This window comes from Delphinus delphis, chromosome 5 (genome assembly GCF_949987515.2).
Source record: "Delphinus delphis chromosome 5, mDelDel1.2, whole genome shotgun sequence".
NCBI classification, from domain to species: domain Eukaryota; kingdom Metazoa; phylum Chordata; class Mammalia; order Artiodactyla; family Delphinidae; genus Delphinus; species Delphinus delphis.
This window is the reverse complement of record NC_082687.1, coordinates 136,709,050-136,966,397: the sequence shown is the minus strand read 5'-3', so window position 1 is coordinate 136,966,397 and position 257,348 is coordinate 136,709,050. Positions and strand designations below refer to the sequence as shown.

At 56.7% G+C, this 257,348-nt stretch overlaps 4 protein-coding genes across 11 annotated transcripts; 3 read left to right on the top strand and 1 right to left on the bottom strand.

Annotated features, from left to right (window-relative positions):
- Positions 1 to 21,504: 21,504 nt before the first annotated feature.
- On the top strand, positions 21,505 to 139,010 carry RGS12 (regulator of G protein signaling 12). Of its 4 annotated transcripts, XM_060013043.1 has the most exons (19): positions 21,505 to 21,543; positions 46,662 to 46,806; positions 49,036 to 51,013; positions 65,417 to 65,533; positions 90,040 to 90,061; positions 117,338 to 117,507; positions 117,927 to 118,019; positions 118,732 to 118,875; positions 119,630 to 119,809; positions 120,092 to 120,245; positions 122,031 to 122,107; positions 123,949 to 124,143; positions 124,506 to 124,579; positions 124,996 to 125,122; positions 126,991 to 127,087; positions 128,510 to 128,589; positions 128,932 to 129,085; positions 130,425 to 130,865; positions 138,506 to 139,010. In XM_060013043.1, the coding sequence occupies exons 3-19, from the start codon at positions 49,136 to 49,138 to the stop codon at positions 138,730 to 138,732; spliced, it is 4,230 nt and encodes a 1,409-aa protein (XP_059869026.1). In that variant the 5' UTR covers positions 21,505 to 21,543; positions 46,662 to 46,806; positions 49,036 to 49,135; the 3' UTR covers positions 138,733 to 139,010. The 4 variants fall into 4 exon arrangements, with proteins under 4 accessions (XP_059869026.1, XP_059869027.1, XP_059869028.1 ...); XM_060013044.1 differs by lacking the exons at positions 128,510 to 128,589; positions 128,932 to 129,085; XM_060013045.1 differs by lacking the exons at positions 128,932 to 129,085; positions 138,506 to 139,010 and having other exon boundaries at positions 130,425 to 130,627.
- Positions 139,011 to 140,891: 1,881 nt separating this feature from the next.
- HGFAC (HGF activator) lies at positions 140,892 to 148,814 on the top strand. 2 transcript variants are annotated; one of them, XM_060013047.1, is made up of 14 exons: positions 140,892 to 141,030; positions 141,591 to 141,810; positions 141,954 to 142,053; positions 142,281 to 142,360; positions 142,993 to 143,115; positions 143,195 to 143,326; positions 143,465 to 143,575; positions 143,652 to 143,826; positions 144,071 to 144,156; positions 144,890 to 145,154; positions 146,730 to 146,869; positions 147,247 to 147,387; positions 147,489 to 147,637; positions 148,508 to 148,814. In XM_060013047.1, exons 1-14 carry the CDS (start codon positions 140,923 to 140,925, stop codon positions 148,688 to 148,690), a joined length of 2,013 nt encoding a protein of 670 aa, XP_059869030.1. In that variant the 5' UTR covers positions 140,892 to 140,922; the 3' UTR covers positions 148,691 to 148,814. The 2 variants fall into 2 exon arrangements, with proteins under 2 accessions (XP_059869030.1, XP_059869031.1); XM_060013048.1 differs by having other exon boundaries at positions 141,957 to 142,053; positions 148,508 to 148,813.
- A 7,618-nt stretch (positions 148,815 to 156,432) lies between these two features.
- Positions 156,433 to 191,053, top strand: DOK7 (docking protein 7). 4 transcript variants are annotated; one of them, XM_060011891.2, is made up of 12 exons: positions 156,433 to 156,615; positions 156,741 to 156,786; positions 167,880 to 168,110; positions 170,185 to 170,385; positions 179,843 to 179,962; positions 181,751 to 181,867; positions 182,690 to 183,387; positions 187,161 to 187,203; positions 190,205 to 190,231; positions 190,323 to 190,457; positions 190,608 to 190,834; positions 190,921 to 191,053. In XM_060011891.2, exons 1-11 carry the CDS (start codon positions 156,562 to 156,564, stop codon positions 190,742 to 190,744), a joined length of 1,809 nt encoding a protein of 602 aa, XP_059867874.1. In that variant the 5' UTR covers positions 156,433 to 156,561; the 3' UTR covers positions 190,745 to 190,834; positions 190,921 to 191,053. The 4 variants fall into 4 exon arrangements, with proteins under 4 accessions (XP_059867874.1, XP_059867870.1, XP_059867872.1 ...); XM_060011887.1 differs by lacking the exons at positions 187,161 to 187,203; positions 190,205 to 190,231; positions 190,323 to 190,457; positions 190,608 to 190,834; positions 190,921 to 191,053 and having other exon boundaries at positions 170,185 to 170,374; positions 182,690 to 183,793; XM_060011889.1 differs by lacking the exons at positions 187,161 to 187,203; positions 190,205 to 190,231; positions 190,323 to 190,457; positions 190,608 to 190,834; positions 190,921 to 191,053 and having other exon boundaries at positions 182,690 to 183,522.
- Positions 191,054 to 197,132: 6,079 nt separating this feature from the next.
- Positions 197,133 to 210,658, bottom strand: LRPAP1 (LDL receptor related protein associated protein 1). The gene is made up of 8 exons (XM_060013042.1): positions 210,400 to 210,658; positions 205,916 to 206,060; positions 204,174 to 204,298; positions 203,792 to 203,912; positions 203,265 to 203,423; positions 201,917 to 201,999; positions 200,609 to 200,785; positions 197,133 to 197,605 (listed from the first exon to the last, which is right to left on the bottom strand). The coding sequence occupies exons 1-8, from the start codon at positions 210,607 to 210,609 to the stop codon at positions 197,543 to 197,545; spliced, it is 1,083 nt and encodes a 360-aa protein (XP_059869025.1). The 5' UTR covers positions 210,610 to 210,658; the 3' UTR covers positions 197,133 to 197,542.
- Positions 210,659 to 257,348: the final 46,690 nt, after the last annotated feature.

Sequence of the window (257,348 nt, the reverse complement as noted above, 5' to 3'; positions counted from 1 at the left end):
ACGGTTACACGTTTGGGAAAGAAAGGAAGGTTTAATAACATCTTCAGGTCACGGACGTTCTTCCTCGTGACGACACCCAAGCTCAACAAGCGGTGGTCCCTCTCGGGCTGGTTGCAACGTGGAATCTGAAATCGGATCGATGAACTTTCACTTCTGTCTTACTGGAATCCATCTGTCCGTCCTGCGCCTGGACCAGTCCTTATGCACACTTGTTCCTGTGGCATCACACACTGGGCATTTGGAAGATAACGGATCACCAAGCAATGGAGGTGACAGTCATGTATCAAAGTGTCGCTTTTGTGAACGTCACCATCAGTCTCAGCAGAAAAGTCTTTAGTTTGGTAAATTGGCGAGCTTATGGTGGTGGAGGCAGGTTTTTCAAAATCCCAGTCTTTGCGTGAAAGCTTGAATTGTATTGTTGGTCACAAACACTCCGTTTTCCTTAAAGGGACAGGCTCACTTTGTCGCTTTCAAGAAAATGTCTGCCAGGTCTGAATAATCAGAGCTTCTATCAGTCCTTCCTTCAAGTAAAAAGTTGTTGCATTAACATGTGTGTGTATTTTTCAGCCAGCAGCTCAAACAGCTGCACACGTGCTTTTCCCCAACCTCCCCGCAGGCCTGGAACTGAAGTGCTTTGTGTGTATCTGCCATTTGGTCACACGGCAGATTAAGCCATGGACTCAAGGGCCAGGATTTGATAGAATTAACCCTTCTCCAGCAGGTGCTGCCTCTGAGGGCCCCAGGCAGCTTTCTGACACTGTCTTCTGGAGTGTTCCATTGGAACCGTGCTGGCCAGAACTCCTCACCCCATGTGGTCCCAGGGTCCCAGGGTCAAGGGTGAGGTTGTGTGAGGCTGGGAAGGCGGAAGTGAAGGGGAGGCCAGGATGCTCTGAAGGCTGCAGTGGCTTACGGTCGTGGGGGGTTAGAGGCATTGATGCAGCAGGGGAGAGACACAGCTGTCTCAGCTGTTCCAGTGTGTCTGGTGCAGCGTAACTGGCCACGTGAGCCATTTTGGGGAACTGATTCCACGGCATTTTGGGGGCACCTGCTCAGGTTCAGGTGCTGTGATACTGTGTCCCTGCCCTTGAGGAGCTGAGGACAGACCTCAGTTCCTTCATTCAGATCTCTGCTGTTTGGTGTCAAGGTTGATTCAGGTTTCCCCTGTAACAGACAACGCACGGAAGACCCTCCCTCCCCTCCCTCGTGGCAGAGCCGCTAAAGGCCCGTCAGTATCCATGCTTTCCTTCCTCAATGACAAAATGCTTATATTATTCTGGGCAACAATGTTCCAACTAAATCTGACCAAAGTCCCTTGCAATTTAGGGTGGCAAGTAAGGCATCTGAGGAAGTTAGGTGCAAATTCTAGGAAACGTCCTTAAGAAAGTAATAGGCAGGTATGTGGGTTTTTCTTGCCCTTTCCCCACTTTCTCCTGCTTCCTGCCCAGCAACAGGGGAGATGGAGGAGATGCCTGGCTCTCCAGCAGCCTTCCAGGACTATGAGGCCCTCTTGAGGATGAAAGCCACAAGCCCAACAGAGCAGAAAGACTGAGGGCCCTGGCATCTGCCTGCGCCGTGAAGCTGCTGTGTGGGCCTGGCTTCTCTTATGTGAGAGAGAAGTAAAATTCCATCCCATGTCAGTGTTATTTCCGGCCTCTGTTTTTTGCAGCCAAACTCAATTTTTAACAGAGAATTTAGTACCAGAAAGGGGAAAGGGTATTGGCAACAGCGGCTCCTGGAACAATGTACCAGCCAAGTGGAGGCAGCTGAATGGGGGGCAGAGGGGTCACGAGGGCCTACCCATTGCCGCTGGAAAGCCGGTGACACGCGCCATGTCACGGGGATCGTGTGGCCAGACTGCCACCCACCTGGCCCACCTTGGCAGGCAGACACACACAGGCAGGCTGGCAGCGCTGGGGGGATGGGGGGAATACGTGCAGAACCCTGGTGAGAGCTGGGCCCTCTTGGCACCTTGAGCAAGGCCCCAACAGCAGAAGGGGAGCCCGGGGGGCACGCAACATCCTAGGGCCAAGGCCCCTCACGCCATGCGTGTACGGGGTCCCCGAGTCGGGATAGGGGAGGCCGGGTGGGCCGCAGGTGTGGGCAGGGCCCCGGGGACCCGGGCTGCTCTCATCTCAGAGGCCACAGACAGCGTGGGGGCCTCGCTCCCCGGGGAGGGCCCGGCACACAGACCCCGCCCTCCCTCCTGCTCCAGCTGCCGTCTCATTTCACATCCACAAAGTGCCCTCAATGCAGGCCTCGCCCCCCAAGCTTTCCACCAGCTTCTGGAACTTTCCCATCTTATTACTCGGTGTGTTACTACTCCTGTCAAGCCCACAGCTCAGGCTGCCGGGGGTCTGGGGGCCCGCCTCTCCCCAGCTGCTTGCCCCTCAGGCCACGAGCTCAGCTCACAAAAGCCCATTACTGTTGAAATTTAGATTCCGGCTTCATGCCTGACCCCCACCTCCCTTATTTTCCAAAACGCCTTCGTCTTTTCCTGTTCAGAGAACTTTCAAGAGCCCTTCCAAGTTCTCCGGGAACAGTGCGGCTCCCCAGGGTGCCAGCTGGCATCTCCTGCAATTATCCTTAAATTATAGGGACAATTTTAATTTCACAATAATTAGAAATATCAACTGCAGCTCAAGCCTTCGAAACTAATGGAATTTTAATGGGCAGCTGCTCAGGTTACAGCCAAGGATAGTAACACTCCACCACTGTGCGGAGGGGGTGGCTGCAGGCGTCCGTGCTGGGGGGCGCAGGGCGGGCTGGCCGATGCTCTGGGGCCGCCCTGGAGGCTGGGAGGTGATGGGCGCACCCAGTCCTGTGGACTAGAGCCTGCATCCCGGACTTTGGGCCCCAAGCTCAGCGTATTTCCCTCCTGAAGATGCATCCCGGGCCCAGGTCCGCCCATCGGCAGCCCCCGACGCGCTTGGATCCGAGCTCCCTCCCCCCAAGGCCAGAGCCCACCCCACCCTGGCGCCCACAGGGTGGGCCACGAGGAGCTTCCTCTGAGGGATCTGGGAGTCGTGATGCTCACCCACTCGTGTCTCTCCTCTCAGGATTGCAGTCCAGTGTCCGAAAACCATCGTTTCACGTGTTTGGTCCAGTTTTCAGTTGTTTGAAGTGGGTGGGCGTGGGTGGGGGAGTGATTCCATCCAGACCTGTGACACCACCGGGGTGGAAAGTATAAGTTAATGGTGCCTTTAGGTAGGCAGAGGTTTTGCTTTTGATAAAATCAAAATTACCTAACATTTTTCTTTTATGGCTAGAGTTTTTGTGGTGTAAGAAATCTTCACCAAGGTCATGAATTTATTTTCCCACATCCTATTCTAGCAGCTGTGATGATGTTTGGATCTTTGATCCAACTCAGATTAATTATTGTGTATGATGTGAGTTAGATATCAAGGTTCATTTTTCTCCATGGTTATCCAGTTACTCCAACACATCCCCCCACGGAATTTTTCTGGTGCCTTTGTCAAAAATCAATTCACTGAACACGAGTGGGTCTAATTTCTAGACTCCGTTCAGTTCTGCTGGTCAAATGTCCACATCATCATGATTACTGACTGTAGTTTATAGAAAGTCTTGAGGTCAGATAGTGTGAATCTTCCAACTTTACTTCTTTTCTGAAATTGTTTTGTTTGCTACAGATCTTTTGCATTTCCTTATACATTTTAAATCAGCTTGTCAGTTTGTATCCAAAAAAAAAGCCTGCTGAATTTTGATTGACACAGCATAGATCTATAGATCAACTTGAAGAGAATTGACATGTTACCAATCAATATTGAATCTTGCAATTTTTGAACGTGATATATCGCTCCCTTTGGAGAAATCTAATGCATACTTCATTAAATCTATTCCTCAGTATGTAAATTCTCCAATTATTTGTTGGTAGTATATAGAAATACAATTGTCGTTTGTATCTGTAGCTTGCAACCCTGCCAAACTTGCTTATTAGTCTAATAGCTTTTTAAATAAGTTCCTTAGGACTTTCCAGGTTTATAACCAGGTTTTCTGTGAATAAAGGCAGTTTGCTTCTTGTCCTGTAACGGGTCTGCCTTTTATTTTTGTTTCTTGCTTTATTCCTCTGGCTGGGACCTCTAGGACAATGTTGAAAAGAAGTTATGAGAGTGGCATCATTGCCTCATTCCTGAGCTAAGGGGGAAAATTGTCTTTTACCAATGAGTGTGATGTTAGCTATAGGTTTTTCATAGATGCTCTAAATTTATTAAATTGAGGAAACTGCCTTCTATTTTTAGTTTGTTTAGAGTTTTTAATCACAAATGTGTACTGAATGTTGACAAGTGCTTTTCCAGCATTTATTGAGATAATTGCAAGATTTTTTTCCTTTATTTTGATAATGTGGTGAATTATAAGGGTTGCACTTCAAATGTTAAATCAACCTTGCATTGCTGGGATAAGCCATACTTGTTCATGGTTTTATTTATAGTAATATTTTGCTGAGGATTTTTATATCTATGTTCATGAGGACATGGGTCTGTACTTTCCCTCTTCTCATTATGTCCTAGTCAAGTTTTGGTGTCGGAGTTATGCAGACCTCACAAAATGAGTTCCAAAGTGTTCCAACTTTCTCTGTTTTCCAAAAAAGTTTGTGTAGGAATGGTGCTATTTCTTCCTTAAATATTTGATTCACTCCAACAACGTATGGTTCTGGGATTTTATTTGTTGGTAACTTTCTATATGGAAAATGCTGGCTTTTTTCCCTAAAAACTTATTATGAAAATGTCAACCACTCAGAAAAGTGGACAGAATTGTATAATGAACAGTCACATCCATTTCCTAGGTTAACATCTTGCTGTACTTTCCTTAGCAGATATCTATCCATCACACCATCTTATTTCTTGATGCATTCCTAAATCACAGACATCAGCACATTTTCCCTTAAAGCTTCTTAATTCTTTGTTCAATTTATTTAACTGATATAGGGGTAGTCAGACTTTCTACTTCCTCTTGTGTAATTTTTGTTGTGTTTTTAAATGAATTTTTCTATTTTTATATAAAAATGTATTGGCAAGTTTATTGTCATCAAGTTGTTCATACTATTCTCTTACTATCCATTAGATACCTGTGGGCCCTGTAACGATATTCCTGATATTAGTAGTTTGTGTTTCCCTCTGACCTTCATTTGTCTTACTAAGGTTTGATAAATTGTATTAATCTTTTTGAAACACCAACTTTTGGCTCTCTTGTTTGTTTGTTTTCCCTGCGGTTTGGCTCTTCTGTATTTCACTAATTTCTGCCCTTATTTTATTTTTTTATTTTTTTATTTTTTTTTGCGGTACGCGGGCCTCTCACTGCTGGGGCCTCTCCCGTTGCAGAGCACAGGCTCCGGACGTGCAGGCTCAGCGGCCATAACTCACGGGCCCAGCCGCTCTGCAGCATGTGAGATCTTCCCGGACCGGGGCACGAACCCGTGTCCCCTGCATCGGCAGGCGGACTCTCAACCACTGCACCACCAGGGAAGCCCATCTGCTCTTATTTTTATTATTTCCTTCCTTTACTTCATTTCCTTCATTTACTTTAGGTTTAATTTGCTCTTTATTTTCTTGCCTCTTAATGTAAGGCTTAGATCATTAATTTCAAACCACTTTTTGTCTGTTTAAACACTTGAAATTGAAACCACAATTTTTGATATACTGAGTTTTTTACAATTCAGTTTAATATATTTTTCTGATTTCCCTTGTGATTTCTTCTTTGACCTTTGGATTATTTAGAAGTGTGTTACCTAATTGTCAAAAGTTGAGTGATTTTCTAGGTATCATTATTGATTTCTGTTGTCAGAGAATATATGCTGTATGACTTCAGTCCTTTAAAATTAACAAGATTTATCTTATGGCCCAGCATATGTTGTCTCTCGGAAAATGTTTAATGTACACTTGAAAACAATCTGTATTCTGTAGCTGATGGGTGTAGTCTTCTATACACTTCCTGATTATTTTGATTTTTCATCAATTTATGATAGAAAAATGTTAAAATATTGCTATAAATCTATTAAATTATTTGTCTATTATTTTTGTCTCCTCTTAGTTCTCACGATTTTGCTTCGAATATTTGAAGATGTAGCCACTCCACCTTTCTTATGGCTGTTTTCCCATGGTATTTCTTTTTCTATCCTTTCACTTTCGATCTAAATGTGTTTTTCTATTTAAAGTGTGTCTCTGTTAAACTAGAATATAGCAGGTTTTTTAAAATCCAGTCTGACGTGTCCTGCCTTTTAATTGGAGTGTTTAGCCTATTTATATTTAATGTAATTAGTGATATTGTAGGTTTAAGTCTACTTGTAATCTTACTAATTGTTTTCTGTTTGTCCTATTGGTTCTTTGCTCTTTTATTTCTCCCTTTCCTATCTTCTTTTGGATTAACTGATTTAAAATTTAAAAAATTTTATCTCCTCCATTGGCTTTTTAGCTACAATGCTCTTTGAATTATTTTTTTTAGAGGTTGCTCTAGGGATTCCAATATGTATCCTTAATCTACTTTTTTTTTAATCTTTTTTTAAATTAATTTTTTTTAATTTATTTATTTTTGGCTGCATTGGGCCTTCATTGCTGCGCATGGGCTTCCTCTAGTTGTGTTGAGTGGGGGCTACTCTTCATTGCCATGTGCGGGCTTCTCATTGCGGTGGCTTGTCTTATCGTGGAGCACGGGCTCTAGGCACGCGGGCTTCAGTAGTTGTGGCACGCGGGCTCAGTAGTTGTGGCTTGCAGGCTCTAGAGCACAGGCTCAGTAGTTGTGGTGCACGGACTTAGTTGCTCCACAGCATGTGGGATCGTCCCAGACCAGGGATTGAACCTGTGTCCCCTGCATTGGCAGGCGGATTCTTAACCACTACACCACCAGGGAAGTCCCCCTTAATCTACTTTGAAATCATATTATACTACTTCATGTATCATGTAAAGACCTTTCAACATACAATTCCATTTCCTTCCCATCTTTTGTGCTACTGTTGCGTATAATTTACATGTACTTTTATTATAAACCTCATAAAACATTGTTATTATATTTGCTTTAAATGTTCAATTGTCCTTTAAAGAAAGGAAAAACAGGGCAATGGGTCTTTCCTATTTACACACATATTTACCATTTCTAGTGCTCTTCATTCCTTCATGTAGATCCAGGCTTCCATCTGGCATCATTTCCCTTCAGCCAAAGAACTTCATTTGGCATTTCTTGCAGCATGTGTTTACTAGCAACGGATCCACTTTTGTTTACCTGAAAATGCCTTTATTGTGCCTTTATTTCTCAAGGCTATTTTCACTGGATATAGACATCTCAGTTGACAATTTTTCCTCCCAGTCTTTTAAAAATGTTTCTCTTTTGTCTTGGGGCTTCCATTGTTTCTGATAAGAACTCACTCATTTTTATTATTTTGGTAATGTATGTAATATTTTTTTCTCTAGATGTTTCTAAGATTTTAGTTTTCGTTTTCAACAATTTGTGTCTAGGTATGTTTTCTTAGTATTTATCCTGTTTGGAGTTTGTTGAATTTGGAGATCTATGGATTGATTTTTTTTAAAAATCAAATTTGAGAAAACCTTGGCTGCTATCTCTTCTAATGTATTTCCCCCATTTTATCTTTCTGGGACTCCAGTTACACATATGTCACACCACTTTGTATCATCCCATAGGCCACAGAACTCTTTTCCTTTTACTCAGTCTTTTTTCTCTCTTTGTGGTTTAGTTTAGATTATTCATATTGATCTGTCTTCAAGTTCACTGAAATTTTCTTTTTCAGTGTCTAGAAGCCTAGCCAATCATTTTTTATTTCAGGTACTGTGATACTGTAGTTTTCAGTTATTAAACTTCTTTTGAGATTTTAGAGTTTCCATTTGTCTTCTGAAATGCCCCATCTCTTTATCTATTATTTCTTTCTCTGCAAATTCTCCTACATATTCATAATTTTTTTAAAATTATGTGTCTGTTAATTTCAATTCCTGGATTATCTGGGGTCTACATCTTTTGACTGTGTTTTCTTTTGATTATAGGTCAAGTTTTTCTGCTTTTTCACGTTTCTTATAAATTTTTATTCCATTGGAGACATTGTGTGTAAATGAACAGTGGTGACTGATATGTAATGTTTTGTTTTGATTTTGTTCTGTTTATTTCCCACAGAAGGCAAGCTGTTTCCTCAGTTTGGGTGGGGAGCCTATCATTCAGATTCCTACAAGAGTCAATGTGGCTCTGGAACTGGGACACACCTGCTGTCAAGCCTCTCCTTTCACTTGCTTTACAACATTTGAGTCTGGGTGGGACTTGGTGATTTGTCATCTAAGACGGCTGGTTTCTCTCCATCCCGGCTGCTCCGTCCGCTGCTATGTTGACCAGACTCCTGTGCCAGGTGTGGACGTTGCTGCCATAGTCTGTTCTTTTTTTTGTTTTCTTTTTTACATTTTTAACTTATTTTATTGAAGTACAGTTGATTTACAATGTTGTGTTAGTTTCTGGTGTACAGCAAAGTGATTCAGTTTTTTATATATGTGTATAAAATATGTATATATATATTCTTTTTCATATTCTTTTCCATTATGGTTTATCATAGGATATTGAATATAGTTCCCTGTGCAACTATACAGTAGGACCTTGTTGTTTATCCATTCTATAAAATATTTTTTACTGAGGTATTTTTACTTGTCATAATGTTCATCCATTTCAAGTTATACAGTTTAACAATTTTTTTTTCGGCTGTGCCACGAGGCTTGTGGGATCTTAGTTCCCCGACCAGGGATTGAACCTGGGACCACGGCAGTGAAAGCGCAGAGCCCTAACTACTCGACTGCCAGGGAATTCCCTAATGATTTTTTAAAGTAACTTTACTGAGTGATGCAACCATCACCATAAATTAGTTTTGTTTTTGTTTTTTAATTGAAGTATCGTCGAATTACAGTGTTTCAGTTCTACAGCAAAGTGATTCAGATTTTTTTTTAAGATTCTTCTCCATTATAAGTTATTACAAGATACTGAATATAGTTCTCTGTTCTATACAGTAGGCCTTTGTTATTTATCTATTTTATATACAGTCGTGTGTATCTGTTACTGCAGTCTGTTCTTGATGAAGAGCTGTCTTTCTCCGGAATTCAGTTCATAAAAGTTTCCTTGTACCTACTCGTCTACTAACCCCATAGAAAAGTATAATTTTTTTTTTCCCTGGATTTTTCTTGTTGTTACCATGGGCGTGGAAGCCTTTGCCACCTTCTACACCCGAGGTGGAGGAAGCACCATTTTCTTTCCTTATTATGCTCCACATTGAAAGTGCTTAAGTTAAGATAGAAGACAAATTCACACATTTGTCAAATCCTTCCTCGCAGGTGGAGTGAACGCCATACATTCTCACATAATAAATGCTGTTTCCCGACAGTGCTGATGTCCGTTTGCCTTGCTTTCCTTCCTATTTCTATTCACGCTTGTTTCCAGAGGTTCCCAGAAGTTAGCAGAGCATTTGCTGCAGTTTCCCTGAGAGCTGAGGCGCATTTGCAACACGGAGTGTCCATAGCCCCGTACATGTAAGTGCATGTGGCACGGGACCTGACTGCGACAAGGGACCCTCATTGCAGACCCCCAGCAGGGTGGACACTGGACACCAAAGCTGTGAATTGTTTATTTAAGAAGTTCCATTAGGGCTTCCCTGGTGGCACAGTGGTTGAGAATCTGCCTGCCAATGCAGGGGACACGGGTTCGAGCCCTGGTCTGGGTGGATCCCACATGCCGCGGAGCAACTGGGCCCGTGAGCCACAACTACTGAGCCTGTGCGTCTGGAGCCTGTGCTCCGCAACAAGAGAGGCCGCGATAGTGAGAGGCCCGCGCACCGCGATGAAGAGTGGCCCCCCTCGCTGCTGTGTTGGGTCTTCATTTCTGTGTGCGGGCTTTCTCTTGTTGCAGAGCACGGGCTCTAGGCAGGCGGGCTTCAGTAGTTGTGGTGAGCAGGCTTCAGTAGTTGTGGCTTGTGGACTCTATAGAGTGCAGGCTCAGTAGTTGTGGCACCCGGGCTTAGTTGCTCTGCGGCATGTGGGATCTTCCCAGACCAGGGCTCGAACCCATGTCTTCTGCATTGACAGGCAGATTCTTTTTTTTTTTTTTGTGGTACACGGGCCCCTCACTGTTGTGGCCTCTCCCGTTGCGGAGCACAGGCTCCGGACGCGCAGGCTCAGCGGCCATGGCTCACGGGCCCGGCCACTCCGCGGCATGTGGGATCTTCCCAGACCAGGGCACGAACCCGTGTCCCCTGTATCGGCAGGCGGACTCTCAACCACTGTGCCACCAGGGAAGCCCTAGCTTCTGTCATTTTAGATTAAGAAATGATCTCAGTTGAAGAGAGATTTGAATAAATTGAGTAATATTTTGGTATTTTAAAAATAATATCTCAACATGGAAAATTTGAAATAAGAACTTTTGAAATACTCTGTGAATCTAGATGTAGTTTTAAGAGATGGTGAAAATCTTCCTGTGTTATAGTGATTTCTATGATGAGATTAAAGTAGTTTGTAATAATTTCTGTGATAATAATGTATCGTACGCCACCCCATAACATTTGAACATGATACATAAAATCTGTGGTTCTTTTCCAACTATAAATATTTGCTCTAAGAATTTTAGTCACAGTTACGTTTGCTTCTCCCTCAGCAGAGAAAAGTTTCTTCAAATTGAAAATACAACACAAATTATGTGGAAATCTGAATTGTAGCAACATAATTACAGATTTTGCTGAAATGAAGGCAGGAAAAGTTACTTTTGTAATAACTATCATTTATGATATTTATCATAAATAACATTTAATTAATCATTCATGAATAGTGTATTTTTTCTGTCATTACTCATCCATTCACAGTTGACCCATCAAAGTCCCTAGACATAGGCAACAATACATAGTTTTGATAATTTGATATTGCGTGGTCATATAAAAACCAGAGCTTTAGAAGATATACAAATGGCCAACGTGCACTTGAAAAGATGCTCAACGTCAGTAACCATCAGAGAAATGCAAATCAAACCCACAATGAGGTACTACCTCACACCCATCAGAATGGCCATAAAAAAATAAAAAACAAAAAACAGAAAATAATATGTGTTGGTAAGGATGTGGAGAAATTGGAATCCTCGTGCAGTGTTTGTGGGTTGTGAAATACCGCTGTGGAAAACAGTGTGGCGGTTCTTCAAAAAATTAAAAACAGAATTATCATCTGACCCGGCAATTCTACTTCTGAGTATAAACCCAAAAGAATTGAAAGCAGGGACTGGAATAGATACTTGTACCCCCATGTCCACAGCAGCATCATTCACAACAGCCAAAAGGTGGGAGCAGCCCAAGTGTCCGTGAATGGGTGGATGGATGGATGGATAAACGAAATGTGGTCCATCATACAACAGGATATTATCCAGCCTTGAAGAGGAAGGAAATTCTGACACATGCCTAACATGGATGTACCTTGAGACATTATGCTCAGTGAAATAAACCAGTCACGAAAAGACAAATACTGTATGATTCCACTAATTCATATTAGTGGAGTCAAATTCACAGAGACAGAAAGTAAAATGGTGGGGCCGGGGCAGGGGGATGGGGAGTGAGTGCCTAATGGGGACAGGTTTCAGTTTGGGAAGATGAAAAAGTTCTGTGGACGGATGGTGGGGACGGCTGTACAACAGTGTGAAAATGCACTTAACAGCACTGAACTGTACACCTAAAAATGGTTACGATGGTGAATATTATATTTTCTTTTTTTGTTTTTTGTTTTTGGCTGTACTGCGCGGCTTGTGGCTTGCGGGGTCTTATTTCCCTGACCAGGGATTGAACCCGGGCCCTGGCAGTGGAAGCACGGAGTCCCAACCACTGGACCGCCAGGGAATTCCTTATGTTTGTCTATTTTACCAAAAAAAAAAAAAAAAAAAAAAAAGTGGAGAAAAACCCATAGCTTCAGCTCTTTTTTTTCAATTTTGTGGTTTTATAGGAATTTTGTCAAGGTGGAAGGACAGAAGGAAGGCATTTTATTGAACATTTTACTGGCTTCAGTTATATTTATTAGTATTCAGGCAGATGTGGTGTGTGGTTCCCATCTGCACTGTGACTCGGGGGCCCTGAGTATTAGGGATGCTGTGGAAGAGCTGAAGGCTGGCAGGCACCCTGCCCCTGGGTCCTGGTGTCCCAGGTGGCTTTAAAAAACTCCTATAGACTGGGGGCTTAGGCAACAATCATTTATTCCTCACATTTCTGGAGGCTGGACATCTAAGATCAAGGTGCTGGCAGATCTGGTGTCTGGTGACACTTCGTGGCTCATAGACTGTGGCTGTCTTCTTGCTGTGTACTCACGTGGCACCAGGGGTGAGGAAGCTCCCTGGGGGTCTCTTTTCAAAGGGCACTAATCCTATTCATGGGGGCCCCACCCTCAGGACCATCCACCTCCAGGACACAAACGTTCAGACCACAGCACCAGCCCTTAGGGTTCCTGCCTACGTATGAGCCACAGCTGCAGACACTCAAGTCACCCACCTGGAAGGTCCCACCTGTCTCAGGACCCTGACATGAATGTCCAAGGCAGCACTGACCAGTGGGGCTCCGAGAGGGCCCTGGAGGAACCGGGGTTCAAGAGGAGGAGGCCCGGGGACCCTTTGGCCTCAGGAGAGACACTCCCCTTAGTCTCACACAGAGGGGAGCACAGCCCCCTGAGACAGGCACGCAGGGCCGGGATCTGAACCTGGGTGGGCGGGTGGTCGTCTGATGGGCGGGTGGTTGGGTGGGTCCCTTTCCTTTTTAAAGCAAAGGAAACATAGCAGCCTCCCCAGGAGGCCATGTCTCTCCTGGGCGGACACAGCCTGTCCTGGGGCCCCAGCAGGCCCCCTGCTCCTCAGGGAGGGAAGGCCCGGAAATGCACCCTGTCACCTTGGATCTGAAAGGGGTGAGATTGAAAAGCGTGTGAAAACTCCGAGACTTCCTGCTCTTGGGGGTGCCCAGGGTGCAGACAGGACTTTGTGGAATCGTCTATTCCTTCTCAGTTCTTGCCCTATCGCTGTCATATTAGCAGAGGCAGCCCCGGGGCCAGGGACTGCCTCTCCGGCGAGCCAGGAAATCCCATCACAGGACCAACTGGGAAACGTGCAGCGTCCAGATTCCTTTAGGTGTGAGAGGCAGTGCCTTTGTCCAGCCTGGGTGTCTCCCTGGTTATTCGTGACGTCCGTCAGAGGTGGGGGGACTGAGGGCTGCGGGGGATCCAGGGACGCAGGACTTCCGATGCTAAAGCCTGGAAAGGCCCAGGTGAACTGGGACAGCTGGTCCTCATAAAAGGGAAAGGTCAGACCTTCACCCCGCAGTCTGAAACGTTTATTTCCTATGCAGTTGGCGGGTGGGAAAAGCATTTCTCACCATAGAACCAAAATGCAACTTTCTTTACTTTCTCCCTCTTTCTCGTCGCAGGGGGGCAAACTTCCTAGGTCCCTAAAACTTTCTGGTGGCATTAGGGTTTTCCGCTCACTCTTACATAAAAGGCAGCTAGCTTTCCATCACTTAAGTGGCGAATATAGTCTCAATTCAGAATCAGTCCAAATCAGTGATATCAAATCAAACCCTCCTGCCCTGGGCCAGCCGGGGGCTGGAATCCTGGGAAGGGGCGAGGTGAGCGTTTCCCCTTCCCCAGTCTCCTTCTCCCACTGTGCCCCAGCTAGTTGCCACATTTTGTTTTTCTTTTCTTTTTTTTTTAAAGAAAAATTTTTTTAAATATTTATTTATTTATTTAGGCTGTGCCAGGTCTTAGTTGTGGCACGCAGGCTCTTTAGTTGCAGCATGAAGACTTCTTAGTTGTGGCACGTGGACTCTTAGTTGCGGCATGCAAACTCTTAGTTGCAGCATGCATGTGGGATTTAGTTCCTCTACAAGGGATTGAACCTGGGCCCCATGCATTGGGAGTATGGAGTCTTACCCACTGGACCACCAGGGAAGTCCCTAGTCGCCCCCATTTCTGTCCCTGCAGGTGGAATGGAGAGGGTGGGGGAGAGGGAGAGGACGGAGGGAACTTCTGGGGTCTGGGCCTGCTGGTACAACATTCCTCTCTCTGCAGGTACTTTCATGGGTCCTTGGGTGAGTCCACGGGTGGACGGGTGGGGACCCCCCCGGACACCCCCTCCTTCCTCGGCCCTGAGGAATCAGGGTTCACTCCTGTCCTTGCTGTGGGCCCTCTGCCTCTTGGGGTGGCAGGCAGACAGGACAGTGATGCTGGTCCCACGCATGGTCCACGGGATTCCTGGACATCCTTGTTCACACACAGTCAGGGTGTGGGATGGGCTTGGTGGCCCGGGACACAGGACACAGAGTGACACCTGGATGTGGAGGAGGCATCAAGTCTCCCCCATGCTGGGTGGGACCCGCAGCAGGACACCCCAAAGAGTCTCTCCTCAAACCCTTCTCCACTCCCTCCAGTGGACAAGCGGTCCCGCTGTCTTGCCTTTGTAAGCTCCCCCTCGGCTCTTCCCCGCCCCCTTACTCATCCATCGCAGCTGTCACACTGTCACCCGGATGCAGATGGACCCTGGCTCTGGCCTGCCCGTGGTGGGGCTGGGGACTTTCCCTCCTGCTCGGTCTCATCACCTGACAGGTGGGATAATACTAATAATACCCACTCCACGAGGCCGGCTGACTAGGTGATGCCAAAAAATTCCCCACGCAGAACCCCTGTTGTCTCCATAGAAAACGCAGGAAGCACCCGTCTGAGGGGCGCCAGCACGGGGTGGGGAGCGGGGTGGGAGGCTCCGAGTCCTTACTGAGAGGTTACCCTGGGGCTTTGTCGTCCCTGGAGGTGGACGTGGGCGGCCTTACAGGCAGGCGTGGGGTCTTGTTCCTCGGCTGGTGCGAGCGTCCTGGCGCCCTGATCCCACGCAGGGCTCCCCGCAGCCTGAGAAGGAAGCTGTCCTGAGGAGCGCGCCTGTCCCCCACCTGCCCCGGACCTGAGCTCGGTGGCGTGGGTCCGAGGGTGTCCGGGTCCCAGATAGAGGAGGGCGCATGACGGACAGGGCGACCCTGCCGGCCTCGCGACATTCCTCCCGGGGAACAGCGGGAACAGCCTCGCGCGCCCCGTGGCCGCGCTCCAGCTCCTCTGGGGGCCCTGCAGGGCCACGGCGCGTACTGAGCACTCCCGAAGCTCAGAGCAGCTCAGGAGGCACGAAGGGCAGTGCGCCCCAAGGCTGGAGGCCCGGCCCGGCGCCGCACCCTGGAGAAGGCTTGGCACCATCTCCGGGAGCCCGGGTCCCCACCCATGGCTGTGAACGGGCAGAAGCGGGGCCGGCGGAGTAGAGAGGCCAGGCCGGGGAAGCACCCGGGGTGCCCGCGCCCAGAGGCGCCCTGACCTGGTGCTCAGCCTGCCCAGGGGAATTCTGCACAGGCCCGGAGGCTCCCCAGGATGCGGCCTCGCTGCGCCAGGAGCATGGGCTCGTGCACACCATAGAGAGCGATCAGAAAGGGGACGTCGCCGTTCCAAGTCCTGGTCTTAAAGGTGAGTTCCAGACGCTGCCTGCTCACCGAGGCCACCGCCGAGCCGTCTCGGAAACGCTGTGGGACTCAAAGTGCAACGTTCAGAAATGACTCCCCCGACGTTTTCCTGTCTTGAGGGGGTGTTTCTGATTTATTTCTTGTCGATTTCCTGTGGAGGAAAACACAATCTCCTGATGTACATTGTCCCCCCGTAGGTATTTTTCCAGCAGGAGGGGTTCTGTTCCAGTGTGTTTAGGCGGTTGGTGGAGAAGAGACATTTCAAAGTGGGGACTGCCCAGGAGGGGACATTCGCGCTGCGCAGGGGCCTCCCTTTCCTGCTCCATGAACTTGGCTGAGGCCCGGCCGCCAGTCCCCAGCCCACCAGCAGCCCCGCGATCCTTGGGGGGGGGGGCAGTGTGTTCTGGTTGATTATACGTCCTGTTTCTGTAACAATATGGTCTGTTTCATTAGTGCACACTCTATTTGGTAACAATGTCCCTAATTAATACAAGTTCTATTTAGCGACAATATGCTCTATTTAATTAATTTCATGTGTTCTGGTTAAAAACAACATAGTGCTTCACTTGAGTTATTTCGTCTGTTCACTGATCCTAATGAATTCCAAAACACAGGGCGGAGGGAGGGTGGGTTCTGCAGACCTTCGGGGCTGGTCAGCTTGCCTGCCTGCAAGGGAGGGGCTCACGAGGGGCCACTCGGGGATTTCAGGTGGGGACAACATGTGAGCAGGGCCCGAGCTGGGGCACTCAGCCCCATGTCTAACTCGCTGGGGTCCCCCAGCTGCCCTAACCCGCTGGGCTCCACACCAGCCTTGCCTCTTGGGTCTTGGCCCAGTGCCCCTGCCCCTCCCTTGCCTACACCACGGCCTCCAGTCTCTCACACCCACTGCTGCTCCTTTCCCAGGGCCCTGTCCCTCCCCAAGGTCGGGGCACTGTCCCCACTCCCCAGCATCACCACCGCTGCCCCTTTCCTTTGTCCCTCCACCCAGCCAAAGGCTCTTCTGGAAACACAGCTGCCTAGTATTCTGGACGTGGTTCCCAAACTCCTCCTGAAGTGGCCCTGCAGGCCGCTCTGCCCGACGGCCCCCATGGGCCATGGCACCTGCTGGGCTGGTCCACCTGGAGTTCCTGGAGCCTCTCCTGTCCCGGACGTTGTGTCCCCCAGCCTAGCACGTGCCTGGTATGCATGGGCACTCCCACCCTTCTGATGGTCCTTCCTGTCCAGGAGCTCCAGGGTGGAGGGGGGTAGTTTGGGGGTGTGGGGCAGACCTGAACTTGACCCCTTTACAGAATGTTGGGACGGTGGCAGGTGGGTGTATGGGTCTGGTGGGTGCATGGGAGGGGTGTGTGGCGTGGAGGCGGGTGTGACAGGTGATGGGTGTGGGAGCCGCTTCCCAGCAGGCCGGTCAAGGACAGGCAGGCGGGACGAGAACCGGCTCAGGAGGGTGGAGAGGACCTTGGACCCCGCTAGTTGCTTGACCACTGGAGCTCTGATCTGGCCTTGTGTCTGGCTACACCAAGGGTGCCTGGCTGTAAGGCCCAAAGTCCCGTCCCCTTGGCTTCTCGCAAGGCAGGAAGGGGCCTTGTGGAGGGGAGCCTGGAATGCCAGCCTTGGACTCAGACAGTGGATGTCTTCCTGCAGACGGTGGGGTCCCCGGGAGATTCTGAGCAGGGATGGTACAGCAGACGCAGGCTGGGGAGAGCAGCCTGGCAGTGTGTGCCCGCCGGCCTTCCGGCAATGGCTCAGGGCGCGGGGAGGGGCTGCGTGGCACCGCGTCAGCTCCCAGCACCCTCCCCCTGCTTAGTGGTGACCTGTGCGGGGCCTGCTGGAGGGCTAGACTCACAGTGGCCTTGCAGGTCCTTCTGCAGAAGGGCTCTGAGCCCCTGAACTGAGATCTAGAGGCGGAGGAGGGGCTGCGGCTCTCCATCGGGGCCGCTGCTGCAGCCTCCTGCTCACCAGCCCTCCTTTCCTTTAATGTGGAAAATGACCAGCACCCAGTGACCCGCCCATCTTTCTTGCCCCAAGAACACCATCACCACAGACCCCCAAGGGCCAGGCCCCGCCCACTCCAGTGGCTCCACCACCTTTCCGAGCTGTGACATGAGGGACCAGCCGTGGCAGCACCTCCACTGTCAGCGTCAGCCTGCAAGGCAGCTACTGCCGAGCCCCTGGATGTGCTGTGCTCTCCAGAGAACACTCCCTAGGCTAAGTGGCCATACGCTTTATCACCCCGCATAGGGCTCCTTGTGGAGACAAAGGGGTTAGTAATATAGACTGGGAATGCAGCCGGCAGGTGTCGACGGGGCAGAGCCACTTACCTCTGCCAACCTTGAAAATAAAATACCCAGTCAGTTATTTTACCGGCAAGACAAGTTCATTCATGAACAGCGGAGGAATTGCAGTTCGGGACGTGCAAGCTATGGCAAAACCATGAGCAAGTCTAGTAAACCAAGGAGAGGAACTTTATAGAGTAGAAGGGAGGAAGGTGGGAGGGGCAGCTTTGAAAGTCCATTACAGGAAAGCCGCGGTTAAGGGTGGTGATGGTTTCTCATTGGCTGAGCAGTGGAGGCTTCTCATTGGCTGGGCTAGTGCCGGGTGAAGAGAAAAGCTTCCTCTTGCTGGGGAAGTAGTGACCTTCCTGTTGGAGACGCAAAGTACTCTCTTCCTGTATGGGGCCTGCAGTCTCCCAACTGCATGAGAAGTCCCCTTCAAGGCTTCCCAACTCTGTTTTATTTTATTTTTTATTTTGTTTCTGTGTGTCTGGTTTTTTTGTTGTTGTTTTGTGTTTTTGTTTTTTTTGACCACACCATGGGGCGTATGGGATCTTAGTTCTCCGACCAGGGATTGAACCCGTGCCCTCGGCAGTGAACTGCTGGGGAATTCCCCCCAACTCTGTTTTTTGTTGTTGTTAATTTTTTTAAAATTTATTTTTGACTGCATCGGTCTTTGTTTGCTGTGTGCAGGCTTCCTCTAGTTGCGGCGAGCGGGGGCTACTCTTCACTGCGATGCGCGGGCTTCTCACTGCGGTGGCTTCTCTTGTTGTGGTGCACAGGCTTAGCTGCTCCCCACGGCATGTGGGATCTTCCCGGACCAGGGATTGAACCCGTGTCCCCTGCATTGGCAGGCAGATTCTTAACCACTGGGCCACCAGGGAAGTCCCAACGCTATTTTAAATGAGGTTTCCCTTTGTTAGTTTTCACATGTCCCAACACGCCTCGGCCTGCATCTCAGCCCAGTGACCATGAATGAGGGTGTGAGTGGTCACCGTGGAATCGCTTCCTGCTGTCATGCTACTCATCACCAGCAGCAGGGTCCACGCTGTCTTCGCACAGGTTGGGAATCCAGTTCCAAAATCCTTTCCTGATGGTCTGCCTTCTGGAAGGGTTATACTGGATCTGCCGGCCTCGGCCGGGGCTCCCCAGAGCACAGAGCCTGCAGGGACGGGTGGAGGCATGCGGGACTGCCCCTACAGCTGGTGCAGCTCCTGGCCTTCTGCTCAGTGATGCAGGTCGTCTCTGGGCTGCCCTGTGAACAGCTCCACTTTGAGCAAGCTGACCCCGGGTGAAACCCGGACCCTTCTTTCTCAGTTCTCTTATTGCCCAGCTGTTGGCCCTTGGGAGGCTGGAGGGGGCCCACTCCCCAGGGTGGGGGCTTCCTCTGAGTCTGGATGTGGGGTCCATGCAGCAGAGCTGTATGGTTCACCCGCCCCAGACCTTCTGCAAGGCCGGCTTGGCCAATGCAGGTAGAGGAGGCTGCAGCAGTGCCGCTCTGGGCTGTCCCCCACTGTTCATGTGTTAAAGCCCTTACCCTCCAGGTGATGGTGTTAGGAGGTAGGCCTTAGGGAAGTGATCAGGCCATGAGGGTGGAGTGCCTGTGATGGGATTAATGCCTTTATAGGAAGAGACATGAGTGAGCTTTTGTCCTCTCTGTCTGCTCTCTGCCATCTGAGAAGACAGCCATCTGCAAACTAGGAAGAGGGTGCTCACCAGACCAGGGATCTGTCCCCACCTTGATCTCGGAATGCCAGGCTCCAGAACTGTGAGAAATAAACATTTGCCGTCTACGTCCCCCAGTCCATGGTATCTGTCATAGCAACCTGAGCCAACAAGATAAGAGGCGTCCAGCGCTCTCTGCTGGCTCAGAGCACAGGTAGGGCCGAGCGAATCTAAACCCCACATGGAAGACCCTACGTCCGCCCTGTTAACTGCTACGCCAATAATACTACAGACTGGTGGCTCAGAAACAACAGAAATTTATTTCTTGCACGTTGGAGGCTAGCAGTCCAAGATTCAGGTGTGGGCAAATTCAGTGTCTGGTGAGGACTTGCTTCCTTGTTCACAGACGGGTGTCTTTGGTCTGTGTTCTCACATGGCCCATCAGGTGAGGGAGCTCTCTGGGGTCTCTCTTACAAGAGCACTAATCACGTTCATGGGTCTCCACTCTTATGACCTCATCACCTCCAAATACCATCACATTGGGGAATAGGCTTCAACATGTGAAGTTGTTGGGGGGACACAGTCCGTAGCTGTGCTGTTGTAGAGACCGTTGGCCCCAGTGCCCGAGAGCTCCCCACTACCTGCCCTCAGCAGAGCACGGCAGCCCTTCTGATGGCCAGCACACTTCTGCCAACACAGGTCCGCATCCCCAGATGCTATCGAGCTATTTCATTTGCAAACATAAGGGGAAGATGCATCCTGACAACATGTCAGGTAGTGAGAAATTTGTCCTCCGCTGCCCTTTTGGGAGCACTGAAGGGAATATGAAGCATAACTGAAGATTTTCTGATTTTTCACAGTCAGCCGAGGGGCTGGAAGTGTGATGGCTGGTGATTTAATATACAACAATATACAATTTAATATACAACCCAGCAGGCTCCAGCCAGGTGTGGGTGCCGGCTGCATAACTGAAAGTCAAGGCCTGACTAGTCAGGAGCCCTGGGCTTGATTTTCCCCACACTTAGCTTGTACAATAAATGCCCAGCAGACTGTTTCCTGAAAATACTCTGGCCGGTCACTATGACTAACGGGAATGGGACTTCCCGAGTAGGGACCGCTGAGGAAGAAGACAGCTGGAGGGGAGGAGAGCCAGCCCTCGACGGCCTCCCCGGGCACAAGGCCCAGGGTCTGGACAGGTGGGAGGGGAGCAGGCGCCCTGGGGACCACCAGGGCAGCCTGGGTCGTGCTGGGCACCTGCCTGGCCTGCCTGGCCTCTGCTCCCTGTTGGGGGACTAGGGGGCGGCTGTGATCCGCGGGGGACACCACACTCCCTTCCGCAAAAATAAAGCGATTTCCTGGTGGAATGCGGTCTGATGATCATCAAGGTCGCGGAAGGCAGTCGAGAGGAGGGGGCGGGGTCCTCGAGACGCGGGGCGCGGAGGAAGTCTCAACGCACCTCCCGGGACCGGGGGGGCGGGGTGGGCGCGGGAGAGAACCCGGTGCGGGAGGGGATACGGGCCGACGGCGCAGGACGTCCACGGCCAGAGCAGGACCCGCCACGTCTCCCGGGTAGCGGAAGTCCCGCCCCTGTCCGGGGGTCCCCGCCCTTCAAGATCCGCCCCCTCAAGATCCGTCTCTCGTCTCCTTCTTCCCTTGTCCCGTGGAAGCGCCGCCCCCCATCCCGTCCACTGGACTCCTCGTCCCAGCTCCATAGACCAAGCACTCCGGCCCCGTGCTGAGAGCCTCCCAAGACCTTGGAGGCCACGACCCCGCCCCACCTGCCTCCTGGAGGTCCCGCTCCTCCCACGGCCCCGCCCCCAGGAGGTCCCATTCCTCCCTCGACCCCGCCCCATCAGCCCCTCCCCTACCAGGCCCTGCCCCTTCACCGGTCCCGCCACAGATGGCCCCGCCCCCGAGAGATACCTACCCGTCCACGGCCCCGCCCGCATTGGCCCCGCCCCCGAACAGCCCCTTGGGCCCCGCCCACGCGCTGGTTTCGCCCCCATCGACCCCGCCCCTCTCTGCGGCCCCGCCCCCTCCCGGCCCCGCCCCTCGGCCCTGGGAGACAGCGGAGGCGACCGTTGGGCGCGCGGGCGGAGCGGATCGCGGCCGGAGAGCGAGCGGCCGGTAGGTTGCGGGCCGGGCGCTGGCCGCCCCGCCTCCGCTTTCTTTCTTCTCTGGGCGCGCGCTCGCGCCCTCCGCGGTCCGCCCCGCCCAGCGGAGCGGAGGGTGTTGGGGGCGGCCGGCTCCTCAGGGTCGGGGCCGCCCGGCCGCCGCCGCCCTCCTTTTGTTCCCGGGCCCGACTCCGGCCGGGTTGTGGGGCCGCCGCGGGGCCGGCCCTTGGCGGGACAGGAGGGCCGGGGGTCGGGGCCGGGCTGAGCCGCGGGCCTGCAGTGCCCACCGCGTTCGCTCGGACGGCGGCCGAGCCCGCGCGCCCCGGGCCGAGTCCGCACGGCTCCCGAGTTTCCTGTCCGATCTCACGGGCGGCCGCATTGTTTGGCCAGAGGCCGCCTCCAGAGACCCCCAACTCTGGAAATCCACTGCAGCAACGCAGTGCATTGCCGTGCCGGCTTCCCGGTGCAGGCTCCGTGCTGCAGCTCAGGGGTGGAGGGGTGAGACTGGGAGGCCCAGAGTTGTGGGTGTAGACAGAGCGGCCCAGAGTTGTGGGTGTAGACAGAGTGGTCGAGTTGTGGGTGTAGACAGAGAGCAGCCCAGAGTTTTGGATGTAGACAGTAGTCCAGAGTTGTGAGTGTAGACAGAGCGGCCCAGAGTTGTGGGTGTAGACAGAGTGGTCCAGAGTTGTGGGTGTAGACAGAGAGCAGCCCAGAGTTTTGGGTGTAGACAGCATCCCAGAGTTGTGAGTGTAGACAGAGAGCGGCCCAGAGTTGTGAGTGTAGACAGAGCGGCCCAGAGTTGTGGGTGTAGACAGAGTGGCCCAGAGTTGTGGGTGTAGACAGAGCGGCCCAGAGTTGTGAGTGTAGACAGAGAGCATCCCAGAGCTGTGGGTGTAGACAGAGTGGCCCAGAGTTGTGGGTGTAGACAGAGCGGCCCAGAGTTGTGGGTGTAGACAGAGCCCTTGGGCAGGCGACCCCCCTCTCTGTGCCTTAGTTTCCCCATTGCTGGGTTGGGTGTGTAACGGGACCTGCCTGTGAGGCTGCTCAGGGTTGTGAGTGGATCTGCGTGGTCAGTGTCCGGTACTTTCACGTGCTGTGATGGGAAGGGCCCTTGTGAGGCCGGGGGACCTGCAGCGGGACAGTGAGGCCTGCGGGCAAGGCGCCGCTTCCCCAGAGACCCCCCCAGCACCCAGGTCTGAGACAGGAGCCCAAGTAGGCAGTGGGGAGAGGGCGGTGAGTAGAGAGAATATGTTTAAAGTTTAACTTTAGAAACATAGTGGTCACAGCGTGAGGTTTCATCAGAACGCCTTCCGACCCAGTGGTCTTGAGGCCTAGAGATAACGGGCACGAGGTGGCCGGCACAGGACCTGGGCTTCAGGGATTCTCAGATGGGGACAGCCCATCGCTGAGGCGCCCACAGCCAAGGCGCTGGGTGACCGCCTGTGGGCTGGGATGGGCAGAGGAGGACCTGGGCTGGACGGATGTGTGGAGCTGACATGTGGGCGGGCGCTGGGTGGCAGTGTCCTGCGCAGGGTCAGGAGGTGAGAGGCGGGCACTGAGTGGGCCTGCGCAGCCGAGAGGAGGGGGCCTGGACACTGCTGCGCCCCAGGGTCAAGGGCAGCCCTTCTTCCCCCTCGTTCTAGAAGGAGGGCATCTGAGAGGAAGGGGCCAGTGGCCAGGCAGAGGACAGCTGCGGGCTGGGAGGCCGGGACCAGTGTGGCCCTGGTGGAGGGGCCAGCCGGCCGGGAGGCAGGGGAGGTGAGGGCGGTCAAGGCTGGCTGCCCAGTGGAAGGAGTGGCCCGTGCCGCCCGCCCGCATCTCCCACAGCAGAGGTGATAGCACGTTCGCGTTCTGATTATATTGTCTTTTGACACTTGTCTTTGTCTGAAACGGGCCAAGCAAAAGGGTCAGGATGAAGGAGAAAAGAGTGTGTTAGTGAAGACTTAACACATGCTGTGTAGCAAGTACACAAAACACAGCGAAGCCAGGGCGTCTTACATTTTTTTGGTGGAGTTCCCATAAACCTTTTACTTTCTAGTTAGCACGTGTATGCGTTTCCTGTGACCGCTGTAACAAATTACCACCAGCTTAGTGGCTTAAAGGGCAGAAATGTACCCCTCGCAGTTCTGGAGGCTGTCCCACATGCCTCGGCCCTGGGCCCCGTGTCACACTGCCCTGGCGCCCCTGCTTCCGTCCTTGTGTCCTGTCTTCACACCTCCCTCTGCCTCCCTCCCGTGAGGACACCTGTGGTCACACCTGCGTGTGGAACCCAGGGTCCTCTCCCAGCAAGGGCTCTTTAAAGTAATCCCACCTGCCAAGTCCCTGTTGCTTATGAGGTGACATTCACAGTTCCAGGGCCTCGGACCCGATGTCGTTGCGGACCACCCTGACTACTTTTGGAAGGACTGTGGTCTTTCCCGTCCTGGGCTGGGGAGCAGCCATCTCGTACACCTTCCCCGACTGGGCGCTGCCGCTCCTGCGTCCAGAAGGGCCTCGTGGTGTCCCCTGCTGTGCGCCGGAGGAGAGGCCGCAGCTGTCCCGGGAGAGAAGATGAGCTTTGCTTGGGGTTCAAGTCTGGCAGATCACTCGTTTTTACTTTTGGGGGTGGTGGTTACCAGCTCCTTTGGCCATCTGACAAGAGCTGTAGTCAGTCCTCAGAAGTACACTTAACCCACGTGTACGTGCAATTTTAATACAGACACAAGTTTACCTGCGGTTTTTGGGGGTTCACCAGATTCATCCCCGAGATCATGTACTCCAGGCAAGTAAAATGCCTAATTTGTCCTTTCTGCTTTCTTTGCTCTCTTTTCCTGTGGCCTTACTGTCCCCAACCCGTCCCCAACCCTGTCATCAGGTGATATCCCGATGTGTCTCCTTCCTTGGTTTTTTTTTTACACACACCATGCTGCACCATTTTTGTCCCTTGACAGTGGCCATCCTTTTAGGACACCAGATGAAGAGCTAAGCCTACTGATTAAAGAATCAGACAGCAGACACTCTCCTGTCCTGCTTGTCCCCATCTCCAAGGGGCAGTCATCTCAGGCATCCTATTTTCGCAGGCATTTACTGCCCTTGTAAGCTGCTAGTCTTAAAATGTGTGTATTTGATTTCTCTCGAAGGTGCGAGGGAGGGCTGGCTCTCCCCTCCGCTGCACCACTGCTTCCTCTCCCTCCATTTCCCAACTTCATCACATCACCTTCTTTTGGTTAGACTAGTGTCCGCTGCTCACATGTTTGTTGCTGAACCACACGGTACCTGAGCACAACTCCTTTCTCACTCAACCCTGTCGCTCTCCTGTCAACCTCTCTCTCCTCACCCCAGCACGTGCCCTGCCACACCCCTCTTGTGGTGGCCCTTGTTGAGGACTTCGCTCCTGGCATCCTGCTTCCTGCCCCACTCTGTCCTGGTCCCCATGGGACCTGCACGCCTGCGCCCCCATGTCCCCACGCTCGGGACCTCTATTCTCTGTCTGGGCTCACTCCTTGTTCTGTTGAGTGCATATTCATGATAACTAAGAAACATTAGCTAGATTTTTCTTTGCCCCTGATTCTGAAAGTATCTTTGTTTCACTCTTCAGTTAACTTTTAGTTTAGCTGGGTATAGAATTCTACTGAAAAGTGTTTTCTCAGAATTTTGAAGATGTTGCATCATTGTGTGTAGTTTCCGGCACTGGTGGAAGCTGACGCCATGGTGACTTCAGGTCTCTGTGTGTGATCTGGCCCCACAGGAGCTTCTCTTGTTCCCCATGTTCTGATCTATCAGTTGATGACGTACGTTCTCATCACTGTCCTGGGCCAGGTGGCCCCCTTCAGCCTAGGCCTTACGTTTTGTGTTATTCTTAGTTTCCTTTCCTTCATTCTTGTGTCTCTCTGGAACCCCTTTTATTTGGAGGCTAGAACTCCTGGGCTGACCTTCTAATCCCTGATCTTCCTTCTCCTCTTATTGATCTCTTTGATGTTTGGTCTGCCCTTGGGAGATTGCTTTGCATTGTCTTCTGACACTTCTGTTAATTGTTTTATTTCTGTTATCCCTTTTATTGTTCAATAGTTCTTTTTTATTTCGATTTTCCTTTTCTATTTATCTCTTAGAAGGTAATAATTAAGGATACTTTGAGTTTTTATTGTCTTTTTTTTTTTAATGGTACAGTTACTTTTTTTAAAAAATTTTTATTTATTTATTTATTTACTTTTGGCTGTGTTGGGTCTTCGTTTCTTTGCGAGGGCTTTCTCTAGTTGTGGCAAGTGGGGGCCACTCTTCATCACGGTGCACGGGCCTCTCACTATCGCGGTCTCTCTTGTTGCGGAGCACAGGCTCCAGATGCGCAGGCTCAGTAGTTGTGGCTCACGGGCCTAGTTGCTCCGCGGCATGTGGGATCCTCCCAGACCGGGGCTCAAACCCGTGTCGCCTGCATTAGCAGGCAGATTCTCAACCACTGCGCCACCAGGGAAGCCCTATTCTGTTTTCTTATCTTTCTTTTTCCCCCCTATTTTTTACTAGACTATATCCTTCATGAGAACAAGAATTTTTTTTTTAAATAAATTTATTTATTTTGGGCCATGTTGGGTCTTTGTTGCTACGTGCTGGCTTTCTTTAGTTGCAGTGAGCGGGGGCTACTCTTCGTTGTGGTGCACGGGGTTTTCATTGCGGTGGCTTCTCTTGTTGCGGAGCACGGGCTCTAGGCACGCGGGCTTCAGTAGCTGTGGTTCACGGGCTCTAGAGCGCAGGCTCGTTAGTCGTGGTGCACGGGCTTAGTTGCTCTGCGGCATGTGGGATCTTCCCAGACCAGGGCTCGAACCCCTGTCCCCTGCGTTGGCAGGTGGATTCTTAACCACTGCACCACCAGGGAAGTCCCTTGAGAGCAAGGATTTTTTTTTTTTTCCCTCAGTATTATTCATGGCCGAATTCAAACACCTAAAATTGTGCCTGGCACATGGAAGGAACACTGTATGGTGTTCAGATCTCCTATATTACTGATTTTGGGGGTGGGTGGGTAGGGATTCTGGTCATTGTAATAATTGTTGAGAAAAGTGTTAAAATCTCCAACGTTGACTGTGGATTGTGTATTCCTGCCTTGAGTTCTTTCAGGTTTTGCTTTCTGTATCTGAAGCCCTGTTATTAGGCTTGTACACTTTAGGGACGATTTGTTTTCCTGATGAGCAGAGCTTTTGTTTTGAAGCCCATTTACCTGACACTGATGCACACTCCTAGCTGTCTCACGTTTACTGTCTGCACCTTATGGCTTTTCCATCCGTTTACTCTCAGCCTGTTTGTATGCTGACATTCAAAGTTAGCTTCTCATAAAGCCCATTTCATACTTTCTGCTTTTGAATGTGAGTGTTGTTTTCCTTTTCCATTTCTAGTGTTTTAACTTCCCCCAAATTGAAAGTTTTTATTAGCTAATAAATAAACAAATAATAAACACAAACTTTTCCAAAGCAGTTTTGGGGGGGAAGGGGCATAAATAATATTTGGAACACTCTTAATACCAATTTTTAGAAAGTGTTCATTATAGAAATTATTTGAATAGATACAGAGTAAACAGAAGAATATAGTGAACGCCCAGGTACTGTCACTCACCTGTGACGACTGTGGACGTCCGGGCCTGCTAGTCTCCGCTTGACTCCACCCGCTCCTCACTCCTCTTTTGTCGTAGCTTTTCATTTCCGTTCCACGTGCCTATTAATAGGGCTGATTTGTGTCTCCACTTGTCTTCTGTTTGCCCTAGTTTTTGGTGGTGGTGCTGTTTTTCCTTTCCTGTCTTGTTTTGGGTTAACTGAATGTATGCATATATGTGTGTACATACACAAAGGTGTGTACATGTTTGTATCTATGTATTGCATGTACCAGATGTGTATTTATCTGTAGTAAATATACACACCTATTTTCCAGTATTCCATCTTAATTCCTGGCTTGGCTTTTTGGCTGTACCTCTTTGCATTATTTTTTAGTAGTCTAAAATATGTATACTAACTTACTGCAGCCTGTTTAGAGTTAATTGTGTAACACTTTAGAAAAAGTGTTAAGAATTTTATAATAGTAATAAAAGTTCCATTTATCCCCCCTTTGAGCTATTTGCTGTCATTCGTCTTGTATCTACATATGTTATAAACCATACAACACACTGTTATAATTTTTGCTTTAAAAAGTCATACGTATTTTAAAGAAATTAAGAGAAGGAAAATAATATGTCACGACATTTACCCGCATATTCACCATTTCTGTTTGCTTCGTTCCCTCTCGTAGATTTGAGTTTCCATCTGGTGTCCTTTCTCTTCAGCTTGAAACACCTCCTTTAGCATTTCTTGCCTGTTGGTGACAGATTCTCCCAATTTTGGTTTATCTGAACTGTCTTCATTTCCCTTCAGTTTTAAGGGACCTTTGTGCTGGCTGTAGAATTCCGGTTTCTCCTTCCCAGCCCTCTGGTTCGCTTTGTCTTCCGGCTGCCGTTGTGTAGATGTCAGCCTTGCCATCGCCGCCTTGTCCCCGTGTGTCACGTGGCGTCTTCGCCTTTGACTTCCAGCGCTTGGACTGTGATGTGCGTATGAGGGTTTTCTTTGTATTTATCCTGCTCAGGGTTTGTGGCGCTTCTTGGATAAATAAGTTGATAATTTTTTTACCAAATTTGGGGAACATGTGGTCATTGTTTGTGCAGATATTTTCCTGCCCCGTTTGTTCTGCACTCCCTCTGGTGCTCCTGTTACACGTGCGGTGGGTGTTTGTCATTGTCCCACAGGGCATTTAGGCCCTGTTCTAATTTAACAGTTTTTTCTCTTTCTCGTCTCCTTTTCTTCCATCTCCAGTCTAAATTAAGTCCATTTCATTCGATGAGTTTAAGAATTTCAGTTACTGTAGTTTTTATTTCTAGAGTTTCCACTGGCTTCTTTCCTATAGTTTCCATTTCTCTACTGAGACAGGCCACCTGTTTGCTTGACTGTATCTTCCATTAAATCCTTGAGCGCACTATATTAGCTGCCTTAAAGTTCTGATCTGCTAATTTCAACTCCTAGGTTACCTCAGGATCAGTTCCCACTGGCTTCTGTGTCTCTTGACTGTGGGCCGCACCTTCCTGTTTCTGTGAACATCTAGTAACATTTGACTGTGCTCCACTAGCGGTTGTTTTCTCTGGAGAGTGTTGACTCGTCGGGACTCACACTGACCTCTCTGCATCACGTCTGCTGCTGTGCCTGGACTCTGGCTTCCTCCTGGGAGGCTCTGTGTGCACAGGCTGCTCGGGGGCTGGCCGAGGGCCTGGGCAGAGTTTACCGGCAGATTTCAGGGCTTCCTCTCTCCCCAGCTACCTCCTGTCTGAGACACTGAGATGTTCCCCTCACTTTACAGCCACCTGCCATGCCCAGACTCCATCCTGTGACTAGAAGCTGGAGGATTGCAGCTTCCACCTGAGCTCCAGACGTGTACAAACACACACCTTACCCAGTGCAACCCTCTTCTTACAGAGGATAACTCCCCTCCGGTTTCTGCCTGCTTTCGTAGCTCTTCAAAGAGCTGGTTTTATATTTTGGACCTGGTCGGAACTTGGTTCAGCAGCACAGGCGGATGCATGAGGCTTTCACTTCACTGACGGACCTCCTGCACTTTGGTTAGTAGCCAGGCGTTGACCTTTGGGGTTTACTTGTTTCTCGTCTAGAGAATCAAGTAATTGGGGAGTGAGCCACTCCAGCCTAGGAGAAAGCTCTTCCTTACCAAGTCCTGGATGAGATGAAGTCCAGGGCGGCGCTTCTAGGATGCCTTCTTAGACACACAAAGCAGTGTGGGGAGCGTGTTGGCCGGTGTGCACCCCTCGCTGCGTCCGTCCGACGTGAGCCACCGAGGGGTGAGGATGAGGGTTTTGTCCGCTGACCTCTGGTCGGGGGGCGGTCCTGCTGGTGCGGGTTCCCTCGACGCAGGGCTCCGTTTGGTACCTGCTCTCCACCCCACCCCGGTGTCTAGCTCGACCTCGGCAGACTGCTTTTCTGTGCCAGTTTCTGTCTGTAACATAGGGTTAATGATAAGGCTGTTGTGAGGATGAGCTAGAATAACGAGTGTGAAGTGCTGGGGACTGTGTGGCCCGCAGAATGTTCCTGGTGCTGTTAGCGTGGCTGCTGTGAGTGGACGTGCGCCGGTGGGCACCTCCGCGTCCAGCCCCTACTGCGGGCCAGCCTGTGGCTCTGCGGCTCGTGAGTGCAGTCCCGAGGAGCCCGGCCTGGGACACACTTTACCTGGAGGCATTTGGGCAGCGTGAGGTGCCCAGACCGCCCGCTCCCCAGAGCCCCATCCCTAGTGGCCTGGAGCCCGGCCAGGAGCGTGCACCTAGCGTTTCACAGCCAGTCCACTCTGCACCGCGAGGGTGGGGCGGCCGGGCCCGGGCTGGGGGGCTCCTGGGCCCACCTTGTGTGAGTTTCCTGGGGCCGTGGAACAAAGCACTGCCAACTGGGGGGCTTACACCAGCGGGGATTTATTCTCGCTGTTCTGGAGGCGGATGTCCGCATCAAGGTGTGGGCAGGGCCCGGCTGGGCTCCCCCGGGGGGCCTCCGTTGTCGGGAGATCCTTCCCACCTCTTCCGGCTCCTGGTGGCTGCTCGAGGCCCCTACGCTCCTGTCTCTGCCTCCGTCTTCACGTGGCCTCCCCTGTGTCTCAGCTTCCCTCTGCCTCCCTCTTATAGGACACTTGTGATGGCATTTAGGGCCCCCTGGGTAACCCAGCACTGTCTCCTCATCTGAGAATTCTTCACACAAGCCCATCTGCAAAGACCCTTTTTCCAAATAAGGTCACATTTGCAGGTTCTGGGCATTAGGACCTGATGTCCTTGGGGCCACCATGCAGCCCACCACACCCTGCCTGGACCTGGAAGGTGAGGAGCCCTGTGGGATCATGGGCAGGGGATGCGCCTCCTGCCATGTGGCCTGCTCTGGCCACGCGTCCTGCGTTGATTTCTGAGGGCTCTGCCCGCCGCCCGCCCGTGTGCAGGCTGAGCCCGTGTGCAGGCTGAGGCGGGTACTGGGACTCTGTGCGCTTGCAGATTTCTGTCTCCCTGAGAGTGACTGAGAGAGACGCCGAGCACAGAAAGGTTCCCGTCTGCCCCCCTGAAAAAGACAATAAGGGCAGTGCACACCCTGTGGCTTCCTCCTCTTGACTCCTGTAGCGAATGACCAGATTTGTACGTGGCGGGATGTTCTGTAGGAGGCCTGAGAAAAGACCCACTTCTTGGAGAGGAGAGTGGTTCTCCGCCGGTGCCGGCCTTGGGGTGAGCGAGGAGGCGGGGACCAGGCAGCCAGGTGGGCGGAGGGTCTGGCTGTGCCTCCTGTCCTGGGCCGCCGGGAGGGTGGCGGGACAGCCAGGTTCCGGCGGGGGGCTGCTGCCTCAGGACTGGGGGGCTGTCCCTTCATAGATAGATTCACCGGATAAAAACTGCTGTGCGATATTTGGGACACAGTTATACTAAAAAGTCATTCGTCTTTTATCTGAAATTCAGGTTTAACCGAGTGGCCTTCCTTTTCATTTGCTACATCCAGCAACTTTATTTATAGTTCCCCCCTGCCCAGGTTTAAAAACCACAAACAGAAATAAATACCAAGCAGAGCTGAAAAGGGCAAGTCAAATAGCAACAGGAATGGAAAATTAAGACGGTTTAACCTTCAGTATTTCAATTTGTAGAATTTGTTTCTGGAATCAAAACTAGCCCCGCAGTTCCATCAGCTGTAGAGCCTGAAACACTGTAGCCCCAGCTTGTCCTGTCTACTTTCTGGAAGCGGTATGGCCGGGCTGGCGCCCAGAGCAAGCCAGGAGCTCGAGGGCTGGGTCTGCCCGCCGATGGCAGGGGTAGGGTGTCACCGCTCTCGGGCCCCTCCGCTCAGCCCTGGCTGCGGGGGGCTGGGTGGGGGCGTGGTAGGGCGCCCGGCCCACCTGAGCTGCTTGGTGTGGTGCTCTGGGCAATCGGGATTTCTGGGGCTTCCGGCCTCTGTGTGTTCTAACCTTGTGGCAGGTGGACCCTGCGCTGACGTTCCTGCCACTCCTTATGGCTGTCTTGTTCCGCTTCCCCTGCCCCCTCAAACCTGCCTCCTGGCCCCTTCTCCCCCACCCCCGACTGTGCACCCACAGTGGCGTGTCGACCATTGCCCAGGGCTGGGAGGGGAGGGGCTGCTGAGCGAATGGCAGGCGTGGCCCAGGTGTGGGTGTCCTCCGCTGGGCTGCCGGGTAGCTGGGGGGTGATGAGGCTTGGGGGAGTTCGGGGGTCTGGTGGGGGGGCTACCTGAGCCAAGGAGCGGCGGAGGGAGGGAGGGGGAGAGGGTAGGTTCAGGGAAGAGCAATTTTTCAAATGGAGTCAGGGCTACCGTTGCCCTCCTGTGGGTCCCTCCAACTTCCGTGTGTGATGGTACTGGCCCGTTGAGCTGTTTTGTCCCCCAGGGTGGTTGGCCCTGGGAGGGCGGGGCCGTCACTGGTCACCTGATCGTAGTTGTCTACCCGGTGCTGCTGTAGAGGCCACTGGGCAGTTATTGAATGAATGAATGAGTGAATGAATGAATGGGCGAGCAGGGAGGTCATGGGTGGTGAAGGTGGACCTGCCCGGGGTGAGCGTTGAGGTTTGGACTGGGACCCTGGGCGGCAGCCGGGGAAGATCCCGGGCTGGAGCAGGGTGGGCTGTGGATGTGCGGCCGGCAGGTGTGAGTGAGTAGGGTCTGCTGCAGGTGCTGGCAGCCCAGCCAGCCTCTCCCCTGCCTGTCTCCTGCCCCTGTCTCTGCCGCCATCACGCTGCCATCTCCCACCTGGATGTCCGGCTGCCTGCCTTCTGCCGAGCTCCTCCTTTCCTTAGTTGAGACCTTTCTTAAATTCCTCCCTGTGTAGAAAGGGTTCTTATTGTGATGGGAGTTTAAAAGTTACTTCCAGATGCACCTGCCTCAGTATCTTCGTTATGCCCATCACACTGGAGAGTGATGCAGAGTGGCAGCAGAGGGTCCCTGGTCAGCCAGCGATCAGGCCCCACGTGTGCTCGGGAGACGGTTTTTAGGGACGCAGGTGCCTGGTTACAACATAGGTGTCTTTTGTGTCCTCTCAGGCTGCAGGGTCTGTGCCCCTCAGTGCCTGTGTGAGCCTAGCCGGTGTGAAACGATGCTGCCTTCTGCTTGTCGGAGGTCTTACGCCTTTGAAAAAAATTTTTTTTTATTTTTAAAAATTAATTGTTCTATTGAAGTATAGTTGATTTACAACGTTGTGTTTTACACTTTTATTTATTTCTTTTAGATGAGAGAGATCTCACACATTTTTTCTCTTAACTGGTTATCATTTGGATTTTTTGTGATGTAAACTTTACAAAGGATTAGAATCACCCAGAAAGATGTAATATAGTAATATTTTTGCACCAGTAAAATGGACCTTTGTAATTTAAAATAGTATCTTTTCTGCTAAATCTAGACTTTCTTCTCCACACTTTGAGAAAAGGAGAAGTGCTGGTGAGGGGGCTGCTTGGTTGAGGCCTGGCGTAGGCAGGGGCACTGGGGACAGAGATAAAATATTCAAGCCGCCCTGCAGGTATCCTGTTCCCACAGGCCCTTCTGTTCTGAGCGCTTCGGGCGCTCGCAGGGGTCCGTGGGTCTCCCTTCCTTGGGGGCAGCCCTCTCCTTCCTCCGCAGCTGAGCTGTACTCGGCCCGTCCCCTAGAGAGAGCTCAGTGCTGTAAAAAGAACACCCCATGATGTGTTCTCTTGAAAGAAGATGGAGCTAGATGAGTTTTTTTTATTTATTAAAAAAATTTTTTTTCCTTTTTGCATATTTTTAAAAAATTCAGCTGTGCCAGGTCTTAGTTGCGGCATGTGGGATCCTTAGTTGTGGCATGTGAACTCTTAGTTGCAGCATGTGGGATCTAGTTCCCTGACCAGGGATTGAACCTGGGCCCCCTGCATTGGGAATGCGGAGTCTTAGCCACTGGACCACCAGGGAAGTCCCTGGAACTAGATGAGTTTAAAGCTAGTGTTTTAAGCCTTCTTTGCGTGGTAAGTACGACATCGGCAGAGCTGTGTGTCTTCAAGTTCACATTATGTTCGGAATTCCATTTCCTTTTAATGTTATTAGACTGTGAGTAATAATTCAGTATACATTTTCCTGATTTGTTTAAATGTTCTTAAGGTTGCCAGTCTTTCATTTCCCCTCTTTCTTATTTTTTCTCCTCTTTCCATATTACTTGTATTTGTCGTATTTCCTAATTCTAAGGATTGCTTTGCTGTTTAGTAAGTTCTTGTCTCCATCGCTAGTCGATGGGTGGCTGCCTCGTGATGACCTGACTCTTGCTGAGGCTGACTTGGGAACAGGAAGGGACGTGCCCCCGGAGGCCAGAACCCAGGCATCTGCTCTGTGTCCCTGCAGCCTGGCCTCTTGGTTTCTCTGGGCTTGAAGTGTTAAAACCCTAAGAACTGACATTTTGAAAAAAACCCACGCAAAAATCTCTGCATAATAACAAAATGCTGAGCTGGAACATTTTATATGTGGTACTCTTCTGTTCAGTCCATCATAAATTATTCAACAACCATGCATCCTGATAATTTTAGGGGCTGCTGACCTGCTTCCTAAACTTAGATTAACGTGCCAATTTGGGAGATGAAGCTACCAAGGAATTGAGGTAGACTGTTCGAGAACCAGGTGGATAATTTTTGTTCGCAGAAATGCTTCAGGGGAGGCCAGTCTCTGCACAGGCATGTGCTCGTGTGCTAGTAGTAAGAAGTGTGGCTAAGAGCCCGAACTGAGACTGGTCGGCCTGAGTTTGAATCCTTACTCTGCCTTCGGACATGGCTGTAGGCGAGATGCCTGAGCCTCGGTTGCTTCATTTGTCAAACGGGACTCTGTTATATTTAGCTTGCGAGACTGATTGATTAGGTGGTCATCCAAAAGTAGTCATTTTCATTAGCCAGTTTTTCCCATTCCTGGTCAGTTTACCTCTGATGTATGCAGCATGATTTCCTTAATCACCTCATCACAGATTGGATTTGAGGGAAAAATACTTAATCATGCGTTGCTGCTTGGAAGTAGGTAGAGCGCTGTATTGTGTATATTTTCAGCAGGAATGGTGACAGGTCAAGTGATAACATTCATATTTTGGATCCCGCGGTGCATGAGTTCTTGCTGCCATGTAACAGGTCAGCCCCTGGAGCGGCAGTGTTTTCTGCGTCCCCGTTCCCGTGGTCAGGACCCCGGGTGTGGCTCAGCCGGGTCCTCGGTTCCAGGTCTCACACAGGTTGTGATCAGGGTGCAGCGGGTGAGGAGCCACGCCTAAGCTCACTGTCGTAGCAGTTGGTGGCCTCAGAAGATCCCCTTCCAAGGTCACAGTGTGACTGGTGGCAGGCCGCACGACCTTGCTGGCTGGTGGCCGGAGACGTTGCTCTTCGCCATGTGGGCTGCCTCTCAGGGCAGCTCACAGCCTGGCCGCTGACCTCCCTCAGAGCGAGGCGGGCAGGGAGGCAGTCTTTGGGTAGCCTGTCCTGGCAGTGACATCTCATCCCGTTTGCCGTATTCAGTTTATGAAGCGAGGCACCAGGTGGAGCCTGCACTCAGGGGCTGCCAAGGGGGACGGCTTGGGGGCAGGACCCTTGGGGCCGCCTCAGAGGCTGCCTGTCTGTGTCCAGCCCGCGGCCCCAGTGGTTCACGTCCCTCGCACGTACAAAACACACTGCCCCCAAGACCCCTCCACGCTGGCATCAGCTCAGAGTCCAGAAGGCCGTCATCCGGACGGGCTCCAGGTGTGGGTGAGGGTCCCCGGCTGTAGTTGCTTGAGTACAGCTCCGGGGGTGCCCTTCGTCTCCGTCTGTAGACCGGAACTGAAGACCAGCTATCAGCCCCTCCCCAGAGCAGTGGTGCAGCGTTGGGACAGGCATAGGGTAACCCCTGTAGACGCTCCTCAAAAGGGAGGGGAAGGGAAGGCGTAAGGGGTCACAGGCACACAGCAGCTCTGTAATCCAGCCTGGAAAATGCTGGAAATCGCTTCATTGGGTCTGAAGATTTGGGGGTAGTGGCTCTCGCTCTGCCTTCTGCGCGCCTCGTTCTTCTCTTTCCCTTTTCGTGAAGACAGTGCGCGTCTGCAGTTGAGTCATTCTCTCGGCCTCCTTCCCGCCAGCAGGCTTTCTGGGATCCAGTGGCCAGTTTTCATTTTGTGCTGCCTGTGACTCTTTCAGTTCAAGCTGACAGTGTTTCCACGGAAACCGTTTTCTTGAAAACTTTGTGGGCCTCCTGTGAGTCTCATTGGTGTTCACGCCATCAGACAAGAGCCATCCCTCAGATCTCTCTGAGATAAGCCCTTCTCTGCCTTGGGCCCCTGCAGGGTGAGGGACGGTGCCCGTGGGCATCCTAGAGGCCCAGATGTTCAATGAGAAGGTCTCTTTACGGGGCGCTGTCCAGCGCCTTTCCTCACACGCAGCAGCCTTCACGCGGCATCACGTGCACTAGGACTCTGCCCTGAACAGAAGGGGAAGGTGAGGTGAGGCGCTGGCGTTCGGGGACATTCGGGTTCTTGTGGGTGGGTTGCTCGGAAGAGAGTCAGGTGGCAGGAGGTGACAGTGATGACGAGTTCAGAGCAGGTGGGGAGAGGAGAGGAGGTGGATGCAGGCGAGCTTGCCCAGGGGGACAGCTCAGCCGTGCAGGAGGAGTGCAAGTGGGGTGAAGACAGGGCCGCTCTGGAGGTCATCCTCATGGCAGGTCCGTGTCTCCCCTCTCCTGTGTCACATAGATTCAGTTAGGCTAATTGGATTTTAGTTTGGGGGCTTTCTGTATGCATTGCTTGTGAACATATGACACCATATACTCAACAAGTTCCTGGCCCTGTGGTCTGAAAACTCCTGACCGTTGTTTCCCTCCTTAAGTAGAAATGTGTCAGTCCACTCTGGCACGTGAACCTCAGGACCATCCCTCAGGGTATAGGTCGTGTACTTGGAAGAGGCAGGTGACCCGAGTGGAGAGCGACCCGTGCTGCTGGCCGCCTGACCCAGCCCACCGTGGCTCCCTGTTTCTCTTGGGTTGGATGTTTGCAGGGACTTGGGTGCCTGGGAACTCTGCGTGTCTCACCTGATGGGTGGTTCGGCTGCCAGCTGTCCTTGGAGGTGTGGGGCTGGGCTCAGGGGTTCAGGGCTGATGAGCTTTGGGAATAGGGAATGAGGGTGGGATTCTAGCTTCATTTTAGGGAAGCATCGTGCCAGAGTGGATTTTCGCGTTTTCTGATGTCTGGCTCCCTCGGATCCCTTTCCCTCTTCTGAGCTGGCGCTGATCCAGACCTCCGTTGATGGTTGTGGTGATGGGGCGAGCCTCACCTTCTGCCCTGGACTCGCAGTTGGATGTGCTTTCGTGCGACTAGGGCAGGGGGTCTTGCTGAGGTCTCACCCCCTTGCTGATCCCCATCCCAGCTCCAGCAGAGTCTCCTGAGACCCCACAGCAGTGGTGGGGGCCTGCCGCAGGGCACAGGTCTCCTCTGTTTTGTCCTCACGCTGGGGCAGGATTGATGTGGGTCTGGGGAGAGAAGGCAACCTTCATTTTTGTACAGCTGGGAATTAGGTGTTCCTAATGACAGTGGCCTGTGTAGAAAAACCCATTGCCCTCTTCAGTTAACTTTTTTTTTTCTCCTTACAAAAGTCATATCTATTCTTTTTAGAAAGTTTAGACATTGTGGACTAAAGTAAATTCTAACACTTAGAGACAGCGAGGCCATGTCCCGGACAGTTATCGGCTCAGCAGGTGCTCACTGAGCCTTCTTCCCGCTCCAGCGGGCACAGGATGTGAGCACGGAGACCTCCCGCTGCACCTGCACCCCCCTGCACACCTGCACACCTGCACCTGCACACCTGAACCCGCACCTGCACAGCTGCACATGCACACCACGTGTCATCTGGGCTAGTGGGTGGTCTGGGAGGGACGTTCCAAAGGGGAGGGTGCAGGCGAGGCTGATGTAGGGGTGAGGGGCTCGAGCCCTCGGGGAACTGCCTGGGGTCCTACGTTCTCTTCCGGGCCCTGCGACTCCTCAGACCATGGAAGAGTTAGGGTGAGCCTGGCTTCTGCCTGCCCCCCAGGAAAGGTGCTCTGTGGTCTCCATTGTACAGGAGCAAGGTCATCATCTGACCAGTGTCACACGAGTGATATGGCTGGGCCCCCAGCATTCAGCTCCGCAGTCCAAGGGCCCTGACTGGAATGGTCTGCTGTGCTCTGTCTCAGCTATTTTGCACAGGCAGAAGGTGGGCCCCAGTGTGGACTCCCCAGGACGGGCTGCCCCCAGGATGGGCTCCCCCAAGATGGGCTCCCCCAGGATGGGCCCCCTAGGTTGGGCTCCCTCAGGATGGGCTCCCCTAGGATGGGCCTCCCCAGGATGGGCTTCCCCAAGATGGGCTCCCCAGGTTGGCTCCCCCAGGATGGCCCCCCAGGATGGCCCCCCAGGATAGGTCCCCCTAGGATGGCCCCCCCAGGATAGGTCCCCTAGGATGGCCCCCCCAGAATGGCCCCCAAGGATGGGCTCCCCCAGGATGGCTCCCCCCAATATGGCTCCCCCAGGATGGGTCCCCCTAGGATGGCCCCCCAGGATGGCCCCCCAGGATAGGTCCCCCTAGGATGGCCCCCCAGAAAGGCCCCCCAGGATGGGCTCCTCCAGGATGGCCCCCAAGGATGGACCTCCCTAAGACGGGCTCCCCAGTATGGCCCCCCCACCCAGGATAGGCCCCTGGAGGATGGGCCCCCCCAGGACGGCCCCTCCAGGACAGGCTCCCCCCAGACGAGCCCCATTGTCTCTGTTCCTCTTCCCAGAACAGCACTGCCTGCACAGCAAAGGCTCCCTACGTGTTTGTGGGGCGGACATGGACAGATGGCTATCAGTAGAGCTATTTTAGTGCCTCTGGTGTTCAGGAGAGGGGTGTAAAATTCTGCACGCAGAAGACACTGCCCGACCAGAGGTCCTCTTATAAAGAGCCCTCCCTTCTTTTTTCAGAGGCCAAGAAGTCCTTTTGGGGGAGTGTGGCACGTGCTCCTGGCGTGGTGTATCTGGACTCCGGCCACCGACCAGCAGGCGGTGGAGGGTGGTTCCGGAGGACCGCCCGCAGCGCACCTGTCTGTGTGTCTGGTTGTCGAATTCAGTCTGTGCCTCTGCTGCCGTGTGCATGGAGGCCAGGGCCCAGCCCTCTTGGGGCCACCCTGCACTGGGTGGGAGGCTGTGTCATGGGTGAATAAAAAGAACCCCCCGAGTCAGGCAGATGGGGACTCTGCTTCTGGTTGAGGGGTGTCCGGTCCCTCCTGACGGCTGGCGCAGGGGTGGCTGTGGACTCGCAGTGCCTTGTCTCAGCGCCTCCCTTGTGTGTGCGTGACCATCACACTCAAATGGCCGGACTGGACGTGCTGCTGTTTCTGACTACCCTCACCTTCTAGAGCTGCCACAGGCTGAAGATCTGGCCGGGGGTACGTTACTAGTACAGCTCACTCACGTAAGTGCCTGGTGAGCATGGCCGGTGTTCCCGCACCTGAGCACCCAGCCTTGGCCTCCACCTGCCTGTTGCCTATTCAGCAAGTGTGTGGGAGCCGTAGCACCTTGAGGGCTGGGCTCTGCTGTCCTCAGACACCTGCTGGCAGGTTCTCTTCCTTCATGTGAGACCTTTCTCTCTGAAGGTTTGGTGGGACTTCTTCACTTCCTCTGCTTAGCACTTGGTGGGCCCTTTGAATCGAAGGGTTCTTGTCTTTCTGTAGCTCTGGGAAGCGTTCCATTAATTTTTGGACCAACAAGGCAGAGAGGTGTTATTGGGCAAACACTGACCACCACGAATGAATTCAGTCAGTCCATCCACCCACCGTTCATGCATCCCCCAGTCCCCATCTGTCCATCCCTCCATCCATCTATATATTCATTCATCCCCATCCCACACCCACTCGTCCATCCCCCATCCATCCATCCATCACCCCATCCACCCATCCACCCATTTATTCACCCATCCCCCGTCCATCCTTCCATCCATCCATCCCCCATCCATCCTCCCATCCCCCATCCATCCTCCCATCCCCCATCCATCTCCCCATTCTCCCCATCCATCCATCCCTACATTCTCCCATCCATCTCCCCATTCCCCATCTGTCCATCTGTCTATCCATCCACCCATCCACCCGTCACTGTGTCCACTGGCACTGTGGTAACCAGTTTCTTGCGCAGAAGCAGCCTGGTTGCAAACCATTCCTTGAGATTTGGCATAACTGTGGCTTGAGACTTGGCAATGAACCTGCAGTGCTTTTCTCTGTTTTGGGGACCTGAGCACAGTGGCCTGTGTCCCCTGAGTTGTAGGGGGTGGGACTGGGGGGAATCTTACCTTTGTTTAAGCTGCTATTGGATCCCTCTGCTATTTCTTCCAGTTTCTTTCTCTCCTTTCCCACTTCTTTTTTTTTTTAAAGTCAAATGAGGTCAAATATCCCACCAAATGCTAAAATCTGGCTTCAATTTCAGCTGCCTCCAAAGTTCTCCAAAGAGAATTTTGTGTTTTCCACATAAGCTACAATTTAAGTCATCCAACCCCAAATATACCCTACTCATTTGGGAAAACCCTTTCTGGCTGCCCTGTGGGTGATGCAGTGACAGATGAACAGAGAGGCTTTTCACTGAATTTATCCACTGCTTTCCTTCCCCCGATAGCCCCTGGATCCATCCTCTTGGTCTCTTAGCTTTCCTGTGGTACTCCATCTCCTGGTCCTTCTGTGGAAACTGCCCTGGACTGTCCTCCAGCCCTGGGTTATTGTGGATTTTTTCAGACTCTGTTGCCATGGCTGTTTCCTGTTTGTGATAACCTTTGCTTGAGGCTGCATCTTTTTGTTTTGCTTTATTTTGTTTTTTGCAGGGCAGATATTTTATTTATTTATTTCTTTAATTGAATTATAGTTGATGTACAATATTATATGTTACTGGTGTATAATATTATATGTTACAGGGGTACAGTATAGTGAGTCACAATTTTTAAACGTTACACTCCATTTATAGTTATTATAAAATATTGGCTGTGTTCCCTGTGTTGTACAGTATATCCTTGTAGTTTATTTTATACATAATAGTTTGTACCTCTTAATCCCCTACTCCTATATTGCCCATCCCCAGTTCCCTCTCCTCACTAGTAACCACTATTTTGTTCTCTGTATCTGTGAGTCTGTTTCTTTTTTGTTATATTCACTAGTTTGTTGTATTTTTTAGATTCCACATATAAGTGATATTTATTGTAATATAAATGATATTCTGCATGTAAGTGATAAGTATTTGTCTTTCTCTGTCTGACTTATTTCACTTAGCATAATATCCTCCAAGTCCATCCATGTTGTTGCAAATGGCAAAATTTCATTCTTTTTTATGGCTGAGTAGTATTCCAATGTGTGTATATACCACATCTTCCTTATTTATTCATCTATTGATGGACACTTAGGTTGCTTCCGTACCTTGGCAATTGTAAATGATGCTGCTATGAACATTGGGGTGCATGTATCTTTTTGAATTAGAGTTTTTGTTTTTTGGGGGGTATATACCCAGGAGTGGGATTGAGGGATCATATGGTAGTTCTATTTTTAGTTTTTTGAGCAACCTCCATACTGTTTTCCATGGTGACTGCACGAATTTACATTCCCATCAACAGTGTACAAGGGTTCCCTTTTCTCCACATCTTCACCAACATTTGCTTTTTTTTTAATTTTTAAATTTTTGGCGTGTTGGGTCTTCATTGCTGTGCATGGGCTTTTCTAGTTGCGGTGAGCGGGGGCTACTCTTCGTTACAGTGGCGGGCTTCTCATTGTCGTGGCTTCTCTTGTTGCAGAGCACGGGCTCTAGGCACGCGGGCTTCAGCAGTTGTGGCATGCAGGCTCAGTAGTTGTGGCTTGCAGGCTCTAGAGCACAGACTCAGTAGTTGTGCTGCACGTGCTTAGTTGCTCCATGGCATGTGGGATCTTCCTGAGCCAGGGATCGAACCCACGTCCCCTGCATTGGCAGGCGGATTCTTAACCACTGTGCCACCAGGGAAGCCCCCAACATTTGTTATTTGTGTTCTTTTTTATGATAGACATTCTTTTTCTAGAATTAAATTTTTTTTTATTGGAGTATAGTTGCTTTTATAATAGCCGTTCTGACAGGTGTGAGGTGATATCTCATTGTGATTTTGATTTGCATTTCCCTGATGATTAGCAATATTGAACATCTTTTCATGTGCCTGTTGGCCACCTGCACATCTTCTTTGGAAAAATGTCTATTCAGGTCTTCTGCTTATTTTTTTAATCAGATTTTTTTATGTTGAGTTGTATGAGCTGTAACCCCTGATTGGTCATATCATTTGCAGATATTTTCTCCCATTCAGTAGGTTATCTTTTCATTTTATTGATGGTTTGCTTTGCTGTGCAGAAGCCTTTAAGTTTAATTAGGTCCCATTTGTTTATTTTTGCTTTTATTTCCTTTGCTTTAGGAGACAGATCCAAAAAATATTGCTATGATTTATGTCAAAGAGTGTTCTGCTGTGTTTTCATATAGGAGTTTTATGGTTTCTGGTCTTACATTTAGGTCTTTAATCCTTTTTGAGTTTATTTTTTTATGTGGTGTTAGAGAATGTTCTAATTTCATTCTTTTACATGTAGCTGACCAGTTTTCCCAACACCACTTATTGAAGAGGTTGTGTTTTCTCCATCATATTGGGTTGGCCAAAAAGTTAGTTTGGATTTTTCCATAACATCTTACGGAAAAATTCAAATGAACTTTTTGGCCAACCCAATATATTCTTGCCTCCTTTGTCATAGATTAATTGACCATAAGTGTGTAGGTTTATTTCTGGGCTTTCTATTCTGTTCCATTGATCTATGTGTCTATTTTTGTGACAGTACCATACTGTTTTGATTAATGTAGTTTTGTAGTGTAGTCTGAAGTCAGGGAGTGGGATTCCTCCAGCTCTATTCTTCTTTCTCAAGATTATTTTGTCTATTTGGGGTCTTTGTGTTTCAATACAGAATTTAAAATTGTTTTATTTCTGTGAAAAATACCTTTGGCATTTTATTAAGGATTGCTTTGAATCTGTATATTGCTTTGTGTATTATGGACATTTTAACAATATTAATTCTTCCAATCTATGAATATGGTATATCTTTCTATCTGTTTGTATTGTCTTCAGTTTCTTTCATTGGTGTTTTATAGTTTTCTGAGTACAGGTCTTTTACCTCCTTAGGTAGGTTTATTCCTAGGTTTTTTATTCCTTTTGATGCAGTGGTAAATGGGAGTATGTTTCCTTAGTTTCTCTTTCTGATAGTTCATTGTTTGTGTATAGAAATGCAACAGGTTTCTATATATTAATTTTGTATCCTGCAACTTTACTGAATTCATTGATGAACTCTTGTAGTTTTCTGGTGGCGTCTTTAGGATTTTCTGTGTATAGTATCATATCACCTGCAAACAGTGACAGTTTTACTTCTTCCTTTCCGATTTGGATTCCTTTTATTTCCTTTTTTTTTTCTCTGACTGCTGTGTCTGGGACTTCTAAAACTATGTTGAATAAAAGTGGCGAGAGTGGACATCCTTGTCTTGTTCCTGATCTTAGAGGAAATGCTTTCAGTGCTTTCAGGAGTCAACTGAGGGGTTTTACTCCTTTTAGGGCTAGAGAGGCTTGGGTGTTTTCAGACCCAGGCGGGCGGTGTCAGCCCCCCGAGGTGGTGGGGATGGCGTCGAGGGCCTGGGGGAGGAGCTGGCCTGACGTAGGGGGAGGGTGTGCACTGCAGAAGGAGGGCCTGCGGGGTGTCTTCTCTGGAAAGGAGGGGACAGACCACGAGCCAAGGGCAGGGAGGCGAAGGCCGGGTGGGTTTGGGTGGTCGTGAGTGACCAGAGGAGAGTTGCGGGGTTGACGGGAGTGCTGAGAGCCCCGGGGCTGGGAACGTGGCTTTGGACAGGGGCCCGGGCGCCCTATGTCGTGGCGGCCCCGCAGCACGTGCTGTGAAGAAAGCCCAGGCCATTCCTGCGGGGGAGGGGGTCCCCGGATGGGGGCAGAGGACATGAGTCGGGGGACAGGAGAGTCCCTGGGCTGATGCCTGGCGGGCGGGGTGGAGGGGGCGGAGGTGGGCGGGAGAAGCAGGACGGCTGAGGGGGCTGGCGCGACGGGGGGCTCCGGGGCACGGGGGCAGCGTGTGGCCGGAGAGGAGCAGGCTGGACAGGGGTGACCGCGAGAGCGGCTGCTGAAGTGAGGAGGAGGGGGGACGGAGAAGGCTGGGGGTGGGCCGTCCAGGTGGGTGGAAGGTGTTGGGGACAGGGGGATGGTGCGGCGGGGTGGGAGGGACGGCCTGGAGGGGGAAGTGGGGATGACCGAGGCACTGCCTGGTGCCTGGAAGGGTGGGTGGGCTTAGGCGGATGTTGGGGCCGAGGAAGAGGAGAAGGGTGCTTCCAACAAAGGTGTGCTTGGGTGTCGACACGCAGAGAGAGGTGATGGGCGGCTGAGAGCTCAGGAAATGGGTTTGGCGCTCAGGAGAGAGTTCCGGGGTCAGGCCTTGGGGTCACCCATGTGGGGGCTTTGAGTTCAGAGAGAGAGAGGGGACAGGGACAACGGAGCTGACAGTGCTGCCCCATGCGCGGAGCGCAGCAGCTGGGCTGCCTCCCTGGAGGGTCCCTTGGGAACCGCTCACCAGGCCGCGTGGCCCGAGCAGCAGCTGTGCAGACGCCCTCGGGAAGCTGCTGCCGTCGGAGCCTCCGGGTCCTGGTCCCCTGCGGAGAGGTCTTCACAGGAAGAGACCGTTCCCTCCTGAGGCAGCCCCGTGTCTGGCCCAGTCTCACACACAGTGGGCGCCCGGTGACACCGATGAACAGGTGAAGGGTCTCCCCGACGCCGGTGGGGGGCGTCAGGTGGCAGGCAGTGGAAAAGGGGCCCTTTCAGGATGAAAGCTTGGCGAGGGCGTTGGTTGTTGGTGGCAGTAAGGGGCCCGGAAGTGGCCCTGATGAGCGGAGTCCACCCGCGCGTCCTCCCGGGTGGTTTGGGCACTGCTGCAGGCGGAGTGGCCGTGGGCTCGGGAGGGCTTCGCAGGGGTCGGGAACGGGCGCTGGAATGGACTGGGGGGATGAGGCGGCCGGAACACAGGGACCACCAGCGTGCATCCTGGCGTGTGTCTGCTGGGGGTGTGCTGGGTCCTCCGTGCGCGTGTGTGTCCCTGAGGGGTGTCGGGGGAGGTGGTGTGTGGCGGGTGCTGGCGCTGTGGGCACTGCTGGGGTGGTGGTTGTAGGTAGCTGCTGGGGCACAGTGGCTTTGGGGATGGGTTTGAGGAGCAGGGGTCTGCTGCTGGGCGCGTCCCACCACCGCTCCGCTTCCTCTCTGAGCCCCTCTGCGTGGGGAGAGAGGAAGCCCAGAACAGCCGGGTTCAAGTCCACCTCTGACACTGATTAGCTGTGCAGCTGAAGACAAGTTACTTCACTTCTCTGTGCCTCCGTTTCCTCCTCTGCAAAATGAGAATAATAATCGTACCTACATCATAGCGACGTTTCACCCACACGAGTTAGTAAGTGTAAAGCCCCCAGAGCGGCGCGGCGCACGCCGTGGACTGTGCGGCTTCCCCACGGCCGCCGTTCCGGGGCTGTCTTGCCCTTATTCCTGGACTTCCCGCGTCTCCTCCGTGCGCTGGGTGCTTTCTGCCTCCTGGTCCTCAGCTTCTCTCCCTCCCGCTCGTTTCCACGCCCTGTTGTGGTTGTTCTTTGTTGCTTTGGTCTTTTGACCCCGTGCTCAGCTCGGCCTGTTGCCCCGTGAACATCTGTCACCTTTGCGGCACAGCCATGAGACCCGCAGCGCCGTCCCCACAGATCGCCCATCTCACGGGCAGAGGTGGAGGCCGAACTGCGGCTGTGCCAGTCGCCCCCTCCTGGGATGGCTTTCCCGGCCCATCTGCCGCAGACTCCTGGGCACCCGAGCATAGGGCCGGGGCTGGCACTCGCCCTGCTCCGGAGTGATGGCTGTTCGCCTCCTCTTGCCCCTCCCTCTCTGGGGACGGCGGGCTGCTGGGCAGGGCTGGGACCCTCTCTGTAGCTTCTTGGTCTGGGGCGCTGCCTGGCCCAGGTAGGCATTCACTCGGTGCCTGTGAGTGGAGAAATTCATCAGGACAGGACTCATTTTTGCCAGATCTAAACCGTGGAAAGGGGTAGGCACCTGGTGCTATTTCTAGATCTCGTTGGTTTGAAGGATGAGTGGCTGACGGTGGTAGCGGGGTGTGCAGAGAGGGGAGGCCCTGGTGTCCTAGCTGACTGAGCCATCGGGAGGTGGCCCTTGGAAGAAGCACTCCTTTCCGACCTGGTTACCTTTTCTGCGAAACAAGGAGGCTGGCTAATTAGATGATGTCTTCGTCCGCTCCGCTGCTGTAGCAGAATTCCCTACACCGAGGGGCGTAAACCACAGGCGTTGATTTCTCCTAGTTCTGGGGCTGGAAGTCCGAAATCAAGGTGCTGGCAGATCCGGAGTCTGGTGAGACCCACTTCCTGGTTCCTCACATGGTGGAGAGCAGAGCGCAGGGGCTCCCGGGTCTCCTCTGGAGCCACAGGGACACTAGTCCCATCGTGGGGGCTCCACCCTCATGACCTCATCCAACCTGATCGCTGCCAAGGCCCCGCCTCCGGATCATCCCACTGGGTTAGCATCTCCACGTGTGAACTTGGGGACACAAACACTCAGCCCGTAGCAGACGGTCTCAAGTCGGGGTGTTGCAAGTGCTGTCACCCACGTGTGGATCACCTGGGCCGTGCGCAGTGGGTCGGGGCTGGCCTCTGCTCAGAGCTCGGAAGCCGGGGCCTCTGAGCGCAGGAGCGAGAGCGGGAGCCCGGGTGGCAGACGTGCCGGGTGAGGTTGGAAACTAGCGCCCAGGGGTTTCTTCTGAATTTCACTGTCTGTTCCACCAGTTTTACTATTAACTGGTACAGTTTAAGGAAAAATTAACCTGTAGGTTGGATTACAAAATGTGATTATTAGGTATCAAGATATTACTAGTATGAATTAGAAACTATTTTTAATCGATAGAAGAGCATGACAGTAAGAGTCTAATAGAAACGTTTGGGTAAACCACCTACAAGACTGTCATTGAATATTGTGTCACACAGTGTTGTGACTCCATGGTGGTCGGATGAATCATGGAGTAATTCTGCATATAAAACTGGGAAATTATTTTTTTCATACAGGCAACATCTGTTACTGTTCGGAAGAGAAAGCCAGGGGTTTTCTGTTCCTGGAGGAACCAGGAGGGCCTCGCTAACCCTGTCCCAGTGAGTTCACGGTGACAGCCTACACTGCTGGGAGCCAGACGCTGTTGTGAGCATTTTTCAGGTGGGATGTGTCATGCGTGCACTGCATCCTCTCTCCCCACCAATAGGGCGATTCCCCTTTTGCGAGTTCTCCAGTGGTTGCTGAAACAAGTGACCACAAACTCAGTGGCTTGAAACAACTCAGATTTACGCCCTTACAGTCTGGGACCAGGAGTCCAGAATCAGTGTCGCGGGCGGAGGCCGGGTGCGGGCAGGGCTGGTTCCTCCTGGAGGCCCCCGGCGAGGCCCCTTCCCCCCCTTCCAGGCCCGTTGCTCTGCTCTCTGACTCCCCCCTCCCACCGCCCTCCCATCTCCCTCTGCCAGGACCCTGTGATCACGGCCCCCACCTCCCCGCCCCCGGCGAATCCAGGGTGACCTCCCATCTCGGGACCCTTCACTCCATCACATCTGCAAGGTCCCCTCGGCCACGTGAGGTGACAGGTTCCAGGGATCTGGACGTGGCGTCTCTGGGGTGTTGTGTAGCCCACACCCCTTTAGAAGATCCAATGAGAAGACCCTAAAGCATGGTTCACGGCAGACTTTAATATACACATTTTTAATGATGAATATTAAATAGTTAAATTCCAGTCCTAATATTTAAATGATTAATTCAGCATCACTTAGGTATTGAATAACATGGTAGTTTATAAATAAATTGTCTTTTCACTCTTATTGTCATGAAGTAATTCTACTCAAGCACGCGTCCTGCATGTCAGTGTTTTGTCACTTGCAGCTGCTCCTGAGTCATCGAATAGTATACTTTCCATTTTGTCCAGTTCTTTCACTTTTTGGTGTGTATACATCAGTTACTCTGAGTTATGCTTCTGTTACTGGAAACTTTATCCCAAGACGTGAGAATTTCTCCTGACAACTTTAAAACAATTATTTAAAAAACATATACTCTTTAAAAAACATGTTCTCTTATGTTTTGGATCTTCACAATACGATCACTCACTGTATTGCCTTTCAAAGTGATCTCTGAAGGGATTTGTGGGGAGAGGAGTCCTCCCAGCGGGCCTGGCTGCCGCCCTCTGCGAGGCCCGCGTGCGGGGCTGGCCCTGGGCTGGCGTCCGGGAGCTGGGGTGTCGGGATGGGGGGCTCCCTGGGCCTCCCCTGCTGTGTCTGTGCTGACACCCTTCCCCCGTCCCCGGGGCTGGAGTTCGGTGTGTGCCCGGCAGAGGGGCCTGCGGAGCCTGCGGGCCCCCAATGAGAGCCCCAGTTCTGCGTCTCTGACGAGCTTCCCTGGGGACAGCGTGTCGCTGGGGGTGGAACGCGGCCCGCATGACTCCACGGGACGGGGTTCTGGAAGCTCGCCCCCAGGCCCTCTCCCTTCGGTGGTTCTGCTTCACAGCCCTTCGCTGTGATGGATCAGAGCCTTGAGTATACGTGAGCCCTGCGTGTCCTCCTGCTGGAAGCCCAGCGGTGGTCTTGGGGATCCCGACATGGGTTTTTTTTCAGTGACAACCAGTACTTTCTATTGTGAAGTCATCCCCCTGGAACAGTTAAGTTTAAATTCCTTTGCTCTTTTTGGTTGTTTCCTCTGTGCTGTCAGGCAGCCTCTATAGTATCAGGTTGGCCAAAAAGTTCCTTTGTGTTTTTCTGTAACATCTTATGGGAAAACCCAAACGAACTTTTTTGGCCAACCCAATATTTCAGACTAATGTGTTTTCTCCACATGGTGCTTTGTTCAAAATAAATTACTTGAGCGAGGGTGGTGGATATGAGGGAAAACAAGCTGACAACACTTCCTGGGGGAGAACTTTGCGTGGAGGGAGCTTGTGATCAAAGACGGGGCTGGACTAGGGACCACGCAGCTGCCTTTCCACCCTCGGCTCTGCCCCTGGCTCAGTGCATGGCAGGGAGCTCCGGGGAGCTGGGCACTGGTCCTTGGACCACACCCTTGAGTGATTAGGGTCCAAGGGCTCTCCTCTTTCCATCCAGACAGGGAGGAAGCAGATTCTGCAGGAGTCCTGTGTTCCTCAAACCCGGGGTGGGATTAGCCTTGGCGAGATCCGAGTTGGGCAGGATACCAGCCCTGGGAAAGGCCTTCTGCTTTGGAAGATTTCTTAGGCTGACTTTAAGATTTGCTGCACAGAGGTAGTGTGTCTCCTTCACGTTGACATTTGTGTGGCAACGAGAGACTCTTCCCGTGACGGTTTTGTTGTGAGGTATCTTTTTATGTTTGGGTAGTAGCAGTAAGCAGTATAAATATGAGATCTTTAACAACGAGCTCTTCATTCTTCTTCCTTAGGGCATTATTTCAAGGAGAACCATGGTAGCTTCCAGCATTCCCTGAACCACGGATCCGCCGGCCTAGTGAGCTATGCTCCTGGTCTCGGAAGCACTTTGAGATGTACAGAGCGGGGGACCTGGGGGAGCGGCCGCTGCTCGGGACGGCGCCCCCCCGGACGCGGAGCGTGGAGGTGGCCAGAGGAAGGGCGGGGTACGGATTTGCGCTTTCCGGGCAGGCGCCCTGTGTGCTCAGCTGTGTCATGAGAGGCAGCCCTGCGGATTTTGTGGGCCTCCGTGCTGGCGACCAGATACTTGCTGTCAACGAGATCAACGTGAAGACAGCATCTCATGAGGACGTGGTGAAGTTAATTGGGAAATGTTCTGGTGTCCTGCACATGGTGATTGGTGAGGGCATCGGCCACCTGGAGTCCTGCTCCAGTGATGAAGAGGTTGGATTTTATGAAGGAAAAGGCTGGCTGAAGCCCAAGCTCGACTCTAAGGCGTTAGGTATAAACAGAGCAGAGAGAGTCGTTGAGGAAATGCAGTCCGGAGGGATTCTCAACATGATCTTTGAAAACCCTGGTCTTCGAGCAAGCAGTTCAGAGCCCTTGAAGTTGAAACAAAGATCCCTTTCAGAATCAGCCACTGGGCGATTTGACCTTGGCCATGAAGGTGTAAATAATCCAAATACCAGCCTGCTAGCTAAGGAGGAGATACCGAGAGCTGTGAACGATGATTCTGTTTTCAGCGTTGGGCTGGAGACTCACGAAGACTTTGGGGTGGACGCGAGCATTTTGAACGTGGCCATGGTCGTGGGCTACTTGGGCTCCATCGAGCTGCCGTCCACCAGCTGCAGCCTGGAGTCGGACAGCGTGCAGGCCATCCGGGGCTGCCTGCGGCGCCTGCGGGCCGAGCAGAAGATCCACTCGCTGGTGACCATGCAGATCATGCATGACTGCGTGCAGCTCTGCACGGACAAGGCCGCTGTCCTGGCCCGATACCCGGCCGAGAGGCTGGCGTTCAGCGCCGTGTGCCCAGACGACAGGAGGTTTTTCGGGCTGGTGACCATGCAGGCGGCCGACGACGGGAGCCTGGCGCAGGAGGAGGAGGGCGCTTTGCGGACGTCCTGCCACGTGTTCATGGTGGACCCGGACCTGTTCAGTCACAAGATCCACCAGGGCATCGCCCGGCGCTTCGGGTTTGAGTGCACGGCCGACCCTGACACCAACGGCTGCCTGGAGTTCCCTGCGTCCTCGCTTCCAGTCCTGCAGTTCATCTCCGTGCTGTACCGGGACATGGGCGAACTGATTGAGGGCGTGCGGGCCCGGGCCTTTGCGGACGGGGACGCAGACGCTCACCAGAACACCAGCACCAGCAGCAACAGCGACAGCGGCATCGGCAACTTCACCCACGAGGACAGAAGCAGCCGGGTGCTCGTGCTGGACCTGGGCGCCAGCTCGAGCAGGCACGGCCCCAGCGGCAGCGCCTGGGAGGGTGTGGTCGGGCGGGGCTCCCAGCCCTGGGGCGGCCCCTGGAATGGGGCCTTCGGCCACGACCCCGAGGGGGCCCCGTTTGAGGCCGCTCTGCAGGCCGACAGGTGCCGGGACCTCGGTAAGCACCTGGGGCCCACTCCTCACGTGGAAGCCCCCCCGGCATCCTTGCGTTGCTCGGTTCCTCCTTCCAAGAGGGGCGCTGCGGGCCCCGGTGGTGGCTTTGGCCAGCGATGGCTCCCGGTCCACGTCCTGCAGGAGTGGCAGTGCGGGCACACCAGCGACCAGGAGTCTTACACGGACTCCACCGACGGCTGGTCCAGCATCAACTGTGGCACGCTGCCCCCTCCCATGAGCAAGATTCCCGCTGACCGCTACCGGCTGGAGGGCAGCCCCGCGCAGCCCGCGCCCAGCACCCAGAAAAGGGACTGGGCCAGGAAGGCTCTCGGGATGCAGAACATTTTCGGCCCCCATCGAAATGTTAGAAAGACTAAGGAAGACAAAAAGGTAAGCCTGTTAGGGGAGGGTCCGGAAAGGTGAGCGTGCTCTCGTAACTCGGTCAGTTACTGATGTGCGACGGCACCTTCATTGCCCAGTTCCCAGTCCTGCCTTCCTCTGGCTGCCCTGGCGGCCTATGTCGGCTTCAGGGCACGTCCGCCTGGATTTGCCCTGGCTCTGGGCGGGGCGGGGCGGGACGTCAGGTGGGACAGGTGGTGGTGGAAGAGATGGTGACCTCCTGGCCAGGGTGAGGCCCTCCTCCCCGCTGCCCACCCTTTCCTGCTGCCGTGGGTGCTGGAGGGGCCTGTTCTGGCAGCCCCTTTGAAGCCCACTTCGTCTCTGGCCCCAGTGGCTGAGGCCTCACGCCCTTTTGAAGCGAGAAAATTCTGGAAGCACAGAGACTGGTCGCTTCAGGACGCGGAGCTTCACCTTGGTGTTTCCTTCATTGAGAAAGTCCTTCATTGAGAAAGTCCTGCTACGAAAAAAACGCCAGCTGAAGTTGGCAGTGGCTCGGCTTGAGCATCAAACAGCTGGGGGCGGGGCCGGGAGCTTGGTTCCGAGCCGGGGGAGGGACTCAGCACGGCAGGAGGGCTGGCCCTGGCAGGCTGGGGCGGTGCTGGCGGGGCAGGCTGAGACGCAGCCGCGGATGAGAGGAGGGCTGGCCCTCAGCTCGCTGGCTTGGAAGGAACCGTTCTCAGGGGACCTTTGTGATTTAAAACACCTTTTCTGTGTTTGTTCACATTTTTGTTCCCAGCAGCTGAAAATCCCACAGGAAGACCCTCCAAAGACTGGAGGAGTGCTGTGGCCTGGGCCGTGGAGTTTGTTGAACGTTCTGTTCAGGATCCGTCCCCTTCCCAAGTCTTACTATTTTTCATCGTAGAACACATCAGAGAAAACTTAAAGACGAAGGAAAGGACAGGCCTCCCGTAGTTTTAGCTCCCCTAAATGACCATGTAACACTGTGATGTATCTAAGCATAGATTTGTGCTTTTGTATGAAACACAGTTGTAGTCACGCAGGTTTTGACTGAATTCCTACAGTGGCCGGGCTAGCGGGACTTCTGCCCTTGTGCGCACCTTCCCTGCCGTTCCCTCGGTGGGACTGCATGGGCTGGGCTCTCCTTTCACCTGCAGTGTGGGCGGCGTGGGCGGCAGCTTCGGCCTGGGCTTCCCTGGTTGGGGGAGGGCTTAGGGAGGGAAGGCCCTGGAAGGTGGCTAAAATGTTATCAGAAATTGGGGAATTCACCACCTCTTTTAACATAACCCACAAATGGGTTTTCTCCATTGCCGCTGTGCATGTGAACTGTTACACTGGCAGGAATAAGTGGTGTTTGTCTGGCAGACTGCGGTGCACCCTCGTGCCCGTTCACTTGGTGGCAATCCCCACAGGGCCTCTGACCTCAGGACACCCAGAGACAGGGTGCCGTGCTCCCCGCTCTCCAGGCGAGGTGACCGGTCCTTGAGGGCTAAGTGACTTGTCTAAGGCTCAGCAGTCAGGAGGGAGCAGATTCATGAGTCAAACCTTGGGCTTCGTCGTCTCTCGTGTTTTGAAGCCTTTATTTTTGAGAGGTTTATAATGAAATTGAGAGGGAGGCACAGAGAGTTCTCTCTACCCTCAAAGGCGTGCAGCCTCGCCACCATCAGCCCCTCACCAGAGGGTACCTTTGTCACAGTCAGTAACCCCGGAGTCCATAGTTTATATTAGGGTCGCTGTCGGTGGTGTGCATTCTGTGGGCTTGAACAGATTATAGTGACGTGTACTCACCATTGTAGAATCAGACAGGGTGGTTTCACTGCCCTAAAAGTCCTCCGTGCCCTGCCTGTTCAGCCCTCCCCTGCTCTCCCCCAGCAACCACTGATTTTTTTCCCTGTCTCCGTAGTTTTGCCTTTTCCAGCTGTCGTATAGTTGGAATCATACAGTCTGTAGCCTTTTCAGACTGGCTTCTTTCACTTCGTGATATGCATTGAAGGTTCCTCCACGTCTTTTCATGGCTTGATCGCTCATTTCTCTTTAGCACTGAGTACTATTCCGTTACGTGGAGGTACCATAGTTTATGTATCCATTCACCTTCTGAAGGACACCTTGGTGGCTTCCAAGTTCCGGCAACTATGAGTAAAACTGTTATAAACATCTGTGTGCCTGCAGGTTTTGGTGTGGACATAAGTTTTCAACTCCTCTGGGTAAGTACCAAGGAGTGGGATTGCTGGCTCGTGTGGTGAGAGAATGTTTAGCTTTGTAAGAAACTGTCTTCCAAAGTGGCTGCGCCGCTTTGCATTCCCACCAGCAGTGATGAAAGTTTCTGTTGCTTCACATTTGGGCCCCAGTTTGGTGGTGTCAGTGTTCAGCGTTTTTGCCGTCCTGACGCGTAGGTAGTGGCATCTCACTGTTGTTTTACTCTGCATCTCCCCTGATGGCATGTGAGGTTGAGCATCTTTTCATATGCTTACTTGTCATCTGTATATTTTCTTTGGTGAGGTGTCTGTTGAGATCTTTGACCTATTTTTAACAGATTGTTTGTTTTCTTACTGTTGAGTTTTTTTTTTTTAAGAAACAGGTCTTTAGTTCCTTTTTTTAAATATAAATTTATTTATTTATTTGTTTTTATTTTTGGCTGCGTTGGGTCTTCGTTGCGGTGTGTGGGCTTTCTCTAGTTGCGGCGAGCGGGGGCTACTCTTCGTTGTGGTGCGTGGGCTTCTTATTGTGGTGGCTTCTCTTATTGCGGAGCATGGGCTCTAGGTGTGTGGGCTTCAGTAGTTGTGGCACGCGGGCTTCAGTAGTTGTGGCACACGGGCTCAGTAGTTGTGGCTCGTGGGTTCTAGAGCGCAGGCTCAGCAGTTGTGGCACACGGGCTTAGTTGCTCCACGGCATGTGGGATCTTCCTGGGCCAGGGATTGAACCCGTGTCCCCTGCATTGGCAGGCGGATTCTTAACCACTGCGCCACCTAAGTTCTTTGTTTATTTTGAGTAGCAGTCCTTCATCAGATGTGTCTTTTGCAAATATTTTCTCCCATTCTGTGGCTTGTCTTTTCATTCTCTTGATACTGTTTTTCACAGAGTAGAAGTTTTAAATTTTAATGAAGTCCAGCTTGTCAGTTCTTTCTTTGGTGGTTCGTGCCTTTGGTGTTGTACCAAAAAGGCATCACTAAACCCACGGTCGTCTGGGTTTCCTCCTGTGCTATCTTCTAGGAGTTTTATGGTTTTTTATTTTACATCCAGGTCTGTGATCCGTTTTGAGTTAATTTCTGAAGGGTGTAAGGTCTGTATCTAGATTCACTTTTTTTTTTGCATGCGGATATCTCTTGTTCCAGCACCGTTTGTAGAAAAGACAATCATTGCTCCCTTGTATTGTCTTTGCCCCTTTGTCAGAGAGCAGTGGACTGTACTTAGGAGGGCCTTGGGCTTCTTTTTAATGTTCTTTAACCTTCAACAAAAATGTAGTGAAAACGAAGGTATTGGCTGTTATTGCTTATACTGTAACAAAAGAATGAAGTGCTTGACATGGGACTGATGCTTCCAGCGCTGGAAAGTAGCAGTGTAGCGTTCAGTGTTTGCAGCGCGCTTTATCTCCTTATTTGCCCTATGAGCTCATTATCTTACTGACAAGGAGAGTAGGGTTTATACACATCGAGCGACTTGCCCACAGTCAGGTGGCGTTCCTTTCGTGACGTGATGGGACACATGATTTATCTAAAAATAAGTAGTAATAAATTGTATTGTATTGCGTTCCAGCTCTAATCTCTGCAAGTGTATCCATAGGTCTTTGCTAACTGGGTTCCCCTGCATTATTAGTGCAGTCTAATCCCACAGCCCCTGCTGGAGCGGCAGAAGCTTCCAGGGTCCTAAGGTGGGCCTCCTGGTGTCCCTCCTGGCCTGGCTCTAGCTGGCTGGCGGCTTGTCAGGATGAGCGGAGGACAGGCCAGGAAGGGATGGAGGAAGGAAGTGCTGGAAATGCGAAGAGGAAGAGGCGTTAGGAGCAGGAGGGGGAGGGGCCAGAGGCCGTGGAAGGTCGAGCAGTAGGTGTCCAGAGTTACTGTCAGTTCCTCTCCGTGGTGACAGTGGCTTCAGTGTCTTACTCTGTGCAAAATCAGGCTGTGTCCGCCAGGATCTGGCCAGGAGACAGAAAACACACCAGCGATTTGGACAGGGAGACGTTAGCCTGAAGAAGTGGTAGCCAGACCAGAGGTGGCCCACTGCCAAGCGAGCGCTAACGGAACCCCAGGGAGGAAGCGGCAGAGGGGCGAGGGCGGCAACCAGGCGGAGCCTTAACACCAAGGGGAGGAGGCCGAGGGGCTGCAGCCAGGGCTGTCCGGGGAACAGGCTGCCGGAGAACGATGGTCCTGAGCAGGATGTGGGCACAGCCTGCTCCCGCCGCCCGGAAAACAGCCCGACGGGAACCAGCGCAGCCCCGCTGGCAGAGCCGGCCACAGAACATCGTCTGCAAGGCCCAGCTCCAGGGTCCGGCGCTGGCAAAGAGGTGTGCGCTGGGCGCTAAGAGGCGAGACTCGGCCGCCTGGCTCAGCCCAGCATCTGGCGCCCTCTGCACACAACATCTGATCTTCGCGCAACCCAGAAACTCAGCAGGGCGCCCCACGCAGCTTGCAGCTGTCCTGGGAGCGGAGATGCGCTCTCCGCACCTTGCTGTTTGTTGCTGTTTGTTTAGGGGCTTTTCTGAGCAAATTCTGTCCGGTGCATTCTCTGTTGTGTGTGGCCACGAGGTCTCGGCTTGGTTCGCTTAGAGGTCAGCTAGTGACGGGCAGAGATCTCCTTCGATGCCTGGAGCCGGTCAGTCTCGGTCTTTGCCGAGGGGCCTGTGTGTGTGGAGCCTTCAGTGCTCAGCCAGGCAGCTGATGGCCCCGCTTGGGCCTCCACTCCTGCCGGTGCAGCCGCAGCGCTGCGCATGGGCACAGCCCTCCATGGCCTCGGGGGTTCTGGGGAAACCTTGGAGCTTTTCACACCCCTAGGGGACTTCTCACCGCCGCCCCCCCCCAGCTTCTCCTTTTAAGCCAGCCTTGGCCGCCTGTGCCGCTGAGGCGTGTTGCTTGTGACCAGTGAGGGGCAAGCACAGCTGATCCCAGGCCTGGGGAGCGGCCACTGCCAGGACGCCCTCCCCATAGCGCCCTCTCTCTCTCTCTGTTTCTGTCTGTCTCTGTCTCTCTCGCAGCTAGGATGGTCTTTTGTGGTCTCTGTGTTTATGATTGCTTCCACGTTATACGTGACAGCCCTTTGTATTAAATGTTCCCTTTGAAAGTCTGGCACGCGGCCTTTCTGTTGTGTTGCACAAAGCAAGCCAGCTCTTAGAGGGGCTGCACCACTGCGTTCAGTCACCAGCTGGTCTCTGCGTCCTGCCAGTTCTCTGTCCAGTCAGCCGTCTTTGCAGGATGCTCCTTTACCAGGGCTCTGTCACTGTCTTCTTGGTCCTTTATACCCTAGCGCAGTCCAGATCCCGGCTTTCTGGGACCCCTCACTCCTGTGGAAGCCTGGAGGGAAACCGGCCAAGGAGAAGGCCCACTTCTCCCTCACTTGCTCGTTCAGGTGGACACGTCTCCGCCTCTCAGGCTTTTTTATTACACTGGTCAAGTGGGAGGTTTACAGAGGGAATGCTCGGCATTTTGACCTCCTCCCAGTCACATCCAATGCTCTGACTCCTAGTGCGCTGACCCGGGCAATGCTCCTGAACTGTTTCCTCCTTGGGGAGCCCTGAGATATTGGGCTGGGGGCTGGGAGGGCATCACCCGGAGACTTAGCTGAGTGCATGACATTGTTGACGAGAGTTAAATAATGTTTATAAATGGATGCTTTTCCATTTTATTAAGTTTGTTAAGAGTTTGGGTGGGGCTGCCCAGGGCTGGTGTGGGGGCTCCCCGTTCATCAGGGGCCAGGTTCCCCGGCTGTGCCTCCACTTGAAGGTCAGACGGAGACACAGCTTCCGCTACATTCCAATCTGCAGGAGGGGGGAGCCTGCAGGAGGAGGGGGGAGCCTCAAGAGGTGGGGGGAGCCTGCAGGAGGAGGGGGGAGCCTCAGGAGGTGGGGGGAGCCTCAGGATGTGGGGGAGCCTGCAGGAGGAGGGGGGAGCCTGCAGGAGGGGGGAGCCTGCAGGAGGGGGGAGGGAGCAGTGGAGCCCCAGCAGAAGCTGCACAAGCTCTTGCTGCTTCTCATTGTCCAGGCCTCGTCACGTGACTGCACCCTGCTGCAGGGGGGGCTGGGAAGTGTGGCTGCACAGACAGGTGTGCAGCCCAGATGTCCATCACTGAGAGGGGACTGTGGCTCTGGGCTCTGCCATGGGGGGTGGCGCGGGGTATTACCCACGTGGAAAGCCCCCCAAGACGCCCGAAGCGAAAAAGCAGGTCACATGTACGTATTTAATATGATCCCGCTTTTGTGTAACATATTTCAATACCCTCCAAATAAACCTATGACATTTTAAAGCATGCATATATTTATATGTAAGTATATAGAAAAAATTAAAAGGAAACACTCCAAACAGATAGTAGTAGTTACCTCAGGTTAGTAAGTGAAAACTGGGAAGCGTCCAGGACACTATAATTTTATTTTGTGTTGTTTTGATTTTTTTATTATGGGAATCTGAACATATTTTACTTACTAAAAATAATGCCTTCGGAGAAACAAATGAAAATTACTTTCTTAATTCTTTTAATGAGAGCAAAGTGAGGATTGGTACTGGAAGCTGTAGTGGTATTTCTATGGCATTGCTAATGACATCATCAGCTATCCAGCCAGGAGAGTATTGGATTCAACAGACAGATCTTGTGCAGTTTTTCTAGTACAATGAGAGGAAGTTTTAAAATAGATTCTAAGAAAATTCTGGAGAATACTAAAAAGGCCAGGTTAGGGCCCCATGATATAATTCCCTCTAAAAACAGCAGCTTTGATCTTCACTCCTTGTAAACCATGCCCTTGGGCAACATTGCATCACTCTCTGCCCAAGCAAGAGGAAAGGAAGCGAACAACGGAGAGACAGTCAGCCGGTCTGGGGAGATAACACCACCGGGCAGAGGGGCCCGGGCCGGGGGCGGGGGTCGGGCTGGGAAGGGCACTCTGGGCTCCTTAGCTCCCTATGGGCTCGCTCTGCGCAAGGCCTTCCTTCTGACCACGTGCACTGAGCGCTCTCTGGGGGGCTCGGTGCTGCGTGTGGACCTTGAGACCCAGGCCGGTGGAGGCGCTAGGGGGAGCAGGGGAGAAGCGCTTGGGCCCTCCTGGAATAGGCAGGGCAGGGCTTCCCAGAGCTGGACGCAGTCTGTAGGACGAGAGTGGGGGACACTGAGGTGAAGGAAATGGGAGCAAAGGAGCAGAGACACAAAGCAATGCCACCCCTTGCTGTTCTTTGGTTTTGTGTAGTTTCCAGGAAAAGGGAGAATATTCAGAGCTAAGTGGCCACTGCCAGAATCAGAAGTGTCTGAAGTGCTTGAATCCCTTATTGATTAGTTTTGCTGTTTCTTCAGCTTTGTAAAAACGGCTTTATAACACAGTCTCATGCAAGCTGTTTTGAAATCACTGAATATCATTTCAAAGATTTATCCATGATGCCATCTGCAGCTGCAGTTCATCATTCTAACTATGTAACCTTCCATTGTGTGAGTATACCACCATCACACACCCACACACACACACAGAGCCATTAACAAAGTGACTGATGATGCGTTGGTGAGCCTTCTCGCACACGTCTCCAGGCATGTATGTGAAGGCGTTTCTCAGGGTCTGTCCAAAGAACGGAATGGCTGGTTTGTCTCAGGGCCGGGTGTTAAGCTTTTGGTCTCTGTATCCGTTCATATTGACAGTAGACGGGTCTCTGGAGAGACACAGCTTGAATTACTGATGTACAATACGACAGTGGTTCCCCCGTGCCCAGTCCTTGCCCTGGACTGGAGCAATGAGAACCACATCGGGTATCACCCCTCAACTCCCCAAACAGGGATCCAGGAGATTATACACGTGCTGCCCCCTTCCCCTCCTTAAGGGGGAGAGAAACCGTTACTCTAAGCAAATCCTCTTTCTAGACAGGGGAAAAATCCTGGGTCTCTCCTCTCACCCTTTGCAGTGCAGGTGGGTGTCTTCAGGAGGGACATAAGATCAGCCTCTTTGGGAGGTGTTCCAGGCCTCATTCCTTTGAAATGTCAGTCTCACCTGGAGTTCTCACCATCTCTTTGGTCATAATTTAACTGCTGAGTCCCAGGACGTGGAAACTTTTAGTACAGGTCCCAAGTCTCAGTAAAATTTGCTCAGAATGCTGTAACCGTGCAGAAACATGCTGTTTTCCTGGCAGTCCCGTACCAGCTACTGTAAGAACTCAGATCGCTCCACATCCTTGCCGAAGCTTGCCTTCGCCAGACTCCTCCAATTTTTGCCAATCTATTAGTTGTAAAATGGTATCTTGTTGCGGCTTTAGTTTGCATTTCCTTGAGCACAAAGATTTGATTTCCTCTTTGTGAGGGACCTACTGAAAACTTTGCCCATTTTTCTGTTGGGTTGTCTTTCTCTCTAATTGGTAGGAGTTACAGGTTTTGGCTATTAACCTTTGCCGATTACAAGCGTTCCGTGAATGCCCTCTCCATGTTCCGTGTCCTGTGGCATTTTTTTTTTTTTTTTTTGCGGTACGCGGGCCTCTCACTGTTGTGGCTTCTCCCATTGCGGAGCACAGGCTCCGGACGCGCAGGCTCAGCGGCCATGGCTCACGGGCCCAGCCGCTCCGTGGGATGTGGGATCCTCCTGGACTGGGGCACGAACCCGTGTCCCCTGCATCGGCAGGCGGACTCTCAACCACTGCGCCACCAGGGAAGCCCTGCTGTGGCATTTTGATGAACAGAAGTTATTCACTTTAATGTCATCCAGCTTGTCAGCCTTTATCTTGCACTTTTGACATAACACATTCACTACTACCCTGAGGACAGAAAGATTTTCTCCTTTTTTTTCCCCTAAACTTTTTTGGAGTTGATTTTTGTGAATGGAATAAGGTGGGTGGCAAGTCCATTTTTTCCTCTATGTGGTCGACCGGTTGTTGGAGCACTAAATTCAGGCTCTCACGAGGCCCAGTGGTGCCCTCTGCCGTGTGCCGTGTGTTCACATACGTGGGTCTCAGTTCTCTGTCCTCCACTGCCAATACCCCAACTGCACTTTACCTTCAAAATTGTACCTTTGTAGTAAGTCTTCGTATCTGATAGGCCAAATCACCTTATCTCATCTTGGCTTTGCTTGAGCCTTGCTCTTTCATATAGATTTTACAATCAGCTAATAAATTCTCCAAAAAATAAAATGCTATTGACTTTTTTATTGGGAGAACTGACATATGTAGGATATTGAGTCTTCCTATCCATGAAAATGGTATCTCTCTTCATTTATTTAGGTTTTCTTTATTTTCTTTCAGTAAAGTTTTATAGCTACCTTCATAAATGTTGTTAATTAGATTTTTTTCTTAGATTATTTGGCCAGATTTATTCCTAGGTACCTTATATATTTTATTACTATTGTAAATGGGTGCCTACTTAAAAATTGTAAATGTTAACTTTTGTGATATATAAAAGTACAATTGATTCACTGCTTTCTTTGTGCAGCTGCCTTGCCAGGATTACTTCTGTTCGTATTTGTTAATACTTGTCATCATGAATGGGTGTTGAATTTTGGCCTTTCTTTTTTGGTTCTCTTTGTGTTCATTGAGACAATCAAATGGGCTTCCTCCTTTAAAATGCTAACGTGGTATATTACACTGATAGAGTTTTGAATATTGAACCATGTTTGCATTCCTGAGGTAAGCCTAACTTGTGCTTATCTTTTTATACACTAATGGGTTTGGTTTGCTAGTATTTTTGTAAAATTTTTGAATCTGTGTTTATGAGTAAAACTGTCTTATAGTGTTCCCTTCTCTCATTGTTTTTGTCTGGTTTTGATATCAAGTTTATTCTAACCTCGTAAAGTTACAAAATCAATGGTGGCATTTTTCTCCCCCTTTTCCTCCTCTTCTTCCTCACTTTCTTCCTTTTTGGTGTATTGAATCTCTTATTTAAAAACCCTATTAGAGATGAGATCTATTTTGTCTGTTATTAACATAGCTACACAAGCTTTCTCTGAGTCAGCATTTTCTGTCCTTTTCTTTAAACTTTTCCATTTCTCCATGTTCTAGGATTGTTACTATGAGTGGCAGGTAGTTGCATGTTTTTCCTGATCCAATTTGACATTCTGAGATTCAAGAGTAAGACTGTAATAAATTGGCAAATTTAGTCCATTTATATTTATTGGGATTACTGGCATGTGTAGTTTTGGTTCCATGATGTTACTGTGCACTTTCTGTAAGTCTGTTTTTTCCTAGGCTCTCTCCTCCTTTCCTGCCTTTGTGTTTTGTTTTCAAGGCTGTTGTTGGTTTTCCTGCTTTCTTCATCACCTCCTTTATTGGCTTGGACGTTTTGCCACACACCTTGTTTCTGTCTTTTTAAGGTTTTCACTCTTGATGACTGCCTGGCTCTTAGATATTTATTGAATAAACAAACATATTCCTTAATTTTCTGTCTCGAGTTGGATGTCCTTTCCTACATATTCACCCTTTTCTTCCTTGAGCAGGACACCCAGTCTTGGCTTCTTTCTCGAGAAGGTGATTCACTGTGACCAGGAGCCCTTCCTCAGCCCCCACACGTTATTCCAGAGTCACCGCTCTGTGTTTGTCCGGTGTTGTGTTGGAAATGGAATTTTGTTGATTTTAAAATTGATTTGATTTGGGGCTTAGAATTCTTCCTGATATGGAGAGTTTTGTAGCAACCAGATCTCACAAGTTGTGCTTGTTACTCAGCTGTTGTCCCTCAGCCCCAAGCCCGCCTTCTGTGATGGGCTCTGGGAAGGGGGTCTGTGCCCTCTTCCCCTTGCCAGCTGGGTCCCCACCTGGCTCTGCTCCCAGCGGCCAGGCGAGAGGAGGAGGGTCCTCCTGCCGCTGCCGCTGAGTCCAGTTTGTGGTTTCCCCGCCTTGTCCGGGGCCTTGTCATCCCCCAGACACCAGCCGTTGCCTGTGCCCCCTCTGAGGTCCGAGGTCCGGGTCCCACCTTCCCCTCATCTGGCTGCAGAGTTTAAATAAGTCCTCCTCTTCCCATACTGTCCCAGCCCCGGGGGTGCAGCCGCTTCCCGTCCTGGCATCTTGGAGTCTCTTTCTGCCCTTTCAGTTCTCTGATTCCTGGTTAGCAGTTCTTTGTGGGAAATTCTCTGTTGACCAGTTGCTGTGGTTTTGCTTTCTGACTGATATAACGGGAGAAGTAAGTATGTCAGCTGGAAATCCTACTCCTCGGCTTCTCTTGGGCAGGTCTTCAGATGGTCTGGTCTCTGTTTTAAGCTAAATGGCATCCTTGGTTAATTTGTTCAGTAAGTGTTTACTGAGCACCTGCTGCGTGCCAGGCACTGTTGAGGGGGGACACAGCCCTTGCCCCACTGGGGCTTCTGGTCTAGTGTTTATACCCTTAAGTTAGGAGTTTCTGGTTCTGACTGTGGTGCAACGAGATCTGGGTCTGGGCCCTGCTGGCCGTGTGGGCCCGAGCAGGCCCTTCACTGGCTGCTGGGCTCTCATCTGTAGGTTGAGGAGTCTGGACTGGCTGGTCCAGGTCACTGCTTGTGCTAAAATGAGACCTCTCCCTGGGTGGTGGGCAGGCGGGCAGGCGTCAGCGGCCCAGTTCTGCCCTCACTCTATCTGCTGGCTGTTTCTCATCTCGAAGGCTTCCCTCAGGGGCCCTCCGCCCTCCTGTTCTGAGTTGACCATCCAGAGCAGGGTACCGGAGCGCAAAGGGCTCACGCTGAGGTCCATGCCGGCGGCTGGCCCTCGTACGGGGCGCTTGCGGGCAGAGAGGCGGAGCTGGGGCAGCCCTCAGCCCCTCGCCTTCCCAAGCAGTTAAGGTGAGTTGTTTGCGATTTAAGAAGTGGAGTTGACTTTGAAGAAAGCGGATTTGTAGCCATTTTTGCCTAATCGCTACTGTTTAGTTCTGTCTGGGGAGAGTGAGTGATGTAGTGCCAGCAGGGGGCGCCAGATCAGCGGGGATTTTCCAGCAGTTTATTGATGCACAGCCGTCTTCATACACCGGGGTGGGGGGCAGGGACTCTCGCTGAGGAGCAGCCGGAGAAGAGCTGAAGCTTCTCCCTGTTGGTGAAATGTCACCACGGGGTCGATTCACACCTCTGTAGGCGTTATTCCTCCTCTGAGGCCCCAGTCCCGCAACGCGCCCGTGCACGGCCACGTGTAGGCGGCTGCTTTCCTTCCGGCCGCGTGGACCCCCTGTCCCCAGTGATGGGCTCCCTGTTACTGGGCACCCAGGCCGCCACGCAGTTTTGCTCTTGTGTGTTCTCTGAGCAGATGCCACCCGGCCAGGCAGGTGGTCCCAGAAGGGAGCACACACAGAGCAAAGGCCCCTGCTGCTCCCAGGGCTTCCAGGCAGCTGGGGAGATGGTGCAGGGGGGTGGTGCTGGGGGTCTGTGGTTCCAGTTCCTGCTGAGAGTGGAAGCCTCGGGATCCCCCCCCGCAGCAAGGGGCTGAAGGGGGCTCTTGAAGGGGCGCACCTTGCGGCGAGGAGGGGCCCTGGGGCAGGGGTGAGGGTCTCTAGAGAGATCGCTGGGCTCCAGGTACATTTTACACATAGACTCAGCTTTGGGCATATTTTTTGAAAAAGATATTTCTTAGACAAATCTTTCTCGAGAATATGTCAAATTTAGTAACTTGCTAACAAGGCCCTGCAGTGAGCAGAGGGTGCTGCTCGCGGGGGTGGGGTGGGGGCGGAGAAGGGGGACTTGGACACAGATGCGGGGAAGGGTGTGGGCCTTGACAAGGCCTGAGTGGGCTTGCCAGTGGTCACAGAGCAGCCCTGTGGGGCGGGGCCTGGGCGCCTGCCCCGGGAGCAGAGGCACAACTGGAACCACGGGCTCACCCAGCTCGGGGCAGGGGTGGGGTTCTCGGAGGCCAGCTTTTCCTCGGCTTTCGAGCGGCAGTGTGCCCGGTCCCCCGGGCCCATTTGGGGACAGGCAGGTCGTCTGTGCAACTTGATTTCTTAGAGGCATCCCGGCCGAGCCCTAGCCCAGGTGCAGCTTCACCTCTGCATGGCTCCGTGGCCATTGTCCCTTTCAGAGTGATGCTCTCGAGCCCGTGGGGGTCTGGCTGTGGCCGGGCACCCTCACTGCCTTCTTCCCTCCAGTGGCCCCCGCCTGCCCTTAGCCCCAGCTCCACGGCAGCCCCGTGGGGCGTCTGTGTTGCCCTCTGTGCTCCCAGCACCCTCTGTGTCACCCTTGTTTTCCGCCACCGGCCTGGGGACTGCGGGTGGGCAGGCTGGCGACACATCACCGCCTGGTGTGGACACGCAGAGACGGAGGATGCGTTTGCTGGGACAGTGTGCACACGGCTTCTCTCTTGGGCTCTTGCTGGAATGCTAGGGTTTGCTGAACACATGTGGTGACGCGATACTACGCCCGGGGAGCCCTTTGCTGGTGGTGACGACGCATCTGAGATGGAGCCTTGGCTTGTCTCTGCGTCTCCTCTCCCTGAGTCAGCTCCTTTCTCCCTGTGTCTACCGCTCTCTGTGTCTCTGTGTCTCCCTCCCTCCCTCTCTTTCCCTGTTAGTTCTTCTGGATCTTTCTCTCCCTCCGCTTGCTCTGCGGGGGGTGGTGTCTGCGAGGTTGGCTGTGCAGAAACTTAGCCCCGAGAGCTTTATAAGGGAGTGCTGCAAGGTTTTGTCTTTCTGCAAGATGCCCGGGTCCCTACGCAGGTGGGGAGCAGAGAGTGCCTGAGGCCTCGCAGTCCTTAGAAACCTGTAGCTTCCTTGATGCCTGAAGCCGGTCATTTAGGATTTTGAGTACCCAGGAAGTCAAAGATTTTCAGCTGTGATGCTTTTTATTTTTAAAATGTGATGACATTTGCTGGAACCACATTTGGGGAGATGTCTGGCATGATGACAGCGAATTAATTCTGGTCGTTTCCCAGAGAAAGAATAAGATGTTTTAATGGCTGGTTATTTCATGCATTTGGGTTGGTTTGGTCTTCAGACACCAGCTGAATGTCTAGAGATTCTTTAATTTCCTAAAATGCTTCTAAAATTATGTGAAAGCACGAGCTTGCTGAAAACCAGCCTTTATATCACTAATGATTTCCTCCGCCCACTTGTGCTTTCCCAGACATGCGCACATGTTTTCCCGTTGCCCTTGGGCGAGGAGTTTGAGGCTGGGGTTGTCCTCTGGACACATAGTTGGAAGTGGCGCAGCAAACGCTCGGGGGCCCTGGGATGACTCTTTTTTTCAACTTTGCGTTTTTGGTTGTGGTGACTCGTTCGTAATGTGAGGTTGACCTGGACGACCTTGAGGCCTCCTCTCCTCCGGTCTCTCCAGGCGGTGTGTCAGGCAGAACTAGTGTCTCCTCCCAAGAGGGTAACGACGTCTTTTTCTTGTTTTAGGGCTCAAAGTTCGGGCGGGGCATTGGACTCCTGCCACCGGCTCAGCGTACCTCTGCCCGGAGATCTTTCGGGAGGTCCAGGAGGCTGAGCATCACCCGCTCCCTCGATGATCTTGAGGTAACTTCATTTTAGGGTTTCTTCTTTCATTTTCCAGGTTTTAAAAAATGATACATCTGAATCTCCTTTGAATCCCACCCATTTTCTACCACCTCTCCCTCTCCTGTAAACTCAGTCTTCAAGTGGGGCTTCTATGCACACCCAGCCCCTCCCCTGCCCCACCCGCTCCTGCCCCATCCGGACCCTCTTCCTCTGCTCCTTGGTCTACAACGCATCACGGTGTGTCCCGTCCTCTCTTACGCGCCAGATGCCGTACTAGACACAAGAACCCTCGGGGGCCTATCATTGCCTGTTACCAAACCAAACTTGGGTCCATTTGCCCAACGCACAGAAAAGCTAATCTACTGACACTGGGTTGTGGGGAAGGAAAGTACAGGCACCAGACAAGGAGAACAGGTAGCTCATGCTCAAAAGACCCAAACTCCCCAGTGGATTTCAGGGAAGGGCTTTTACAGACAGTGTGAGGTAGGGGGTCCTGGGGATGTGATCAGCTTGTGCACAGTTCTCTGATTGGTTGGTGGTGAGGTAACTGGGTGATGTTTCAGGAATCTCAGCCATCAACCTTCCAGCCGGTTGGGGGTCTACATGCTGGTGGGCAGCCTGCATAACTTCTTCCACCTGGTGGGGATTTTAGTACCTGCAGAACAGCTCAAGGACACAGCTCAGATGTTATCTAGAGCCCTTGAGGAGGAACTAGAGGTCCTTGACACTGTTCAGTGGCTAAACTGTTATTGTTTTGTCTTGCTCGACTGTTTTCTTTTGATTCTGCATTTTCTCACTTCTCTGGTTAAATTTGCAGTTTGGAATTTGGGGAGGGCCTAGGAGGCTAAAACTTTGCTACAAACAAGAGGGAGGGGGAGGTACTGGGGGATACGTCCCCAGGAGGCCCCCCAGGGTCCTGCTCTGTTTCATACCCACTTTATTTTTTTTTTATTATTTAAAAAATATTTATTTATTTATTTATTTTTGGCTGCGTTGGGTCTTCGTTGCTGCGCGTGGGCTTTCTCTAGTTGCGGCAAGCGGGGGCTGCTCTTCGTTATGGTGCGCGGGCTTCTCTTTGCGGTGGCTTCTCTTGTTGCGGAGTGTGGGCTTCAGTAGTTGTGGCATGTGGGCTCAGTAGCTGTGGCTTATGGGCTCTAGAGCGCAGGCTCAGTAGTTGTGGTGCACGGGCTTAGTTGCTCCACAGCATGTGGGATCTTCCCAGACCAAGGCCCAGACCTGTGTCCCCTGCATTGGCAGGCGGATTCTTAACCACTGCGCGACCAGGGAAGCCCCATACCCCCTTTAAAGATATGATATTGATCCACACATATCGAGAGTATCCTCTTGTGTGGTTCTCTTCTTTGATTTGTAATCCTTAAAAAATTAATAGACTTTACTCTCAGAGCAGTTTGGGGTTTACAGAAAAGCTAAGCAGGAAGTACAGAGAGTTCCCATGTGCCACCATGCTGGGTACATGATTAGTTGAGGTTGCATAGCGTGCATGGAGGCCACTCCTTGTGCTGTACATTCTAAAGTTTTGGACAGATGGACTGAGGTCACACAGCCACCATCACAGTGTCACACAGAGCATCTCACTGCCCTAAAATCCTAGGTGCCCGCCTGGTCGTCCCTCCCTGCTCACCCTGGACCTTGGCAGCCGTGGTCCTTTCACTGGTTCATTTTGTGTGTTTTATACACAGAGGTAACCATACTGCATGTCTTATTCTGCCACTTCTGTAACACTGCATTATGCTTCCAAGTTTTACCTTGTAGCCTCAGTTTATTTTACTTGTTATGTAGCATTCCATTATGAATATGTCACAAATTTTTATCCATTCTGCTGCTGCTGGCCACGTGATAGAAGGTTGGGAACAGACCTCTCTGAGAGGAGCTGCAGCGGACAGTGTCATGCAGGTGCCCGTGTGCACAGCCGGGGCTGTGAGAGCGTGTTCTGGGGAGTCAGTTGCTGTGACAGTCTCATCCGAGCCTCACCCAGGCTCTGGCCGCCAGCAGGACCAGGGGCCTTGCTACCCTGCTCACCGGCACTTGGTACTGTCAAACTGAAATTTTCCCTGTTTCAATAAAATGCCAACTCATTTTAATTTGCATTTCACTGATTGTGAGTGAGACTGAGCATTCCATCACGGGCTCTTTGGCTGTTCAGGTTTTCTCTTTTATTTATTTATTTATTTATTTTTGCGGTACGCGGGCCTCGCACTGTTGTGGCCTCTCCCGTTGCGGAGCACAGGCTCCGGACGCGCAGGCTCAGCGGCCATGGCTCACGGGCCCAGCCGCTCCGCGGCACGCAGGATCCCCCCAGACTGGGGCACGAACCCGCGCCCCCCCGCATCGGCAGGTGGACTCCCAACCACTGCACCACCAGGGAAGCCCAGGTTTTCTCTTCTTTGAATTAGTAGCCTATTCATGTCCTTCCTGTAGTTTTTAAATTTTTATTTTATTTATTTTATTATTTTTAAAATAGATTTTGTAGTAGTTCTTTACATTTTGGGGATACAAATCCTTTGTCAGATAAAGGTTTTGAAAATATCTTCTTTGTGGCTGTTTTCTGCCTTTGTCTAGGGTGTCAGTAGATATATATTTTAATTGTAGTAAAATAGAGCATAAAATTTACCATTTTTAAGTGTCCAGTTTGGGGCAATAAGTACATTCACATCATTTTGCAAAAATCACCCGTCAACTCCGGAAGGCTCCTACCTCCTACAGCTGAAACTCGGTGCCCATCACTCACTCACTCACTCCCCCTCCCCTCCCTCAGCCCCTGGCACCCACTGTCCTGCTTTCTGCCTTCAGGAATTTGACTTTTGTGTCTGGCTTTTTTCACTTAGTAGAGTATCTTTGCAGTTCACCCATGCTGTAGCAGGTGTCAGAATTTTTTTCTTTGTTAAGGCTGGATAATATTCCACTCTATGGATGGCCCACATTGTGTTTATCCGTCTGTCTGATGATGGACCCTTGGGTAGCTCCCACCTCTTGGCTAATTGGCTAATGCTGCTGTGAGCATGAGTTTGCAAACATCTGAGTTCAGTAATGTTTTAAAAATTAACCATAGTTTCTTACAAACTCAATAACAATTATCTGGAATAAATTGACTTTGGGTTTTTTTTTTGCTTAGAACAGTAAGTTAGTTTGTGTTCTGATGCTAAGCTGGAATCTTTGGCTGTTAGAGCTAGAAAGGGCCTTGAAATCACCTCATTATCCAGATGAGAAGGGGGACTGATTCCAGAGGGTTTTCAGAGAGTCCTGGTTGGGTGTTTTTTTTTTCTTTTTTTCTTGCGGTACGCGGGCTTCTCACTGTTGTGGCCTCTCCCGTTGCGAGCACAGGCTCCGGACGCGCAGGCTTAGCGGCCATGGCTCACGGGCCCAGCCGCTCCGCGGCATGTGGGATCTTCCCGGACTGGGGCACGAACCCGTGTCCCCTGCATCGGCAGGCGGACTCTCAACCACTGCGCCACCAGGGAAGCCCCCTGGGTGGGTTTTGGGGCAGCGGGGCACATGGTACTGGGAGGTGGGAGCGGGAGTGGCCGTGGGGCAGCCCCCGGGGACCCTGAGGCCGGAACAGGCCCCCCTGCTCAGGGCCTCGGGGCTCCGGGGTCCCAAGAAGGGGGGTCCCCCCCAAGCCTGCATTCTCCCTCTGGGAGTTTGGCCAGGTGTCGTCTCTGCATCGTCCTGGGAGAAGGGTCTCTGCAGGGGCCTGAGCCCCCGGGGACCATGAGCCAGCGCGTGTGGCTCGGTGGTGGCTCGAGGTCTGCTTCCGGACAAGCGCTCCAGGCCCTGCGGTCACCGCTTACTTCTCGTCACGACAGACACCAGGGGTCTCCTGTTATCTGAGAGCAGGCCAGACCTCCCCTCCCCTTTCCCTCTGAGTGTCCCCATTTCACAGATGAGAAGCCACGCGCAGGCACAGTGTTCTTTAGACCACGGACTGCAGGGCACATGATCTTTCTATCACCTGTGAACCTCTTTTGTCAAAATAGTATGTTAGAGACATGGGACTCAATCTCCGCGACCTTTTTGCCTGAAGATTTCAAAATGCAGACGCACAAGTAACTTCAACACTCGCCTTTGGGAGGCCTGCTGAACTCCCTGTCTGTCTGTTCTTCCCTCTGTCCCACACTCTTCGGCAGGTGTGCTAGGCGGCCTCTGGGCCATCCCCGTTCCTGGGCCTCACACCCTTGTTTGGCCCCCTCCCCAGAGGCACCAGCTTTCACATCTTGCCTTTAATTGTCCCTGCCGGGGCCTCTGCCTGCGGCTGCCGCCAGCCCGGCTCCTCTGCAGGAGGCCGGTTCCGAGTCCATTTCCTGGGCCCTCGGGACACCGTGTCTCAGGCTGAGCCTCCTGGAGCAGACTCAGATGGAGGGCCCTCTAGACGCTGGGCGAGGAGGACCCAGGAAGGGCCGCACAGGACGGGGCGCAAAGGTGGTGACTGTGTCAGTCAATCCAAATGAGTGCGCCTGTGCGCAAGAGGGGCTGTGGTTTGTTTGGTTTGAAAGCGCATGAGATCGTCCCGCGCGGCGGGAGGGGCACCGGCGGGGGATGGAGGCCAGCTGCTTCTGGGAGCTTAGCTCCACTAGGAAGAGGACAAAGGTGTGATGAAGATTTGAGTTTTATAAGGTAAGGATGCATGTTGTAATCTCCAGGGTAACCGAAGATAATAAAATAATAAGTAAATTTTAAATTAATAGAAGGAAGAAATGGAATAATAAAAAATGTTGAATTTGAAAGAAGATGAGACAGGAGGAAAGGAGAGACAAAGGGCGGAAAGCAGGAAGGACCAGTAGGCAGCCTCCGTGAGGGGGTTCAGTCCAGCTGTGCTGGTAGTTACAATAACAGTAAAGGGGTCAAATATCCCAGTTAGAAAGGAGAGACTGTCAGGGCAGCATTAAAAGTCTGGTTATGCTGTTTGCTAGGGACACATCAAACGCAAATGGAAGAACGGAAGAGGAGACACTGTGCAGTACTAATCAGAAGGCTGGTCGCGGGGCTGCACTGATCGCAAAGTGGTCTCCCAGGCAGAGCGCCCCACAGATAGACAGGAGCCTTCGTCATAGTGAGGCAGCAGGGAGCTGCAGTTATAAATTTTGTTTGCATTCCGTTACACAGTCTCAACATGTCTACAGCAAAAACTGACAGAAGTAGGAACAGAACTGGACTAATCTGTACTCACAGTAGGAGATTTTTTAACTCCTTGCTCAGTAACTGGCAGACTGAGCAGGAAAAGTTCAGTAAGAGGTAAAGGATCTGACCAGCTTGACCTGCTGGACTCATGTGTGCGGCACCCAGTAAATTCATCCTTTCCTCCTTGTGGAACACGTGGGAAGCTGACCATGTGCTGGGCCATAAAGCAGGTGTCAACAGGTATGGACATCTCTTCACCCAGAGTCTGTCCTTGGCCACAGGCAGGTGTAGCAGAAACCAGTGGCAAAGAGGAGATACCGCACTCACGTCCAGCGTGAGAGGCTGAGTGATCTAGAGTTCCAAGAATCACTGTGGAAATTAGAATATATTCTGAATGATAAAGAAAATACATCTAAGCCTGTGGGATGTAGCTAAAACTGAGCTTAGAGGAATATTTGTAGCTTTATGAGCGAATGTTAGACATGAAGGAAAGTAGGAAGTCACCTCAAGAGGTTAGGAAAAGAGCTGTAAACAGACGCAGAGGAAGTAGAAGCTGGACAGCGATGAAGGTCAAAGCAGAAATTAATGAAACAGAAACCTATCAAAACAATCAGTAAAGAGGCTTTAGGTCCTCTCATTTTATGAGGCCTCCAAAACCTTGGCACCGAAACCTGAGAGACGCCTTAGAGGAAAGGAGGGTTATGGGGTAGCTCACTGCTGAGAGAGGTGGAAGGTCCTAAACTACATCATGTCTGCTGGATCCAGCTGTTCATGTTTGTTCCAAGGACAGTGTTTTTCTAACATTTGAAAATCAGTCAGTGGAATTCACCACATTAACAAAGTAGAAAAATCATATATCATCTTAACAGAAGTAGGAAAGGCATTTGGTAAAATTCAGTATCTGTTCATGGTTAAAAAAAAACCTTAACAAAATAGGGATTAAGGGGAACGTCCTTAACCTGATAAGGATATAAAAAAGCCTATTGTATGTGTCAGACTTAAGCTTTCCCTTTGAGATCGAGCGAGGAAAGATGTCTGCTGTTACCATTTCCATTTAAATGTTTACTGCAAGTCCTAGTCAGTGTACTAAGAAAGTAGAACAATGGAAGTTAAAAAACAGGGCTTCCCTGGTGTCGCAGTGGTTGAGAGTCCGCCTGCCGATGCAGGGAACACGGGTTCGTGCCCCGGTTCGGGAAGATCCCACATGCTGTGGAGCGGCTGGGCCCGTGAGCCATGAACGCTGAGCCTGCGTGTCCGGAGCCTGTGCTCCGCAACGGGAGAGGCCACAACAGTGAGAGGCCCGCATACCACAAACAAACAAACAAACAAAAAAAAACGTGCAAAGGAAAATGACAGTGTGATCATTCTCCCATGATGTGATCGTAACATGGAAAAATGCAAAAGAATCTATGGATTCTTAAAATTAATGAGTAAGTTTAGCAAGCTTGCTGGATATGTGATCACTATACAAAAATCAGTTGTGGACACAGTTTGAAAATGACATCTAGATTCAATGTAATTTTAACCAAAATCCCAACAGCTGTTTTGTGGAACTTAAGGTGATTCTAAAAATTTTGTGGAAATGCAAAGGGCCAAGTGTAGCCAAGATATTCTTGAAGAAGAATAAGGTAGGAAGACTTCCTCTATGAGCTGCTGAAACTTATTATAAAGTTAGAGAAACGTAAAACTGTGGAAGTGGCGGCACACAGATAGATGGATAGACAGACAGCGGAGTAGGAGAGAGAGCAAGAAACAGACCCAGCACCTGTGGACGTCAGGCCGTGTGTGCAGAGCAGGGGGGAGTGTGGTCTTTTCAGTGGTGCTGGGGTAAGTAGGGGTCTACATGGAAAAAGACAGTGAAAGAGAACCTGATCCTCCCTCACGCCGTGCAAACGCAGTGAATCCAGCTGTGTCGCAGGTCTCCCTGGGAAGGGCACAACGCGAGTCAGTAGGGGTTAAAGTAGACGCGCATGTCCGTGGTGTTGGGGAGGGAAAGGCTTTTTAAGCTGAACACAAAAAGCACTGACCATAAAGACCAAGGCTGAATCTGACTCAGCGAATACTCGGAACCTATGTTCACGCAAGCGCACCTTCCCTCGAGGGCAAGGACGGGGCGGGGGGACATGAGTGCGTCACCCACGGAGGCTCCTCACAACACCTACCAAAGCAAAGTGGGCAAGAGACTCGAACAGGCCTCTGATGAGAGATGATCCACAGCGGCAAATGTGGCCTTGGAAAGGCTTCCAGCCACATTAGTCACCAGGGGGGCAAGCTGCAGCCAGTGAGGTCCACACCCCAGGAGGTCTGGAGTGGAAAAGACTGGCGGACGGTGTGAGTGTTGGTGCAGACGTGAAGCAGCCAGACTCTTGCCAGGCACGGGGGAGTGTTTGCTGTCACTAGGGACACTGAAGACACAGGTGTCCTGAGACTCAGCATCCCTCATGTCTGAGACGGCACCGTGTAGACCAGGAGACGGGCAGCAATTCAAGGCGGCGTTGTCGTGAGCCTCCCAGACGAGGCCACCTCTCCTACCCACAGTGTGATTGGCTCGTGCTAGAACGCCCTGTGGCTGCCTCGTGGTGTGCAGGTGTCACGGGGGCAGATGGACACCAGAGAACGTGTCTGCACAGTTCCATCGGTGTGGCCGTGGCTCGTGGTGGCATGTCCAGTGCAGAACCGTGGAGAGAAGCAGCGATATGGCTACGCTTTCCCTGTGACTTGGTGGGGCAGCGTCGCGGGGGACGAAGGGGGAGGGAGGGGAGGGGAGCTGGTGATAGGTGGGGGGAGGCGGGGGCCGTAGGGGGCGTCCTCCCTGGAGGGCTCTCGAGACGGGAGGTGTGCAAGCGTCGGGTGGGTTTCTGTGAGTTTTGGTCCTGCTAACGTTGGAGGGTCGCCAAGGAGGGCGGGACCCGAGAGGCGGGGCAGGAAGAGTGGAGTCTGCACTGCAGGCCCGCCCCTGCCTGCAGTGTGTAGAGCCGGTCTCAGAAAGAGCGCCTTGCGCGTTTGTGGGGCGTCTTCAAGGCTCCCAGGGCCTCGAAGTGGGGCCCGGTGCAGGGGTCCCAAGCTGAGCAGTGCAGGCCTAAAAGGGAACAGTGCCCCAGCCCAGGTTCCGGGAGCTGCCCCTCCCCGTCACCCACTGGAGGCCGTTGACCCATGTTGTGCGTGGAGCTGGCTGAGCCACTGCTGGCCGTTGGCAGGAGTTTCTCCGTGCCTGCCTGCTCCGGCCGTCAAAGGCAGCCTGTGCTGGTTGCTCTCACCTGAGCGGGCCCAGGGGTTGTTAGCAGGACTGGCAGTGCCCGGACTGGACAGCAGGGGGCGCTGAGGCCACGCGGTTCCCTCCCTGGCCACTTGTCCAGACTTCTCTGCTCTGGAGGGACAGGGGGCTTTGGTGGGTAGGGGGCTTCGCCTGGTCCCTCTGATGCTGAGGCTGAGGTCGAGTGAGCTGCTTTGCACCAGCTCCCTGAGCTATGCTGGGCTGGCCCCTGAGACTGACCCCCTACAGCAAAGGCAGCAGGACCCCGAGCTGGGCCTCAGACCGGAGACTGAGAGCCCGGTTGCCGGCTGTGGCCACTTGTCTGGTTTGGTTCACTCCTTCCCACCTCTGGCTCACCTCTGGGACACTGGGCGATTTCCAGAAGTCCCATTATCCAGGGTGAAATCTACTCAGACATTTCAAAACAAGCTCTTTTTACCCATTTCTTACTTTTGCTGTTTTCCTATTTCTAGGGGAATTTAACTTTGAAGTTTTTGCTTATTTTTTAAAAAATTTTGTTTAGTTTTTTTTTTTTTTTTTTTTTTTTGGCTACACTGTGCAGCGTGTGGGATCTTAGTTCCCCAGCCAGGGATTGAACCTGCTCCCCCTGCATTGGACGCGCGGAGTCTTAACCACTGGACCGCCAGTTTTTGCTTTTTTTGGTTTTTGACATGCTAGTCTACTCTTTAAACTATGCACATAGGAAATGATCTTAATTCTCTTTAAGATCCTATTAACTCAGGGACGTATACTAGGTTTTCTCAGTACCTTGAGTGTCTCCTCATTCAGTGACTCGTTTTTGAACGCCTACCGTGTGCTGACGTTATTCTGGCTCTGTGGACAGCACTGGACAAAACTGACACCAACCCCTGCCCCGGAGGAGCTGGCCTCCCAGCAGGGATGCATGGACATGAGGGGCGGGAGGTGGGGCACAGGTGCTGTGGGTGGGTAGGAGGTGGGCAGGGCAGCTTCAGGGTTTGGAAAGGGTCCCTCCGGCTGCTAAGCCGAGAATGAGCAGTAGGGGTGTCGGGGCAGGAAGGGGGGACAGTTAGGGTCACCCTTTGGGCCGCATGGTGGTTCGGGTGAGGGGAGGGGTTGGGGAGTGGGGGGCTTGGGCCAGGTAGATGGCGCATGGTCAGACTTCTCACCTCGGCAGCGCTGTGGGGAGACTCGAGGGTCCCCGCCCACAGGGGTCACAGCCGAGGCCCTGAGGCGGCCGCGGGAGGCCTGGGGTGAGGAGCTGGGATGGCAGGTGAGGCCGCGTTTCCTGAGCATCTCCCCACGGCGGTCACCACGGTCGCTGTGCACCCTCCTCCGGTTGTGCCTTTTACCCACTTAGCCTCTTCCTTGGGAAGCCTGGGCATCCCCGAGTGAGGGTGGTCTGGCCCTCGCCGGCCTCCTTGCCCTCGTGAAGGGGCGAGGGGCCGGGCAGGCTGACGCAGGCCTGTCTCTGAGCTTGTCTGCGCTCATCTCCCTTGGTTACTTTGAACCTTGAGTAAAGCGCGTGTCTGTCCCCTCCAGGCCCAACTGTGCCCGGGGCTGGGCGGAAGCCTCGGGAAGCCCTGGTGGGTCCAGGGTATTAAGGAGAATGTGCCCTCCCTTTTCCAGCACTGGTGTGGGGCGGGGGATGGTGACTGGTGAGAGGCTCCTGGGGAGACAGGTGACTCTGCAAGGAACCCACAACGAAGAAGGAGCTCTTTGGCCCTGAGACCCCACCTGCAGCCCCTGGCCCGGGGATGCAGCTCGCCAGGGTCCCCAGTTCCCGCTGGATGCCCCCTCATCTGTCCCTTCTGGCCGGAACACCTCCCCAGCATACTCCCTGAGCTGCCCTGACCCGGGTCTGCGCACCCCACAGGGACTCTCATGCCATTTTTAGCTCAGGACGGACCCCCGGGCAGGTGCGGCCCCAGGGAATAGAGGCCTCTGTGTTCCTCCAGCTGCAGGACTCGCCCGCGGGTGCTGTCTTCGGGCTTCCAGGCTGGGGTGCCCCCCAGACCCCCCTGCTTTCCAGCCGTTTGCTCTCTTGTGGAGGCGCCAACAGGGTGGCTGGCCTCAGCTCACAGAGGGGGCTGTCCTGTCAAGGCTGAGCTGGGCAGCTCCACGCCGTCTGCTGCCACCAGCCTTTTCTTCTCCTGCCCGAACCAGCACTTGCTGGGTTTGTCGGGGGCTGTGCTGGGCTTTGTGGCCCCGGGTCAACACTCCCACCAGAATAAGGAGGATGCGATGGTGGGTGTGGTTGGTGCTCAGAATGTCCTGGTCACTTGTTCCAGGAGCTCCGGGCACCTCTCTTTCCCCAGGAAGTGAGCTGGGCTCTGGGCTGCCCAGGACACCATCTAGTACCGGGGAGTCTGTGGCCAGATTCTCGCCCCACCCCTTCCTCTCTTTGCCTTACGGACAGCAAAGGAGGAGACAGAGAAAGCCTGAGGGACAGAAGAACCCAGAGGGGACAGCTGCACCTGGACCCTGATGGTCCTGGGCTGCTTTTTGGGCTGAACGTGATAAACACGCAAAGTGAAATTGTTCTGCTTCTGCAGGGACACATATATTTCTGTCTGAAATGATTAAAATAAAGACAAGTTTGACACCGAAGTGGTAACCTGGGCGGCCCAGCACCTGGGTGCTAGGTTTTCCCAGGGTCCCAGGAGGTCCTTTGCTTGCCCTGTGGGCGTGGCCTGTCCTGCAGTCTGTTTCCCGTCTTGGTCCCTGGTGGTCATCTCCAGGGTCTGTCTGGTGGGCCTTTGGGGCTAGGATGCTGCTGGCCCCCGCTCTGGCTGGGAGGCCAGTACCTCCGCCAAAACCCTGTGAATTAGTACAGGCCCCTCGGAAATCAGCGAGGAGGATGATCAGGTCACAGAGTCACGGGCTCAACTGATCACTGAAAACCCCATGGTTGTCTTTCCAGAGCCCTCCAGCGGGTTTTCTCTGGACATGTGCTTGTGTGCACGTGTGCATGTGGATGGGTGCGTGTGCACGTGGATGGGTGCGTGTGTGCAGGTGTGCACGTGGATGGGTGTGTGTGTGAAGGTGTGCACGTGGATGGGTGCATGTGTGCGTATGTACGTGCTGGAAGGGGAGGCTGGGCAGTGGAAAGGATGTTGCTGTGTCTAGCGCCGTGTCTCAGCCCTGCAGGCCTGCAGCGTGTACCTCACAGCTCCTCCCGCCGTGGCGTCTGTGTGCCCAGAGGGCCTCGTTTGTAAGGGCGCCCCCCCTTTCTTTAAGATGAGGCCCTGCCAAGGAGAGGGTTCGAAGCCCCTCCAGGCCAGGCGGGCACCGGGGACCCTGGGAGCTGGAAGGAGTGGCTTCTTATGTCCTGGAGCCCCCCTCCCGGGGCAGGGGCAGCTGCACAGAGGGAGAGGTGGGGCTGCGGGTCCCCTCCCTGCCCCTCCACACAGCCCTCCCCCGCTGTCCGCCAGCCGGCGAGGTCTCCCCCACCCCCCCTTGCTGGCTCATCACAGCCCCCGGCATCCCCCATTGGCCTGTTCCTGTGCTCCGTGGTGGCGGAGAGGGTGACCGTGGCAGCCTCTGCTCCTTCCCCTCTCCTGCTTCCGTACATTTATTGTGTGAGAAAGCCTGTCTGAGGAAGCCCGAGCCAGTGCCCGCTGGTTATCTCTGAGAGTTCTGCCCGTGCACAGAACACTCACGCTGGCCGTGTGCGAGTTTCTCCCACGGAAACAGAGTACGGTGGGCTCGCGCGTTCCGGCTGGCAGCCTGACCCCCAGCCCCAGGCCATCATCCCCGCCCGCTGGCCCATGGGCACCACTGCGCCCACAGCCCTGGACAGGATGCGTGCCGAGGTCCTCCTGGTCTAACACGCCAGGAGCAAGGGCCGTTCCTGGAGCCCCTCAGACGAGACCCCGGGCACCTGCTGCGGAGAGGTTTTGACAGGGAAGCACCTTGGGGAGAGCAGTTTATCCCGAATGTCCAGAAAGCTAGCAGGTAGCTCTGCAGTGATACCTAGGTTCTGGAAACAGTTTTCTTTTTCTTTCCTTCTTGCCTTTTAAAACCAGGACCTGCCATGGCCCCCTCGCGTTCAGGTTGTGTCAGGTGTTGGGAGGCAGACGGCAGATCGTGGAGCGGGGGCCGAGGCCCCGAGACAGGTCTTAGGAACACGGCAGGTTCCCAGGGCTGGCCCTGCACACGCGTGCACGTGGAGCTCACAATAGACTCGTGAGCCTCTGTAATTAGCCGGCGCACTGCACCACGCTGCTAAAAACAAATTCTCTGCAGCTGCTGTGCCGACTGAGCGATTACCCCTATCAGCTGAAGGTTTATTCTTCTGATTTGGTAGAGGAAATACTTTTAAAATGATCTCACAGCGTGATTTATGTAAACGGATTTTTTTTTTCTTTGTACGAGACAATTGAGATAGAGTCTGAATCCCTGGCAAACCACAGCTTCCTGCAGTGTCCTGTTGCCATGGGTTACGGAGGGAGCAGGATGGAACTTCATCTGAAATGTCTTTAAACTTTCTGACGTGCACAGGCGTGCGGCGGGGCTGCATGGTGTGTTTTAGAGCTGCGTGCCTGGTGCGGGTCAGAAGTTCTCCTGTCTTAAGATGAATTTGGAAAAAGGGTTGCCAAAGGAGACTCACGTTTTAAACAGTCAGCAGGTAAGCAACTCCAGATGTTTCTCGTCACTTAAACGGAATTGTTTAAAGGAAACTTGGCATCTTGGTTACTGCTTTATTTTCAGCCTGTTTAGAGAATGGTAGCTTTTAAGTGTAAACTTTGAAAATGTCTTTCTTGTGTCTACATCGTGGAGCCTGAAGTGAGTCCCGTGGAGGAAAAAGCCTGGCTCTGGGACCACAGACCAACACCCAGAGCGAGGCTGGGTTGGGGGTCGGTCACACCGGTCCCCCCCAACCTTTCGGGGGGACGCTGCCCGCGTCCTAAGTCAGCCTTACAGAGAGCATCCGTGTTTCCTTGCCCTTACCATCGTGACTGTAATAGATTTTGAAGATGAGTGAATTAATTTTGTTGAGATATTCAGTTTCGACCAGATACCTGTATTACAATTTTTCTTACTCTTTAAATTACTGTTTCATAGCTAACATTTTCTCTTGTTTAAAATTGAAGTGTAGTTTTCTTTTTTAAAATGGATTTACAGCGTGTCAGTGTCGGTTGTACAGCAAAGTGGTCTGGTTGCATAGATCTCGCATTTCAAAATGTAATGAGCTGGTTCTGCTTCATAAACATACACGGGGAACTACTTACTGGCAATCGTGTGGAATGATTGATTAGTATCTAAGCTTATAGAGTTGAACTTACTATAAAATGTTTTTAAAAGATTTGAGATTAAATAAAAAAAATAATTTTTACTTTCCTCTCGTGGCTGTGCTGTGTTGATGTAAAGGCAAACATAAATTTAAATTATTTACAAAAGATTGTTCCCAGTTACTGGGTACCAGTTTAAATTCGTTCTTTTCTGAGAGTTGTTTCATCTTAAAATGTTCTCCTGATGTCTAGTTAGAGCCTTCTGTAGAGAACAGCAGGAGGAACTCCTTGCTCAGAAGTGACTGGTTTGGGTGTTGGGTTTAGGAAAATGACTGCATCATTCCCTTTAAATAGAAAATAGAAGTAGGTCTGCTGGACAGGCCAAGAGTCCTGCCTGTGAAGGAAGTGCAGATTTTAATGGATTTTAAAAATATTTACTATGTATTTTGAAAACTCCTTGTACTGATAAAACTCACGTGAGAGGGTGGGCTGGCGGCTTCGATGTTTACGGGAGGGCCTGCTGCCTGCCTGCCTCTGGCCCTCTCTGCAGGAGTACTGACGTTTCCTGTCCATTCCATTTCACGTCCTGGTGGAAGAGGGAACTTTGGATACACTGTGTCCGATATATGCACCAATTGACCAGTTACTAACTTGTACATATATGTAGGCTGCATTTTCGTTCCCATGGTATATAGAAGCAAGTTTTAGAAAATGTTTTTTGAGTGAAAAAAAAAATCACTAGAAATCTGCCTTTTACTTGCCTACATAAACGATTTGGATTCATTTTGAAATTTTGCAAATGATCAACCCAGCAAATAACAAAATCTGGCTGGTAAGGTCATATTTTAAGCAATAGGAAATGGGCTGGAAGGTGGTAGGGCAGTGTGCAGTCCTCCGGGTCCGGCCGGCTCTGCCCGCGGGCCGGTGGGAAAGGGGGCAGAAAGCGCCGTGGCCTCCAGGTCAGTCCTAGTGAGAGACGTCTTGGGGTGAAGGGCAGTAGGGCTGGGGGGCCCGTGTGGGAAGGCCGCCCTCCCCTTGCCAGCTCTGTGCCTCCCCTGAGCCTCAGATTGTCCATTTCTACCATGGGTGTGTCACAGGAACCCTAGGGCCCCGTCCACAGTGTGCATGTGCTCAAGGAAAGCCATGACTTGTGAAGGGCGCTGTGTCTCTCGTAGCGCCTTTCATCTTGGAGAGGAGAACCCGTGAGCCGTGAGAGGATACATCTCCCGTAGCCATCTAAGAAGCGCACAGGGAAGCTGATGGATGTGGACCCGGCAGGAACGCAAGGCCCTCACTGGCCAGATGAACCTGTTGGTTTCCCCATCTTTTTTTTTTTTTGCGGTATGCGGGCCTCTCACTGTTGTGGCCTCTCCTGCTGCGGAGCACAGACTCTGGACGCGCAGGCTCAGCGGCCATGGCTCACGGGCCCAGCCGCTCCGCGGCATGTGGGATCTTCCCGGACCGGGGCACAAACCTGTGTCCCCTGCATCGGCAGGCGGACTCTCAACCACTGCGCCACCAGGGAAGCCCTCCCCATCTTTTAGGAATGAGGTCCAATATAAGTAGACTTTGAAATGTATCTGCCCCTTTGCCAAAACAACGCGATCATCATATTTAAACCACACTGCGATGGGCTGTTACAGCCTCAGGGGCTAGTAAGATCGCATATTGAGGAGGCGCGAGAAATCGTTGCGGGAAGAAGGAAGGCTTAGTGGGCTCCCTCTCTGGACCCCCTTGCGGACCTTGGAGCGGTGCCCGAGCGCCCCTGCCGTGTCTGACTGGCTCACTGGGGTGGGGGGCCGCGGCGGTGCTCCGCGCTGTGGCCGGGCCGCGGCCCAGGAGGGCTGCGACAGAATTGGCCATGTGCCGTCCGGCGAGGCAGCCCTGCCAAGCAGAGGGCCGGGCCGGAGAGCTTGGTGACCCCGCGCCACCGCAGCCCGCGGCAGGCTCCACACCGCCTTCTGGGCTGTGGGAGCAGCCCCCTGTGAGGTCGGGGGCCCCGGGCACCGCCGTGGGCACCACCTCGGCCGACCTGACCCTGCGTCCCCGCTCTGCTCTCACTGCGCCAGACCCACAGTCCGTGTCCACAGCACCCAGTGCCGCCGGGTGGAGATGTCCGGCCCGTCTGGGCGTCCGCTCCGGTGGCCCGGCTGCTCCGGGAGGGCGCTCAGCCCTGTGGGTCCCGGGCGTGCATACAGGTTCTGCCGCGTCGCACTCGGGCAGTCTTTGGGAGTCGGGTGTGGCAGCTCCGTGCGGCCTTCCCTCTGCCCAGCAGGTGCCTCTGGGCTCTGGAGTCCCGCGGAGAGAGCTTGCCTGACACCAGGGGCTTCACCCCTGCGTGCGCTGGGCTTTGGGTGGGATTTGAAAATAAAGGCTGCCCTGTAAAAAACGGTACAGTAGTCTTTTCTGGGCGGCGCTGAGCAGGGAGGTGTCAGGACCGGCCGCAGCGGGCGGGCTGCATGGCGGCCAAGGCGGCGGGCGCCCGCTGAGCGGATGGCGCGGTCCAGGCGCAGCTGAGGGGATGCGATGCTGAGCACTGCGTCCCAGGGAGGAGCCCCGGAGGAAGGCAGCTCCGTGTGCTGGGGCAGTGAGGACCTAAAGCGGGAGGCGCAGGGTGGCCAGGCGTGGGCCGCTGCTCCCTTCCCTGCAGAGCGCACGCCAGGACCCCGGCTGGCCCTCCGCTGGCTGCGGGCGGCGTGGGCAGGGGCAGATCTGAGCTCGCGCCCTTCTGTGGGCTGGCGTGTCTGAGGCGCGGGGCCCGCTCTCTCTGAACCTCTCCGGGAGAAGCTTCATGGGCTGTCAGGGAGCCCTTCAGTTGACCGAGTTTCTTTTTAGCTCAGATGAGCTGACTTGTGCTCACGGGCCTCTCCCCCCACGTCGGCTTCTCCTGCTTCTGCCGCCCTGGGTGGTCCTGACCAGAGCCGGGGTGGCACCGGGCTGCGTGTCCAGCGGTCTTTGCCAGCGGGCATCCCATCATGCTGGGTGCACCCCAGTCACTCAGGCCTGCTCTGCCCCAGGCCTCTTCACCTGAAAACTGCATGGGGCAGTGGCTTCGGTCTGTCCAGGACCGTCCACTGTACCCCACTTGATCTGTGGGCTGCACAAATTCTTTTCTCCCTTTTTAACGCTCTGATTCTTGTTATCTGTAGAAGAAGAAGGCCTCCTAGTATACTTGAAGGAAACGATCATCTTCCCTTTTGTTCACATCTTCCCTTTCTTCTGTAAGGGGCTGGGTCACCTGGAACTGGGCTTCCCCTGCGTCCTGTCCCTCCTTTCTCTTGTTTGTTTGCGTGGCCGCAGGCGGCTCCTTTCTCCCGGGTCCCCTCAGTGAGTGCTTCTCCCCTCGACTCTGAGCACACGGTTCTCATCTGGCAGGTGTGGAAGCTGGGCCCACCTCCTCCTGAAACAGCAGGACCTGTCTGTGTCCCAGCATCCCGCTGCTACTTCAAGGCTGCCCTCCCCGCCCCACCTCTGCAGATCTGGAGATGCGTCCCTTAGGACGTGCGGGAGGCCTGGGGGAAGGGCCCAGCCCTGCTCCTGCCAGGGTCCCCGACCCCGGAGCCCTGCGGTCAGCAGGCCCCAGGGTTCGACCCTCCGAGACCCTCCAAGTCTGTCTGACCTTATACTTCCTCGCCCGCTGGCTCTCCTGCCTGGGGCCCTGGAGGCCCCGCTCGCTCTGCCCCACGTCGGCCCCCTTCTGTGCCGTGCGCTCCGGGACACCTGCCTGCCCGGGACGGCGGGGACTTGACTTTCCGGATTGATCTCCAGCCCCTCGCAGAAGCTCCTGGGTTGCAGGTTTGTGGAAGGCACCCTGCGTCTGGAGGAGCGCGCGTTCTGTTGAGTGAGTGGAAGCCGTCCCAGCGCGTTCCCCACTTCCCACGCTCCCTGACCCCCAGGGCCGGCGCCCCCTGCCACTGCCCCTGGCCCGCCTGGGGAGCAGCGGCTCCAGCTCCGCCGAGCAGAGGTTTTCAAGTGCTGGCTGCACCTCGGCCTCCATGAGAAAACGTTTCAAACGTTTCCTGGGTTTGGGCTCCAAGTTCAGAAGAGAGGGGGCTTCGAATTCTGTGGACTCTTCATCCAGAAGGAGCTCCCGGTGAGCGAGCCTGTCTGAGGCTATACTCAGTGCCACTTCCTGCCCAGGACATCCCAGGAGGCCAGCGTTTACGTTAACTTGACTTGCAGGAGTCTGGCTGTCCTGTGGGGATGCAGACGTGAAAGTTGTCCCAGACCCTCTGAGACTTCCCGCCCTGTCTACACAGTGGGGATGTGGGTCTTTCTTCCGCTGGGCTGGCCAGTGTGGAGGGGATCTTCGTCTTCATTTCAGCAGTGAGGCCAGAGGGTTCTCGTGTAAAGTTGGATGCTCACCCCAAACCCCTAGCGTTGGTGTGGCGCCCGTGTGCTACCTCGTCCGTGTTCCTTTGGGCTTTTGTTTTTGTAATGAATGATCTGAGGCTTCTCCAAGGGCACAGTGGAAATACTAGCTGTTAAATTCTTAGGAAAATGCTGTGATTGTGGGTTTTCGGTTTCTTCTGATTTTATTGGAGATTGAAGAGCTCTTTGGGACACACACACACACACACACACACACACACACACACACAGGAGACGCACAGATTGCATTCTGAGCTGGGGCCCCTGCGCCCTCCGACTGCAGGCCCCCACTGCCTGTCCCCACCCCTCCCAGGAAGCGCTGTGAGCTGCCTGGTGAGCCCCAGCCCGCCTTGTGTCCGGCCACCCCGCTGGTCGCTGGGCAGCACTGAGCACACCTGTGGTGCTGTCGTCCTGCTGTCGCCACAGCCTCTGGCTCGCAGAGACCCTCTGCTGTGAAGTCGTGGTTTGAACCTAGAACTCTTCTTGCTGCACGTGAGCCTTGCGTCCAGCTGTCTCTGGCTGAAACTGCTGGGAAGGAACAGTGCGGGGTGTGTGTGTGCACAGTGTGTGTGCAATGCTGTGGATCCGGGCTGGGCTGGGGCGCGGGCACTGCCCCTTTGGTTCGGGCCCCTCGAGGTCTATGGGAGGTCACCCCGTGTCCTGTATGTAACCGGAGTACAGGGCGTCATGGCTGTGGAAGGCTTCTCTGGAGAAGGCGTGGGTGAAGCTGCAGCCCAGGTAGTGGGCTCTCCAGGTGAGGCTGCAGGTGAGCGCTAGGGACCGGATGGGGTGCTCCAGGCCAAGGGGAGGGAGAGGTTGCCTCTCTGCTCTCAGAGCCGTTCACACACGGCTTCCCCACGTTTGCACAGGTGCTCTCCACGCACCACCCCAGGACTACAGCCCGCGCAGGGGATGCGTGTCACATCAGGACACACGGGGTGTGTGTGCTCGCGTGCACGCAGACGTGCAGCTCTGAGGCCGGGCTCTAAAACAGCGGAGAGCCCGGGGCATTCGTGGTGTTTTGCTTTCACGTTGTTCTATCCCATCTTGTCTCATCTCTTCACAAATGCTGCTAACGATGCACTGAATTGATTTGATGGCTCCGTGGAGGGTCGTGGCCTGCTGTGGAGGCCCCTGAGCTCTAGGCAGGGGGCGGGCTGGCGTGTGGGTGGGACCAGCAGGGTGGCCCTCCATCCCTTGTCCGATGGCCCTTCATCCCGCCCCTTGTGGTCTTCCTGCCCCATACCCCCTGCTCTCTTCTGTGCTCCGTCCAGCGAGCAGTCGCTTTAAAACTTAGCCGATCGGGACTTCCCTGGTGGTCCATTGGCTAAGACTCCGCGCCCCCAATGCAGGGGGTCTGGGTTCGATCCCTGGTCAGGGAACTAGATCCCACATGCCGCAACTAAGGGTTCTCATGCTGCAACTAAAGATCTCGCATGCCACAACTAAGACCCGGTGCAGCCAAATAAAAATCAAATAAATAAATATTAAAAAAAAAACAACTTAGAGGATCAAGCTTTTAAAAGGCCAAATGAATATAAATTAGATGCAAATTGAATTGTTAGGTTCTTAAGGCTTTTCATCATTGGGATTATCTCTTTTTTCAAAACGTTTAGGCAAGTTACAAGCCTTTGGTCTCTTATTTTAAGAACCAGAGATGGTTATTTAATATTTCTTATGTTCAAAGTAGGAAATTTTGTCAGTAGCTCAAAATTGAAAATATATATCTGTATATTACCATGTACCGCGTCATTAGGAAATGATATATGCTCATAACTGCTATTGTCAAATGTCACTGACAGACTCGGCCTTGATAAACCAGAATCATATAGCACTCTTCATAGAAATTATCTAGAACGTTCAAAACATTAATTAAAAATAAAATATCTGTGCACATGTGTGGCCCAGACACATTTCCTGCTGGGAATAGATCCAAATCAGCTCACACTGAGCTCTCAGGTGTAAGAGGCTGACCTGAGGCATGGAGATCGTTTGAACTTAAATTACGTGTCTAAATACTTTGTAAGTTTTTAAAAGCAAATGTATTTACGTTAGCGTAAACCCCAGTCTTGGAGACATATCATAGACCTTTTTAGCGCTGTTTAGTTATGGTATGTGTTTAAACTGTAAGCACAGAAAAATGCTCACTTTCCGGCACCTTTTAACCGGCAGCTTGTTTTCTGCAGCTGCACTTTTTATAAGAAGAGCGTGTGATATGGGAATGCGGGAAGAACCCAAGAAGTACAGGCTAATGAAAACACGTTGATACAAATTATACTGAGTATGAGAACAAACGTTAGGCGAGTTAAGTTTTAGTTTGTGAAAACGTTTATAGTGGTCTAAGCAGGCCAGGAAATTGGGGGATGCCTAACTTTAAAAGTCACGTTGAGCTGCAGTTGGTCCTTCTCACCCTTTGTGGGGGATCTTCTTTGGGAATTATCTGTGGGGGTTTCTGAATGTTTGCCATTTTCGATGCTTCCCCTGTCAACCAGGATGTGCTTGAAAAGTGCAAGCCAGGCTCAACAACGGTAATTGGGTCAGAATTGGACGTGCCGATCCCAAGGTCAATAGAAGCGATTTGGGGGTGGCCTGCCTTTCCCCCAAGGCTGTTGTCGGCAGGTTGCTTGCCTGCACCGTCTCATCTGCTCCTACGCCAGGCGCTGGCCCCCGCCCCCGCCCCCTCCCGTGACAGCACCTGTCGCCCGTGCTGCGCTGTGTCACCTCTTTCAGCCTCACCTCCTCTGATATTGAAGCCCCTGTGATGTGCTCCGTAGCCTGCTTCCGTATCCTTCTCAAAACGGCCAAGGAATCAGACGCTGTCTAGGGATCCAGCGGGCCCTTTTGGGGGATATCTCACGTCGGTTCACGTGATGGCCCAGCTCTGTCACTCCCAGGTGTGTGCTTATAAATGGAATAAATATTAGAGAGTAAATGGGAGAATTAGGTTAATGATAATTATACATTATTTGCAAGTTAAGTAATCTGGTCAGGAAGTCATCATCGACTTCTCCAAAAGTATGGAAACTTGGAGCGGGACAGTAGTTTTGTGTCCAGGTGATATTGAAGTGCGTCTCCATAGAGCTCTACTTTCGGATTAACGTCTGGTTGGGATGGAGACAGTTGCCAGGATAACAAGTCGCGAACAGAGAAGGTGGGAGACGCGAGGCAGGGCTGCGTACCTAGTTCCGGTGATCCTTCTGCATTGATTCGTGTCAGGAGCCATCCCAGAGCGAACTTGCCTCTCGTCAAGGATTTCTGTGCAGAGCTTAGGGCCTTGGTTGGGCGGGGATATCCGGCCGCTCGGGGAGAACCCTCAGCACACAGAGGCCACCAGCCTGTGGCTCCACAGACGCCTACTCTTGGGACAGCTACCCAAAGTGGGGAAAGGGAAGGAAGTACATCCCTGAGGCTGTGGCTTGTAGACTTTGAGTCCCTCCTGGAAAATGCGGCACAACTGAGACTTGGACCCAGGATGCCTCTTCCTGGTGGGCATCGTGGAGAAGTTCCCGGAGGGATGGCCTGTGGGCAGAGCAGCTCTCACTCCTGAGGGGGTTTCGCTGGCCCTGCTGCAGGCTGGCCAGGATTTCCTCTCTGTGCACCCTCCCAGTGCAGCCTAGTCTCTGCTGCTTGTTTCCTGTGCCTCCTCTCTGTGCTGCCACCCGTGTGATTTCTTTCAGGTCTGTCTTCCAATCCCCAAATTTTCTCTTCAACCTCTAATCTCTGTTAACCTCTCTACTGAGTGTTTAATTTCAGCAGTTGTAGTTTTCATTGTCAATCGTTCCGTTGGGTTATTTTTCATATCTACCACCTTACTTCCTCTTTTCTGTATTGCAACTTTTATTTCTTCACAATTTCATGGTTATTTGACATCTGTATTAGAACCTTCCAGTGTCTGAGATTCTGTTAATTGCTATTTCTGCTGGTTCTTTCTCGTGGTGGGGTTTCCTTGGGTTTGGGGGGGGATTTTTGAATTGTGAGCTCACGTCTGGGCAGGCTCACACTCTTGGAACTCCTGTGGGCCTTCCCGGAGGATTTGTGTTTGTGGTTGCCGGAGCTGGGGCTCTTTGCCCCATGAGCGTCCGAGTGAGTGGACACGCGCCGCTCAGCCCTGCGTCCCGCCTGGCGGCCTTGGCGTCTGCCGGCTGCTCTCCGTTCCCCCCCCCCCCCCCTCCTTCACGGTGCCCCTTGCTTCTGTGGAGCAGCAGTGTGTTAGAAAGCACGTTTGTTTCTGCGCTAGCTTCACAATGTGTCTATAAATCTAAAACTGCTCTAAAAGCACGTTTGGGGAACTTTACCTGGATCTGTTCACACTGCACCAGAGGGCCCCCCACGCTGGAGTCTGGCGGCCCCCCAGCTGGAGCCTCTTCAGATGCGCTGAGCCCGCCCTGCTCGCCGTGTCCACGCTCCCCAGCCCACCCCGCCTCCCCGTGGGCTGCCCGCACTCAGCGGCCACCTCCTTCTTGGCTTCAGGCACTCTCCTGTCTCCTGGATCTTGAGTTCAGTTCATTTTGGGGATGCGTGTGAGATTTTTTAGTGCATTTTGTTCAGTCTGCTGAAGCCTGAGACTTTAGTTTTAGTCATGATTGTAACATGAAGTGAGCCACGTCTTTCACATTTGTGGATTTTGCATTTTATGACTTATTTTTCAAAATTGTTATTGATAGTATTTCTGCTTCTGTGTATGGCCTTGCAGATTTTCTTCTCATAATCTCAAGGGAGTAATTTGCCTTTGATATTATTTAATTTACAACACGATCGTAGGTGATTTGTTGTGAGCACGGGCAGAAGGACAGCCTCCCACAGTGCACTCGTCCACCCTGGGAAGGAGACGCACCCCGCGCTTCTCTGGTGGAAACCAGGCCCTTGGCGTGTGAGGGCTGGTGGCTCGCCGGGGCCTGCGCACTGCCTGCCTGTCTGGCAAGATGAAGGTTTCAAAGCTGGACCCACAATAGCCTGTGTCTTTACTATTGAAAAATATACGGATAAGGTACCAGGTCATAGTTCCAGAGTATTTCTGACCGAGGGCTCACGATGGTGTGAAACGCTGACGAGCCCCATCCTAAAACCGTCAGGAAGCCTCTTCTTCTCGCTGTCAGAGGACAGACCCTTGGGGGCAGGAGGGTAGGTGTAAGTCCCACAAGGTGAGGGGCTGCGACCAAGAGCGTCCCTTGTCTTCCGTGAAGTCAAGGAGGCAAGGTCTGGGGGGCCCTGGCGCTGGCGACGGGAGGGCCAAACAGTGAGTAGGGGATGCAGTTGACATGGTGGCTCTTTTCAAAATTCAGCCACAAATACATGCTTTCTCTCCCCCGGGGGGATGGGGCTTCCACCGGAAGCAGCTAATCTGGGGCACCTCTGTCCTCACTTGTTTGGCTTTGGCCTTAGGGGTCTTAAAACATGACCTCTGCTTGTTGGGGGGGCCCAGAACTTGGGAAGGGGCTCCCCGTTCACCCTCCACGCCATGCACTCCGGTCTCCCTTCCCTCTGCAGAGAGGAAGGCGTGCAAGGCCTGGGGGTTCTGCAGTGGGTTTATTCTTAGGGCGTGGCTGGGAGGTTTCCTTGCGCCCAGCCCAGCGCTGGGCAAAGACGCAGAGGGCAGCACGCCCGCTCCGGTGCCCGGCACCGCACCAACGGCCCGCTGGCCCCCGTCCCTGCCTTGGGGCCCTCCTGCCCGCTGCTCTCGGAGCTGTGCCTGTGCCGTGACCAGGACATGTCAACAAGGCAGCAGGTTGCCCTGCACGGAACCCGCTCCCCTTCCCGCGGTGAAGGCTCCCTGGTGTCTGTGCCACCGACACCCTCTCCTGCCTCCGCCCAGCTTTTCCCTTTCCCGACTCCTTCTCCGGAGCCCTCTCCCTCCATGTCCCAGGTGACCTTCCCTAGGTTGCAACCTCAGAACTGTTGACCCACAGGCGGGTCCCCAGGGGGCCTTGCTCAGCTGTCCCCATCGGAGGATTGCTCAGAGCTCTTCGGGAGCCCAGCCCGCCTGTCGTTCCAGGACCTCCCTCGATGGCCTCCTCCCTCCAGTCCTGGCCTGTCCCCATCTGTCTGCTCAGGGTGGCTGGGCCTGGTGGTCGGGGTTGGCTGTGGGCGAGCCCCCAGTCTGCTACCACCGGGGCGGTTTCACCCCTGCGCGGGCCGGGCCTCGGCGTGAGAGCGCCGAGCGGGGCTGTGATGTGCCCAGGGCAGCGCCTGGCCCTGGACGGACAGTGGGCAGGGTGCCTGCCTCCTGGACGTGGGTGCGCCTCACGGACTCCAGCCCGGGCTGATCAGACCGAAGTTGTAACACGGTTCTCACCGAGGTTGTTACTAAGACGGCGATGTCAAACGTGCTGGGATTTGTCCCCAAGTGGAGATGGGCTGCTTCCGCCCGGCCTGCTCCCCGGCTCGCCCAGGAAGCGCAGGGACGCGCCCCAGTGAGGCGGCTGGTCTCCTGGACACCCGCTCCCAGAACGGGGACGGCCAGAGTCTGCTTTTGCTCCTCACGTGGACGTGCTATCATCTCCTGACCTGTCATGAGGCCCAATTAACTCATGTCTCTCTCTCTTTTCTTTCAGTCTGCAACTGTGTCTGATGGTGGTAAGTCACAATTTCTGATGTATATTTTTATTATTTTTAACGATGTTTTCAAATGTGGAGTGTATTTGCTGTTGGCTCTCTCGTAACGATGTTTTCTTGGCCTTTCTGCTTCCCTGGGTGGGGGGAGGGTTTAGTCGGGGCCAGTTTGGGGGCAGCTCTCCGTTCCTCCCAGTGGCTGCCACCTGGGGTTTGGAAGCAGTTTATCGCAGGGACGTGCTGGGTGTGACAGCACCCTCGCCCGTCCCCTCGCATTCCTGTGCCAGCAAGTAAAGACCTGCTGCCTGCCTTGCAGAACCAGCTTGTAAACCAGCAAGTGGAGGTTGTAGAGCTCTCGCTGAATTTGAGCAAATTCGGGTGAGACGCTCGGTTGCTAAATTTCCCTTTCTTAGGAAAAGTTTAGTAGATAATTGGAGAGGTGTGGGATGAAGAGGAAGCTTACTTTCTGCCTTTAAGTGGTTTTGTTCAGGGGGTTCTTTTAATGGGACTTCCCCGAAAAGCAGATGGCCGGAGATATCCTACTTCACTTAAGATATTTCTCGATGTAACCCTTATCATTTTAGTTCCGTGAGTTTTAAAAACCCTTCAAAATGATTTGGAGAGTTTCTTCCAAATGTTCCTTATTTCTGATAATACTCATAAAAGTCCTATGCTCACAGTTTTGGTTTTTTTAACTTGTTTTTAATTACTCTGTTCTGTCTATTGAGAGTTGAATTTTGTAATTTGTCAGAATGTATCAGCACTTTATTTTCATTTATTTGCTGGCTGTGGGTCCCAAGTACTGCCAGAGCTGGGGAGTCACGGGGTTCAACGTTACCCTCTTTATTGTAAGCTAAAGAGAAACCAAGGGTTTCTGTTGTCCAACAACTACAGACTTCAGTCATGAGCCTTAGACAGGGTGGCAGATACGCGGCGGGGCTCGGCCTGGAAGGTGACGCCAGTCACCCTCCGCCGGCTGGGGTCAGTCCAGCCGTGGGAAGTACGAGAAATGTGCAGATACCTGAAGCTGAGACCAGACAGATCCTCAAGTCTGTGTCTGGGGATTTATTTTTTTAATAAAAGGAATTATGTTACCTGTCTTATGTACAACAATAATCATGTCATTTAATCACCTTAAGCTAGGAGTGGGAAAAGCTTCCCTAATGAAAGGAAATAGGACCTGTAACCAACTCCAGGATGAAGTGAGTGGTTTTCACAGTGTTCTGTTCATGTTCACCTTTCTCCTGTGCGCTCATTTATCTTTTCTGCTAGAAGGCATTCATTTCTGCAGGACGTTTATACATTTGCGAAGTTTATTTAAAATGTTCAATTTAATCATAATTATTAAGCTTTATTCATCTCTAAAGTTTTCTTCTGTCAGGGGTAGATGCAGGAACCCCGGGGAGTTTTATTATGTACTTCATTTTACAATTTTTGGAAAGTTAAACTTCCCAAGTGTGGGAAGTCCCAGACTCACAGCCCTGTGTCCTTTCTAAGGAAGTGGTGTCCTGGCTGGTGGCAGTGGTCCCCCTGCCCTGCTGGGGCTCCCCACCCCCAAGTCCCTACTTCTCTTCCTGCCTCAGGCCCCGGGCCACTCAGGATGGGCCCCTCCCTCATGAGTCCCTCTGCGGCAGAGCAGGGAGGGGGCAAGGTCACTATTTCTTGAGCACGCCTTCAATTTCAGGGACTGCACCAGACAGTTGTGTGTGTCCTATTGAGTTTTTCCATGCTTTTATTATTTTCCATCTTCAATTTCTTTTCTGCTTACAAATAAGAAGAAAAAGCGATCTCATTTATTCTGCACGTTAGTTCCAGGAGGTGTGTGTTATACTCAGCCATCTTTACAGGTAGAAGCACGCAGGCAGAAGGAGGGTCACACAGACACCAAGTTAAGAGGCTGGGCCCAGGCTCTGAGGTCTGCCTCACTGCAGACCCAGGCTCACAGCGCCCTGCTCCGCGTCTCAGCCCTGGACCCTCCAGTTCCTGACACCTGCTTCCTGGGGTCACCTTACCCCATCCGCAGTCGGGGCTGGTGAGAGGATCCAGGCACAAACTCAGAACGTGTGTCCACAGAGATGTTTCATGTTCGTGCTGAGCAGGAGGTTCCGGCTCCTGGGGGCCTGGGAGCTCCAGGAACAAACTGCTTCTATGGGAAACGAGTCCTGCAGTGACTCAGGACCGGCTTTGGGGAGCAGCCTTTTCACAAGCCGCGCGGCCTCCACCTAGCCGTCGGCCTGGTTTGGGTGACTAATAAATCAGCACTCAGGAATGTTTTGTGTTCAGTTCACCTTGCCGGTGAGGTCACTTGGACTCGTTTAACTTTTGGACTCATTTCACACTTCATACCTTTATTATGTGTGTTCTCACCATATAGCTAGTTTTGTGGCTTTATTTTAAGGAAGCTGGACAATGCTGCTTTCGCAATCTTTGTCAACCAGAAGTGTGTCTTTTCGATTTCTCAGGAGAGTGGCCCAAAGCCAGAGACCACCCTGTGAAGGAAGGATTAGAGGTCAGTCTCTGTGGAGGGCAAACCAGGACCAGGAGGGAGTCCAGGGAGGCAGATTCTACCTCAAGAAAAGGAAGAACATCCTAGCACGTGAGAGGCGCTTAAAAATGCAATGACCTGCCTTGTGGCAACTTGTCCGAACGCTTATTCACCCCGGATCCCCCGTGTGGGAACGGAACCCTGGGGAGCTGGCGGCCACAGCTGGTGGCATTGTAAGGCCTTCCCGAGCAGAGGGGAGAGAGCCTTCCAGTCCCTGAACCGGGGGTTTGGCACAAGGCAGCTTTATTGTAATTAAAGTTTACTCTCTTATTTTCTTTCTTTTTTACCCTGTAGTACCAAGCAGCTTCGCCAGGACTTCCCCTCCCACCCAGCTCCCACACCCTGGAAGGGCCAGGCTGTCTCTGCCGATACTGGACCCGCCCTTTGAGGTTGGGAAGTTGGGGCATTAGGGAGCTTTCGAATAAACGCCTGCACCTGCAGGCACGTGTCGGGCTGTGACCATGGGGGACGCGGCTCTGGCTCCTGGGGTCTGGGGTCTGGGGTCTGGGGTCTGGGGCACGGGGCACGTTCTCTCTAGCTGCTTCATACACATACCAACCTAGCCTTTCCAACCTCGCTCTTTCTCCCCAAGCATGCTGTGGCCCCAGGGTCTCCCCGTGACCTTCCTCCGTCTCCGCCCCCTGAATCCCGGCCCCTCCCACTTCCTCCGCCTAAACTCCGCCCCTCGCGGTTCGCTCCACCCCCCGGGCTGGCAGACTTCCTCCCCTAGTCTCCCGCGGCCCCTCAGACGCGTGGGGTCTCGGTGGGCTCCCACAGCACTGTCCGCTGCCAGCGTGGTCTCCCCGGCCTGGGGCAGCGCCCCCCGGAGCCCTGCGCCGACCACCCCGGCCTTCACTTGAGCGTCAGCCTAGGCTTCATCTCCTTCCGACACTGCTGACGAGGTACCATCATTTTAATTATTTATCGGTGTCACTGGCTTGTCTGCTCCCTCCACCCACTGGACAGTGACCTTCGCGCGGTGGCTTCAGCACAGCGATGGCACGGGAGGTGTTTGTCAAGTGAATATTGAATTCGGGCATTTACAGTATGGCAGACAGCAGGGCCTCGGGGCTAAGGCCTGCGTTAGGCCGTTAGGGCGGTGGCTTTCAGTTTTTCCTTCTTCGTGAAACCGTCTCAAAAAAGAAGCAAGCGAGCTTAGTAGAATCCCATTCTGTAAAATACGGCAGCAGAACTGTCTGCTGGGCGTGGCCAGGGCCTTTGAGGATGCTTCTGCATCCGCGGCCCCAGTGTCCACGGGGACACGCGTGCAGTTTCTTCTGTCTGACAGATCGTTCTGGAGTGGATTTTAAACTCTGTTGCCATAAATTAATAAGCAGTACTTTGTAATATTTCTGATTATTGTTCTAACATAAAAACCGGGACCTTTTGAAATCAGAAATAATATCTGAGACGAAAGACATGCATTCTTTAATTGTTGTTTTCTGAATGGAGACGGCCTTTGATTTTATGTCTACTGTCTGCCCTGCTTTTCTCCGTCTGCCCCTTTCCAACGAAGTACAACTTCGGCCAAGCAATAGGACGCCAGGAAGGGGGCCGGCAGGTTAGGAAGTGACAGGGAAGGCGGAGCGCTGGGGCTCCGTGTCACCTGGCAGCTGCGGAGCCCTGGCCACTGAGCCCGGGTGTCACCAGCCTGGGGCACTGACGTTGGCTCCATGAACTCTGGGCCTTGCCTGAGCCGGCTCAGTCCCGGGGCTCAGTACTGGGAGGGGGGACGGGGGTCTGGTGGAGGCTCTGCGCTTGCTGGTTAGTTCCTTTGTAACTGGTAGCTGAGAGGTGTGCTGGCAGGTTAGGCTCATCGGTAGTTACAGTCAACGTGGAGAGCAGCTGAGTATGTGGTGTCGGGCCAATGGTCCCTTAGTGACCAGGACTACGTCATAAGCCTGGGCTGTGAGATGCAGCCAAAGAGAAACCGGTTATAGGCGAGGTCAGCGCCCTAGGTCATGCTCGGTACCCACCCGTGCGTGTTGTTCGGACTCACTTCTGATATCAGTAACCGCTTCCTACGCGAGGCTTTCTTTTTCCCTTTTAAAAATTATTTTATTTTACTTTTTTCCAGCTTTATTGAGGTATAATTGATAAAAAAAATTGTATGTGTTTAAGGTATATGGTGTGATATTTTGATGTACATACACGTTGTGGCATGATCACCACAATCAAGCTAATTAACACACCTGTCACTTCACACAGGCACCTTTTGTGTGTGTGGTGAGAACACTGGGATCGACTCTTCTCAAATGTCAAGTGTACAAAACACTACGATTATAGTCACCGCGCTGTACTTACTCATCTCACAGCTGACACTTTTCATGCCTTGACCCATGTCTCCCCATGTCCCCCTCCCCCCAGTCCCTGGCAGCCACCATTCTACTCCCTGCTTCTATGAATTGGACTATTTTAGATCCCACATAGAAGTGAGATCATACAGTTTTTGTCTTTCTGTGTCTGGTTTATTTCATTTAGCATGTCCTCCAGATTCATCTATGGTGTTGCAAAGGCAGGATTTCCTTCTTTTTTTTTAAGACAATAATATTCCATTATACGTAATATATATATATATATATATATATATATATATATATATATCCACACACCATAATTTCCTTATCTGTTCCTCCATGGGCACTTAACTTGTTTCCATATCTTGACTGTTGTGAATAATGCTGCAGTGAACATGGATGCATATATCTTTCGAGATCCTGCTTCATCTGGATGAATCACCAGGAATGGAGTTGCTGGATCCTATGGTAGTTCTAGTTCTAATTCTTTTGAGGACCCTCCAGACTGTTTTCCACAGCAGCTGCAGCAATGTACATTCCCACCCACAGTGTAGGAGGGTTTCCTTTTCTCCACACCCTCTCCAGCACTCACCTCTTGTCTCTGATAATAGACAAGACTGTCGACTAATGGGTGTGAGGTGACATCTCATTGTGGTTTTGGTTTGCATTTCCTTGAGATCAGTGATGTTGAGCATCTTTTCATGTACCTGTTGGCCATTTGTATGTCTTCTGTGTCTAAGAATATATTCACCTCAGGTCTTTTGCCCGTTTTTTAATCTGCTTATTTGGGTTTTTGTTATTGAGTTGTATGAGCTCCTTGTATATTATGTTTATTAATCCTTTATCAGATAGGTTTGCAAATCTTCGGAAGGAGTTCTGATCACGTGGTCACCGTTAAGCAGGTCAGACCCTCGGCCTCTTTGCTCTCACTCACCAGGGAGGTTTCTAAGAGCCCAAGAGTGTTCTCTTCTCCTTCTTTGAGAAAGTCAGTCAGTTATACTCAAAGGCAATTTAGTTGTAAAAGGTTTTTTTCTATGTTATTAATTTGATTTTTCAGACATATCTTGCCTCTTCTTTTACTTTTTATTCATTTTGTAATAGTATTGATTTTGTCCTCAATCTGTTTCATCAACTGTGCTTTCTCCCCTTTCTCTCATAGAACATGAAGAATTTCTAAAGCTTTTTAGGCTGTGTTTTCTTCCAGACCAGACTTTGTGTTTGCTTTTTGCATATTCTATACCTTCTTTCCTCCGTCCGCCCACTCATCTACACATCCATCTACCTACCCATCCATCCACCCACCCACCCACCCATCCATCCGTCCATCTGTCCACCCACCCACCCACCCATTTACCCATCTATCACGTCATCCTCCCATCTGTGGATGTCAGCAGTCCCCATGGCCCTTAACACTGTGCTTTCTGGCACTGACATTCTTGAGCCCAGAGAGACCACAGTGCCGAGCTCCCGTGTCCTTCCTGCCTGAGCTGACACCCTCAGCACTAGTTGGGCTCTACCCACAAGGGTGTACCCTTGACTTTCCCTGTTTTGTCGGTGCACCTTCCTTCCCCAGGACACCTGCTGGGGACTCAGGGATGGGTTAGACTCGGAACCTGTCAAAACGTTCTCATTTTTTCTCTTTTCTTTCTCTTTTTCTTGTTTGAAGCTTACGGCATCAGACGGTGCCGTCTTTTCTGGTTGCTTTTGCTAAGTTTGTGGCTGATTTTTACTGCCCCTCCTCCGCCCCCGCCTGTGCTGGACGTGGGGGGAGGAGAGTCGGTGGCTCGTCTTCACGTTGCCCACACTTACCTGGGCAGCTGCCGTGTGCCGGTTTGTTTTGTCTTGTTTTGAAATAACTTTCAGTAGGAAACAAAAGAGCAAAGTAGGTGGTCACAGACTAGAGCCTCCAGTCCTCTCCGCCCGTTCCTCCAGGTGCTGGGCGGTGAGTGGTCTCAGGCCCAGCAGATCGCTTTCCAGGGCCCACCGGGGCTCCTTCCCCAAAAGTTTGTACACACCTGGCCAGGGCTGAGCGTAGCTCAGTGGGCATGGCTGCGGGGCCACATCTCCCGGTTCTGCCCGCTTCGTGACCCTGCTGGACACCCGGGGAGCCATGGTGAGCACAATCTGGGCCATCTCCAGCCGAGGGTCCTCATTCCCCACCTCCAGCCTTGGGACCCCTCCCGCCTCTCGCCTAAGGCCAACCCTCAGCCCTCCATCCAGGTCTGCCTCCCAGCTCTGTTTCCCTCGCGCTTTACTAAAGTTCACAGTAAACTTTGGTTTCCAGAAGTGACTCTTACTGCTTCAGGGGTTTGGGGTTTAGAGGGCCTCTCCTTTAACACCATCGTGTGTGAGAGAATACATCAAGGCACAGAAAAACTCCTGTTGCTTTGGTCACTCTCTGGAAAGAGCTGACTCCCCCCGGGCAGCTCTTGGCTAGCCGCCCGCCCCCAATCCGCTCACACCGTGCGCTCCACGGCCACGGAGGGAAGCTCGCAGGCCGCCGTCGTCTCTCTCTGTGTCTTGTCTTTTCTCGAGGCCTGATGGCACCTTCTCTGCCTGCCTGGTGGGGTCGCGGTGCAGGAGTGGGCCCTGCGCGTCAGGCCGCTTCCGGGGCTCTTACAGCAGCTGCCTGGTGGTGAGGGTTACGTGCCTGTTAATTGAGGGAGTTAAACTGCACCCTTCTTTAAGATACTAGGTATTGGGTCTTCCCTGGTGGTCCAGTGGTTAAGACTTTGCCTTCCAGTGCAGGGGGTGTGGGTTCGATCCCTGGTCGCGGAGCTAAGATCCCACATGCCTCACGGCCAAAAATCCAAAACATAAAACAGAAGCAATATTGTAACAAATTCAGTAAAGACTTTAAAATTGGTCCACATCAAAAAAAAATCTTTAAAAATAAAATATGAGGTACTATGATCTCTAGTATTTTTGGCAATGAATTTGCATCCTGTAAAATTATGAAAGAGAAGGAGAAATGTAAAGGTTTCAGAGTGGTGTCATGGGTATTTGTACAGAATTCGGGTGAAGCCATATTTTCCTCATCAGAAGAACAGTGCAGCCTAATTGCACATTTTCAAAAATGTTTGCTAACTAGTAGAGATGGAATGTTAATTTGTTATTTGCTGTGTGGGAGGGGTTGTTTTAACCAGAAGTCTTTATTTCAGTTTAATATATTGTAACATACCTTATGGTCTGCTTTGAACCTAAAAATTATACCCAGAGTTGCATAGTGTATTTATAGGGTACGAAGTACTAAGTATTTTGTAAACACTAGTCAGACTTGGAGTTTAGTTTTTGGAAGGATAGAGACTCGATTTCTGCCAAGATTCTTTGCAGTGTGCTGATTTCTTTCCAGTTCTACAAGATATTTGGAGAGAGTTTTTATTAGTAATTATTTATACTGTGAAATTTTTTTCAACCAAACAGAAGTTCGAAAGTAATAAACCAGTGACCACATACCTTCCTCCTAGAAGCCACGCCAGCTAACGTTGGGGCGTATTTGCCTGAGGCCTTTCCTCCAAAGCACTGCAGTCACTGTGGAAGGGGGTCCCCTTTGTGACCCCTTCCTGTGTGCGTTCCTCATCCTCCCCCCAGAGGCCCCACCTGGAAGCAGGTGTGTCTCCTTCCACTCCAAGGGGATTGATTAGTTTGATTCTTGGGGGGAAAGCGTCTCTTAGGAAACCGTAGCATGCAGAGCAGTGTAAGGACTGGTCTAGTAAGCCGTGTGTCCCGTCAGGGGAGCAGTCACCCTGAGGCAGCTCCCGCCAGAGCCCGTGTTCTGCCTCTCACACGAGTGTTCACTCATGATTTGTGCCCTTTTTTGGTATGTATTACACTTCAGTGAAGCGTTTACTAAAATAATTAATATTGTTTTAAATGCTGGAAGCTTTTTACCTAAGGACTTGCCAAGTGGCTTGAAAATTTTATTAGATTCACTCTCAGGAGAATAGGTATAACGTTGCTCAGAGAAAGTATTACACAGATTGGGCTGAAAATCTGATTGGCCAAAATAATTTAGGGGAAAGGTCTAGAAGTCGACCTTGAGGTTGGGGAGGGCTCAGTGGCTTTTTGCAAGAGCTCTACCTAAGCAGCTTTTATGCAGATTAAGAAAACTAAGGAGAGAAAGTAGAGGCCTTTGGGCCTGCCTTCTCAGCTTGTAAGATTTTCTCTCTCGCTGGTTTTCAGCAACTTAATTGCGATGAGTCTTGGGTTGGTTTTGCTGTGTATCCGCCATCTGGGGCGTGTTGAGTGTCAGATACTGTTCGCCCCTCTCCCACTCTGGGGACTTGGGCTTTTCCTACAGGCCACTGAGACTTGTTCATTTTCAGCCTTTTTTTTTTTTTTTCTCCATATGCTTCATAGTTTCTTTTGTTCTGTGTTTAAGTTCACTGATCTATTCTACAGTGTTTAATATGCTGTTAATTCCATCCTGTGGACTATTCATTTCAGAGGTTTATTTTTCACCTCTAGAAGTTCCTTTCAGATCTTTTAGAACCCTTCACTTCTCTCCTGACATATTCACGCTTTCCTTTAAACTCTAGAGCGTGTTTACAACAGGTCTCTCACTGCTCACTTATCCTCGCTGTCACTCCTGGGTCTGTTCTACTGCCTCATTTTTCTCCTGGTCGTGGGTCACATTTCTGCATCTTCTCATGTCTAGTGGTTTTCGACTGGCTGCGGGATTTTGTTGTCTTCCCTTGAAGAGTATAGGGCTTTGTTCTAATTGGCAGTTCAGCTACTTGGGGCTTGGCTTGGCCCCTTTGAGGCTTGTTTTTACGCTTTTTTTTTCTAGGCCAAATCTAAAGTCGCTTTCACTGTAAGCTAGTTTAGCCCACTACTGAAGCCTGACACATGTGGGGTCTCCTTTGAAGGCCAGGCATTCAAGCAGAGCTAGTGGGGACTCAGAAATCTCACAACCCTGTGTGAGTTCTGGGAACGTTCATCCTGCAGCTCCCAGCTCTTCTTTGCCTGGCCTCATGGGTTTCGCCCTGTGTGCACACACCTTAGAATTCAGCAACAGACTCCAGGGGTCTCTTTTGAGATTTCTGGAGCTCTTTCTTCACTAGCTTTCCTCCTGGCACCTGCAAATTCCAGCCTGGCCTGGCCTGATTCTAATCTCTGTCTCTTCAACTCAGTGCTCATGCAAGACTTCTGCCCATTTTCCTGCTAGATCATCTACTTTTCCTTATTGGTATGTAGGAAATTTGAAAAAAATTCAAATTTGAAATTTGTAGGAAATTTGAAAAAATACATTGGATTTATGTATTCAGGTGAGCTCCCCCACAGCTTACCTGTTCATTCTCTTCGTGGTCTCTTTTTTTTTTTTTTTTTAATTTATTTATTTTGGCTGCATTGGGTCTTCGTTGCTGTGCGCGGGCTTTCTCTAGTTGCGGCGAGCAGGGGCTACTCTTCATTGAGGTGCTCAGGCTTCTCATTGTGGTGGCTTCTCTTGTTGCGGAGCACGGGCTCTAGGCGCGCGGGCTTCAGTAGTTGTGGCACGTGGGCTCAGTAGTTGTGGCACGTGGGCTCAGTAGTTATGGCTCGCGAGCTCTAGAGCACAGGCTCAGTAGTTGTGGCTCACGGGCTTAGTTGCTCCGCGGCATGTGGGATCTTCCTGGACCAGGGTTCGAACCCATGTCCCCTGCATTGGCAGGTGGCTTCTTAACCACCGCGCCACCAGGGAAGCCCTCTTTGTGGTCTCTTTTGGTGACCAAAAGTTTTTAATCTTTGTATCATCCAATTTATCATTTTCCCTTTCTGTGATGCTTTTTATATCCTTTTAGAGCAGGCGTTGCCCTTCCCAAGTTCATGAAGGTAAAGCCATCGTTGTTTTATCTTCTGCATTGAAAGCTCTGATGATCTGCAGCTGGTATTTGTGTATGCTGTGAGTTAGGGGACAAGATTCATTTTTCCCGTCTGGGACCCAGTTGATCCAGCTCCATTTATTGAAAAGGCGGTCCTGTCCCCACTGAAAGGAGGCAGCACCTTTATCAGGTAATCGTATATTTGTGGGTCTGTTTCTGGCTTCCAGCTTCTGTTCCATTGGTCTCTTTGTCATTGGATCAGCACCTTGTGTCGTCATTACTGTCGTTCTGTCGTGCGTTCAGAGATCTGGTTGTGTAGTCTCAGGATGGTTTGGCTTATTCCAGGCCCTTTGCATTTCCTTACACATTTTGGAGCTAACTTGTGAGTCACTGCCAGTTTTCCAGAGTCACCTCTGCTTCTTTCTGTCTGAGCTGGGGGGGTACAGCACTTTGGAATCTGTGAGTGATGCTTTCACTGGAAGTGCGGCGCCAGCCGCTAACAGCCATTGGTATTAGGGCAGCTGGGTTTTCTCATTGTTCTGTGACTGTGCATTCGTGATCTTCATTACGTAGCCACTTACTGTCTTGCTCTTTAAAAATCTTCAGGTCATTCCCCCAGGAATAAATACTAAATCTGGCTTTGTTTGCCTTTTAAAAAACTGTTTCTTTTAGATGAGTGACCTCTATCAGTATCTAAAACCAGCATTAATCGAGATTACTTCAGGCCAACGTGTCACCCTCAAACAGATGCTGTTGTTCAGAGAAGGGAGGGAAAGCCTTGTAACGTACAAGACTTTGCAGGGACTTGCGTGTAAGGTGACCCGAGCACCCGAGAGAGGCTGGTGGACAGGCCGTGCTCGCCTCTGGGAGACGGTGGATGGTCGCGGGATGTGCTGCTGCTGGTGGTGGGAGAGATGGAGGCGGGCGGCAGGGCCTGCTCCAGCCAGAGGCCCGCGAGTCCAGCGGAGCCGAGCCCCGAGATGAGAGCAGAGGCTGTCCCTCATGTGAGTTTGGGGAGATGGGAAGAGCCAGGAAAAAGCCGAGAAGGAGCATCCGGGGTAGTGGAGACCTGAGAGAGGATGACTCTGTGTCTGTGAGGAGAGCGCAGGGTGAGGAGACCTCCACTGGGGGGCGGTCACCACGTCGGCAGGGGTGGGAAGGAGCAGGGTCGGGAGAAACAGATAACAGGGCAATAACAAGAGCTCTGCTTTGGGCCTGTGACTTTTGAGGTGGTTCGCAATTTCCAGGTGGAGATGTGGTGTAGACAGTGGGGTAACTGAGTGTGGATGCCAGAAGCGGTTGCGCCTGGAAAGCGTGAGCTTAAGGGTCATCTATCCACCAGTGGACTTCAGTGCCTTGGCAAGCTTGAGTAATTAGAGATCATGCAGAAAAGAGAAGTCTCAAACCTATGAGACAAGTGGGAACTGGAAGACGGCTGGAGACGTGAGAGGAGATAAGACACACGAGTCAGAGCATGGACTGGGTTAAACCCTGACTCTGCCACCAGCTGGCCACCGCAGTTCTCTGTCTGTAAGATGGGTACCAGGACCCATCTTACAGTGCTACTGTGAGAATGACAGGAACTGATACCTGCGATGCGTCTAGAACAGTACGTGGCACATAATGAAAAGCTACGCAAATGATAGCTGCCGTTATTATTGTCAATATCACTGTTGCTGTTTTCATTGCATTTCCAATATAAACGGTACTAGGAGTGGATAAAATTGCCTAGAAGAACTACATAGAGAAAAGAGCCTAGGACAGGTCCTGAAGAAGATTATAAGAGCAGTGGAAGAGAAAGGACATCAAAGGAGAAAACTCTCCATTTAGATTGTTTAAAATTCAATTTTGAAACAAAAGGACACAGGAAGATTGAAAAAATTAAATGAAATTAATTATTTTCTTAGGTAGATACTAAGGAAAAAGGAAATTGGTACGGCAGTATTAATACCAGACAGAATAATTCAAGTGAAAAAACAATAAAAAAAGAGGAAAGTAGGCAGTGTGCACCAAAAATAGAGTCTCTCACTTGTAAACAAAGTTAGATGAACTACAGTAAAAGTGGACAAGTATTCTTAGGGGAAGACTATAATATACCTTTTTCAGAAACTAAGAAATCAAGTGATAAGAAATAGAGTAAGATCACAGAACGTTGAATTATAAAACAGACAACGTAAATTTTATATGTATAAAATTTTACATCCAATAGAGAGTACACTTTTTTCCCAAAGATACATGAAGTATTTACCAATGTTGACAATATACTACTCCAGAAATGCAGTTACTACAAATTGAAAATATATTTGTAGCACACAGAGCACATCTACTGTCTGCAGGGTAACAGAGCACATCTGCTGTCCGCAGGGTAACAGAGCACATCTACTGTCTGCAGGGTAATTAAACAGAAGTCAGTTACAAAAAGACAGTACAAAATAAACTGTACATTTGAAAGTTTAAAACTATATTTCTAAATAATTCATGGGTCAAGGAGAAAATTAAGCTGGAAATTATAATACAGTTTAGAACTGTTCAGTAATTATAGTGCTACATATTAACACCAGTGGGATATAGTCAAAGTGGTTTTCAGAGAAAATTTTGTAGTATTAAATGTATATATTATAGAAAAGAAAAGTTGGGAAATACAGCAAATAAGCTTTCAAGACAAGGTAGGGAAAAACATAAAGTAGAAATTAACAAAATGGAAAACAAAACAAACAGTATATAACTGATTAATACAACAAAAAAATAAGTCTTCAGTACGTGTGATCAAGAAAAAGAGGGAAAAAACATTAAGAATGAAGAAGAAAGAAGACAAAGATGACTTCAAAGATAACAGAGAACTAAAGTTATAAGAAAATTCTACGAATAACTTTATACTAATGCATCTGATTACCAGGTCAATTGGACAACGTTTAGGAAAATATGGTTGGCCTAAGAAGAAAAGGAAACTTTGGTTAGATAAATCAACATAAGCAAAAATGATTTGGAAGTCAAAGATCTACACCGCAAAAGGCAACATGCCCAAACCAATTTATAGGTGAGTATATCGATCAGCTTGGGATAAATGATGTTGCAAATAACAGATAACTCCAAAATCACAGTGGCTCTAAGAAAGCAAAATTTCTTTTTTACTTACATTATACGCCCACTGCAGTTTGGCCTTGTTTTACTTTGCGTGTTTTCGCTGTCGCAGCAGTTCCTCTATGGGACACTGTGAGTCTTGTGGCAGAGCCGGGCGGTGCTTCCTTCCCAAGCACTACGTGCTACGCTCTCTCGCATCACAGGGCCAAGCCTGACACTGCGGTGGGGGGCACGGTAACCCTCCCACAAGCAGGGGCAGCAAATATTTTGGACTTGACGTGGTCTACCACACAGGGTATAGAAGGTGGGAAGCTACCCTACCCTGCTCGTATCAAGCCAGCATAACCTTGATACCAAAACCGGACAAGTATGGCACAAAATTGAATTATTGGCCAATTTAACTTAGTGAACAAATATGGAAACTTCCTAAATAAAATTTTAGCAAATTGAATCCAGCAGTGTTTTCATTTTTTAAATGCATCCTTATGAAGTGAGGTTTATTCAAGGAGTGCAAGGATAGTTTAACATTAGAGGCTTTTCCACTCAAGTCACCATTTATTCATTCGAGAGTTATTTTTAGAACTCCTACTCTCTTCTAAAAACTGTTACAGGCACTGGGGATACATTGGTGAACAAAGCAAAGTCCCTGCCTTCATGGCGCTTACACTTCAATAAAGGAATATCACGGTCACATAAGCAGATTGTATTATATTAATAGATTAAAGGGGTAAAACTGTATGATTATCACAGTGGAGGCAAAGGAGTATCTAATAAAATTAAGTCCCCATTCCTTTTTTTTTTTTAAATTGAAGTATAGTTGATGTACAATATTATATAAGTTACAGGTGCAATATAGTAGTTCACAGTTTTTAAAGGTCATACGCCATTTGTAGTTGTTATAAAACATGTTGTACATTATATCCTGTGTTGTACGTTATATCCTGTAGCTTATTTTATACACAGTAGTTTGTACCTCTTAATCCCCTCCCCCTATACTGCACCCCCCTTCCCTCTCCTCACTGGTAGCCACTAGTTTGTTTTCTATACCTGTGAGTCTGCTTCTACCCATTTCATTTTTTTAAAGTTATACTTAATAGTTAAACATTAGACCCAGGAATAAGGCAAAGGTGTTTCATATCTTAGCAACTATTTAACATTATATTGGAGATTCTGGCCAACACTATAAGGCAAGAAAAAGAAATTTTAAAACTTGTAAAGGAAGGAACGAAATAATCATTATTTACAAGTGACATTCTCATCTAACTAGAAAACCCACAGCATATCAGTCACGTGGCCAGGCCTGACTTTTAGAGCTAATGGAGTTCAGGAAGACGAAAAGTAGTAGCTTTCCTAAACAATATACATTGTTTTGATAGGAACATATATATGTTTGTAAAAGCATAACAAGAAATTTGGATCAACACCAAATTAATAAGGTGGGTTTCCTCTAGGGAGGGGAGATAGGACTAGAATTTTAGGTAATGATCAGTAAGGGATTTTATTTTTTATGTTTAAAATTTTTAAGTAGAAAATATTTTATGAATTGTGCATTAAAACTGCAAGATGTTTATATTTGAAGTTACATGCCTTTCAGCCTGTGCCACCTCATTAGCTTGTATTTGGAACACGTGATCTATTTATCCAACCAGTATTATTGAATGCCTACTATGTGCCTGGTACCGCTTGTCACAGTACTCTTAGGATGCCAGTATAGTTACTACTGTGGCTCTATAGAAAGGTGAGGTGACTTGGTGAGGAGTGGAGTTCTCACAGCATCCCTGTGACATGAGTACACGGTTGTTACTGCAGCGTTACAGAACGGGGAGGACAGTGTGACTCCGGAACCCACACCGTGAACCACCACAGCTGTGCCAGGTAGAGCCGGGCTGGGGGCTCTGGCTCCCAGGACAGAGCTTGCCACAAAGTAGACCTTCAACAGATGTATGTTGAGAAATGAGGAGGAGGGCGTGGCCCCACTTTACCTCTTACTCATCTTAACGGCCCGTCCAGTTTGAGGAGGAGAACATGGAGGATGTTGGGTTCCCCCGTGTGGTGGAGCCCTGATCCATTGTTCCATGGCAGAGTCAGGCTCGCAGATCCTCGGGGCAGGCGGGGGAGAGAGGGCACACCCTTATTTTTATTTATTTTTTGCACCATGTAATTTGTTTTCAGTCTGAGACTATATCAGACTTTCAAAAATTGCAGCTGTAGGACAAAGAACTTTTCCTGTACCATTTGAAAGTAAGTTGCTGATACGATACCCTTACCATCTTGAATACTTTAGAGTGAATTTCTTACAAATGAATACATTTTCCTGCATAACCAAAATACAGCCATCAAAATTAGGAAATTAACACCGATACATTGCTACCATCTCATCCTCACACCCTGTTCATTTCGCCAATTCATAGTAAATGTCATCTTTATGGTAGAAGGATCCAGTTCAGAATTACATTTGGCTTTTCGTTGTCGTGGTTCTTTCGTCTCCTTCAATGGAACAGTTCCTCCTTCTTCGCTTGCTTTTCGCATTCACGCCGCTTTTGAAGATTGTGGACCCCTTAGTTTGTCGATGCTTCCTCAATTTGGGCCACCTCTGCCTTGAGCGCCACCCACTGGAGACATCCAGACCAGGGGTGGGGCTTTGGGAGCCCCCACCACTCAGCACCGCCTCCTGCAGGAGAAGGGGCAGGAGAGCTGCCTGCCTTCTTTGGGGGTGAGGTGGGGGCGAGGTAAGGACCCCTCAGGAGCCAGCCTGGTGACCAGAATTTTGGAGCCCAGTCTGGGACAAATGACTTTCTGAATTTGATTGCTTTATTTGGAAGTCACATAAAAGACACAGGTGTTACATTCGTTTAGTTTTGCACCTGACATATTATCTTCATTATTAAAATTATGTGAAATCATAACTGTTCCAGAATCCCAGGCTATGGGTGCCGTAGGCAGAAAGTACAGTTTATACCTGACCCAAAAGTAAGCCTTTCCTATGTCTCGGTATTACCTCTTTCCCACTGACAGGAGTGGCCTCCCAGTGCCATCCCTGATGAAGGCGGTGCCTGCCCCGTGCGTCCTTGATGATCTCATCCCCTTGATCCTTTTCCTTCTCTCATGGTCAGCCCACGAGCCCCCTGTCCTGTTGGGGAGGGTGCCCGTTGCCTGGCCCCCCACCTGCACGGTCTCAGTGCAGGCCTGGCACCTGCAGCTGTGCCTCGGCTGCAGGCGGGGGCGAGCGCCAGTTTTGAGTCTTCCTGTGGAGCCCCCATTCGGGGTCCTTGGGCTTCTGCGCTGAGCGTGGCCTCCAGACAGGGCCAGGCCGCAGCCGGAGGGTTCACGCTTCACGTGCGGCTCTTGGCCCCAGAATAAAACGAGGTCTTCACGGAGTGTATGTATTTTATTCACTGAGGTGAAATACACTGATTTCACTAAGGAATTAGTAAGTGAATAATGTGAATTTTTTTCATTCAAATCAACATACTAAATGAATTTGATTAGGGCTAATCTTTGAAAAGTGTCCCGCGTCCCTTTCTGGTGAGTCCTGGAGGCGCCCTGTGGTCAGATGCCGGCTGGTGGGCAGCCCACGTGTGGTCACGGTTGCTAGCACTGTGCCTTGAATCCCGAGCGCTCATGTGACAAGTGACACGTCCCCTTTGCGTGTCGCATTACTTCCCACGCTGACCCTTTTTGGCTACCGTTCTGCCCACTCACACGGCCTCGCGAGCTCTCCCAGCATCTCACCCCCATCTGCTTGGCATTTCAGTCTCCAGAAGGACTTGTGTCATTTCAGACACGGAAAGTTTGTTCTGCTCTGCTCTGCCAGAACAGTTATAAATCGACTCTCTGGTGGTGACTCCAGGAAAGACTCAGCATCTAGGTTTCTGGTGTTTGGGCCCACATTTCCTGTGGCCCTGGGAAGTATATGGAAGGATACTGTACACTGAGCGCTGCCCTATAGACCTGGGAGGCGTTTGCCTGCTCTCCAGGGCTGTGACATCTGGCCAGGAGTTCATGAACGGTGACACTGGGAGCGTCCCTTGGAGCACATGGACGCTGTCTCAGCACCTTCACCAGCTAATCTCAGGCTGGTCATAGGAGGGCTTCACACTTCAGCAACTTCCTTTGTAAAATGGGCTGATGGATCAATAGTTTGCAGACTCTGTGCCGAGGAGGTGCTGTCAGGCTCCATAGACATTTCATTCTCATCGTCAGAAGGGCTCTGTAAATAGTGGCAGATCTTTCATGAAGGAGGTGCTAGGCTGCCTGCCCGAGGCCGCACCAGGTCAAGCAGAGCGCGGCCGAGGTCTGTCCCACCTGTTCTTGTCTGTATCTTCTTCCTTCCCAGTGGCCCAGTCCACACACAGGGATTCCATATGCGATTGCTTTGAGGAAAAAAAAAGGCCTGCTGCTTTAAATTTGTAAAACGTGTCAGGGCTGCAGCTGGGGAATGAAGTGAATACTCTTAGGGAGCCTACTGTGCGGTGTGGGCAGGACGTGGCAGACTTGGACGTGCAGCTGAGCCGGGTAGGGCGGGGGTGGGGGGAGGGCCGGGCAGCCCTCCCTGTGCATCCACCTTTCAGTGCAGAACTCGGGCAAGTTCCAGAATTCTAAGTTCAAGCCTAGACTTCAGGGCGTTTGAAGAGAGGAGAATAGAATATATCTTACTTAACAGCACGTTAGCTTCTTTGATATTTTTTCAGTATTTAGATGCGTGGTGTAAAGATCTTAACTTGTACTGTTGCACAAAGCCCTGCAATTGTTAATTTCTCCCCTAATGAGAAAACCAAGACATAAAGATATCCAGGCCCATGCAGTCTATTGCATTATGCCACCCAGAGCCAGAATGACCATCATGGGCCTGAGTCTCCACCTGGATTTTCCCCCAGAACTGAATTTTACCGTTGAAATGGCCGAATGGCAGATATTCCCAAGGCCTGGTTTGAAGGGTGGACCAGTTCACTTGATGAGCAAGTACAGGCTTTAAAAAGTAAATGACATGGGCTTCCCTGGTGGCGCAGTGGTTGAGAGTCTGCCTGCCGATGCAGGGGACACGGGTTTGTGCCCCAGTCCAGGAGGATCCCACATGCCACGGAGAGGCTGCACCCGTGAGCCATGGCCGCTGAGCCTGCGCGTCCAGAGCCTGTGCTCCGCAACGGGAGAGGCCACAGCAGTGAGAGGCCCGCGTACCGCAAAAAAAAAAAAAAGTAAATGACGTGATGCTAAAACTCATGGAATCCTGCACCTAGGACTGTATATTTCACTGTGTGTGGATTTTATCTCAAAAAGAGCTGTAAACAAAGATTAAAGTCTAGTTAGTGGTTTTGTTTTTGGCAGTGTATGCGTTATCAGTTCTTTTTTTAAAATAACTTTATTTATCTATCTATTTATTTATGACTGCGTTGGGTCTTTGTTGCTGCGCGTGGCTTTCTCTAGTTGCAGTGAGTGGGGGCTACTCTTCATTGCAGTGCACGGGCTTCTCACCGCGGTGGCTTCTCTTGTTGCGGAGCACGGGCTCTAGGCGCGCAGGCTTCAGTAGTTGTGTCACGTGGGCTCCGTAGTTGTGACTTGCGGGCTCTAGAGCGTAGGCTCAGTAGTTGTGGCGCATGGGCTTAGTTACTCTGCAGCATGTGGGATCTTCCTGGACCAGGGCTGAAACCCGTGTCCCCTGCATTGGCAGGCGGATTCCTAACCACTGTGCCACCAGGTAAGTCCGTGTTATCAGTTCTTAAAGTACCTTCTGTGTATTCTAGGCTTCAGCAGATGAGCAAATACACCAAGAATAGTGGGAGCCCAGTTCTCCGCTGCTGGTGAGGGAGTTACAAATATGGGACAGGAGAATGTATTGGGGTTAGGGTTGGGGTTGGGGTTTAAGGTGTCAGTATGAATTCATGGTTTTAATAGATGGATGTGAGCATGTAGAAATAAGTAGATAAATAGTTGTGCACCTGTGTATTCATAGGCATGTGTGGGTATGCGTATCAGTATTTCTTAGCTCTGTCCACTGGAAGGGCCTGGAAGCAACAAAAACCCCCAGTAGCAATGAGTGCCCCTTGTGTCCAGATCTTGGTGTCCAAACACCACTCCTCAGTGAAAGGAACTGGGTTCCTTGGAGCAAAACTGATTCCTGGTCTGGAGCACGGAAAGTACAAAATGAGTCCCACACATGTTCTTACACCAGAAAATAAGGAGGTGCTCAGTGCATGATGGGGACTTACCAGAAGGCCCCAGGTGCCGGCTTGAAGGGAGGCAGAGCATAAAAACAGAAGTCCATTGAGTGCATACTGATGTAGATAAATGAGTTTATAGTAAGTGGGCGAGGAGGGAAAGCTCTTTCATACAGTAAAATGTGGAGGAATTATGGTGTCAGAAAGTCTTCTGTGGGGACTTCCCTGGTGGCAGGAGACATGGGTTCGAGCCCTGGTCTGGGAAGATCCCACATGCTGCAGAGCAACTAAGCCCGTGCACCATAACTACTGAGCCTGCGCTCTAGAGCCCGCGAGCCACAACTACTGAACCCGAGTGCCACAGCTGCTGAAGCCCGCACGCCTAGAGCCTGTGCTCCATAACAAGAGAAGCCACCGCAATGAGAAGCCTGCGCACAACCAAGAGTAGCCCCTGCTCGCCGCAACTAGGGAAAGCCTGTGCGCAACAACGAAGACCCAACGCAGACCCAAAAATAAAGAAAATAAATTTATATATATATAAAGAAAAGTCTTCTGCAGATGCTGAAATACTGGACACAAGCTTGACGAGGAACAAGAGCCATCCATCAACTCAGAGGGCAGGTTAGCGCCTCCACAGTGGAGAGCCCAGCACCCCAACCAAACAGCACCAGTGCTGCAACTGGAACTCGGACTGTGTCACTTTCTCCAGTTTTGATGGCTGTGCTGTGGTCGTGAAAGAAAATGTCCCCGTACTTCAGAAATTCACACTAAAGTATTCAGGGGTGAAGAGGTATGCTGTCTCCACCTTAATCTCAAATAGTTTGGGAAAAGTTACTGGCGTGTGTGTTTAGAGAAGGAGACTGGGAGGAAGGGAGTGAAGGGGAGAGGAGAGAGGATGACGCGGCCGGCAGAGCAAGATGTAGACGGCTGGTGAATCTGGGAAAGGGTGTATGGGAGTTCCTTTAACTGTTTTTGTAATTTTCTGCAAGGTTAATTTATGTCAAAATTAAAAGCTGCCCCCAAAGGATGGCACGTGTGGCTCTAAGAAAGGGGCAGCTTTAGGTCCAGTGGAGGTGTTTTCGGACCTCGCTCAAAGTCCTGTCTCCCCAGTTTATCAGCTGTGCTGGTAGCTCTGCCTTTCTGAGCACTGCCTGAGTCCCTGGGCAGGTGAGGGGCCCGACGCAGAGGGACTGGGACCCCGCGTCCCGGCCTGACTGCCTCTGCGACCCCTGAGCTCTGCTGCCTCATCAGCAGATGGCTGCACTTCAGAAACGTGAGGTCAGAAAGGACATTGATAGGAAAGTGGGACCCACTGGGGCTCTGCTGCATCGTTAAACACTTTTCCTGCATTGTTTTCTTGGAAAATGTTGAGATTGATTGAACACCTTTTTAACAGAACTGTCACCTAGTTGTAGGTGTTGATGCAGCAGTGTCCACCCAAGGATCTGTGGCCGCCGGCTCAGCCTGAGAGCCAGATCCAGCCCCCGCCCGTTTTTATAAACAAAGCTTTCATGGGACAGCCACGTGCATGCTTTGCTTTGACCTCAAAGTGCTCCTTGCGGTTTAAAAGTGGTTCAGTTTGGGGTAGTTGCTTATTACTTAGCGAATACTTATTCCTGATACTATGCAATTTTTTAATGAGAAGGTGATCACCTTCTCATTAAAAAGATAAGTTTTCTGTTTATGGGATTAAAATGTTTTAAATAGGGGAATTAAGAGTTTTATTATAAAAAGTATTTTTTTTTTCCTTTGCCGCTGCTAGTTTAACAGAAAACAAGCGCCCAGAGGCCCCCGGGGCTTCAGCCTCAGCTCCTGTGCCTCTGAGAACAGCTCTGGGGCTTCTCTGCCTGCTGAATAATTCACAGTCGTGGCGGCAGCAGCTGAAGGTCTGCTCTGAATTATGGATGTGCCTCCTGTGATGCTTTGTGCTAGGTATACTGGCGGCTCCTTCTCCGTGAGCTCCAAGGGAGAGACTCGCCTTTGTCAGCCTGTGGCCTGGGATCTCTGGAGAAAGTGCACTAATTTACCTCTTTGGGGAGCGTGAGCTAAGCAACAATGTCTCTGTGTGTGGCCCGAGCCCGGGGCCCCGGGGGCTGTGCTGGCTGACCCTGGTATGGATTCAGAGGGGTGGTTTGCGGTGAATGGTTGGAAGTATTTGGTTAAATGGCATCACAGTGGCTCTTATCGGCTCTGCCCAGGTAAAGTCCCTCTGGTCTGTGCCTTGTCGTGGTTGGCGGGGGCAGGCAGACTGCGCGGTCTCCAGGTATGTGTGCCGAGGGGGCCCGTCCGCTTGGAGGCCGGTGGCAGTTAGCCCTATTACCTGACCTTGAGTTGTGATTTAAATATTTAAAGTGCTGGAGGTTATGGTTTGGATGAGATATTCTGGTGAGATAATGATGGGTGAAAGCCTAGAGTTACAGAATTATCTATAAAATGTTAATAGTAAGGCATTCTTCAAGTTATTTGCAACACGGTAACCTGCATGTTTGTCCAGCCAATGTAAAGGTGGTGGCTTTCCTAGTTTTCAGCAGATCTGAAACAGACTTCAAAAACTTTCTCACCAGGAAAGCATTTCTCTGACTTAAACTGGTGAATTGAAAGGAAAAAAAGAAAACCAACTGCGACAACAGAAACCAGGAAACGTTCTCTAAAGTGAAGCTGTAAGGTGGGATGTGGGGTGTCTTCCATGGACGTGTTTTTCTTTGGCTGGAGGATGAGTGTGTTGTTTTCCAAGCACCTGACACCCCAGAGAGACTCAGGCAGTGGCTTAGACATAGTGGGGTTTCTTCCATCACCTGTTCTGGCCTTGGAGTTGGGGTAGGAATCCCGGCGTTCGAAGGAATTTTATTTGTGTTCAAGGGCAGTCCTCCCACACATGTGCACTGTTTTCTGTGTCGAGAGCAATTCCAGAGTGAGTTTAAGGTGGCGTGAATTATGAAATTCAGAACTTGACAATGGCGGTCAAGGCCCGGTGACTCTCCGGTGTCATGGACACACGGAAGTGCTAGGATCTTGCCATCCCCGAGGGGCTCTGCACCCACCACGTGGCTCTCCACATTCTTCTGCAAGAAGCTGCCACCTAGAGATTCACCAGGAGATCTCACGATGACAAGAGCTGTGTACTGACGTGCTTTACGCAGCCAGGCATTGTCTCTAGTTTTCCCACTCTGAAGAGTGTGCACATTCCCAGAGATCTGGCCGAGGTGGAGGGAAACGGCCGGGGCTGCGGCCTCAGGCAGCGTGGTCTGGCCCTGGAGCTGCTCCTGCAGGGTCACTGCTGTCCCCTCTCGAAGCTCCTGGTGCCTGAGTTGAGGCCCAGGGAGCAGGCATTCAGGTCCCAGAAGCAACAGTGTGGGTGTGTCGGCCAGAAGAAACAAAAGAGCCTGTGGGGAGGCCCGGGGAGCCAGCGCACGATACCTTTCTGACTTCGTGGGTCAGATGAGAGCTGGGGTCCCGGGCCTGCGTCCCCGCTGAAATGACTCTTCCCAGGAGAGGCTCTGTCTGCAGGCAGAGCCCAGCCCAGCCCCCCACCCCCCCCCCACCCCCCCGCCCCTTCTCAGGCCCAGCGCATCTTTCTGTGCAGGACACCAGTGCCCCTACGACTCCACGGCAGGGACCGCCCTGCTCCCACCAAGGCATCAGAAAAGGCAGGCCTCAGGGTGTGCCTGCCGCCGGCCGGCTGAGCCGAGCAGCCCACGATGAGCGGCCGGGGGGGCCTTTCTTTTTTTAATTGTAATGTTTAATGTTTCTTTATCGATTAGACTTTTAAAGTGTCAGTTATTGATCTGTGAGTCTTCAAAAATAATTCATATCGGCTAAATCTTATAAAAATGGATTGGTATACGGGTCATCTTTCCCTTAACACGTGTATTCGGTAGCGTTCATTTTTCCTTCACTCAATCCCTCCACAAACTTGCAGCACTGGGCAGGGCAGGGGTGGGCGCCTGGGAAGCCTGCCCACACACCCCCCGCCTCCCTCGTGTCCTGTGTGCACTGGTCTACATTGCTCTGCCTGTTGCGTGTTGGAATCCACACACCTTTTGTTTGACAAGTAAAAGCTGCAACACCTTGATGGGTTCAGCTGCTGTGTCTGCAGTTTGCCCCCGACCTGTCCTCACCATCCAGCCTCAGCCGACCTCCGCTGGCCGCTCTCCACGTGCAGCCAGAAGGACAAAAAGTCCCTTCTTTTTTATTATTATTAACGGAATGTTTTATTTTTAGCATAGATGTGATGGCTTTTTTTTCAATATTTTTTATTTAAGTATAGTTGATTTACAATGTCATGTTAATTTCTGCTGTACAGCAAAGCAATTCAGTTGTGTATATATATATATATATATATACACACACACACACACATATATACACACACATTCTTTTTTAAAAATATTCTTTCCCGTTATGGCTTATCCTAGAATATTGACTACAGTTCCCTGTGCTGTACAGTAGGACCTTGTTGTTTATCCATTCTCTATATAATAGCTTACATCTGCTCATCCCAAACTCCCACTCCATCCCTCCCCCAGCCCCCTCCCCCTTGGCAACCACAAGTCTGTTCTTTATGTCTGTGAGTCTGTTTCTGTTTTGTAGATAAGTTCATCTGTGTCATACTTTAGATTCCACATGTAAGTGATATCATATGATATTTGTCTCTCCGTCTGGCTTACTTCACTCAGTATGATCGTCTCTAGGTCCGTTGATGTTACCGCAAATGGCATGGTTTCGCTCTTCCTTATGGCTGAGCAGTATTCCAGCGTGTATATATGTACCACATCTTCTTTATCCAATTATCTGTCAGTGGACATTTAGGCTGTTTCCATGTCCTGGCTGTTGTGAATAGTGCTGCTGTGAACATAGGGGTGCGTGCATCTTTTCGAATTATAGTTTTGTCTGGATATATGCCCAGGAGTGGGATTGCTGGATCATATGGTAATTCTATTTTTAGTTTTTTGAGGAACCTCCATACTGTTTTCCACAGTGGCTGCACCAACTTACATTCCCACCAACCGTGTAGGAGGGTTTCCTTTTCTCCACACCCTCTCTAGCATTTATTGTTTGTAGACTTTCCAGTCTGACAGGTGTGAGATGGTACCTAATTGTAGCTTTGAAGTGCATCTTTCTAATAATTAGTGATGTTGAGCATCTTTTCATGTGCCTATTAGCCATCTGTATTTCTTCTTTGGAGAAATGTCTATTTAGGTCTTCTGCCCGTTTTTTGTTTGTTTGTTTGCGGTACGCGGGCCTCTCACTGTTGTGGCCTCTCCCGTTGCGGAGCACAGGCTCCTGACTCGCAGGCTCCGCGGCCATGGCTCACGGGCCCAGCCGCTCCGCGGCATGTGGGATCTTCCCGGACTGGGGCACGAACCCGTGTCCCCTGCATCGGCAGGCAGACTCTCAACCACTGCACCACCTGGGAAGCCCTGCCCGTTTTTTGATTGGGTTGTTTGTTTTTCTGTTGCTGAGTTGTATGAGCTGCTTATATATTTTGGAAATTAAGCCCTTGTCGGTTGCATTGTTTGCAAATATTTTCTCCCATCTTGACATTCCCTTGTTTATCGCTGTCCTCCAGGGTGAAATCCACACAGCTTGGGTGCCCACCTCCCGGCCCCACTGGCCTTGCCTGCCAGCTCTCACAGCCACACGGGCTGTGAGCCGTGTTTCTTCTGCCACAGGGCCTTTGCACGTGCTTGTCCCCTTGTGGAAGGCTTTTCCCGCTTTCCTGAGGTCGGTTAAGTTCTGTTCATCCCTCAACTCTCAGTTCAGCCATTATTGCCTTAAGGGGAAAAAGCTGGAGGAAAATGTTTTGGTGCTCATACTTTACCGAGTGTCTTTAAAATAGACTGTTTCATCTTTTGAGGATGACCCTGTTTATCAGCATGAAACGTAGCAGGGAAGCTTCTCTGCTCGGCCCCTGATGCTGCCCCGGACGCTGGTTCACGGTTCACATTCTCTTTGGCTCCGTGTGGGGGTCCCTGGGGCTGGGGGCATCGTAAGCCTCTACTTAGTGACAGATCATACTCTTCCTCCACTTTCCTTTGGTTTATTGATCTTTTTTTTTTTATTGATGCGTAGGTGCTCTTAAATATAAAGAAAATTAGTCCTTCAGCTGTGTAACGTGTTACATGTATTTCCCATAGTTTCTTATTTGTCTTTTGCCTTAGCTTACAGTATTTTTTACAGAGATTTGATTTGATATTTTGAGGTGTAGTTGACATACAACATTATGTTAGTTTCAGGTGTACAACATAGTGTTTCAAAATTTGTATATATTGTGAGATGATTGCCACAGTGAGTCTAGCTGGCTTCCCTCACTGGGCACAGATGCAGAATTCTTTCTTGTGATGAGAACTTCCAAGATCTCCTCTCTTAGCTCCTTTCACGCGCGCGATGCAGTGTCGTTGCTTACACTTGCCGTGCCGTGCCGTCCGTCCCCAGGACCTCTTTCTCTTACGTCTGGACGTTTGTACCTGCTGATCCCTCCACCCACATTGCCCCCCACCCCGCCCACTGCCTCTGGCACCAGCCGTCTGCTCTCACACACAGGGGCTTCAAGTCTGTCTCTGACGGCTCTGGGCGGGAGCCTGCCGGATGCCCTCACTCAGGTATCTCAGAGAACTGTCCCATGCTTTCTTCTAGTATTTCTCTGACTTCACTGTTTACGTTTAAATCTTTGGTCCGTGTGGCATTTTTTCTAGTGCGTATTGCAAGACCGCCAACTTGGTCACTCTCCAGCTGGTCACAGTTGACCCTGTAGCGTGTATTGAGTGATCCGGCTGTGTCCTGTCCCAGTGACGCGTCTGCTTCTGCAGCGGCATCGTTCAGGATGCGGCGTGCGACGAGTGTAACATTGGGTGGGGCTGGCCCTCCCTCCGTGCTTTTGTTTTGTGTAGTTTTCCAGCATTTCGTGTTTGGTTTTCCACGTGAACCTTTACACTCAGTTTGTCTGGTTCTAATAGAACGTGTACTGGGAAGTGTGTTGGGAGGAGAGGTTAATTTGGGGGGATGGGAGTCTGTGGTGTTTAGTCCTTTGTTGCCCCTGTTACTGGACACAAATCACACGTGAAGACATGGGGTCTTCCAGGACCCCAGCCCCAAGGAGAGAGAGGAGAGTGTGAGCGTGTGCCTGCCTGTGAGCGTGTGTGAGCGTGTGCCTGCCTGTGAGCGTGTGTGAGCGTGTGTGAGCGTGTGCCTGCCTGTGAGTGTGTCAGCGCACGTTGAGGAGCGGGTTTCCGATCACATACACACAAAAGTCGTTCCCACTCGGCCCAGTACCCAGGGTGCCCAGAACGATGCGGCCACGGTGTGGGCACTCGCCGCACTGTGTCGGCTGAATGCACCTCCTGTAGAAGACAGATGGTGAGGGCCCCGCGGGCAGGAGGGGGACAGGCCCGCAGGTGAGTGAGGTCTGTGCTGCCCCACAGAGCTGAACGGCGCCGACCTGAAGGACTGCGTGAGCAACCACAGCCTGAGCAGCAATGCCAGCCTCCCCAGCGTGCAGAGCTGCCGGCGCCTGCGTGAGCGGAGGGTTGCCAGCTGGGCCGTGTCCTTCGAACGGCTTCTGCAGGACCCGCTCGGAGTTCGCTACTTTTCCGTGAGTCTGATGGGCAGCGGGCACCTCCTGCAGCCGGCCCCAGGGCAGGGCTGGGCAGGGCAGACGTCTCGTCCTCCTGCTTCTACCCCGGACGCTCAGGCCCAGGGGCTGGAGGGCGCCTCTCTCTGCCGTGAGGGGCATCAGAGCTTCTTGTGAACCGTTGGAAGCAGCTGCCTGCTAGCCAGGCCGGCTACTAGGAAGGCATGCTCAGCTCCTAAGGAAACAGCTGGGAAGGCCCAGGTGGTCCCAGTGAGGCAGCTTTTAAGTTTGCTCCCAGGTAAATTCTGGAGAGGCGCTTGGCACCCCTGGTTTCTGTGGGAATAATGAAACAGAGCACAGAGGAGGGAGGTCCCACCGCCACTACTGACGTACCCTTTTCCGAGGACGGTGTGAAGGTTAATCTGTGGTGTTTTTCGTAGGATTTTCTAAGGAAGGAATTCAGTGAAGAGAACATTTTATTCTGGCAGGCCTGTGAATATTTTCATCATGTTCCCGCACACGACAAAAAAGAGGTACGTTTCTTCCGGCTGGGAAGTAGGAGTGGTTAAAGGGCAGGGTGATTTGAGCGTAGGTTCACACATGGTGCAGTTTGAAAAGTCCGTGTAAAAATATTTTCACACGATTAAAAAAAATTTTTTCAGAATGTTTCTTAATATATATGATATTTAATTTTGCCTAAACATAGCTTGCATAAATGGCCCTAAAACTTTCAACACATGTGCTGCCACTCCGTGTGTGGAAGGGGATTTAAGAGAAAATCCTGGGCCATCCTAAGGATGCCCATCCGTACGGCCCCCCTTGCAGGCTGCGCGGGGGCAGGTGAGCCCCGCTGGTGCGGGTGCTGACCCGCGGCGTGACCCGCTCTGAGGCAGCCTGTGCCCCTCCCTCAGAGGAGGCCTCTTCTCTGCTTCTCACGCTCTGTGCTGCCCGGACCTCCCTCCCACTTTGGCGAGACCACACCATGCGACAGCACCCGCGCCGCCCGCACCCGGATGCCCCCGTAGCAGCAGCACAGCCTCGGTCTTTGGAACATTCAGATTGCGCTTTGACAAAACTTGGAGAGGAGCTGATTTAGTGAAAAGTTTCATCCTGGCTGGCACTTCTAGTTATTATGCAAGCAAGAAGTATTTATTAGGCCCCAAGAAAATGTGTCTCCATTGCCTGGACCCGTGTCAGAAAACACGTGTGTGGTCTGCATGTCCCACTCACGCGCTGTCCCGTCAGCTCTCCTACAGGGCCCGCGAGATCTTCAGTAAGTTCCTGAGCAGCAAAGCCACCACGCCGGTCAACATCGACAGCCAGGCCCAGCTGGCGGACGACATCCTCAGCGCCCCGCACCCCGACATGTTCAAGGAGCAGCAGCTCCAGGTGACTGCCCGGGGCACGGGCAGAGGACTCGGGTCCCGGAGAGCAGCCCCCGCAGGCACCAGACTGCGAGGGGAGTGCCGGTGGGACCCCCACCCCTACCCCGCCCCACTCCAGCCGCTGGGCTCCATCTCAGAGCCAGGGTTCAGCAGGGCGCTGGAGCAGGACGTCCCCACCGCGGCGTACCTGACTGTTGACACTCTCCCTTATGCATCTGTGTGTCATCACAGGTTCATGGGCGGTGATATACATAGAGATCGATGGACGCTTGGATTTTTTTCAGTTTTAGGACATCACTGTGATGAAAAGTGTGCATTGGACTTGATGTGTTTTAGAGCACATGTCCACTGGCCTTAGCAGGGGTTACTTCTGTTGCTGAGTCATGTGAATGAGGTTTAAGAAAATGGAGGAAGGTAGTTTCAAGACAGGTCTCACTTCCTTTAGGTTTCCAGTTGCCTTTGGTTTCATTCTTATTTAACAAAGTAAAGAGTCTCCAAGATTGCACCTTGGCTGTCCTGAGGCCGCTCAGACGCTGGCTTTATGTGGGTTGTTGGAACTGGCTGGTCATAAGCACGGCCACCGAGGGCTGGCGTGTTATAAGTGTGATCAGACATAACGGAGCCTGGGCAACGACTCCAGGGGCGATGAGGGACTTTGGGAACAGGCCCTGCTGCGCATGCGGCCTGGCGCCGCCCCGCACCTTCAGGGCCAAGTGTCCGGTTCCGTGTGTCACTGGACAGCGCTGTTTCCTCGGCAGATCTTCAACCTGATGAAGTTCGACAGCTACACTCGTTTTCTGAAATCGCCGCTGTACCAAGAGTGCATCCTGGCGGAGGTGGAGGGCCGCCCGCTGCCCGACGCGCAGCAGGTCCCCAGCAGCCCCACCTCCAAGCACAGCGTCAGCTCCGACCACTCAAACACGTCCACGCCAAAGAAGGTGCCCGTCCCGGCCGCGCTGGCCCCCCCCCCAGATGAAAGCTGTTCTGCAGAGATGACAGCAGACGCCCCTGTTGGCTTATCCCCTCACCCGCAGGGAATGCAAGGCCCTCTTAGCACTCGCACCTCCCGTGCGTCTTGTCCGAGGCTCTGGCCTTGAGGGACCTGGGCCCTCCCGCGGAGCACGTGTCTTGGTGGCCTGCTCTAGCTCCCTTCCCATGCATTTCATGTGATGTTAAATTAACTTCATGCTGTTTTAACGACGTTTTCCATTTGACGGCAGTTGAATGGAAAATCGAAATCAGGACGGTCCCTGAATGAAGAGTTGGGAGATGAGGACAGCGAGAAGAAACGAAAAGGAGCGTTCTTCTCTTGGTCAAGGACCAGGAGCGCCGGGCGGTCCCAGAAGAAGAAGGACCAAGGCGACCGTCCAAGCGGTTCGTGGTTTGTCGTGTGAGGTGGGGGGGGCGGGGGCGAGGCCCTCTCGGGGACAAATGAGGACATGTGGGCTGTGCTTGTGACGTGGCCCTTTGGGGCGGCCTGGCTGGGGAAGCGGGGCCTCTAGGGCCCTCTGAGAGGGGGCATGGTGCATTCTAACCCCCCAGGCTAGGGTGCCCGACGGGTACCACCCTCTTCTTGCTTGAGCAGTAATGGGTGCTCTTGGTAGAAAATTTGGAAAATACAACCAAGTGAAAGCAGAAGATACAGGTGTCCTGCCCTCTGTGCACCCAGACTGCCTCTTGCCTTCCTGCCGCGTGCAGAGAGGCGCACGAGCTTCTGTAATGTTTTCAAGAAAATGTGACACCATAGTTGGGTACCAGGCATTTTCAGAATTGTAATTTTATTATTGTAAAGTTTAAAGGTTGCCATCCTAGATCTTCTCTCCCTTGGTTTCTTTCTTGGATGTGGCTGAGAAGACAGTGTGAGAGGGACAGGGACGAGGGCTGGGACGCGCCGGGAGGGCGGTGGGTGGGCGGGTAGCAGCCTGGGCGTGGTGGTGGTGGGGACAGGGCAGAGAAGGGCGGGGCGCACACTGGGCGTGGAAGCACACGCGGGAGGGTCTGGCGGCCTTTTTTTCTCCACAGGCTGTCAGGAAAGGGATTATTTTCTGGGAACTAACCTGCAGGCTCCAGACCCGGGCCCCGAGTTTAGGTGGGGCAGCCTACCGAGGGAGCTTGGAGCACCTGCGGGGCTGGTGCCTGTGCTGTGCCAGGCACTTCAGAGGGTTCATCTCCTGCTCAGAGCCGGCCGCAGGCAGGTCTTACGCCCACTTTGCAGAGGGCAGTGTAGGGAGGCTGTGGGCCTCCGCCAGTGCCCTGAGGCTCCAGGGCCCTGCCTGGGGCGGCCGGTACAGCTCTTCTTCCACAAGGAAGGGCAGCCGGAGCTGGGGGTGGGAGCGGTGTCGTCAGTGTGGCCAGGGACCCCCGAGGACCAGAGATGGGGGAGTGCCTGCCTCTCTAGGTCTGTGTCTCCGAGCGGGACCCCAGGAGACCGGGGTCCCCATACCCGGCACGTCTTTAGAGAGCCACCCGGAAAGGCCCTAAGTCCTGACTCCAGGACGCTCCCCAGGCGTCCTGACTCTCTCGCCTGGCAGTCCGTTGCTTTTGGCAGGTGGGTCAGTGGGGCCTGGGGGCCTCCGTGTAATCAGGCCCCTGCTCCACCCCCAGGCCCCGGCACAGCGGCATGGTCGGGGCCCTAGGCCCCGTGTTTTTAAAGGTCCTTTCTATGTCAGAGTTCTCGCGAGTTTTAGATTACAGTTAGCTTAGTCAGTGACATCGGATGGCGCGATTGTCAGCTCATTCAGGACTTTACAGGAAGATGGGACGTGAGCCGTCGGTAAAAGATGCCGTAACCGGCTGGCATGTGAAGCCACGTGTTGAGATGACAATTCCAGATTAAATGAAGGGCAGGGAGGCCCTGCACTTGCTTCCGTTTTGACCTGCGATGAGGCAGCAGGAGCCGGGGGGCTGCGCGGCCGCCAGCAGAGCAGAGCGCGGGCCTGGGCGGTGGCTCCTGGCTCCGGCTGTGTGCCAGGGGCGAGGCTGTGCCGCCGAAGGGCCTCCGAGCCTGGCTCCTGTCCTTCGAGCGTGTCTGTTCAGCCTAAAGGAGGTGTGGAGCTGTGGGGGACGTGACCACACTCGGGGGGTTTCTGCGCTTCTGCATTAAGCGAGCAAGCGTGAAGCTGGTGCCGTTGGGGGTTCTGAGTCCCTGTGTCCCTGCAGACCCCGCGCACGCCAACGGAGGCCTGGGCCGCCGGGAGTCGCAGGGCTCCATGACCTCGGCCGGGAGCCTGGACCTGGTGAGTCCCCGCAAAGCCGTGTCCCTCGTAAGGGAGCTGTTGCATGGATGGGGAGGGCGCCCCTTGAGCTCTAAGAATATCTCTGGGTTCATTTCTGAGACCTTTAGTTCCCGTTCAGGCACGTTTCTCTGGACGCCCACGGGAGCAGGCAGGTACTCCTCTTCGTCTCAGCACCTGCATGTCCCGTGAGCTCAGACACCCCTGTGTCTGCCTGTGCGCTGGGGGCCCGGGTCCTGCCTGGCCCTGAGCTCTCTCCTCACGCCCTGCTGAGTTGCTTGTCTGGCCCAGTTTCCAGTTAGATGGAGGAGGCATTGGGCTGACCTGCTAGCTGGTTAGCTGGCGTCTGGTGGCAATTTTGGAAAACCCTATTGTTGCCGGCCTCCTAGTCACTTGAGCTGGTCAGGCAGTAGTGAGTGTAGATGTCATTTCTTCTTCAGTTCTAACAATACCAGTTAGAGCCGTGAGGGTGGCCCACGCACCGGTCACCCGTTGCTGCCTGACAGAGCATCCCAAAACCCAGCGGCTTAAGACAAAGGACGTTCACTGTTGCCCGCGCCTCTGTGGGAAGGGCACATTTGGGGCCATTTTGCAGTCAGTCTACCACCTGCAGACTAGTTTTCTGAAGTAATATTTGGGAGAAAGAGATCTTCAGACCCTTGGAGGACAGAGTGGTAAGGAAGTGACAACCAGGGCAAGTCGGGCATTAGAAGGAGGCATGCGGGGAGCCGTCTGTAGCCAGGAAGCGGTGCTGTAACTCAGGGACCCAGAGGTCTGGCACGGGGCGCGCGGCCGCGGGCTGGCCCCGGTCCGGCTCCTGCCCCGAGCACGTGGGAGCCCTGCTCCGCGCAGTGGGGAGGGGCCGCCTCCCGCTCCTGCCCAGTCCACCCGCAGCACAGGCATCACGTCGCAGGTGCTGCCGCGCTGGAAGGCTCGCTTCCCCATCCTGCAGGCGTGCCCCCCGCCACAGGGCCTGGCAGTGGGACAGGTGGGCTGGGCCACATCCCCTGCGCCGGGCAGAGGTGGTGGGCGTTCTCTGGGCAGAGGGCACCCCAGGCTGCAGGCTGCCTGCAGGGCGCACCCCCTGGCAGCCCTGCGGAGGAAGGAGCTGAGACTCCCCCGTGCCCCTCACACCCGGCCTCCCCATGCCGCCAGCTCCTCGTGACCTGGGGGCCAGGGTCTGAGGGGCCTCACACCCTCAGGTGTGTGCCGCTGCCTCTGAGCCTTGGCCTGGCCGTCCCGGCCCCTCTCCCAGCCTCTTCCCTCCGGCCCACCTGCTGTCTGTCTGTCCATTCCTCTCGGAAAGGCCTTGGGCCTGTGAGGTCGGGCAGAAAGAGCCAGAAAGGTGACCAGAAGCAGCAGAGGCTGCCTGCCTTGTCCGTCCCCGGCTCCTAGGCTGAGAGATGGGCGAGGCAGCTCCTGGTCCCCAGATGGCCTCAGTGGGCTCTGCAGGGTGACTCCACGTGCTTCCGGGTCAGGGAGGCCAAGACCGGACCCCCGAAAACAAAAGTGGGAAGGCCCACCCTATTGTAGTAGGAAAGCTGGTTAGCATGGCCCTTGTAAAAGTTGAGACTCAGAGCTTGGAGGCTGGGACTGCAAGGACGGTGCCTGTAGCTGAGAGGGGGTGGCGCTGTCTGTCCACTAGCAGCCCCACAGCGTAGCGGCCGTGTGCGCACAGCGCACTGTGCCTTTATCGGAATGTGTCTGCATTGTGGAGCCGGGTGTGCACAGGGAGCCGCACTGCTGGGCCCCCCACGCGTGTGCAAGCTACCATGGCCCTTCCCCGGGGCCTCCCCGCACTTTCCCTGACCCTGCGCCCGCCCCTATGTCTCCCTGCCCCCCAGCCAGAGGCCTGCAGGACCCTGGCGCCCGAGAAGGACAAGGCCGCCAAGCACTGCAGCATCCAGCTCCCCGACGGGACGGCCTGCGTGGTGCTCGTCAGGGCGGGGCTGTCCATCAAGGAAGTGCTGGCCGGGCTCTGCGAGCGACACGGCATCAACGGGGCTGCCGTGGACCTCTTCCTGGTGGGCGGGGACAAGGTACAGGGCTGCGGAGACCGTGGGCGTTTCCTCTGGGGGCGCCTGCCCTGTGGGAGACCCTGCCGATGGGGGAGCCGGCTAACCTGTGTGTATTTACCTGAGCGTGCGGGTTCCCTGCCGCCTTGGCCTGTGTTGGGCCTCACGGCCGACTCTGCTCTGTGCTCCATGCATGTGGCGGAGGTGGGTCCCGAGAGCGCCGTCTCGCTGCGCAGAACCCTTTGCGGGCTCCCAGCAGCTGGTCAGAGAGCTGAGGCCTTCTCTCCGGCTATGGTGGGCCGCGTTTGAAGCTGCACTTTGCTCCGTGCAGCTGTGCGCCCCAGCTCCCACTGACGCCCGTCTCTCTTCCTTTCATGTGTTCGTAGCCTCTGGTGCTGCACCAGGACAGTAGCATCTTGGAGTCTAGGGACCTGCGCCTAGAAAAACGCACTTTATTTCGGTAAGAGAAATGCAGTTGCCATTTTCATGAGGCTTCCAGAGCCACAGGCTGTTTCTGACCACTTGCCCCGCTGGCCTCCGCTCTACTGTGAGCTCAGAGGGGCAGCCGCACGTGGCCCCAGGCACCCCGGGGGCCAGAGGGTCACGCTCCCTGCCTGCTGGCGACCACGGCAGGGCTGCATCCGGGGCAGGGTCGCCCCGTGGGGAGGGGCCGCTCCTTGTCGGGTGTGACAGTCCTGGCTCAGCCCCACGAGACCCTAAAGAAGCCCCCTGTGGGCTCTCTTCTCGTGCAGAACCTGGGGCTGCCTTGGTGATGCCCGTGGGTGCCATGCTGCTCTGCTTTTGAGACGGAACGTCCACATGACAGTTGCCACGTGTTTGTGGCAAACGTGCTCCTGTTTCTCCCCCTCCAACCAGGCTGGATCTGGTGCCGATTAACCGGTCTGTGGGACTCAAGGCCAAGCCCAGCAAGCCAGTCGCGGAGGTGCTGCGGCCCGTGGCGGCCAAGTACGGCCTGCGCCTGAGCGAGCTGGTGGCCCGGCTGGTGAGTGAGCGACATGGGGCCCCCGGGCCCCCGAGCCGCCCGCAAGCTCAGCGCTGCCTGCTGGGGCCCAGCCTGCCCCCGTTGTCCGCGAAGCGAGCTGTGGCTGGCGTAACGGGAGGACGCCGTGGGGCCGACCCAGCGCCTGTGTGCGGCTTCTCCACCCAGCAGGCCCTGGGGAGGACGTTGCCGCCGCCCTCCTGTTTCCCACCCTGTGGGGGAAATGCTTACTGCTTCCTCGTACCTTGGTCGTGCCCTCTGGGATTTGGGTTGGTATTTGAGATTTGGGGGTTTGGGCCCAGGGAAACCAAGAAGAGAAACAAACGAAAACCTTGCAGCCTCCCGCCGTTTGCAAACCTGATCGGATGACGGCACGCGGTGGCGTGCGTGACCCGATCTGCAACAGCCTGTCGGGCATCCGCTGCTACACTGTGCAGCGTCCCATAGGCCGTGGGTCTGACAGCTCTCTCTGGTGTTTCGGAGCCGGGCCGTCGGGTTCCTCTGTGCATGGGTGAAGCAGGGATGAGAGCAGAGTCCCCGTTCCTACAGCCGGAGGGTGGTCCCGCACCTCCACACGTTTGCTTTGAAATGCGGTGACTTATGACCCATTGGCCTGTGTTCTCCTTTCTTTAGAAGTTATACTTTATCAGGGCTACGATTTCAAGTATTTTTAGGATTTTTATTTTCTCTGAAATGGGCTCCAGAATTGTTCAAGACTTTGACGTGAACAAGAGGACCAGTTAAATTGTTTTCAGACTTCCCGAGGGTAACCTGAAGCCCTCCGCCCAGCTCGCTGGGGGATGGGGGTGCCGTCCTAAAGTCTAGAATATGCCGAATGGAGAGGGACGTGGCCTGGGTTCCATGTGGCCTCCCTGCTCGTACTCCGTTGAGATCCTAAGCGATCCTTAGTCCCCGTGCCTGTTTCCCCATCTGTAAAGTGGGGTGAGTCATGGAAGCGTGCTCGTGGGGTCGCTGGGGGGCTTCAGTCCCAAAGGGCTGGCCAGTGGTCGGGGCTTCTTCCCCACTGGGCTGCTGAGGCCTGACCGGGAAGAGTGGTCCAGCTGCCTCAGGGCTTGGGACCGCGAGAGTCATGGAGGGCGGCACGGGGCGTCCTGTGGATGGGCTGTGAGCATGTGGCTTTCCTTGGACCCTCCTGCTGACCCTCCTTAGTGAACTGTGGGCTGCGAAGTCGTGAGCCAGGCAGGACCCTGCTAGCCTTGGTCCGTTCCCCACTCGGCCGGAGCTCTGTCTGGGCGTGTGGTCGCTTAGCAATTTAAGAGCCAGGCTACAAGTTCAGATTCTTTCTTCGACAGAGGATGTGGGTCTTGAACAGCAAGATAGTCTCCCCAGGAGAGAAGGGCAGGATCCCAGGCCTCAGATGCGCCTGCTTCCTGCCCACAGGGAGGCATCTCCCCCCTACTCCCACGCCTCCTAGTGCACTGAGGACCAGTGAGGTGGGCTTGAGGTCCCCTCCTCCAGGCTGGAGGTAATGCTGAGACTTAGGCCAGCTTGCTTAACGCCTAAAAGCACCCAACTTGTGGACGCAGGTGGTACCGGCTCCCACCAAGCGCTCCTCCAGCCCCGGGGCCTCGCCTCGGCCCAGTGCTGCCAGCAGCCATCACTTGGGTGACGGCCCTGTCCCGCGGGCTCCTCCCGGCGCCTGCATTCCGGGCAGGCCCGCTGGCGCTTGGGATCCCGGTTGTTGCACGTCAGGCGTCTGCGGCTGGCCCTGCCGAGGCGACAGGACCTGGGGTCACCTGGCGCATGGCTCCATCAAGCCTGGGATGGTCCTGCTGGCCGATGCGCCACACGCAGTTGTTCCGGAAAGCTCCAGCCAGGTGAGCCGCTCATTGCACCGTCTCTGCCTCTAGAGTGGAGAGAAGGAGCCCCTGGACCTCGGAGCCCCCATCTCGAGTCTGGACGGACAGCGGGTCATCTTGGAGGAGAAGGACCCCTCCCGAGGGAAAGGTGAGCAGGGTGACGCTTCCCTGGTCCTTCCGGCCTCCTGGGTCCCTGGGCTCGGCCCCCCGAAAGCTCCCGGCCCTGCTGCCCCGTGGTCTCAGAGTGACACTGCAGATGGCCTCACTTGGGTTTAGGGTCTCATGGGGCCCGGCGACCCCCTGCCATGGCCGAGTGCAGCCGTGGCTGGGCGTCTGTCTGCGGGCAGGAGGCCCTGGGACCGGGAGCACGAGGGCCTCTGGCTGGGACCCCTGCACGTCTTCTCTGCCTTAAGAAGGGGCGCAGGCCCTGCGAACTCCCTGCGTCGCTCCGAGGGTCCAGCATTCCCTGGAAAGTGCTCTCTTCCTGGGAGGCCTCCCCATCCCTCTGCACAGGGACCCGGGACCCTGGGCCGTTGCTGCCCCATGTCGGCCCAGCAGCGGCTGAGGTCGGGGGCTGGGGCCCCCTGTGCCTAGTGCACAAGGAATCGGTGGTTTGCAGGGCCCTTTCCCCTACGCTGCCTCAGCCCCGCAGCCCTGCCCTGGGGACGGGGACCTGCACTCCCAGGTGGGGGCAGCGGGGGCGTGCCTCCTGGAGAGAGCCTTCTGGAGCCTACTGAACAGGGCAGGGAGGTGGCCATGTCAGGAGCCGCCGTCCCCTTCCCCGGGCTGGCTCAGCTCTGAAAGGGGCTACCCATCACTCGTCTCCATGCCCAAGGGTGACCGGGGCTGCGGTCGCCCCTCTGCCCTCGGGCTCCCGTGCCTGCTTCCTGTCCCCCTGTGGGCCACCTGGGTTCTAGAGGATGCTGTGTGCGCTTCTCCCGCACGGTAACCGGCCTCAGGGGCCGAGCGGCCTGAGCGGGGCGCGGGTGCTCAGCACCTCCCTCCAGGGTCTGATAAGGTCGGACCTCCCGGCCCGCTTGTGCGCAGGTGAGTCTGAAGGCATAGCTGCGGGCAGGTGCGTGCAGTGTGTTCGGGACGCTGCTCACAGGCAGGAGGGCTGGGACTCCGCCAGCCCATCCTGGGCCAGGGAAGTGGTCTGTGGACCACGAGGGCCAGCGGGGGCCAGCCTGCAGCCCTGACTTGGGGCAATGGCCGTATTTGAAGATACATAATAAATGTGAGACTCTCGTACTTTCTAAAGACATTCGTGCCAAATAGTACCCGCAAGGCACTTTCACTCACCACGGGACCACAGAGTCCCAGTGGGCACAGTCAGCCACGAGCCTTCTCCCCGTCGCCGTCATGCACAGCTCGCCCAGACGCGGCGGGCGGAGGAGGCTGGTCCTCTGTCCCTTGAACCCCGCATGGGTGCTCAGGCCTGAGCGCGCATGTAGACGAGGGGCCCCCGATACCTTTGGCTTCTGTACAGCTTTGAGCTGGTGATTGTGTTAGATGTGGAGACGGGTCTGCATTCACTGCAGTTTTATAAAGCTTGTCTCGCTATGTTCAGCACCCACAGATAAGCAGAAAAGCGGGCCCGCCAAACAGAGCGCAGCCGTAAACGCCAGCTCCAGAAACCACTCGGCGATGGTAATTCCCCTCCTCACCCCGCCTCGCTCCTTGCCTGCAAAGCTCAGGGGCGCGGCCCCAGCGGCTCTCTGCCCTGGTTGGGCCTGCACCCTGGGTTGGGGGGGTCTTCTCAGGGTCCCTTTGCGGTGCCTGCTCCCACTAGCCTGGGAATCGCTGGCTGGGTGGGTGTGCCTTACGTGCTGTTCTTTTTGCAATCCTTATCATTGCGATTGATGTTTCTGCCACGCATGTGAAGTCCAAATCAATGCCATCTATGTTTCAAAGACCCTTTTATATAACTGATGAACTGTGTTGTCATGTGTCTGAAATGTGAGTGGAACTTTGACTTTCCTTCTGACGCAGGGAGAGGAAAGAACACTAGGCAAGTCTAATTCTATTAAAATTAAAGGAGAAAATGGAAAGAATGCTAGGGATCCCCGGCTTTCAAAGAGAGAAGAATCTATTGCAAAGATTGGGAAAAAAAAATATCAGAAAATTAATTTGGACGAAGCAGAGGGTATGTGTACTTTTTAAAACTTCCACGTTTTTCGTGAATGCAGTGTCAGTTTTCCAGTCCAGTCACTAGAAGCTTCTCTGAGTTACTGACATTGGGGTGGCCGTGACCCGTCACATTGAGCACTCGCCCCTGTGTCTGCCTGCAGCTGTTGGTGTAACTCTACTAAAGCCCCAGTTTTCAGACCGAGAGCCGGGCCCTAGGAGTCAGGGAGCCCCCACGTGGGCTGCAGCAGGAGGTCTCTGTCCCCCCTCACAGCCGGGTCCCGGCTCAGAGAGGGGCTCGGGACCAGGGTCCACGTCCCTGAGGGTCCTCGCCAGGAGGAGGTCGGTGGGAGGGCCCGGGCCTCGCTGGCCTCTGCTGTCGGGGCCCTGAGGGAAGGCTGTGCGTTCGGCCATGGGGGCCAGACGCCCGAGCCGCCCCCGGGCCTGCAGGACAGAAGAAGGATGGCATGAGAGACAGAGCGGAGGCGTGGGGGACTTCCTTTTCTTCCGAAAGCTCGTGACAGAGGGAAGCTCTAGGAGCTGTTCTGTGCCCTGAGCTGTAACCCAGGGAGCACTTCCTGGGCAGGTCAGCTGGGCTAGTCGCTGCTTCCTGTGGCGTCCGGCCACGGGCCAGGGTAAAACACACGCCTGCCCTGAAGTTCTCGCGTTTCTGAGATCCGTTAAGATTTGAGTTTTTAAGCTCCTTTGCTGGTCAGAAGCTCAGAGTGTAACTTAAGCCTCGAGAAGGCTCAGTGTAGACACCATCTATTTTGGATGGTGAACTCGAGTTACAACTGAGAATCCACCCAGGTAAGAAAAAGAAGAGCTCTGGGGAGCCAGCGAAGAAGCTGGACGTCCCCGGCAGGGCGGAGGTGCCGGGAGGGGGCGGCCTGGGGGGCCGTGGAGCTCCCGGGGCGGGGTGCGCGGCGGGGAGAGGGGTCGAGGGCCGGGCGCTGATCACAGGCCCCATCAGGACCGCCCTCTGCCCCGGCGTGGTGCCCCCGAGAGGCCCCTCACACACGGGTCTAGGCTGGTTCACCAGCTGCGGGCACCAGGGGCTCCTGGCTGTGTCAGGCCGTGGCGCCTGGTCAGCGGCCTCCCTCCTGCTCAGAAGGTGGTAGGCTTCAAACGCGGGCGGAGCGCAGACATGGGCCGCGGGCCGTGGCGGCCCGGAGCCGGTCCAGGGAGGAGCGCAGCTGTTCGCGTGGCCCGCGGCCTCCCTGTGGCTGTGTGGGCGGCAACAGGAGGAAGGGGGAGGGCCTGGGGCAGCGGGACAGGGCTTTCCAGATGCGCTTTTGCTGTGCCTGCCGGAGGGTAAACGCGATAACACTTGGTCAACGTGGGTTTTCTTCCAACAGAGTTTTTTGAGCTCATTTCCAAAGCTCAGAGCAACAGAGCAGACGACCAGCGCGGGCTGCTGAGGAAGGAGGACCTGGTGCTGCCCGAGTTCCTGCGTCTGCCACCTGGACCCCCGGGGCTCGCCCTCTCCCCCTCGGCCGCCCCCAAGGCTTTCTGCACGAGACCTGCGACAGGCCACAGCGAGGAGGGCGCTCCCCGGCCCCGCGAGAGCCCGGCCACCAGCCCTGGCTCTGCCGACAGCCCGCCTCTCTGCTCCCCCGGGACCCCCGGGACCCCCAGCCCCCCGGCGCAGGCGGCGGAGGCCGGGGGCGTCCAGACCGTGGAGGGCGAGCACGTGGCCGACCTGACGCTCATGGGGGAGGGGCACCTCAGCAGCCCTAACAGCACGTTCCTGCCGCCGCCCCCCACCCCGCCGGGCTCGGCCGCACCTCCGAGACCAGGTACCAACGGGCGCGACGCCCCTGCTCCTCTCTGACCCCCCTCCTCCCTGCCCGCCCGCCCGGGGTCGCCTGCCGGTGCTGTCCACCCACTTAGAAAGCGTCAGCGGTGCAAAGTTACCCCCTCCGCCCCTTAATCCCTCTAAGGAGGTTTCAGCGTGCCAGCCCCCTCGGGTACTGTGTTGGTCGTGGCGGCCTCCGCCTTCTCTAAAAGGACCCTGTGGCCGCTGAGGTCAGGGTGTGGCCAGGTTGGGCGGCGGGGCCTCGGAGGGGGTGTCGCCCCGTGGCGTGGCACTCGTGAGCGGTGCCCGCACTGGGCCCGGCGGTGCCCTCCCGCCGTCTTTCCCTGGGTCCCCGGCAGTAAGGCCACCAAGCAAGGCCCTGGGAATTTCTGCAAAATGTATGTGTTACTTTTATTACAATCTGGATAGCTAGCAGTTTTAGTATTTTAATCTCAAGGCTGAAAACAACAGCGTTTGTCTTGAGCAAGTGGGTGAAGCCCGTGTGATTTAGAGCAGGACGGCTGTGCTGACCCTGCAGGGAGGGCGTTCACCCTCCGCCCATCGGTCAGACAGCAGGTGGAGGCCTGCGTGCTGGGCGCTGGGATCCGCGTGGGGTTCCCTGACCCTGGGTGGTCACAGGCGGCCCTCCAAACGGAGGCATGAGCGTGTCAAGGTGAGCAGGGCTGGTGGAGCTGCTCCTTAGCCGCGTGAGTGTTACTAGCAGGTGAAGCGAGGCCCCCGGCCTCCCGGGAGAGCGGCTCTCGCCCCGCACTCGGGCCGCGGCCTGTGTGCCCGGCCCCGAGGCGTAGGGAGGAGCCTTGTCGGCGCAGGCGTGTGCCCGTGGAGCCCCTGGGTGCCGCCGTCCTCTCTGGCGGGCTCCGTGGTGGGCAGACACTAGCTGTGGCTGCTGTTGGGGGTGGCGGGAGGCCCCCTCTGGTCTGAGTCCTGCCCCAGGACTGGGTCCTGTCGGACCTGCAGCCGCATCTCCGTGGGGACCCAGGGCGGCTCTGTACCCGTGGGGTACTGGCTCTGCGGGCCGGGCTCCCGGCGCCCTCCCCACGGAGACAGCCCGCGGACGTGAAGCCGGGAGAAGCCGCGGCCTTCCTTGCATGTCTCCTGCACTTCGATCCGACTTCCCCTCTGCTCTCCCCGTAGACACCTGTGTGTAGTCTCACCTGTGTTTTGAGTCTGTGCTCTTCCGGGAGAAATAAACTCTGCCTCTCCTCACTGGACTGGTTTAAAGCGCTTTCCTTTCTCACTTGAACATCTGTTTCCTCTTTAGAAAACTACAGGTGTATTTTAACCCGGGAAAACGTTGCACATTTTAATGGAATTCATTGGGTTTACTTTAATGTACTGGCTTTCGAAAGCAGACCTTCGCTCACCAGACGTTCTTGAGCGCCTCATGCACACCCGCAGACACAGCTGTGTAAGGGCGGCAGTAACGAGCTCCACCGGGAGGCTGGGTGTGACAGCGGGGACACCGCGAGGGGCTGGCACGGAGCGCTCGGGGCCACGGCTCTCCCCTCCCTGAGAGTTCCGGGGTCGGGGGCCGGGTGGGGTGCCCGGTGGTGGTGGGTGAGCCGGCCGGGCCGGGTCCCTCCGACTCGCTCCCCGTAAACCCGGAGCCCGGCTTGCTGGCTGCCCGCTGTCCAGCCGTTTTCTCCGAGCTCCCGCCGGGCTTCTCCAGCTCCACGTTCCGGGCTTGGGGCGTTGGGCCCACGTGGCTTACCCAGTGCGGGGCTCGGCCTTCCCACCTGTGGCCCGGCAGCGTGGGCAGCGTGACCGGCGAGTTCTTGCATTTCCGGGGTGTGTCGCCGTTGGTGCCCCCCGTGCACTGGTTGTCCCTGATGAGTAGGAGCCCAGGTGGAGACCCTGGATGCTTGGCTCCGTGGGTGTCCTGAGCAGGGAGGACGGCAGGGGGGGCCGTGAGGGTCTGTGATCAGCCGCGGCCTCCTGGAGCTGGGAAGGGCCTCCGCTCCTCCTGTGCGGTGCCCGTTCGCCCTGCGAGGCCCTCGGTGGGACGGCCTCCACCTTGGGCTCGCCGGACGGATCCTCTGCTCGTCCTGTGAACCTTGCGTCCACCTTTGTGACGCGGACCCGGACCCGAGGTTCCCCCGCCAGCGTAGGGCGCCGCAGACACCCTTGGGCCAGCGCGCGTCTGGACCCGGCACTGAGCTGTATCCTCGGGGCCCAGAGGGCAGGTCTCATCCACACCTCCTGCTGATTCTAGCTGCCGTGAGCGGTTTCCTAGGTGGTGGCCGCCGTGGCCCCTCCGTTCAGGGCGAGAGACACAGCGTGCTGACGCTGCGGGACCCTGGGGCGGGGAGCCGGGGCCACGTCTGGGCCGTGCAGCCTGGGGCAGGTCGGGGGCTGCCCGCAACATGTCCCCATGTGCGGAGGGTCCCCTCAGAGCCGTGCTGCGCCTGCACCCTGGCCCTTGGTCCCCAGCACCCTTGTACGGGGAGGCCTGTGAGTGCCCGACGCGGCCGAGGGATGGAGGTCTTTGAACGGCCGTGTGGCCCAGGCACGGAGCCTCCGCTGCGGGACGCAGCCTTCCAGTGTAGCCTGCCGTGGATTTGGTCCTAATCCGGGCCACCTTCCCCACTGTTAGCTGTTTGGTTTCCAGCAAAACTCTGGGCATTGGTGGGCGTTGGTGGGCATTTCCCGTCCCGGGGAGGACCAGCTGGGTGGCGGTGTGAGTCCTCTGTCCCAGCAGCGCGAGCGTCAGGTTCCGAGGTCGGCGTCCACGGCCCTGCAGAGGGCAGAGCCAGCCTCAGGGCTCGCTCACCCAGCAGGCGAAGACCCCGCATCCACATAGGCAGACGTGAAGAGGGCGTGGGAGTCGCCCCCAAAGGGCACCTTCTTCCCAGGGAGAGAGAGGAGCTGTCTTCAGGGCTGACCGGCAGATGGGCGGGTGGGTGGGTGGCCCCGGCCCAGCAATCCCCCTCCCCTGGCCCCCAGATGTCCTTGGGCTGGGTGGGTCCTCACCTTGGCCCCCGGCTGAGCACTCAGATGGACACGGGAACGCCAGGTGCAGGGCTTGACCTTGTGGGACCTGCTGTCCCAGGAGGTGTCTGGTGCCCTTCCCGGGCCCTCCCTCGCCGGCCCTCGCTCTGTCCAGTGGGTGACCGCAGCCCCTCAGCCAGGCACTGGGCAGGCTTTCCCTCCCTCCCACTGCCGCCTGGCCGTGCTGGTGTTGGACGCCCGGGTCAGGGTCCTGGCCGGGCCTCTCCCGTCCCCCTCCTGCAGGAACGCGGCTGCCGGCAGGGCCACCCGCCCCTCCCTAGGAGTCCTCGCCACCAGTCCTGGCCCGGGGTCCCGGGGCCTCAGCGCAAAGAGATGCTGCTCACTGGACGGGGCAGAAGTCGCCTGACTTGGGGGCCTCATGCCACAGTGTCCAGGGTCCCCAGAGGCACGTCCAGTTACCAGAGTGGGGTCAGGAGCCCTCAGCTCGCTTCCTAGCAGGTGCGTGGAGCTGTCCCGCTTGCCAGGGGTCGCTGTAGCCTAGTAAGTTGGTTTACATGGGAACGGGGCTGGAGCATTAACCAGAGGCCACAAGCCCAGATAAGGGCCACACCATTCACCTTGGCAGTGAAGGCAGCCAGACCACGTGACCTTGCTTTGGCCGTGAGTCCCAGGAGCCCCTCTGCACCTGGCTGTTCAGTGGTCAGCCACCCCCCCTCCGCCCCCAGCCTGGACCCCCAGCCAGTCTCGGCGTGTCACACCTGCTCAGTCCCAGGTGAGGCGGAAGCCCTGGGCTGGGGACAGTAGGGGAAGTGCAGCTGTGCACGGGACAGCAGCCACAGTGGGGATCCAGCTGCCCATCCCCTGGGGCGTCAGGGCCTCCCGGGACAGCCGTGCGGATCTCCCCAGCCCAGGCCCCAGGCTCTTGAACCTGCACCGCCGCCCCACCACTGCCAAGTTTGCACTTGTCCCTTCAGATGTCCCCTCTCTCCAGCAGAGCCCTGGCCCTTCTGTCTGGGCAGCCGGGGGACACCTCCACCGCGCACACCTGCCTTCCAGGAGGATGGGCTAGCCTCCCCAGCGCAAACCGTGATGTGCATGTGGGGGGCCGCCTGGCCTTCTCGGGGTCACGTTGGTGCCGGGGGTCCCGGCGAAGGCAGCCCTCTGCCAGGGCTCTCTCCGGAACCCCCCTTCCAGTGGAGCGTGTTCTGGCGCTCCGGCCTTGCCCTGGCTAGAATGGACCTGAGTCCTGCTAGATGTCTGGGGGCTTCTGCCTGCACCCGGCCCACTCCACAGGCCTCCACGGGCTTCCCAGGGCTGACCCAGCTGGCCCAGCACCCCTCCCCAGACCCCAGCACGGGTTGCGACAGCTGCATCCTCCTGGCTGCTCAGGCCGACGGCCCCGGGTCTCCCCTCGCGCGTCCATCCTCCTCGTGTCCCCTTCTCCGTACGTCTCCCCCATGTGCCCTGCGGCTGGTCTGCTCCACCCGGCCCCTGGGTCTCTCAGAGTGGAAGCCCCGGGCCGCCAGTGGCTGGCAGCGTGACCTCCCACACCCTGACCTGGGGCCGGCACTGCTGCAGCCGCTGCCCACGTCCCCTCCCCAGGCTCCGCCCGTCTGCACGCCTGCACTCGGTATGGCCCCGTGACTGCCCGGTCACCGTCCCCCCCTTTTACCCTGTGCTGCCGTGAGCGGGAGTCCTGGCACCCAGTAGATGCTTAGTACAGATCTGCTGAATGAGGAGCTTTGATTCAGCACCCAGGGAGAACTGGAGATGGCCAAGGGGTCAGGCTGCACCCACCGCCCTGGCTCCACCCGTGCAGCCCTGCACCCGCCGGCCCCAGGAGGAGGGTCCTGACTCGGCCTGCACCTTCTCCCGATGTGGAGCCTTGAGGGCCAGAGCAGACCTGGCCGCTGGCAAGGGGCTGATAGGTGGGCTCTCGGGAGGGGCTCTTGGGCTCCAGCAGGGCGCCCGGCGGGAGGGCCTGACTGTGCAGAGTCGGAATCAGCCGGGGGGCAGGGCCCGTGGTCCCTGGGGAGATGAGGGGTCAGCAGGGCAGCCTGAGGGGCGGGGGATGCGGCGCTGGCTCCGGCCCCGCGTGCGCGTGTCCGAGGGACGTGGGACAGAGGCCCAGGGGGCGACCCTCATGAACAGCGCAGACCCGGCTCCCTTCGGAAGCGGTGGCCCCTGAGCCCTGCAGGGTCCCCCACGCTGCTGCCCCCGCCAGGAGAGCCAAGGGGAGCCTCGGGAAGCTGGGAGGGCAGCCACCCCGGGCAGGCCCTGGCACGGAGGCCGTGACGCCCGTGACGCAGACGGGTGACGCCCACCCGCCGCGGGCACTGTAACACTGAGTCACAGGCCTGGGGCTGCCACTTCCTCAGGAGAGCGAGTCTGGGCGGGCAGGCAGGAAGGGCCTGGACTGCAGCCACCCTCCCTGTGACACGCCCGTCCCTGGCCCGGGGACGAGCTTCCCGTCCACAGAGGCAGGCGCCCCTCCGCATCCTGAGCACACCCGAGCTTCCCAGGCGTCAGAGAGGCCGTGGCTGAGGTCCCTCCCCCTCGCCGGCCTCTGTCCCCCTGGGGGGTCCAAACGGGGCTGGACAGGAAAGGGCCGTGCCCCTCAACCTGCGTGGGGTCACGGGCCTCTTAATGCTCCAGACAAATGCCCCAGATGGGGACAAACGGTTGGGGAGCAAAGCCCTGCCTCTCTGCACAGCCCCCATCCAAGCGCAGACCAGCCCCACCCCATCATCTGCTGGCCCTGGGAAGCCGCCAGCAAGCGGGGGAGGGGTGGGTCCCACAGGCCCCAGGAAAGGCTCCTTCTGCTGCCTCTGTTAGATCAGAGAGGACGCAAGGCCCTCTCACAGGCTCGGACCTGCCCCGGGGGTTCTGGGGGCCACAGAGCAGCTCCTGCAAGGGGAGGCGAGGCTCCTGACCCCCACGGCCGTCCCCACTCCCGCACGTAGGCCTCGGACCCACGCAGGGAGCAAAGTCTTCACCTCCACCGGCAAGGCCCGGGAGGGGCGGTCACCAGAGCAGGACCCTGTGTCCCTGCGCCTGGACTCCTCCAGCCTGTCCACTGGGAACCTGGGGCTGGGGCTCCCCCTGCACCCCAGGCACCTGAGGGTCCCTGGCTCCCAGGCTCACTGAGAGCACCCCACAGGCATGTTAGCCTCCCCGCTACACCTGGCCACGCCAGGGCCTGGGGCTCTGCCTGCGGGGGCTCGGTGGAGGGAGCCGAGGCTGAGGGCGCCTGCTGAGCGCCCTGTGCCCTGCCCGCAGCGACCTGGTTCCTGGGGACTGCACCTCTGTCCCCCAGGGCGCACCCCTGGGGCCAGCCAGGGTGACAGCGCAGTGACAGCCTGCTGGGGTGGTTGGCAGGGAGGTGTGGCTGCCCAGCCTGGGATCGAAAAGCTTCCAAGGCGGTTTCAGGCAGCCTGGAACTCCTGGGGCCTAGGTGGGGACTTGAAGACAGAGGCCTGGCTGACCACTGAGCAGCCTGGAAGGGGGCAGGCGGCAGGGTAGGGTGGAGGAAGGGGCACCCGGCTTGGGGTGTTGCTGATGGGGTAGGAGAGCGTGAAGGACTCAGAGTTTGTGTGGCTGAAGAGGTAGGCCCGGGTCGACGGGCAGGTGGACAACTGCGTGGCCAGGTCGCGAGGGCCCTGGGGGGCATCGGCGGTGGGGCTCAGGCCCCTGCCCCACTGGGAGCCGCAGCCCTCAGAGACGCCGGGCAGTGAGCTCTGTGGATGGAGACCCAGAGTGCCCTGAGGGTCCAGCCCCGTCTGGGGCAACCCACACCCAGTGCTTGGTCCTCCCTCAGCCCAGCAGCATGCCTCCCCCTGGAGCCCCTCCCTGACGGCCCCTTGGCTGCGGACAGCCCCCCGAGGAGGAGTGGAGGCCCGGCCCTGAACCTGAGCCGCAGTAGGGTGCGGGACGGGCTGTGGGGGTGTCTGAGAGGCGCAGCGGAGGTGGCTGGGAGGTTTCCCACGAGACCGTCCCCCATGTGGCCTTCCTCGGCCACCCCCCACCCCAGGGGCGGCTGCATCCCGCTGAGGGGCCCTGGGACCGCCCCCCCCCCCCGCCCCAGCTCCTCCGCCATCTCAGCGCCCAGCGAGGGGCACCACGTGCTCCTTCCCGTGACGCAAACCCACACACAGCCACGCACCCCTCCCCCCTCCCACCCTGGCGAGGGGCAGCGCGGTGTCGTCTGGGGGCGGGTGCCCCTGATGCCCCCAGGGCGTCAGTGGGGAGCTGCAGGGGCTCGGGTGCCGGGCTTCTCCCCAGAGGGGGCCCCAGCTGGGCGGACAGCACCCTAGTGGGTGGGCCGTCCCCACTGTCCTGGCTGCGCCGGGTGAGGACAGGGTGCAGGGTATACCCGTGACAGATGAGGGGCCGCGCCGGTCCCACCACACGGAACCTGGGCCCTGCGCCCCCAGACCCCCTCCCCCAGCTTGCTTCCCTGCAGCCTGCAGCTCCCTCGGCCTGGGACCCTCCCCACTGCAGAGGGCTCCCTGCGCCAGGCCTGGGGGCCCCAGGTCAGAAGTCGCCTGTCCCTGGGATGCACGTGGGGGTCTCAGGAGCCCGTTGCCACCATCTGTGCCAGGAGGGTGGGGTGGGGTCTCCAGCCCAGGGTGGGCAGAACGGGTGACAGACTCTCTCTTCTCCCCGCGGCAGGAGGTGGGGCCCGAGGCAGCCGAGGCCTCCCAGTCAGCACGATCGTCGACGTGGACCGTGTGGCTGGCTCAGCGCCTGGGCCGGGCAGCAGCATCCCGGGGGTGTGGACGGGCCCCCGGAGGTCACGGGCCGGCGGGACGCTGACATCAGACCGCCCCGGCCTGAGCCCCGTCCTGGGGGGACCTGCCAAGCCCAAGGCCGGCCCACACCACGCCACCTTCGTCTGAGGCTGCCGCCCGCGCACCCGACCCAGCTGGCCGGCCCTCCCTCCCGTCCCGGCGTCCCAGCCGCCTGCCTGGACACACACGTGGAGAGCAGAGATCCCGAGGGAGCCTCTGAGCCTATCTCGAGGGCCTCGGACGGGCCTCCTCAGCCACCCCTGGGGGCCGAACCAGCAGAGGGCGGGGAGGGTCCTGGCACCGGACACTCGCCAGCGTTGGCTCAGGGCTCCCTGGCCCCCGCCCCAGCTCCCTCTCGGCGTCCAGCCTTCCCGCAATAAAGCGTCTTTGAGGACCAGATCGTCGGCCTCGTGCCTGGTCCTGGGGCCTGGACCCTGCCCTCAGGGAGCCGTTGTTCCCGTGGCCCTGTGCGTGTATCGGCAGGGGGCTGGGGAGAACCGGCTCTCGGGGGTGAGGTCGGAGGTGAGCAGGGAAATAAGGCTGGCCTCGCGGGGCACGAGGCTTAGCCTGTGGGCAGTGGGACGTGGTCCTGCCCCGTCCAGGGCCCTGGTCTTGTCCACGTCACAGCGCCTCGTGCAGCTCGGTGCAGGGTCTCCTCTTGGGGTGGCCGCCGGTGGGGGCAGAGCTTGGCCTGGGGACCCTTCAGGCCACTCTGACCCAATCCCTCGCCCTTGGCCTCATTTAGGGAGGTGGTCTGGCAGGGCCTGTCTCTGGAGGGACCACCTTAGGGGAAGCCTGACTGCCCTGCCCAGAAGGCCTGGGAAAGAGTGTCAGCCTGTGCAGGGGTCCTGAGGCTTGAGCGAGCCGGGAGGGGACGGGGTAGCAGGCCAGGCCAGTGGGCAGGACTGCCGTGTGACGCTGGGTGGGCAGGGCAGATAGAGACGGCACCATCAGCCCAGGTGCCTCGGCGGAACCCCGGCGCTGAGCAGCTGAGGGGCCCCTGGCACCCCTCCCTCCTCCGAGATGCATGTCAGGTTTGTCAGAAGGGCCCTAGGCCTGAGCGCGCCCTGGCCGCTGGGCTGCTCTGGGTCCTCCCAGGGAGCTGTGCTCTGAGCTGGGGGTGCCCGCGTGGAAGAGAGGGCCCGGCACCCACCGCGTGCCAAGCTGGGTACCCACTCGGTTTCTGCTCTCGCTCCGTCTGCACAGAGGGGAAAACGGGGGCCCAGAGCGAGTGCGATTTGGGGGTGCACAGTGAGACAGCTGCAGCGCCAGGCCCATCCCCAGGCCAGCCCTTCTCTCCGCCCCATGCAGGCAGCTGAGCTGACTCATGGGGACCGGGCCACCCGCCACCACCACCCCCGCCGCCTCCGCGGCCCCTCAAATTGCAGAAGAGGTTCCCGCGGCAGCTCTGCCTGCAGCTGCAGTCACGAGCCAGGGGCCAGCTGGGGCGGCAACTGTGGCCGTGTCTGGGGGGCGACACCCCAGCGTCCGTTCACAGACCTGGGCAGGACTCCAAGCCAGGTCTCTGTGGCCCTGGTGCCTGGCCGGGGCTTGGGATGGGAAGGAGGGCAGCCCAGGACAGAGGCGGGATGGCACAGGTGGTCCCGGCTACGAGGGGAAGCCCAGGGGCGAGAGGGCTTCCTGAGGGGGTGCCCCAGCGGGTCCAGGAGCAGTGGGGGCGGGGAGCTAGGACAGCAGGAAGGGGCTCTGGTATTGCCCACCTCCTCCGCTCCACTCCCCCTCCCCCCGGAGGCCCCACCCCAGGCTCGTCCTGGGAGCCACAGGCAGAAGTGCTGTAGAGAGGGTGGCAGAGGTCCCTGTCCCAGGGGGCATTGTGTGCAGTGGTGCACACACCCTCCTCTCTGTGCCTGGCCTCTTGCTGGCCAGGGGCCACATCCCATGCTCCAGGCCTGGGCCCTCAAAAGGGCTCAGCATGGGTAGGTGCTCTGGTTAGTATAGCTCACAAATAGACAGTGGCCAACCCTGTGGCCAGGTAGGGACCGGAAGCTGGGGCTGTGGGGGTCCAGGCCCCTTCCTGCCGTGTCATCCTGGAAGACTTCCTGGAGGAGGTGTCGTAGCTGAGACTCGAGGACATTGTCAGGTCCAGGACCAGCATGGCTGAGGCCAGAGGGGCCGGCTGGCTCAGGCAGGGTGAGTTGGGCAGCAGACATGGGGAACGTGTGGGCCTGGCACGGGAGGCAGCCAGGGTTAATCATTTCCAGGCGGCCCTGACCCCCACCTGCCCTGGCCACTCTGCTCCCGCCTCCTGCTGCTCCTCACGCCAGCCCAGGAGGAGCCATGGGGCGCTGGGCCTGGGTCCCCAGCCCCTGCCCCCCACTTGGGCTGTCCCTGCTCCTGCTGCTGCTGCTGCTGGTGCCTCGAGGGGCTCAGCCCCAGGCTGGCAGGGTGAGCACTGACCCCACTGCACTGTGATCATGGGCTCTCCGTGCCCACTCTGGGTCCTGGGGCTGAGGCCAGGGCAGGGTGTGGGGTGGGTGAAGGGCCCAGCATGGCGACGGCCAGCCTTCCGGGGGTGAGGTGGGCGTGCTGGGCTGGCCTGGGGGACGGGGGGCCTGGGGATCCAACCTGCTGGCCCCCACCCAGGGGCATGGAGACTGTTCGCCTCTCTGGGCCTCTGCTGGGTCCACGTGTTTGAGGTGGGGGCGGGGGGGGGGGCCGCTGAAGGCCTCGCAGCTGCTCTCGTCCGTCCCCCAGAACAGACCCCCAGGGTTCGAGCCTGGAGGGCAGTGGTGCCAGCCCGGCAGACCCTGAGCCAGCTCAGCCTGACTCCTTGGACTCGGTGGGAGGGGAGGGGACAGGGTCCAGCTGAGGCCGTGGGAGAGCCAGTGTCCCCTGGTCCCTACGCCAAGACCTCAGGGCCCCAATATGGAAACTGAGTCAGGGCCTGAGTGTGAGCGGGGTCCATCCCACACCGACCCCATCACAGGCCTCTCGGCTCTTCCTAGAACCCAACGGAACCCCCAGAATGTAACGCCACAGTGACCCCTGGGACTCCCGCGATCCCCGTGACCTCGGTGACCCCCAGGACCCCCGCGATCCCCGTAACCTCGGTGACCCCCAGGACCCCAGCCACAGCGACAGCACCCAGGGCAGAGGGACCCCATGGAGGAGGGCTTACCCACCTGCCCAGGGCAGCCCCCTCCAATAGCAGCCCTGGGGGCACAGGTGGGTCAGGAAGGCTTCTTGGAGGTGGCAGGCTACACCTAGATGGGGGGTCTGGAGGAACACAGCAGCACTTAGGGAGTGGGGTATGTGATGGGGGTGGGAGGTGACCAGCGCGGAGCCCTTGACCCCCGCGTCTCCTCCAGCAGTGCTCACCGAGGCCGGGCAGCCCTGCAGGTTCCCCTTCCGCTACGGCGGCCGCATGGTCCACTCCTGCACTACAGAGGGAAGCGCCCACAGGAAGTGGTGGGTCCCAGTCCCTGTGCCCCGTGCCCGCCCTGGAGACGCTTCCGCTCCCTGCCCTCCGTACTCCACACTGAGCCTGGCACACAGCAGATGTAGTGAATGAATGAATGAGGGAGTGCATGGGAGAAAGCCCCAGAGTGGTCAGCGTGGGTCCCTGCGTGAGTTGGGGTTACGGTGGGCGGGTCTCTGGCCTGGGACCCCCACGTCACCGCATGCGTCACCCCCAGGTGTGCCACGACTCACAACTATGACCGGGACAGGGCCTGGGGCTACTGTGTGCAGGCTTCCACCCCCCGGGAGGGCCCAGGTGGGTGCCGGGGGTCTGGGCCCGAGCGCAAGCTAGGAGGGGGCTGGGCCGGTGGCGGCGGTGAGCTTGAGGGGCGTCAGAGCTGACCTGGGGCTGGGGTCCTGCCTGGTGTGCAGGAGGGGGCTTTGGGGTTCATCCCACTGCAGGCCTCGGGGCCTGCAGGAGTGGGGAGTGGGGAACACCCTGCCCCGCAGGTCCTGCCCTCTCGGGGGGCCACATAACTGCTTTGGCCATTGCCGGGGGTCATAGCGCCCCCTGGTGGTCAGGCTGGGCCCTGCGGCTGCACAGGAACAGCCCTGGACGTGGAGGGGGGCCCAAGGGGTCCGCAGGGTGTGGTGCTGGCAGCCCCGCTTACAAGGGTCCCAGGGCACACGGAAAAGGACTGCGCTGCCTGATGGGGGTCGGGCTTTCAGGGTGCTGGATGCAGAGCCAGAGTCCCACTTGCCCAGGGTCTGAGAGCTGGGCAGAGGATGTGGTGAGGAGGGGGAAGGCCTGCGCTCACTCCCAGGGCATGTACACACCACGGAACTCAGGAGGGGCATCTTTAAGGTGGCGAGAGTCACGGCGTGGGGAGGGAGTCACGAGGCCCGGCCGGGCTCTCAGACACACCCCTCCCTGCTGCGTGTGCCCAGCTGCCCTGGACCCATGTGCCTCTGGCCCCTGCCTCAACGGGGGCTCATGCTCCAGCACCCAGGACCCCGAGTCGTACCACTGCACCTGCCCCGTGGCCTTCACTGGCAAGGACTGCGGCACGGGTGAGCAGGGTGGGGGCTGCAGGGCAGGGGGCCGCCAGGCGCACGCGCGGGGAGCAGCGGCTCACTGTGCTGCCCCCAGGGAAATGCTTTGACGAGAGCCGCTACGAGTACCTGGAGGTGGGCGATCGCTGGGCCCGCGTGCACCGGGGCCAAGTGGAACAGTGCGAGTGTGCGGGGGGCCAGGTCCGGTGCCAGGGCACCCGCCACACAGGTACGGGGGGGCGGGCCGTATCGCTGGGCCTCCCACCCAGGGAAGGGGCTCGTCCAGGGCCACCCAGAGACGGGCACTGGGTGGGAACCAGGCCCTGCCCCTGCCCCTCGAGGCCCAGCTTCTGAGCCCTCCCCCCAGCTTGTCTGAGCAGCCCCTGCTTGAATGGGGGCACCTGTCACCTGATCGTGGCCACCGGGACCACTGTATGCGCCTGCCCCCCAGACCACGCCGGGCGGCTCTGCAACATTGGTGAGTCGCTCGACTTCAGAGCTGCGTGGCCCCGCGTCCTGGGGCCCAGGCTCACCACGCACCGTGCCGCCCGCAGTGCCGGCCCAGTCCTGCTTTGTGGGGAGTGGCACCGAGTACCGAGGCGTGGCCAGCACGGCGGCCTCGGGCCTCAGCTGCCTGGCCTGGAACTCCGACCTGCTCTACCAGGAGCTGCACGTGGACTCTGTGGGCGCCGCGGCCCTCCTCGGCCTGGGGCCCCACGCCTACTGCCGGTCAGCACCGGGCGGGCGGGGCCTGTCCCTAGGTCCTGACCCCTCGGCTTGGGAGGCTTTGTGGCGAGAGGAGCCCAGGGCCAGGGATCGGAACCACCTGCAGAAGGGGCCAAAGGCTGTGGGGTGCGGGTGGGCAGAGTGCCAGGAGCCGCACCCAGCTAGGGGTCCCCAGCTCTCTCCTCCCATCCGTCACTGAGGAGCCGTGACTGACTCCCCTGCCCACCTGCTTCTCCCTGCACCCCAGGAACCCGGACAAGGACGAGAAGCCCTGGTGCTACGTGGTGAAGGACAGCGCGCTCTCCTGGGAGTACTGCCGCCTGGCAGCCTGCGGTGCGCGCAGCTAGTGGCTGGGTGGGAAGCAGCAGGGTGGGGGCAGCACTGGCCCCGCCCCCGCTGAGATCACCGTGGTTTCGCCGTGGCCCAACCCACTCCACCCGCATGCCAGGCCTCCTCCCTCCGGAGGACCACGGCCCCATCGGAGAGATGGGGAAACTGAGGCTCACCAGAGCAGGGCTGGTCCAAGGCCACGCAGTGGGTTGACACCAGAGGTCAGAGCAGGCGAGCTGGTCACCGGGTCCTCTGGGTGGTCCAGCCGGGCTGCACTGTGCCAGGACGGTCCCCAGAGACAGGGAAGTGTGGGTGCACGTGGATAATGTGAGTACCCTGGAGTCAGACCCTGGCAGTGGGCTGCTCCATGAGGCCAGCCCGCCCCCTGGCCCCGTGCTCCAGGCCTCTCTACCATCCCGAGTTGGCTCTGGGGTCCCAGGCTGCTGGGAAGGACACGAATACCTGCCAGGTGTGCCAGGCCACCCTGGTTCCCACAAAGCCTTGTGACTGGGTGCGGTTCTCACCATCCTGCAGATGAGGAAACTGAGGCTCAGAGTAAGTCGTGTGCCCACAGGGGCAGAGCTGGGGACCCTCTTTCAGACGAACTGCCTAGGCTGGGTCAGGAGGCAGGTGAACCACGGGGGACCTGAGGATGGTGGACGCAGCCAGTACCCTCTCTGGCCTGGGGTGTACAGAAGGGACCCGGGGTGTGTGAGCGGGTAACCTGTGTTCCCAGGATCCCTTGCCAGAATCCAGCCCCCGCCCACCGAGGCCCTGCTGAGCCTGCCTGGGCCCGCGGCAGCTGGACCAGCCGGACGCCAGACCTGTGGCAAGAGGCACAAGAAGAGGAGCTTCCTACGGCCACGCATCATCGGTGGCTCGTCCTCGCTGCCCGGCTCCCACCCCTGGCTGGCCGCCATCTACATCGGGAACAGCTTCTGTGCCGGGAGCCTTGTCCATACCTGCTGGGTGGTGTCTGCCGCCCACTGCTTCTCCAACAGGTGAGCGGTTCTGGCCCCAGTGTCCACGACCCCTGCGCCATCCCTCAAGCCATCCACCTCTCCACCCACCGCTATCTAGGCCTCCGCTCCCCCACCCGGCCATACACCCATCATCCACTCTCTACCCGCTACCCATCTACGCACCCACCCGCCTGTCCTAACCATCACCCATGTGTCCCCACGTTCCGCCACCTACCCGTGTAAACCCCGTCCTTTGGTCCCTCCGTTCCCCGTTGCCCCTCTGACTGAGGTGGGACTCAGCGCTCAGCCCAGTGCTGGGCATGGAGACTGCCGAGACCCGCCCCATTCCTGCCCCGGGGTGCTGTCCCTGTCCCTGTCCCTGCCCGTGTGGCCGCGCAGCCCTGGTCCTGGCCCCGGGAGCTCCAGGTCTCCCCGCTCAGGGAGGGGCGGGGCGGGGCGGCCAGCGCGTGCGCGGCAGGGTGGTGGGTGCGGCCCGTGCCTCGCAGGGCCCGCCCCTTCCGGCCTCGCTCCCCCGGCCCAGACCGAGCTGGTGGCACCGTGGGGCGCAGGGAGCCCGAGGCCCCGCCCACTCGGCGGGCTACCGGAGCGGAGGGCCGGCTGGGGCTGGCGGCTGGGGGAAGGGTCAGGGGTGCGAGGCCCACTACCACACCCCAGGGTGGGGGACAGCGAGCTCAGGGCAAGAAAGGCCAACCCGTCACCCGCTCCTCACGGCTGTGACGAGAACAAGGCTCTGCCGTGGGGAGTGGGGGGCTCTCTCTGAGGGAGGGTTCAGTGGGAGGGAACGGGCCTGACAGTGGCATCCCAGGGAGTGGGACGTGAGCGGGGGCTGGGGGCTTGGCAGCGTGAGAGTCCGACGGTGAGTCCCCATCAGTCACCCCAGGGACTACAGCGTAGGGGTGGGGGGCAGTGGGCATACGTCCTGCCCTGTGCTGACCGCTGTGCGACCTGTGAAACAGGACCCCTGAGGCCTCCCCAGTATGGATGGGATGGGGGTGGTTAAGAGGCTGGAGAAGGGGAGCAGGCATCCTCTGCTCACGTCCAGGGAGGGGCTGGGGAGGGCCAAGCTGGATGGAGGGGCCCGTCCCCTGTGGGCTGGACCCCAGCACCCTGGTCCCTGGCCTGGGCCAAGCAGGGCTGGAGGAGGTGGGTGGGACAGGGCATTCGTGCGCAGGTGCGGGGGGTGAGGGGAGTACTCAGGCTCCTGGGCCCACGGGTGACTTCACAGGAGGCCTGCCCCTGTAGCAGGGGCGTGGGGCAGAACCGGTGCCCAGAGCTGGGATCCGCAGCAACGTGGGTGCATGTCAGCGCAGACCCCACCTAGACCTGCACAAGGCACCCCAGGGTCATTCATGCCGCTGCCTCAGAGGCGGTGCTGCCAGGACGGGGGCTGTGGCCCTAGCTCCCCACTCCCTACTGCACTACGGCCCACACCCCAGCCCCTGCTCAGGTCTCTCCCAGGGCCTGGTGGGGGCGGGGGCCCTGCACAGCGTCACCCTCCTGGGATCGTCTACCGGATGCTCTGTCCCCGTGGGTAGGGGGCGAGCTGACCTCAGGGGCCCGAGAGTCATGCTGCCACCAGCTCCCACTGCACAGCCCCCCCAGGGAAAGTGTCTCTGTGGTGCTCGGCCAACACTTCTTCAACCGCACGACGGCCGTGACGCAGACGTTCGGCATAGAGAAGTACATCCCGTACCCCTTGTACTCGGTGTTCAACCCCAGTGACCATGACCTCGGTGAGGCTCGGGACCGGTGCTGTGTGCTCTGTGCACACCCAGGGCCAGAGCCAGGAGAGGCTGGAAGTGGGTGCCAGGCAGGGGAGGGTCCTCAGACACTCAGGGGATGGGTGGGAGGGAGGGGGAGGGGAAGGAGAGACAGAGCGGGGAAGGGCGGGGGGAGGGCAGCGAGAGCAGCTGGTGTGGCCGAGTGGCCTCGGCGCGGCTGGAGGAAACCCTGGCTGGCCAGCCTTGCTGGCCCTCCTGTCGCCTCCTGGGCCTCCCAGGCCGCAGCCCCTCTGCCCGGTGGGGCTGGACCCCGTGTGACCCAGCAGCCACCTTCGGCCCATCGTGGGCCCCCATGCTGCAGGCTGACCCCCTGCCTCTCTCCCGTCCAGTTCTGATCCGGCTGGAGAAGAAGGGGGAGCGCTGTGCTGTCCGCTCCCAGTTCGTCCAGCCCATCTGCCTGCCTGAGCCCGGCAGCACCTTCCCGGCTGGGCACAAGTGCCAGATAGCGGGCTGGGGCCACCAGGATGAGAGTGAGTGGGGTGGGCGCGAGGGGCCAGCGTCGTGCCACCCGGGAGCAGCGGCCCAGCCCCGCAAGCCTCGCCCAGGCTGAGTGCCCCCTGTCGGCCGTCAGATGTGAGTGGCTACTCCAGCTTGCTGCGGGAGGCCCTGGTCCCCCTGGTCGCCGACCACAAGTGCAGCAGCCCGGAGGTGTACGGGGCCGACGTCAGCCCCAACATGCTCTGCGCCGGCTACTTCGACTGCAGGTCTGACGCCTGCCAGGTGAGCCGGGACGGCCGCCCCGGGAGCACCCCCAGATGGGCGCTCACTATTGCTGGAGGCCCGGGGGCCAGGAGTGGGGTCCCTGCTCACAGGGGGCGGGGATTGAGGCCCGGGAGAGGCCGGCTCCCAAAGCCCAGGCTCGGGCCAGCTGTCCAGCCAAGGGCAGGGCTGGCCACGTGACGTCGAAGGCCAAACCCCTTTTCACCCAGAGTCCTCCCAAATGGGCTCGAGCGATCGGCCGATCCCAGTGTCCCGTTTCTCAAGGGCTCCTCGGGTCTGCACATCAGTGCTGAGTCAGAGAAGCTGCTTTACTCCCCACTTTTATAGGTGGGGAGACTGAGGCCCAGAGAGGTCTGCTCACTCTTCCCAGGTCACACAACTCACAGGTGGCAAAGGGGGGGGGGCTCGGCACTCAACCACGTGGTACAGCAAGCGCCCTGGGGGAAGTCAGGGGTGGCTTCATGGAGGAAGGGGCGCTGGCACTTGTCCCAGGGGGTGAATAGGGGTTTGCCAGGTCTGCTGGAGCGCGGGGCCGCCTGGTGCACATGGTGGGCGGAGGGGGGACCCAGATGGAGGAGGGCTCTGCTGGTTGTGGAGGCGAGAGGGGGCCGCAGCAGCCCACTACTGGGAGGGTGCCCTGCCTATGCGGTTGGGGGAAGGGGGGCAGCCCCCTTACTTGGAATACCCATGTCATCTGTGCCCAAGCTCTCGGTAAGCCCACCTCGAGGGTTGACCCCTCTGGAGGCATGTTCCGGGTTGGGGCGAGGGAGCCTGGGGTGAGGGGGTTGTGGACTGTTTCATGGGTGTCGAGGAGCTGAGCCGTGAGCCTCCTGAGCCGGGCCCCAGGCTCTGACCGGCCGCTCTGCGCAGGGGGACTCAGGCGGGCCCCTGGCCTGCGAGAAGAACGGCGTGGCCTACCTGTACGGCATCATCAGCTGGGGAGACGGCTGCGGGCAGTTCAACAAGCCCGGCGTCTACACCCGCGTGACCCGTTACGTGGACTGGATCAGCGACCGGATTCGGCCCCCCAAGCGGCCCGTGAATCCCTCCTGAGACCACCCCTGGGGACATCGTGCCTCCTGCCGTTCCCTCCTCACTGGCAATAAATGTGTTTCCAAAAAGACCCCGGCCCACACTGCCTGTCCTGCTGCCGCCAGCTCAGCCTTCCCCGCCCCCAGGCCGTGACCCCCGACCCAGCTTTGTGGATGCTGTGGCTTCAGGGCTGGGGCCCCCAAGCCAACACCCCAGCTGCTCAGAGGAGAAGGGAGCCTGTGACCCCACAGGGAGGGTCTGGCCCCACGGCCTGGGCAGTCAGGACGGGGATCCAGACGAGACCTTCTCCAGAGCAGGAGCTGTGCCCAGCCAGACCCCGCTCAGACCCTCCCCCAGGCAAGTGGGGCTTGGGTCCGGGCGCCTTGGGCTGTCCCACGGCAGCGGACGCTAGAACTTAAAGACAGGTTATTTGGGAAAACCCCTGGCTATCATTTTGCTTCAAGGAGGCAGCCCGCCCGACTGCAGCTCTCCCTCAGCCGTGTTTTCTAGGTGGGGAGAACTGGAGACTTCCTCTGAAGGAAGCCAGGGGAAGGGAGGAGCCCCAATGCCAGGGTGAGTGGAGGGTAGTGGGTTGCACCAGCCAGGCAAGACACTGTGGGCACGGGATCTGAGATGCCCAAAGGGCCCAGAATCCTGGGCCAGAGGAAGCAGCACATGCAAAGGTCCTGAGACAGGAGGCTGATGGTGGCTTATTTATTTATTTATTTTTATAAATTTGTTTATTTGTTTATTTATGTATTTATTGGCTGTGTTGAGTCTCCGTTGCTGCGCGTGGGCTTCCTCTGGTTGCAGCGAGTGGGGGCTGCTCTTTGTCGCGGAGCACGGGCTCTAGGCGCGCGGGCTTCAGTAGTTGCAGCACGCGGGCTCAGTAGCTGTGGCTCGCAGGCTCTAGAGCGCAGGCTCAGTAGTTGTGGCGCATGGGCTTCGTTGCTCCGCGGCATGTGGGATCTTCCCGGACCAGGGCTCGAACGTGTGTCCCCTGAATTGGCAGGTGGACTCTTAACCACTGCGCCACCGGGGAAGCCCCTGGTAGTGGCTTATTTGAATCAAAGTAAGGAAGTGTGGCTGAGGCCAAAGAGGGTGGGATTGTGTGTGTGGGGGGGGCTGTAGTGAGGTGCTGGGGGTGTCCCAAGTGTCCCTGATGGGACAGCAGGGTGGGGATGTGATGACATTTGTGGTCAGGAGAAGAGGCCTGGGTGTATGGGGGTGGGTCAGAGCGGTGCCCGGCGCTGGGACCCCTGGTCTCAGGGAGGGTCAGGAAGAGGGTGGCATTCAGCGCATCCAGCCCCAGCCCCACCCATCCTGCTCTGGGCATGGGGCCCCTGCCCAGAGCAGCCCAGAGGGTGGGGTCCTTCTCCCCACAGTCCTACTCCCCTCTGCTGTCATCTCCACAGCTCCACCTGGATCGGGTCTCGCCGCCTGTCCCGGGTGACACGCCAGGGCTTCCTCCATGTCACCCCTCCCATCTGGGAGCCTACCCCCAGTCTCTGTGTGATCTGACTCCACCTGCCTCCAGCCCCTCTTCTGCCCCCACAACTGCACTCTGACCACTCGGGCCTCCTTGTGTTCGTGAAACTGACCAGGGCCCTTGCTGGCGGTGCTCCCACTGCTGCCTAGAGCATTCCCTCCTGCACCGCCCCTCCCCCTTCACTCAGCCTTTGGAGCCCCGAGAGGCCTGACCGTTGCCTGAATGGGGTCCCCTGGCCACACCCAGCTGCAGAGGAAGCCGGGAGGGCAGGGAACAGGGTTGTCATGACAGGACCAGACAAATCACCAGGGACATGCACTGCCCCCAGCAAAGCCGGAGGAAGAGAGACAGGCACTGGGAGGACAGCAGTGTGTGTGCCCATCGCCCCAAATGCCGGGGGTGGGGCTCAGAGCCCTGAAGCGGACTGGGACGTGCTGCTGAAGCCCCACCACGTTGACCGCAGCCAGGGCAGCGGAGGCGGGTGCTGGAGCCCCAGGAGCGTGGAGGGTGGAGCGGCTCGCACTCGTGACTCTCGGACCTCCGACCGCCTGTTCTCGGCCTCCAGGAAGCGTGTTGCTTCAGTCCCACCGCACCTCTGCCTGACGTGAGCTCTCCCTGACCTCCTCCCCTGCGAGTGCCGAGCGTGGATCTGTTAAAGAGGTGACGTGCATTTATAGATGGTCTAACGTCAAGCCAGCCTTGCATTCTTGTAGTGAGCCGTGCTGAGTCAGGGTGGGAGCCAGCTACCTTCCGTCGGCTTCTCCAGATTTATTCCCCACCTTGCCCGGTGCCCCATAGGCTGATCTTGATGGGCTGTGTCAGTGGGCTCCTGCGCCCTTTGGGGGAGCCCCAGCAGGAGGTCAGAGGAGGGAGGAGTGTGAGGTTGGGGTGCTGATTTCCCTGGCTCCCTCTTCTGGGGTCGCCTCAGTGTTATAGGTTGGATTGTGTCCTCCCCAAGCTCGTATATTGGAGTCCTAACCCCTAGGACCTCAGAATGTGACCTGATGTGGAAAGGGGATCTTTAGAGAGTGTGGGGCCTGATCCAATATGAGTGCGTTCCCCTAAGAAGGGGAAATTTGGACGCAGAGACATGCATAGAAGAAAGATGATGTGAAGAGACACAGCGGGGAGATGGCCCCTCAACAAGGCAAGGACAGAGCCTGGAGCAGGTCCTCAACCGTCAGAAGGACCAGCCCTGCTGGCCTCCAGAATGGTGAGACGATTTCTGTTGGTTAAGCCCCCGGTCTGTGGTGCTTTGTGACGGTACCCCAGCAAGGGATACACCCAGATCCCTTAACTGAAGGCCGTGATCCTCCCAAGATGGAAATGACGCCCCTTCGTGGTTCAGGGAACCCCCCACCTCAGATCTAGAGGTGGTTCCACGGCTCTCTGACTGGCCGGGGGCTACACAGCCACGTACTGTGCCCCTTACGTACAAAAGGTGTGGTTCCTTCCAAGAGCACACCTTTGTGGGTAATCCCTCCTTGAACTGCCCTAACGTAGTGTCAGCTGCTGGGGCCCCGGCTTACGCATTCTGTCATACTTGTTATAAGCTTTTCTTGGATTGACTTAAAGTTCGTTTAGAGTTTTACATTTACGTTCGTGAGTGACACTGGCCTGTCATTTTCCTCTCGTATACTCTTGGAATGACTGTCTTGTACTCTTTGAATGGCTGTACTGATCTCGTAGAAAGAGATCAAGAATGTCCCTTCTTTCCTGATCCACTGGAGGGCTGCAGAAAGCTGGAATGATCTGTGTGTTGAAAGTTTGGTAGAATCCCCTGTAAAATTCCCTGGGCCCAGTGTTTTCTTTGCAGGATGTTATTTAACTACTGAGTCATTTTTTCATGCTCTGGGACTTGTGGAGAACGCTGTTTCTCCTTGAGCTAGCTTTAGGAAGTTACACTTCCGTGAGTGTATCTGTCTCCATTTCCACGTCTATTGCCGTAAAGCTGTTCGCTTGGCATCGCACCTCACACGTCAGCAGTTACTGGCTGTCAGCACGTGGGTGGTGTTCCGCTGTCTGCTGTCACTCCTGCTGAGAAATCTGCTTTAAGTCGAACTGTTGTTCTCTTGCCATGACTCCGCCCCCCCCCAACCCCGCCCGGCAGCCTTCGTGCCTTTTGTCTTTGCTGTGCTGTGGCCTCACCACCACACGTGCGGGTGGGGGCGTCTCCCCGACTCATCCCGCCTGCTGTGTGCGGACTCCTGTTCAGCTTGGACGTTTGCCGGTGCCCTTGGCCGTGGCGACTCGGCGGGGTCCAGGCTCCTTGTCTGCAGAGCTTCCAGACATTGTGTATCAGAGTGCTGCTGCGATGACACAGATGACATCCAAACGCAGCGACGTACAAGCAGCCACGTACTGAGCTCACGACGCCGGGCGGGTTGGTAACGTGGCCTTGCTTGGCGGGGTGCGTCTCGCCGCCTGGGCTGGCTCCGCCACGTACCTGGGTCGTCAGCGGGTCTTAGGCGGTTCTGCCCCCGGGGGCTGGCTGGCTCTTAGCTGGGGCCGTGGGGTGACCGGGCCACACGTCTTCTGTCATCTGGCAGGCTAGCCTGGGCCCGTTCACATGGTGGTGGCCGGGTTCCAAAGAAAGAGTGGACGTGAGCTGCTCAAAGCGGATTCCAGGGTAGAGAGGCAGGCTCCACCTCTCGGTGGGAGGAGGTCACATTTCAAGGGGTGTGGGTGCAGGGGAGGGGCCTTTGCAGCCATTTACTCAATCTTCCACACTGTCTGTGCCAGTCTGCTCGGGCTGCCTTAACGGAAGGCCACAGACTGCAGGGCTCACACAACAGAAATTTCTCGTGGTTCTGGAGGCTGAAGTTCAAGATGAAGGTCCAGTAAGGCTGATCTCTGGGGAGGCCTCTCCTCCAGGCTTGCAGACGGCCGCTGTCCTGCTGTGTCCTCACGTGGCCTTGCCCTGTGTGTGTGCTGAGAGAGAGAGAGAGCTCTGGTGTTTCTCCCTGTGTTTTAAGGCCACAGTCCTATGGGATTAGGGCCCCACCCTTATGACCTCATTTAACCTTAATTACCTCCTTAAAGATCCGATCTCCAGGGACTTCCCTGGTGGTCCAGTGGTTAAGGCTCTGCACTTCGATCCCTGGTCAGGCAACTAGATGCCGCACGTCACAACTAAAAGATCCTGCGTGCCACAACTAAGACTTGTGCAGCCAAGTAAATAAATAAATAGATATTTAAATATTAAAAACAAAATCTCATCTCCAAATACCGTCATATTGGGGGTTAGGGCTTCAACAGATGGATTAGCGGGGACACAGTTGGGTCCATAACACCCCATCTCGCCATGCAGTGGATGAGGAGGGTGGCAGACGTGCAGGGCTGGGAGGTGGCGGTCATCACCTCCTCCCACTCTGCTGGCCAGAGCCCCTTCATGTGGCCCCACCCGACCGAGGGGAGCTGGGAATTGTGAAGGAGTGACACGGGGTATCGCTCGTGTGGACACAGGCGTAGAGTTTCCCACGATCAGCTGGTGTGTGTCCTTCTCCAGCCTCACTGAGCACCTGGAGATACGAGACAAGGCGGCCTGGCCCTGGTCCCCATCACTCCCTTGTGTTTGTGAAACCCGTGATCATTTTGAGAGACCCTCACATACATCATCTCATTTAGGGGCTCATCATAATAACGTCAGGCTGGAAGAGGAAAGAGGCCAGAAAAGTCGTGTGATGGTTAAAGTTCATTTGGATGGTGAACGGCAGGTGCAGCATCTGATGGCAGGTCCCTCGGCCGCAGAGCCACAGATGGGGTGACACTGCCCTGGGGCCATGGAGTCTGGCAGTGGTGGCAGTGTCCTTGGCAGTGATGTCCAGCAGCAGTGCCCGTGGCTGTGTGGCCAGCCGGTGGTACAGCTCTGACCCACGGTCGGGGGGCTTCTTGGAAGGCGGCTGTGGAGTCCGGCAGGGCAGTGGCGCAGGGTGGGCGTGGCGTCCGGTCTCACGAGCGTGGCTGTGCTCCCCTGGCGCCCTATCTCCTGCAGCTCCCGCTGGATCCGCACCTCCCCTGGGTTCTACTCAACACCTGACATTCTTCCAGCAGATTCCTTCCTGCTTCAGTGGCCAGAGTCAGCTTCTGCCACTTGCAACCAGCAACTCTGGCCGCAACAGCTGGGGAAACTGTCTTAGTCCGCTCGGGCTGCTATAACAAAAACACTGTAGACCGCGAGGCTAAAACAGCAGGTTCATTTCTCACAGGTCTGGAGGCTGGAGGTCAGAGATCAGGATGCCAGGCTGGGGTCAGGTGAGAGTCCTCTTCCAGGCGTGCAGATGTCTGCTTTCTGGCTGTGTCCTCAGTGCTGGGTGAGGAGAAGGAACTTGTCCCTCATGCCTCTTCTTATAAGGACAGTAATCCAGTCCTGGGGACCCCACCCTCGTGACCTCATCACCTCCCAAAGGCCTCACCGCTTCATACCATCCCCTTGGGGGTTGGGCTTCAACGTGAACTTGGGGGGTGGGGACACAAACATTCGGTCCACAGCAGGAACTTAGGAGAGAGAGGCCAGGAGCCCAGCCAGGGTCTGGGAGTGGGAGCCAGGCAGGCAGATCAGCCCACCTCTAAGTAGCCGGCGGGGGGCGGGGGGAGCCGTCTGTCCCCACGGCGGCCCGCATTCTCTCGGGCCAGTGCAGGAGCAGGTGCAGCTTCCAGGCACGGCAGGAGCCTGGGTCGGGTCCAGCGCTCGGGAATGCAGCGGGGCACTGACCCCCCCTGCAGGGATGACCAAGTGCCAGGCGCCTGGGGCGGCGGATGTGTTGGTGGCCACAGCCCCCAGCGCCACCGGGCTCCACGCCGGCTGTCCTGGGCCAGCCCCTGGGGGCCTGAGATGTGTGGGGAGCGTGAATGGGGCTCTGTGGTCGGGCAACTGCTCTGCAGAAGGCGGCTGGCGGCTGCCCAGGTGCCGCTGGAGCTGGTGCTGGAGGAGGGGACACAGGAGACACAGAGCTGCTTCCTGGGCCTGGCGTGACACTGCTCTGCATTACGCCCTGGCAAGACATCCCCAGGGCATCTGAATGAGGGTGGTGCCCACCAGGGACCTGCCTTCTCAGCTCCCCAGAGACAGTGAGGAGGGGAGTGGGTGCCCAGAGAGGAAGGACCTGGCCCTCTCTGTGCCCAGCATGGTGGCTGCTGAGCTGGGACTCCAGCCCAGGGCTCTGCCTGCCCCCACGGATCCTGTGCCCCGCTCGGGGCTCAGCCAACGTGGGTCAGTCCTGGAGGCGCCCGCAGCTCTGAGCGTTAGTTCCTCCTCCGTGAGAGGCAAGACCTGGATGGGATGAAGATGCACACGCTTGTTCCCACCCAGGCGGATTTCAGGGTAACGGGACACCACTGAGCCCTCCCCTCTCCTCCCGGCGGGACATCAGCTCCCTTAGGGTGGGACCTCGGGTAGGGTACATTGCTTCTCCTCGCTCTTCTAGGGAGCTGCCCCATCTCTGCCACTGGCCCCTCGCCTTGTTGGTTGCTCCTGAAGGGGTGAATGTCAGAGGTTGTCTTAGAGATAGATGGGGGCTGAAGTCTGAGATGTCGACCTGCCAGGTCCCCCAACCACCTGGGTTCCCAAAGAACAGCGGGCAGCTGGACTGGAGCTACAGGGTGGAGGAGGGGAAATCCGGAAGGTCAGCGCTCCCCCAGTGCAAAGGGGACTCTCGGGGGCCTTTATAGAGCAGCAGAGAACCTCTGTGCCATCCTTGCCCGGAGGGATAGCTCTCAGCCCCGGGGCGGGGGGGAAGGGGGAACCGAGACCGCGGCACTGTGGTCCCACTCACTACTGGGCAGCAACCTGCCCTGGGATTCCTGCTGCCAGGGGACGTGAATGAACCCCCCTCCATCACCCTGCCTGGGGAGCGGGGGTGGTCTGGGGGGAGCAGAGAGGGGGCTTGGAGGGCTGGGGGGCGGGGCAATGTCTCGGCCAGGGTCGACCCACGGTCATTCTGTGGTCAGCGGTGTCTGGTGACAGCTCGGGGTGGTGGGAGGGACAGGTGCCGGAGGGCGAAGCCAGCTCGGTTGAGGCGCACTTTAAAATTGGGCCAAGCGCTTGGACGCGCGGACGCCCCCTTCCCGTCCGGCGTTTCCTTTGCTTTTGGAGGGGAGCCCGCTTCCCCCGCCCCCCGCCCCGGGGTGAGCAGTGCCGGAGCGCCAGCGGCCGAGCCCTGCAATGTGCCTGGCTCCGGAGGGCGCTCAGGTGGCCTCAGGTGCCGCCGGGCGCAGCGCCGGGGCGGGGCGCCGGTAGGGCAGGGCCGGCTGGGCGCGCACCTCGCCCCGCCCGCGCGCCGCCCCGCCCGCCCCGCCGGCCGGCGCAGGGCCCTCCCGGAGCTATTTTGAAAGTGACCCTGGGCTGGGCGGCCGCGGGGCGGCGGGCAGAGGCGCGGCGGGCGCGCGGGAACCATGACAGAAGATGACCGAGGCGGCGCTGGTGGAGGGCCACGTCAAGCTGCGGGACGGCAAGAAGGTCGGGGCGCGCGGCGGGCGCGGGGCGGGCGGCGGACGCGGGGCGCGGGGCGCGGGGCGGGCGGCGGGCGCGGGGCACGGGGGGCGGGCGCGGGGCTGGCGCTCACGCTCCCTCTGTCCCCGCAGTGGAAGAGTAGGTGGCTGGTGCTGCGCAAGCCGTCGCCGGTGGCAGGTGAGCGGGCGCGGGGCGCGGGCACGGGGCGCGGGGCACGGGGCGGGCGGCGGCGGCCTCCTGCGCCCGGCCGGCCCGGAGCGCGGCCAGCTCGCCCGAAATAGCCGGCGGCGCCGGGGCCGAGGGCTGTAACCGGAGAGCGCTCCGGCCTCGCCTCGGCCTGCGCCTGCCGCGGACGCCGGGACGCGGGACCCTTCCGCGACCGCACCGGGCCCGGGAGCCGTCATCTCAGACTCCAGGCCCGGGGTGGGGACCCCCTTGGCAGAAGGGCGGATTGAGGCTCGGAGAGGCCTGCGGGAGCCGGTGGAGGCCCGAGGGGCGAAAGGGCAGGAGCCTGTCCTGGCCCCTTCCCCCATCACGCGGCAGGGAGCATCCCAGAAAGTTCTGCCCCAGTTGGGGATTGAGTCGTGTCTTTGAATCCAAACGTGGATGGGTGTTCCGGGCAGCGCTGACCCCAGGCGGCCCTTCCAGCCTCCCCAGGTGGAGCCGAGGCTGGGCCGCCAGGTAGGAACGGAGAAGAGTGAAATCTACCTTGTGTGTGGGATCCGTCCTGGGAGGAGAGGACGGCCCCCTCCCAGCCCCCTGAGCGGAGCCGGCACCCCAGCCGGGAGGAGCCGGCTGGGAGCCCCGGAGCCGGGCATCTCCAGCTCAGCGGCCGGAGGCTCTGAGCTGTGCAGCTGCAGCTGTTTCCGGAGACAGGTGCCTTGGAGCCGGCCCAGGCTCCCGGGGGTCTGTGTGGGATGCTGGGGGTGTGAGCGCACGCTGCCTCACACGTGCCAGGCTGCCCGAGAGTCTTCCGGGACGCCTGGGGTGTCTGCCATTTCCTAGGCAGGGTGTGGAGGGCCCCCTCCCTGTGCCCCTCCCGGGTCCCCTCCTCCATCCCTTCTGCTGAGCTGGCTCTGGGAGCCTCGTGGTTGCGATAGAAGGGTCTGCTTTCGGCCACGGACACACTCACCTCCTGCCTGGGCCTCAGCTTCCCCTCCAAGGGGGCCTGGGCGCCGTGCACCCTTCGTTCAGCCGATCAGTCTTTCATGCCCAGGCCCTGCATCTGGAGCTGTGGGGTCCTAGTCCTGGGGAGCTCAGGGACGCCTGGCAGGGGTGGGGGAGGGTAAGAGCTGGGGAGGGGGTGCCCAGCCGGCAGGGAATGGGGGCACCGGCCAGCTGAGGGTGGCAGAGGCGGGGGTGAAGGCCGTGCTGATCCGGGAGGCTGTGGCCCGAGGCAGGGGGCTGGCTGTTGGGTGGGGGTTGCTTGCCGGGACGGTGGTGAGCCAGGGCCTGTGCGGCCTCTGGGACAGGTGGCCCACCCGAAGAGCAGTCCCAGGGTGGGCCTTGTCCCTCTTGGTAGGGGGGGGTAGTGATCTGCAGCCCCTGGTGGTGGATTTTATGCCAGTATCCGAGAGCGCTAGTTGAGAGGTGAGCTCTGGCCGGCCCTGGAGGACACCTGTGGAGAGGGCCCTCAAGCACTGCCGGGGAGTCTGCAGTGGGTCCTCAACACCGTAGACTCTGAGCCTGTAAGTGGGCTTGTGGTCATCGGGCCTTTCCTGGGTCTCACCACGTGCAGCCCAGCGGTAGAGAGCCGGGGGCGTCGGGGAACCAGGACTGGACTGGAGGGGAAATCGCGGAGAAGAGGGGGAAGGCGCTCGGGCAGGACTGGGCCAGGGACTGGGGGCGGGGAGGGGATTAGGGGTGGTGGACGCGGCCCCTCTGGGCTGCTGTCCACTCTGAGCCCTGCGTCTCACGTCCTGGTCCCCAGGGTCTCAGAACCCCCGCGGTCGCTGCCGGTTATCTTAGCAGCGTCCCCTTTATCCTCACGCTGCACGAGGGCCGCGGTCATCCTCTTGCGGGTGCTTGGCCTGAGGCTGAGTTGCCAAGCTGACCCACTGCCCGGCTCTCGCCAGCCCTCCCCCTCTCTCCCTCCCGGTCAGTGCCAGTGGCCATGGTTCCCCGACGGGTCAGAGGCTCCGGACCCTCCTTGCTCTCCCCTCCCTGGCCCCTAGCTGATGAGCTGGCCCCTCTCTAGTGTGTTGGGGGGCCTGGCTGGGAGAGGTGCAGCCGCCTGGCCCCCCTTATCCTGAAGACCAGCTCCCTCGGGTGGCCTTGGGTGTTGGGGGCAGGTCCTCGTACTTGGGGTCCCCACAGCTAAGACTCCCCAGATCCTGGCTGCAGCCAAGGGGGAGCCTGGGAAGGAGAGAGGAGGGGCCGCCCTGCCTTCTCGTCATGGAAACGCAGGACTCTTGTTTTTGAAAAGTATTTCCTTCCCAGTAGGGCCCACGAGGAGAGGTTAGGAGGGAATCAGGGGCTGCAGGCGGGCGGGGGTAGGAGGGCCCCTCTCCGCTTTGGGTCTTTTCTCCTGTTTTTGCTTTTCTTAACCAGGACCACTTGTTTTTCTTACAATAAAGTTTAGTTAGCGGAAGGAAGGAAAAGCTCTGATTTTTTTTTTTGGCAGTACGCGGGCCTGTCACTGCTGTGGCCTCTCCCGTTGCGGAGCACAGGCTCCGGACGCACAGGCTCAGCGGCCATGGCTCACGGGCGCAGCCGCTCCGTGGCATGTGGGATCCTCCCGGACCGGGGCACGAACCCGCGTCCCCTGCATCGGCAGGCGGACTCCCAACCACTGTGCCACCAGGGAAGCCCTGATTTATTTTTTTTAAAAGATCTTTATTGGAGTATAATTGCTTCACAATACTGGGTTAGTTTCTGTTGTATAGCAAAGTGAATCAGCTATACCTATACGTATATCCCCATCTCCCCTCCCTCTTGCGTCTCCCTCCCACCCTCCCTATCCCACCCCTCTAGGTGGTCCCAAAGCACCGAGCTGATCTCCCTGTGCTGTGGGGCTGCGTCCCACTAGCTGTCTATTTTACATTCGGTAGTGTACATATGTCCATGCCGCTCTCACTTCGCCCCAGCGTCCCCCTTCCCCCGCCCCCGTGTCCTCACTTAAAGTGAAAGGGAAAACCTCTCACTGACAGAAGTAACAATCTTTATAAAAGGGAGCAATACTTCAGCGGGACTGTGCTCCTTGGGGCCTCGACCTCTGTCCTGGCCAGAGGATTCATGCCTGGATCCTTTCCTTGAGAGGAGGGGGGTCTGGGCACCCCCCTGGTGACCCTGGGCAGCCCCTCTCTTCCTCCCCGGGTTGAGGCTTAGGATGGTGGGAGAGGTGTCTCTCGCGTGGCTGCCCTGTGGAGGGGGCGGCCCACCCACAGGTGTGGCACCCAGAGGGTTCCCGCGCAGCCAGGGCAGCTCCCCTGCTGTCTGCTCCGAGGGCCCTCAGAGCTCCGAGGGCTTCACCAACTCCTGTGCAAGCTGCGGGGGCTTTATTCAGCCCGGAAAAGCCCCCGGGAGGGACCCTGACTCCTGGAGCTGGCCTCTGGGGGGTCATTATAGGCGCAGGGGCTGAGACTGGCTGGCCCACAAATGACTGGGTGCTGCCCCCTGCCCACAAGCCCTTGGCCGGCTGGGAGGTCAGCACCTGCTCCTGCCACCAAAGGTGAGGTATTAGTCCAGTACCCCCTTCCTATCCCTGCCCTGAGACAGGCGCTGAGTTCCTGGAGGGCAGGGTCCCTGACTCAGCGTCACCCCTCACAGGCAGCCTGGCGGGGGCTGGGGCTGCCAGGTGAGGTACCGTGAGCCCAGCCACTCTCGGCAACATCTGGCCCTGCAAGCTTGCCCAGGAACCGCGGCCTCGGGACACCTGCCCCTTAAGCCGCCTGAGCGGTCCCACTGGCCTGTGCCCGTGCCTCTCCTGTGCAGTGGCAGCTCTGCTAACTGAGGTGGGCGCATTCCGAGAGGTTGGGCGTCCCAGGTGGTGATGGTGGGGAGGGTCCCTTCTCCGGTCCCACCTTCTGGCCTTGGATCTGCCGTGTCCCCCAGGAATGGGCGTGACTCCTCAGTCCTGGGCTGGGCAGGCACTCAAGGACAGGGTGTGGGTGGTGGCCAGCCATTCCGTCCCCACGGAGACCTCGAGAAGGGGGCCAGGGCTTCCTGCAGCCCCTGGTTCCGGACCAGGAATCGGAGCACCTGGGCTCAGGTCTCGCCTCTGCTCGGACCAACTGTGTGCCCTGGACGAGTCCTAGCCGGTCCCTGCGGAGGGTGGACGGGTGGTGGGCATGCATTGGGCCTCGGCACCGTCCGTTCCTGCTGCTGCCGCGAGGTCGGGGTAGCCTGCCTGTGGGAGCCCATGAAGCCCCCTTGCGCCCTGCGTACACGGTGAATGTGCTTCCCCCGGAACTTGATCAGGAACAGGCCTGGACCTGTGGGTCAGCGGGGTCCCTCGGCTTCAGCCTCAGGCTCCGGCTGGCGGCCCGGTCAGCAGCCCCCATCCCCAGTGCTCGGCTGCCCCTAGCCCGCTGCCCAGCTGCTCTGCTGAAGGCGCTGCCCAAGGTCACTGTGACCTCTGAGGGCTCAAGCCAACAGCCGCTCCTCCGGCTGTGTCCCGTGGGTGGGCGTCAACCTCTGTCTCCTCTCCCAGCTCCCCCTGCTCCCCACAAGGCCCGGAGGTTTGCGTCTTCCCGGCCACCCGCCCTCCCCAGGCTCTCGGCCCCGGGCTAAACGCCTCTGAGTGCCCGTGACTGACTCCATGGTTATTTTTACATCTTCAGATGTGTGTGTCCAGCTGCCTGTGTGCACGCCGCCTGGCGTCTGATGGGCCTCTCAGGCTCACGTGTCCGGGACTGAACCCCAACCCCGCCCCCTGCCCCCGGCCCCGCACCCCCTCCCCAGGTGCCCCCCTCCCCAGTCCAGCCTCGCCCTCCTCTTCCTTCCCCTCACCCCATCATCCACCCACCAAGAGGTCCCATGAGTTAGCGCTGCCTCCGCAGAGGGAAGGCCCCTCCCGCTGTCACCATGGTTACTGCAGAGCCTAGCTTTGGGCCCCCTTTCCTCTGCTCGGCCTAGACCAGCAGCTCCTCTGGCCTGGACAGCTGCAGGGGCCTGGAGCTTTGCTGTCACCCTGTGTCCCTTCGCCACACGCAGCCGGGCTGGGCCCTCTTTGCTCACAGCTCTCGAGGCCCCTGGTGTGCTGGGATGCGGCCTTGGCCTGGCTCAGCAGGCCCACCTGGCTGGAGCCCGCCTACACCTTGGACCACTCTTCCCCTCCCTTCATGCCAGCCCTGCCCATGGGGTCCCTGCCTCTGGGCTTCTGCACTGGCTGTTCCCTCTAGCACAGTGCTGTTCCCTGAGGTGCTGCCGGGCTGGCGCCTTATATCCCTTGGGAGTCCGTTGTCCCTTTGGGAGAGGCTCTGACCCCCGTGCTCAGGCCCCATGACGGCCGCTGTCATCAAATGCTGTCCACCCCCACATGCCGTCCACCCCCACATGCCGTCCACTCCCACATGCCGTCCACCCCTGCCATCACATGCCGGTCCCCTGAACAGCTCTTCCTCAGAGTTTTCTTCGTTATCGACCTTTTTCAGCGTTTGACTGTCTCCCCTCTTGGGTTTCAGCTCCGCAGAAGCCGGGCTGTGTTCCCTGGGTCCCCGGGCTTCTCGTGAGCAGAATGAACTGGGCTGAAGGCTATGGGGGAGGCCGCCCCACTGAGGGACGGAAAAGGAGGTGGGGTGGGCTCCGAGGGGCCCCACTGGGGGTCTTTCAGTGGCCCTTGTGGTTAGCAGGGCCCACTATGGGCAGAAGAGGGCAGGGGTGGGCTGACCCCAGAGGCGGGCACGCTCCCCTGGGTGTCGTGGTGATGGGGAAGGTCCCAGGCCCCAGGCTGAGGCCCCCGCTCATCCCGCTCTGTGCTTGCTGGCGTGTGGCGTTCACCGAGGGCCTCTGTGTGCCAGCCTGGGGCTGTGCTGGTGCCTTGACTCCGCAGGGTGAGTGGCGTCTGTTTCTCAGATGGAAAATAGAGGCTCTAAGAGCTGAGGGACGGGTTCCCAAACACGGATGGGGGACGTGAACCGGGCCAGCTGGTCCCCACTGTGGCGCCCATGCACAGTGGTGGAGTGTGTGCGTGTGTGTGTGCAAGCCTGCAGGTATGCGCGTGTAAGCACACGTGTGTGAGCACGCACGCGCGATCAAGTGTATGGCTGTGCACGCGCACAGGAGTGTGTGTGCGTGTGCCTCCGCGTGCACCCCCTTGGTTTACTCTTTGACACTTTCGTCATCACCCCATCCGTGCCTCCTTTCACTACGATGACCCCGGCCCCCTCCACCCCCGGCCGCGAGCCGCCCAGGCCCTGCGGCGGCTTCATCTCCTGCCCCTGGAGTCCGGGCGCCCAGGGCCGGGTTGCAGCCTGGCTGTGCCCCTGCGGCTCCGCGCTTCAGCTGATGGGTGCTGCCGTGAGCAGGGTCCTCAGGCCCTCGTGGCCCGGCGTGGAGATCAAGCGGCCACGGGAGTGGGTGGCCCGGGGCGCGGGGCGGGAGGGCCAGTGAGCTTCCTCAGCAGCTGACCGGGACACCTCGCGGAGTGACCAGCTCGCTGGGCTTCCTGCGAGGGGCGCAGCCCTGGGTGCTCCCAGCGAGGGTCCCCTGTGGAGCTGGCCAGTCGGTGCAGGCTCCCGTGGCCCTTTGTGCGGCGCGTCTGCGGGAAGGGCTGGTGGTGTCACTGCTCCCCGGGGGCACTGGTGCTGTCTCTCCCGGGCACGACCTGCTTTGTCTCAGGCCCAGACCCGAGAATTGCTGTTTCTCTGGTGCCCGGTACTGAACAGCTTTCCACTAAACAGCGCTCCTCACAGAATAGGTTTTAAAATAGGATCAATTCACGGCCCGAAGTGATGGGGAGGGAAGGGGGTGGAGCAGCTGCCCATCAAAGGGCCCCACCCACGCCCCTCCCAGGAGCGGAGCTCCGCCTCAGCTAGAGGAGTCCAGTGCGGGGGGCTGGAGGGTGCCGGGGGGCTGGAGGGTGCCGGCTGAGGGGCTGGGGGGCTGCCGGGGGGCTGGAGGGTGCCGGGGGGTGCCGGGGGGCTGGAGGGTGCCGGCTGAGCGGCTGGGGGGCTGCCGGGGGGCTGGAGGGTGCCGGCTGAGGGGCTGGAGGGTGCCGGCTGAGGGGCTGGGGGGTGCCGGCTGAGGGGCTGGAGGGTGCCGGCTGAGGGGCTGGGGGGCTGCCGGGGGGCTGGAGGGTGCCGGCTGAGGGGCTGGGGGGTGCCGGCTGAGGGGCTGGAGGGTGCCGGCTGAGCGGCTGGGGGGCTGCCGGGGGGCTGGAGGGTGCCGGCTGAGGGGCTGGAGGGTGCCGGCTGAGGGGCTGGGGGGTGCCGGGGGGCTGGAGGGTGCCGGCTGAGGGGCTGGGGGGCTGCCGGGGCGCTGGAGGGTGCCGGCTGAGGGGCTGGGGGGCTGCCGGGGGGCTGGAGGGTGCCGGCTGAGGGGCTGGGGGGTGCCGGGGGGCTGGAGGGTGCCGGGGGGCTGGAGGGTGCCGGCTGGGGGGCTGGGGGGCTGCCGGGGGGATGGAGGGTGCCGGTTGAGGGGCTGGGGGGTGCCGGGGGGCTGGAGGGTGCCGGCTGAGGGGCTGGGGGGCTGCCGGGGTGCTGGAGGGTGCCGGCTGAGGGGCTGGGGGGTGCTGGGGGGCTGGAGGGTGCCGGGGGGCTGGAGGGTGCCGGCTGGGGGGCTGGGGGGCTGCCGGGGGGCTGGAGGGTGCCGGCTGAGGGGCTGGGGGGTGCCTGGGGGCTGGAGGGTGCCGGGGGGCTGGGGGGTGCCGGCTGGGGGGCTGGGGGGTGCCGGGGGGCTGGAGGGTGCCGGGGGCTGCCGGGGGGCTGGAGGGTGCCGGCTGAGGGGCTGGGGGGTGCCGGGGGGCTGGAGGGTGCCGGCTGGGGGGCTGGGGGGCTGCCGGGGGGCTGGAGGGTGCCGGCTGAGGGGCTGGGGGGTGCCGGGGGGCTGGAGGGTGCCGGGGGCTGCCGGGGGGCTGGAGGGTGCCGGGGGCTGCCGGGGGGCTGGAGGGTGCCGGCTGAGGGGCTGGACGGCAGCTGCGCCAGCCGTGGCCCGGCTGTGACTGGGCAGCTTCCACCAGGGGCTGTCACACAGCCCTGACCCTCGCCCTGTTCTGTTCATGTGTAAAATGAAATCAGTGACGCTGAGGGTGTGTTAGCTTCCTGGGGCTGCAGTAATGAATTGCCACAAACTGGGGGGCTTAAAACAACAGTAATGTGCTCTGGAGGCTGGAAGCCCAAAATCCAGCAGCGTTCACCCGCTGAAGGCGCTGGGGAGCACCCTTCCCACCTCCTCCGGCTCGGGCGACTCCAGGCCTCCTGGGCTTGTGGGCACGTCACTCTGTGACTTGGCTTCTTGTGGCCTCTCCTCTGTGCATCTGTCTTTCCTTTTTTTGTCTCTTATAAAGACACCCGTCTTTGGTTTTTTTAAATTTATTTATTTATTTTTGGCTGTGTTGGGTCTTCGTTGCTGCGTGCGGGCTACTCTCTAGTGGCAGCGAGTGGGGCCTACTCTTCCTTGCGGTGCGTGGGCTTCTCACTGCGGTGGCTTCTCTTGTTGCGGAGCACGGGCTCTAGGTGCGTGGGCTTCTCACTGCGGTGGCTTCTCTTGTTGCAGAGCATGGGCTCTAGGTGCGCGGACTTCAGTAGTTGTGGCACGTGGGCTCAGTAGTTGTGGCTCGCGGGCTCTAGAGCACAGGCTCAGTAGTTGTGGCGCACGGGCTTCGTTGCTCCGCGGCATGTGGGATCCTCCCGAACCAGGGCTCGAACCCGTGTCCCCTGCATTGGCAGGCGGATTCTTAACCACTGCGCCACCAGGGAAGCCCCAAGACACTCGTCTTTAGATTTAGGGCCACGCGGATAATCCTGGGTGACTCATTTTGAGATCCTTACCTTGTTCACGTCTGCAAAGACCCTTTCTCCAAATAAGGTCATGTTTGCAGATTTGGGGGGGTCAGGACGTGGAAATGTCTTTTGGGGGCCCCCATTCACCCCAGTGCAGGCGGGCGAGCGTACGCATGGAGTCTCAGATCTCTGTAAGGAGTAGGATGTGAGCTGCATTTCAGTTAGAGCCAGGGAAAAGGGTCTCGGGGACACATGCTGGCTCTCGTGTGTAGGTCCCCAAGCCAGCCTCGCAAGTGCAGGCATCCAGGACGGCAAGACCTGCTTGGCAGCAGGAGGCGTCTGAGGAGCGTGACGTATGGGGCGACACAGGGGCTCGTAGCAAACGAGGCTCTAGCCCACGAGTCGGCAAACCAGGGCCCTGAGCCACATGCGGCCCGCGGCTTGTTTCTGTTGTAAAGTTTTATTGGAACACAGCCATTCACTTACGCGTGGTCTGCGGCTACTCTTGAGTTCAGTAGTTGTGACAGAGGCTGCGTGGTCCACGTAGCCGAAAACAGGTACTGTGCGACTCTTCACAGGAGGGTTATGGACTTTGCTCTCGGCTGTATCACTGGGAGCGTAACTCCTAGAACAAAGGGGTGACAGTCTGGCCCTGCCTTGCTGTTAAGGCCACAACTAAAGCGAACGGTGTTTCCTGTGACAGAAGGCCCTCACCCTCACCTGTGTCAGGTGATGGGGCTGTCACTGCTCCAGCAGAAGAGGGCCTGCCTTCGAGAGCTCATCTTCCAGGGTGGGGAGTGGGGAGACTGGAAACATGGGACAGACAGCTACCTAGAAAAGCCACCGGGAGAGATGCCGGCCTTCCCTGGGGAGAGGCGTGGCAGGAGGGGTCGGCGTGTCTGGGGATGGGGCGGCCCGTGTGGCTGGCCGGGCTGTCATCACGCCCGCGGTCCCTTCCCCAGCCACCTCGGTGGCTTCCCTTTGTCCACGCACATTTTTACTGGGAGCCTTTCTGTGCTCACCGCCTCCCCAAGCTTTCACCTCTTGGGCCTCTGGTGACACATCAGGGAGCACTTCCATAACAGCACATGCCCTTCATGCCACGTGTGTGACTAATTTCCCTCCGGGCCGGGCCACGAGTTTCCTAAGGGAGCCGTGCTCGGGAGAGAACACGCTGGAACCCTTGGGTGGGCAGATGGGTTTTTGTGGGTTCTGGGGTTTTGTTTGTTTCCCTCAAAATGAGAACACCTTTACTTTTTTCTGAGGTAAGCATTTCAAACCCTGCAAGCAGGGTGTCAGACAGGAAGTGGAGCTCCCCCATCACAATCCCCGGATTTTGAAATACAGGCGTGTTGGAGTCCAGTCACCGAGGCTGGTCTGTGTGCTGCCTGGGGCTGCCTTCACGGGCGGCCGGGACAGACTGTCCACCCTCCGCCTTCATAAGGAAGGGGCTGTGGCTGTGGTTTGATGGCAAACAGGCAGGAAGCACCACCCTTGTTCTCCGCTGGCGGCAAAGATGAGTCTTGACTCCAGCTCGTCGGGATCTGGTTGTCACTTGGGTCTGTGGGGCTGCTTTTCCAGCGTTCGGGGGTTGGGCCGGGGGAAGCAGTTCATCGCTTCGTCCCGTGCCCACCCCTCCGTCCCCTCCTGCCCGGACGAGGGGGCTTGATCGTCGAGCGTGCGGGGCTCGGGGCTGTCCGACACTTCAGTGTTCCCATTAGGCCCCGGACCCCTCACCTTCATCAGAGACCAGGCGGCGGCCGCGCTGGGCGCGCTTAGGAGGGTCGCTCGTGCTCTGAGCTAGGGCGGTTCTCCAGGGCCACACAGGCGGCCAGGAGAGGCGGGGATCCCAGCACAGCGATGAGGGTGTTGAGGGAAATGGGAACTTGAGACAGACCCCGGCGCGTCCCCTGCAGGCTCTCGGGGGCGGCTCGTGTCGCGTCTGGCAGAGGGACCCAAGCCCAGTGGCCCTCCTGCCCTCCCCGGCGCTGGAGTCCGGCTCACACCCTGGAAACGGAGAAATCCAGGAGGTGAAGTGGCTCTGGGTGTGGCAGGAAGCCACCCTTGCAGGGTCGAGGCGGGAGGCCTGAGTCCCCGGCAGGCTCCCTGCTGTCCTGCCAGCAGCCTGAGTGTGGCCCCCGTGGCCCCGGGGTCTGGGGCAGGCTGGAGGCCCTGGCTGGGGGCCGGGGTCAGGTGGGCGGGCCAGCCAGGGCTTGTTCTGAGCCCACTTCCGCTGTGTGGGCGGGGCCGTGTGGGCGGGGTCACCCTCTTGCCCACGAGGAGGTGGAGCTGCAGGGTGGCAGGGCCCAGGCTCTCGGGCGAGCGGGGGCGGGGCCCGGGCGGTAGCTGCACTGCACCGCGTGCCTGACGGCCCCGCGCCCTCCGCAGACTGCCTGCTGATGCTGGCCTACAAGGACAGGGCGGAGCGAGCCCGCGGGATGCGGGAGCGCAGCAGCCTCGCGCTGGAGGACATCTGCGGCCTGGAGCCCGGCCTGCCCTACGAGGGCCTGGCCCACACGCTGGCCATCGTCTGCCTGTCGCAGGCCGTCATGCTGGGCTTCGACAGCCGGGAGGCCATGTGCGCCTGGGACGCCCGGATCCGCCACGCGCTGGGTGAGGGTGAGTGACACCGGCGCGGGGCTCCAGGGGCCCAGCCTCTGTCCTGAAGCGTCCCGCGGGCCCCACCGACGGGCTGCAGAGGCCGGGACGCGACTCCAGGCCACGGAGCCCAGGGCTTGCGGAGCGCCCTCCGCCCGGCCGCAATTGGGGCGGGGGGCTGGGGGGCCGGCTGCTCTTGAGCTCCCTGACTTTTGACCCCATTCATCTGAACTAGAGCTTTTAGCCCCAGCGGGCGGCTGGCTGAGCAGTGATCCGCAAGTGCTGCCCTTGGCTTCTCACGGGGCCGCCTGGGCCCAGAGCCGGGCGGCAGGAGCCGCGCGGTGTCGGGAGCGCCGTCCCCCGCGTGTCCCTCAAGGGGAGTAGCGGGGTGCGGGGAGCGCTCTCGGGAGATGGGGGGACCCAGCCCACCTCTCAGCCCCGCCGCCCACCCGGCTGTGTGAGCAGAGGCGGGCGGGCCCCCAGCTGAGCCATCAGAACCCATGATATTTTTAAAAAAATTTAAAAAAATTGAAGTAGAGTTAATTTACAACGTTGTGTTAGTTTCAGGTGTCCAGCAAAGTGGTTCAGTTACACACATATACGTATATTCTTTTTCCTGTTCTTTTCCGTTATAATTTTTACAGCTAATGAGTAGAGTTCCCTGTGCTATACAGTAGGTCCTTCTTGTTTCCCCGTTCTATATAGAGTAGTGTGTATATTTTAATCCCCACGTCCTAATTTATCTCGAAACCCGGGATATTTTAACACCGTATTTTAAAAATTCAAAATTAAAGCCAAAAGCCCGTGACGAACGAAGTGTCAGAATTCAGAGTGAAGCTGGGCTCCGAGCCACCCTCAGACATTCCCGTCCTCAGCTGCCCCAGCGCCACGGCCAGCCTGGTCTCGATTCATACATTTGCTGTTTCGCTCACCGTGGGCTTTTTGCGTTAATTTTTGTTGTTTAAATAATCACTCAAATGTCAGTGATCTTGGCCACTGTCTTGTGCTCAGGTAAGGCCCTTGCTCACCTCACACCAGCCCAGCCCGGCTAGCGGGCTGCGGCCCCTCCCACCTCCGGGCGCCCCCAGAGCAGTCCCCTAGTCTGGGGACGTGTGGACGGCTCAGTGAGGGGATGCAGTGGCAGAAGGGAAGAGCCGCGCCTTTCCAGAAAGTTCTGCGGTTGGGGGTTCCCGCCAGTTCAGCCTGGCTCAGGGCACGGCTCCTTTTCTGCTACGGGGCAGGCAGGGCCCTCGCACAGAGGCAGCTGGCGCCCTGTCTCGGCACCTTGCCAGAAATCACCAGGACACTGATGGGGTCGCTGACCCCCAGCCTCCTTGGGCCGGGCACGGCAGGCCCTCAGGGCTTCCTTGCCTAGGAGCCCCCTCGACGCCCCACTGCAGGGGCTTGGGTGGGGCTCAGGGAGGAGGAGGTGGGGCTGGGACTGGGCCCCTCTGGGTTGGAGATGAGGCTGGTGGGCACGGGCGGGTAGGCCGCCGTCCACTCCTGGGCCCGGCTACTCTGGGGTGCACCCTCTTCCGAGGTGGGAGCCATCCGGGGAGAGAAGACCACCCTTCTGAGGGGCTTCAGGACAGAGCGCCGAGCCGGGGTAGTGGATGAGATCTCGGGGAGCAAGTTGTCCTGCTCGGCGCCAGGGAGAAACCCTAACTGGAGAGGGCAGGGGGTCCACGGTTTCCCGAGCGTCCCTGCGGTCAGGCTGGGCTGCGAGGCAGACCTTAGACTCTCCACGGACCAACGGGAGGCTGGGCCTCCTGGGCCTCCGTTTCCCCATCTTTGAAATGGGACCACAGCAGCTACCCTGGGCGGGGGTTCTCAGAGGACGTGCTGTGAACGGGAGTCCTGAGGCCGCGGACCTACCAGGAGGCACGTGTGAGCTTTCACTGGAGCTCGCCGGGGCCAAGTTAGGATGGGGAGGGGGCCCCTGAGGATGGGAGAGGTGAGTGTAGCCACCTCGGGGCTGGACGCTGCGCTGGGAGGCGGGGTGGGGCAGACCTGCCCTCTGAGCTGACCCTGGGAAGCTGCGCCCCTCCCCCGCCTCTGCCCCAGCGACGCCCTCTCGCCCCTGCCCCGCCCTTAGTGCACAGGTTCCACGTGACCGTGGCTCCAGGCACCAAGCTGGAGAGCGGACCCGCCACCCTGCACCTCTGCAATGACATCCTCGTCGTGGCCAGGGACGTCCCTCCGGCCGTCACGGGGCAGTGGAAGCTGTCGGACCTCCGGCGCTATGGGGCCGTGCCCAGCGGGTTCATCTTTGAAGGAGGGACCAGGTGTGGGTACTGTAAGTATGTGGGCCGTGGGGACCCTGGGCCGCGGGCAGCCCCAGACCTCCCGGCTTCCCGGCCCGACCGTGGTTCAGAGCCGACCCTCCTGCTTGCCGCTGGCCTCTCGGGGACACGGCAGGGTTATGTCTTTTAACGTCGAGCCCAGACCCTCAGCTGTCTCTGCTCTTGCTGTTGGAGGCTGAGAGGAGGGCCCCTCCCGCAGGAAGCCCGTGCAGGGGCCGCCCGGAGGCAGCTCATGGGCCTACATCCCAGGTCACAGGGCATCAGAGCGGCTCAGGCTGGCTTTAAAAAAAAAAAAAAAGGGGGAAGAAGAAGAATAGATGCATTTATTGAGGATGTGCTGAGAAACTCCATAGTGGACCCGCCAGCTCCCTTGGCCCTCCCAGGCCGGACGTCACAGGTGGGGGCCGAACGCGAGGGCCCAGCAGTGAGGCAGGGGTCCTGAGGGCCGAGGTGGTGTCCGAGCTCCAGCAAGCTGTCCTCCAGGCCGGGAGGGGCGTGGTGGGAGTGGGGGATGTTCCAGTGCCCCCAGCCTGCTGTTCTCCGAGTTGGGGGCCTCTGTGGACCTGCTGTCACCGCGGGGAGCGAGAAGTCCCTTCCCTCCTCTCCAGCGGGGCCGAGCCTATCTGCGTGGCCTCCCCGGGCTTGCGGCCGGCCGAGGGCCTCCTGCTTACCAGCTGGGCGGCCTCGAGGGCCACGGTCAGTGTGCTGGGCTGTGGGCTGTGCATCCCCACCTCCGTCAGCCTGGGACCCTGGTCAGGGGGATCATCGGCCCCTCCCTCGTGTGCAGGGTGGATGGAGGCTCTAAGCCGGGGGCGACCTCTCTCCACCTCTCCACCCCCGTAAAGGGGCATTAACCGCCCCCCTCCCTGCCACCCGCAGCCTCATGAGAGCACGCAGATGGCCTACCGCAGGGCCTGGCACACGCTCGGTATGGCCAGGATGGGGTCCACCTGGCTCTGGGGCCTTAGTCATGCCTGGATCTCTCTGGACAGAGGACACGGTTGTGCTGCGTGCTGGCACCTGGCCCCCTCATTCCGCAAGGGGTGTGTGAGGTGGGATAGGCTGATCCGGCCCAGCCGGGCAGCCCGCAGGGCCCTGCCTTTGAGGGGACAAGACGTAGGCTTCAAAGGCGCTTAGCAAACAGGTGAACAAGCAGGTGAGGGCCAGGTTCCTGCTCAAGGCAGCAAGATGTCTGTAGCCACTGAATTGGTCCTGGGCTTGGGGGAGGTTACAAGCTTGGAGAGGCAGAGAGGCAGGGAGGGGTGATGTAGCGGAGGCGTAGGTGGACCTCCGGGGCGGGCAGTTTGGCGCAGCGGCCCTGGAGCTGGTGGGGCGGCTGCAGACGGCGCCCGAAGAGCCTTGACCGCGGCTGCGCCTGTGCGTTTCCCATCTGGAGTTTTTGAGCCTGAGTGAGGGGTGAGCGCAGCTATCGGCCTGCCTGCCTGGGCTGTTGTGGAAGGGTGCACGGGACATTGGCCAGAGTCCTTTCTGCTGGACAAGCCGTGGGCCACCTCGTCTTTGGTACATCAGAGGTGACAGCGGCGGTTGGTGCAGGGGACCCTGGCCCAGCTTTGTTTCCCTCCCTCGCGTGGCTGGCCGGGAGCCGCAGGTCACAGCGTACTTGGCACGTGGCGGCCCTTCCCTTCCGAGATCTCCTCCATGTGGGGCCCTGGAGCTGCTGGGGGCACCCCGGGCAGGGTCGGGGGGAGAGACCAGCGTCCTGCTGGAACTGTGGAATCCCTGCGCGCTGAGCCTCAGACAGGATGGCTTGTGGCTGCTTTGAGGACTGGGGTTCAGACCTGGGGTTGGTGCTGGCGTGTGCCCTCGAGCGGGGGCAGGCCAGGAGGACCGGCTCCTTGGAGACCGTTTTATTTGCCCGGACGTAATGTGATAGAGCCCTCTAGATATTTGTCCCCTGAGGCCTCGGGGTTGAAAATTCCGACTCTTGGTGTGGGTGGGCTCCTTCTGCGATCGTCAACAATTCCAGGCAGCGGAGCAGCGCTTCCTGCGAGGGCAGAAGCTGAACCTCGAGCCGCTGTGCCTTCCCTGGGTCCCCAGCGTGAACTGTGACAGGGCCGCCCTGGTTCTTCTGCCTGAGGCCTCGAGTTAGCTCCGTCCACAAACCCGGGCTGGCCCAGCGGATCCGCCTTGACCTGCAGGCTGCAGGCCGGACATTCTCCCTCCCGCTGAGGGACCCTGGACCGAGAGAGACTCCCTGTTGGGCATCCTCATCTCCCCTCCAGGCTGTCTGGAGGCCCCTGGCCGAACCCACCCAGTCAATGGTGGCCGAACTCGATGGTGGGTGGCTAGGCCAGCCTGTCCCGACCCTCTGCCCCCGGCAGGTCCCACTGGGCTCCATTCTCTTCCAGGGACAAGCTTGCCGCTGCTCTGCTGGTTTAAGCCAGTTTTTAGGCTGTTACCGGACTCGATGCAGGGCTGGGTGGGAAGGGATGGTGCACCCCTGTGCGTGTGGTCAGAGCACCAGGCCACTCAGGACCCGGGCCGTCCTGGGAGGAGGGCGGCTAGTTCAGGTCCAGGAAGGGGTGTGAGTTAGGGTCCTGGGGCCACGTAGCAAATGACCACAACCCGGGGCCTTAGAACAACACAAATTTGTTCCTTCACCGTTTCATTCAAAGTCAAAGTTGGGGAAGGGCCGGGCTCCCTCGGGGGTCCGGGGGAGGGTCTTCCCTGCCTGTTCCAGCTCCCGGGGGCGCCAGGTGTGCCTGGGCTTGTGGCCGCGTCACTCCCGTCTCTGCTCCGGCATCACGGGGCGTCTCTGTAGGACGCCAGTCGTTGGGTTTAAGGCCGCCCCGCACTCGGGGGTGGTCTGTCTGCGAGCCTTCACTTGAGCACCTGCAGAGACCCTTTTCCAGATAAGGCCACCGTCATCGGCTCCAGGGTGTGAACCTGTCGTTTGGGGCCACTGTTCAGCCCATGGCAGGGGTCACCTGAGCGGTGACGGTACCAGCGTTGAGATCTCGATGAGTCTGTGGGCACTGGGACAGAGTGGGTCAGAGTCCCCAGAGGGCCCTGGAGGGTTTTGGATGTAAGGAATCCACATCTTCTACCCTGGGGCAGGTCCCAGCCTGGACCCTGGGCCCTCAGCCCACTCCAGAGAGCAGTAACTCGACCCTGGCCCTCTTCACCCGTCCTGAGGCGTGGGTGACTGGGTGTCAGGAGAGGGCCCTGGAGCGTGTGGGGGAGGGGCCGGGCAGGTGTGTGGGGGGGCTCCGTGTGGCTCCGGGTACCGCGGGGGTGGACGTGTCCTCTCTGTGGCCTCCACGTGGACGACAGCCTGTGCAGATGATTCGGATGGGGGTTGGGCTTGGTGGCCGGGAGCTTGAGGTCCCCCAGCGTGGCCCGACTCTCTCTCTCTGGGGTGGTCACGGCCCGCTGTGTGTGTTTAGGGCTGCAGGGCGGGGGCAGGGCATGCCGGTGAGGGTGGCACAGAGGCTTGGGGGCCCTTCCCCAGCAAGAGGCTCAGCAGGCAGGGAGAAGGGTGGGCCCGGGAGAGCGGGGTCTGTCCGCGGTCTGGAGCCCGGGGAGGGCTTTGGAGAGGGCCGGGGGGCATTTGAACGGAAGTGTCTAGGCTGAGGGGCCCCAGAGGAAGTCCCCGTCCTTTACATTGGCAGGTCCTGTCAAGGGCACTTCAAGGGCATTTCCACATCCGTGTGAGCCGGCTGCGGACAGGATCGGGGTCCTGGGCTGCTGAGGAATTCAGCAGGTCGTGGAGGGCGGGGGTCCCAGGCTGGCTCCTGAGTCTGTGCAGGCCGCTTCCCCTCTCCTTCTCCCTAGCTCCTTGGGGTCCAGGCCATCCTGTCAGCCCCTTGGGGTGCACTGAGCATTTTAAAACGATTTTTATATGTGCGTAAAGGAGAAGCTCTGAACTAGGGAGAGACCGTCTTGCCACGCCTGTCCAGCTCTGAGAAGCCCTTAAGTGCCTCTTTTGTGGTCCAAATGCTGGTCTCCCTGGAACTGCTGGAGCCCTGGTCTTGAAGCCCAGGAATCTTGGGGAGGAGGGAATGCATTCAGGGACTTCTCTGTGGCCTGCACTGGGTGAGGGGTTGGAGCTGGGAGCACACGGCTGGGGAGACTCAGCCTGTGTGGGAGGACACAAGGCGTTTAGAATCCTTGGGGCCACAAGGGGAGCCGGGGAGGGCCACAGACCCCAGCCCGGGAGCGTTGGGGAGGCCCTCTGGAGGTGAACCTGAGTGGTGGGGCAGGCGTCCCAGGCTGGGTTGCAGCCCGTGCAGAGGCCCCTTCAGGAACACCTGTTCAGGTTTATACTTGGAGGTTGAGTCTCCCCTTGGGGTCTAGGGCCCCTGTCCCATTTCTGACAGGTTTGTGGTTGATTTCAGCCCTCTGCCCTGAAGTCTCTGCTCCGGGGGTGGGAGTTGGGCCCGGAATCTGTCACCCTTTTGTAGTCCACTATGGCATTTGCATGCGGGGATGGTTCTGGGTGCTCTGCGTGTCCAGGGAGGTGACGCTCTGGGTGTCCAGGGAGGCCTCAATTGCACAGGGCCAGGTAGAGATGGGGCTGGGGTGATAGTCACCCCAAGAGACCCCCTTGCAGGGCCCCATACCTCGTGGGGTTCTAGGTCCTCACACCAACCCTGCGTGGTGTGTGCACATCCCCATTTTACAGGCAGGGAAACTGAGGCACGGAGCTGTCCGTGAGTTGCCCTGGCCTGTCCCTCTGGGCGTGCTGGAGCCGAGGTCTGGCCCTGGGGGGACCTGACCCCACACCGCGTGCCCTGCTATGCTGCCAGCCAGCCCAGTGCCCGCCTGGCCCCGGGGTTAAGTGGGGCAGGACCAGACACTTTTCAGCTCTCAGCAGACTCGGGGATTCCTTTTTGGGGTGTTTTGCTTCAGTCTGTTTCCTCCTAGGCAGAAAAGCAGGCCCCGTGTCCTCCTGACCTTGGGGACCTGCAGGGTGGCCTCTTGGGACCATCTGGACGTGATGGCATGCGAGCCTCATCCCACATCTCCAAGTGGGAGATGCCCGCTGTGTGCAGGTGGTGTCGTCAGGGCAGGCGGCTGGCATCTAGCAGTGGCCGTGAGGATGTGAGGTGCCTGCACTGCGTGGCTGCCTCCTGCCCGGATGGGGATGGGATGGGCTGAAGAGGGTGGGGAGACGGCTCGCTCGAGGATGGGACAGAGCCTGCTTCCCGGAGGAGTTGTTCGTTATTTTGGTCTTGTTTGTTTTTGTTTTACTGTGGCAAAATGCACATAACACAAAATGCACTATTTAAACCACTTCTAGCATGTAGTTCAGTGGCAGTGAGCACATTCATGCAATGATTCTGCCCCCATCACCACCCCCAGCCCCAGAATCTTTTCGTCTTCCAGAACCCTGTCCCCATTAAACACTCTCTCCCCATCCCCTCTCCCCGCCCAGCCCTGCACCCTTTATTCTCCTTTCCATCTCTGAGTTTGCTGACTCTAGAGACCTCACATAAATGGCATCTGCAGGATTTGTCCTTTTGTGACGGGCTTGTTTCACTCAGCACAGTGTCCTGGGGTTCGTCCACATTGTAGCAGGTGCCACCGTTCCCTTCCTTTTTAAGGCTGAATCAGATTCCACCGTATGGATGGACCACATTTTGTTTCTCCATCCATCTGTCGATGGACACTTGGATCGCTTCCGCATTTTAGCTATTGTGTGTGATGCTGCTATGAACGTGGGTATGCAAATATCTCATCAGGACCTCACTTCTAATTGTTTTGGGTGTGTGCCCGGAAGTAGAATTGCTGGATCAGATGGAGTTTCTCTGTTGAATTTTTTGAGGATCTGCCACACCGTTTTCCACACGACTGCCCCGGTTTACATTCCCACCAACAGTGTACGAAGGGCCCAGTTTCTTGCACCCTCACCAGCACTTGTTTTCGGTCTCATTTTAGTTTTCTTTTTCTTTGTTGTTTAAATAGTAGTCCTCCTAGTGGGTATGAAATGATCAGGTGAAATTTAAAACTTCATTTCGAATGAACTTATTTCATTGCACTGTGCTTCTTTCTCCCCAAATAAGGGCAGAGACAAACGAAACATTAATTACCAGATGTTTTACTCTATTAGGAAAGTCTGTGCAAAATAATATCCCAAGGGGCTCAGTTAGCTGTGCCAACTTCCTGACTAATAATCGGTGCTGTCTGGACTTGAGCTTTCTAGAACCTTCTCGGCAGGAAAGTCCTCCAACGCCTTCAGACTCTGTCCTCGACTGGACTTCACCGTGGGGTCTTTGTCAGCAAAGGGTGGAATGCTTGTTCTCTGAGGAGCTGGGGACTGAGCTCTTATTGGGGTCCAGTGACAGAGGTCTGGAGGCTGCAGATGAAAGACTAACTTCAGATGGGACGCGGTCGGGATCTAACTGGGCTCATTGAACGTTTGAAGGAAGGCCTTTCTTTCTCACGGCTGGAGATATTTATAACGCGGGCGAGTTTTGCTGCACCCCTGAGGATCCACAGCGTCTGTGTCCGTGGACCCGCAGGCGGCTGTTTCCTGCTCCGCAGGACCCTCTCCTCTGTCTGTTAGTTTCCCGTGTTATTTATTGCTGGGGGACAGACACCCCAAACTTAGTGCTGTTTCCTGGCTTGCGGTTCTGTGGGTCAGTGGTCTCCTCTGCATGGTGCACTGGGGTCACTCGGGCAGTGGCGTTTGGTGGGTGGCCTCAGGCACGGCCTGGGGCCCTGGTGCTGGCTGTTGGCCGGGACGCCTCAGTTCTCCTCTGGGGCCTTACCCTCCTGCAGGACAGCCGGGTTTCTCACAGGGTGGCTGGTTCCCGGAGAGCAAACGTGGGGGTCCCCAGCCCCTAAGGCCTCGGCCCCAAACCCTAAGGAGCGTCCCTCGGTTACTTCCTGTGGCGCAGACCCCGGGAGAGAGCCCGCCTCGGGGTGGAGCCTTCACGGACGTGGTTGAGAGGAGGCACGGGGGGGCGTTGTGACAGTGACCACACCGGTACAACGTGGCAAAACGGGTCCAGGCCCTAGCTTGCCTCCCCTCCCCCAAAACAGATAAGCAAACAAGAAATGCAGAGAGCCCTTCCCTGGGGAGGGGAGGGGGCCCGGCTGCCTCCACGCCCCCCTTTCCATCTACACTGAGCGCGGGGGTCTCCTGGGCACCTGGCCCTGGGTTAGACGCAGGGGACTGCGGACGACTCAGAAGTGGTCCTGCCTCAAGGTGCTGGGCCTGGCGGCCGGGACAGCGTCAGACCCGGGAGGTAAAAGGTCGGGGGGTCTGCCCCAGAGGAGGTGTCCCCTGAAAGCATCACCGGGTGAACCGTCAGGGGTCAGGGGTCAGGAAAGGCCATGTCACCCGAGCAGTCTCAGCAGGCGAAGGGGTGTTACGGGTGGCTGCGGGGAGTCGTGGAGGGGGACGGCCGCGCCAGGGGAGGTGTGTCAGGCGGGCCGGGCACACCTGGGGAGCTTGTTGTCCCCAGAGCCTGGGGTGGGGAGGGGAGCCACGGGGCAGCGGGAGGTCGCCGCTGGTCCGGGAGTCCTCGTCCCTTGGTCGTGAGGCTCAGGCTCGGGAGCTCGCAGACTCCCGTGGAATGCCGCCGGCCCCGCTCCCCGTCATGTGGTTTTTTATAGTCGGGGGACTGACTGTGCCGAGGCCTCTGCCAGCTGACCGTAAGCTCCGGATTAGAGGCCTGGCCCCGGGGAGCGGGAGTGGCCGGGACGGGGCCTCCTCCCCGCCCGCCCGCCGTCGGCCAAGGTCCCGGGACCATCCCCCAACCCAGCCCCTCTGGGCAGCGAGCCTCTGGGGCCCCCGGGGGCCCCCAGGGTGGGCCTGGCTCTGCGTCTGCTCAGACACTCCGTGGTGCCAGGACGTGGCCCCTCTCTGGGCGTCCGCTTTCTCACCTCTCGAGCGGGCGTGTCACCGGTTTGGGCCCTGGTGGCCGCCCAGGGGCACGGCGGCCTCACCACGTGTGGGACTGGCCCGGGTCCCTGGGATTCGGTGCCAGTGAGCGTGACCGGGACAGTTTCAGTACGCCGCTTCCCCGTCTGCCCCGGGCACCCTCCTTCCAGAGGGAGCAGGCCTTTCTTTGGGCAGAGGGAGGAGGGCGAGGCACCGAGGGATTCCTGTGTGGTGACGCCACGCCGGGCGTCCAGCCCCGGTGACCTGGTGCCCCATTCACTCGGCCGCGGGACTTCATTGACGCTGGCGGGGCTCCGGCCCAGCGCAGGGCCCTGCGGCCGCTCTGCGCCCTGGCGTCTTGCAGACCCACGTGCCCCCTCCAGCCGAGCCCCCTGGGCTGGGATCCCAGCCGGGCCTCCCCTCTGTCAACAGAAGTAATCAATAAACCATCAATAATAAGAAAAGAGTTTTATTGGAGCCAAACTGAGGACGGGCCCGGAAACCTGCTTCCCAGATGACTCCGGAAAAGCAGGGTTTTCAGCACAGCTTTATATCTTGTCAGAACAAAGACCATCAAAGAAGTCAGGGTGACGTTTCTTCAAGGTTTCAAAAAATAATAAAAATAAAAAAACAGACCAGCGCGTACACAGAGGGTCAGCGTGGCCTTGGCACCTGGGAGGGGGGCTTAGCATCGAAGGAGGAGGGCATTTATTTAATCTTTATGTTTAACGTGGACAGTCTTTACTGCGGGTCGACGTGCCCTTTTCTCTAATAATTAAGGCAGATGTACAATTTGATAGACCACAAGTCGGCTATTTTAGTTAGCATCAAATTCAAGTGAACTCGTGTATAAGCCACGATGACTTTCCCGTATCTCAGTATGTAAGCGTGTCTTTTAAAATCACCTCTGTGGGTGGGAGCCCCGAGGCTGGATCTCAGCCCTGCAACTGCGCGCCAGGGGCTCCAGTGCCCCCCACCCAGAAGACGAGCCCGGGAAGAGGGGAGGGGCTTTGAGGTGGGCCAGGCTGCTTCGTCTGCAGGGCAGGAGCCACCGCCTGTATCTTGCCAGCTTCCCCTCACCACAGCCCGGGTGAGGAAACCAGGTCTCGCAGCCGCCCTCCTGGAAGTGCACCCGCCGCCCACCCCTCAAAGGAGCGTGGGCCAGAGGGAGGGGCTGCTGGGCTCTCCACGCAGCCGGGACGCCCTCGTCGGCCCACTCTGTGACCCCCATCCTCCAGAAGTCCGCCCCAGCTCCTCTTACCAGCCTGGGAGACGAGAGATGGCTGACGGCTTGGGGCCAGCGGGCAGGACGCCCTCTCCCACCTTGCTGAGGCCGTGCAGACCGGACTCAGGCCGGGATGGTGTCCTCAGGCCTGGGAGAGCCGGCGTGTGGCCTGAGCCGCCTGCATGGCTCACGTCACCACAGTGCCGTGGGGACATCGCCGCGGTGCTCGGGGCGGGGGGGGGGGGGGTGTCTCACGGGTTGGCTCAGGCCTCTGTGGGCAGTCCCCGCACAGCGGCCCTGAGCCCGCCCTGCAGGGGCCCCACCGACCCGAGCTCTGGCCAGGATGACACCGGGGTCTGTCCCCCCTCTGCAGGGGCTGGGGTCTTCTTCCTATCCTCGGCCGAGGGAGAGCAGATCAGTTTCCTGTTCGACTGCATTGTCCGTGGCATCTCCCCGACCAAGGGCCCCTTTGGGCTGCGGCCTGTTCTCCCAGGTGGGTGCCGGAGTTGGGGAGCCCGGCCTGGCGGGAGGGTCAGGTGGGCTGCTTGATCTCGGGCTCCCGGGGGCATTCGCCCTGGCACAGCCCCTCCTCCACGGGGTCTGAGCTGCTGGGACGCTCAGAGGCCGAGGCTTTAGGTTGGGACAATTACTGCAGCTGCACCAGGTGGGCCAGCAAGAGGCCCGAGCCCGGAGCCCCAAAGACCTTCTGAGCCGGCCCATCTCCCAGACCTGGGCTGGGCCCTCGCCTGCGGTCTCTGGGGTCAAGGCTGGCTCCGTGGGAGCTAGGGTTCGGGCTGGAAGTCGCCTTGTGAGCTGGGGTCTCAGCGCATCGGGTTGGCAGGTGCCAGGGCTGCATGAGCTGGCCTGGCCTTGTCTCCCACTTCCCTGGCTGTGGCTGGGACACTGCTCTTCAAGAGTCCTGGACCAGGGATGGCGCTGGCCCGCGGAGGGCCACGCTACCTGGGCATTTCTTCCCTTGGGGAGGCCGGGGAGGCCCAAGCCCATGGCAGGGACAAAGGCTGACCTTGTCATCGCAGCTTCCTTTGACCGAGGCCCTCCAGGTGGGTGGTACCCAGGGTCACCGATACTCCCCTCGCCCCAGTGAAGCAGCGCTTGTCCCCTTGTCCAGGTGGGAGACCAAGGCCTGTGGCCGGGCAGCAGGTGGTCAGTGAGCTCACATCCGTGGCCTCCTTGGATGGGCACCATAGCCAGGTCGGGGGCAGGTGGACCTCCTAGGGAGACAGGGGCTGGCGAGGCTGGCGACGTGCCAGGTCCCCTTTCTCCCAGCGTGGGCCCCTCAGCCCCGCAACCCCCAAGCGGGCCCGGGGGGCGGGGTGGGGGGCGGGCTGGGGAGGAAGGAGGCAGTTCCTGTGACCGGAGCCTCGCCGCCCGGGCTCTGCTGGGTGGTGCGGCAGCGCCCTCTGCTGGCGGCTTACCGCATTGCAGCCGCAGGCAGTGGTGTGGGTGGCCGGGATTAGAAGGGGGCGGGCGTGGATGGGGCAGGTGTGGACAGCGGGGGTGTGGACAGCTGGGGTGTGGACGGGGCTGGTGGGTCCCTGCTCGCTGAGCCTGGCCGGTGTCGTGTTGAAAGCCTGTGATCTTTGGGGACTTTTGAGATGTGGCCTCCACTGGGTCAGCAGCCTTAACACTCTGAGATTTGGGGGTGTCTTCTCAAGCTGACCGCTGCTCGGTCAGACGCACTTGGGCACCAGAGGCAGGACCTGCCTCACATACAGTGGAGAGGGGGAGGGGGAGAAGACAGAGTTCCGGGGTCCACCCTGCCCCAAGCGCGTCCTGTGCGTTCCCACCTTGGTCCCATTGCGCGTGGTGTGCACTGTCTCTGCTCCCACGTTTTGCAGTCATGGCTGAGGTTCGGGGAGGGCAAGTGGTGGGGCTGTGAGTTCGTCCAGTGCCAGCGTCCTGCTGCCTCACCAGCAGCAGGAGGGTGTGCCAGTGTCCTGGTCCACTGCAGGGACTGTCCACTTTGGGGCACGGGACATCTGCTGGTGGTCAGGGGGGGCTGTCCTTGGGCCCAGGACACAGGATGATGGCCGGGGACCTGGACGGGGGTGGTTTGGGTACCCTGAGCTTGGTGTCTGGCAGCTGGGGTGCTGGCGTGGGGAGGAGCTGGGGCTCCCAGGGGCTCTGTCGTGGTGCTGCGACTGGACCGAGGTCCACACAGCCCTGTCAGTGCTGGGGTAACTGTGATGTCCTGAGCAGTGGGTGGGCCGCGGGGACAGGGCTGGGGACGCCTCCTCGCTGACCGTCCCCTCTGCTGCAGACCTGAGCGCCGGGGGCCCTGCCGTGGAGGAGCGCGTGGCCCAGGAGGCCCTGGAAGCCCTGCGGCTGGAGAAGCGGCTCAGCCTTCTCTCCCACTCCGGCTGGCCGGGCAGCGCAGGTAGGGCCATGGCCTGGGCCGTGAGGGGGGGCCGGTGGCCCTGGGGCCGCAGCTCTCCCTTTAAGGCAACCTCCCAGCTCCTGTTCGTTCATTCATGCCCCTCCCTCTGTGGGTCCATTCGTTCTCTCACTTGTGATGCCACACTCACTAAGCTCGGGCCTGGATGCTGGTGCCCCGTGGGTGCCGGCTGGGGGGTTGGGTTCGAATTCCTTCCCAGCCACCGGGGTGTGGCCTGGTGAGGCTGTGGCTTCACCGTCTGTGCCCACACAGAAGGCTCAGGGGTGCTGGCTGCCGGGAGCGAGGCCCCTCAGCTGCTGTGCTCCGCGGGGAGACGGACAGAAAGGGCCGGCAGGCCCTCGAGGGGACGCTGCAGCTCCCGGGGGTGGTGGGTGGGGGGCTGCGCCGGGGTCTCCTGGGCCAGAGGCGGGGGAGCTCCGCGGGCCCTTTGTCCTGTGTGATTGTCGCCAGTCCCACGGGTGCAGAGTGGGGACGGCAGCCTCTCCGTCCAGGCCCCTAGAGCCGGGGGCTCAGGTGCGCAAGGGCCGCCGCCTTCCCGGAGGAAGGGCTCACGTCTGGTTCCCAGGGGGACGGCAGGGAGGGGACTGGTGTGGGCGAAGGGGCCGTCCTGGGTGACGCTGGGCGTGGAGGTCCAGGCAGGGTGTGGGTCAGCCGTCCCAGGGTGGCGACTGGAGACCGGAGAGCGCAGGCCCTCAGCAGGGCGGGGGCGTGGGGGGGCTAGACGTCAGCTCCCACCGAGGCTCCCCAGCCCACCCCGGGCAGCCCAAGCCCCACAGGAGTCTCAGCCCCCGACTCTCCGTTCAGGGGACGACCGCAGCCTGTCCAGCTCGTCGTCAGAGGCCAGCCACTCAGACGTCAGCGCCAGCAGCCGGCTCGTGCCCTGGCCAGAGCCGTCCCCGTCCTCGGCGTGCGCGTCGCCGGAGGGTCTCGGGCTGGCGGCCGCCCAGGCCCCCGGGGAAGCCGCAGCAGGTGCCTCGAGGCCACCCCCCAGGCCGCTGCGGCCAAGGCAGCTGCAGGAGGTCGGCCGCCAGAGCTCCTCGGACAGCGGCATCGCCACGGGCAGCCACTCCTCCTACTCGGGCAGCTTCTCGTCCTTCGCAGGCAGCAGCCTGGACGTGTGGCGCGGGGCCGAGGAGCTGGGCTCTCTGCTCAGCCTGCCGGGAGGCGTGGTGCCCGAGCCCGGCCTGTGCGCCTGCGCCCCCGGGGCGGCCGAGTACCAGGTGCCCTCCGCGCCGCGGCCCCACTACGACACGCCCCGCAGCCTGCGCCAGGCGGCCCGGGACCAGCCCCCCGCCACACAGGGCAGCGCCAGCGACGGAGCCGCCGGGGACTCGGGCGGCCGGCTGGCGGCGGGGTGTCCCTCCGGCTGGCTGGGCGAGCGACGGCGGGGACAGGCGACAGAGGCCCCGTCGGGGCCGGGCGAGCCCTGGGAAGCGGGCGCCCCCCACGCGGGGCCCCCTCCGGCTCTCTTTTCCGCGTGTCCCGTCTGCGGAGGACTGAAGGTAAATGCGCCTCCCTGAGGGCGGCGGCTGCGGGTGGGCGGTGCCCTCGTGGGGCTGCCCTCGTGCCGTGGGGCGGCCTGGGGGCCTGGGGGTCCAGCCTGCAGGGAGGGCCGCAGCTGGGAGTGCGTTGTGGAAGGTGGGGGGCCGGGTCCGGGGCAGAGCCCAAGGACCAGGTGCCCAAATCAAACAGGAGCCTGAGACTAACCTCCCTGCGCGTTGCGTTGTGTCCGAGGGGCTTCACCTGCTTGCGCGCACAGGTGGTCTGTCCTTTGGGGGGTTTGCTGAGGCCCAGGAGGCCCCGGGGACTGCTGGGGGTCTGGCTCTCGGGACCCCGGGACCCCGACGCCTCACTCCCAGCCGCCATTTTCTGAACCTGCGCGCTCCAGGGGGAGGGGCGGGCGGGGAAGGGCAGGGTCGGGGTCACTTGCTGGGCGCCCCCCTCCGCCCTGCTGGCTGAGCCAGGGGCTGGTGGTCAGGACCAGAGGACGCGGGGCTCGGGCTGGCGTTCGCATTCAGGGGCCCCAGGCACTGCCGGTGGGCCGCCTGCGGGCGTCGCGCTTCCTCCACGCCCTCCGCGGTCGGCTCGGCCTGCTCTCCTGCATGGATTTTGGCTGCGTGGCCTGGTTTGTCCGTTCGCGCTACGATTCCAGACGCCCGCGTGGAAGGCGAGGCCCGTGTCCGTCCGATCTGGGCTCCGGCCGGCTGCGCCCCGCACACAGCTCAGCTGTAACCGTTCCGCTTTGTACCTTCACTGCTGGCTGAAGCCGTCTGTTGCTCTTCACACCTGACACTGTTTGTAATACGTTCTTAGACTGGAAATAAAATTGTTTTTTCTTATCGTCTTGTTCTTTTCCGTGTGGCCAGCTGTGTCCACCTCCCACCCCGGCCCTCCCAGTGGGGCCTTTAACTGTCTCTGAAATCCAGGGGCTCGGCCTCCCGTGGCCCGTGGGTCACAGAGCAGGGAGAGGCCTCGCCTGTCCGTTCAGCCTTCAGCCTGAACACGCCGGAGGCGTGAACGAGGAGAGCAGCCTCAGGCAGCACACAGGCCTCGTGCACGTGTGTGTGGTGTGTGTGCCAGCGTGCGATGTGTGCATGTGAGTGCTTTCATTCGCATGCATGTGTACAGTGCGTGAGACGTGCACACACGTGTGACATGCAACGTGCATGTGTGTCATGGCGTGCATGCATTTGCATGCACTTGTGTGTGGCTGTGCGCATCCTGTGTGCACGCGTGTTACATGTGTGATCTGTGCTTGGGTGCCAGGTGTGTGCGTGTGCCCACGCACGTGTGTGGCCTGTGTGATGTGTGTGCACACGTTCGCTGGAGCGCACAATGTGGTCCTCAGTGGTCCCTTAGGCTCAGGCAGGTGGCTCCCGGTGTCCAGTGAGGGTGGACATCCTACCTCCTGGGCCAGTGAGGGTCCTGGCTCAGAGCCTGGAGCACCCTCCCCACCCCTAGTCTCCCCTATGTGGGCAGCAGAGCTCCAGGGACCCCATCAGGGTCCCCCTGCACATCCCGGGAAGCCACATCCCACCGTCACACCCACTTCACCCTGTTCACCGCCCTGTTAGAGAGCCGGGGGGCCCAGGTCCCTGTGGACGCTGAGGGCCGGGGTTCTGGCCCGGTTCCTGCGACACTGCAGTGCAGGGAAGGGCAAGCTGGGGCCCTGCTCGCTGGCTGGGCGGCCCCCAGCAACTCATTGCCCCCGTCTGGGCCTCCTCCGTAGAGAGGACAGCAGTCCGCCTGCCTGGGCCCCGAGGGGCCTGCTGAGACGTTGTATGGAAGTGCTCGGTGGCTGCCTGCCAAAGGGGCTCGACTCACTGCTACTGTCGCCTCCCCAGAGGGACCCACCAGCCTTGTCGCAAAAGAAAGAGGCTGGGAGGTGCTGGTGCTGCGGGCTGTGGGGAGCGGCCCTGGAGGCCTGGGCAGCCCGCTCCCGCCAGAGCCCTCATCTTCCAGGCCCAGCCCCGCTGCGCTCCCATGTGCCCTGCAGACGGCCCTCCCTCCACCAGAGCAGGTGGTGGCCCCGGCGGCCGAGGGACTTGCCCTCCACGTGAAGCCAGGGAGGGCTGGAGCTGGGCTTTCGGCCTTCCCCTGGCCCGTGAGGGAACCCTGGCTGTGACCTCTGGTCTCCTGGACCGAGGTCGATGGCCGGGACTTCAGGGAAGAGCCATCTGAGGGGTGTGGCGGGAGGGGTGGACCGAGGGCCGCCAGGTGAGGGCTCGGGCGCGGTCGGAGCAAGTTTCCGGAGGGGACAGGCTCTGGGCTGGAGGGGCGTGGCCAGGGCCTGGGCCCAGAGGAGGGAGGGGCCCTCCATGGGAGTGGCCACTGACCACCACAGCCCTTTGGGGAGGCGATGGGGCGGCTCAGGAGGAGGGCCTAGCCCCCTGGAGGGTGTGCCTCAGTTTCCCCTGCAGCCCAGGGCAGCCCAGAGGCACGGAGCCTCTCATCGGGTGCGGCCAGGTGCGCCGCCAGGGTAGACCCGCGGGAAGATTTTGGCCTCATCCCCTATCTTTCCGGAGCTCACGGGGTGGGCCTCGCGCCCCTGGCTGGGAACACCTGCTTCTGCACTCCTGGGGCCACCAGCTTCACTCACCCTCCCTGGGGTGGGGTGGGCTTCTCAGGTGCCAGGAATGGCAGGGCTGGGGGCAACCAGAGAGTCGTCCTCGCCTCCCCAGGCCCCGTGCACCCACCTGCCCCCACCTGGCCCTGGCGCCCAGTGGGAGGGGACAGGAGGCGCCGCGTTTGCTCATCTCCCGTGGCACGTGGTTTCGTCCTTTGGGTCTGACGCTGTGCCCGCAGGACTCGCCGCCGGCACAGCAGGTGCCGTCTGTGGGTGGGGCTCTGAGCAGCTAGTGATGGGGCTCCTGAGGGCGGTCGGCTCTTGTCCCAGGTGTTGGAGGTCAGACACACCCTCCCCAAGTCCCCAAGCCTGCCCGGGCGCCTTTACACAAGGTGATGGGTTAGGCCAGCCCAGGTGCCCAGCAGCCTGGCAGGGACCAGGGTCGAGGTGCTGTGTCCTGAGTTTGGGCAGCCCCTTTGACCTCCCAGAGAGCGGGTCAGGCTTCTGCACCCCGATGCCAGCCCGCAGGCCCCCATGAGACCCCACTGCCGGGCTGTCCTCCTCAGAAGCGCCGGGGATGCCGGGCCCTTTCCCGTCAGGTGCCCCTGGCCCTGGCTGGCCCAGCTCCTACTGGTTTGGGGCATGGAGGCTCAGGCAGCAGTGAACGTGCCGGCAGTGGGCACCGTCCCTCCCTCCCAGTCTGCCGGCAGACACTGCCCCCAGCTCTGAAGCCCCCGAACCCCTTTCCTTCTCGGAGTCTTTCTGCGCCTCCAATCAGGCACCTCCAAGTGGCCACCCTGCGGTCTGGGGGCCTTGACCCATCTCACGGGGCCCCCAGGAGTGGCTCAGCCGGGATGCCCTGCTTAGAGCAGGCCGGCAGTGCCCGGGGCCGGGGGTGACGTGACAGCCCTCGTGCATCTCACGGCTACAAACCCTGCCGCACAGCTGGCAGCGTGACACACGGCCACCAACACTGACGAGAGCAGCCAGGCCACATGTGTTCTGGAGGCCCGAGCTGCCGATGCCTCACCCCAGATGGGTTTGTGGGTGTCAGGGTGGGCAGGGACCCCTGGAGAGGAGTCGGGCCCCTGGCTGGTCTCCCTGGCGGGTGGCCCTTTGGGACTCCTGGGTAGCATCCTGGCTCTTGGGCTGGGTGCCGGGTGAGCGGGAGCCGGATGGACAGACTGACATGTGTTCTCCTTGGTCTAGGGAGCTGCTGCCTCACCCGCTGGGCTCCCGGCGATGCACTCAGGTAGGCCTTGGCTTTGGCACGCCTCGGGACGAGGGACGTGGGGTCACAGTGGCCGCAGTCACAGCCCAGCCAGAAAGTCTGTGCCAGACAAGACAGCGGGGGGTCAGCGGGAGGAGGGTGCAGCGGGGAGGGGGTGACAGTGGGCGGCAGGGCGGCAGTGTGCAGCCGGGGTGAGCCCCGGCTGGGGTGCGATGGTGCCAGGCAGCGAGTTGAGGACAAGGTGGCCAGCCTGCCCGGGACAGTGCGTGGTCAGAGCGGGCAGGGTCAGCTCTGGCCTGGAGCTGCAGCCTTTAAGAGGGAGGCTCGTCCTCCAGGTGACAGAGAACAGAGGTGACGATGCTCTGGGGACCCAGGAGCGGGCAGGGGCGTTGGTGACCTTGGTGGGAGGAAGCCCAGGCAGGGAGCCAGGGCGAGACATGGGGTCCCCTTGGAGAAGCCCCGTTAAGAGGTGACGGCTGGGCAGATGCTGGCTCTGACCCAGGGGAAGGCCTGGGAATCCGGGAGAGGCTGCAAGTCGGGGGAGGCTGGCCTCGGGTGGCGTGGCTGGAGGTCGGGGGTGTGCTCTGTGCCTCATTTTCTCAGTGGAGTAGAGGCCACCTGCAGCCTGGGGCGGGATCTTTTTATTTCCTCTTCAGAGGAGCATGGTGCCTGTTTGGGGCTAGACCCTGTGGGCCAAGCAAGGCCCAGGCCCGTCCAGAGTGGAGGGCGCAGGAGGGGAAGGGCAAGGCCACGGGCATGCAGGGTCAGACAGTGGCCACAGGAAAGCCCCATGCCGGCCAGCCTAGGGTTCCCTGGGTCAGGATGGGGCCCTGAGGACCACTCCCTGATGACGCTGGGCAGTGGGCAGCCTTCCCAGATGGTCCTGGATGCCTCCTGCCTGCTGTCCACCCCCCCGCTCCCCCTTTTACCCAGACAGAGTGCGTGTTCCAGGGGACAGGCAGGGGACAGGCGTCAGGATCTACTGGAGGAAAGGAACCTTTCCTCTGGGGTGGGGGGCCTGGGGGAGGAGGGGGCCCTGGGTCTGGTGGAAGCAGAGATGAATCAGACCCAGGACAGCGTGGCCAGAGAGCGGTGATGGGTGAGACACCCAGTGTGGTCGGGCCGGGTCTGCTGTGTGGCCAGGGAGAGGTCAGGACAGACCCACCCGATCTCTGCTTGGCCCAGAGAGTATTTGAGACAGCTCCCGAGATGCTGGCTCAGTCTGAAGGATCAGGGAGGGAGATGGGAGGTAAAGGGGAGCCTGGGGGAGCCAGGGCTGGGGGGCAGCCACCAGAGGGGCGCCCCTGCCCCCGCAGACGCTGCTAGAGACCAAGGCGGGATGGCAGCCTTCCTGTGCTGCCTGGTGTGACCCTGGAGATGCTGGGCTGCCCCAAACCCTCCACCCACTCTCCTGCTTCCACTGTGGAAAATGCGGATCCAGCCCTAAAACTAGCTGCTGAGCCACGGGGAGCTTGTCCACGTGACCTCAGGTCAAGCCACAGCCCTCCTTTCAGCTTTCAGGAGGCTGGGCCTCCTTCCTAGACGCCCCTCAGACCCCGTCTCAGCCCCTGATGGGCTCTCCCAGCTTCAATCAGGCCTTCCCGCTCCCCGCTCCCCAGCTTCACCCCTCAGCGTGTGCCCCCTTCTCCAGGCAGCCTGCCCAGATTTCCCCTGGACCCCCGGTCTAGGTGCCTCCCTGGGCGCCTCTGCCTGTCATCTCGGGTTACACGGGAGAGGGTCTGTGTCCAACAGAAGCCTTCCTCCTTCCCTCCCTGTCGCCGCAGGTCAGCCCCGGGTACAGCCCGCTCTGGCTGCCGTCCCCACCCCCAGCTTTGGCTGTTCCCACCAGGCTGGCTGACTTGGGAACACAGGGTCTCTCTGGCCTCAGTCTCCCTGCTGAGCAAGGAGGACGCCCTCTGGCCTTGCTGGGGAGGTAAGGGATGAGGTGGCAGGCTTCAGTGCAGGTGCGGGCCTCCAGAAGGTGGTGCCCGCAGTGGTGCCCGGTGCCAGTACGTGGCAGCGAGTGGGGTGGCGTCTGCCCACTGAAGCCCCTTGGGCTGGTTGGCGCTCCAGTGCCCGGTGCCGGCAGAGCCAGGACCCTCCCGGGCTCAGCTCCCCCGGACCTGTGGGCAGGTGGCCAGAGACAGGCTGTCCTGTGGGAGCTTCAACCCCCCACCTGATCCCACCCCCCTCCTGACTCCCCCCTCCCGGAATCCCACTCCCCCCAGATCCCACCCCCACCAGAATCCCGGCCCCTGAATCCCTTGGGGCCGGGAGCTGGCCAGGTGGATTTGCGCGAGTCCCTAGGCCTGGCTGTGTCGCGAGATGGGGCCCTCAGGGAGGAGGGAGGACCTGGGCTCCTGCCCTCTGGGATGGCTCTGGCTCACCACCCGCTGTGGTTCGGCTGCCGGTGAGTGGCCAGGCAGGGTCGTGAGCCTGGTCTCCTGCAGCCACCCCGGGGCCCAACAGGCAGAGCTCTTGGGCAGGTGGGGGAAAGGTGGATCGGGTGTGCAGCCAGGCACTCTGGGTCCCCCCCCACCCCGCGCTCCTGTCGCACCTGCCCGGAGCCCCGTTGGCGTTTGCTGAGTGAAACCATCGACTTCTAGGAAATGGGGGAGGCAGGGGGCAGTTTCTTGGATGGGGGAGGGGACTTGAAGTGCCTGGGGCCACCCTGGGGGAGGTGTCACAGTGGATGGAAGTGTGGGCCTGCGCTCAGGGAACGATGCTCTGTGGGGACTCACCGGTCCAAAGAGGGTCCCTGAAGCAGATGGGGTGAGCCGGGAGGACAGCCGAGGGCGGGGGGCATCCTGCCTGGGAGGGGCAGGGCACCTGGAAGCCAAGGAGGAAGTGGCCGGGAGGGATGTTTGAGGGTGGGCGGCCAGGGGCTGAAGATGGACGTGTGTCCAGCGGGCCATAGGGGGCATCCCTGGTCAGCCCGTTGTGGGGGGCAGGGGCACCCCGGTCAGGGAGGGACGTGGGTGGGGTGGGAAAAGATGGCCAGGAAAACGGGGGAGTCGGGGAGGCTCCCCAGGCCCTGGAGAGGAGGAGAGCGGGACACTTGAGGGGTGGGCAGTGGGGAGCTCTTTCCCGAACAGTCTAGGGGGTCAGCTCAGCCTCGGCCACCGCCTGGGGACTCACAGCCCCTCTCCCCGCAGGACCCGAGAGGCCGTGCAGTGAGGCGCCCACATATGTGAACGTCCCCGCCAGCCCTTCCCCCCCAAGGCAGCTGCACTACTCGGGCCTGCAGCTCCAGGAGGGCGGCGCGGGCATCCGAGGTGGGTCCGCAGGGGCCTTGAGCCCCGGGCGCATCGGCCCTGGGCCAGGGGCTCGCGGGCACCCCCTCACAGCCCCGAAGCCGGCGCTCAGGCCCTGGCCGGAGCGCGGGGTGGGTGCGCCCCCGCCGGCTCACCTGGGGCTGCTCGCAGGGGCCGGTGCTTCCCGCTACGCGCAGATCGACATCTTGGCCACAGAGGCGGCGCACAGGGCGGGGGCCCGGCACGCGCAGGCCCGGGAGGAGAGGCTGCCGGCGCTGGAGCAGAGGCGGAAGGGGACCCCGCGGTGAGGCGGCCGGACTGCGACGCGACCCGTCGGCTCGAGGGAGCGGCCCCGCGGCACCTCTGCTGCGTCCCGGCGCTCAGGCTCCGAGCCGAGGGTGGGCGCGCTGCCCGGGCCCGGGGCGGGGGTGGGGGCGGGTGGACGGCTCCGGGGCGCTCCTCTGACGCCTGCTCTGGTCCCCAGGCCGGCGGGAGGTGCCGCCTGGACAGGTGTCGGGCGGCTCCAGGTGGACCTGAGGCGGCGTCTGGCGAGCAGTCTCCGGTTCTGGGATGCGACCTGCCCGCGCCTTCCCTGGAGGCGGCGGCCCGGCGACGACGATGTGTCCCAGCCAAACGCATGTCCCCAACCACGGGGGACCCGGCCAGGCCCCACCACGTGGCGCCCTCTGCAGGGCCCCCGCTGTCCCCTCTGGGTCACTGCTGCCCTGTGCCTGGATGGCATGGCCCTCGTGCGCTCAGCTGACTGCCCGCTTCTTGGGACCCATTTAGTTAGTTCTGTAAATGGTTTAAAATCACTCGTGTTCCACTGTCGACCGGCCAGTTATTTCCTGAGGGTGAGGCCTCGTGCCACGTGCCTCTGGACACACGGAGGGACTCCTGGTGGCTGGGTGGGGCTCTCCCTGTGGCCTTGGGGGGTCCAGGGCTCAGTGGGCCGGTGGGCTGGTTCCCCCTCCACTGGCCAATGGGAGTCCGGATGGTGGGAAGTTCCTGGAGTTGGCGGTGGGCTTCCTGTCCTCCTCGCCAAGCCGGGCTGTCCCACCCGGGCCTCAGAGATGAGATGGGGCCCTGCTCTGCCTGGTGGGGATCCTGACCAGGGCCCACGCAGACCCATCCCTCCCTGCCTCCTGCCGCGATCCCAGCCCGGACCCAGCGAGCCGTGGTTAGCCTGCCCGTGGGGAGCCCAAGCGGCTGCACCCCACACCTCCTCCTCCTGGCGGCGGGTCCCTCAGGCCAGTGGGGCCAGAACTTCAGTCCCCCTCCCCTGCCGAGCCTGTGGCGGCAAAGTGCCTCGTGGGCTGCGAAGGCCCCGGGGTGCTCAACAAACAGGTCTGGTTTCCACACGCCCTGGATGGGACTCCAGGGTAGCAGGCTTCACTTTTAAGGCACAAGTGGGGGCAAAGCGTGGCCAGTGCACCCCAGTCCGGGGCTTCAGCTGTGTCAGGGTTCCCTCGGGTGGGAGGGGGGCCGACCTCCATGCCCTGGGCAGGCTGCACGCGCCTGCTCGGGGACAGGCAACTGGGGGTCCCGGGCCTTACCAGTGACCTTGAGTGGCTGGCGTCTGGGGGCTCCCGTTTTCCAAACGAGATGAGCCTGCTGAGCTTCCGTGAGGCTAACACAGGGCCATGGATGCGTGGGGCATCGAGGAAGGGTCTCCGCACCCCCTCCGGCGCTGTGGGTGGCCGAGGGGTCTCCTGGGCAGCGTGCACCTGCAGCAACACGGTCACGGGAGGCAGAGCCGTTCCCTGCGGGGTCAGCCGGGCCTGGCCAAGGGCGCCACGAGAGGGGCGGTCGGGGAGCCGGGAGTCTGCAGGGGCCACGGGGCATGAATGCCAAGGGCAGGGGTTTGTCCTGACGTACGATGGCTGCCCTCCGGCCAGCGAGGCTCAGGGGCGCTAGGGCTAAGCCAGCTAGGGCGGCCACACAGGGCCAAGTGGGGACCAGACAACTGCCTGCCCTTCCTCCAGAGCTGCGAGGGGCGGCTAGCCAGCACTTGGTGGCCAAGTCCAGCAGGGTCACCTCGGCAAAGCTGTCACAGCCACCAGGGCTGAGGCCCACGGGCCACTGTGTGGTCGTGGGAGGAGGTCTCAGGGACCCTGGACCCCAACTCAAGTCTGGGAAGGGCTCCCCACCTTTGCTGAGAGGGAAGGGGCATCCTTGGCCCAGCACCCCTGCAGTGACACCCTCATCACTGCCCTTCCCACTCCCCTCATGTCCTGTCATGCCCTGTGCCCTCAGGTCCCCAGGCTGGACCCTCCTCAGGCTAGACTGTGCAGGGCGCTGGACACAGATCCGGCAGAGAGGTGCCCTGGAGGCTGGGGGGCCTCCAGTGCTGTGCTGGGTTTAGCGTCCTAATTCTGGAATATCAGTGTCAGACACAACACCTTATTATTGTTTTGTTGAGGTTTAATTGACAAATTCTATTAGTTTTAGGTGGACAGCGTAACAATTCTGTATTTGTATATATTGTGAAATGGTCGCCACAGTAAGTCTACTTAACATCCAGCACCTCACAGAGTCACGGAATGTGACGAGAACTCTGAAGACCAACTTCCCGTCAGCTGTCAGTACACACTACAGCATTGTTAACTAGAGCTGCCGTGTCGTACATTACATCCTGTGACTTAGTTTATAATCGGAAGTTCGTGCCTTTTGACCCCCTTCGTCGCGTCATCCACTCCCTGCCTTCCGCCTCTGGCAACCACACATCTGATCTCTGTATCAGTTCAGTTTTGTTTTTTTTTTTTAAAGATTCCACATACATGTGAGATCATATATTCATCTTTCTGCCTGTCTTCCTTCACTTAGCACAATGCCCTCTAGGGGCACCCATGTTGTCACAGATGGCAGGGTTCCGTTTTTTTAATGGCTGAGTAACATTCCGTTGTATGTTTGTACCACATCTTCTATCCATGCATCCACGGATGGGCGCTTCAGTTGCTTCTGTATCTTGGCAGTTGTAGATAATGCTGGGATGAACACAGGGGTGCAGATATCTTTCTGAGTTAGTGTTTTCATTTCCTTCAGATAAATACCCAGAAGTGGAACTGCTGGATCATATGGTAGTTCTATTTTAAATTTTTTGAGGAACCTCCACAGTTTTCCACAGAGGCTGCAGCCATTTACATTCCCACCAACAGTGCACAAGGGTTCCCTTTCTCCACATCCTAGTCGACATTCGTTATCTGTTGTCTTTTGGATAATAGTCATTCTAATATGTGAGGTGATGTCTCTCTGTGATCTTGATTTGCATTTCCCTAATGATTAGTGACGATGGAATTCCCTGGTGGTCCAGTGGTTAGGACTCTGCGCTTCCACTGCAGGGGGCACGGGTTCAATCCCTGGTCAGGGAACTAAGATCCCGCGTGCCTCAAGGCGTGACCAAAAATAGGAAAACCAACAAAAAACAAAACTTAATGATTAGTGATGTTGGGCACCTTTTCATGTATCTGTGGGCCATTTGTATGTCTTTTTTGGGAAAATGTCTATTCAGGTCTTCTGCCCACTTGTAACTGGATTGTTTGGTTTTTACTGAGTTATATGCGTTCTTTATATATTTTAGATATTAACTCCTTATCGGATATGTGGTTCACAGATATTTTCTCCCATTCCGTAGGTTCCCTTTTCATGTTGTTGATGGTCTCCTTTGCTGTGCAGAAGCTTTTTAGTTTGATGTAGTTCCACTTATTTATTTTTGCTTTGGTTGCCTTTGCTTTTGGTGTCAGATCCAAAAAATCATCGCCGAGACCAATACCAGGGAGCTTACTGTTTTCTTTTAGGAGTTTTATGGTTTCAAGTCTTAACGTTTTTTAATCCATTTTGAGCTAAATTTTGTACATGGTGTAAGATAGTGGTCCAGTTTTCCCAACACCATTTATTGAAGAGACTGTCCTTTCCCCATTGTATATTCTTGGCTCCTCTGTTGTAAATTAACTGACCACATAAGTGTGGGTTTATTTCCGGTCTATTCTGTTCCATTGATCTGTGTGTCTGTTTTATGCCAATACCATATTGTTTTGATTACTAGAGGCTTGTAATATAGTTTGAAATCACAGAGCATGAAGCCTTCAGCTGTGTCTTTCTCAAGATTAACTTGGCAATTTGGGGTCTTTTGTGGTTCCCTGAAGAGTTTAGGATTGTTTGTTCTGTTTCTGTGAAAAATGTCATTGGAATTTTCAGAGGACTGCACTGAATCTATAGATTGCTTTGGGTAGTATGGGCATTTAAACAATATTAATTCTTCCAATCCATGAGCATGGAATATCTTTCCATTTATTTGTGTCTTCCTCAGTTTCTTTCATCAATGTCTTACAGTTTTCAGTGTACAGGACTTTCACCTCCTTGGTTAAACTTATTCCTAGGTATTTTATTCTCTTTGAATTATTCTCTTTGAATTATTTCAATTATAAATGGGACCGTTTTCTTCATTTCTCTTTCTGGTAGTTTACTTTCACTGTATATAGAAACACAACAGATTTCTGTATATTAATTTTGTACCCTGCAGCTTCACTGAATTTGTTTATCAGTTCTAACAGTTTTTGGATGTAGTCTTTAGTTTTTTCTATGTATAATTTCATGTCATCTGCAAGAAGTGAGTTTTACTTCTTCCTTTCCAATTTGGATGCCTTTTCTTTTTGTTGTCAAATTGCTGTGGCTAGGACTGCCAATACTATGTTGAATAGAAGTGGTGAGAGCGGGTATCCTTGTCTTGTTCCTGATTTTAGAGCAAAAGCTTTCAGCTTTTGATGTTAGCTGTGGGCTTTATTGTGTTGAGGACACCTAACTGCCCATCAACAGGGACCTCGTTAAAGCACCTGAGGGAAACCCAGGGGAGGAAAGCGAGGTGCTTGGGAGGCAGCAGCTCCACCCCCCCACGAATGTTCACCACAGTCATTTCTAACTGACGTTACATACAAAACTGAAAACAACTCGTGTTCAACAGCAGAACGGAGTAAAATCAAAGTGTGATACGCCCCATAACAGAATACTACGTAGCAGCGAAAAGGAACAAATTCCTGCTCGACATTGTTGAATCTCACCAGCACATCTACTGGAAGCCAGACAACATACACACACACACACCCCCCGACAGACACAGACACATCCCCCCACTATAACTGCATGTTTATGAAGTTTGAACAGGGAAATCCAACCTTACTAAGAGTGGTTTCTTAGTCCACTGGACCACTGTAACAGAAAACCATAGCCTGGGCGTAAACAGCGTCCGGTTACTTTCAGTTCTGGAGTTCAGAGCCCGGGGTCATGCCGTGGAGGCTTGGTGTCTGGCAGGGCCAGCTTCTTGGTTCTCTGTGTCCTCACAGTGGGAGGGGGCGAGGGAGCTCTGGGGTCTCTCTCATAAGGGCACTGATCCTGTTCACGAGGACCCCAATCTCATGACCTAATCACCTCCCAACGGTCCCACCTCCTGGTACCATCACCTCGGGGATTAGGTTCCAACATACAGCTTTGGGAACATGCTCAGGGGGTTAGCCCTAGGAAAGCGGAGTGCTGGGGAAGGGGGTCCTGGGGAGCCCGGGGCCCTGCACTTCTTGAGCAGGGGTGGGGCCCCAGCACTTGTGGGAGAGCTCACTGAGCCACAGGCATATGTCTGTGCCCTCACGCAAACACCCCTTTACTTCAAAGTGATCGTCTAGAAGCTACGACTGAACAGTGCAGCCACTGCCCCTGAATCGGGGGGCTTCCGCCTCACCCGTCTCCTCCAGGGCCAGAGCGACGGCAAACCACAGTGAAGGCCCCTCCATTTCCCCTGCACACGTCTGAAGCCAGGAGTTGCCTCTAGGCTGTCAGCTCCACCCCATTCGACTCCACGTCCTGGGCCAACTTTGCACCGCCCCCCAGCGTGAGCCTGGCTGGGCCATGCGTGCACATGGGGGACCCAGTGCCCGAGCGCGTGGCTGTGAGCTCTGAGCTCCCAGGAGCAGCCTGGAAGCCCGGCACCGAGTCCTCCCTTGGGCCCGACAGGTGTCTCAGTGCATTTGCCCCAGCCCTGCCCGAAGCCTGGCCAGGGCTGAGGGACACAACAGCCGGTTGGGCCGGTGGCAGGCATGACATGAAGGCCCAGGTTAGGGTTCCCTCCTGTGCTGGACAGACCTGGCGCTGGGCCAAGCGACCCACGGAGGAACGAGGCTGCACCCGAGCTGCCTGTCACGGGGCCACCTCCCCACTCGTGTTCATGGTGCCCTGACAGGCCTGGCGGGCTACCCTGGGCTTTTCTTGTAAGCACAGCTAACGGGTATCTGCACGTGGCACGTCCCAGTGCTGAAGCCAAGATCAGACGTGGCCAAGATGGGAACCCAGCACCCGGGGGACCCTCTTGGAACCATGCGTGCTGTGGACCTGACCCTGAGCTGGTCCCTCTCGCCGCACGTGGAGCCCTGTGGGCCGTCGGGCTCTTGCCAACCCTGACCTGCAGGGCCAGGAGCTCAGGTCAGAGGCCAGGGCACCATCCCCTCTGCCCTGCCGTCTCTACCCCATAACTCAGCGCCAGACCAGGGAGAGCCCAGCCAGCCCGCCAGCCCCTCCTCCATCTCATGCCACAGAGGTGGGGGGGGAAGGGGTGGGAGAAGGGCCTTGGAGCTGGCATGGCGGCTTGGAGCCGCTCAGCTCACCTAAGGCTGAAGTCCCCCGGCCCAGCAGACACAGCGAGATGGGACCCAGTGACGCCTCAGTGACCTCAAGGTTTAATTAAATACTGAAATGTATTTGTAAGGACTTCTGTACATAGTATTTCCAGTGGCAGATTTTTAAGATTTTGACGCAAACTGTGACCTTGTAGCATAGGGGACCACCACTCCACGGGCAGCTGGGAACTGCATTCTCAACAGAGGTGACGGCTGGCTGCGCTGAGGGCAGAGGGCCACCAGCCAGGGGTGGGCGGGGCGGGATCATGGGGCTCCTCTTCCCGGCCGGCGGCGTTATCCCTCCTGCTCAGGCCCCTCGTGGCCCGTCCCCCTCGTGCCCGCCCTGAGGTTCTGCTGGTGACATGCCACCCCTGAGCACCCAGGCCCGTCTTCAGGAGCCCCAGGCAGCTGGCGCCTCCTCTGTGCCGCCGGCCAGGCTCCGGGGCCTCAGAGCTCGTTGTGGCGAGCCCTGGAGATGCGGCTGGACAGGTCCTGCAAATGCTTCTTTACCTGCGGGAACAGCACAGGTGAACCAGTTAGCAGATCTGCTCCTGACCCGAGACACGCAGCCCGTCGCCGAAAACTCTCAGCTGGGTGATCCTGCTGTCCAGTACCCTCCCATCCAGAGCCGATCGTAAATAAATCATAAAGGCAGCTCGTTAGCCACAAACAGCCCCCAAGGCACGTCAGGAACAGCGGGGAGCGAGGAACAGCGCTGCTCCCGCTCTCCACCCCTGCGTCCGCGTTTCCGCTTTCGTTGATTTGGGCCCATTCTCGTTTGCTTCTTGATGTTTGCTTCTTGATGAGTCCGGATAAAGGTTTATCAGCTTTGCTTATCTTTCCAAAGAACCAGCTCCTAATTTCACTGATCTTTTCTATTTTTTTTTTGTCTTTATTTCTGTTCTGATCCTCCTGATTCCTTTCCTTCTACTCACTTTGGGTTTTGTCTGTTCTTTTTCTAATTCAACTGTAAGGTTAGGTTGTTTATTCGAGACTCTTACTTCCTGAGGTAGATCTGCATTGCAATACACTTCCCTTTTTGCTGTGTCCTCTAGGTTCGGGAAAGTTGTCTTTTTGCTTGTCTTCAGGTATTTTTAAATTTCTTTCATTTCTTCAGAGACCCACTGATTGTTGAGTAGCATACCGTTTAGCCTCTATGTGCTTGTGTTTTTTGGAGTTTTTTTTTTCTTGTAGTTTATTTCTAGTCTCAATCTCGTGTGTTGGAAAAAATGCTTGATATGATTTTCTTATATTTACTGAGGCTTGTTGTGTGGCCCAGCATGTGATCTGTCCTGGAGAATGTCCTGTGTGCACTTGAGAAGGACGTGTATTCTGCTTTTCGCTGGAATGCTCTATAGGTGTCTACAGCGTTCATCTGGTCTGATGCGTCGCTTAAGGCCTGTGTTTCCTTACTGACCTTCTGTCTGGATCATCTGTCCACTGAGGTAAGGGGGTGGCAAAGTCCCCCACTATTAGTGTTACTGTCAGTGTCTCCCTTTATGCCTGGTCATAGTTGCTCCCATGTTGGGTGCACTTACATTTAAACAGTTGTTACGTGTCTTCTTGGATTGATCCCATCATGTAATGCCTACCTTTGTCTCCTGTTACAGTCTTTGTTTTCAAGTCTATTTCGTCTGGTGTGAGTACTGCTGTCCTGGCTTTGATTTCCACTGTGTGGAATACCTTTTCCACCCGCTCACTTTCAGTCTGCACACCTCTAGGTCTGAGGCGAGGCTCCTGCCGGCAGCACATGTACGAGGCTCACATAGGTAACGTCCTACAGCGCCCAGCACCACGGTCCCCTCCAGTCACCAGAGCTTCATGCTCTGGGGGTGACCCCGTGGGCTGAGGGGCCTGTCATGGCGGGCTGCCTACGGTACATCATTTCAAAAGCAGCAAATGAAGACCCCGACTTGTCCGCGGCTCCTGCCAGCTTGTCCTCGTCACATGATGGCGGGTGCCGCCGCGGCGGCCCGAGGGCCTGGGCTCTGCTCTTTCTGTTCCTAGTTCACACAGAGCCCCGCAGGCTGGTGCTGCCGGCCTCCCGCGCAGGAGCCCGGGCCGGGCGGGGACCTCGGGAGGTCTCCTCCAGCAGCCCCGGTGCTCACAGCGCGTCAGAGCCCCTTCTCCACGGTCGGGGGAGCCAGGAGCCCCAGTTCCCTCTTCATCCCCGCTGTGCAGTCCACCACGGTGTGACCTGCAGGTGGACGCCCACGAGGGGTGCCTGGCTTCGCCCCGCTCGGCTCTGCCAAACACAGGAAAGAATCCACATGCTCCCCTCCTGCTCGGTACTTTGGTCTTCTTCACTTTTTAAGTTTCGTTTATTTTATTTATTTATTTTTTGCGGTACGCGGGCCTCTCACTGTTGTGGCCTCTCCCGTTGCAGAGCACAGGCTCCGGACGCACAGGCTCAGCGGCCATGGCTCACAGGCCCAGCCGCTCTGCGGCATGTGGGATCTTCCCGGACCGGGGCACGAACCCGCGTCCCCTGCATCGGCAGGCGGACTCTCAACCACTGTGCCACCAGGGAAGCCCAGTTTCACTTATTTTTGAATAGATAACACATCCCTGCGCAAAAGGCACAAAGGAGGCTCCCTCCAGGGCCCAGCTCCTCTGTTTTGAATTTCCTGGGCGTCTGTGGCGACGTACCATGCTCGTGCTGCTGGCTCTGCAGAGGGTCCACACCACCCGCCCCTCCTTTTCTCTTAACCTGAACCAGAGGCTCTGCTGCAGACGGGCCCTCACGTCTTAGTGGCTGGAAAGTGCCTGGACTTGTGGGTTCACCACGAATGGCCAGGGGAGGGCGGGCAGCGGCCCTGCTGGTGCTTCAGTCTCCATGTCCTGCACACCTGAGCACTGTCTGGCGTTCACACGTCACCCCATAACGCAGCCAGCGCCCCCATTTAGGGTATCTGCAAGCCCCACTGAGCCGCACGCGAGGAGCGCCCTGCATGGGACCCCTGCCGCTACTCTGGAGCCAAGTATGGTCTCCTTGCGCCCCAGGCCGAACGCCTGGGAAACCGCTGGCTCCCGCGTCCACTCAGGAGCCTCCAAAGCCACGTGGGCAGCTCGCAGGAGCGCAGGACCTTCAGAGCCAGTGCCAGGCCACATGTTTGGGGGCCAGGATGCCAGTGGTGCGGCTGGAAGGGCCCGGCTCCAGCCCTGGCTGCCCGCCCACCCGCCTCGCGCGTGTGCACCTCTTCCCTGCTCACCTGGTTCAGAGCCCGGCCCTCAACAGACCCAGAGGCAGGTGGGGGTGGGGAGGCCTGGGCAGTCCCTGTCCCCCCACCCCCTGCAGCTGACCCCCTTCAGGGCTGCGCAGTCCCCCAGCAGGAGCAGCTGCGTGGTTGCTCCCACCAAGCTCTGCGAGGGCGAGACAATCCCGTCCCCTCTGCAGAGGGGGGCCGAGGCCCAGGGAGGGGCGGCCGGGGGGCCAGGGGGCCGGCGCGCTGGCGCTGACGGAACTGTCACGTGCCCGTCCCGCGGAGGCCTGGCCGGCGGCCGCACACCCACCTTGTAGCCCAGCTCCTTGGTCTTCTCCTCCAACACGGCGTACCGTTCCCTGTTCCGGCTGACGTGCTCCTGGTCTCCTAAGCTCTCCACGTGTTTCAGTTTTTGATGAGAAATTTCCAGCTGCTTCTGGTAGTGGTTATGCTTTTCAATTTTGGCTTCGAAGTGCTTAAGCTCTTCCTAGGATAATGTGGAAACAACTGAATTACCCCAACACGCTCTTACTACCACCCTAGGGTCCCTGATGGAATTTCACGGCTGCTTCAGGAGACCACCCAGGGCAGGTGGCTGCACGCTTAAGTTTCGTTTATTTTTGAATAGATAACACATCCCTGTGCAAAAGGCACAGAGGCGGCAGGCCAGGGCCGGGGCTCCCCTGCCCTGAAGGCTGCAACCCTGCGCCCATTCCCCGTGCAGCCCGCCCGGGGCAGCTCTGGGGGCCGAGCGGGACGGCAGGCTCGGGTGGAGGGTGTCCTGGCTGCCATGCCATCACGAAGCAGCACACATGGAAATCAGGTGAGCAGCCTTTCCCTCTAAAGGGCCCCAGCAGGACCTGACGGCCTTCAGGGGCCAAGGGTCGCACCCTATGCGCCCCCTCCCCACTCCCAGTGACCCCTCACCCTCTAGGTAAATGGCGCCTGCCAAGCCTCTGGTCCCCTCTGGCCCTGACCCCACATCCAGCCTGAGCTGAGCCCTGCACTGGCCCCGTCCTCTCCACCCCACAGGCCTCCAGGCTCCCCCCACCCCAGCGCAGGTGGGCCTCCAGGCCCGACCCCTACACTCCCCCAGCGCCCCCAGGCCCACGTCAAGATGCCTGCGGAATGTGTCGGCGATCCTAACCCCCCAGGCCCCGGGCAGGCTCCCCTCCCCCTGCGCTCCTGTCCAAGGAGACGGAAGCTTCACGCCCACGGGCCTGTGCCCGTCCTCGATCCCTGACCCCCTGCCCCGTGGCAGCTTTGCCACAGCAGAACCCACCTGGAGGCCCAGGTGACCCAGACCCTTCCTCCCTCCGGGCTGAGCACTGCGGCCCTGCAGGGTCCTGCTGGCTCCCCCTCCAAATCGCTGTCAATCCGCTCATCCCACAAGCCCCAGCTCGTGCCCAGTGCGCCCAGAGCTAAGCAGATGCCCTGAAGCCACACTGTGTTCACTGGAGACCAGCTTCGTCCCACACGGGCCGCCACCCGGGGCAGCGGAGGGACACAGACGGCAAGGAGAGAGAACGTTCCCGTGAAAACGCTGATCGGCTAGGACTAAAGAAGAGGACCTTGCCCACGTTCTCAGAGAGTCCGCTGGGAGAGACGCCGCCCCTACCCGGAAGGCCTCCAGCTCCTTCTCGGTGAAGTTGGCTGACTGCGCCATGTCCCACAGGTCCAGCACCCGAGGCTCCTCGAACCCTGTGAAGGAGCAAAGGCAGGCTCGGTGACCCGCACGGCGGCAGCCCGGGACGCGCAGGGCCATGCAGGCCACCTGCACAGTGCACGGTGCTCGTGCACAGTGCAAGCGTCCTCTGGAAGCCGACCGAGCACACCTTCCACACACGTTCAGTCTGCAGTTCCCAGGACCCGCGGGGTGGGGCCTCGGTGATGCCCTCACCAGCCCCTGGTCGAGCCGCTGCTGCCCGGGCGCAGGAGCCCTTGCGCGAGCGAGCAGGAGTGCTCGGGGGTGGGGGGTGAGGCTCAGACTGCGGGTCCCCCTGCCCACAGTTCCGCGCTGAGGCTCAGGCGCTGCCTGTCCCTGTAGCTCTGAAGCGAAGTAAACCCAACGGAAGGGACCCTGTGACTTCAGCCACCGCTCCCGAGGGCACGTGGCAACGGTGCAGCCTTGTCACCCACCTCCCTCTCACGGCTGGAGGCGGCTGGGAGCAAGTGGCCACGGCGGCCCGCCCAGCGGTCATCTCACCAGCTGCCCCACCTCCCCACCGGCGGACCCTCCCTGCTGCCCGGGGCCCTGGGGCGCTGCTGGCAGGACCCGGCAGGCCAGCAGCAGGGTCCGGCTGGGTGCAGCCCCGGGAGCGGGGGGGCTGAGGCACAGCCTCAGCTGCCCCGCTCCTCTGCACGGCCAGGCCCTTGGGGTCCCTGCTCCATGGCAGTTGAGCAGATCAGCACAGCGGGTCCACACGGTGGCCTGGTCCCCTCTCCATGGCAGATGGGCGAGCCCAGCAGGCAGAGTCGTGCCCCGGGGCACCCGGGCCATGCGGAGGAGCAGGGAGCCCACCTCACGTCCCCACTGCACACACCCCGCGTCGACAGCAGCACCCGCCATGTGGCCAGTGCTCAGGGAACAGGCCGGAGAAGGAACGGACGGGTGACAGAAGACGGTACAAAGAGCACCTGGCCGACTCCCGGCAAGCCCGCACCAGGCATGAGCTGCAGGAGACGCGCGCAGAGACCCAGGCCATCCTCCAGGGGGCGGCACCCAGCGAGGAGCTCCGGCCTCGGCCCGAGCAGCGAGCTGTCTGCACAGGAGCAGAGCAGCCATCCCAACGCACGGGGCGGGGGCCACCGTGAGGGTTAAAGGACGCCGTGAGGCTAGAATAAAGGTGCGTGCACCTTCCAGGAGGGAGAAAGCAGCCCAGGCGTGGCCCTGGGAGCGGAGGGGCTGGAGGGGCTCTGCTGCCGTCTCCCGGGCGCCGGGCAGCGGGGCGCAGGGCGGGGCTCACCGGCCTGGTCGCCGTAGCCCTGGTGGCTGACTCTCCGCAGGCGGTCGAAGCCCTGGCTGATGTCCCGCAGCTTGTCCTTCAGCTCGGCGTGGCCCACCTGCAGCGCGTCCTCCTTGACGCGGCTCACGTCAACGGGGCTGATGACGTTCTCGTGGATTTCTGCGGGAGCCCGAGGCAGGAGGCCGTGAGGGCCCGGGCCTGAGCCGCCTGTCGAGCTCCGTCTAAGTTCGTCTAGATGTCGTGGAGCCACCGCAGCCCCACCCCCACTGCTCTCTCAGGGCGGGTCCCGAGCCCCCCACAAGTCCCCCTGAAGTCAGGCCGGCGGTGACAGGAGAGGTGGCCCATGTCACCGCAGAACGGGTTCATCTGAACCCACGCTCACAGACGTGCATGGGCACCCTGACGGGCTCCTAAACGCCGAGATTCCTGCTCGGAAAGCAGGGAGGCCTGACAGCACGGCACTGCCCCCAACCCCCCAGCAGCTCTGTTCTGGAACGCTCTGGAGCCAGGGCCGCCTGCGGGGGCACCTTCGGTCCTGCTCAGGGTCTCCAGCAGGACGTTGTACTCGTGGACCTTCTCTTTGTGATGCTGGAGCTCCCGCCACAGCTTGTCCAGTTCTTCACTGGAGAACTTCCCAGAGGTCTTCGCCTGGAAGGAAAGCCACCCCCAGTGAACACCCCCACGGGCTGTGCTCACCTGTCCACGCCTCGGGGTGCAGCCTGCCCGCCTGGGGTTAGCTACACGGGTGCCCCTGTGGATCACTCCCGCAGGCCAGGCATGACCCTTGCTCCCGGGTGGAGTACTCAGGCCCAGCTCTCGGCCTTCATTCCCCTTCGCTAGGGGACGCAGGGGCAGAAAACCAAAGGCCAAGGCCTGACGCCTCCAGGGCGGACGGCAGCGCGAGGGTACCTTGTGCCACAGCTTCTCCAGCCGGGGGTCCTCCAGGCTGTGGTCGGCGGGGCCGTGGCTGATGGAGTTGCTGCTCACGGCCCGGGCGTCCTTCCTCCCGTCCAGACCGTACTTGGCCAGGATGACTAGGAGGGCACAGGAGGGGCTCGAGGCCGTGGTCTGGGGGCCGCCCCTCCGCCGCCCGCCCAGCTCTCCTGCCCACTCAGGACCCAGCGGAAGGAGCGCGAACAAACCGGGGATCCTCCTCCAGCAACGCCCCCGCGCACACTGGCGGCCTCGGGGCCGCGCGCTTCCGGCCGATCCCTCTGTCCCGACCCACGGGGGAGAGCGCGGTGCGGCAGGACGGGCTCAGCATCCCCGGGACCGCCTTTAGGACCAGCTTCACAGGTTTGCAAAACCAAAACCTGCAGCCCGTTTGTGTCGTGGGGCGAACTCCAGCGAGGGCGGGAGAGGACGACGGTCCACAGAATGGACGGGGCGGTGGCCAGGGGAAGCTCTGCCACGGCCTAAGTCATATTTTTATTTGCAGAAAAGATTTTCTACGAGGAGAAACCTCAGCGTCGGCAGCTTCCGGTGAAAGGTTAACAGCGGTAGCCAGGAGGGGACACTGGCTCCAGCCTGCTGCTGGCCGGTCACCGTGGGACAGCGACCAGGTGTCGTCTGTCAGTAGCGCACAGGACACAGTGCCGCCCATAGCCTCTGCGCCAGATGGGGGCCTGCGTCTCAGCACCATCGTCGCCAACATGATGCGGCGGATGCCTAGTGGACCCGGAAGGAGCGCTCCTCAGCAGGGCCGGGCTGCTGGGTCTGCCCTGGAGGACGCCCCTCCCAGCATCTCCTCGCGCCCCACACCTACCTCCTGAGTTGGGAGTGGGCCTGCCCCACCCTCCCTGCTCTGAAGGACTGGGCGTCCTTCCTCCCATCTGCAGACAGTCCCCACTGTCCCCTCCAGGCCTCACCCGGGCCTCTCTGGATCCGGGCTCCCCTTTCCCCTGTGCTCCATCCCTGAGGTCCTCATCCGAGCAGTGGCCCACCTGACCCCTGACCCCCAGCACCTCCTCTGACAAGCGCTGAACACAAGTGGTCCCCACGGGGGCCCACCCTCAGCTGAGCCAGCCCAGGGAGCGCCCCGCTCAGCCTGACCTCACCTCCTGGGGCTTCACTTCCCTGTCTACACGGCCTGTGCCTCAGAACTCACCCTGCCCAGCAGCTCAGCCCACTGGAAGCCTTGAGAGTAAGCTGTGAAGAGTGTGTGTCCCTGGTGTCCAGCCTGCGGTGCGGGCATCACGGGCAGGGGGCTCTCCCTGCCCCCCACCCTCCTCCATCTCCCAGCCCCGGGCCACCTGGACGCACTGGGAGCCCTAGATGCAGGGTGGGCCACAGGGGCCACAAGGCTCGGACTGGCGGGGGCAGTGCTCTTCACACGGCCAGACCCTGGGAACATCCCTGCTTCCTCGTGCAGGTGACCGTGGGCATCTGGCCATCCCAGCCGCCTCCCTGGACCAAGCAGCCCTGGTTGCTTGTGCGCTAACGCGGCCAGACGTCCTTGCCCTGGCCCTCCCTCCCACGTGCCAAGAGCCCGCACAGGACAGCCCGGCAGCTGTGCCTGCCCACGGCTGAGGGTCACCTTGCCAGGGCCAGGCTCACGAGGACAGCTCCGACTCTTAATCAAACCAAGTCAGAGTAAGAAGCTGGGGCCCAAGCCTGGGCGACCGCCGCCCCTGGGCTGAGAAGAGACGTACCGCTGAGCCCGCGGGCGAGCTTCGCCTCCTTCTCTCCGTCTTCATCCAGGCCTTCAGCCTTCAATTTCTTCCACTTGAACTCGTCCCGTTCTTGTATCTTCAGGTCAGCATGGAGCTCGGACAACTTCAGAGGAGGTAGATCAAGCTACGGGGGAGAAGAGGACATGTGACCCCCAGCTGCACGAGGACCAGCGACAGCCCGGGAGACGCTGACCTCGGAGAGCAGACGCCAGCGACAGGGAGACTGTGCCGGGGTCCCAGGCGGCCAAAGTCCCGCATGTGCCCCCGCACGAGAGCCTCAAAGGGACCTCTGCCCACAGCCCGAAAACCACCGGCCCTTACACCCCGAGGCCGCTCTCCAGCCTCGTCAGATCCCAGGTCCCCAGGGAGCCGCCCGCCACTAGCGGCCTGAGTGTGCAGGTGCTGGTGGCCCAGGGGCTCCTGTCGCAGGACGCCTCACGTTCCCAGCCGGGGCCCTGGGGAGGCTGCGAGTGCTGGGCTCCCCCCAGGTAGCCCTTGGGCGCATCGGCTCCCCGGATGGCTGTACCACCCCAGGCAGGCGCTCCCCACAGATGACAGGACAGTGGGCGAGGCCGCTGGGACCTGCCCCCTGCACACCTTCCTGGCTGTCCACCTCCCCGGGCGCCAACGTCCGGGCCGGAGCCCCGAGCTGCAGACTGGTGCCCAGCAGCGTCCGAGGCTCTGCGTCTCACAAGGGTGAGTCGTGATCTGGTGCCAGCCTTCCTCTGAAGCGTGGAGGCCCGCGGGCTCAGGGCTGGAGATGCCCCGGGTGACAGTGCTGCCCCCAACAGCAGGCACGGAGCCCAGGCAAAGAAGGCCACTCTCCGGACCCTTCTAACCTCCTTAACTTGAAGTTAACTGTTAATGGCTCATGTGAAAAGAACTGGTTAATAACTCCAAATGCAGAGCAGCCTCTGTCAAATATTAAAGCAGAGTAAATCACCTACAACCAGGAGACAAGCAGCTGGGCAGGAGGAAGCCGCTCGTCAGCGGCCGTCGCCGCTGGGCCCACATCCCGGACACCCTCGGCCCAAGGCTCAGGGTGCGCATGGCGCCCTACACGGAGCTGCTCTCAGCCAGGGGCCTCACGAGCCCGGCACCTTCTCCTCTGCCTCTGCAACTTTCACCATCACCCTGCAGGCTGCTCGGGTAAACTGAGGCCCAGGGAGGTTAAGAACTGGCCCAGGACACATGGCGAAATGTCACTGGGTACTTTATCCCTTCTGCTGCTACCGTAAATGGGATTGTTTCGTTAATTTCCTTTTCAGATTTTGACGCTGGCGTACAGAAATGCAGCCGAGGCTTGTATGTTGCTTCCGCATCCTGCAGCCGCGGTGACTGTTAACTAGATCTGAGTTATCTCCTGCAGTCTTCAGGGTTCTCTGCATAAGGTCACATCACCTGCAGACACACACCTTTACCTCCTCCTTTCTGATTTGGATGACTTTTATTTTTTTTTTTTTGGATGACTTTTATTTCTTTTTACTTCCCTAGCTGTTCTGACTAGAACTTCCACAACTACGTTGAACAGAAGTAATGACCTGATTTTTTAAAACATAGGTGAAGACCTTGAATAAATATTGCTCCAAACACAACATACAAATGGCTGACAGGCACTTGGAAAGATGCTCCACATCCCGACTCATCGGGGAAAAGCAAATCCAACCCCAGTGAGGTACCGCCTCACACCCATTAGGACGGTTACTATGGGAAACAAACAGAAAACAACTGTTGGTGAGGATGAGAAAAGGAACCCTCGTGCACTGCTGCTGGGAATGCAAAATTGGCGCGGCCACTGTGGAGAACAGTACAGAGGTTCCTCAAAAATGAAGACGAGAACCATCAATACACTGTGATCCAGCAAAGGAACTGAAATCAGGACCTTGAAGAAAGATCTGGGGTCGCATGCTCACCGCAGCACTATTCACAACAGCCAGGAGGGGTGCAAGGTGCGGGTCAAAGGGCACAAAGGCAGTTATGCGAGTCCCGAGGCTCTGCACAGCGCAACGCCCTCCACTATTTACACTGCATACTTATTATTTAAAAATTCGCTAAGAGGGTAGATCTACCTTAAGTTCTTATCACACACGCACACACACACACACGCGTGCGCGTGCACACGCAGCAACCCCGGGAGGGAGACGCCAACCAGACATCTCCACAGGGGCACCCCTTGGGACGACTTCCCACGGCTTCACCCACCCCCCAAAGCTCCAAGGGCGGCTCCGGCCCCTCCCTGCTCAGGAGCCTTGCAACACCCCGGAGAGGTCACAAGACTGCTGCCTGGCCCACAGCTCTTCCAAAGCGCCTGGATCAAAAGGCACTGCACAGTTTCACAGCAAGTCAAGACTGGAGGTGCTGGGCTGTGATGAAGCAACACCAGCAGCTCCCTGGTCTGGTCTCACGGTGGGGAGGCCCCTACCACGGCATCTGTGGACCAAGGCGGGACTTGCCCCCACCCCCGTAGAAGGTGGGCTGGAAAGAGAGGGCGAGGCGGGCGCCTTCATCAGACTCCTCTTCCTCACCCTGGGTACACGCTAGGCATGACATGCTATGAGATCGTTTCATGTTTAGAAAACAAAGAAACACTTGATGTTTCCAGAGAGCAAATTATCCAAGGCTGAAAACCCTGGCACAGGTGTGCCGGGTGCCCCACACCGCCCTGGGCACCGGCTCTGAGCAGCGGCAGTGCCCACCCCAGCCCGGCACCGGGAGGACTGCACAGCTCGCCACCCGGGACCAGCTCCGCCGCCGCCCTTGAAGCTTCTCAGCGTAGAGAGCCCGGGACAGGCCAGCTTGTATTCTGTGGGTCTGCCTACCCACGCGAGGCGTCCGGATGTGAGGAGGGACCCGGAAAATGCCAACAGGCATGGACCCCACCCTGGAAGGTCTGCACATTTCGTTCAGCAGAAGAGACTTGTACGTGCAATTGTAGAATTCAGGGCCAAGGGGCCCGGAAAGGTCATCCAGTCCAAGGCCCATCCGTCCAAGGCTGGGGCAGGGTTGGGGTTCCTGCAGAACCGATTCAGACTCTCTCGGACAGATGTGACCTGACGCTGCCCAGGTCAGCAGTGCACTGAGCATGGGGGCGGGGGGGCGGTTCAGGCGGGTGCAGCTTGAGGGCAGGTGACAGCCAGGAGGTGTGAAGAGGCTGCCCAGGCTGGGCAGATGCAAAGCAGCATCTGGACGGACAAGGCAGGGCTGACCAGGACAGCCCTGCAAGCAGAAGGGCTCAGGGCAGGTTCCTGGACACAAGGTCCCCTTCCTCCAGGAAGCCCCCCCCTGCTTCTCCAGCCCAGAGTGCTCTCTCTTACCCGGGAAGGCTGCACACACACAGTGGGCCCTGACAGCTGGGCCCCCCAGCAGGATCCTCAGGGCCACTGGTCTGGGAACAGCGCTGGGCCTGGGGGCATCCACCCGCCCCTGCCTGCCCTGCAGTCCCCCTGCCACATCCCTTCCCCAGCCCTTCCCCTTCCCTCCGACTTTCCTTCCAGCCGTTTTCCCCTCTCTTCCAAAACTCAGTCCTTACTTTGTTTTACTCTCCTTCTCAAGGACTCAGGAATGCTTAAAAGTGGAAGCCTGGATCTCATGAAGACGCTGTGGCCCAGAGGGTTGGGGGAAGTTTGTAAATACCCATTTCACTAAAAACAAACCCCACCCAACAAAGGAGGGGCCGCTATGTTAACGAGGAGGCGGCGGGGTCCAGGTCACACCCCAAGCAGCAAGGGGTAGTCCCAATTCTACCCCCAGGCGGAGTGACCTTGGAGGCGTCCTTTGCCCTCTGGGCTTTCTTGCTTTCTTCTCTAAAATGAGCACAGCTGGATTTAGATTTAGTTCACTAGCGTCTTAAGTTTCGGGTGTTCTCCTCTCACCTCACCACATCCCCTCACCCGATTTAACAAGAACTGGCTTTTGCTTCTAGGATTTCCGCTGTCCTTGGGCTTGTCTCCGTGCTCAGCGTCACCTGTTTTTCTTGTTTCTCCATACAGAGAAATACAACGTAGGAGAAAAGGCAAAAACGTGCAAGGCAGGAGACCTGGGTCTGCCTGCAGGGAGGGATCTCGGCCTCAGCTGCAAAGCTGCCAGTTCAAACTGGCGGGGCGGCCCTTCTGCCCAGGCACCAAGGCCTCCCAAGTCTTCGCCTGTCATCACCAGGCCAGGGTCCCTCTTCCCGGAGGCGCAAGGCAAGGGGTACCCACACCTACCTCTGCGGGCCGGTGTGAGGCTGTCAAAGGCTCAAGGCCCTGGCCCCGTAGACTCCCAAAGTTAGAGGAGACCCGGGCCCCGGGGACCCCAGGATTAGAAGAGACCCCGGCCCGGGCTCCGCCGATCCCAGGATTAAAGGAAGCCCCTGCCCCACGGACCCCCGAAACTAGAGGAAGCCCCGGCCCCGCGGACCCCCGAGGTAGAGGAAGCCCCGGCCCCGCGGACCCCCGAGGTAGAGGGGCCCGGCCGCCGCTCACCCGCTGGGCCTTCTCCCACAGCTGGTTCAGCTTCTCCATGCGGAACTCCCCCCCGGGCTCGCGCTTCGAAGAAGGCTCGGGCTCATTCTTCTCCCGCGAGTACTTGCCGCCGTGGCCCGCCGCCGGCCACGGCCCAAGGAGCAGCAGCAACAGTAGCAGCGGCGGCGGCCGGAGCTCCCGCAGCCAGGTTCGAGCCCTCCCAGACGCCATCTTCCTCCTCCAGCCGCGGAGACCCTAGGAACTGCGGGAGGGAAAAGGCCCTAGGCCGGACCCGCCCACCAGGACCCGCCCCGCCCCCAGGACCCGCCGCGCTGCCTCCTGGGAGTTGTAGTCTCTCCCCGTGTGGCCGGTCCAAGAGAGGCGGCCGGCGGACTACAAGGCCCGGGGAGCCCTGCGGAGGCACGCGGGCGTTTCCTAGGCAACCACGCCGCGGCCTCATGACGACGGGAACCTCTAACTGCGGCTAGGGCTGCTCTAGCTGGGATTGCGGGGTTGCTAGAGACTTGGTGGAGAAAAGAGCCCCGACCGCGCAGCCCGGATTGACCGGAGCGCCCTTTCCCTTCGACTCCGTAGAAAGAGTAAACAGTTCAGAAATCGGGAGCGTGTCTGCCGCACCTTAGATTGTTTCTGTGTCATCTGCCTTGGTCTTGAGCCTTCCTTGTCATTATGGTCTCTGGAAGGTGGCCTCTGCTCGGCACTCCAGCGTCAGTGTCTCTGTTGGGAACCCTAGACCCACCCAGCCCACTCCTTCACTTGTCAGAGGAAAACAGCCTTCTCGCTCCCGTCCCCCCGAAGCTTTCCCCGTGACCCAGGGAGCGCTGGCACCCCAACACTTGTCTTTGAACTGCATCCCGCTTATCTTCTATGCACTTGTTCTGTATTAGAGATACTTGTGTACCTGTTTCCTTTCTTCCCACCTGCTGTTTCGTAAATCGAGCAAAGGTGAACGCGGCCAATTTGATGGGGCCAGTGAGCCGGTCAGTTCCCTGGGGGAAGAGCAGGAAACGGGGAAAGAGTGAGAAGCAGATTGCGGCCCTCAGGTAGCTTATAGGGTCGGGTAGAGGCACCCCCTAGGTGCTTGGATGGTTTGAGAAGGGACAGGGTGAATCCATCTGGTCAGGACGCTGGACTGTGCCTGGGAGGGAGTGCAGGCAGATGGGGGACAAGGGAGACCCCAAAGAAAGAGAACCAGGCATGGCTTCTTGACATAAGAGAAGGCACTTTAGGTGTAGGCCGTGTTGTAATCTAAGCCTGGCCACAATGCTCGCCTTTGCGGAAGAACACGTCTCAGGAGTTAATGATTTTAAGGAAACAAAAGAATGTAAGAGCAAACAGCTATTTCCAGGCCAGGAAAATCATTTAACCGTGTCGGAGATACTAAATCAGTCATAAAGACTCCCAGTTCTGTTTCAAAGGTAAAGATTATTCTGATACATATTCTCGAGCTGTTTTTACAGGGTCCGAACCTCCTCGGACAATTGGCCACCAGACTAACTGGAGCCAGAGAATGGACGATATTGATCTTTGCTGGCTTCAGTCAACTAAGACCTGGACTGTCAACCCAGGATGACTCTTGCCCCAGTTCTATGCTAAATTCCTCCTGCGCAAGCCCCCTCATGAATATGCATGTTCCCTTAGCTTAAAGCTTCCCCAGTTTTGCTGTTCAGGGCGACACTGCTTTGGGAAGTAGCCTCGATGTTCTCCTTACTTACTGCAAGTAATAAATCCTTCTCCCACTACTTGACTTGGTTGTGTGTTTTGGCTTGACGCCCACTAAGAGGCAAACCCAGTTTTCAGGTAACAGGAGAGCATTCCAAGTGGAGGGTCGATGAAGGACGCCGGCTTGCGGGATCTTAGATCTTAGTTTCCTGACCCAGGATTGAACCTGTACCCGCTACGGTGGAAGTGTGGAGTCTTAACCGTTGGACAGCCAGGGAAGTCCCAGGAATTGATATTTAGTTACTTTTTTTTAATTGAAGTATAGTTGATTTATAACGTTGTGTTAGTTTCAGGTGTACAGCGAAGTGTTTTAGTTTTATATACATATATATATATATATTATTTTTCAGATTCTTTTCCATGATAGGTTATTACAAGATATTGATTATAGTTCCCTGTGCTATACAGTAGGTCTTTGTTGTTTATGTATGTTATATATAGTAGTGTATAACTGTTAATCCCAAACTCCCAATTTATCGCTCCCCCCTCTTTCCCCTTCGGTAACCATAAGTTCATTTTCCATGTCTGTGAGTCTATTTCTGTTTTGTAAATAAGTTCATTTGTATCATTTAAAATTTTTATTATTTAAAAAAAAATTATTTATTTGGTTGCGCTGGGTCTTAGTTGCGGCAGGCGGGCTCCTTAGTTGTGGCATGCAAACTCTTAGTTGCCCTGTGGCATGTGGGATCTAGTTCCCTAACCAGGGATTGAACCCGGGCCCCGTGCATTGGGAGCTTGGAGTCTTAACCACTGCGCCACCAGGGAAGTCCCTGTATCTTTTTTTTTTAGATTCCACATATAAGTAATATCATATGATAGTTGTCTTTCTCTGTCTTATTTCATTTAGTTTGATAATCTCTAGGCCCACCCATGTTGCTGCAAATGGCATTATTTCAGTCTTTTTCTCAGCTGAGTATGATATTTAGTTAGTTTTAAATCGTAGCCTGTGTTATTCCAGAAAAGGCTTTAAGGTGCCTGGAATTAAGGTGATCTGCTGTCCTTCCTGCCTCATGTCCAGTATCTCGAGAACCATTGTTTCCTATATTTTATCCAGTTGTTTAGTTGTTTCAGGCAAAAGGGCAAATTCAGTGCCTGTTACTCCCTCTTAGTCAGAAGCACCAGTTCCCAGCTGCTTGGCTATTAACAGTTAATGCACTTATCCTGTTCATTAGTTACATTAGGCTAACTCCTATAACAAAATACGTATAGCAAAGTGCATAAAGGCCCCCAGAGGAGAGATGGTTCTTCCTCCTCCTGTTCAGATCTGAAAGGCAGATGCTCCTGGTCAGCAGGCAGTGGTCCAGGTGGTGATGCAGGGACCCAGCCTGCCCCATCTGCGGTGCAGGACTTCCAAGATGGCTTCCCTCTGCAGAAGCGGGCAGAGCACGGGGGTGCGTCTTGTCTCCGTTCCTCCAGTCGGGTGCCCACACTTTAAACACTCCTCGGTGCGCATTCTACGTGTCAGAATAGGAAGTCTTCCTTTCAGTGAGTGAATTGCGCTCAGAGCAGGCCGGGCACGGAGCAGGCGCTCCGGGTGAGGCCCGTCTCTGCCCCTCGGCTTATCCGCCAAGGGTGGACGTCGGTTTTCAGCAGCTGCCGACTCGACTTCTTCCGCCTCGGTTCAGGGCACCCACCCTGCCCGGCCCGGGGTTGGGTGCTGAGGACTCCCCTCCCTGCCCGCTGTGAGGGCGGAGGTGTGTCCATCCGCAGACAGACACAGTGCTGGGGGGAGCCCTCGACCTGTCGCAGGAGTTGGCCTGCTGAGGCAAAGGGAGGCTGTGCTTGGGGGACGCCTCCCTGAGCAAAGCAAAGTGCTCACCTTGGGGGCCGTGGCGTCCGGGCTGGCTCAGCTTCCAGGAGCAAGTGTGTTTAAGGGCCGGCTGACTTAGCTGTTGGAGATTTGCCTCGTTCTCCCTCTGTATGTCATGTTCAAGTCTCCCAGGCCATACTTGCCTGTGCGGCTCTGTACATCCCTTCTCTGACCCTTCCCCCATGGCCCCCTGACCCCCCAAACGCTCCAGCTGTGCCCTCCTGAGCCACGACACTGCCACATCCTATACCTTTTGTCTGAACCTTGACCTCGCTCTAACAGAAAATGGGGCTCCCCTGTCCTTCAAAGACAGCATCCCTCTTTAACCCTCTCCCCTTATCATCCTCAGGGATTTCAATTTCCAGGTGGGTGATCCATCCCCCCGCTCTCCTCTGATGAACTTGACCTCCAACCTACCCCAGCCACCTACTCCTATGGCCAGACCACTTTGTGACCCATTACGTGAACTCTACCTGCCTCCTGAACACAGTTCCAAGCACCCATGCAGTAATCACACCACCCATCTTTCCAGTAGACCCTCCAGGGCCCAGCCCCAAGCATCCTTCAGCCGCTGGGATTTATACTCTGCTGACCTGGTAACATTTTTACTGCTCATCACCGTCTCTTGTTCTCCTTCTCCTCTGCCAGCTATTGTGGTGGGTACCCAACAGGTTGCCAATTCCCTCACATCTTCTCTTCATAACACCAGTAACTCCAGTTGTCCCCACGGGATGTGGAGCACGAGCCACAGCCTTGCTTCTGTGTCTTTTTCTTGTGCTTCTGTCCATGTCTTCTTCCCTCCTGGACCATATGTCCTCTGAGAGCAGTGACTGTTTCCTGCATCCTTGTCTCCAGCACAGGGCTGGGCTCAGAGTTGGTGCTCAATGAAGGTGTGTGGAATGGATGGGTAGATGGATAGATGATGGATGTATGAATAGATGGATGGGTAGATGTGTAAGTGGATGGAGGGATGGAAGGACGGATGATGAATGGATGCATGGATAGATGGATGGAGGGATGGGTGGATGGATGGATGGATGGAGGGATGGGTGGAGGGATGGGTGGAGGGATGGGTGGATGGATGGATGGATGGATGGGCGGATGGATGGATGGAGGGATGGGTGGATGGATGGATGGATGGATGGGTGGATGGAGGGATGGGTGGATGGATGCATGGATAGATGGATGGAGGGATGGGTGGATGGATGGATGGATGGAGGGATGGGTGGATGGGTGGATGGATGGATGGATGGGTAGATGTGTAAGTGGATGGAGGGATGGAAGGACGGATGATGAATGGATGCATGGATAGATAGATGGAGGGATGGATGGGTGGATGGATGGGTGGATGGATGGGTGGATGGATGGATGGTTGGATGGAGGGATGGGTGGATGGATGGGTGGATGGATGGATGGATGGATGGAGGGATGGGTGGATGGATGGATGGATGGATGGGTGGGTGGATGGATGGGTGGATGGATGGATGGTTGGATGGAGGGATGGGTGGATGGATGGGTGGATGGATGGATGGATGGATGGAGGGATGGGTGGATGGATGGATGGATGGATGGGTGGTTGGATGGGTGGAGGGATGGATGGGTGGGTGGATGGATGGGTGGAGGGATGGATGGAGGGATGGGTGGATGGATGGATGGATGGATGGGTGGTTGGATGGGTGGAGGGATGGATGGGTGGATGGATGGATGGGTGGAGGGATGGATGGGTGGAGGGATGGATGGATGGATGGAAGGATGGAAGGATGTAAGGATGTAGGGAGGCATGATGAATTCTTCCCTTGTTCCCAGACTGGTCCTAGAATATGCTGCCTTTTCTTCAAAACAAGGTGTCACAAAGCCCTTGGTGATGATGGGCAAAGGAATAGATGGTGAAGGTCTCGTACCCACTTCAGATCCAGAACATTCCTGGGGGAGACCTTAGCCATCAGGATCTGAGGGCTGGTGAAGGGGGCTGGGGCTGGGGGTTGGGGGAGAGAAGGCAGCTCAAAGCTCTTTCCAGGCTCCAGACAGCTCCCCACTCCCCTCTGCTCCCCAGTGTTTCTTTTTTTAAATTTCTTAATTTTTTATTTATTTTTATTTTGGGGCTGTGTTGGGTCTTTGTTGCTGTGTGCGGGCTTTCTCTAGTTGCAACGAGAGGAGGGGCTACTCTTCCTTGCGGTGCGCAGGCTTCTCATCGTGGTGGCTTCGCTTGTTGCAGAGCACGGGCTCTAGCACGTGGGCTTCAGTACTTGCAGTGCACGGGCTCAGTAGTTGCGGCCCCCCGGCTCTAGGGCACGCGGGCTTCAGTAGTTGTGGCTCGTGGGCTTAGTTGCTCCACGGCATGTAGGATCTTCCTGGACCAGGGCTCGAACCCGTGTCCCCTGCATTGGCAGGCGGATTCTTAACCACTGTGCCACCAGGGAAGTCCCCCCACCTCCAGTGTTTCTGTAGACTCTGGCATCCTGGTCCCAAGGGCATGGGGGCTGGCCTGAAGCCTCTCCCACCCAGGTGTGTACTGTGGTGGGGACATGGGGACCCCTCCCCTGCTTTCTCCCACCCCCTGCTCCCGTGCCCTTTGCTCTCCCTGGGGTCTCCCGCGCTGGCAGCCCCTGGAAGCACCTCACCTGGGTGCCTGGATCATCGCTCAGCACTGCACCCCTGCATGAGAATGATTAACCTGTCCGTTATCAACTCCTACTTAGTGGTTCCGACATGAAACTCCCACCAGGCTGAAACTTGGCAAAGAAAAGCATTTTAAAAAGTTGCCGTTTTTGTAAGGGTTCATCCTCCTCCGTGCTCCAGCCTCCCCCAAAGAGACGTGCACTCAGGTACTTTTTGTGTGAATCCAACTTTGCAGCACCTGCTGAGGTGCAGTTAAATTGGCTCTGGGCCCAGCCCCTCGCCGTGGCCAGGACTCTGCCTCGAGACTCCTGCTTAGTGCCCCTGGCACTGCCCCCCCCACCTCCCCCCCGCCACCTGAGCGCTTCCCTAAGTGGCCCAGTTCCCAGGGTCCCATCTCAATGGGTGGTTGCACTTGGGGGGGGGGAAGGACACCTTTTCTGATGACAAGAGTGACAGGTGCGTGACTCGAGAAGGTCACACGCGTCTGGGACCGCAGCAGCCATCTGATGGGGACAGCACAGCTGGGCTTCCTGCTCTCCAGAGGTGGAGTGAGGACCTCTATGCCTAATGAGTGTTGTGCGGGTGCCTGGCTTTCTGCTAGGACGTGTCCCATAAACACCCCCATTTACAGAGGAGAAAATTACGGTTGGAGTGGTGAGGTCACTTGTCCCAGGTCAGACGGCTAGAAAGTGGCAGAGCCAGGATTCGAACTCATGGCGGCTGATCTAGCCCAGGACACGATGATCCCCCTTCCTCTCATCCTGCCCTCTGACCCCTAAGGTCAATTGCTGTGGTATTTGTCATAAAGCCAGAGGTTCACTCGTCCACTAAGCAAGTACTGCCGAGCCCTCACCGTGGGTCAGGGGCTGTTTTGGGGGCCGGGGACACAGTGGCAAACAAACAACTAGAATCTCTGCCTTTGGGAGGTGTGGGGCATGGCCCTTCTAAGGCAGTACTCTGCTGGGGGGTCACCAGGCGGAGCTGACAATGAGCTGTCCCATCGCTGAGTGACCCGGCCTCCCTAAGCATGCATCCTAGACCAGGCGTTAGGAGAGTGCGTTTTCCACTCACGACTTGCTTCCTCCCTCCCAGGAGGCACTGCGTGGCATGTGGGACCTTAGCTCCCCACCAGGGATGGAACCCATGCCCCAGGCAGGGGAAGCGCGGAAGCGCCAGGGAAGTCCCTCGAAACTGCTGTGGTGACGTGCCCTGGAGCCCTTCCTGCCCAGGCAGGTGCGATGCTGGCTCCTGCCACGTTAAGCCACCCAGCAGAAGTGAGCCCGGGGACCCCTCCCTCCCCAGACCTCCTCCTCCTTGGCGGTAAGGTAATTGCTCTCCTATGTTTACTGTCATCAGTCCCTTGCATTTCTTTACAACATTGATTGCGTCCCTAAACAATAGGGTTTGGTTTGCACTTTGTACACGTGGACTCACACTGCGTGTATCCCTCGCACCTTTTCCCCTCCACCCATGTCACGATGTATCGCGTTGGCGAGACGCGTCCCTGCCCCGAGGAGCTCTGGTTCCTGCGTGCTCAGGACTGCACGGCAGACGTCTCAGGAGTGCATCTCACCTCCTTCATCCAGTCTAGTGATGACGGCCACCCGGCTGGTTCCTGGTGTCTGGCGACTGTCAACAAGGCTGCTAAGAGCAGGTGCGCAAGCTTGCATTTCGTGGAGTATTTGCCCAGGAGTGGAATTGCTGGGTCCCCTGGCTTGCATGTCCACAGCTTGAAGAGCCAAGCCCACCCTGTTCCCTCCGTGGCCACAGGCACCTGTGTGCCCACGGGCAGTGCGTAGCTGTGGCAGGCTCCCTGCCTGGGTTCTCTGACAGCATTTTCCTGACTGTTAAGACACTTCTCCGTCTGTATCAGCCATTCCGAGTTCCTCCTTTGTGAAGTCCCCGAAGCTCTTTATATAACCTAGACACTCGCGCTGCGTCATTTTGTGTGTTGCAAATGCCTTCTCCCATCCTGCGGCTCGGTTTCATTCTTTTACAGGCATCTTTTGATGTACAGACAGTTTAATATATCTGAAGTTATCAACATCTTCCTTTGATTGTGACTGCTTTTTGTGTCTTTCTTAAGGGAGCTCTTCCAACTTCAAGGTCATGAATACATTCCGTATTATCTTCCAAAGGCTTTGTAGCTTCGCCTTTCACCTTGGAGTCTTTACTCCACCTGGGATTGATTTCTGAGGGTGGCTTTAGGTAGGAGCACACCGCTCCCCAACCCCTACCGGCTTTGTCTTAAATCAAATGTCCGCATAGACAAGGGTCTGTTTTGGGGGTCTTTATTCTGTCCCACTTGCTTCTGAGTCTTCCCTGTGCCAACCCCACACCATCTTGATGATGAAGGTCCATCGTGTGCCCTGACGTCTGGTACAGCAAGACCCCACCTCTTATCACTTGGTGTTTCAGCCATGCTTGTGTCTTGCAAACATCACCTTCGGCCACCATCTGCTGGCTGCCCTCCCTGCCTCCCGCCCGCCCACAGCATCCTAACCTGCTCTGCTCTTCGTGTTCCCAAAGCAAACATCTACTATCTGGTCACACTGGGAAATTCGCTGACGTGCTGTGTTGAATGACAGTTCCGTTGGAACGCAAGCTGCATGAGGCTGGGTCTTTGTTGATTTGATTCTGTTGTGTCCCAAGTGGCAGGAGCAGTAAGTACTTGTTGAATTGAATCTGTGTTTCCATGTTAATCTTGGAATCAGTATTTTAAGTTCCACAAAACTTGGTTGGGATTTGGATAGAAATTTCTTTGATTCTATAAATCAATATGGTAAGAATGAATGAATTTGGGGAGGATCTATATTGAGCCGTCCAATCCATGAACACGCTCATCTCCATTTATTTAGACCTTTTTTTTTTTTTTTCTTACGGTCCGCGGGCCTCTCACTGCTGTGCCCTCTCCCGTTGCGGAGCACAGGATCCAGACGCGCAGGCTCAGCAGCCATGGCTCACGGGCCCAGCCCCTCCACGGCATGTGGGATCTTCCCGGACCGGGGCACGAACCCGCGTCCCCTGCATCGGCAGGCGGACTCTCAACCACTGCGCCACCAGGGAAGCCCTAGACCTTTTTTTTTAATGTGTCTGACAGTGTCTTAGAATCTCCTTTATAGTGACCCGCTACCTTATTCCTAGACTTTAGATATTTTTGATGCTGTTATAAATAATGTCTAATTATGAAATTTTATTTTTCCAACATTGCTGCTAGTATAGAGAAGTAAAGTTGCATATGGCACATAGATTTTGGGTCCGACAACTTTGCTGAACTCTCTATTCATTATCCTAATTCCTCTGAAGATTTTTCAGATTCTCTTGCACGTGCGACCGTGTCACCTGTGAATAAAGACAGCTTTGTTTCTTTCTTTACAAACCTGACCCGACTCGCCGTGCTGCCTGCCACGTCCAGGCTGACATTGAACGGCGGTACCAATGGGAACCTTTGTTTCCTTGCTGATCTCAAAGGGACAGCTTTCCACGTTTCCCCATTAACTCGAGGTTTTAGGTAGACAGCCTTTATCAGATTAACAGGATTCCCTTCTCTGAAGCAGCTAACATGCTTTCTTAAGGACAGAAATGGAATTTTATTGAATTCTTCTGCATCTGTTGAGATGCTCACCTGCATTGTGTCTTTAGCGTGTTAATGTGTGAACTGTCTTTGGGGGCCTGAGAGTACGTGTGGTTTTGGGAAGCGGAGCACAGTTTATTCAGAGGAAGTGGGGGAGCCAGAGGAATAAGCACCCCCAGCTCACCCTCCTCCCACCGTCGGTCCCCCTGCCAGCTCCTCCCTTTCTTAAAAAATTATTTATTTATTTTTGGCTGCGTTGGGTCTTTGTTGCTGTGCGCAGGATTTCTCTGGTTGCGGCGAGCGGGGTTTACTCTTCGTTGCGGTGCACGGGCTTCTCATTGCGGTGGCTTCTCTTGTCGCAGAGCACGGGCTCTAGGTGTGCGGGCTTCAGTAGTTGTGGCACGCGGGCTCAGTAGTTGCAGCACGCAGGTTCTAGAGCACAGGCTCAGTAGTTGTGGCGCACGGGCTCAGTAGTTGTGGCTCGCGGGCTCTAGAGCGCAGGCTCAGTAGTTGTGACGCACGGGCTTAGTTGCTCCGCGGCACGTGGGATCTTCCCGGACCAGGGCTCGAACCCGTGTCCCCTGCATTGGCAGGTGGATTCTTAACCACCGTGCCACCAGGGAAGTCCCAGCTCCTCCCTTGATTGGTGTTTTCCTAGCATCTGTGTTTATCTGCTTGGCATCCATTAGCCATAAGGACAGACCAACAGATAAAGTTGTCTGCATCTCTCCTGTGACCTGGAGCCCATTCTCAGCACCACCTCTTTCCTTATCTCTCACTCACCAAGCAAGTGTTCCCCTGCCCTGATCACCCAGGTCCCCACGGCCAGGTACCAGACGACTAGGAACAGCCCCTGTGCCCCAGAGCCTGCTGGAATTACTTAAACTAACCAGTCCCAAGCGGTTCCCCTGCGCTGCCTTGCCTTTCCTGCGAGAATCCCAGTTAGGGCTGTGGTCCAGGCCTTCCCCCTGCTCCTCCTGGGTCCCTGCCAGGTGTGCTGGCCCTCTCATGTCTAGGCCTCTATGAGTAACATCAAATTTTTGTTTCAGCGTCCTTACCTCTGTATGTCGTCACTCAGCCTCTTGTATAACTTAAGACCCGGGCACAAAACATCCCTTTGGCAGGGTGACGGGAAGGTGCAGGGCAAGGGCTATATGGGATGTGAACGCGTCCTGAGCGTCCAGCGCTGCAAGCACGCGGGTGGCGGAGGGGACACGACACGAGGGGTACAGACCGGAGCCAGCTGTGGGCCCTGCTAGTCGTCCATACGCACACCACTGTGCAGATGATGCAATGCTCATCAACGCCTCGTCAGAACGGAAATGTGCTCTATCGTGCGTTGTCTGCAACGATAAACGTGCGCCATGCGTTGTTTCCTTTTTAGAAACGGGAATCTTAGGAAATGGAATTGACCAGATTGTTGTTTAGGGCACAAGAAACTAGGCTGTCCTGCAAACAGTGCATGTGTGGGCGGGGGCCACATGCTACGTGTCCTAACTCTGAATAAGACAAAATGAATTTCAATCAGCCCTGCTGGAAGAAAGACAACTATATATATATTCCTTCTTTCAAACGTGACGTCGCATTGTCATACGCTGAGATGACTGAAAAGGATGCGGCCAAAATGTGCCAGGAAGAGTATCATGGAGCTGGAGCAGGCAGCTAATGAATAAACATATGTTGTTGTTTTTCCAGATTTTGTACGTTTTGTCCGAATTTAAATTTGTTTTTTTCTCACTCTAAATAAGTGTTCCCTTTCATACCTAATTTTGTGTCTGTAAGTTTGTATTCTTTTCTGTAAAGAGAGCCCCAAACTGTATGAGCTTCAGGGCCCACAAAACCTGGATCCACGGGCTTCCCTGGTGGCGCAGTGGTTGAGAGTCCGCCTGCCGATGCAGGGGACGCGGGTTCGTGCCCCGGTCCGGGAAGATCCCACGTGCCGCGGAGCGGCTGGGCCCGTGAGCCATGGCCGCTGAGCCTGCGCGTCCGGAGCCTGTGCTCTACAACGGGAGAGGCCACAGCAGTGAGAGGCCTGCGTACCGCAAAAAACAAAAAAAAAACAAAAAAAACCCTGGATCCAACTTGCTCCCGACCTCCTGTCCGCTCAGCGGGGGTGGAGGGAGGACCCGGAAGAGGTGGAGGGGGTGATGGGGCGCAGCACGGGCTCTCAGAGGGCCCCGGGTCACTCATGCTCACGTCTCTCCCTCCATCCCTCTCCCCTCCCCCACCCTCCCCGCCTTCCTTCCTTCCTCCCCTGCTTCCTTCCCTCCCAAATGTGGCGCCCCATGACGTGGGCTTGCTTTATAAAGACCTGAGCAGGGCGAGGGCTGGGCCTGAGCCGTCCCAGTCTGGGGAAGGAGTCAGAGAGGGGAAAAAGGACAGTCTGGGCTCCGGATCGCTGGTTCTCAACTGGGGGCAGTTTGCCCCCGGGGACAGTTGGCAAGGCCTGGGTGGAAGCTGGTTGTCACAACTGGGTGGAGGCATGGCTACCAACCTCTAGGGAATAGAGGCCAGGGATGCTGTTGAGGGCAGCCCCGCCTCCCAGACCCAGTGCGGGGTGGGGGAGGGGGGCCCTGGTACCAAGCAGAGACGCTGGCCATGGCTGGGTGCAGTCCCGCCGTCAGAGGAGCAGTCAGGAGGGGGTGGCGGCTGGTGGGCGGGTGGCGGTGCCACGGCAGAACAAGGATTCTCGCTCCCATTTCATACGAGGACAGAGTCCTGGGGGTTGTGTGTCCCCTGGCAGCCGGGCCAAAGCCACAGCGCTGGATTTGAATCCCAGTTACTTTGCCAAAGAATGCTTTTCTTTTTTAGAAGTATTTATTTATTTGGTTGTACCGGGTCTCAGTGGCGGCTCGCCGGCTCCTTAGTTGCAGCATGCGAACTCTTAGTTGCAGCATGTGGGATCTAGTTCCCTGACCAGGGATCGAACCCCGGACCCCTGCACTGGGAGCGCGAAGTCTAAACCACTGGACCACGAGGGACGTTCCCGCCAAAGAATACTTTCTGTGTGCAGAGAAATTCGACCTTCCCAAGTCATGTTCTTACTTTGTCCTCCCAGCGTTTCCAAGAATTAAGAGGGAAAGGTCCTTTCTCCCCATTTTGCAGATAAAGACAATGAGGCCGGGACAGGAACAAAGCCCAGAACCACCGCCCCCCGCCCACGGCTTGGCACTCGAGAGCCCCCCACCTCCTGCCACCTCCTACCACAGGACCTGTACCTCCAGACCCGGGGCCCACCTGAACTTACCTGGAGGCTGTAATTCCGGATCCTGGAGGCCTTCTAAGCTTGTCTGGTGAGATTCCAACAGTGGGATCTCTGAGACTATCTGGGAAGAAAATTACCTTATCGAGGTCTCGCGGGCTTCTTTGCATCTTCGAGGGGTGGTATAACTGCGCTGCCGCTGTGTGTGTGGGCGGGGAGTACGATTCGGGGTGCAGCCGGGCTCGCCCAGCGCCCCCCGCATCTCCTGGGCTCAGCACACTCGAGTGTGGATACACCTTGCGTGGATAAAGGAGCTGCAGCTCAGAAAGGCGCCCCCGGCCCCCTGGCCGCCCCCCACGGCCAGTCAGCCAGAGGCAGGGCTGAGATATGAGCCTGGCTGCCCCCAGGCCTGGCGGCCCCCGGGGCTTGGCTGGCCTGGGCACTCCTTGGGCGAAGGGCTGGGTGTTTGGGCGAAGGGCTGGGTGTTTGTGCGAAGGGGGAAGGACGGCTGCTCTGCAAGCTGGCTGTGCAGCCTGGGTCCTGACCTAACCTCTCTGAACCTCAGTTTGCTCATCTGTGAAGGGGGCTGGGCTCTATTCCTGTCCTCCCCACAGTGGAGAGTGTTCCAGTGAGAATGGTGCATGGGGTCCTGAGGGGGAGGGGGGTGGGTGTGTGTCTGGGCCAGCCTGTGGGCCCAGCCAGGGTCCCTCCAGGGCAGGGAGGGCCTGGAGACAGGAATGCGCAGCTCCCAGGTGGGGCAGGGGCCCCTAGGGGTGGGTGGGGACCCAGCCTCCCCCAGGCTGTGCCCTTCCAGTGACCTGTGAGTCAGAACTGGCGGGGGAGGGAGGGCAGGGTCCAGGGCCGAGGGAGTGGTTTGGGCAGGTTGGGGGTGGGGACCGTGGTGTCCTGTGCTCACTGGCCGCGCTCTCTCCCTGCGGAGGATGCTCCTGAGTGGAGGGGCCGGGCGGCCGCATCTGAATTGTGGTGTCAGGGGCCGGACAAGGTTGGCACGTGTGGGTACATGAAACAGGGACACACCGTGTAGTGGGGATTCTTTGCTTCCAACTTCTTCCATGAAAGTCTCAGACTGAAATTCAAGGCTGATTCTGCGGCGAGAGCCGATGAGGTGCGGTGTTGCCTTGCAGCTTGAGGTCAGCCATGGTGGGCATCTGTGCAAACACTGCGCCCCAGCCTTTCCCCAGAGTTGGGCGTGCAGTCGGCAGCACACACCCTGAGACCTGGGGACCCCCGCACCCCGCCCGCAGCCTCCCTGACAGGGTAGCTCAGCAAAGGCGTCTGGGTGGGTCTCAAACCACGAGGCGGGAATGGAAGCCCCCATCCAGGATCTCCCCTCCGCAGCCTCTGCTCACACCCCCTCTCCTGGTGTCTTGGAGGACGCCAGAGCCCCGTTGCCAGGGGTTTCCAAGCGGCAGCTATGGCAACAGGCCTGGGAACCACCACGGTGCCTGGAGGAGCCTCCAGGCTGGGCCCCGCCCCTTCCCTGGCCCAGCATCTCCTCCTCAGCAGCCTGGTAAGTGCCTGTCCCCCTCTGCCCTGGGAGGGAGGTGGGCCCAGCTGCTCACCCACGCCAGGAGCCCCACTGCGGTCTCAGAGCCTGAAACCCCCCATTGCTACCTGAGCCCCCAGGGTCCTGCTCCGTCCTGCTCGCTGCCAGAGCCAGGGGAGGAAGGAGAGGTCGAGGGGCTTAGCATCCCCTCGCCCGTGAAAGCCAGACTCCGGGCGTGATGACCCTTGGCCCTGACCCGTTTGGGGCAGAGGGTCCTGAGCTCCGTGGGGTCCTTCCATGCTGGGGGTCCTGGGGGTGCAGGAGGGTCTGGGGTTCTGTAGGGGTAAGGCTCCAGTCCCTTTGGTTCCCATGGGTTCCCAAAGGCCATGTGTCTGGGATGTTATACAGGAAACAGAATGGGACAGAGCCCAGGATTAAAACGGGGGGACGTCTCGGGCCCGAAAAGAAGGGTTCACACGGGATCTGAACTTGCAGCTTCAGGACTGACGTCCACAGCTGGGCTTGTCCTGCTGGGTCTCTGCGTGGTCACTGCACCTCATGGGAAACTCTTGGGCGAGTCTGTCCGTGAGCCGTGCTTGGGGCTGCTGTCTGTCTGTGCTGGGGGCATGGGGAGCAGAAGAGGTCCAGCTTGTGTCTCCCAAATCCCCCTCCGTCCTCCTTCACTCCCCACCTGGTCAGGAACTCTCTGTGTGTGTGTGTTTACCTCTGTGCTGCTGAATGCGGCTAACGGTCAGCTTCGCTGTCCTGTGCCTTCCAGCTCTGACAAGGCAGAGCCCCGGAGCCTGCTGTGTTCTCCCCTCACCTCCCCACAGTGTGTTGGTTTATTCTCGCTGCATGGCTGGACCATGCCATGTCTGCGTTCAGCTTCTTAGGCTAGTCTCATTCCCATTTATGATAGGTTTTTTTTTTTGTGGTACGCGGGCCTCTCACTGCTGTGGCCTCTCCCGTTGCGGAGCACAGGCTCCGGACACGCAGGCTCAGCGGCCATGGCTCACGGGCCCAGCCGCTCCGCGGCATGTAGGATCTTCCCGGACTGGGGCACGAACCCACGTCCCCTGCATCAGCAGGCGGACTCTCAACCACTGCGCCACCAGGGAAGCCCCATAATGGATATATTATTGCTGATATTCAGCGTAACCTTAACCGCTCTCCTACAGAGGGACAAATGGAGGCCCAGAGAGGTCAAGGCACTTGCTCAGGGTCACACAGCTGGAAGTAGCAGGTAAACCCTGAATGCAGAGAGGGCACTCACCCGAGGACAACCTCACAGAAGACAGGTGGGTGCAGATTCCAGACGTGCCCCTCCTCCTTGCCAGCAGCGTCTGCGTTCCCCTACATCAAAGGGACTTGTGACTCATGACCCGGACGCCGGCAGCCTGCGGCGCTTCATACGGGGCGTGCGTGGGAGCAGAGCCATGCGGGTTCCTGTAGCTCCGCGGGCTCTTGCTACTTCTGGAACGTTGCAGGGAGGGAGGGTTACTGGAGGTGAGATAACGGTAGTGTCACTTTGTGGCCTCACCCGGGAGGGGGAGAGCGCGTTTAGGGGCACCTGCTCTGTCGCCGCTGTCACTCTATCTGCATCGTCACTCTGAAGGGAAGGAGACTCGCCCTGCCTGTGCGTCCTGCACACACCAGGGCGGGTGTGGGTGTGTGTGGACCGGTCCTGCCCCGGGGAGCCTGCTTCTTCCCAGATCCTCCTGGACTGCAGTCCTGCACCGGGAATTTGTCACTGTGCGAAGTCCCCAGTTTCTTAGATAATTCACTCACTCACGTGTGTTGAACGTTCACCTTGTGCCAGACCCCGAGCTGGGCTCCGGGAGGAGCCGGGGGGACAGCGGCTGGGCTCCTGCACAGTCTGACAGTTTGGCGAGGGACACGCGTGAGGGGCTGAGAGCAATGGAGGAGAACTCTCCTCCCGGGGGGGGGGCGGTGGCAGCGGCACGAGACCCCCTCCGGCTTCCCAGGGGAGCAGCTCAACAGGCAGCTCTTTAACGGCTGCACAGAAGCGAGAGTCTGTTCAGGATCACCGTGAACTGTGCTTTGGTCCTCACGGTCGCAGATGAAAGCCAGCAGGAGAGAGAACCTGTGAAGGCTGCGCAGGAGGAATCTGGAAGCAGCCCCAAGGCCCGGGCTGGGGTCGTAGCCATCAGAGTGGCTGGAGGTGGAGACAGTGGGCCTGAGGAGGGGCCTGGCCTGGGGGGTAGGCCTGGGGGTCATCTCAGTCCCTCTGACGATGCTTTGGCTGGGTCCCCAGTACTCCCCAGCCCCCTCCCTCTGTGCCCGGCCCAGTGCTGGTGATGCAGGGACTGACAGAGCTTCCTGCAAAGCATGGTGCCGGGGTTGCTCTGTGATCCATCCGTCCACTCACCCACCATCCACTCACCCATCCACTCAAACATCCATCCATCTACCCATCCATCTGCCCATCCATTCACCATCCACCTACTTATCAAATCAAAAATCAGTACATGCCTCCTCCCATTCGTCCACCCATCTATCCATCTACCACCTAGACATCTCCCTTCCTTCCTTCCTTCTTTTCTTTTCTCCACCTCCATCCCACATCCATTTTCCCATCCATCCCCCCATCCCCCATCCCACCCATTTATCATTCATCCATCTGCCCATCTATCCATCTCCCATCCATGTACCCACCCTCCCATCTAGCCATCTTCCTTCCTTCCACTCCCTCCTGTCCTACCCATCCATCCACCTATCTACCCATCCATCATCTATCCACCCAACAGCTGTTTACAGAACAGAGGTGCTGGGGGTCAGCCACCGCCCTGCTCTGGACTGGGCTTCCTGATGGGGCAGACACTTAACGGGCTGGTTTCAGATGGTGATAAGTGCTGTGAAAGAAATGAAACAGAGAGATGGGGTAGAGAGCTGCCAGGGTCTCCAAGGGGACCACGAAATAGCCGACTCTTCCATTCTGAGTCCTGAACCCGTGGAGAAATGAGGCATGAAGGCAGTAGCCGGGCCCCCAAACCTTCTTCACCAGGGTCGTCTTCTCCAACGGGCACAACGGGCTCAGTGCCAGGGCCCTTGAGACTTTTAGGGGCCATGAAAAATGTTAGAACTCCTTTCATTTCTTTTTATTTTTTAAAGAATTAAAAACAAAGTCTTTATTGAATTTGTTACAATATTGCTTTTGCTTTATGTTTCAGTTTTTTGGCCCCGAGACTTTGGCCCCGAGACCCGTGGGGATCTTAGCTCCCAGACCAGGAATTGAACCCACACCCCCTGCATTGGAAGGGGAAGTCTTAACCACTGGACCGCCAGGGAAGTCCCTGAACTTCTTTTGAAGCCGGAAGAAAGCATAACCCAACTTGGATCGTCTTCATACCAACACAGTTGTAGACTATCATTTCCAATGTTTGTGTGCAGAGCCGGGACCCCGCGAGGCCACCGTGTGGGTCTGCCCTTTCCTCCTGATGGGCTGGTCAGAGGACACACCTCAGCGTGAAGGCCAGCTGGGCCTCCCACCCAACCCCCAGCGTGAGACCGACTGCCGGGCCCAGAGACTCCAGGGGGAGCCCCCAGCCTGCACAGCACAGCCCCTGCAGGCATGGGGGCAGGGGTGGGGGGAAGTGGGCTGAGCATGCCCAGCAGACCCCCCCACCCCCACCGTTTGCCAACCTCCTCCCTGCATGGGGGTCGGTGAAGAAAGGTGAGAGAGAGGCAGGAGGTGGAACCATTGGCTTTCTCCCTGGGGAAAGAGCCTCAGGGGTTGGGGAGAAGCGTGCCCACCTTCCCACACTTTGTCCCCTGGCCGAGGGCTTTGCCGCCACGCCTGTGGTCTGCTGGGAGGGGGAGCTGCCCCTGAGGGGTGGGACAGCCCTGTCTCCCCTTCATGAGGCCACTCCCAGTGTTGGGGGCAGTTTGGGTTCACCCCAGGGCTGAGGAAGCTGACCCCAAGGCCCCTTTGTACCAGAGCTGGCAATTCACCCTCTACTGGCCCACCCCCCTGCATCCACCCTGCTGTCAGCTGAGCTGGGAGGGGTCTGCGGCAGCTCCACGAGCCAAAGTCCAAAAGCTTTAAGTCCCTGGATTCTCTTCTCCAACTTCTTTTATTCTCCCCCGCCCCGACCTCTGTCACAGCCAAGAGGTCCTCAGTGGCTGGGAGAGCTGGGCTGCTCCGGCCGCTGCAGCAGGTGTCTTAGGGAAGCGAGCGGCTTCTCTCTTGGGGCGGTGCCTGGGGTCCCAGGTAGCTGGGCGAGGGCTCGGCCACTCTGCACCCAGGCCACCCCCCTTCCTCCTACCAGTGGCCTTCCCGGCATCTCCCAGATGCCCTTGCAGCTGAGGTTTTGCAGTGGGCAGGAGGCGGGGGCCCTCTCCCTGCCGCGTCCAGCCGCCAGCAGACGCGTGGCGCAGAGGTTGGACCCCCGGGTGTCCGCAGTGGGTGGTGAGTCCACCTTTGCAGGAGCAGGGTCGCCGCAGAGCGGGGATCCGTGGCGGCAGAGGCCAGCTGAGGTGTAGATTTATTCCCGGTAATCCAGAGAGAGACAGTTTGCAGAGTCGTCTACTTTTGATAATAATTATTTTAATTTACACTCAAGAAAGAGAAACTTTGTTTTTTAGAAGAGCTTCAGATTAACATAAAAATTGGGAAGACGGTGCCGAGTTCCCACAACCTCTGCACCCAGTTTCCCCTGTTATCTTACGTGAAGACCGTACATTTGTCACGTCATGGACCAATAGGGATGCGGGATTACGAACAGAAGTCCACACTTTATTCAGGTTTCCTTTGTTTTTCCCTAACGTCCTTTCCCTGCCCAGGATCGTACCCGGGACGCACACATGTAGTTGCTTGTCTTCAAGCTCCCCCTGACCGCGCCTGTCGGACTCTCTTCCTTTTACTAAGAGGGTGGGACCGCGGGTGCAGATGCATTGGTGGCCCTGGGGCCTCGTGTCCGTGGCACCCAGCGCTGCTCGAGGCTGGCGGTGCCTGAGGACCCCAGCCGTTCCCTTCTTTCGCACGTGGTTTTGCAGCTCCCAGTTTGTTTCCCTGCTGGTGGGGAGAGGGGCCTAGGGGCGGGGCAGACATGAAATGGGGACCTGTCACTCCCCGCGCGGCCCCTCTTCTGCTCCCTCGGCCTGTGCCACCGCCCTGTCCCCTCCCCAGGACTGAGAGAGCCTCGAGGCAGGGGCCGGGCGGGCCTACCTCCCCCTCCACTCCCCCCTGACCTCTGGGCAGGGACGCAGTGACCACCAGCCCACAGGCCCCTGGCCACCTGGCTATGACCTGGGCTCGCTGAGGCCTCGGAGGGAGTCGGGCCTGTGGGGCGAGGCAAGGGCCTCTGGCTGGACACGCAGTGCTGCCTCCTGCACGGGGTTGCTGCCGACCGGGGGAAGGTCTCCTGCTGCTGGAAGTACACGCTCCTTTCTTGAGGGTCTGCTGACCTTTAACTCTCTCGGTCCTGGGGTTTAGAAGGAAAGTTTGCTTCCCTGGGTCTTGGAGCCCAGGTACCCTGAAGCTGTGATTCCAGCGTCTCTGGCTTCCGCTGGCGGACGATGGAGAGTCTGTCGGTCCAGGTGGACAGTCTGACCTGTTTTCTGGCTGTTTATTACAAAAATCTTCCCTTTGCCTTTGAGAGCCTGCAGTCCCACTGTGATGTTTCTAGATGAGGGTTTATCTTTACTTACCCTCACTGATCTTCCTTCTTCAGAAGCCATATATTTAGAATATTCCGGGGAAATCTCAGCTTAATAATCACTGATTATCGTCTACCCCGCACTGTGGGCCCTCTTCTCGGGTCCCCTGAGCCCCCCTCCCGTCTCCTGTGAGCTCCTCCACCAGCTGCAGGGGCACCTGGGGCTCCCGTGGAGTCCAAGTTCCCAGGGGCAAGGGTGGCGGGTGTGAGAGCTGGCCCCCTTGTCTTGAGGCAGGACAAACTCAGAGGTGGATTTCATGCCCCAGAGCCCCCCGTGGGATCCGAATGAGGCCGGCACTGCCCAGAATCCCACCGCTGTGTGGCTTTGCTGTCCTGTCTCCCCATGCCCTGACCAGGGTCCCCTGGGAGCAGGTGCCTGCCTGACCCCTGCTCAGCGCAGGTTGTGCTGCTGGGGCCCTGGCTGAAGACCAGCTCTGTCCAAACTTTAATTAGATCCTGTTGCATGTGTCCCTTCTGTGTCTCTTAGCTTCTCCTGTTTCTCCATCTTTGCCTCTCTGTGCTGCGTTCTGGGTGACGTCTTCAGATCCATCTTCCAGTTCTTGAATTCTCTCTTCCGCTGGGTTTCATCTTCTATTTAACCCACCTGGGTTTCTAATTTGGATCTCATTTTAACATCTACTCTCTTTTAAAATCTGCCTTGGCAATTTTGATAACCTCTCTTTCTTTTCCTTCTTCTTTTCTTAAATTTTTTGGCCACGCTGAACAGCATGCAGAATCTAGTTCCCTAACCAGGGATCGAACCCACGCCCCCTGCAGTGGAAGCTTGGAGTCTTAACCACCAGACCACCAGGGAAGTCCCAGCCTCTCTTTTTCATCATCCTTTTAATGCTTTATTCCTTTAAACACATTGAACAGACATGGAAGAAACTCTGCATATTCCTACCTGATAATTCCACATCTTCTGTCTCTGTGGGTCTGATTCTGCAGTCTGTTGTTCTGGCTGACACACTCAGGGTAGCTGTTTGCTTGTGCGTTGGGTAGCTTTTTGTGGCAAGCCCTGAACCCTGGGCCTCTGTTTGTGGGAGTTCTTTGAGGTCTGAGTTTAAAACGCTTTTCTCTGGAGAGGACTTGCCTTTGCTTCTGCCAGAGCTTGTGTGGCCAAAACTGTTTCAAACTGAATGTCTGGCTTGGGGTCCTTCTGTTCACCCAGCAAGTGTGAGCTCTGGCCTGAGTCGGGCTTGAGGCTGGCGTCCTCACCCTGCTCCTCCTCAGCTGAGGGGACATGCGCTACCACCTCGCTCTCTGGGGAGGGTCTCCCCTAGTCCTTCTGTGGAGGTGTCACCCTCCTTGTGGGCATTTCTGATCCCCACGCCCCTTTGCCTCCTGTTCCTCTTCTGTGACCCATTAAAACCAACTGAATACAAAACCAAGGATTCCATAGAAAAGTGGGTGAAAGACATGGACAGTCAGTTCAAGAAAAAGAGAAATCAGTGGCTCTTAACACGTGAAAAATGCTTATACTAAATGCATATATAGGGGCTTCCCTGGTGGTGCAGAGGTTGAGAATCCGCCTGCCGATGCAGGGGACATGGGTTCGAGCCCTGGTCCGGGAAGATCCCACATGCTGTGGAGCAACTAAGTCCATGCGCCACAGCTACTGAGCCTGTGTTCTATTGCCCATGAGCCACAACTACTGAGCCCGTGCGCTGTAACTATTGAAGCCCGCACACCTAGAGCCCGTGCTCCGCAACAAGAGAAGCCACCGCCATGAGAAGCCCGCACACTGCAACGAAGAGTAACCTCCGCTCACCGCAACTAGAGAAAGCCTGCACGCAACAATGAAGACCCAACGCAGACATAAATAAAAAGAAAAAAAAAGCATATAAAAGCTGCACTCAGATACAGTGTCTCTCATATCAGATGGGCAGTGATTCAAAAGCGGCCCAATGCTCTGTTGAGGAGCCTGGGGACCAGGCGCTGTCACACGAGGTTGGGGGAGGGAAACTGTACACCCCCAGGAGCGGAGCAGAACGTGGACGCTTAAGAAAATTCCATAGACGTTTACCCTTTGGCCCAGCCTCTCCATTTCTGGGAATTTCTCCGTGGTGGTTACTTGTCTGCAAATAGGAGACAATGTACATGTATGGTGACGCATCGTAGCCTTAGGCATCACAGCGAAGTACTGGAAACAACCTAAGTGTCTATCTGTCATCTCTCTATCAATCTACTGGAAAAGAGAAGGAGGGAGAGAAAGAGTTTGATTTTGCATGAAGAAAGGAAGGAAAACCCAGATGCGGTGCACGTGGTTTTCTAATTGTGATGAAACCTTGAGCTTCCCTTTATAGGTTTGTTGTTGCAGGGAGTAGCAGTACTTGTGTAATAATTTTGAAAATATTGTGTATGTATTGAAGGTTGATCACATAAGAGAGATATTCCTGGGAGCCAGGGTCCTCTCTGTGGGCAGTGAGAGGTAAGGGAAGAAGAAAAGAGAGGGGCTTCCCTGGTGGTGCAGTGGTTGAGAGCCCGCCTGCCAGTGCAGGGGACACGGGTTTGATCCCTGGTCTGGGAAGATCCCACATGCCACGGAGAAACTAAGCCCGTGCGCCACAAGTACTGAGCCCGCGTGCCACAACTACTGCAGCCGGTGCACCTAGAGGCCATGCGCCACAGCTGCTGAGCCTGCGCTCTGGAGCCCACGAGCCACAACTGCTGAGCCCACGTGCCACGGCTGCTGGGGCCCATGCACCTGGAGCCCGTGCTCCACAGTGGGAGAGGCCACCGAGGTGAGAGGCCCACACACCGCAGCGAGGAGTGACCCTGACTCGCCGCAACCAGAGAAAAGCCCGCGCGTAACAACGAAGACCCAAACGCAGCCAGAAACAATAAATAAATAAAATAAATAAATTTATTTTTTAAAAAAAAGAAGAAAAGAGAGTGGGGGAAGGTGATGAAGAACCCTGGGGCTTGTGCTTGAACTGAAAGTCGCAGAATAATTCATGATCAAAAATTTAAAAAAATCCATTTCCTAGCTCTGAGCACGGAAAGGAGCTAAAAGCAATGATACCCCAATAGCAGGCAACGCGCCAATGGTTTCTGAAGCCATCCTACTAATGGGGCTGAGGGTCTCGCAAGAGACTAACGCCAGATGTGGGCCAAGGCGAGCCTTGAGCACCACGTCAGTCAGAAAATTCAGAAGCCCTCAAAGACCAATGGGGGCAGGTCAAAGGTCAGAGGACATGAGGGCCAGGCTGCAGGGGCTCCCAGTGGCCAAAGTTGGGCAATATTATGATGACCATCAAACATCAAAGCACCCATGAGTCCACAGAGATACTAAAAAGAAGGAAGGATTTCTATACAGAGCAATGCCAGCTAATCAATGCTGGAGAGACTATAGGTTAAGAAAAATCCCCATTTTTGCAACCCCCAGGCAATATTTATTCTTTTAGGTGAGGGTAGTCAAGGGATACTCTGGTCAGTGGAAAAATGGCCCCAAATATGTCCCTAAATCCCCAAAGCTGCCCACATCCCCAGAACCTGTGGATGTTGCCTTATATGGTAAAAGGAACTTTGCAGAGGTGGTTTAATGAAGGATTTTAACATGTGGAATTATTCTGGGTTATCAAAACGCAATCACAAGTGTCCTTAGATGAGGGAGCAGGAGATCAGTCAGAGGAACAGGTGATGCGGTGATGGAGACAGAGGCTGAAGGTGGAGTGAGGGCCACGCGTGAGCCAGGCACCTCTAGAAGCTTAGAAAGGGAAGGACAGTGGTTAGGACTCGGGCTTTCACTGTCGGGGCCTGGGTTCAATCCCTGGCTGGGGAACTAAGATCCTGCAAGCTGTGAAGGGAGGCAAAAAAAAAAAAAAGGAAACGCCTTCACTTTAGCCTAGTGAGGCTCCTTCAGGCTCCTGATCTACGGACTGTAAGAGAATCATTTCTTGTCGTTCAGGGCCCCTGAGCTTGTGGTAATTTGTTCCATTGAGTTAAAGGCTGTTGGGGAACAGGAAATTCACACTCAAAGAAACACCTGATGGTTGACTCACTAATTACAAAGGAAAATGGGAACTTTACGGTGGAGGTGTCAGGGGACGCCCCTTACCCAAGTGGTCCAACTTAGCATCGCCTGAAAAGGGACAGACAGATGTCATGTGTCCCCACGTGCTGTGCCGAGGAGGACGCAGCCTCCCTTAGGGTGCTGGTGCCCCAGCTGAATCTGACCGTGGCCGGTCCGGATGGTGCCACATTCTACAGAAACCAGCCTGACCCCTTCAAGGCTGTCAGGGTCATTAAAGGAAAAATCAGACACACGAGCCCCAGCACTCAAACACCACGGGTGTTCATTGTTGGATCCCAGATCAAAGTATACGGCTAGAAAAGACATTGGGGTAATCTTGAGTGTTGATTATGTATGAGACAACATTACTGGGGAAGGAATTAAGTGAGTATACGGGTATTCACTGTACTATTCTTGCAACTTTCTTTCTTTTCTTGGGGGGGAGAAGTATTAAAATTTAATTACCCAAATTTATAATAATAAGACACGTCTAGTTGCTTACTGAATTCCAATCTCTGCCATAAGTTTTCTTTTCTTTTTTTTAAAATTTTATCTTATTTTATTTTTTTTTATACAGCAGGTTCTTATTAGTTACCTATTTTATACAAATTAGTGTATATATGTCAATCCCAATCTCCCAATTCATCCCCCCCTCCCCCCTCCACTTCCCCCCCTTGGTTTCCATACGTTTGTTCTCTACATCTGCGTCTCTATTTCTGCCTTGCAAACCAGTTCATCTGTACCATTTTTCTAGATTCCACATATATGTGTTAATATACGATATTCATTTTTCTCTTTCTGACTTACTTCACTCTCTAGGTCCATCCATGTCTCTATAAATCACCCAATATCTTTCCTTTTTATGGCTGAATAATATTCCGTTGTGTATATGTGCCACATCTTCTTTATCCATTTGTCTGTTGGTGGGCATTTAGGTTGCTTCCCTGACCTGGCTATTATAAATGGTGCTGCAATGAACGTTGGGGTGCGTGTGTCTTTTTTTTTTTTTGAGGTACACGGGCCTCTCACTGCTGTGGCCTCTCCCGTTGTGGAGCACAGGCTCCGGACGCGCAGGCTCAGTGGCCATGGCTCACGGGCCCAGCTGCTCTGCGACATGCGGGATCCTCCCAGACCAGAGCACGAACCCTCCTCCCCTGCACCGGCAGGCGGACTCCCAACCACTGCGCCACCAGGGAAGCCCTGCATGTGTCTTTTTGAATTATGGGCATATGGTATATGCCCAGTAGTGAGATTTGTAACTTTTTTCTAGGTTGTAATTGTTTAAATGTTCAAAAATTAAGATGCTGGGAAACCCCTCCCCCAGCTCTAGGTCCAGGATCTGGTGCTGACCCGGGGGAGGGGATGCTGTTCCAGGGCTGCTGGCCCCTTTGGACCAGCTTCTCCTCTGGGAAATCTCCTTGATTCTCAGGACAATTCAGCGCACTGAACCCAGCTGTTTCTCCCTCCAGTCCTCTCCTGCCAGGGGCCTTTCGATTCCAGTTTACAGTGTGACCTGGGAGGGATAGTGACTGTGTACGTGTTCCCTGAGGGGCCAGGACATGCACAGGACAGAGAGGCAGGAAGGGGTCAGAGGTGGGCCCTGTGTGACGGGGTGGGGATGGGGGAGCCATGCCTCCCCGCCAGGACCGCGGATGCAGTTAGCGCTGGGCGCGCGGGGACATCCACGTCCGTCACCCCCGGCCCGAGTCCTCGGGAACCACATTGCCACCATGGCTGAGCTGCAGAGAACTCTCTCGGGACCTGCCGTTCCCATGGTCGGGGTGATTTCTCCTCAGCGCCTTCACTGAGAAGTGGGGCAGTGAGAATTACTGCACCCTCTGTTTTCCAGTTCAGAAATCTAGGTGACAAATGGCAGAGTATTTATTGTTACAATGTGGAGTTCCTTATCCCGAGCAAAATCGACCCACGGAACTCAGGCACTGGATGAAGGAGCTTGGAGCCCAGCGCTCTGCCCGGAAGGTGGGGAGGGGTGTAGTGTCCACCTCTCCTGATGGACCCGGGTCTCGCGTGTAAGCTCACCCTCCAGGGCAAATAGAGACCCCGAGGAAGAAGGGGCTGTGCCGGGGAGCTTTGGCTGCGTAAACCCCTCAAAACTTAGTGGCTTAAAACACCCGTGACCTCACCAGCTCAAGAGTCCCTGACCGGGTGGGCAGCTTCTTTGGTCCCCGCTGGCTTGGCTGGGCTCTGCGGTCCGTTGGTGGCGCGGCTGGAGCTGCGTCTGGTACGTGACCTCCCTCCGCGCCTGGTGCCGGGCTGCGGGTCAGCCGGCACGCGGAGGTGTGAGAGCACGACCCCCAGGCACTAGTGCTTCTCAAGCCTCTGCTGGCATCACATTTGCCGATGCCCTTTGATTAAAAGGGCCACGTGGCCTCACTTCTATGGGGCAGAGAACGCGGCTCTGTTTCCTGACGGGGGAGCAGAGCTGAGCTGCGTGGGGTGCGCACAGGGTGAAGCGCGGGGGTCGCGTTTGCTCCTTACTAACCCCGTTCTCTCATCGCTTCCGTATCTGCGTGCCGGCTCAGCGCTGGGCGCCAGGCACGGGGAGGGCGCCCGTTCTCAGAAGGGTTTATTTTGGTGTGGAGACAATCTACGTGCAAACACAGGCAGGTCACGGACACACCTCGTGGGCTCCAACTACAGGCAGCGTAACCGGCCCAGAGTCCGGCTGATATGCATGCCGAGGTCATGCTTCCCACCGCAGCTCCCAGTGCAGCAGGGACACTGAGGCAGGCCCATCCCTGGGGCGCCCAGACCCTTCTGACGGCAAGCTCGACTCGAGGACCCCCCATCAGCCTTCGGAACCTTCCTGGGATGCAGCCACTCTTCCTACCCTCTGGAGTGAGGTCACAGTGTTGCCGCTGATGCCCCCCCCACCGCCCGCCCAACCTCCCCATCACCTCTCCTGGGCGTTTCCCTCAATAAAGTCCCTGCACGTTTAACCCCAGGACTAACGTGACATGAAAAGGAGAAAGGCCATGGGATAACGGAACAGGGCAGCGCATCCCCCGCTCAAATCCCCTGCTGCCCCTTCCTTCCTGCCACTTAGCACGCAGCACTGAGCCTACATTTGTGTATTCAATTTCCTTTTCTGTCTCCCTGTGAGAACGTCAGCTCCACGACTGCAGGGGCTTCCTGTGTCTGCTCTCAGCTGCGTCCTGAGCCCAGCCAGTGCCTGCGCGCAGTAGGGCCCAATCTGGTGAGTGAGTGAACGCAGCCGAGAGCGAAAGGGCCACGGTGACTGGGGCAGGGAGAGAGAATGACCATTTTTGGAAAGTGGCCAGTACAGGCCTCTGTGAGGCAGCGGGTGGGGCCGGGGCAGAGTGGGGGGCAGATTAAGGCTGAGACTCCTTGAATGATGAGAATGAGCTAGTCACGTGATGACCTGGGGAAGGCAGAGGGATAAGCACATGCAAAGGCCCTGAGGTAGGGACAGAGCGGCTGGGCTGTTAAGGCCAAGTGTGGGTGTGATATGGGAGAAGGCCCAGGAGGCAGGACCTGTGAGGCCCTGGCTGGAGGCGGGGGGGGGCCTTGGTGGTTGTAGGTGCCCGAGAGAGGCTGGGGGTCAAGTGGCCAGGCAGTGGTCACATCTGCCTGCCACACTGCCCTCAATTGGACCAGTTAGGGGACAAGGCACAGAAGGCCCAAGTCAATCCTCCTGCCCCCACGTCCCATGGGAGCAAAAGGGGGCAGGACTGTGTCGGCCTAGGAGTCCCGAGTTAGCAAACCCTTGATGCTGTGAAGGAGGTGCTGGCAATTCTGCTCAGCGTGGCCGGCAAGGGGGATGTTATCTCTTCACCCTGGAGGGTTAGCAGCTCTCCTCCCGGGGAGGGGGAGATTCCGCTTTCATGGAAGAGCTCCTGGGGTCTCTAGGCCCACGCTCTCTAGCTTGCAAGTCTGTCTCTCGGGCAAATATCCTCGAGGTGGCCTGTGCTGGAGGCCGTGCAGAAATGCCAGCCTCGTGGAGAATCTCCTCCCGGCCCGCGGGAGCTGGGCAGGTGGCGGGGACGGTGCGGAAGCCTCCGGGCTCCGGGCAGCTGTGGTGTTGGTCTGGGCTCGGAGCAGGACGTGGGAACAGCTCTAGGAATCTCCAGCAGAGACGGATCCAGGGCAGGGAACGAGATGCTCACGAACGTTCTGGAAGGATGGCAAGTGGGGATCCAGGGCTGGAAGCCGGGCCCCAGCCCCTGCTCTGTCCGCTCCTGGGGGGCGCTGCCCGCGGGCCCACCACAGCCGCCGGCCCGGGGCCCTCCCCGCCAAGCGTTGTCAGCACCGGCCCCTTGGGTCTTCTCTATGCTTCTGTGAAACTGCGTCTCTGATTTTATCACGAAAGTCACGGGAACGCAGGGCTCACTGGACGGGGATCCACACGTCTGCCTGTTTGAATGGCGGGCGTCCTCCATCACCAGGAGTCTGACTCCCTGATGAGGGGCCCTGCCTCGCAGGGGTGGCGCATTACAGCTCACAAAGCTCTTCCACGTGCACGGCCTGGCTGACAGCCCAAGGCTCCCTGGAAGAAGAGACACGGGGGTCGATCTCAGGGGAGAGCTGGGCTCAGAGAGGCGTGGCGGCTTCCCCAGGGTGGCCGGGCTGGGCCTGGCCTGCATTCCTGAGCCCAAGTGTAGCACTGTCCCCCTCTGCTGCCCACCGCCCCTTCACCTGAAGCCTCGCGTGGCCCTGGTTGTCCTCTGAGGACGGCATTGGCCTTCCCGCTCACACCCTGCCCTGGCTGTCCCGGTGCCCAGCTGGTCCGTGTCGGAGCATGCCGTGGGAGGGAAGGGGCTGTTGGTGCCACGGCAGGAGGTGAGGATGGGCATTGCCGCCTGAGATGTCCCCAGGGACCTCTCGTCACAGTCTGGTTGACAGTCAGCTGGCCGGCGCGGGGATGGGCCGTGTACGGCTGTGCTGGACTTCCGAACGCCCAGGGCACGGGAGCACCTGGCCTTGGGAAGCCGCCTCTCTGGGGACAGAGTCACTCCTTCCATGCTAACCGGGCCCCGGGGCAGGGGCTGTTCTTTCCAAAGCAGAGGGGCAAGTGGGGGGATTTGGCAAGGGTGGGGCAGGGGGAGTTTGTCCCCGTGGAGAGAGTGGTCTGGGAGGTGTCTCAACACGGTGGCAGGAGTGACACAGGTGGTGCCCGGTGAGGATGGCCACCAGGAAGGACAGAGCAGTGTGTGCCCGAGATCTCCGGGCCCAGGGGACCCCTTGTCTTGAGGGGCTTTGATGGACCCTGACGACGCACGGTCCCAGCCCCCCGCCCCGCCCAGCAGGGGAGGAGGGCGTTAAGATGTGCAGACATGGGGGTTGGGAGGGGCCGTCCAGGACTTCTCTACCCTGGGGGGGGTCAGCCTGGTCTGCGGGGGTGGACACACCTGCTCCAAAGCACCGTCCTGTCACCACCAGACACATCCCCGGTTCAATGCCGTCTGCTCCAGAAGACCAGTGGCCCCATGTGAGCACGGTGGCCAGTACTGGGGGCGTTGATCAGATTGACTACTTGGGTGGGGTGCTAGGACCCCAGATGGGGGAGGGGCTCTGGAGGGAGGGACCCTGGAGGGAGCCAGGGTCGCTGGAAACACCAAGAGGGAGTGTGTGGTTCTGGGACTCAGTTTCCCCATCAGTAAAACCAGGGGACTGGGGCAGGTGGCCCAGGCACGCTTCCAGCTCAAGGCTGTGTGTTCAGCCGCGCTGTGTCTGGGGGAAGCAGACGCAGACAGGGCGTCGCTGGGCTGGGCCCCCCAAGGCGGGGTTGGCCGTGGCCTCGCTCCCCTTCGCTCCCTCTGTTCACACTCCCACTCACTCGTTCACCCGGAAAGCCCTTCCCAGCCCCTCCCTAGCCCCTCACCACGGCAGGAGAGTGAGCTTCGCCCGCATCCACTGGGGGACGGCGTGGACGGGACGCAGGTGGGCACCGCGTGACGGACGGCGTGGACAGGACGCAGGTGGGCGCCGCGGGACGGAGGCTGCGTGCGAGGCCTCGGGTGGGCCCGACTTCTGGTCTCAGCCCTGCCCCGTCCTGGCCGTGGCACCTGGGCGGGCTTCACACTCGGTCTCCTGGTCTGTAACCGAGCCTCTGGCCGCCCAGGAGGCACGAGGCCGACTCCCACTCTTGCCTGACCTCCCGCCTGGCCTGCCACGGTGAGAGGCCTGCTGTCCTGGGGCCCAGACCGGGCTCCAGTCCTGTGGACAAACTCCTCCACCTCAGCAGCAGCTCCTGTGACTAATTCTTGATTTACAGCCGCAAGGGCAGACGGGGGCACAGACGTGCGTCAACAGCCGCCTTGGGCCACCTCCCGGGCCTGCAGGTCCCCCCAGCAAGGCCGGGGCAGGCGCCCGCCGACGGCTCCCTGCTCGGGCTGCAGGGTCAGCGAGCGTCTGTCCCAGGGTGGAGCCACTCCCCGCAGGGGCAGACGGGTGGGATGCTGGCCCGTCTGCCCTCCTCTGGGTGCCGAGGGGCTGACTCGTGGGCCCGGCGTCCAGTGACCGCCCTGGCCCTGGTCCTGAGGCTCTGAGGTCACCGTGGAACCCTCCCACCAGGGTTACCCCAAGCTGTCTGTTCTCTGACTGGTACCTTGGGCAGGCCGAGCCCTGTGGCCCCATCGGGCTGTGCTGCCGGAGGCCTTGCGTCTCCTACAATGTGGGCGCCCAGCCACTGGGAGCCAGGGGGACTCGGCCATGAGGGCGGCACCCCAGACGCTGGGCGGGGGGTTCTGTGCCTCTGGGACTCTCTGCTTCGGGCTGCACACACTACCTTTTGGGGTCTTGGGGGCCCCTAAGATGGACACTCAGCCTTCCCCTCATTGAGGTATAGTCACGGGGACGGGCAGAGGGGGAGGGTGGCTGAGAAATCTGGGTCGGTGATTTGGCTTTGATGAGAAGCCCCTCCCACATCACCGGAGCTCTGCTCACCCACCAGCCACGGGCAGAGCCCTGCTCAGCCGTGCATGCGGAGTGGGGCGGCCAGAGCCCACCTCTGGGGCCGTCAGATCTCCAAGGGGGGCCGCCAGCTGCTCAGCTGCCCCCTACCCAAACTCATGGTCAGAGATCAAGGGACAGAGACCTTGGGGAGGGGGCCCCCATCTCACCCCTGGGGCTCAGGGAAGGCAGCAGCGAGACCAGGCAGTGAGAAGGAGCTGTCATTCCCCTGGGGCCTGCCCAGGACCCCCAACCCCGTGCTCAGAGCTCAGGGCACTGCCAGTCTCTCTTGGGCCCCTCGTGCTCTCTGTGCCCCAGTGGCCCTTCCTCGAACGTACCAACCCTGTAGCCCCAAGGCCTTTGCAAATGCTGTTGCCTCTGACTGCGATGCTTTTCCCCCAGATCTTTGCTTGACGGGCACCTCCTCCAGGTTGCCCTCCCTGACTACTGCAGTGGAAGAGGCCTTACCCCTTGACAAGACAGTGGCTGCCTAACTCTCTGATTCCCCATCAGAAAGATCCAGAATCCTGTGAGAGCATCAGACTCACAGCAACTCAGACCTGGGTGAGAATTTATAGACCTCGCTATTCCCTGGGCTCTCCAACCTTCCTGCCAGGTGGTCCAGTGACCTCAACTTGCACCCTTCCAGGGACGGGGAGCTCACCACCTCATGGGGCAGGGGGTCCCAGTGGCCACCCACTCCGCTGGGTGTCTGTTTTCCTGCAGCTTTACCCCCCGCTGGCATGCCCCCTCCAGCCCCCCGCGCTCTCTGGTCCCACAGAAATGTCTGCCCTCTTGCCTGGTTATTATCGTTATCTGGCTCCCTTTAATGTCCCCTGGGTCCCCAACTCTCCTAAGGCCGGACCCTGTGCAGGCCAGACCGCCTCGAGGGAGCCCCATCAGTCTATTTGCGGCAGAAAAGGTTAGCCGGCTCTCGGGAAATGTCAGGGGGCAAGTCAGAGCTGGCCAGAGGCGAGGCCCGGTGACGCCCTGTCACTCTGAGTCTCTTTCCTTGATCAGTCGAGGAGAAAAGCATGCAGCCAGGGGTTTCCCATAGCAACCACCAGTGGGCGGAGTCCTCTTCCGGTTGGGGCTGGTCCCAGGAGGACGGGCTGCTGACCCTGGCCCCAGTGGCAAGGGCCGTGTCCTGGGCTGTGACTCCCAGGCACCCGGGCCTGGGCTGGAGGACCGAACGGGCACAACTCCTTATGTCCGTCTGCTCCAAGACGCTCACGGAGCAGATGCGAGGAGAGCCGGCAGCGAAAGCACCGGGTCCTGAGCACTGGACTGCCGCGGAATTCCCGACGCGTCTTCTAAACTAGAGACTTCTGCGTTTCCTCCTTCGCCATTCACCACCCACCCACCCATCCATCTTCTTCTGTCTGTTCACCCACTCACCTGTCCATCACCCACTCATCCTCCTATTCACTCAGCCGTTCACTCACAAACCCACTGAAAGTTTCCTCCCATATTTCCCCATATTCATCGACCCACCCGTCCATCCACCCACCCACTGCCTCATTCACCCACGCATTCCTCAGTCTACCCACCTGTGCAACGAACTCCCTATCAGTCCACACACCTAGCTGCCTCTCCTCCATCCATAGCCCCCCTCCCCATCACCCATCCACTCACCCATGTGTCATCCTCCTACACACCCACCCGCCCTACTGCCCACTCACCCACACACGCATAAAACTTCTATCCACCTACTTATACAGCTGCTCTTACATCCACTCACCAACCCGTCTATTCACCAGATCACGGTTCACCCTTCATCCACGCGTTCATCCAAACCCCACACAGTGGTGGTGGGATCTTAGAAGGCTTGTCCACAGACTCCAGCTCAAGTGCTCTGAGATTTGCAGCATCCGGTTGGCATCATCTTAGCACCTGGAATGTGTGGTCTTACCGGGAAGACTGTGCCCATCATGGAGGGTTTGATAAATGCAAAATCCAATAGAGCCTCCGGGGTGAGGTTTGCAGATGTGTATGAGAGGACTGGGGTGGGTCTGTGTGGGGTCAAGGGTTGAAGACCAAACTCTAAGTTCTGAAGTTCTCATAATAAAACACAAACCGGTCTCTGGGAGCCCCGTCTGTGTTGGTGGAAATACCATCAATGCAGTGAAACAACTGCATTGTGAGGGCCTAGTAGTTTGCAACCTCCGATGAGCAAGGTAATGGCCCCCAATCTCTTGGTTGTTTGCTCAGTGAAAAAGCACATTTGAAAACCCCAAAGCATGTTTAGGATTAAGTACAGGAATATTTAACGGCATCAGGTCCACAGCATTGATATTTTTACGTGAAGGAATCTGAGTGTCTTTGATACTGTGAGCGTTTGTTTAAGAGGATTTGGGCCATCAGAAGAATAAGTCGACCTTTCAACTCAAATTTAAAATATACACTTAATTACTCGATTTAGACTGAGGGTTTTACGTTGAGATCCCATGAAATGTCTACTACACAGTGTTGGAACATCTAACAGAATCCAAGATTCTTCATATTAGGGGGACTGCCCCGGCCGTTCAGGGGTCAAGAGTCTGAGCTTCCACTGCAGGGGGCGCAGGTTTGATCCCTAGTTGGGAAACTAAGATCCCGCATGCTGCACGGTGCGGCCAAAAAATCCAAAAAAACAAAACAATCGTATTAGGAGGTTACCTTTTTAGGTTTACAAGAATTCCTTAACATAGTGGGAAGGTTTATCAGATAAAATACAGTACATCAAGTTTGCGAATGTAATTGCATTTCTGAAGGTGTTTTTTTTGTTAAGTAAGTTTGAAAGTGGGACCTCATGTTAATCAAAGAACCTTTAAAAAGAATTTTGAAATTTGTTAGACTTAAAAGTATGATAAGATTTGTAGATCAAATTAATCGTTTAAGGGGAAAAAAATCTAGGTTTCTGTAACATTAATAAATGAAAACTTAATGGAAAAAAAAACAGATTTCTGAATAATCTTTCCTAAGTATAGAAAGCCAGCTTGAGGACATAAAAACAATCTCGCATTAACACCACACACCCACTCATCCTCCCATCCAGCCATCTACTTGCTCACCCTTCATCCTGTCCAGCTATCCTCCAATCCTCCCACCTGCTCATTCACTTATTCAACTACCCATCCATCCATCTGCCCATCTGTCCATCCACCCACCCTTCTATCCATCCATCCACCCATTCATTCATCTACCCAGTCGTCCATCCATTCACCCAATATTTACTAAAGGACCTAGGAGGTGGCAGACCCTAGATAAATACCTACAGCTAGAGAGAGGCTGCTTCTGGACCCACAGAACGTGAGTGGCGTCTCAGCATTGGGAGGCCCTGGCCCTGCTCTCCCTCTGCCCTTTTTGCTTCATTTGTCCTGCAATGTCTGGGATCATGGGTGCAGAGGTAGGTGTGTGGGTCCTGGCGCCAGTGGCCCCGATTCAAACCCCGGCTCCTCCTTCTGTGGGATGTTGTCAAAGGAGTTTATGAAAGGAGCACACATTGCAAGCACACAATGAGGACTTCTGGGGTCCACGTGCTCGGGGCTCCCGGCCAGCCCTCGGTCCCAGTTGCCCCTGTTGGGACGGTTGCCAGGCGCCCTCCTGGATACCGCCTGCCCTATGTGTGTCCGCGTGCTTACGGGCTGGGTGGCCTGTGGGGGGATAGACGCAGACAAATGGACAATTGCCACCATCGTTAGAGCTGAGGACGTGAACTTGGGGAGTGTGAAAGGAAGAACAGGAGACAGCTCTCTGTGGGGGACAGTCCCTGTGGCATCAAAGGGAAGCCCGCTGAGCTTCCTCACAGCCCCCTCCAGGGCAGCACCCTCCAGGACGACACCCTGCCTGACACGCCATGGCCAGGCCTGGACTGCAGGGGCCGCCCAGGGGTAACGAACTGGCCTGGGAACCCATGCCAGCCAGCACAGCCCTCCCCTGGAGCACAGCACGCAGAGCAGAAGCAGCCCGGCCCTCACGTCTGGGACGTGGGTCCGTTTGCTCTGTCTGGTGACACAGTGATGGCTGTGCCCAGTCCCAGGAAATGAGCATCTTCCCCAGCATGCCTGGCCTGGCTGCGTGGGTTCCGAGGGCCCTGTGACCCCTGGCATCTCCTTAAATGCTGTCTGCGCCATGTTTGCCTGAAATCCTCTGTCCAGCCCGCCCCTACCAGATCCCACCAGGCACTGCAGCCTCAGGAGCTCCAGCTGTCCTGGTCCACCACCGTCCTCGGGGCCCACAGACGGTCCCGTGCATGGCAACGCCTGGCCCTGCTGCCCACCCTCCTGCTTAGGACCACGGTCCCGGGGTGGCCCCTGGGTCCTTAGAGCCTGCACTTGGTGGGTGCTTCGTGGGTGTGTGCAGAGCAAGTGCACTGCTTGAGCTCCTACTGTATGCCAGGCTCCAGCCTGTGTGTGGGTAGGGTCCATGGGAGGTGGGTTTTCAGGAGAGAGAGAGAGAGAGAGAGAGAGAGAGAGAGGGAGGGAGAGAGAGGGGGTGGGGGGGAGAGGGAGGGAGAGATCCCCTGTTGAGTGAAGCAAGGATAAGAAGTGATGGAAGGACAGAAAGCCCTGCAGCCCGAGGTCCCTGGGGGCGTGAGAAGGGCAGTGTCACTGGGTGGGTGACAGGGAGAAGGGTCTCCAGGGAGGGAGGGCAGCACCAGCCCGAGGCAGCAAGGATTCCTGGACTTTGGCTGCAAAGGGGAGGTGAGACGTTGAGGGTTCAGTGGTCCTTTTTCCTGTTTAAGAAGGACCAGAGGAGCCCACGTAAGTGCCGTCGGGCAGGAGCCGGAGACGACAGGACAAAGGGGCGGGGAGGGGGCGGGGGGGTTAGTCACTCACTCATTCATCCAGCAGGTTTTCTAGGCTCTCTCTGCCACCTCCTGGGGACACTGAGGCTGTGAGGGGTCGGGAGCTGCTCTGGGTCGCAGGACCAAAGGGCGCAGAGCCCGTGCTGGACCAGGACCCACTCCCCCTCTGGCACACGCGGCTCAATCCCGGGTGCTCTGGCCCTACAGACCTCTGGGGTCCAGCCAGGACACTGAAGGAGGCCACTTCTCCAGGTGACCTGGAGGTTAACTGGGGGGACACGGGAAAGGAGAAGGGGGGCTCACTCTAGCCACTGCAGCCCCCACGCCCTCCATGGAGGTGGGCTGGTGCCGGGACCATCTCTCTGGCTGCAGTTCCTCAGGTGGGGAACTTACGTGCATATTCGTGTGTATACGGGTCAAGGACCAGCCTCAGCTACGGTTCACACGTATCCCCCATCTGTCCTCTTCTCTTCCCACCATCTTATCTAGGTGGGTGGTGGTGATGGGGTTCCCACACACCTGCGTTACAGGGCGTTGGGTGAGGCGTCCACGTGCTCTGATGCACATGGGATGTCTGCCTGTGCTCCGGGGAGGACAGGTCGTCACTGGTAGGACGACGGCGCTTAGGCTGGAGCTCGGGGTCAGGGTGTGGAGACTGGGAGGGCAGTAGGGTGGGGAGGGGCGAGGCGGCGGGGAGAGGAGGGGAAGCGGGGAGGGGGGCAAACAGTGGCTTCATTCTCCAGTTCTCTTTCTTCCTCCTATCCGAGTCTCTGTGTCCCCAAAGTCCCTGGGCCGTCCGGGCGCTGACAGAGCCCGGGCCCCCGTTCTCAGGTTGCGGTCTAACCCGCCTGACCAAGGACGGTGTCCTGCTGACCTTGTGTTCTGACCCAACTGGCTGTGCCCAGGAGTGAGTCCTCTGTGAGTCAGTGGGCCGGGGCGTGTGAATGTGAGTGTGAATGGGGGTGTGAGTGTGTATGTGCACCTGTGGCGCCGGGCGGGGGGGGCCACAGCACTTGGAGGCTGTCACTTCTGGGTTTCAGTTCCGGCTCACACCTTCCCGAGGTGACCTCGGCGTGACCTTGGAGAGGGGACCTCGGCGTGACCTTGGAGGAGCCTCCCTGCTGCTCCCCAAGCGATGATGGAGCTGCCACATGTTTCATGGGGTCAAGCCTGCCAGGGGAGGCCTCCAGCAGACGGTGGTGTCCCCTCCCTCTCCCGGGTGCCTGTGGCTGGGAAGGGAACTCGAGGACAAAAGGTCCATCAAAGCGGGGTCTCTCCCACGCCCGCCTGGGACCAGAGCTATGGCCACACCTTGGAGGAGGAGGGATGTCCTGCCTGGGTCCTTCTCCCTCGTTCCCTTAAGACAAGGTGCCAGAGAGGGGCCTGACCAGAGACCGGCGGGGTCCTTTCCTGTCCGGACAGGAATCTGGCCAGGGCCTCTCTGGCTGACTGGGCGCTGCCCTGCGGGCGTGACTCCAGGTTGGCTGAGGTGCTGCTGAGGTGCCTCTTGGTGCCTGTGCTCCTGGGCACCGGGTTGCCCTGCTGATCCACTGCCCCTGTGCACCTGGACGGTCAGGTCGGAGGCCGCCCAGTCCCTCCCCAGTCCACTGGCAGAGAGGAGAGTCGCTGTGCACATTGATTTTACTTTATTACCATTAAGTGCATCACGGACACACAAGAACAGTGATGCCCGCCCCCTTGGAGCCCCCTTCCGCTTCGGAGCCCCAAACCCTACTTCTGTGACAGCTTGTTTTGGTTCCACCGTGTGTGCATCCCCAGACCCATACCGTTTGGTTGTTCCTCTGTGTTTGAATCTGTTATAAATGGGGCCACGTGATAGGAATCCTTTAGTGACTCGCTTCCATCAGGCTGGTGCCGGGCTTTTGTTCACTCTCGCTGCTGTGTGTGTCCTGCGGACGCCTGTGCCACCCTTAACACGTTGCTGCTTGGGGCACCGAAAGCATCGTATCACTCATTTACTGAAACACCCAGAAGGGACCTGCTTTGTCCACGGTTTTCACCCCTTCCCTGGAGCCGCTGGCTGGTGGCCAAGGGGCTGCAGCCGTGGCCAGGACCAGCAGTGTCCTGTGAGCCGGACCCTTACTCTGCGTCCCACCAACCCTTGGTTCAGTAGGATTTCAACATGTTTGACAACGGAGTGAATGTCAAAGAGGAGTCCCTGTGGTTTAATTTGCATTTTCTTAAATTCAGCAGGGCTGCATCTTTGCTTGTGTTCCTTTGCCATTTGAATTTCTTTTTTTCTGAAGCACCCGTTCAAGTCTTTTTGGGCTTCCCTGGTGGTGCAGTGGTTGAGAGTCCGCCTGCCGATGCGGGGGACACGGGTTCGTGCCCCGGTCCGGGAAGATCCCACATGCCGCGGAGCGGCTGGACCCGTGAGCCATGGCCGCTGAGCCTGCGCGTCCGGAGCCTGTGCTCCGCAGCAGGAGAGGCCACAGCGGTGAGAGGCCCGCGTACCGCAAAAAAAAAAAAATTTTTTTTTTGGTCTTTTCCTTAGAGAATAGTTAAGAGTTCTCTCTATATTTCCTAATGGGTCTTTGCTGGTCATCTGTGCTGCAAACGTCTTCTCCCAGTGTGGCTTAGTTTTTCATTTTCTGTGTGGTGACTGGTGAACAGAATGGAGGTCTAAATTTTAACGTCGCCCATTTAATTCGTCCTTCTCTTTATAATTTGTGCCCTTTGTGTCCTGCTTAAGAAATTTCTCCGTAACCTGAAATCATCAGATTTTCTCCTTTACGCCTTTCCAAAAGATCTGTGGATTTATCGTTCGTATTTTGGTCTTTAATCCACCTGTATTGCTTTTAATTTATCACTTATTTTTTTCCCGGCATTGATTTTTGTGGACAGTGTGAAACAGGAGTCTCATTAATATCTTTTTCTCTCTCGATAATCAGGTCTCCAAACTGGTAGTAAGGAAAGGTCTGCCCTTTGTCCACTGATCTCCGGGCTTCTCCAGCCAACAGGGGAGGTCATGCTTCCCTAGCGTACGTGGTGCCCCCCGGTTCCTCACCGGTGGCTTCACGGTAGCTTTAAAGGAAATCTTGGGGTCTGGTAGAGCAGGCAGGCCCCCCTGCCTTGTTATTCTTCAACAGTATCTTGGCTAATCTTGGTGATTTGTAATTCCATGGAAATTTTAGAATCAGATTGTCAAGTTCTATGCACACACGTATGCACACACACACACACACACACACACACACACGCACACGAGATTGTGATTGGCGTTGTGCTGACTCTACAAGTCGTTCTGGGGGGAATTGATATCTTCACAACATTTTGGGGACTTTTCATTCATGTACATGTTTGATTTTTAAACGTACCTGTTTTCTCTCTCCATTAATGTTTCTTTAACGACATGCAAAAGAAGTTTGATTTTGTTTTTCCTGTCTGTCTTACACGTATTTCGTTAGGTTTATTCCCAGGGATTTCATGTTATCAATATTATCAGAAATGGTACCTGTGACGGGTAGTTTTGTGTGTCAGCTTGGCTGGGCCACGTGCCCAGATACCTGGTCAGGATGTTTCTGTGATGGTGCATTTTGGGATGAGGTTAACAGCTATTGAATACATTGGTGGATTTGGGGTAAAGCAGGTTACCCTCCGTGATGGGGGGGAGCCTCATCCAGTCCGTTAGGCCTTAATAGAACAAACACTGCCCTCCCCCAGGAAGAGGGCTCCTGACCCGCCTGTGGACCTGAACGCAACTCTTCCCTCGGTTTCCAGCTTCCTTCCCACCCTGCGATCCTGGACCCACAAACCCCCGCCATTGCGTGAGCCAATCCTTGAAATAAATCTTTCCCTCTGTACACAGGGGGTGCCTGACTGATGACGGTGTGACTTATGGCTTTTCTGTATTTGGTCCCATCCCGTCTCGTGACACTGGGCAGTGGCGGCAGCGCCCGGTCAGCCTGAGATCACAGGGTTGACAACCGATACACTCACAGCCCTCTGGACTCAGACAACAGGTCTGTTTGTCACTTTCCGTCCAGTATTCAGTAAATTCCACGAGACGGTCAACGCTTTATTATGAAGTAGGCTTTGTGCGAGGTGATTTGCCCGACCGTAGGCTCAGGTGATGTCCTGAGCATGTGTAGGGTAGGCTAGGCGCAGCGGTGATGTTCCCTAGGTGAGAAGTGGAGGAGGGGCCCGCGTGACTTTGACCATGAAGAGTAGCAGAGTCTCCTTCTGGGGGGCCTTCCCAGGCTGAGGATGGCCGGGAGCCGGGACAAGGGAGGGCTGATGGCTGCCCCTGGCGGTGCCGGGGAGGGGTTTCCACCCCGGCACCCCAGCTGCCCTCCCTGAGTTTGGAGGTGGGCCCCTGGCTGCCGTGGCCTGCCCTTCCCCGTGTGTCAGCTTCCAGCCTGACTCCGGTCCCTGGCTACCTTCTGACCCTAGCCCTCCCACATGGCTTGTCCACAGCGGGGGGAGCCCTGACCCAGCCTGGCGGGGAGCGTGTGACCTGCCGGACAGCCCATCACTCAGTTAATACAGGGCGTCCGGCCTGGCACTACACCTCTCGGAGTTGTCAGTGTGACTCAGTGGCCCCCTCTCCTGGAAGCAGACCCAGGACCCCCCCACCCCACGGTGGAGTTTCTGGGTGTGGCAGGCAGGCTGATGGGACCCGGTGGTGGGGGTGCCATGCAGTGCCACCCAGCGGCCCCGTCTGGCCAGGCCTGGGCCGCTCTGTCCCGTGTGGGAGGGCTCTGGCTTTGTTGTTTTAGTCATTCTGGAGAAAACCCTCCCAAGATACAGCAGACGCAGAGCTTTCTGGGTGTTGGCTCCCCTCTTCCTGACCCCTCCAGGCAATGTATTCGGTCTACAATGCTGGATTTTAGAGTTCTTGCTCCGTTTATACTTAATGCGTTTCTGATACACTGAAGCTCGAAGCTTCTCTTCTGTCTCGTGCTTTCTGTTTGCCCACTGGTTCTGTGTATATTTTCTTCCCTTTCTTGCCTTCTTTGAGTTTATTTTCCCTGAGCTTTTTTTTTCCTGAATTTTATTTATTTTTTTATATGGCAGGTTCTTATTAGTTATCCATTTTGTACATATTAGTGTATACATGTCAATCCCAATCCCCCAACTTCCCTGAGCTTATTTGAGAGAACTTTCAAGCAAACAGAAAAGTTGAAAGAATAAGGCAATGACCACTTGCCTGCCTTCCAATTAGATTCACCAGTTATTACCATTTTGCCATATAAATGTATACATTTATATACACACACCCCTACACATATATGCATACATATGATACAATATGCAGACACACGTATATATGTATATGCATGTGTGTGTATGTGCTAAATTGGTTTCCTTTAAACAATTAAAAAAATTTTTTTAATTTTCTATTGGAGTATCGTTGGTTTACAATGTTGTGTTAGTTTCAGGTGTGCTAAATTGCTTTCTAAAGTGAAGCTCCATGAATTGACACTCTTACCAGCAGTGTGCGAACATTCTAGGCGTTCACAGCCCTGACAGCCCTTGATTTTACCCTGGTTTTGAACTTTGCCGGCCTGGTGGGTGTGAAGCTCTATCTCACTGTGGCTTCAATACGCATTTCCCTGCTTATGCACGAGGGTGAGCATCTGGGCTTCCTCTTTTGTGCTGAGCCCATCTGCTTGTGTGCTGTCAGCTCTCACTGTTCCATGTTTTTGACATGCCTGCCTGCAGCTGCCCTTCCCTCTCCTAAATTTTAGGCTCTACACTCCTGAGTTCTGGGAAACAAGGTACAGGATTGTTTACTGATTTAAGGCTGTAATTGAGGGCCTGAGGGACTCCCCTATAGAACTGTATAGCATTAAAGGATGCTCTAGGCTGTGAGCAACAGAAATGCAGCCTAAGTGAATCTATCAGCTTCTACAACAGACCAACCCAGCGGTAGTGGCAGCTTTAGGTGCGGTGTGCTCCAGCAGCTCCAGGGTGTCACCAAGGACCCAGTCCTTAACCTCTGCATGCTGCTCCTGCAGGGTTGGTTTGTCCCAGGGCTCCCTCCCATCTGTTCTCAAGTTGTTTGCCAGCAGGTCCTGAGGCTACGGCTCTTTATCCACACCCACTCTGAGCTGACTGGACTGACTTAGATCACCTGAGCATCCTTGAACCAACCTCTGAGGTTGGAGGATAGAACACTCAGATTAGGGTGGAGTCAGCTTCCTGAAAACCCCGTGGATCCCCAGATGGGAATCAGAGCAGATGGGCAGAGGGTGGGGGGGTGAGGGGGGGTTGGATGCCGGGGCTGGACCAGTCAACGTGCACACGGCAGACGCGGCCTGGTGTGGCTGTGCTGGCCATGATGGCCGCTGAGCAGCCCTTCTCGCTCGCTTCTGGGTCCGTGCCTGTGCGCCAGATGGTCGCACCTCCTGGAAATCTGATCTGCGCGTAACTGCGGGATTTTTATTTTTTCTTACTTATGAATGCTTTCATAATGGAAGAATAATATGGAAGATCAGCACGTGTATCTCTCCCACCCAGGTTCAGCTGTTATCAACATCTTTTTTTTTTTTTGCGGTACGCGGGCCTCTCACTGTTGTGGCCTCTCCCGTTGCGGAGCACAGGCTCCGGACGCGCAGGCTCAGTGGCCATGGCTCACGGGCCCAGGCGCTCCGCGGCATGTGGGATCTTCCCGGACCGGGGCACGAACCCGTGTCCCCTGCATCGGCAGGCGGACTCTCAACCACTGCGCCACCAGGGAAGCCCGTGGTTGACTTTTTTACTTAAACTTTTATTATTTGTAGCTTCATCACACTATGGTAAGAAAACAAGAACGGTATAAACTTTGCATTTTACATATTGATTGAAATTATGTTGTGTCTAAGGGAATACGTGTGCACATCCCACAGCGCCTGAGGCGTCCGCTGCAGGGCACCTGCCTCACCCATCTGCTTGCTCTGTCTCCGCCCTGCCAGGCTTGTTTATTTTGGCCCGTAAAGCAGACCTAGTCCCGTCTCCTTGTATTGATAATAATTTTCTTTCTTTCTTTTTTTTTTTTTTGGTGTTTTCTTGTTGCCTTGGTCAGCTCGCAAATGTTTCTTATTATTCTCCATCTTTATTCACATATTTGAACAACATAATACGACCCCTGATGTTCACATTGAGTATTTTTTGGCTGTAAATTCAATGTTTCAATATTAAAGCTCCTGCTGCCGCTTTCTGTATTTTCACTTCCATCTGTGCCCTTCATCATCTTTTCATTTCATACTCTCCTGTGTTATTTTGTTTTATGATGTCTCTCGTAATTAGTAAGACGTTGGAGTGCTTTTAAAAAAACAGTCAGGCCTTCCCTGGTGGCACAGTGGTTTAGAGTCCGCCTGGCGATGCGGGGAACACGGGTTCGTGCCCCGGTCCGGGAGGATCCCGTGTGCCGCAGAGCAGCTGGGCCCGTGAGCCGTGGCCGCTGAGCCTGTGCGTCTGGAGCCTGTGCTCCGCAACGGGAGAGGCCACAACAGTGAGAGGCCCGCGTACCTCAAAAAAAATAATAAATAAACAAATAAATAAATTGCAACATGCAGACATTTAAAAAAAAAACAGTCAGAAATCCTGATAGGTTTGGAATGAGTTTTTTTTTTTTTTTTTTTTTTTTTTTTTTTTGCAGTACGTGGGCCTCTCACTGTTGTGGCCTCTCCCGTTGCGGAGCACAGGCTCCGGACGCGCAGGCTCAGCGGCCATGGCTCACGGGCGCAGCCGCTCCACGGCATGTGGGATCTTCCTGGACCGGGGCACGAACCCGTGTCCCCTGCATCGGCAGGCGGACTCTCAACCACTGCGCCACCAGGGAAGCCCGTGGTTGACTTTTTTACTTAAACTTTTATTATTTGTAGCTTCATCACACTATGGTAAGAAAACAAGAACGGTATAAACTTTGCATTTTACATATTGATTGAAATTATGTTGTGTCTAAGGGAATACGTGTGCACATCCCACAGCGCCTGAGGCGTCCGCTGCAGGGCACCTGCCTCACCCATCTGCTTGCTCTGTCTCCGCCCTGCCAGGCTTGTTTATTTTGGCCTGTAAAGCAGACCTAGTCCCGTCTCCTTGTATTGATAATAATTTTCTTTCTTTCTTTTTTTTTTTTTGGTGTTTTCTTGTTGCCTTGGTCAGCTCGCAAATGTTTCTTATTATTCTCCATCTTTATTCACATATTTGAACAACATAATACGACCCCTGATGTTCACATTGAGTATTTTTTGGCTGTAAATTCAATGTTTCAATATTAAAGCTCCTGCTGCCGCTTTCTGTATTTTCACTTCCATCTGTGCCCTTCATCATCTTTTCATTTCATACTCTCCTGTGTTATTTTGTTTTATGATGTCTCTCGTAATTAGTAAGACGTTGGAGTGCTTTTAAAAAAACAGTCAGGCCTTCCCTGGTGGCACAGTGGTTTAGAGTCCGCCTGGCGATGCGGGGAACACGGGTTCGTGCCCCGGTCCGGGAGGATCCCGTGTGCCGCAGAGCAGCTGGGCCCGTGAGCCGTGGCCGCTGAGCCTGTGCGTCTGGAGCCTGTGCTCCGCAACGGGAGAGGCCACAACAGTTAGAGGCCCGCGTACCTCAAAAAAAATAATAAATAAACAAATAAATAAATTGCAACATGCAGACATTTAAAAAAAAAACAGTCAGAAATCCTGATAGGTTTGGAATGAGTTTTTTTTTTTTTTTTTTTGCAGTACGTGGGCCTCTCACTGCTGTGGCCTCTCCCGTTGCGGAGCACAGGCTCCGGACGCGCAGGCTCAGCGGCCATGGCTCACGGGCGCAGCCGCTCCACGGCATGTGGGATCTTCCTGGACCGGGGCACGAACCCGTGTCCCCTGCATCGGCAGGTGGACTCTCAACCACTGCGCCACCAGGGAAGCCCTGGAATGAGTTTTGATGCAGTTTTTGCCCTTTCCTTCTTCCCTCTTTCCTTGCTGGGTTTTTTTTCTTTCTTTCTTGTTTTTTAAAAAAATTGAGGTATAGTTGGTTTACAGTGTCGTGTTAGTTTCAAGCGTACCGCGCAGTGATTCAGTTGCACACATATACATTCTTTCTCAGATTCTTTTCCCTTACAGGTTATGGTTTCTATTTGGTCTTTTTTGTTCTCATTTTTTCTCCTTTTTTAATCTTCTGTAATGGTTTAGAAGGCAGACATGGTGTTTTTGATTCAACCACTTAACTTTCCTTTTTAAACTAAGAGTCCTAAATTTGTGTTTCTCTAATAATCAAAATCTGAACAGTAAATTCTGACTCGCTTTTACGGGAGACAGAGGAAGGCTTTCCTCTTCCTTTTCACCCCTTGTCTCAGGGCACCTAAGTCCTCAGAGCCTGGAAACCTCACTCTTCCTGCTGGAACATTTGAATCGCCCTGAGGTTTTAAATGCAGTCCATTTAGTTGGCATTGTTATAACTTTATTTTAAATTCGTTTCAGCAGCAACCTTCCACAGTGGTTAGTGCTTTTATTCTCCTGTTTTTATCTGACTCTCAAATCTCAGGCACATGTTTTCTAGCATGACACCCCCTTGTCGTTTTATTTAAAACGGATCGCGTGGGTCTTTGAAGAATCAGGTTTGGGGGCCATCTTTCTGGGGCTTTCGCCAAAGGGCCAGACCGTCTCAGGTCCTGATGCTTCCTACACACACATGCCGATGTTGGCTATTCTGTGGTCCTCTGGCGTCCTTCATTTTGGTGGGAAACACGAGCACACCTTGCTTGTAGCGACTCTCAAGATCATCTGTTGGCTTTTCCTCTTGGGAGCTTTTCAGATGCCTTGATTTTCCTGAAAACGGATCATTTTCCCACAATATCCCTTGGTACTGCTCTCTCCGCCTTTTTACTTTCCCCCTGCAATCTCAGTTTCTGGATGCTTCTGCCCCTTCCTTCCCTGCCTCCTTCTGGGTCTCCTAGTATTTGGGGTCAGGCTATGCGAGACCACCATTCTCCCTGGCTTCTCGCTTTTGTGTTCTTTTCTTTTCACTTGCATTGAAAAATGTGTCTCAAGCTCTTCCTTTGTGCCGCTGTTTTGTTTTTCTCCAGTTTCAAGTCTGCCATCAAGCCAGCCATTTCTTCTTGCCCTGAAGATCTTACTCCAGCCATTGTGTCGCGTTTCTTCAGGTCTAGAGAGGAGATTATTTGGAATCCTGTTTGGGGTTAGGTTGCCCTGAGCTATGATGAAAGAAAAGCAAGTGTGAGCCCCGAACGTGTGATGATAAGGACAGCACAATAGGGTCTGACTCGGGTCAGCCACTCCCAGCCTCTTGGCCTTATTTCATCCTGGTCGAGCTCAGCGTCACATCCGTCTAAAGATGGAGCAGCTGGGGCCACGACTCTCCCTCTTTCCTCAGTGGATTTTGGGAGCTGCTGTAAAGATGCCCCCTGGGGGGCATCAGAGAGGAGCAGGCCACGGGCACCTGAGCCCAACCTTCTGTGAGGGTCTCGCCCCGAGATGCAGCCCGGCAGGGACACAACACAGGAGCCTGGTACGTCCTCTGGAGGGGGGATGCCCAGCACGGGAGGACCACCTGCCTCAGATAGGTCCCCTCCTTTTCTCTCCACTGCACCCCAAATCTAGACCTCTTTCCCAAGGATCTGGGGCAATTGTCGTGAGGGTGAGGTAATGCCTGGAATATGCGTGGAGTAGTGCCCAGCTCAGCATATGTTTAATACACCTCAGCTACTTTTATTGTTAACTCAAAAAAAATACCGAAACCCTTTTGTTGTAGCATAATGTACTTTATAGACATGCTCACATGCTGCGGATTGAACTGTGTTCCTCCAAAATGTATATGTTGAAGTATTAACCCCCAAGGACCCCAGAATGTGGACTTATTTGGAAATAGTGTCGATGCAGATGTCATTAGTTAAGATGAGGTCATTAGGGTGGGCTCTTACCCAATCTGACTAGTGTCCTTGTAAACAGGGGACATTTGGACACAGACACACATGGGGAGAGGCCATGTGAAGATGGAGACAGGGATGAGAGTGACGCTTCTAGAAGTCGAGGGACACGGAAGATGCTGGCAACCACCAGAAGCTGGGAGAGAGGCCTCAGGAGGAACCAGCCCTGCCGACACCTTGATCTCAGACTTCCGGCCTCCAGAGCTGAGGCAGTTTCTGCTGTTTAG

Coding starts and splice junctions, on each gene's coding strand:
- RGS12 (XM_060013043.1), top strand. CDS start 49,136: ATGTACAGAGCGGGGGACCTGGGGGAGCGGCCGCTGCTCGGGACGGCG. Junction 65,534..90,039: donor GCTCCCTCGATGATCTTGAG/GTAACTTCATTT, acceptor CTTTTCTTTCAG/TCTGCAACTGTGTCTGATGG. Junction 119,810..120,091: donor ACACGTCCACGCCAAAGAAG/GTGCCCGTCCCG, acceptor ATTTGACGGCAG/TTGAATGGAAAATCGAAATC.
- HGFAC (XM_060013047.1), top strand. CDS start 140,923: ATGGGGCGCTGGGCCTGGGTCCCCAGCCCCTGCCCCCCACTTGGGCTG. Junction 142,054..142,280: donor GGAAGCGCCCACAGGAAGTG/GTGGGTCCCAGT, acceptor CGTCACCCCCAG/GTGTGCCACGACTCACAACT. Junction 143,116..143,194: donor TGGCAAGGACTGCGGCACGG/GTGAGCAGGGTG, acceptor TGCTGCCCCCAG/GGAAATGCTTTGACGAGAGC.
- DOK7 (XM_060011887.1), top strand. CDS start 156,562: ATGACCGAGGCGGCGCTGGTGGAGGGCCACGTCAAGCTGCGGGACGGC. Junction 156,616..156,740: donor AGCTGCGGGACGGCAAGAAG/GTCGGGGCGCGC, acceptor CTGTCCCCGCAG/TGGAAGAGTAGGTGGCTGGT. Junction 181,868..182,689: donor CGGCTGGCCGGGCAGCGCAG/GTAGGGCCATGG, acceptor CTCTCCGTTCAG/GGGACGACCGCAGCCTGTCC.
- LRPAP1 (XM_060013042.1), bottom strand. CDS start 210,609: ATGGCGTCTGGGAGGGCTCGAACCTGGCTGCGGGAGCTCCGGCCGCCG. Junction 202,000..203,264: donor GGGCTACGGCGACCAGGCCG/GTGAGCCCCGCC, acceptor GCTCCTTCACAG/GGTTCGAGGAGCCTCGGGTG. Junction 197,606..200,608: donor CCAAGGAGCTGGGCTACAAG/GTGGGTGTGCGG, acceptor CTGTTCCCGCAG/GTAAAGAAGCATTTGCAGGA.